The sequence below is a fragment of the Arvicola amphibius genome, chromosome 11 (assembly GCF_903992535.2).
Source record: "Arvicola amphibius chromosome 11, mArvAmp1.2, whole genome shotgun sequence".
Taxonomy (NCBI): domain Eukaryota; kingdom Metazoa; phylum Chordata; class Mammalia; order Rodentia; family Cricetidae; genus Arvicola; species Arvicola amphibius.
The window spans coordinates 13,028,248-13,316,605 of NC_052057.2; the positions used below are offsets into that span (position 1 = coordinate 13,028,248).

The window sequence follows — 288,358 nt, forward strand, 5'->3', positions numbered from 1 at the left end:
CCCTCGGACTGGAAAGGATTCAGAGATGGGTGCTCCCATTTGTTGGGTGAAGAAAAACAAAGGCCCCAAAAGAGGCGTACAGATCAGGTTAGTGCAGCGCAGAGGACCAGTTTGTTCTCTCTGGTTTTGTGTGCTGCCACCAATGCTGAGGAATTCTCTTGACCATTCTTCATCAACCATTTAGGGTGTCACTCTGTGCACACACAGTTCAGGCCCAGTTCTGTTCTCAGTAAACTTCTGGTGAGACAATGGCTAATATGGTACAGGAAAGGTGCAAGGTGCTGGCAGAAGGGCAAGGACATCTGGTCGACCTCCAGGCCACCGCAGAGGAATGTCTTTGTGGTGTGGTTAGAACATGGCAAAAAGGTGGCAAGAAAGAGTTTGGAGGCTAGAGAGGGATGTGGAGTTAGGACTTGAAGAGAGGTTTTAGCTGATTGGGAGCCAGAAAAAGATTCAGAGGAAGACAGAGACCTGTGCTTTAGGAAGGCTGCTCTGGGTTGGGTGGACATGGTGGTTGAACACTTGCCTAACTTGGACAAAGCCTTGAGTGTGTGGGGGCTGGAAGAAAGAAAGGGGAGCAGACCACCCTGGCTACAGAAAGGTGAAAAGTTTCACTAGTGTGACTTTGAGCCAAGCTAGCTTCTAGGGTCACTGGCTGAACTTAATGGCCTCCTCAGGAGCTTCAAGTGGCTGTCCATTTGAGGGGCAAAGCTGTCACCTTCTGGATTGCTATAATGATAAACAGAGTGGAACAATCTCAGGGGAAAGCGAATGGCAGGTGAGAAACTGGCTATGCAGGAACTCCAAGCAAGTCCTCTGCACAAACCATGAGACCAGGACCTGATTCTGGATCTTGTTTAGTGGTGCTGGCTAGGAAAGAGAGAGGGAGAGGGAGAGGGAGAGAGACCCCTGTTTTCGCAGTATCTCAATTCTTGGGTAAAAATGATGAAGGTGATGGTGTCAGTATGAACGGAGACCATAGGTGAAGTGCGAGTTGGTTGGTGGGAGAAACTAGGAGTTAGGACACTCAAGCAGGTACCTGGAGACATTCATAACGGATGTGATGTGTAGAGAGCGGGTTCCTACATGGCTCTGAAGGAGAAGAGAGAGGTGTGAACTACAGCTACGAATTGAGACTTCTACATATCCAGTAGCTGACGCTCCAAGGCTCCCGAGTAATTGGCCAAGGGAAATGCCCAGGGTAAAAGGAAGACAGGGCCATCACTATGGGGACTCGCACACAGAGTGGTGGTGTGTGTGCGTAGTGAAGCAGCTGCTTGGGGGCTGAGGCAGAAGGATGACTTGAGCCTAGGCAACATTGCATTCCCTCACATGCCCCCTCTCTCACAGGGCATTAAAATCAGTATGAGCTCTTGCACATGCTAAGCTGATACTCCACCACTGAGCAAAGCCAAGCCTCTCTTCAGGTCCCAGAAAGGAAAGAGGAAGATCCTGGAGATCTCCCAAATACTGAGTGTCTAACTGAACTGGCTAAAACCTTTGTAAGGCCCAAGATGGTTAGAGATGGACAGTTAGTGAAGCTCAGTAGCCCCAGCCTCTGGAACCAATTCACATTGCTAATGGGCATGTGCGGTGCCAGCTGTCTGGGTCTGAACAAGAAAGCAGAACTTGCAGCGTGGGTGTACGAAACAGATAAAGATAAAGGAAAGGAAACAGATTTAGAAAGAAGCCATAGAGCCTGGCTAAGGATGGACTTGAGACTTGGAGGTCTGAAGGACAGAAGGACAGAAGGACAGAAGGACAGATGTGTGTCCTGGGGTGTGAACCCATGACTTCTTGAGGTTTCCTTCCTTCCTTCCTTCCATCTTTCCTTCCTTCCTTCTTTTTTCTTTCCTTCTTTCCCTCCCTTCCTCTCTCCTCCTCCTTCTCCTCTCTCTCTCTCTCTCTCTCTCTCTCTCTCTCTCTCTCTCTCTCTCTCTCTCTCTCTTTTCTTTTTTGGCTTTTGGAGACAGGGTTTCACTGTGTAACAGCCTTGACTGTCCTAAAACTAGCTCTGCAGACCAGACTGGCCTTGAACTCACAGAGGTCTGCCCCACTCTGCCTCCTGAGTGCTGAAATTAAAGTCTTGCACCACAAATAGGCACAAGCTAGGTCTCATTTCAAGCAACACCTAGGACCCCTGTTGGGCAATCAATCAGCATAAGGATCAGCCTCCCTTGGCTTACAGAAGTAGTGTTCTCTTTAGAATTTCTACAGGGGACCAAGGGCATATGTGGTCACTCCCTGTGGCCGCAAGTCATCATTGAGTAAGTTTAGGGCTAAGGTGTTGTTGGTGATCGGAATTAAGGAACACAGTCAAATTGTTGGGCAGCGCCTGTGTCCACGGCTGGTGGGACTGGGCCACTTGGGTGTGAGAGGAGGAGCAGTGTGTATTGTGGAGGAGACTGGGCTCCTCATTGGGTACAGCTCACTTCCAGAAAGTTGAGGAAAGCTTCAAGAAGAGATGGTTTTGCTTTCTTGGAAATAGAAGTCCGAGGTCTCAGCCGGAAAGGAAATTTGAGAGAAAGTTGGAATTGTTAGAATATTGTCAGAGAAAGAAAGCCAGAGAAATTAGAAGCTAAGCCTGTCTCTGCAGTCATCAAGGGGCATAAGGACTTGGAGGAAGAGAGGGATTAGGTGGCGGCAGAAGGCATGTGACAAGCAGAACCTGCTGTGCTTTAAGGGGACCTAAGCCTCAAGAAGTCCCAGACCTTGCTCCAATCTTGGGAGAGCTGAAGGTTCCACGGAGTGGAGTCTCTTCTGTGGAACGGAGGATGTATCCATGACCAGAGTCTGCTAGCATCCAGTGTGGGTGCTGTGTTGCCAGCACTGCCTTTTCTGGTTCTTCCCTTCCTCTCTAAGGTAAGTCAGAAGTCTCCGGGTGCAGAGCAACCGTCTTTATTTGTCTTGTCTTCTTAGCATCCAGTGTTTGCTAGTTCATACCACATTCGCTTTCCTCCCATGCTGTTGCCTGTGCAGACCTAGCTGTGCTATCGTGACTTCCCCGCCTATCAGGCACCCACAGGCTGGGTCCACCCAGGTTACTGAGAGTGGCTTGGCACCGCTGTCGGTCAGGGTGTGGCTAAGGGGATGGTTAGGCGCTGGCTCCTCCTGTGGATTTCATAGCAAGGAAGGGAAAGTGTTTGGTTAGAAAAAAGAAACAAGAAAAGCAAGAAACAAATGGACAAAGGAAACAAAGCAAGCTAGAGGCATATTCTCTTTGTAGGTGTTGCTAACATTCCTTTTTGGGAAGGTTTCTTTGGCAGATATGGAGTAAAAAAAATTATTACATTTATTCATTTATTTATCTATCTAACTTTGTATGTGTGTGGTGTGAATGTGAGGAGCTGTGTGCATCTGGGTCAGAACTCAGATGGCTGGGCCCCACGTGTCACTGTGGGGGTCAATTCTTGCTCTCTACCATGTGGAACCTGTGGCTTAAACTCAGGTCATGATGCTTAAAGGCAATCATCACCGTTGCCTGCTGAGCCATCTTGACAGCCGTGGGGTAGAGTGTGGAAGATTTTGAGCCTTAGTACACATCAGAACCGCTCTGGCTAACCCATGAAGACATATCACTGCCCACCATCCCCCAGAGTTCCTGACTCACTGGGTTTGGGTACAACCCAAGAGTCTGCACACACTTCTGGTTGGAGCAGATGCTGCAGGTTTTGAGATTGCATTTTGAGAACTCCCTGCTTACATAAAGGAGGGTACTGCCTGAGCAAGCGATGGGAAGACTTTGGTGTTCCAGAAAGGGTGTCCTGGAGGCAAAGCCGAAAGCAACAGGAATGCTAGATGCCAGTAATATGATCCCCAGGCTTTGGTTGCCATTTGAAATAGGTGACGCTTGGGATGAAGGGATTCTTCACAGAGTCTAGACATGGGCTTGAGCTCTGCCTTCCGGGATGACAAGAGGGTGGAATAGATACGCCACAAACGAAACTGAGGCTCACGGGAATTTTCAGAACTCTTTGGGGAGTGTTCGCCAATTTGTGTGGAGGTTGTGTTACAAGAATTTCAGCCAGTTGGTGGAACATGCCTACAATTCCAGCATCAAGGAAAAGAAGGCAGGAGGATTCTAAGTGTGAGGCCCTGTTGGGTACACAGTGAAGTGAGACTCTATTCCAAAAGCGTCAAGACAGAAGAGTTGCACTTTAAAATTCAAGGGATAAGCCAGGCGGCAGTGGCACATGCCTTTAACCCCAGCAGTCAGGAGGCAGAGGCAGGTGGGAGGATCTCTGTGAGTTCGGGGCCAGCCTGATCTACAGGAGCTAGTTCCAGGATAGCCAAGGATATGTAGAGAGACCCTGTCTCAAAACAACAACAAAACCAAAATGAATAAAAGTCAAGGAATGGTAAATAAATGATAGACAGACAGACAGACAGACAGATAGATAGATAGATAGATAGATAGATGGATGGACTAAGTGGGGTTTGTGTACCTCTACTGAATTCTGTGCTCATGTCACCGTCCCCAGGAGCTGGGGGACGACAAATGTCCCCATCGCTCTTTAGTGAGATGAGATGGAGCCGAGTATCTCTACATCTCGCAGGTGTCAGCAATCCACAGGGGAGCCCTGGGAAGGCAGAACAGGGGCTTGAAGTGCGTGCATGTGGTGCATGTGTTCCTGAGTCTAGGGTGACAAGGCCGCCAGTGTGTGCTCACCCCGTGACTGGGAGAACAGAAATGCTGCCCACTGTCCTGTTCCTCTCCCTGTGTTTTCCAAAGGTTGTAAGTAGAGGCAATTTCTGTGTGCATCAGTTTTATTTTTCCCAAAAACACTTTTTTTAAAAAGTCTTTTTTCTTTTTTGAGGGTGTGTGGGAGTGGAGGAGACAGGGTTTCTCAGTGTAGTCCTGGCTGTCCTGGAACTCTGTAGACCAGGCTGGGCTTGAACTCACAGAGGTCTACCTGCCTCTGCCTCCTGAGTGCTGGGGTTAAAGGTGTGTGCCACCACTGCCCAGCTTTAAACGTTCTTTTTTGAATTTATGCATTTGTTAATGTCTGCACATGTGGATAGATGCTTGCATGTGCGGCACTGTGGAGGTCTGAGAACAACTCGCAGGAATTAGTTCTCCTCTATCATGTGGATTTCAAGACTCAAACTCAGAGCATCGGGCTTGGCAGCAGGTGTCTTACCCACCAAGTCCTCTTATTGTGCCCACTACTTTAGGGCAAAGTCTTGCTTTGTTTTCCAGGCTGGCCCCAAGCTCTCCCATCTTACCCTTGTGAACATCTCACCAGGAGCAGTGGTTGCCTCTAAGAATTAGGACTATTGGAATCTCCATCTAAACTGATGGCTTTTTTTTTTAAAGTTCCATTGGGAGTTCCTTCCTTCCTTTCTTCCTTCCTTCCTTCCTTCCTTCCTTCCTTCCTTCCTTCCTTCCTTCCTTCCTTCCTTCTTTTCCTTCTTGAGACAGGCTCTCTCTACATAGATAGACCTGGCTGCTCTAGAATTCAGTTTGTAGACCAGGCTGTCCTTGAACTCAGAGATCGGCCAGGCTCTGCATCCGGGGTGCAGGTGCCGGGGTCACTATACTCATTACTTCTTAAATCAAAAAACACTTTTCAAAGACAGATTTTATTTTATTTATTTATTTATTTATTTATTTATTTATTTATTTATTTTTGGTTTTTCGAGACAGGGTTTCTCTGCAGCTTTAGAGCCTGTCCTGGAGCTAGCTCTTGTAGACCAGGCTGGTCTCGAACTCACAGAGATCCGCCTGCCTCTGCCTCCCGAGTGCTGGGATTAAAGGCGTGCGCCACCACCGCCTGGCTGACAGATTTTATTTTATACTTTAGTTTCAACTGAATTTATAGTGTGTGTGTGTGTGTGTGTGTGTGTGTGTGTGTGTGTGTGTGTGTGAAGGGGACAAGGTTATCACGGCTGTGTAGTAAAGATGAAGACCCAGTGCCGATGAGCCGGCCCAGCAGGTAAAAGGCTGCGTTGTCAGGCCTAAAGACTGAGTTTAATCCAAGTAGCACAAGGCAGAAGAAGAGAACCAACTCCTGTGTATTTCCCTCTGACCTCCACAAGGGTGCTGTGGCCCATGTTTCCCCCGCCCAATAAATAAAAAATAAATAAAACATTTAAAGATGAAAATAGATATGAAGTTTAACTTCACTGTGGTGGTAGGGAACAGAGACCATAACCTTCCTAGTGTGTTATTTGAAACTGAACTGAACTAACCTGTCTTGTAACAACTTTATTTTAACAAGCTTCCAGCACAAGTTTGTGATGGATTCCGCTGTGTGGGTGGACAGACTTCACTTGGTGAAGTGTCTTAGATTTTCCCCCAGCTGTTGTGATAAAATATCCCAACGAGAAGCAACATAGGGGAGAAAGGGCTTCTTTCAGCTCGTAGTTCAAGCTTGTAGCTCATCCCGGCGGGGAAGTCAAGGGCACCAGGACCTTAGGAGGAGTCTGGGCACACTGCATTCTAGCCAAAAGCAAAGCGTCTGTTCTTTTCATCCTTTCCGGGGCGCAGCCCGGGGAATGCCGTCATCCACATTTAGGGTTGGTCTTTCCACTCCAATTACCCTAATTAAGGAAATCCCACACAGGCTTGCCGGCAGTCCAACCTGATCTAGACAATCCCTCACGGAAACTCTACCCAGGTGATTCTAGGCCCTGCCAAACTGAAATTACCCATCACGTGATGGTTTCCCTCTACGGCGCATGCGTGGATTTCATTGGCACCGTGGACTGACTGCTAACCAACGGTAGGATACTGAGTGGCATTCCAAGCTGTTCACGCCATAGGGCTCCAGGTTCAGTTAACATACACAAATCCAGCTCAACCAGGGACTAAAGCTAAAACTGGTGTGTAGCGTTCCAGCTCTTTCAAATACAACTTTTTAGAATTACCTTGTAAGTATCCACACTGGTTCTGTTCTTTTGCTCCCTTATCACTAAGCTATACAAATGTCTCGTTCATCCGGGTCTCAGCCGTCCTCCGATGACCTATCACCTTCTAGGTTTGGCATCCATTTCCTTTTTGTACAAATGAAAAGTTTTATACTAGGGGCTGGAGGGATGGCTCAGCAGTTAAGAGCACTGGCTATTCTTCTAGAGGACGCTGGTTCAGTTCCCAGCACCCACGTGATGGCTTACAACTGTCTGTAACTCCAGTTCACAGGGGACCTGTCACTGCCTCACACACATTATATGCATATATATGCATTACATATAATGTATTCATATATATGCAGGCAAAACACCAGTGCCCAGGAAATAAATAATTCTTTAGAAAGTTGCCTACTAAAACCTCTTCTTTCTCTTTAGTTATAGATCAGTCCCATAAATTGGCCATTTTTTATAAAAGATTTCTTTCTTCATTATATATACAGTGTTCTGCCATGTAGGGCACCAAATCTCATTACAGATGGTTATGAGCCACTGTGCGGTTGCTGGGAATTGAACTCAAGGCCCTCTGGGCCATCTCTCTAGCCTTTTTGTTTTATAATTATAAATAGGCCCATGAAATTAGTGACTTCTTATTTTTATTTGGAGGTCTGGTTCATGGACTAACTCTAAACATAATTTCCGAGGAAGAGTCCAACATGGTTTAAACAGTATTGATTGCTGAATTTTCAGATGAATTACAATTTGGAAGGGTGACACAAAGCTAAATCTTGCTTACCTTGTAATTACAACTTGCTCATGTATATTTTAGAAACCGAAATTATTAAAATATGCCGAGAAATATTTTGAAATTTTACAGTAACCTTGAGAACCTTAAAAGTAATTCTGGGGTGTAATTTTTAAAATTTACTGGGCATGGCATGTTGGGAAGCACAGGGGAAGTGAAAGCACCACTTTTGGGAGCTGGTTCTTTTTTCTACCAGGGGATTCCCGGGATCAGACTCCGGCCATCAGACTTGATAGCAACCACACTTGCCCACTAAGCCGTCTTCCCAGACCTACTCTCGGATCTTTGAATCAGACTTAGAAATGGTTTTGGCACGTGATCCCTTCCAAACCCATGGCAAATACCTTGCTATTGGAAAATGGTCATCCGTCAGAGTCTACGATTACGAGTTATAGAAACCTTGCCACTCGTTTCTCAAGGGGCAGAACATCTGTTCTCTGCAGAGATTTAAACAGTGGGCAGCTTCCTAGTTCATGGCACCCAGACTGTAGCCCTGCAGAAGTGTTGCCACACCATCGCCAACAGTCGCGCTTTGAACTTGGCATTGTTTGTTCCCCTAGTTTTGAGTTGGGTCAAGCGGACTTTAGGCATGAGAATTCCTAACGAGCGAACGGAAGCACCGCGATCCAGAGCAAAGCTGCGTAGAGCAGTTGTAGGGGTCATGCGGGTTTCAGTGTTCTGGCCGTTGTCAGTTTTTACTTCAAAGGAGAGTTAGAAGCACACAAACTGCCAAGACCAGTTTTTTTGTTACAATTAAGCAAACACCGCGTCTCTCCCACACCGGAATTGTTACTAGAGAAGGAACTGCGTTTGTTTTAGTGAGAACAGCTTGAGTCAATGAATAAGGAAGTCAGGAGCTGGTTCAAGAAATGCTGAGCTGCTCTATATGGAAAAGCAAATAGACCGAGTTTTACTCTGGGGATGTGGGGGAGGAGGAAGGAATGGCCATGTGTGGTGATGAGGCCGTCACAAGACGGGACTCCTCTCTGCCAGCATTGTCTGGCTGTAACAAACATCTTTTTGTTTAAGGGTAATAGACCTCCGATTGTTCGTTTGGCAGGTGGCTGAAATCATGACTTGTTTTCAACACAGTAACTGGTCATTTGAACAAGAACATACCAATTACATAGCAATCTGATTTTGTCCTTCCACTGTCCCCTTAAAGCCTGTATAGTAGGAGAGGGAAGAGGAGAGAGGAAGGCTATAAGACAACTAAGAATATTTGAAAAGGACATAAGGAGTATAATTTATGTTTATCCACAATACATATTACATATATATGTATATGTGTGTGTGTGTGTGTGTGTGTATACATAGTTATATAGTTTAAATTACTTTATGCCAGGAGCCATAGACTATCAACAAAATCCCAAGTGCCAAGCATGAGGAGCCTCTTCTTGAGCTGTTGGACAAGGGAGTCTAAGAGACCCACAAAACAATATAAGCTAATGTGGTTGCCTCCCAGAATTTTAAGGTAGGAGCCTCTTACTAAAGACACCATATACAGGACTTAGAGGAACAGAGCTGAAACTGCCCTGGAAGCTGCCTTCCCAAGGCCTGGCTCTTATGGTTTCAGAAGATGCTATGTCAGCTACCAAGGGAGAGGAGCAATTGGTAGTTCTACCCAGATTTAAGTCCCACTTAACGGGGGAGAATTGTGTGCCTGGTACCGGAAACCGATCTAACTACTCATGACTGGGGAGGCCATAGACTCCAGAGGAGACCCTCCTGCCATTTTCCTAAGCCAATATAATTTCCAACTGTTTTCTAAATATTTATCCTCATACCCACAGATAAGTGTAGCTTTCAACCCTTAAAGAAGCTGCTTTTTGCAGTGGATGGAGACCACGGTAGAGATCTCCAAGTTCGAAATGCAGAGCGTAAGAGCTGTGGGTCCCTCATCCCGACAGGTACATCTGCAGTGTAGCACCTACACTTGAGGCTCAGGGGCAGAAAGATTAGAGGAGCCAGAGGTCCTGGAAGTCAGCTGTGAGATTATGTCCCCAAGACATAGCAGGGACAGCGCACCTGTGAATTTACAGCAATGTAGTGGCCTGAACAACAATGGCAAATAACCACACGGATTGAAATGCCAATGCAGACAGGGAAATTCTACATGGTCCCACTCTGACGTGATGAGCTACAAGGGGGCCATGACTGCTGAGAGAGGAAGAGTCAGTTTTCTCTGGGGAAGAGTTCCCACACACCTACCCATAATTCCACATAGTCAGCCCAGGACTCGTGTGCACATGGGCCAAGATAAAGAGATTTTGTACATTATCTATATTTACATATATTTAAAGAAGAGATTAATTTGGGCGGGGCAAGGGAGGGGCTGGAGAGGAAAATGGGAGGGATAGCTTTGATGCTCATCTATGAAGTTCTAGGGGGAACAACTGCTCAGAAAAACCTGCTTAGTAGAGAAAGATTTTCCCTGGAGGAGATGAAGTCAGGTTCATGACTTTTGTAGTCATTGCTTCTTTCTGTTCTGTTGGAACCTCCAGCTCTCCTGTCTGAGAAGCCTCATTCCTGCCTTTCTCCATTCTTGGTGGCTATGGCAGCTCCTCCCCTAAGTTACCAGCAGCCCAAGTCCCCACCTAAAACATTCATTTTTTTATATCATACTTGGGCACAAACCCAGCTTGTGGCAGACAAGTCATCATCCCTTGCCTACAAAGCTATATAATCTCCCTGTTTTAGTTTGGGTGTGTGACTTCTCTGGCCTCTATCTCTGGGACTAGAGAACCCACCTGGGAGTAGTTTTGCTCAAATAAACCTATTCTACTTTTTCAATTTGGCTTGATCTGGCTTACTGTGTGGGCAGAGAAGCCCATTATCAGGGCTATAGAAAACATATTACTTTCCAGGCATTGCACCTGAACATTACCCAACCTAGTGGCTGAGCAGTACTGTAGGCTCATTACGTCCTGGAACTCGCTCTGTAGGCCTCCAACTCAGAGATCTGCCTGCCTCTGCCTCTTGAGTGCTGGGATTAAAGGCGTGCGCCATCACTGTCCAGCTGACATTGATATGTCTCTGCAGAGGCTTATTTGGCCCCCTAGTTGGCACAATTGGGTAGGACCCTTGGCAATTCCACCTTAGCACCCACTGGTGCAATGACGTTTTTCCTCTTGGATCAACCCAGGATCTAGTGAATGCCACAGTCTTAGGTTGACCTTTCACTAGGTTTGAGGTTAAGGGCAGATACTAGGAAAAGGGGAGTTCTGAAGGCAGCCCCTCAGCCCTTTCCTAGAGAGTTGGCTCTAGTCTTCTATCAACCCTGAATACCTGAGGATGAGAGTCTAGGCCTCCCCTCACCACTTTTTGAGTGCCTGGGTTCTACTTGTAAACCACGATCAGCCTCACAATGCACCTGATGCTGGAAACCTTCTATCTTGAAGCTGTGGCTAACATTGTTTAAAGCAGTGCATGCTGGAAAGGAAGAACTTGTAAGATTCCCACCCAATTCCTTAGCTGTTGGCAACAAAGTTATCATCGTGTGACATTCATGGCTTCTTAGAGAACAGAACAAGCAAAAGAAACATTTTCCCTGGGCCTGAAATCTTAAATTGGTCACAAAGACACAAAGACAATTTTGTTTAACCAAGGTTATTTATTTATCAATTTAGAGTCAGGGTCTCATCAGCATCCAGGCTGTTCTTTAATTAATGGCTGTCCTCTTGCCTCAGTTTCCCCTGTGCTGACATTACAGGCATATACTATTAAATCTGTCTTCCCACCATGATGCTGATGAAAAGCATTACAGACAGAGAATGTTCTTTTTCCGTGTGTTTGTTTTGAGATAAGGTCCCAACCTTGTAGTCCAGGTTGTCCTCAAACTCACCCTACAGTTCACGCTGGCCTCTAACTTGCAGCAATCCTCCTGCCTTAGCTTCCCAAATACTGTGATTACAGATGTGAACCACCACATTTGACCCGGAGTCGACTCCTAACCACACAGTGGTGCACGCCGACCAACTCCCATGGCCTTCAGTGCCTTCTCCAGTTAGACTGGGTTGGTGTGTTGATGACCACAAGATGAAATCTCTTGAGGAACTCTGACTTAAACAGGGCCAATGGGCCTGTATTTTCCTGTGTGAAACAAAAGGAGAGATTCTTGTGGAAAGAACCCCCTTCAGATATGAAGACTGGAAAGTGACCTTGCTAGCCTGAATGAACTCAGACCAACAAGCTCTTTGAGGGAAGCCTCAGCTTCCACTGGCTTCTACATGTATCTATTATCTTTGAGTAACTGCCCTAGGATTTACGCCTAAAACAAATCTATGTTGGTTGTCATTCCTTCAGAAAAGTACTGCTCTTCTAAGAAAGGATGCAAGCTTCCTCCCATTTCTATTTTTTTCTTTATGTGTATGAGTGATTGTCAGACGTGTGTGGGTGTCCACAGAGCCAGGCGACAGCATCAGACCCCTCCCCTGGAGCTGGAGTCGCAGGGCGTTGTGTAGGGTCCACTTGTAAACTGGGCACTGAACTCAGGCCCTTGTGATGGAAGAGTAAAGTGCTCCAACTGCGGAGTTGCTTAGGGTCAGGCAAAACAACAGCAACAAAACGAAACAAAAAAACCCAAGCCTACCTGTTTATTTAATGTGAGCTGGTGTGCTTTGTAACATGCATGGATGTGTGAGCCACATGCATGCCTGGTGATCTTGGGGGTCAGAAGAGAGAGTCAGATTCCCTGTGATGGTTGTGAGCTGCCCTGTGGGGGATGGGACTGGACCCTGTCCTCTGGGTGAGCAGCCAGTGCTGAGATTTCCTGCTTCAGGACTCAAGTCAGAATGTGTCGTGCAAGGCAAGGCGTCTGTGGAGCGCCAAGAAGTCAGCACACACAGCTGATTTGCTTTCAGGGCTGGGGACTGACCGTGCCAGGTGAGCACTGGCCGCATGCCCAGCCCAGAATTCATGCTTCATCTCATCATCTCTCCCATGCTATACCTGTAACAAATGCAAATATTTACTACCTTTATTCTTTAAAAAAAATTCTATCACAAAGGGATTGTTGGGAGTGCATATATCATAATGGGAATATTATCTAGAAAGAGACCCAAAGCAGCTGACCATTTTTTGCAGACTAAGTTTTTGAGAGGACCAAGCACCTCCACATGGGATCTTTTGGTTTATTGCTTTTAAGCCTTGATCTTTGTTTGAATCTCTTAATTAGTTTAATTCTCTGCTCTCTCTTTCCCAGGCCAGCACTACCCTCTATGGAGAGCATGTCATGATTCATATATATGTCAATACGTCATGCTGGTCATTGTGGAGCCGCATTGTTTCTAGGGCTCCTCTCCTCGACCTCTCTGCCCCTCCCCCACGTTTGGTTGCAGAAATCTTTGGCCGCGTGGAGAACTTTACGAACCTCTAAAGGCATGTTCCTTGAAGGCGCAACTGTAGCGTTTTCTTCCTTTCTCTGCCTTCCCTCTCCTCCTGGTCTTCCATCCTGTCTCCGAGATAAGGTCCTGCTGTGTATCTTAGGTTGGCTTGGAATTAGCTACGCAGCCCACACGCGCGGGTAACTAGGGCTCTTCCTGCTTCCGTCTTCCAGGAGCTGGGACCTCAGGCTAACACCGCAACTAAGGACCCTGCCCTTCTTTGATTATGTGACTTTCTTCCATCAGGGCATCTGTCCTATCTCTGTGCGCCTCAGTTTTGGGAACTAACATACTTTCCCCCTTCTGATTCTCTCAAGCATTTTTTTTTCTTACTCCTTCATGCGTTAGAGCTTTTGGGAAAACAACAGCCGGTGAGTGCAGCTTCTGTCTTCTTGCAGTGAGGAAGCACGGAGGTGAAACCCGGGGGCGTAAATAATAACTCAAAATACTACTCATCAATACTCGCCGTATTGATCCTAGAGGCGATTACACGTTTAAAAGATTTTAAAATCTTTTTAAAATTCTGCGCGCGTGTTGACCTGCATATGTGTGGATGCTCCAAATGCACGCTTGTTGCCAGCAGAGTGGGTGGGCAGAAGATTGCACGGGATACCTTGTTACTGGGGTTTGCTGACGGCTGTGGGCTGCCCTGTGGGTACGGGGACCCTAACCCCAGTCCTCATCAAGAGAAGAAAGCGCTGTTCATTGCTGGGCCACCTCTCCAAGCCACTACACTTTCTTAAGAGAGAAAACAAACATATACGTGTAGTGCATGTATCGCTATGGAAAGACAGTCACAGCCTAGTACGACGGCGAAGTTAAAAGCCATCAGGCTGACTTCAAAGTTTGGAACAGATCTGTAAAGCGGATCGGCGGAGCTATCTTTGGGTGTCCCCGGGACCCACACTTCCACCTTCTTAGGTAACTGAATCGGTGAGGACGGCCGAGAGCGCCTCAGGTCTCCGCTAATATTGTCTTGGTTTCTGTTGTTACTGATTCCTGAGATCTCCCGAATAGAAGCCTAAGACTTGGGTGTCCTGGCAACGCCCGATGCACGGAGCGGAGCGGAGCCCCGTGCACCTAACTCGGGAGTGAGTGCGACTTCGAAGTGCACTCGGGAGAGGAGCCGGGGCCGGGGAGCGAGCGGGAAGACGACGAAGGCTGCGCTCCCTGGTCCCGCGTGCTGGCGAGGGTGGGCGGCCGGGGACCGCCTGCGGGGACAAGGCGGGGGAGCAGGCGCCAGTCCCGCCGAGCGCGCCCGAGCTGGGGGTGGTGGCGGCGGGAGGGGGACACCCGGGAAGGGGGGCCCGAGGCCTCGGCGGGGCGGGCGGAGGCCGCGCCCTCCAGGCGGTGACTTCAGCGGCCGGCCGGGGCTAGGAACCTGTGAGGTAACAATGGAAGGCTCCGCGTGGCCCGGGACAGCGCGCGCGGGCGTGGTCGCGAGTACTAAGCAGTCGGGCCGAGCCTCCTCCCGAAGCCGCGGGCGTCCCGGGCCGCTCGCCCCACCCCCCGGTCCCGGCGCCACCCCAGCCCCCGGCCCTCCCGCTACGAGCCGCGACCCCGGACCCCTGAAGCTCGCCCGACCCAGCCGCGCTCCCCCGCCGCGCCCAGCGCGCAGGCGCCCGGCCCGCGGCCGTTGACTTTCAAAGGCCGCCCGCGCCCTCTCATTGGCCGAGGCGGCGCGGGCGAAAGCCGCTCGGAGGCGGCGGCGGCGCCCGCAGGCTCCGCCCCTCCCGGACCGCTGAAGTCTCAGGCGAGCGGCTCGCACCGTCGCTCCAGGCTGCCCCGGAGCCTCTGCCGCGCGCGCCGTCGCCAGCCTCGCGGTGAGTACGCGCGGCCGCCGTCGGGCCCCGACGGGGAGGCTCCGAGCCAGGTTGCCCGGCTGCGTCCACCCGGGACCGGAGGAGCGGGAGGCGGGGCTGGGCGCCGCGGCCGTTGCTCTCGCCCCACGCGCGCCGTGGGGAGCGGCGGCGCGGAGCTGCAGGCGGGCCCTTGGTGGCCGGTGGGTGAGCCGAGGGGACCCCGCAGGACCAGGCGGGACGGTTGAAGCCGGGACATCCCGGAGGAGGGGCGGGGACGACTGCCATCTTGAGCTGCTTCTTTGTTTGGGGTTCGCGTAGAGCCTCTGCCCATTTTACAGATGGGCACCTGCGTAGGTGAAACTGAGTCCCACGGCATCGCAGAGACAGGAGTGGGACGCGGGGGAGGCGCGTTGATGGGGATAACCTAGGTTCTTAGTTGCGAACCAGGGAAGTCGATGCGCGCGGGTGTTTTTCGTGGTTTTGCTGCGTTTCAACAGCCCAGACTTTGTAGCTGGGCATGGTAGTGGACACCGGTAGTCCCAGCGCGGGAGTCAGAGCCAGGGTCCTTGTGAGTTCAAGGCCATCCTGGTAAACTAGCGAGTCCAGGCCCCCGGCGAGGGCAAACCTGGTCTCAGCAAAGCCGTCAAGCTGAACCGTGAGTGCTTAGTTCCCGTCATTCTATTGGTTAAAAAGATCCAGACTCACAGATGCCTTGTGTTGCAAAAAGTTCTTTTTTGCAAAATTGTTGGCGTTTTCCAGATGAAAGTTGTGTTCCCTGCAGGCTGTTTGTGGCTGTTGGTGTCACTACTTCTGCAAAGCAAAAAATAGCCAACCAACCATCGGACTATAGTGTAGATTAGCCGCAGAGTTCGTGAACAACCTTCCCGATGCAATTTTCCTCTTCTCCTTTTTTTTTTCCTTACAAAATCTGAAACATTCAATTGTTTTGATTTTAGAATAACAAAAGAACCTGGAAAAGTTGGAGAAGATAAAGTATATTCAGTATCCAGATCAGGAGATCAACAAGCCAGGTAAGCTCGGCTAAGTGAGGTGTATATGAAGAAAAGTCAGTACATTTTTACAGTGTGTGGTCTGGGCTGTGATGTAAAATTTAAAATACCTTGAAAAAAGATGTATATTGGTGTTGTATAAAATTCTAACCATCGTATGGAGGAGGTGTAATGTGAGGAACAACTGTCATTTGACTTCAAAGTTCACCTTTTTTTTTTTCTTATTTATTACATATACAAGGTTCTGCTTGCATGTCTCCCTGCAGGTCAGAAGAGGGCACCAGATCTTATTACAGATGGTTGTGAGCCACCATGTGGTTGCTGGGAATTGAACTCAGGACCTCTGGAAGAGCAGTCAGTACTCTTAACCTCTGAGTCATCTCTCCAACCCCTTGGGTTTTTCTTTTTCTTTTTTCTTTTTCCAAGGCAGGGTTTCTTGTGTAGCCCTGGCTGCCCCAGAACTTTTACTGTAGACCAGGCCAGCCTCAAATTTAGAGCTCCACCTGCTTCTGCCTTCTGGAGTGCTGGGATTAAAGGAGTGCACCACCACCACCTGGCTACCTGCTTTGTTTTTTAACTAGAGATTTTGCTAATGTTTTTATAGTTAGATGTGAATAAGTCACACAGGTGCCAGATTCTGGTGTAAAAACTTTTTCTTTCTTGAACGTATGGATGCTTTGTAATATATCTTAACAGTAGCATTCCTTGTTGCTTTGTGTGTATTCTGGCTATCTGTTTTTGTATAACACTTGAAAGCTTGGCTAGCTGTTTCCAAGACGGCCTTTTTACTAATATATCTGGCATCTTAGTGCTGTTTTTGAAAGTCCGGGTAGCCTAGACTTGTTGCATAGCTGCTAGTTGGTGTTTTGAGTGGGATTAGGCATTTGACATGACACTTGGTCCACAGTTGGTGGCGCTGTTGTAGAGATTATACAGCCTTGCTGGAGACCTTGTTAGTGGTGCTGGCTTTGAGAGTTGAAAGCTTCCTTGCCTCACTTTTCAGTTCGCTCTATCCCTTGCCTGCTTCTGTTAAAGATCCCTTGGTTTCCTACTCCAGCTGCCCGCTGCGATGCTGTCCCACTGTCGTGGACTCTAACCCTCTGGAACTGTAAGCCACGGTAAACTGTCTTCTCTAAGCTGCCTTGGTCGTAGTGTTTTATAACAACAGAAAAGGAACTGATAGTCAGAGTTGCTCAAAGCAGTCATTTGACCTATACAAATTTTCTGGGGGTGGTGGTGTTGGTACATAGATTTCATCTCTTGATAAAAGGAGTAGCAGCTAGGTTATATTACAGAACAGCACGTATAAAGGATAACTGTGGTCTTACAGGGTTTTTATTTTGTTTATTTTTTTAAGAAATTACTGTGTTCTTCAGGGTCCCATTTATATAGCTCAGGCTGGCCTCAAACTTTTAATCCTTCTGCCATATCCCATTGTTGATGTTTTCTTGGTTTGCATGGTACATTTCTGCCTGGCCACTTGTAGGATTGTCTGTCTTTTAATCGTTTGTTACATTTTTAGCTGTATGCTGATTAAATAACAGCATTAAAAGTTGACAGATACTTTGATACTTTTTTCTGCTCCCTGTCCTTGTTCTTTAAAACCCATCATATTCATCTAACATTGTTTTTTAGTTTTCACTTTTTTTTTTTTTTTTTTTTTTTTTGAGATAGGTTCTTTCTGTGGATCTCTGCCTGTTCTGGAACTCACTGTTAGTCCAGGTTTGCCTTGAACTCGCAGAGTCCAACTGCTTCTGTTCCCCAAGTGCTTGGGATGAAAGGCATGCAACTGACTCTCTGCCCACATTCACGTCTGAATTTCTAAATAATATGTTTCTAATGTACATAAGTTTCTTCCCCCATATTTTTGGGCTGTCAAGATGGCTCAGTGCCTGAGTGTTTGTCACATAAACCTAATTACCAGAATTTAATCATTGGAACCCATGGAAGAAGTCGACAACTGATTTCCGAAAGCTGTCCTCTGATCCCATGCTTACTGAGATGCGCATACTCGCATTTGACTCACATTCAAGATAATAAACAGTTGACATTTTTATTGAGTATTGGCTTCTTTTTCTTTTTTTTTGAGGCAGAGTTTTTCTGTAGCCCTGGCTGCCCTGGAATTCACTCAGGCTGGCCTTGAACTCAGAGATCCCCTGCCTCTGCCTCCTGGGTGCTAGGTGGGCACCACTACACCCAGCTTTGACTTTACTAAGGGAAATTTTAGTGTGTCCCCCGTCGTCCCCAGTTCAATGTCAGTCTGGTAAATCAATATTTGGTATTGCTTCATTTTCTCGTAGAGTCCAGTGTTAAACCATTGATATTTTGCTTGGAAACTTCTTAACAATTTAAAGGTTGAGCTATTGGGTCATCAATTGGATTCTCAGAGATCTTTTGAGTGCTTTATGTTTGTACAACTATGTACGCCGCCTCCTTTTAATTCCTGTAGAGTTGGTCTTTTTTTTCACTTCTACCTCCATCTTGGTGTCTGAGTGCTGGCTTGGTTTATTGATATATACTGTGTTCAGCTTTGCATGGCTTCTGGGGATCCAAACTCAGGTCCTCGAGCTTACATTGGTAAATGGTTTATCCACTGAATCATGTTCCAACCCCTCCCTAGATTTCTGTGAGAGATATAAAATAGAACTTTGAAGATTTAATAATACTAGAGGCTATTTAATGTGTAAGCAAACTAGTCCTAAAATCTAATGTCTTCCAGTTTTGCTACCTGCACACCAAATAGCCAATGATACTAAATCTGGATCAAATGTATGTCCATTGCTTAAATTTTATTCCTTTCAAAGAACTATTCTGTAGTCCTTCATTGTGTATTTTGACATCATTGGTACTCTGAGAAACATGTTTGTTATCCTTGGTAATTTTTGTATGACTTAAGCGCTCTGTGGGTGTGGGGTGAAGCTGTAAAGGCTGCTAGGCGTGCATTCACTCGCATTTCTCTTCAGTGGCTGTCGTCTCTGTACCGTTGCCCAATCATTCGTTTCCTGGAATCCTGTGCAGGTCAGGACTTAGTCTCTACATGCCACACCTTGGCTAATTATGGATCCTGAATATTGTCAGTCAGACAATACATGATATATTTTCTAATGGGCTCTTTATTGTTTCTAACAGAGTTTATTATTAAAAAGCCCAGATTGCTTTTAAGACTGCTGTTTAGGTACTATTTCTGACCTAATGGGAGGCTTACATTCTATATAATATGTTACAGAAATTCTTATACAATCTCGTAAAGTGCTCGAGGTAAAAATGCCTCCATAGTTAAATTAAAAAGACACTCTAGGGTATTAGCAGCCTCAGTAGTCTCACTGATGTTAGAGGTAAGGCTAAAACAGATGAAAGATACTTTCAAATGCTATGGCTACAAACTTGCTTTGGTGATGACAGAATGGCAGACCTCAATGCATGCTAGACACACACACTATTAAGCCTAGCCCTGTTCTTATAAACTTCTAATCTGGAACTAGTTTTATATAGGTTTTTGCCAGCTTTTATAGTCTTTGTAGAGAACACCTAGGACTCAGGAGGCAGAGGCAAGTGGATCTCTGAGTTCGAGGCTAGCCTGGTCCATCCTGGTCTACACAGTGAGTTCCAGGACAGCCAAGCCTACATAGAGAAACTCCATCTCAAAAAAACAAAAGAACATCTAGGATTTGTTTAAGGTTCTTTAAACAGCGATGTACTTGATTTTTCCCTGCCATAGCTAGGCAGTTTTAAGGTTTATTGCTGCTGAGAACAATAAAAAGTAAAACTCTAAAAGCAGGCTGCTGATCTTCCAGCTTCTGTTGGAAATATTAACAGCCAATGGATGTCCACCCTGTGTCAAATGAGTTTCTGGACTAATGCTGGATTCCTTTTTCTGTTTTAGGGATATTCTTGAAATACATTTTTAAAAAGTCATTTTTAGTTATGTGTGTGTATGTGTGTATGTTGTGGGGCAGGCATGTAGAGGTACTAGGGAAGTGGGTACTCTGGAGCTGCTTTTGTATGTGGTTGTGAGCGTCTTTATGTGCTGAGAGCTGAGTTCTGATCCTCTGGAAGAACAAGTTTGCAGAACAAGTTTGCAGTCATAGCCACTAAGCCATCTCTTCAGCCTCTCAAACATTTTAAATGAAGGAAAAAGATGAACGGTATTCTTTGTTTTCTTTTACCATTTATTTTAGATTCTCATTTTTCAGTCAGTACGTGTTATCATCATCAACTCTCAATCTATTTTTATTGTCAATGAACTTTTCCCTTTTAAATTTTCAAGTTAAAATTACTGCTTTAGAATACCGCAGTATCGGTTTGGATCTGGTGCTGTGTAACTCATGGTTGAGTTTCTGCCTAGCATGTACAAGGCCTTGCTTGAGTTTGATTATTAGCACCACAGAAGGACAAAAGGAAAAGAGAAAAATAGGAATTGCCGTATGCTGATCTTAATAGTAATTCCTAGAAAAGTTAAGAGTTTGTAAGAATCACTGAGCCAGTTGTGGTGCCTTGTGCCTGCAGCCCTAGCATTTATCTCAGGAAAAACCACTCTTTTTTCCCCTTTAAATAGAATAATTTTGCTAGGCCTAATGCTATATAAATATCTATTTAGTCTTGCCTAGTCATTAGTTTTTTTAAACCAATTTTTTTTTTTTTTTTTTTTTTTTGTTTTTGTTTTTGTTTTTCGAGACAGGGTTTCTCTGTGGCTTTGGAGCCTGTCCTGGAACTAGCTCTTGTAGACCAGGCTGGTCTCGAACTCACAGAGATCCGCCTGCCTCTGCCTCCCGAGTGCTGGGATTAAAGGCGTGCGCCACCACCGCCCGGCTCATTAGTTTTTTTGTACATTACAAAGTGCTGTTTTACCTTAGTATCTTATAATGTAAAGACTTGCATTAAGTTGACTTCAACTGAATATTAGTCTTTGGTACATAAAGTCGGTTTCACTAATTTCAAGGTTCTTTTTTTTCCTTTTTTCTTCTTTTTTTTGGGGGGTGGAGGGCAGGATTTCTCTGTGTAACAGCTCTGGCTCTCCTGAAACTAGCTCTGTAAACCAGGCTAGCCTAGAACTCAGAGATTTGCTGCCTTTGCCTCCCAAGTGCTGGGACTAAAGGTGTCCACCACCTCTGCCCAGCAGTGGAATACTTTTAAGTTTAAGATGGTCCTCTTATTCAGTATGTATTAGGAGTTGAACTGCAAAGAGTCATCTAAAAATGCTTTTCTTTTAAATGGCAAATACTGCATTTAATTTGAAGGTCATGCCTAAAACCTTACATAGAATGCCAGACGTATGCTACATATACTTAATTTTTTTTTGTCTTGACAGGAAATGCACAATTTTGAGGACGAGTTAACATGTCCCATTTGTTATAGTATTTTCGAAGACCCTCGAGTTCTACCATGCTCTCATACATTTTGTAGAAATTGTTTGGAAAATGTTCTTCAGGCAACTGGAAACTTTTATATATGGAGGCCTTTGCGAATTCCACTCAAGTGTCCTAACTGCAGAAGTATTATTGAAATTTCTTCAACTGGTATAGAATCCTTACCTGTAAATTTTGCATTGAGAGCAATTATTGAAAAGTACCAGCAAGAAGACCACCCAGATGTTGTCACCTGCCCTGAACACTACAGGCAGCCACTAAATGTTTATTGCCTACTAGACAAAAAATTAGTTTGTGGCCATTGTCTTACTATAGGCCAACATCATGGTCATCCTATAGATGACCTTCAAAGTGCCTATCTGAAAGAAAAGGATACACCTCAGAAGTTGTTTAAACAGTTAACCGACACACACTGGACAGACATCACCCGTCTTATTGAAAAGCTTGAAGAACAGAAGTGTCATTCTGAAAAAATGGTTCAAGGTGATAAGGAATTTGTTCTTCAGTATTTTAAGGAGCTTAGTGATACATTAGAACAGAAAAAGAAATTTTTTTTGGCAGCTCTCTGTGATGTTGGCAAGCTGATTAATCAAGAATACACTCCGCAGATTGAAAGGGTGAAGGAGATCAGAGAACAGCAGCTTGAGTTAATGACAGTGACTACATCTTTACAAGATGAGTCTCCACTTAAATTCCTGGAAAAAATTGATGACGTCCGCCAACGTGTGCAGATGTTGAAACGGAGACCACTTCCCGAGGTCCAGCCTGTTGAAATTTATCCTCGAGTAAGCAAAGTTTTAAAGGAAGAGTGGAGCAGAACAGAAATTGGACATATTAAGAAAGCTGTCATTCCTGAAATGAGAATTTCTTCAAAAAGGATGCCATGTTCCTGGCCTGAGAAGGATGAAAAAGAACTCGAATTCTTTAAAATTTTAAATATTGCTGTAGTTTCACTGATTTCAATGATATTAATGTTGATACTCTTTTTCAACCAACACATAATCACCTTCCTAAATGAAATCACTTCAATATGTTTCTCTGAGGTCTCTTTGTCTGTTTACCAAAGTTTATCTAATAACTTAAGTGACTTAAAAAATATGGTATGCTACACTTTATATTTGTTAAAGGAAATCATGTTGAAAATAGTTTCTCGTTGAAAACCCAAATGAACAGTTTTAAGTGGGCTTCTGTTTAGCAGAGGCTAACCATTGCTAGATGGAAGTTGGGTAGCATAAGTAACAAACTTACATAGAAATATGGCAAACCTTCCATGGTTGGGTAGAAATGGTGCCAGAAATGATATATTATCTGAAAGATTATTCAAATCAAATTAGAAAATTATTTTTGATTTGAATATTTTATTGGCTTGATAGTCAAAGTTTTAAATTTAACAAGCATATCTTTTTTTTACTATAACATGCTACAGTAGCTTTGCAGTTCTTTGTATATGTAGATATTAGATTAGAAAAAATCGACAAGATCCCTGATCCACATATCTATCTTGATGTGGTTTGAAGTTTTTCAGTGTATAGATGTAGGTGGGAAAAGTTTTAAAATTTTCAGGCTGGCATTGCTTAAACATCTTTTTGGTCAAACAAATCAAGAGAATTCATTTCAAATAGAGCTTTTGGATAAAGCAAGTGTCTAGTACTTTTTTATATAAACTTTGACTGTGTTTAGAATCTGAGTTTAATGGCTAGAGAATCTCTTAAGTCAGGGTCAGTCTGGATATTGTACTGACATCTCTAAAAACCAAAAAAAAAGTTAAAAACGAGGTGGTGCCTTTGCCTTGTCTCCAGCACCAGAAAGCAAAACAATATATTTTGCTTTTGCAGTATTTTAATCTTGTTCTTACATAAAAAGTATATGAAACGTATATTATGACAATCATGTTGATGTGATTCATTTAATAGAATTCATGTAAACTATATCTTAAAATGGTCTCACTCTATAGCCCAAGTACTGAGAATTATGAGTTGCCATAATTAGGTAATCTTAAAAGAGCTCAGTAAGGCAACCTTTAATTCCTTAACAAGGACTAGCATGATGTTTGCTGTGTAACTTTGGTTCACTGTCATTAAAATACCCAAATGGGCTATTGAATCCCTAGCTCTGGGGATCTTATTTCAAAGGTCAGATTACAAAATACTTTTAGTCCTAGATTCATTATAAAGCTGTGTTAATGTCAAGGTTAAAATGCTTAGAAGTTTATCTTTAGGGCCTGGAGAGATGGCTCTCCCAGATGTTCTGCGTTCAGTTCCCAGCAACCATATGGTATGATTCCATGACCATGTATGAGATCTGGTGCCCTCTTCTGGCATGTAGGCATACATGCCACAGCAGGATGTTGTAGGCAAAAAAAGTTTATCACTATTAATCATTAGGTCCACTTATCCAGCATAATTATATACTGAGGCTATTTGGAAGATAAAGTGGAGGTGAGGGGATACAGTGTTCAGTTTTTAACACATAGGTCACACCAAGGGCTATTTTTAAGTGTTAGCTAAGACATTTTTCAAGGGGCTACTAACTTCTTTGTACAGATGAGCAACAAACTAAAGTAATGCAGTGCCATATTAGGTGGGAGAACATTTTCATCAGTGTTTTAACATGCTTTAAACACTGGAGCAGGCCAAGATTGGTGTTATTAACCGAAACTTACGTTCCAACCTAAACAAGCATATACTGAGTATTACCTTAAAGGCTTGACAGTTTTTAGTGTACAACTCTGTTTTCTGGTAAATTATATACTGTTTTATATCTTTACTATGAGGCTGAGATTGTACAAAAAACACATTTGGAAATTCTGGGTTTTATGTGTAACAATATATTTGAATAAACTTGGTATTTTATTGAATGGCTTAGGAATTGGCTTTGAAATTTTTATACAGAAGTTAGCTCTCAACTCCACCTAGTTATTAAAACTATTCACTTTTATATTTGTAGCATGCTGCCGATTTGTAGTGCTTTATTATGAATCATGATAGGAAGCATTTGACTAATTCCTTAGAAACTGAATAAGGCAAATACTTGGAGACAGGAATGTGCTAAGTAGATTAGGCCTCTGACTGCTGGGATTAAAGGTGTATGGCATAGGGGCTGGAGAGATGGCTCAGAGGTTAAGAGCACTGACTGCTCTTCCAGAGGTCCTGAGTTCAATTCCCAGCAACCACATGGTGGCTCACAACCATCTATAATGAGATCTGGTGCCCTCTTTTGGTATGCAAGTATACAGGGAAGAAATGTTGTATACATAATAAATCTTTAAAAAAAAAAGTATAGCATACTACCACACACACCTGGTGATAGCTATTTGCAAATTTATTTCTAGTAGCGTAATATTCAGGCAATACGAGTACATGGTGGTTTTATGAGAGTTAGACATGGAAACATTTGCTTTTATGTTTGGATTAGCCTATGTAGGCAGACCAGAACCCTCAGTCATAATCTGGCCTGCCACCATTACCTGGGATTGCAGGGTAATATACTTTTGTTTTTTTTCAAGATGGGGTTTCTCTATCTTTGGAGCCTGTCCTGGAACTACCTCCTGTAGACAGCCTAGCCTCGAAGAACTCAAGAGACTCGCCTGCCTCTGCCTTCCAAAGTGTTGGGATTAAAGGCATGTGCCACCACCACCAAGGAACTCTTACCAATCAAAACAAAAAACCTGTAGCAGGAGAGAGGATCCTGCCTCCCAGGGTAGAAATGGCCCCACCCCTCTCCACAGGCTTGGTACCTGGCCTTGATGTCTTGTGCCTACCAGAGCTTGCTCTGCTTCTAGCCTGAGGAGGTAGTCCCAGTGGCTAAAGACTCAGCTAATGCCCAGACTCACATCCTTGGCCTTGGGTTGACACATCCTGTGTCTGTGACCGTCTGAAGTGCTAGAAGGGACTGGTATGGCAGAATAACCACAGGATTGCCCCCCCCTTCCCCAACAATAGCAGTATGTCCAAAAGGCATTCCAGTGAGAGTCCATTGATGGTGTGCCAGAGACCTTGAACTAGTGACTCAATGCAGTGAACATTTTGTGGGTGGGGTTGATTGGAAAAGTATATTTCCTGACACACCTTCCTGATGCCACTAGTATGAATTTCGAAGAAGTGTTGGAAAAATGGAGAGGCAAGATGGTTACTTTTGTTTTAATTCTTGGGGGTGTGCTGTCAATTTCCCAAGGAACCAAAGAATTGTTAAAACAAAAAAATCAGCCAGACTCATTTTTATAATATAGAAATGGATACAATTTGTTTTAGACATTATCAGCAGTAAAAAAGAAACCACTTGTCACACAACTTAGAAAAATGTACAATTTAAAATTCGTTACAGACAGAAACCTAGAAATAATAAATCTAGGCAATTTAACTGAAGAATCTTCAATATAAACAAGTTCAACAAAGTCCTTTAGATGCAATTTCTTTTGGGTTCACTGCAACACTTTTTGTAATATTGTATGTTTTGTAAATTCCAATAAGTCTATCCGAAATCTCAAACATATTATTCCGGAGAGAAATTATTATGAACTGGGCATTTTTGGTTTGCTCCTAAAAAGAAAAAAAAAAAAGACAAATTATATAATAAATAGGCATATTAGTCCATAAGTTTGTGGGCAGTAATTCTGACATGATTAACATGGGATAATGGATAATTCATGAAAGCTAATTATTAAAATTTGGGTAAAATAAAAATCCCAATAGCAAGAAATAAAACAATTTCCCAAGATTTACTCACATATATGTAAAATGCAACAATAGACACATTTTTAAAATCCAGGGCTGCATCAATCTCATCCATGAAGTAGAGGGGAGTGGGTTTGTAGTGGTGAAGAGCAAACACTAAGGCCAACGAACTAAGGGTTTTCTCTCCTCCTGAAAGGTTAAAGATCTTCTTCCAACTTTTCTTAGGTGGTCGAACACTAAAATAATGAAGAAATGTTACTGAACTGCCTTGTAAAACTAAGGCTAAAACTCCTGAAGTATTTCCTATAATTAACATCAACTACTTTTCCTTGCTAAATCTGTATGCTGCATTTCACAAATACTATTATTTAGATTTTGGTTTTTTAAACAGGGTGACCTCAGTATGTAATGATCTTTTATTAAGACTTTTGATCCTCCTGCCTAAACCAAATCAGTGCTGGGATTCCGTGTATACTCCCCATGCCCTGACGGCTGGTCTTTTATTCCTAGTTTACAGAAATGTTATTGGAAGATAAACATGTTAGAAACACCTACCAGAATTTTTAAAGTTTTTGGACACAGGGTTTCTCTGTATAACCCTGGCTGTCCTGGAATTCGGCCTGTAGATCACATTGGCCCTGAACTCACAAAGATCTGCCTGCCTCTGCCTTTCTAGTGCTGATATTAAAGCCATGTGCCACCAACTACCCAGTTATCTACCAGAATTTTAAGATTAAAACAGTAAACTAGCTACTATTTGTTATTTTCTCTTAACCAATTTTGTAATAAATAAAACTATTGGGGGGGTGTTAAAGAAAGTATTTCTACTTTGACAGTCATTTCACTGCTGTATAAGCCTGGCTACCTGGCCTGTAAGTTTGTTTTGCTCCCATCTCCCTGTAGTAATAAGCCAGGATTATAAATATTGGCATTATTGAATCTAGCATTGAAGAAATTTTTTTTTTTTTTTTTTTTTTTTGGTTTTTCGAGACAGGGTTTCTCTGCAGCTTTTTTAGAGCCTGTCCTGGAACTAGCTCTTGTAGACCAGGCTGGCCTCGAACTCACAGAGATCCACCTGCCTCTGCCTCCCGAGTGCTGGGATTAAAGGCGTGCGCCACCACCGCCCGGCAAGAAAATTTTTTTAAAAGATTAATGAACTTAGTCATTGTAAACATAATTTGCACATATTTTATGATGTAAACTCACAAGATACATAAACAAGTTAGTATTTATCACCAATAAAAGAAGTTATAGTTCCAACCTTCACACTCCCCTCACAAGAAATATTAATTCAGGAAACACGGAGGATTCAAATCTTACAAACCTGAACATGATTCCTTCAGAAAAAGGATCCAAACTATCCACAAGCTCGAGTTCAGCGTCCCCTCCCAAAGTAAGCATCTGGTAGTTTTCCTTTAACTTATTTGTTATTACATAAAAACCTGCCATAAATTCATTGAGTCTTTGTTTCCGAAGATCTTCATATGCCTGTCTAAAATTATCTCTTTCAGAAGTAATTTTGTCCAATTCTGCTACTCTTTGCAAATACAATTCTTCCTGTAAAGATTATAAAAAAAAGTTTACACAAATCTGAGAATTAGCATTGCTCATTATGCAAAAACCAAAGGTCTTAATTTAAACTAAGCAAAATTCAATTCACTCATACCTTTTTTTTATATTCTGCTATGGCACCAAGATTTGGTTTCATTTCATGACACTGAGCTTCCAAAATTGCAATTTGATTTGTTATAGAATCTGGATTCTTGATTGCTTCAAGATCCTCTGGGCTTAGAACTGGTACTGTTTCGACAGGATTATCTTCTATAGGATGCAATTTTATTTTTGAAATCTAAAGAGAAGACATAAAAACAGGATGAATTTACTTTTACTTGTGTATGGGTGTGTGTGTGTGTATGCATGTGTGTGTGTATGCCACATTTGTAGATGCCATAGATCCTGTGGAGTTGGTTTTAAGCCATTTGATATTGGCTTGAGGAAGCAAGCTGTGAGTCCTCTGCAAAAGCTGCAAGGGCTAGTAACCAGTGGGCTCTCTCCAGCTCCAAGTTTATTAAGTCAAAACATCAACAATGACAGCTATAAAAACAATATCGGAATGAACCATGACTACTTTGCACATAAGCTCTGGGCTGAGAAGGTACTTGCTCTCTTCTAATGATTACTAATTTCTATGTATCAAATAATTTTAAATTGTCTATTAGATCCCTTATAAAAAAAGTGATTATGGAATTAAGAATCACAGCATACACTTAAAACCAGAGAAACACCTGCTCCTACAAAACAAAAAGCAATTAAAAAAAAATAAAGTACCAGTGTTTCATCTGTGTGTGTGTGTGTATTTATATATAGACCACTTATGTGCCTGGTATCCCTGGAGGACAAGAAAGGATGTTAGATTCCCTGGAACTAGAATTATATGATTGTGATCTGCCATGTAGTGCTAGGAATTGAACCTGGGTCTTCTGTAAGAGCGAGTGCTCTTAATCACTGAACTATCTTTCCAGCCAACAGAAAAGGTTTAAAATTAATTAAATGGGAGTAATCTCACCTCTTTTTGCCAGTATTTTATTTTAGAATTATGTTCAGCAATGTGGCCATCTATCTGCTCAAGTTTCAACTTAATACTAAGAGCGTCTTTCTGAAGAGCATGTTCATTTTCTTGAATAACTTTAAGTTCCTGAAGTAGATTACGATGCTCTTTCTGGATTTCTGGCAATGACTCCTAAAAACCAAGAACAATTGTGACAAATACCATCTCTACAAGTGAAATAGGTATTTTTTTTAACATTACATAGACATTGTTAGCAATTTCTCTTCATGTCTCACTTTAATAAAATTTGATTGACAGAAAGTTCTCATATTTTGTCATACACTTAAAAAACTTTTTAAATATTTATTTATTATATATACAATATTCTGTCTGTGTGTATGCCTACAGGCCAGAAGAGGGAATCCAGACCCCATTACAGATGGTTGTGAGTCACCATGTGGTTACTGGGAATTGAACTCAGGACCTCTGGAAGAGCAGGCAGTGCTCTTAACTGCTGAGCCATCTCTCCAGTCCTGTTATACACTTTAATAGTCACAAAAAAATTTAACTTACACGACACTTTGCTTCAAATGACATCTGTCCTGTAAGGCAGAAACAGATCTTACCTCAGCAGCATTTGTTTTTCTTATGACTTCTTCTGCTTTGTCTTCAATAGCTTTTAGTTCTGCTTTTAAGTCATTTGTTTCTTTCTCGGTGTCTTTTATTTCTTTCTCTGTGCGGACGACAGAATCTTGTGCCTTTATAAGATTTCTAAAAAAGCAAACAACACAATTTATGACAATGTGATTTTAAAATTTGTGATTTACTGAACCATCTTAGGTTTCTCTGTTTATATAACTACTTACAGATTGTGTTGTATGTTTTATTAAAATTTCCATAAGGTCTGTTCATGTAAGCTGCATTTTTTTTTTTGTTTTGTTTTGAGACAGGGTTTCTTCTCTGTGTAGCTTGGCTGTCCTGGAGCTAGCTCTTGTAGACCAGGCTGGTCTCGAACTCAAAGAGATCCGCCTGCCTCTGCCTCCCCAGTGCTGGGATTAAAGGCGTGCGCCACCACTGCCTGGCTTCATGTAAAAGTGTCTATGAACACACAGAAATACAGCAATTTGCCTGACCCTGTCTTCTCTGGGATCACAAGGTATGTCACCATGTTCAGTTGGTTTAAAAAGAAACAGCAACAAAAAACCAAAACAAAAACTAAACCAAAAGATATTTCTTTTAAACAGACTTTCTGCTCCTAACAAATGATTTTTTCTAGCTTCTTACTTTTAGTCAAATAGATCAATATACAAATAAAAAAATAAACGATTTTCTTCAGAGCTTTTCCTCATCACTTCTTGTGTAAGACCTAGCTCTACTTCTCTATGCCAGAGTAACTTAATGTCTACCCTTCATCAACTGGATTACGAATCAAAACTCCAACTTTTCTAAGGCATACAACTGTTAACCAACTTGTTCTTTCTGAACTAGACAAACAATAAATCTTCATTTTCAGTTTTTTTTTCCTTCCTCAAAGTGTCCAGACAGGGGTGGGGGCAGGCTGGAGAGGTACACATTCTACCTGTCAGCAGTCTTGATTGCCACTTGGGCTTTAGTAATAGCAGAAGCACATTCATCCAGCTGTTTATTTATCATATCAAGTTTGTTTTGTTGGGCCTTGAGTTTTCGGTTGTTGATTTCTATGATGGTATCATGTAGTCGTTTAACCTCGGCTTCTACTTTACCAGCTTTCTCAGCCACAGCATCATATTCTAAAATTAAAAAATGACACAGCTGAATTCATTTTTGTTAGTAATTATCACTTGTTGGATGTATATTTGCCCTAAGAGCTTTCTCAGGTTTGGAGAAACTGGGTATTTTCTTTGGGTTATATAAATAGTCCTCCACATTATTACAAAGTTAAGATGAATTGGTGGGTCTCCCTTGTTCCAAAAACACACCCCAGGTTTACTTAGGTCAAATAAACTAAAGTTAGCTGTGCAATGTAGAAGTCATAAATGATGAACTGATTGGCTTTTGCTGGCAGTGATTGAGCCTGACGGTGTGGACTATATGAGGTGGAATACAAGCTGTTGACACTTTCTCAGTTTGACAGATGGAATTTCAAGTGTAGAAAGAGCAGTAACAGCATACACTGAAACATGCTCAAAGCACTCTAAGTGAGGTACAAAGACAACTGCACCTACAGCGTTGCTTTCTTCAGCTTCTATTCTGACAGCTACGAATTATAAGAAAAAGTCGAGGAAAGCATTTTTAGCTAAGACTTCAAGTAAGTAGCTTTACTGTTTACTTGCTGTGTGTTCTTAAGTAATTTACTTTCTTCAGATTCTCAGGTTTCTAAATGTATTTTTTTTTTCCTTTTAAATTTTGTGGATGTGTCTTTTGCTGCATACACCTAAATGTACCGTCTATGCCTTCAGAGGTCAGAAGAGGGTACTGGGCCCCCTGAAAGAACAATCAGTGCTCAGATCACTGGACCACCTCTCTAGCCCACACCTATTAATCTAATTGTGATGATCCTGAAGAAGCTGAGCAGAAACGTAGGACATGACTGGCACCAGAGCATGCTACTTACTACTCCCCTATCGCCATATGCCATGTGACTGACTACAGGCAAATTACACAAACCACTTAATGCATTAGTTTCCTTACTTGTCACACGAATTTAGACTTGAATGAATTAAACAATACCAAAAGCTAAATTAAATCAGCATATTGCCATGCAAGAGATTTAACTATAATTTATTATTCTACAAATTATTTGATTACTGCAAATTAAAAAAAAATATTTTTGAACATACCTTTTTTGAAAGCACTGACATTTTCTTCTAGCAATTTCTGTTTCTTTTTATCAGGGGCTGTAGTAAGCACATTAGCTTCCAGTTCTTTAATTTGTACAGTCAAATACTCTTCTTGCTCTGATAAACCCTATAAAAATAATTTAGCATCTATATGGTAAATATTTTAAATTTGTAAGAGTAAATATTTCTTTGAACACTAATTTTTAAAAAGACATTTAAGCTATCAAGAAAATGATAGAAAACAATATAAAAGCTAAAATGATCAGTAAATAAAATGTGTACAAACTTATTACAAAGATAGTTAGAATCACTATTTAGACAATTTGGTATGAGGCAAGAGGTGCTTCAAAACAATGAAACACAGCTAATGATAATTTCAGGAGCCACTTTAAGGAAATAAATGTGTGTGTAAAGACTTAACTATAATCCCAACACTTGGGAGGGAGATCTCTGTAAGTGAGGCCAGCCTGGCCTACAGAGCTAGTTCTAAAACAGCTAGGGCTAAAAAGATAAACCCCTCCATCCATCTCTCAAAAAAAGAGAAAAGGAAAACATGAATCATGGCAGAGTAATCAAGTAAATTTAGATATTAAGCAAAGAAAAGTTAATAGCACTAAAAATGTATATTACTCTTTATACAAATATATAAATACATTGCATGCAATTAAATTATAAAAATTGAAGATTATGCATCGTTGTTAAAGGCTGTAATTTAGGTATTTTCTGAATGCTGCTTTAAAAATAGAAACAACTGGCTGCTGGACATGAGGGTGCACACCTTCAATACTAGCACTCAGCAGCAGAGGCAGATGGATCTCCGTGAGTTTGATGTCAGCCTGGACTGCATAGTGAGTTTGTAGGACAGCCACAAATACATAGTGAGACTCTATCTTGATAAAAACCAAGAGAAAAAAAAAAAAAACCCCAAAAAACAAAACAAAACAAAACAAACAAAAACAAAACTTGGTATATACTACTTTTTATAATCAAGAAAACAAGCCACTTTTCAAGAGTGAAGCTATAATTGGTAATGAAGCTGCTAAAATTACATTGTAATTCTAGAGTGGAAAATAATAATCATCCTTTATATTTCAAAATTGGAAACAAACCCAAAATGCATTTTCCCACTTGCTGACAAATTCTAACAGTCTCAGCTAATACTTGAATACGAACATAAACACAGTACCTGGATGCTTGCAGCAAACTTTTCTAGTGTATTTCTCATTTCTCGTTCACTATGCCTTAACTTAATGACTGCTTCTTCATGTTGTACTTTCTGTTCTTGGATTTGCCTTGCTTGTTTAGAATGCCTTTCCAACTGAGATTCCATCTTTTTTACCTTAAAACACAAAAAAAAATTCTTCAAGGGTCATTTTTAACAGAGTGGTACGTGTACAGCCATATGTATGCATTGGTATGCATATCTATTATCAGAAGTCAACCTGTGGGAGTTGGTTCTTCTAGGGCTGGAACTCATGAAGTCAGGCTCTGCAGAAAGAGACTTTACCCTCTCAACCATCTTGCCTGCCCTCTTAAGAGGCAGTAAAGTTAGTTTACTCACAAAATGAAAACAAACACAGGGCGGGAGAGAGATGGCACAGCAGTTAAGAGCACTTCCTGTGAGCTAGAGTTTAATTCTCAGTCACTATATAATAGCTCACAATCTTCTTTAACTCCAGTTCCAGAGGACCCTATATCTTCTTGTGGCCTCCTGGGACACCAGGCATGGTAAACAGACATTAACACCCACATTCATAAACAAAAAAATTAAAAATTAAAAAACCCCAAATTCCATTTTTTTTGGTAAAAAATTATCTTGTATGTTATGCTCAAATTTGTGGGGTCCTCACAAAAGCCAACAAAGGAGACAGATTCCCATATGTAAAAGCAAAGAGCCTTTATTTTAATCAAGTTTTTAAACTCGGTCTCTCTCCATGTCCAATACATTGGAATAATCGGAGAGCCCTGAGCTCAATTAGAATTGGGTTTTTATAGTGGTAAAGGTGGGGGTGAGGGGTCTCTGATGCTCAGGACCCCTGATTAGCTGACATTTATCTAGGGGTGTACTGGTGAGGTGTTCTGGCAGGCAATCCTATCTACAGTAGCTGGAATGCCAGGCATTTCCTTTGAATGGTCTGCTCTTGGGTGAGGGTCGGGTAATCTCAGTTTGTGGTGTTTTCCTGACACCAGGTATTGCTTCAGGGTAAACTATCGAGACTCAGGCCTCTTATTTAAATTCATGGCCAGAGTCCCAGGTGATAATGGTTGAAAGTAAAGTACTTCCTTTGGGTGAGCTGCCCAGACTTAAGATTATCATGGCTGGCCCCCAAAGTATACATGTTCAGAGCATTGTATACATAATATATAAACAAATATATTTATATTTTATGGCCAGAAGGCACCAGATCTCATTACAGATGGTTGTGAGCCACCATGTGATTGCCAGGAATTGAACTCAGGACCTTTAGAACAGCAGGCAGTGCTCTTAACTGCTGAGTCATTTGTCTACCTTCCTCAAACTTCTAATCTTAAAGACTAGAATAAAAGTCAGAAGTAGTGGTACACAAGTGGAATCCCAGCTACTAAGAAGGTCGAGAGGAAGATTATGAGCTTGAGGCCAGCCTAGCCTAACAAAAGGAGACATGTAACCAAACAAGCCCCAATACCAAAGCTCGAGACACAGTCACCTATATTTTAATGAAAACATAGCATCCAAATAATTTCAAAATATGGGGAGAAATTAACGCACATTTTGGAAAAAGAAATCCAGGCTAGGAGCACATTTTGGTGGCTGAGTTCATACCTCACAAAGGCCACACAAATTACCTTACCACTAATCTGTACCTCCACATCCCCAAAGTGCTTAAAATAAAATTTAGAAACATGGATAAGAAGTCTTTGAAATACTTGAAGTATTTTGAAATTGAAAAACAAAAACAGTAATTTGCAAAGTAAATGATATTAAGTGACTAAATTATGAAAAATCTATGATATTAAAAGATTAACTAAAAAGATATGCACTTATTTTTATTTCTAATGGGATGCTAGGGATCAAACCTAGGGCCTTGGCTCGCTAAGCCAATGCTCTGCTACTCTGACACACCCTTTTTTAAGCACACACTTTTGAATTAATGTGTTTTGCACCCCCAAAAAGCACTCAACAAAATAGCTAACATTTACATAATAGAAAACCTGTTAAATCAATACTGGGTACAGTTTACAATGGGTAAATTCTGTCTGTTTTACACTGTGCTGACCTCTTCTTCAGAGATTTCCACGATAACTGATGAACCCATTCTTCCTCTCATTACTTTGCTTCCACCGCCAGTCATTGTACCTGGGGAACGTGGGAGAATTCAGTTTTAAATGTCTTACCAAAGATTAAAAAGAAAAAAAAACAAAAGATCGGTAGGAACAAAAAAAATTCCAACTTACCTGACTGTTCTATGATTTGCCCCTGCAGAGTTACAACTCTCCATCGTCTATCTTTTTGATACGCTACTCTTGTAGCTTGATCCAAATTGTCAGCCACTAAGGTATCACGTAAAGCAAAGTAAAAAGCCTGGCGAATTTCCTCATTTTTTACTTTAACTAAGTCAAACAACCGAGGGGTATTTTCAGGAGTTTGAATTTTGGCCATTTTTTTGGCCCACACTGTCATCTAAAAGTTGGGGAAAAAATTATGTAGTCTTTGAAGTGTTATAATCCTAAATAAAATCTTATCATGCTTCTACATAAAATTCCCAAGTATTAATTATTTCTATACAGTAGCAATGAGCAATTTGATAACATAAACTTACCATTAAGCTAAAACATCAAAATGAATTAGACACCTAAATTTAAGAGCTAAAATCTATAAAACTCTCACAAACAGAGCTTTCATATAACCCCACCACTTGGAAGACAGAGAGAGGAGGACTACTTCAAGTTCAGTCTGGTCTAGACACAAAGTCATTCAGGGATACAAAGCAAGATCTTGTCTAAACACACAAAAGAAGTTAAAGAAAAATACTGTTAACCGGGCCATTTGTGCTTCAAAGTACACATTCAAGAAAGTGAAAATATAACCCACCAAATAGCAGGTATCCAACAAGAGACTTGTATACACTAAAGAGTTTTTAACAATTCAATAAGACAAACCAATGAAAACAGGCAAAGATTTCAGACAGTCATTTTTTCCCAAGAAAGATAAACAAATGATTAATAAGCACACAAAGTATGTTCAACATTAGGGAAACAAAAATAAAAGCAGTTAGATACCACTTTACATCTATTAAGATGTGCTGTAATAAACAAGGCACGCCAGTAAACACCCCTATTCTTAGATATCCCAACTCACGTTCACACAAAATGTTGTACATGAATCTTCACCACAGCATTATTGTAAGTCAACCAAAAAAGTATAAACAAGCAACAGAAGGCAAAAAAAAAGGATAGGTACATGCTACAAAACAGATGAGTCTGAAAAATTATGTAAATGCATGTATGTGTAAAAGGCCCCATATTATGATCCCATTCAACCAATGCTCAGAATAAATCCATAGAAACCAAAAGCAAATCAACGGTTTTGTTGAGGGTGGGCGAACTGATTGTTAATGCTTATGGAGCAATGAAAATAGTCTGGAATTATATTAATGGCCATAGTCCAGCAAGGTGTGGATATAGTGAAAATAACTTAATTCTATACTTCACAATAGAATTACATATCTCAATAAAGGTTCTATTAAGAAAGCAGTGGTCACTGAAGCAGTTTAGAAACATACTAACAGGTGGTGGTGCATGCAATAATCCCTGTACTCGGAGGCAGACTGATCTTTGTGAGTTATAGAATAGCCAGGGCCATGCAGAGAAACCCTGTCTCTAGCTCCTCCACACCCCTTAAGAAACATCATACTAACAGTCATTTATTCACTGGAATTCACTTTTAACACTGGAATTTCTTTAGTAGAGGCATCACAAAACTTATTTTTTAACCTCCATAATCATGTACACACAGAATATAAATTTCAAAACTTATCAGGGAGTAATTGAATAATGGCTAAGAAAAATCTAATATTCTAAGGGAAAAATATGGCACTTCAAAGTTAAATTATAGGAAACTTATTTATTATGAATGCTTACCTTATCCAAACCTATAAAAGTTGCAACGCCAATATTATGTCTTTTAAGGAAGTTCACACATTCTTGGGCTGTATCAATAGAATCAACAACAATGTAGTCTAATGCATGGCAACAGGATGAAATAGCAATGTCATATTTTTCATCAATAGCTCCCAAGTCTCCCTAATAATTAAAAAAATAGAAAATTAATTTATAAAGAATTGGGTAAAAAACAAAAAGTACAAATCATTTCATTACTATTCGGATTTTGAACTATTTTTTTTTAAAGAATTTATTTTTATCTTATGTGCAGTGGTGTTTGGCCTGTCTGTCTGTGTGAGGGTGTCAGATTTTGGAGTTACAGACAGTTGTGAGCTGTCATGTGGGTGCTGGGACTCGAACCAGGGTTCTCTGGAAGAGCAGTCAGTGCTCTTAACCACTGAGCCATTTATTTCTCCAGCTCCCTGAACATTCTCTTTTCTGGTTTCTGTAGCTGAAGACTAAACATAGGACCTTGTCCCACTGAACTGAGCTAAGCCCCCAAGCCCTTGAATGCTATTCTTAAAATATTTTTTCTTTCTTCTTTTTCCTTCTTCTTCCTCCTTCCCCTTCTTCTTTTTCTTTAAGACAAAGTTTCTCTGTGGTAGTCTAGGCTGTCCTGAACTTATTGGGTAAACTAGGGTGGCCTTGAACTCAGAGGTCAGCCTGTCTCAGACTACTGTACTAAAGGCATTTGCCATTGCCTGGCTTTTAAACCATTCTTAATGGAAGATTAAATAAGTATACTTGTTTTACAGAAGCATAAAAGGGGCCACAATGTTTCCTTATCACACCAACTTTTCCTTCCTTTCTACAGGATCAATACAGAAGTTACTGTGCGCCTTATAAGCATTCTACCACCAAGCTATATCCCAAGTCCTATAGCTTCTAATCTACCCTCGAGTGTTCATGGTTATGTAATGTGAATTTTTAATAGACATAGGATATAAGAATTGTTTTATGCCATGAAAGCATATAATGTGGAGAGTCAAAGTTTCATATTGAAAGCTGCCTAGAATTAAGTTTGTAGTTATGAATTTATCTCTTAGCTATCTTTTTATTTGCTGTGAAGAACTAACTACCACAGAGAAACTTTGTCTTAAAAAAAAAAAACAAAAAAGAAGGGGAAGGAGGAGGAAGAAGAAGGAAAAACATCTCTAGCAGCTTTCACTGAATGACTTTAGTTTTTCACAGCAAATAAACAGGACCAATCTGTTTAAAAAAGAAGTCATCTAATATTAGATATAGAAGTAACCATATTGGTTAAATTCCATTTGTCCTTCCAGGTCATTCTGTTCCCCTTTCCAGAAGGCTGAGTAGGAAACTCATCAACTGGATATATAAGCTTAAGAAGTTTAAGTAAAGAAGTCTTAGTTACAGTTGAAGAGTTCTAAATTAGCTAGTTCACCTTTCTAAACCATAAACAAATGATTAAATAAAATGTTATAAAACCTATAATTTTAGGTTTTATATTAAAATCTAAAATCAAATAAAGTATTTATTTAATAAATGTTTATTTAATATTAATCCTTATTTTTGTCTGGAGGTTCTAGCAGGGAAGTACAACTACAGCACATCCTCAACCAAAAAACCCAGTCCTTTTCTATCTGGATGGTCATTCTATTATATCGTTTTGTGCAGCTTTAGAAAGGACATACTTGGCATGCTGAGGGAGAAATAGAGAATAGGCACAAGCCTGTTCAGCAAGATCAGCCAAACCAATCCTGGTGATGAACGGGACAACAGATCTCAGTAATACTGCCTCACTATACAAACTCTGGCCAGTCTAGAACTCAATATGTGTAGATCAGGCTGGCCTTGATCTCAGAGATCTGACTGCCTCTAACTCCCAAGTGTTGACATTAAAACATGCACCGCCATCAAGACCAACTTCTAAATTATTATTTTTGAAAAAACCTTTTCTTGTATGATGGCAAATGCCCAGCTCTTGGGAGGTTGAGGCAAGAGGATCAGAAGTTCAAGGTCAACCTTAGCTACAGTGTTAAAGTCCTGATGCAAAAATATTCTCAGGTTAGTTTTGGAAAGACTGGGCAGGAGAGTAATGTATAACATAAATATAAACAGCTCAAAACTACATAAATAACGACAACAAACCGTAAGGGAAAATATTTTGTCTGAGCAGTCATGCTTTCAAGTAAAAACTGAACGTTATTTTAGGCAAAGAAACAATATATACTGAAGTCAAATTAAGAATATAATTTATAATGTCTTTTCTGAGTAAAATATAATCTACTTTACCAGTCTTCCATATATTCCTGGGATCCTGCCAGATTTTTTTTCTTGAATTATTGCATCAAGTACTTTCCCTCGACTTCGATTCATTGCTAAGGAACTCTTTGCTTCTTCAACTTTTTGGAAAAGATCATGAACCAAACTTTTCAAGTTTATTTCTTCTTGTGTTAGCTTCTGAAGTTCTTTTTCTTTCTAAAAGTAAGAACAAAATAAAACCTATAGGCATTCAATCTTAGATGCACCCATAACAGCAGAAAACTATAATGCTTCAATAATAAGAGAGGCCCAAAAATTGCATAAGAACTGGCACTCAGCTTTCATGTTGCTATTTTGGCCTGGCTTTGAAAATACAGATGAGCCTTTCCTATTTTAAAAGAAATGAAAATTATTTGGGTCAGCAAGAGGGAATCCAGCTCTCTTAAAGTAGTTACAGGTATAAAAACCCCAGTCTGGCACATCACAGGTGGAAGTTTCTACCAGTTCTCAAGTTCTGCCCTAAACAAAACCAAATCCAGGTATGTGTAGCTGGGCAGTACCATTGTTATCTTTTTTTATGGATTTTTGGCTAAGAAACAACAAAACAAAAAGGCACAGTTCCTAAATAGAGGTGGGAAAGATGATTGGGATAGCTACTAACAGAGGAGCCACACACTCAGATACTTTAGTATCTCAATTTCCAATTTAGAAACCATCTTATCTCACTGCTATTTTCCCCATTCCTTATTAGATAGGCATAAAGTAAAAGCTCAAATTTTAGATAAAACAATCCAAAAAATATTCACCAGATATAATTTAAATTACACTTAAAATTTACACATCAGGAAATTGATGACCAAATTGTATATTTTGATGTGCAGATGTACATGCACATGAAATACTCATATACATAAAATAGATAAATAAATCTTAAACAAAACCCAACTTGTTTTGAATTATGTATATCTGTGTGTGTGTGCTCATGTGCAGGTGCCCCTGGAGTCCAAAAAGTACTGGAACCCCTGGACCTAGAGTCACAGGCAGTCATGTACCACCCTATGTGGGTGATAGGGACTAGTCTTTTTTAAGAGCATCAAATCTGGTAACCATTAAGCAATTTCTCCAGTCCCTCAAATAATCACCTTGGCAGTATGAGGATAAACTTTGTTAATTAAGGTTACAGGCATAGTAACATTTCCGGTTTTACGTGGTGCTGGTAGTTATGACCAGGGTTTCATGCTCCCGAGGCAAGTACTCTACCAACTAAACTACATACCCAGTCTGAGAAATATGTTTAAATTTTTCCCATGGGATTGTGACAGCAGCTATTTATTGCTTGCTTTTGGAGACAGTATAGTTTGTCTCCCTGCATTCCTTTTTTGGGGGATTTATTAGGGATGGAACCTGGGGCCATATACATGCTCCAGAAGCTCTCTACCAGAGTTAATTATCAGTCTATTCAAACATTGAAATACTTTCTCATGAGAGATTATGCTGAAAAAAATTTCTATAAGCCAATCACTTTACACCCCAATATTACAAACAACAAAAATTCCACATAACTGGGATTGATGTTTAGATGAAATATAGAAGCAAAAATTTACCTCCTTTAATTCTTGTTGAGTCTGAGGGAGTTTTGTGTTTATTTCTCCAATGGCAGCTTTCCTTTCTTTCAGAGTCTCAGAAGCTGTAATTAAAGTTTCCTTTGCTTTACTTAGTTGAGACACTGCCGTATTATGTCGACTGAGATAGATATCAAGTTCTGACTGAGCGACTTCCATCTTTGAACGTGCTTCATTTACTGATTTGTTAAAACCCATAAGTTCCTTTTCTTGATTCTATAAAAATGAGTTCATTAAATACAAAAATTTTTATTTTCAAGCTTAGACCTAAATGAAAATTATACTTCTTGAGTTCAATTTATGAAAGTAAAGTCCATAAACATAGTAGGCATCAATAATTCTTGTAGGTGGACTAGATTAACACAGTCCATGTCTAGTTGTCACTGTACACTATTCGATTGTCTTTCCTAATTGATGTCATATGAGCTTTGTGAAGTGGGTATTAGCATGCTAATTTTAGAAATTAAAAGGTAGTAATTAAGGAAAACCTTGAACTTAAGTCTAGATTCCATACTGTCTCTACATTTCCAGATGTAAGCTACTCAGAAAGTTTTCTCAAATGTATTTATGTTGAAAAAGTTTTGTATCATTGTAATTTCATTCATAGCCTTATCATTAACAAGGGTAAAAGATACACAGTAAAAAAAAAAAATCTCAAAATAAGTAAGAAAATATGGCTGCACAGAATGGCTATATGTCCAAGTATTGACTTCACATTTTCTATCATAAATTCTTCATTTAACATTTATCTTTCAAAAAGAGAAAACAGAAAAGGCAAAATAGTGCAGACTTAAGTTTAAAATGTTAACCTAAAATGTTCAACAGTTTGTGATACAGTCTTGCTACAAAACATAACCTTGCCTCTACTCCCCTCCCCCCACCTCCAGGTAGCTGACATTATAATATAAGCAAGGACCACCGCACTAGGCCTAACTTATTTCTAGAAGCTCACCTTTGGATGTTATTGCAACAACAGTCAAGTTAGGGAAAAGACACCAAAACCATCACTGACAAAGACTCTTACCTCCTTTTCTTTCTGAAGCCCTTGTGTTTCCTGTTTGAGGCTATCCATAACCTCCTTTAATTTCTTTTCTTCTTTCTCTTTTTCTTTCTCAAGAGAACTACTTTTAGTTGTTGTTTCATTTATGATATTCTTACTCTTGGCAGGTATACTCTTCAGTTCTTCAACCTGGGGTTACAAAATAAATTAAGGTTATGGAAATATATTCCTGAGGGTATCCAATACTATTAAAATTTACCTGAAGAAGTATTTCTTAGAACTCTATTATAGTTATCTGAAGACAACACACCAAATTATCTTTCTTTGCTCCCTTAACCCAATAGTAGACATTTTTACGAACTTCAACCTTTCAGGGGTACTATGTCGAGTTACTATTTTATCTAAAACACCTTCATACATCGACATTTTACTCCTAAAAACTAATGCCTCAGGGCTGGAGGCTGGCTTGGCAGTTAAAGAGTTTTTTTCTGCTTTTCTGGATCTAAGTCCAGTTGCCTTACCCAGCTGCTCACAACTGCCTGTTAACTCCAGCTCTGGGGGCTTCAATATCCTTTTCTGGCACCATCACACTCACACATAATAGAAGAAAAAAAATCTTAAAAAATAAAAATCTAATATCTTTATAGAATTTGAGCATTACTCCACATTATTTTTGTTTTTCACTATTACATAAAAACCTTTGCTAAGCTGTAGTCAGTATACATGCATTTGGAAAATTCTTAGGGGTCAAGTAGAAACCGAGTCTTGGGTGTTGTCTATTAATCTCTTATAAAGCAATAACTAGAGCTTGAGAGACACCAGATTAGCCCAAATAAGCATTTCTACATTCTGGTCTAAACATTTTTTTTTTTGGGGGGGGGGGGTGAGGGGTTGAGATTTTCCTCCATTTTTAGGTGTAGGAGGGTTTATTGAATTATCTGTCTATCCCACATGTGTGCAATGCATGCAGATGTCAAACAGGGCATCTGAGAGCAGAGGACTAGATAGCTGTGTGATGACATGAGGTGTGGGAGTTGAACCCAGGTCGTCTGTAGAGTAGTCAGTGCTCACTAAGCCAGTTGTCCAGGCTACAAAATTCACTTTTAAAACTGTAATTCCAGAATAGATAGTCTGCCACTTATAAGCCTTTTCTTTTTGCTGACTCCAGCGGAAGTTTATAGGACACTAAAACTGCTCCATGAGTAAAGAGGCATTTACCACCAAACTTGACATGAGTTTGATCCTGGAGACCCACAAGGCTAAATGAATGAACCAACTCCCTTAAGTTGTCCTCTGACCTCAGATATATGCAATAGCGCACATGTATGCAAACAAAGAAGTAAATGATTGTTTATTGGGGGGGGGCAGGTGTTTTTAGAGTTTTCTAATATCTAAATAAAAATACCTTCTTTAGCCATCTAGTACTACGTAGGCAGAGGCAGGAGAATCCAAGATAGATTAAGGTCAGCCTGGTCCATACAGTGAGTTCCAGGCCAGCCAGTGTTAAATAACAAGAACTAATCTCCAAAAAAAGAAAAACAAAAAAACATAAAACACCTAAAAACCCTTGAGGGAAAAAAATTATTACCACCATCAAAACAGAACTGTTGATTATGTAGATGACTATTATTAATATAAGCTCTACAACTTGTAATGTATAACATAACCCTTGGGACAAAATTGTGTTCAGACATAAAATATAAACATCCCAATTTATTTTCTTAGGGAGCCAAAGTCAAGCGAATTTGGGGAAAAAAATTAAATCTGGTATTTAGACTTAAATTGATTTCTTCCAATACCTACCTTTTCTTTATCTTTTTGAAGCTGTTTCTCCAGCTTTTTGGCTTTACTTGTAGCATGTTTTAGTTTTTCCCTAACTTGAACATCTTCTAAATCTAGCTGTGTAAATTTTTCTTTATTCTCTTCAATAAATTTTGTAGCTTTATTGAGTTTCCTATCAAAGAAAGTAAATTATTAGTCATAGATAAGTCTTTCTAGTATATTTCATCTATAGATATGTCAAGACTCTTATTAATTAAAATCCTAAAACTTCCAAGCTGATCTTCCCTGATAGCTGAAGATATTACATTTTTTTAAGACCAAGAGAGCCATCTTGTGTTCCTTATGTCCAGGTATATAAGAATTTGCCCATAAAGATTCAGAAATGAGTGCCTGGTGGTGATGGCGCAAACTTTTAATCCCAGCACTCGAGAGACAGAGAGGCAGGAGGATCTCTGTGAGTTTGAGGCCAGCCTGATCTACAGGAGTTAGTTCCATAACAGGCTCCAAAGCTACAGAGAAACCTTATCTTGAGAGCAAAAAATAAATAAATGAGAATAAATAAAAAATAAATGAAACTCACTTAAGGATACTACTGTCATTTGAAAGCTGGCACAAAATAGATCCATAATAATTTTTAAAGTCTACTAAAACAAACCAAAATTCTATTTCAAAATTAAATTTACAAACTATTAGGGCTAAAGGGTCAGGTAAAATGCCCATGTCTTAGTTTTTTTATGAAGAAAGGCATTTCTTATTGTATGACTGTTGGGAACTCTGAAACAGTAAGTTAGGTACAGGGGGTGGTGGTGCCTATTTACTGGGAAATGTGTTACATTCAGACACAAGTGAAAAAAATGAATTTAAATACTTTTGGTATTTTCCCAAAGATTATTACTTTTCTATATCCTTTACAGCTGAATTCTTAGCTTTCATTTCATTTGAAAGCATATTGCTCTTCTCAGTGATTTCTTTAGTATCTTCATGAATTTTTTCCTTTTGGGTTTTCATTTCAGCAATTCTTTTTTGCAGATCATAACTAAAGGGGAAAAGTAGAGAATGTAAAGTAACATTAGTAAAATCAGTTGCTTCTAAAATATTCATTAATTTATAGCAAGCTAAGGCTATGGGAATGGGTCAAGGCTAGAGAGAATTTAGGAACAAAATTGGTCCAGTCAATAAATTAGATCTATCATTCAACAGTGTATAGTAGTATTTCATGTTTTTGCTTTTCACAGCTTCAGTTACTGTGGTAGACTATCATCTGAATATATTAAATGATAAATTACGGAAATAAACAATTTTAAATTGCACAGTGCCTAACACTATTAATCTTTGTTTTATTCAGTATACCAACATATGCATATCAACCTTAAAGTCACTTAGTAGCCATAATGGTTATCAGGATCATCTGTAAGGTATTATTATGCTAATGTTCACTAACTCTCTTTATACTTCTTAACAATGCAAAAAGCATAAAACATGAAAGGAGGGGCTGAGGAGATGGTTCAATTAAGTGAGAACACTTGATTTTTAAGAATGAAGACCTGAGTATGAACTTTCTGCACCCAGGTAAACTGTACAGCACCACGACTAAGTGGGCTGTTAACATGATCATTTGGGGGAGGGGTAGAAAGCATGGTAGTACAGAAGCACAAAGAGGTGAATCCCAAGAGCTTGGTGCTAGCCTGCCTAGCTGGAACAGTGAGTTTCTGCTTTAGGGAAACACCCTGCAAGAAAATGAAGTGGAGAGGGATAGAGGAAGACACTCCATATTTTGCTATGGCTTCTATATGTGCACACTTGTGTGTGTACACACCCTCCTCCCCCACCAAACTGCAAAAACAAAAACAAAAACAAAACAAAACAAAAAAAACCCAAACTGATTGGGGAGATGGCTCAGAAGGTAAAGGTGCTTGCAGGAAATAACTGCTACCTGAATTCGACCTCTGGAGCCACCTAGTGGAAGGAGAGAATGATCCCCGAAAGTTGTCTTCCTACCTGGGGAGTTGGTGCTCACCTACCCTTGCATAGTAATAGTAATTAAAACAGCAGCACCACATCCCAGATTACCTCTGATGTTGTGGCACTGCTGAAGGACACCAATAGTATATGTAAGAGTTTAGCACTACCTGTCGTTTCTGTTAGGTTCTTGAATACTATCCTTGAATGACAGGGCTACTGTATGCAATGCACACGTGCATGCACAAACACACAATCACTATTCATAACTGGCACAACTAAAAGATGACATTAAAAAGTATTTAGTGACTTTCAGAAAAATTTACATTGTCACAGTATTATAGAAAAGAAGGCTTTGATGCTTAGAAATTTATACAAAGTTGACCAGAGTACTTACATGTAATATTGACAGACATGATTCTTTTTTTTTAACATTTCATTTTCTAGGGTAAGGAACTCAATGGCTATGTTTTTCTCTCCTTCTAGGGCATCCTTTTCCTTTTCCACCATTTTTACTCTGTTCAACTACAAAATTTGAAGAGTCAAAACATTTCATATATAAAATCAGTTTGGAACATAAAACACCAAGTAGAATATCCCACCCAAAGGCTAGTATAAAAATAGAGGGTTCAGTAAAACAAAACGAAAAAAAAAAACCAAACATTTCTGCATGATTATAGAAAGTATGTATTCAACTCAATAAATACAGTTGATCCATAAACAAGACATTCTCATTGGCAATAAATGTCTACTGGAAATTCATTTACCTTTTCTCCTCTGTTTTCATTTAATATTTCAACTCTCCGACATAAGACTTTAATAGGTTCATTTAGCCGTCCACAGCCAATTATATCTTCCAAATACTCAAGCATCCCCTCATCATGTTCAGTCTGGCCTTTTGGTTTCATCATAGCAATCTGTTCGACTTCACCCTTTAAGAGAGTCACATTCACACTCATTGTATACCACAGCTAAACTTCTCCTGAAACAATAGGGTAATCCCAACTAAAATGATATTCTTCAAGTAGGTTAAGGATGTTTTATGTAAGGGTCTAAAACCCCTTTCAATATATAAGCTTAGAAAAAGACTGACAGAACATACCAACACAAAGGCACCCTGTGCTGCGGTGTTAAGTAAACAAATTTTTCTGTTAATCAAAATTTGAAAAGGTACATTACCAATTATCACTATCTCTCATTGTAAAATAATTTTCAAAAAGTCCCTTCATAGTTATACTATATAAGGAAGCCTGCCAGAGTGTTTATAGTTTCACTATCTATGTAGCTATCTAACTTCTCTATAACCCTAGTAGTAAGTCTAACAAGTAACCCACTTCATAAAAGATGACTAAAACTTAATGTTCTGGTTTTTCTGAACTGAGAGTCTTAACTGGAAAAGGAAATTATCTTTTCCTCTAAGCACCCTTAATACAGAGAGCAAACAGGACTGTTACAGGCTACAGAGGAAAACTGTTTGTAATCAATATATCAACCTTGAACTATAATTAAAATCTGACTACCTAAAAAGAACCTATAATCAGCACCTAAGGTTGGTTCCCAGGTAACCAATTAATCTGAAAGTGAAGAAAATTCTGTAGAAAATTCTATTTGTTCTTTAAACATCTTAATAGCAAATAAACAGGCAAGTGGGAGAAAATCCTATTTTTAGCTAAATGGTCAAGAAAAGAATTACATGTTGAGATATTTTAGTGATTCCCATTTTTGTAAGTGTATAACTAAACCTTAAGAACTAGACTAAAATGTATTGAAGGAAAACAATTTATTTAACATTTTACAATCTAGTCACTACACTGCAGTTTGCTCATTTTTAAGACAGGGTTTTAATATGTAGTGTATGCTGGCCTTGAAGGTGTCTATAGTTATTAGGAAGTAACCTAGCTTCAGAGAAAGCATGGTAGTCATTTTTATTATTGTTCCTTCTGAAATAAGATGGAGCACGTAGAGCTGATTTCTTCTTATGCTAATAAAGTTAAAGACAAGTTCATTTATGAATCCAAAAAGTTCCAAGACAAGCCTCAGGCAACAGTATGTTTTAGACTGTATTATATTGTATTACTGCTTTTGTTTTTCTTTGAGAAAGAGCCTCTCCTCTCTATGCAGCACTGGCTAGCCTTGAATTTACAGAAATTTGCTTGCCTCAGCCTCCTGAGTTTTAGAATTTAAGGAGAGCACAACCACACCCTACTACTGCATTCATCCTAAAGACCAGTTATTGAGTGAATAAAGGACAACCAGTAAGGTTTTACTTATCTCTTTTAGGACTGTTGTGGCTTAAAAATATTTTATTATTTTATGTGTAGGTTGTAGTGCTGGCATATGTACCACATATAGGTAGTACCCCCTTCTGTCTTGACTGTTAAGTCATCTCTCTGGTGCCTCTTTTCTCTCTCTTTCTCGTTTTTTGATTTTCAAGACAGGTTTTCAATATGTAACAGTCCTGGCTGTGCTGAAATTTGCTGTGTAGACCAGGCTGAACTTGAACTCACAGAGATCCACCTTTCTCTGCCTCCCTAGTACTGGGATTACAGGCATGCGCCACCACAGCCCTGCTCTGAAATAGTTTTTTTTTTTTTTTTTTTTAACAAAAATTTTTAAGTGGGGCACGTATGCCTATGTGCCCACATTAGTGCAGATGTCTGTCTACACAGTTCAGAAGAGGATGCTGAATCTCAGGTTCTCTGCAACAAGAGTAACCACCTAAGATCTTTCTTCCCATTATCCAGAAAAAGTTTGTAGCACTTGAACTTAAAAGGGCCACTCTTTCAAACCAAGATTACAAATCTCACAGTAGTACAATAGTGATGTCTAAAAGACATTTCAAATTGTTATAACTGAAGCTGGTAAAATTTCACACACCCTCAGTCATTGCTACTTTCTATAGCTTAAAAGCATACTGGACAGTTCGCTTTTTTTTTTTTTTTGAGACAGGGTCACTCTCTATAGGTCAAGAACTCAAGAGATCAGTCTGCCTCTGACTTATGAGTGCTGAGAATAAAGCCATGTGCCTGAACAAAGTTTTCTTTTTTTGGGACAGGGTTTCTCTGTGTAGACAAGGCTGGCCTTGAACTCAGAGATCTTCCTGCCTCTGCTGTCTGCGGTCTGGAATTAAAGGCATGTGCCACAGCCACTATCACCCCAGTTCTGAACAAAATTTTAACACATTCCCCCCATTGTTGTATGAAAGTAGTGGGAATGGGTATACAGCTTAGTGGTGGAGTGCTTGCAAAAGACCTTGCATTTGATGCCCAGCAACAGAAGGGGGAAAAATAAATTAGAAAGGGGCTTAAGCCCTAAAATTAATAAAGGCTTTGCTGGGTATCAAGGATATTCATTTAAACCATTCTTTGAAAATCTTACTTATAGGCACTTAGAACTTAAGAATCTAAGAGAAAATCAGCTATGGTAGCACACACCTGAAATGCCAGGACTTGGAAGTGAAATTAGTTTTCATTAAAATGGGGAGGGGGCTGGAGAGATGGCTTAGCATTTAAGAGTACTGACTGCTCTTCTAATGGACCCCGGCTCAATCCCCAGCCCTGACACTGTGGCTCATAACCATCCATAACTATAGTTCTAGAGATTCTGATGGCCTCTCCTGAGCATCTTGGCCCCAACCATATATACATATACATGCATAGCAAAACACTCAAACACATTAGGTATCAAACCAGAGCCTCATGTGTGCTAGACAATCACTATCACCAAACAATATTCTAATCCCTAGGGCCCTTTAATTTTTTTTTGCCTAAGTAATTTTAATTTTCCCTGTTATTTGCTACACTATAAGTTAACTTCTATCTTCCTCAAGTAGTTTATCCTAATTTATTTTTACAAGAGGACAAGTAACCAAATCCCCAAGGTCAATATCTGTCCAAAGTACACAAGTAAAAAAAGAATGCTTTTGTGGTTAGTTTTCATATCTATTCTGGGTGCTTAGGGGCAGCTGTCTAGCTTGTTTTCCATAGTTGAGACACTGGGCCAGACACCTTTGGAAAACTGAAGCTATTACTAGTTAGTAAATCTTTTTTCTTGAAACTTAGTCATAGATTTGCCTTTTTAGATTTCTTATTTCTACATATTAAGAGATCACAACAAATAGTTTATATGCCATGCCAACTGTAAAAGTATATTAAAAAACATGAGTAATAACTTAGATCTAGGTTAATCAATTCTCCAGAGTAGAAAACATTTAACAAAAATGTTTTATTTTGTAATATGAAGACAAAACACATACAGAAATTTTTGACAAAATCCAATTTCTGCTTTTTAAGGAATTTACAAAACCACTCACAATACACCCATTTATTAATGTAACCTTGAATGGTAACGAGTCTAGGATTACCATTTCTCTAATTGGAATGGAGCAAAAGCATTAACTAATGGAGCAAACCAATCAAATCTAATTAAGTAATAGTCACCTATGAAATAATACAGACTAATAAAACCTTTCTTGTTTGGACTAATAGTCTTAAAACGTCACAAACTTTTCCAGTAAGATATAAAACTAAGCAAACCAATGGCCAGGCAACTGTAAGTGACTCTTCTGCAGTGGACACACCCAGCAGTCCACCAGTCTCCAGGGAAAAGAAAGGGCTTTAACCATCTTCACATTAACCTTCACATACTCATCAGAAACACATCTGAAGGGTTACTGACAATTTAAATGGATCTGTATACTGGAAATGCTTACTTTAAAAAATCAAATCCATAACACCAGAAAAGCTTTTAAAAACAATTTCTAAAATTTAGTGCACTTTAATATTAAAAAAATTTGCTTTATCTAAATTTATATTATAAGTGATGCAATCATAATTACTGTCCAGTCTGTATGTTTATGTCTTGGATGCTGATCTTATGATACTGTGTCAATTTTCTCACCATCCTAACCAGGAGTAATTTTTAAGATGAATGTTAGTGATTGGAAGAATGAAATAGAAGCTATAATCTTACCTTCACAAGCTTTAAATCTATTATTAGTCTAAGAATCAAAAATTTTGGTAAAAAGCTAAGAAAAACTTAAACACTACTTCCACTTTTCCTCAAATTTAAATTCAATGTCCAGTTTTTTCTTCCTAAAAGGTAACTTGCTAAAGTTCTTATCTAAGTCCAACCAAATCAAACTGAATCTGTTAGTATTGTTTGGTAAGAATATAAAAATGTAAAGGTACATAAAAGGGTTCAGATAATGACAAATAAGCATCTTAAGGACTTCAGAAGCTTATTTTTAAATATAAACTCGACACTGTAATTTATCTCTTTGGGAAGTTGCTTTATCAGTTTTTTTCATTATCAAATTGTATAAATAAGCTGCATAAAAACTTTACCTAAAATAGTTTATTTTGCACTGGCACAAAACTGATTATTTCAGGATAAAGTTAAGCAAATAGCAAAGAATAAACAAATGGTAAGTATAATTTCTTACAAAAATGTTACCATCATTAAATTTAGTATTATAAAGGAACACAACTTGTTATCCACAGTTAATCAAGCTAAATTCCCAGATATGAAAATCCACAAAACAGAACAATTCATTTAAAAAACAAAGCAAAAACACCCATGGCTTAAGACACATCTAAATAAATTCAAATTTTATTTACATGCATGTGATTATTTTCAATATTTATTTTTAAGTGGTTCATTGAAGTATTGTAAATGCACTGTTCTGATAGTTAAGGGTAGTAAAAGTTATTCCAGAAAATTATTATTTGCCTTCTATACAATGTATGTTTACAATAAAAAATCCTTAGGAATATAGTTTAAAATGTGTGAAAAATTATATATATTGTTAATGGGAACACTTAGTTCTCATAACAAAACATTTTATATAAAATCAAAACTCCTAACTTATTTTAAAATCAGTAGCATATGATAGAACGTATCAGTAGCTACCTCTAAATAATAAGCAACATCTCTCTTCCTAAATTTTATATGCTCTTAGTAGTTTGGGAGAGGACAAAAGAAAAGCAACATCTCTCTTCCTAAATTTTATATGCTCTTAGTAGCTTGGGAGAGGACAAAAGAAAAGCAACATCTCTCTTCCTAAATTTTATATGCTCTTAGTAGCTTGGGAGAGGACAAAAGAATAAGATATTTTTAAAATCAAAACAGGAATTTCATAATACCTAACAAAGGCATAGTTTTACCAAAACAAACAAACCAACTAAAACCCTACCACCACCACAAAAACAAACAAAAAACCTAATCAATCAACAGCTCCTTCCCCCAGTGACAATATTTTCCTTGCAACAAGTTATACTAGCAGGACATATTTTTACTTACACACACACACACACACACACACACACACACACACACACACACACACTCCCCCAAAGAAAAGGGGGAGGTTAACAAAAAAAAAAAAAGAGAGACAAACAACAAAATGCAGGGTTTAATAAAATTATCTTTAAATCAAAACAGGAATTTCAAATTAAAAATCAAATTAATACCAGACACTTAATTTTTATACTTTCTTTCAAAAAAGACTTATCTAAGAGATGATACTAACATTACTAGTTTAAGAATTAGGCCACTGTAAACAAAAGAAGACCCATTTTAAGTAAACCTTTATTAACACTATAGATGCATTAAATATAAAGTATATAGCTTTTATGTTAGAGAAAAATGAGAATAAGCAAAAAGGGCAAACTATTAAAAGATCTCATTTAAAATGTTATTTTAAAGGGAAATACAAACAGAAGTGATAGTTGCTGTATGCCTGTCACACTAAAGCAGCACAATAATATTGGTGTTTAATATTTATTTCACTACGCCAATATTTACGTGCTGCTAGAGCGGAACAAGTATGTCCAATATCAAAACATAAAATGAACATGCAACGATAACCATAAAATTCTGAATGAATTTCCTTAAATTTCTAGAGCAGCAAATAATGATTCGCATCTTGACTATAGCATGTAAACCATGATGTGCTGCTACAGTAGTTTAAGGCTCCAAACACAGGACTCAGTAAAGAGAAGAACACGCTTTCAAGCTTGATCACAAAACAAAAGTTAAAAACCAAGAAGCTTAGAAGTGTTCATAAACTTACCTGCAAGATTAAAAATCGATTATGGTCCAAGTCAATTCCATGGCTTCTCAGAAGATTTCCAACATCCTTAAATGTCCTCTTCTTCCCACTGATATGATAGACAGAAGTGTTATCTCTGTAGGCTGTTCTAGATACACAGAAGTTACTGTTAGGGATGACTTCATAATCATCCCCTTCCTGTTTTTAGGAAAAACAAAACCAGAAAACGGTTGGTATTAAAGTCACAGGTCTGATCCAGATTTCATTTACTTTATACTGAAACTAATCCAATGGACTAAATATTTCTTAAATTAACAAATTCAGTCATACATGTATATAAAGAATTTTAGTCCTTATTTCCCTGAAGTATGTACACAAACTGATAATTGCTCTAAAATTAAAAAATAAAAACAAAAACATTGCTTTAGTGAGTACTAGATACTTCTCCAAGTCATTCGTTTTCTTTCTCAAAGATCTCTAAAACCAAAAAGCCAAAATCCAGCAAATAAAACTTTAGCTCCAAACAAGCCAAAAAAAATATATTTGAATAAGAACCAACAACGGTGGACAAAAGTCCGGACATATCTAAAACAACCCAACCTCACTCAAACTAATAACGATGCTGACTGGTTAAAAAGTTATACAGAAAGAGATGACTTAAGGAACATATTAAGGGAAAATACATTTTTGGTGGTGGTCTTATCAGGGAGTACAGGTTGTTAGTCGGGTTTACTGTGGGTAGGGTGATACAACACAAGATACACCTTTGCACCTTCCTGAACAGCATCCCCTATCATCAATTGAAAGCAAAACAAACCGTAAAAAAAAAACCCTCACAATTATATACCCAATAAAAGAAAGCAATAAATCTATTTTAGCATAAGTTCTCTATTCTCTAACTCAGGTGCTCAACAGAATGAATTAAGAGGCAAAATTAAGATAAATGCTTCTGTGTAATTTCTTTATGATAAAAAAAACCCACCACCTAAATTATCTAACCATTTCATTATGTGCATCTCTTTATTTTGTAGGTTCTTTTCAGTTGCTTTTTGAATCAACTGTCTAATATAATAAGTAAATAGATGAGAAAAAACACCCACAGAACCATGTAAATAATCTGGTCATTATTTATAATTGTCTGCATTTCTAGAAAACAAAAACGCTAGCTTGGCCCCTACCATTTCAAAAAAAGCATCACAGTAGTTCAAACCGTAGAAATGTTCTTGTTCTTTTACTCAGATACACACACTGCTACTAATAACAAATGTACATTAAAATAATGGGAGTAGCAACTCAGTAAACCATTACATTTTAAAGATTAAAATGTTTATTCTAAAGCAATAAAAAGTGTAACTTTAAAAATCAAGTCTATATTTATAGTGAATGAATGTTTATTTAGCACTCAGGGTTCCCCAAAATCACCGTTTTCTTCCAAAAAGCTGAAGTAAATATGGTCACAGAAGCAATATTTCTTTTGCTTTAATTATACACAAATAGTAAAGAAACAATTCAGGCCTACAATAACAAAATGTGCCCAGCTGTTTCTTTTCTTGCTTGAAGTTGCAAATAGAAAATAATTTCTTACCTTATCAATTATCTTTTGAAAATGAACTTCTACAGTACAACTCTGAATATCCTTATGTTCATCAGAATTATGTATCAATACTGACAGCTTTTTAGACCTTATTTTTTGTGCTCGATAGCCAAAGACAAAAAGCATGGAATCAATAACATTGGATTTTCCACTGCCATTTGGCCCAATAATACAGGAAAAGCGCTGCATAAAAATAATTTACAAGTTTAAATTTAAACAATCACATTAATACTATTAATTTTAAACTACCCAAAACCGTAATTTATAGCAAAAAACTAGAGGCACTTAAAAGTTTTCATTATTAGACTATACATGAGTTTTCTTCTTTCTTTCTCTTTAGAATTAAGCAAAGGAGAGCTCTCCAAGAATGAGAGGGAAACCATGTACTCCAAAAACCCACTTTGAGTTTTCTTACACTGTGCTCTGCTCTAGCACAAGCTTTAGTATCTTCAATAAAACCATATTCAAATTCTCATCCCAACATTTTGCAGAAGGCATTACAACGGCCAACGGGAAAACATTCCCTTCTAATAAAAACAGATTCAACATGAAAACGTTATTACCAAAGAGATCAAAAGATATCCGATAAAGAAAAACTAATTCCTGCTGTTGAAATCGTAGGCAACATATTGTGTTGTCTACTATGGTGTGTATGGCAGTGTAAAGAGTCAGGATAGATAGAAAACTGAAGTATCTTGCAATAAAGACATATTATAAGTTCTTTAAATGGGCAAATACCTTATGGAAAGGTCCCAGAATTTTCTCTCCAGCATAAGATTTGAAGTTTTGGTTTACAATATGAGTTATCATTAGACGAGGAGCTCCAGCTTCACTGGCCATTGCTGGAGGTGGGGGTGGAGGAATACTATTCAAAATCTCTTCTAAACTTCTGTTATCAAGTTCCTCACCTGGAGTCTCTAGGTTAACGGAAAGGCAAAGAGGCGAAAGCCTACATTAGTGTAATTGGGTGGAGGCCTATTTAAAGAACGAAATTGAGGGATGTTTCTTATGAAACCCAGGAAACAATTTTCCACACAAATATCCTAAACTCACGGGGATGGATAATCTTTTAGCTTAGTTTTATGAAAAGTAAAATTCGTGAGAGAAATACCCCGTCATAAAATTCACTATATTTCCTAGAGGAGTAAAAACACCATACCATAAATATTCAGACCCGTGACTATCGCAGGGGTCCCTGTTTCCTATAGTAAAACGCAACCCAAAAGATAGCAAATCCAACTGCACATGGCTGAGCACTTAAGACAACTCACAAGCTCCAGAAACACGGTCACAGGAGTTTCACAGTGGCTCTTAAATTTTCTACACTCGGAATGCTACACGCTCTCAAATTATATTTTTCTCTTAAAGGCAATCAAAGGGGCCCAGCTGTTTTTTTTTCTTTCTTGCAGGGGACTGGCGTTCGGTTCCTAGCACCCACAATGAGCGGCTCACGACTGCTGAGCCTCGCCTATGTGCACATACACCCCCCCGACGCACTTTAAAAAGTAAAAATTAATATTGTAATCCAAGGCTGAGGCTGGAGCGCACAAACTCTGCATCACATCCAGTTCAGTTTAGGGGCGGAGAGGTGCTCAACAACTCTGGGCTGACCGTGCCGCTTTCAGCCAAATACAATAAAGATGTCAGTGCTACTCCCAAACATCACCGAAATCCACAACTCACTCCTGCCGCTCACCCTCATCCCTTCCAGAACCGTTACAGCAAAACTGTCTGGAATTCCTTTGAAAAACCGCAGAGTGGCTTTCCAGAGCCGCACTTCTGGCAACACCGACCTTCCGACGTCAACCTGTCGCCCGCGCCACGGCAGCCCCAGCGGGTCCCGGCCGGTCACTCACCTGCAGCTGCAGCGCCGTCCGCTCCGCCGCCCGGTTGCTCTGGGTCCTCATCCCGGTGGTCGCCGTCCGGGGAGGGCGGAGGCTCTCCCTCCTGGCGGCAGACGGAGGGTTTGGTACCCTTCCGCCGCATCGTGGCTGCGGCAGGAGAGAGCCGGGAGTCGGGTCAGCCCCGCGGCTCGCCGCCGAGGCTCCGCGGCCGCAGAACGGACTCCGCCCGTGACCCACCCCCGCCCGCCAGCGCGTCCCCCGACCCTGCTAGCAGCAGGTAGCGGGTCCTCCGGAGAGCGGCTACCGCCACCACCGCGGGAGCGACCGGACGGGACGGGATTTCCGACGACCCAGGGAAGTGGGGAAACCTAGTCGAAGCCTGCAAACGCGCCCCCCGGCCCCGGGAAGCCATTTGCTGACAGTCCCACGCCGTCGGGGCTGGGGATGCTCGCGCTCCGAGTTACAGATAAGAGTTCGTCTCTAGAGCAGTAGCGACTGCCCGGCGGCGACCCGTCACCCGCTCTCCTCTCTCCCACCCCCGCCATTTAGTTCCGGACGCCCGGACGGTCAGGGGAGTCGAGGTCTCTCCTCCTCACCGCCCCAGCGGAAAGGCTGGAGTCCCCCGCCACACGCTGTCGGTTAAAGGGGACTCGGGCAGCGTCTGCCCGGGATGGGTCACTTTCAGGGCAGCGGGGGTCCATCCCTCCCGGGCCCGGGGCAGAGTCCCGCCCAACAGTGGAAACGGTGCCAAGTCCCCGGGAGAGGCTGAGCGGGACTACGGTCCCCCTCGGAAGACGTGACGGGCAGGCCCGGGGGAGACGCCCCGGCCCCGACGGGCTCGCAGCCTCCCCCAGGAAGAGGCGCGGGAGCCGCCGCCCGGCGGCCGAGGGGGAGGGGTGACAGGCAGCGGAGCTCCCCCAACCGCCTCCGCCGCACTCGGCCGCTCGGGCTCCAGGCCTGTGCCGCCGGCAGAACCGGGGACAGCACGGAAAAGTGTGACAACCCGATCCAGGAGGTAACTCCTTTACCTGTCGGGGACTGTGCTCCGAGCAGAGGGCTGCAAACCGTGCGACGGCCGCCCCCGCCCGCCCCCCGCCTCGCTCCTACCGGTGTCTCGGCTCCGGGTCCTTCACTCGAAAATGGCGCCTAAAATCCAAACTCGAACGGAAATTCGTTACAAATGCGCGCAAAGGTTTCTGGGACCCGCGAATTTGAAAAAAAAAAGTGCGGCGGGTCCCACCGCCGTCGCCGGGCGTTCGTGCGCATGCGCGGGTCCGGCCAGGGGGGTGGGAGGGACCGTGGCGCGAGGGTGGGGGAGGTCGTGGCTGAGGAGGGACAGCGAGGAAAGTGACGCCTCTCCTAGGGTCGCTCCCAGAAACAGAGCCGTGGGAACTACAGCCCTTTGCGTCGTTGGGACGACAGCATTTGGGAAACTGAGGAATTTTGATGAAAAGGAAAAAAAAAAAAAAACCCCACGCAGCAGGGTCCCGCCCACAACTGATGTCCAATGACAGCCTTCGGTGAGAGGGCGGGCTCACTCAGGGGCGGGGTCTAGGGCCCGCTCGGGTGACTGGCACCTGGCAAAGTATCGCGGGAACAGGGAAGGCGTGGGGAACGCTTTCAGCGCTTAGAAATCACTATGGTGACGGGAAGGTCGGGAGGCTTCTTGGTAACTGGTCAAAGCTCTGAGAGCAATCGCCGCCGCTTTCCGGGAACTTGAGGTAAATTTCTTCACCTCCAGAGCCTTTGAAGGAAGGGCTTGGAAGCCGTGGCTGCCATTGGGACCTACCTTCCCCCACGCCGAAGGCACGAGCTTTGCGGAGGATCAGTTTCCCATCTCCTTCCCAGCCAGCGGGGCTCTCTCTGGGTGTAGATCTTGGGGTGTGCAGTTTCCCGGGAAAGCGAGGAGACCGGGGTTAGTGAGTAATCTGGTGGTCCACGTATGAAGAGCAATGATTTGTGAACTGTTTTGTGTTAGTGTCACTAATGAAAGGTTTGGATTTAAAGTAATTATTTGGCCGACAGGGCTCCTAATGGGAGAAACGGTTTGCTCGTGTTAACTAGTTACCATTATGGTGGAATTAGTTCATAAATTGCATTTCCGTGCCTTGCACTCTGAAAGGAATAACCAGGATTATTAAACAGATTTAACAGTTCCTTTCCCCGGAGAACTAGTTTCGTTAATGGGCTTTTAACCTGAGTTTGAGGATAATGGTGGTGGGGGCTCCGTTTCTAACTCTCCGAAAATTGTGTATAAAGTTTTGTGTGTTTGTGCTTTGTTTTTCTGGAGGGTTAGTTTTCCTTTAATCTTGTAAAGCCTTCCGACTCACCCCCCCAATCCATGTTAAAGAACCACTGATTGGTTTGACTGTCTTCAATATTTATACAGCAACTTTTAAATTCAGAACTGTTGGCCTCTCCTTTTCTCTTTACCTATTTAGGGTCTGGCCTATTAGAGCAGCAATAAGCCTGTTTTATGAATGAATTTATATTGTTGCTCTGAAATGTATTATGGTTCTTAAATGCATAAAACCTAGTTGCAATGATTCTCAGAAAGTACTGGAGAGAAACCCCCCTCCCCACCCAAGTGTAAGCGTTTGCTGGGGTTTGGAGATTGGTGTGGTTTGAATACACATTTATTTAATATTATAATGTACCTTTATATTTGTAGTTGAAAATAAATTGTCTTCATAAAACAAATGTCACCAAAAACTCACTGAGTTTTTGGGATGTGTGTGGAGGACTGGTAGGGATGACAAGAGGGTAAAGGGATAGGTTAGGGGCTTCTGTACTTTTGTTTTTTGGGGTGTTGTAAGATACCTACTATGAGAACAGTAGACTGGGCCAGGGTGGATGGTTCGGTGGCTAAAGGCACTTACTGCTCTTGCATAGGACCCAGGTTCAGTCCCAGCACCCACACAGCTGCTTATAACCATCTGTAGTTCCAGTTCCACGGGATCCAGTGTCCTCTTCTGGCCTCCTCAGGCAGGAGGCATGCATGTAGTACACATACAAACATGCAGATGAGACCGTCATGCATGTAAAATCACTATAATAAAAAGGTAGACTAGACCACACTGAAAGGTGTGTGTGCTAGTCAGAGCAGAATTTAGTAGAAAAATACAAATTGAAAACAGGGAGACTGGAGAGATGATTCAGCAATAGGAGCACTTGCTGCTCTCGCAGGGGACCTGGCTTTGGTTCCCAGAACCCACATGGGGCAGTTCACATCTTCCTGTAATTCCAGTGCAGGGGACCTGATACCCTGTTCTGGACACCAACAATACTAGGCACACATACATACATACTACATACTTACTTACTTACTTGCAGGCACTCATTATACACTCATTATACACATTAAAAAATAGAAAACAACCCCAAATTCTATTATTTCTTTGGCTATATGATTGGGCAATTTCCTTATAAAGTATCTCTGGGAGAGTTTATTTATAAAACTCAACAGCTAATGTCTATCTCTTCGAATTGTTTGTAATTGTTCACATAAGTAATTGATATTGCAATGTGATAGCGTATTTAAAGTGTGTAGCAATTATCAATAATGCCATAGCAAATTTGCGGAATAGTAGCTTATGAAGGCTCTTGAAAGGCCAGTCAAGAGTATAGCTACAAACTGGGTGTGGTAGCCATTTCTATAATCCCAGCATTTGGGAGAGGAGGCAGGAGGCTTGCCGTGAGTTTAGTCTACATAGTGAATTGGATCCAGTTCTATACAATGGTGAGGGAGGGAAGAATGAGAAGGAAAACAAATGATTAACAAGTAACTGAGGTGGGAGTGGGATAGTTACAGGAAGAGATCAGAGATAGCTTTAGTTAGATTGTTATTAAACAGTCTTCACATGGCAGGTAAGGAGTGCCTATGCAATAGAAAGGAAAGAATTCAGTTATTTTATGCAGAATATTTTTTCTAGACAGAATATTGCTTTTTTATGGTTTGATGGCTGAGTATAAACCCTTAAAGACAGTCAGAAATCTTTAAAAATTTGTAACTGTTAACTTTAAATCATTTAGATATTGGCTAATAAGCATACATTTATTTGAATAATGCATATTTAGAGAATATTGTGCAAAGTTACTGTTAACAGAAATAGGAATGACCATTCCTGTTGATAATAAAAGTCCGCTGAAGGATGTAGCTTAGTGATGATGTGCTTGTCTAGAATGACTGACGTTTGGGGTACATCCCTAGCACAGGGAATTAACAAAGCTTTGTAGTACTGTAATCACACTGAAATGTTTACAGAACTCATCACCGCAAAAATACCTTTGAGAAGCTAGGAAGTAGAACAGTTATTTTCTGGAAACTTCACTTGAAAGATAGAATTGTGTCTTTTCTTGTGTGTTAATTATGGAAAGATATATCGAGGAAGAGAAAATAGGATCAGATAATTGGAATACTAGCCTAGTCTGGTGGCATTTGCCTGTAATCCTAAACTAGAGTGGCAGAGGCAAGACGATTGGGGTACAAGATCATTCTTGCCTACATAGCTAGTTTGAGGCCAACCTGGGCTACACAAGGCTCTGTCTCAGAAACAGAAGTAAAAATGAAATAAAACAATGGAAAAGGAAAAATAGATAAGGATTTTATGGTTTAAATACAGAGAGGTTAGTACCCCCAGAACAACTGAGGAAATACCATCTTTAGAATCTAAAAAGAACAAAGTCATATCTCAGCCTTCTTAGATGACAAGTGCCAGATGACCCAATCGAAGTTGCCTTGAGAAAAACATATTGTATCCTATAACTAGAAAGTATGTAAGCCAGCCCTGTACCACTTTCCTAGTATCCAGAAGGCCGTGGATTCCATGCTAGTAACACACACACACCCTTGTAACAATTAGACACCAGAGTTTGGTTTCTTACTTGCTTTGCATTCTGTTATAGCATTATGTTCATGGTGCTATTTGGCACCTCCAGGCCCTCTGCTTCCTGAGATAAGATAGGTATAGTTACTAGAGCTGAAAACCTTGAAAGTTGAAGACCCAGGTAAGTTGAATTTTCTTTCTGTCTTTTATTTTAGAAGCAGTCTGGGCCACCTGTGAAATAGTGTCTGTATAGACAGACTAGAAGGCTCCAGTTGGCTTAAGTGTGGGTCTCCTGCTGGCTCTACTCCACCCACATTGAGTGGGTTTTCTATAGGTAATTTCCTTTGTCTAGAAAAGAGTGAGTGTATACTGAGGGACCAAAACAGTGGTTTTCTCTTCAAACACATAGCAATTACTAAGTGCTTACTATGTGTCGGGTGCTCTGCTGGGCATTTCATAAACATCTCATTATAACTGCTTACGGAGTAGGTTAAGCATGGGCACTCTTCCAGAGGTCCTGAGTTCAATCCCTAACACCCATATGACTGCTCAAAACTATCTATCTGTAATGGATTGGATGCCCTTTTCTGGTGGTAGATGTACTTTGCAAACAAAGTGCCCCAATAAATTAATAAGAAAACAAAATAGTTTCAAAATAGATTTATTTATTAATGTATAAAATGTTCTACCCACATGTATGCTTGCACACCAGAAGGCGGCACTGGATCTCAGTATAGATGGTTGTGAGCCACCATGTGGTTGCTGGGAATTGTACTTGAGACCTGTGGAAGAGCAGCCAGTGCTCTTAACCCATGAGTAATCTCTCCAGCTCCAATCAATAATTTTTAGAAAATGAAAAGGATCAAGTACAGAGATTAGTAATCTTATGAAAAAAATTTTTTCCCTCCCTCCCTTTCTTTTTTGTTGATCATCTGTATCCCCTGCTATCTTTCTCCAACTTCAACTGGATCCATCCCCACATTCACCATCCCAACTACATGCCCTCCCCTCTTTTGATAATGCTGCATCTAGTAGTGTGGGGCCATCTACTAGAGAGTGTGGTCAGTCTACCAGGGACCACAGCCTTCAGGGAACTGACTCCAGCTGCAGTCACTTGCAAACAGCTCCTTAGCTCGGGGTAAGGGCTCATGGGCCCCCATGTTGGGATGTTGACTGCTTGATCTTGTGAGGGTCCTCTGCAGGCCACCACAAATGCTTTGAGTTCACGAGTGCAGTGGCCCTGCTAGTCCAGAAGATACTGTTTTGCCCCAGTTCTCTCTGACCTCTGACTCTTACAACCTTTCTGCCTTCGTTTTTTGATGTTCCCTGAAAGAGGGGATGTTATTAGGTCATAATCTTATTACTCACAACACACACACACACACACACACACACACACACACACACACTTGCCTGGTACTAAAAATGGGGGAAATAGTCATCACTTCTCTTTGGCCTGGACACTGTTGGGGAACTTTCTAGTCTAAATACTTGCTTTTCCTTCTGGATTATGGAAATCCTATCCATTCTCTTGCCCCAGTCCTATTCATCACTCCTGCCCCATTTTTTCTTTCTTAAGTTTTTTTTCTTTCTTTTTTTTTCTGAAACAAGGCTTCTCTGTAGCTTTGGAGCCTGTCCTAGCACTTGCTCTGTAGACCAGCCTGCCTCTGCCTCCCGAGTGCTGGAATTAAAGACCTGTGCCACCATGCCCTGCTCCCCCATTGTTTTTTATATACCATCCATATTCACTTTATAGAACTCAGGTCAGAGTAGGAAACAAATAAGTTTTTAAAAAAGTGTAGGTCAGATCATATCGTTCCTTCAGTCACACCCCCTGTGACTGAATCAAGGAGAAAATGGAAGCTTTTGACTTTCCAGACGCTGATCCTTTCCTGATTGGCTGCTAGTCCTGTCACTTCTGCTTTTGTGTTTTGAGTTGGCCTTCAAAGTATAGTGGCTGGTGTGTTTAGAAGGCTCTGAAGGGGAAAGATCGGGGCAGAGTGATCAGTTCTGCCTGGCCTGCAGCAGTAGAGCAGGATGATGGTGGCTTTCGACTGTGATGTTGCTGTGAAGTGACTGGATTGGGCGTTCACCCTGGTGGTTGTTGAACGGTTGGATTTTTTTTTTTTTTTTTGAGATGAAGACTTGCTGTGTAATGTAGATCAGTTTAAAGCTATTCCCTGCTGCTTTAACATTCTAAATGCTGGGATTGTAAGCATATGCCACCACCTCTACCTGGTACGGTCAAGTTTTGTTAAACATATTTTTTCCCTTTCTCAAGCCTTATAAATGTTGACTCACATTGAACCAATAACTTGTAAATGAGTTTAAGCTTCAAAAAAAAAGGCATTGCTATTGTTGTTTTGTGTTTCGTATATAGAGCTTAACGTTGTGTTCTAGAAATTCTCTACTGCCTCCCTATACCTCTGCTCAGACACCACTGGTTGGTCAGATCCTTCATGTATTGGAAGAATGCATTCCATCCTGGTCTGGAAGACATGATGCAGAACAGCTTCCTGTGCCACTGACCAGGAAACAGAAGGGGAGTGAGGGCTCAGCCGGCTCTCTCCAGCACTGTTGGTTTAACCAGTTTGGGATCCAAGCCAGAACAAGGTGCCTCAGGCCTGTGTTCAGGGTAGGATTTCCTTCTTCAGCTAAACCCATGGAAACATCCTCACAGACACCTTTTGGTGTGAATCATTAATGCCCTAGGTGTTCCTTATTCCAGCGAAGTTGACTATTGAACTTTACCAGACACGTGAGCAGATAAAAAATACCTTGGTGTAGCATTCAGACTATTCTGCACTTCTTCAAATAGGCTCTTCACTAATATTCATTTCCTTTATTTTCTTATTCAATACTGTATCGAAGTGTACATGTCCTCCAGCTAAGTGGAATATATAGGGAAAAATCGTTCTGAGCCAGGGAAACTCTTCCCTGTCTTAGGTTGTCATTCTCCTCTGACTCTTTGACACCATATTTCTGAATGACTGACTGGTGAACCATTAACAAAAACATACTGCTTTTACTGTGTAAAGGTTGATTTTGATTTCTTCTGGTGAGGAAATATTCTAACTATTATGGATGTAATTACCTTTTGCCATTCCAAATATCTTTTGGATTTCTGGTTGTAGTATAATATGTAAATATCTTATCCATGGTTTGTCAATTCCAGAAGCAACAAGAATTCTGTAATTCCTTTGTACTTCTTTTAATTTGAATAAATATGAAGAACCAGGTCTTTATAAAATATTATTCCCCTTCTCCTTCTCATAATGATGAACCAGCCTGCCTCATCTTAGGTTTAAAAGCCATCTTATAGTAAAGACAAACTAGACTCATTGCTGTTTATGATTAAATTTGTTACTTAAGGATTGGGCTATGCTCCATCTGTAACCTTAACTACAAATGGTTCTGTACTGCCTGTTCAGGAAACGACAACCATGTCTATATTTAAAAAAGTTGTAATGACTATCTTGCAGCCCAACTTTTGTTTCAAAAGGTTGTTTGCTGTGGGATATTTGATTGTACTATGAAACTCCAAGATTGTGTCAATAAAATTAACCTAGGATCAGGGCGAAGAACCAACAACTAGTTGACAGGACCTGGGAATATGGACAGAGAGATGCACAGGAAGGAGTAGGGAGGGACTTAAAGATTTGTGGTCTTTTTGGTTTGGGGTGGTTGGAGAAATGCTTCTCTTGCTGGGTCTCTGGCCAAAAAAGGCTTCTCTGATCAATAGGTTTTCACCCCAACATTGACTCCCGAGTCTTTATTGGTACACAGAATGATAAAAACTTAGTGGCCTCTGCTTCAGCCAGTGCCAGCAGGAATCCTGCCAGGCCACAGTCTGAGCAACAAGGCGCTGACTGTGGGGTGCGGGGTACAGATAGTTAACATGTCAGTAGATTCAGGTGTGGGCTACAGATGATAGTTAACATGTCAGTAGATTCAGGTGCGGGCTACAGATGATAGTTAACATGTCAGTAGATTAAGGTGCGGGCTACAGATGATAGTTAACATGTCAGTAGATTCAGGTGTCACCACTAAATTGAAAGAAAACAGCAGTTGCTCTGACCACCTTGTGCTTACTGCTTGTTGTTATGTTCTGTAACTCCGCCTACTTTTCCCCACCAAGACCCCCATGAAGAACTCCCCTACCCTGAATTATAAAAGCCCTTCTCTCCCCCCTATTTTTAGGGGGCAACAATCCATGTACATGAATAAAAAAGCTTGCTTTAATTAATTTGGCTATGATAATTTGGGTCAGTGGTCTTTCTTCTGGCATCTTTAGGATTAATGCTAATTGGAAGGTTCTGGTGGATGGAAAGAGTTTTGGGAAAGCTAGAGCACTTAGTACCTATGCAGTGTGCCTGAAGTAAGTCATGTGTGTTCCTGTCTGTACCACACACAGTGCTAGAGCACTCCTTAGTATCCATGAAGTGTGCCTGAAGTAAGTCATGTGTGTTCCTGTCTGTGCCACATACAGTGCTAGAGCACTCCTTAGTATCCATGAAGTGTGCCTGAAGTAAATCATGTGTGTCCCTGTCTGTGCCACATACAGTTGTATACTTTTACAATTTAAGAGAAATCACCCAAAGAGAGACATGAAGAGCGCTTTACCCCTTGCCCACCCAGAAGACTTCCTGAATTCAGGGGTGTGAGAAATGGCCTCGGAGAGCCCCAGAGATTTTTTTCTTCAAATCTCTAGCCAGCACCTTCTTTGATGTAGTTCCCTGTAATTTTAGACCTGTTAAAGAGATTTTCACCCTTTCAATTACAATCTCACTTGATTTTTTTTCTATATTGTCTAGATATGCTGCTTAAAAGGAATATAAATGTAAATTGGACTCAGACAACTTAGGTTTCTCTTCATGTGAATCTTTTTGATGATGCATTTATTTGGAGAGTGTTTATTATGTTTTTAAAAATATTCGATAATTTCATGCTGGTTTTTTTTTTTTGGCAGGTTCTCTCTATTATGTAACTCTGGCTGTGTAGACTAGGCTAACTTTGAACTCACAGAGATCCATCTGCCTCCGCCTCCCTAGTGGTTGTGTACCACAGTGTCCAGCTACATGCTAAAATTTGCTCAACTTAAAAAAAAATTTTGAGGTGGATTTTCATTATACTGTCCATGTTGGCCTCGTTCATGGGTTTTAGCAGCCTTCCTGCTTCATTCTTCTAAGTAGTAGCAGCCCCACATCTGGCTTACATAGCTTCTAAAATAATTTATACCTTGTCCTTAAGCAATGCAAGTGTTGTTTCTGTGTTATTTGTAGCTATTGGGCAGTTTTCTTTTTTTTTCACAATAGATCATAAGCTGTAGACTGAGCCACATGGTTGATAATACTGTACTGTTTCCATGTAAATTATAGATTTAAGGCACTTAAAAATGTAATTTAATCTTAGAATTTAACTGATATATTTATTAGATGGCATCAAAACTGATTGAGAGCTTCCTAGTTTGCCAAATCTTTTGGTTTGTTCGTAGGACAGCCTTTGGAAGTTTTTTAGGAATTCATTTGTTTATTGTATGTGTGCATGTATGCCATGGCGTACATGTAGAGGCTGGAGGAGAACTTGTGGGAGTTGACTCTCCTTCCACCATAGGTCCTGGGGACTGAACTCGGGTTGTCAGACTTGGCAGCAGGCTCCTTTCCCCACTGAGCCCCTAACCGATCCTGGGGATTCTTTATCCACTGAGGTTTCTTTTTAAAGGGTTTGTATTATGTGTAATTGTGAGTCTGTGCAGGGGGGTGTGCATACTAGTACAAGTGCCCTCAGAGGTGATAGGATCTCCTGGAGCCTGGAGTAACAGGTGTTTGTGAGCCACCAACCCAAGGTGCTGGGAAACAAAGTTGGGTCCCCTGCAGTATGTACCCTGAACTGCTGAGTCATCTCTCCAGCCCCAGACATAGTGGTGCTCTGGTAGTAGACCTCTTGTAGGCATGTTATTGAGAACATTGGGTGCTCAGTCCAAGGGTACCACCAATTCTTGACTTCGTTGTCATACCCACTGGTTTTCCTCCTCTTTCCAGGTATTAGAGGAATTGAAGATACTGTTGTGTTCCTTAGGATGCAATGGATGTTGGTGTGTGCATTTGTGTGCATGTGTATGTGTACCATTGTTAATGTTGCTATGTGTCTTCTTTTTGTCTTTACAGTGGCTGCAATCAAGTGGTATTTAAGATCTCTCTGGAACTGGAGACATGAGGCTAAAGATATCTCTCTTAAAAGAACCAAAGCATATCCTTTTAATACTGTAAACCTCACTGCATTCAGCTTGCTATGATACTGTCAGAGGTTTTCTTCTGCTTTTTTGTCTACTTACTGGTTATTTTTCATTTCTATTTATTTATTTATTTATTTATTTATTTATTTATTTATTTATTATGTATATAATATTCTGTCTGTGTGTATGACTGCAGGCCAGAAGAAGACCAGACCTCATTACAGATGGTTGTGAGCCACCATGTGGTTGCTGGGAATTGAACTCAGGACCTTTGGAAGATAAGGCAATGCTCTTAACCTCTGAGCCATCTCTCCAGCCCTATTTTTCATTTCTTGAATGGTATTTTATAGACAAATTGCTTTCAAAATATTTAGACCCTAATTACAGGTACTTCTCCAAAGTATACTATGAGCCCAAAGTTTTACTTTGAAATATTTACTGATATTTTTGTTATTCTACTTCTTAAGTACTTAAAAAGTATCCTTTGTATAATCTAATATACTAAAAAGAATCTTTAAAGAAATCTGAATATATATATATATATATATATATATATATATAAACAATATGTATCGTTAGTCCCCCTTTCTTCCTGTCTTATCTCTCAACATAATTTCCTACCTTTTGATTTCTTACTTATTGATTTTGAGTGTTTGTATTTATCTTTTGGCCATACTTAAGGAATATCTTCTATAACAAATTTTCTTCCCTCTCTGACTGACTTTCTTTGATTTCTATCCTTACAACTTGTTTGGGAGACTTTTTCCTTTATATGGAAAAAGAATTATTAAAAGTCACACAATGAGCTGGGTAGTGGTGGCACACGCTTTTAATCCCACAACTCGGGAGGCAGAGGCAGGTGGATCTCTGTGAGTTCCAGGCCAGCCAGGGCTGTTACACAGAGAAACCCTGTCTAGGGGGGGAAAAAAGCACACAATGAAAATAGACTTTTAGAAGCTAGAAACCATTCGACTATTTTCCTTTTTCTGTCTCCTTAACCAAAAACCACATCAAGAGTTAGTGAGCTGTGTGGGTTGGACGACCGCTGAGGAGCTGTACTCGTGCAGTGATGATCACCAGATAGTGAAGTGGAACCTGCTGACCAGTGAGACCAGCCTGATCGTAAAGCTGCCTGACGACATCTACCCAATAGATCTCCACTGGTTTCCCAAAGGCTTAGGCATGAAGAAACAGACTCAGGCAGAAAGTTTTGTCCTCACGAGTTCTGATGGTAAGTTTTGTTTGTTTGTTTGTTTGATGTGCCTTGGTATTTTGCCTGCATGTATGTCTATGTGAGGGTGTTGGATCCTGGAGTTACAGACAGTTGTGAGCTGCAGTGTGGGTGCTGGGATTGAATCCAGTCCACTAGAAGAGCAGCCAGTGCTCTTAACCATTGAGTCATCCCTCCAGCCAGCCCTACGGGTGGCAAATTTTCAATGAATGTCCTATGCACATCTGTGTATTGAAAATATAATCTAGTACTATGATTTGTGCCTGGGGTTGTTTTACAAGACTGCTGTTTGATGTAGATAAACTATCATCTGCACATTTTATTTCCCTGTATGACCTTGGTGATTTTGAAGGATTCAGGCCAGTTATTTTATAGAAAACTCCTTGTCTTTTTCACTGCTTATGATTTGATTCAGCTTACAAGTTTTTAGTGGGAATACTGGGAGACTCATGGTGTTGATTTGACACATTATTGTGGTGTTAATGCCATACCCGAGAGAAAGTGCTTTCTAAGTTAATCTGTGATGTTACTATTTCTCCCCCAGTTTTTTTTTTTTTTTTTTGGTTTTTCGAGACAGGGTTTCTCTGCAGCTTTAGAGCCTGTCCTGGAACTAGCTCTTGTAGACCAGGCTGGTCTCGAACTCACAGAGATCCGCCTGCCTCTGCCTCCCGAGTGCTGGGATTAAAGGCGTGCGCCACCGCCGCCCGGCTCTCCCCCAGTTTTTGATTTGTTCTACTTTATGCATATGAGTATTTTGCCCACCTATATGTATGTACACCACATGTGTGCTTGATGCTTGCAGAGGTTAGACAAGGGTGTCCAATGTCTGTAACTGGAGTTAAAGATGGTTGTGACCCACCATGTGGATGCTGGTCCTCTGCAAGAGCACCAAGTGCTCTTAGCCGCTGAGCCATCTTCCAGCCTCTGTGTTCTTCCTTTTAATAGCTTGTTTATAAAAACATATTTTGAGACTACATAAACATAGTCTGTTTTTTAGACTTCCTCCCATTTCTAAAAATCTACTGGTGATTCTTGGCTAGATTATTTATTCCCAGAGAAGCTGCCAAATCATGCTTTTCTATCTCTATAATCTTGTCCCTTGTTAAATAGTTGGTATTCTGCTTCAAGGAAAAACTTTCTGTCCCATGGCCACTTGTCTTACTTGGTTAAATGTTAGGTTAGCCTCATAGAAGTTTAGTTTATTTCATAAATATTCTGTTACTATAATTTTTTAATCTTGATTTTGAAATTGTCCCATATTTGGCCTCTGAGAGCCCCATCAGTGAAGCCAGCCACATTGATTTTTGTTTTTGTTTTGTACATGTATTCATCACTTTCTTGAGCATTTCCTTACTGGCACAAGATGTCCCAAATTAATCTAGTTCTTAATCCCATTTTCTAAATTAGTCATTTCTCAAACAGGCCTGTTTTTAGATGGTTAATGGTATTTAAAAGCCAAGATAGGGATACTGCTAGCAGTATTTGTTCTAATGGGTGTGGCTCCTCTTCAGACTCTTCATCAAACAGAACTAAGACATGGGATTACAAATGTATACTTCAAAAATTAGGGCCATTCAGTGGGTAAAGGCACTTGCTGTCAAGGCTGGTGGCCTGAATTCAGTCCCTAGAACCCACATTGTGGGAAGGAGAAACTGACTTCTGCATGCTGTCCTCTGGCCTCCATATGCATTATTTGGTACATGTCCCTTCCCCAATAAATAAATAAATGTAAAAAAATTATTTTTAGATGCATGCCAGTAGCTAGTTTTCTATCTCTTTCTGCCTAAGCTTTGAATATATTTTGGTAACACCAATTCTAATTCAGTACCATAGGGTTTATTTTAGTTTTCTTTTTCTGATACTTGGAAACATTGAGGAACTACAGTTATCATTATCAGTATATCAGTATATACACTTATTTGTTTAATTCTATAATAGGTAATTTTCAAAATTAATAACCCAGACTCACTGTATAACCTAGGCTGTTCTGGAATTCACTATCCTTTTGTCTCTGCCTCTTAAGTGCTGACATTACAGCTGTGTCCCAACCTGTGGGCATTTGTAGGGCATCTGTGAGCTTTCAAAATGTGTTTTACATCTTTCAAATGTATTTAATTATATTCTCATTTGTAATTAATTTGGATTAGTCCAAAAAAGTTAGAATTAATTTATCTTTTATTTAGTAGGAGATTTCTTTTGTTATTCAGGGCTTAAGTATATCTTCAAATGCAAATCACCCAATTTTTTGGCTTACTAAATGAAATATACTATATGTGAATATCTATCATGCCACATTTTTTGCATATTTTTATTAGATTTGTGTTCCTTGAGATTAAGAATTATGACATTATTTTCTCTTATGCCTCTAGTGCCCAATAACTAATTATTAGTTAACTAATGCTGATTAATCTAGTAGTAAGAACGCTATAGTGGTATATTATTTGTGTCTTAATAAATAAAGCTTGCCTAAAGATCAGAGGGCAAAGCAGCCAGACTAATCAGCCATACAGGCCAGCGAGTGGTGGCACAGACCTTTAATTCCAGGACTTGGGAAACAGAGGCAGATGGATCTCTGTGAGCTCTAGGCCACACTGGGCTACAGGAGATTGATACAGAAACAGATCCAGGTGGTACTGGTTCACATCTTTAATCCCAGCACTAGGGAGGTGGAGCCAGGAGTGACATGGCGGGGGAGACAGGAACTCAGGAGTGTGGAGTCAGTATTTGTGGAGACAGGCTCTCACCCTTTCGGTCTGAAGGTTTGGTAGAGATAAAAGGTCTCTCTAGTGCTTGGCTGCTTTGCTTTTCTGATTCTCAGGTTGAACCCCAGTATCTGTCTCGGGTTTTATTATTCATGCTACAGAACTCAACAGATGTTTTTGTATAAATTAATTTAATGGAGTAGGTTCTCACATGTAATTTCCTTTAGGTAAGTTTCATCTGATTTCCAAGTTAGGAAGAGTGGAGAAGAGTGTGGAAGCTCACTGCGGGGCCGTGCTTGCAGGAAGGTGGAATTACGAGGGGACTGCGCTGGTGACAGGTAAGTTCTCTGCACCCCGTCTCTCCCATGTGCCGGGGTTAAGACTAGGCCCTCACAGGCTAGGTAAGCATCTACTGCCCAGCAATAGCCTCCAGCTCCAGGGTAACATTTGAAACGGGTTTGTAGAGAAAAGGTTTCCAAGAAAATATTTTCATTGTTCCAGTTTCATTTCTATGCTGTGATAAAATATTGTAACCGAAAACAACATCTGGGAGCTGAGGGTCTAAGGGTTTGATTGAGCTTATGAGTCCAGATTTTAGTGTGTTTTAGTGGGGAAGTCAAGGTTAGGAATTCAAGAAATTATATCCACAATCAAGAGCAGAGAGAGAGCAAACACTTCAGCTTTTTTTGTTGTTGGTAGTTCTGGGCCCAGCCATGAAGTGGTGCTGCCCACAGTGGGCTGGGTCTCCCCACATCGATTAACAGTCAAAATTGTCCCCCACAGGCATGACCCCCGGTCAGCTTGATCTAGATAATTTCTCAGTGAGATTCTCTTCCCAGGTAGCTCTAGATGGGCGAGTTGACATTTAAAACTAACCATCACGTGCATTTAGCAGTAGCCTGTTTCACTGTCTAGTAGCAACAGTTGGCGGAGCACTAATCTAGACTGCTGTGTCATGGATCATTCAGAATATTCTATTTTTTCTTCATTTTCTATCTTGAGACAGAGTCTTGATATGTAGTACAGGCTGGCCTGGTATTCATTTTGTAGGTCAGTCTGGTCTCATATTAGCAATCCTCCTGCCTCAGCCTTGTGACTGTTGGAGCTATGGTGCCATTATGTCTGTTTCTTGAGTATCATATTGTTATTTTTATTTGTGACTTTTGGAATATGTTCTATCAAAGAAGGCTCTTAGGATGATCCAGTCCATGAGGTGTGGTGGCACATGCCTTTAATCCCAGTACCTGAGAGGCAGATGCAGCTGGATCTGAGTTTGAAGCCAGCTTGATCTACAGAACGAGCAGCCAGGGCTACATAGTGAGACCTTGTCTCGAAAAACTAAGGAAAAAACGAAACAAAACAAAACAAAAAGATCAAGTCCCTAGAGTAAGTAACAATTACAATTTTAGAAAATTCCGAAATTGAAAATATTCTCCTATAACTTACCTTCATCTCGCTTCTCTCTCCAATCCCAGCTCTGCTCCAGGTAGGACTTAACTGTTTTAGTCACCGACTGCTGCACTAGTTACTCAACACTTAAACAGCAAGCGTTGAGTATGTGGCCATTTCCGTAGGTCTGGGAGCAGCTTTTGTGGGTGGGTATTTCTGGCTTAGTGTGTCGTGAGGTTCCTTCAAGTTGTAACTTGTGGCTGCAGTAGAAGAAGCCTTGACTACGCTGTGAGGTCTACTTCCAGCGTGGCTTACACACACGGGTGTTGGCAGGAGGCCTTAGTTCTTCTCTGGCTTTGGCAAGAGACCTTAATTCCTTGCCACATAGGCAATTCCATAGGGCTAGAGGAGTATTTTTATGACATGGTGTCTGGCTTCTCAGGGATCCAAAAATGAGCAGGTTAGAAGCCACTCGTATCTTTTCTGACTCACCCTCCGAAATTATACTCTGCCCTTTCCACTGCACTGTGCTCGCTAGAAGCAACTCCCTAAGCACAGACCACACTGAGGGAGAGCGAGGGTAGGCTGCACCCCTTGAAGAAAGGAATAGCAAAGACTGCACATGGCTGTAATCTATCCCTTAGGCCTTCTCTAGGAGGGTTTGTTTTTTTAGTGACATGTTCTCTGTCTCACCTGTCCCTTTAACTTCTTTTCCTATGGCTTCTTTTTAAGCATATAAATGTATTTACATGTGAATTATTTTAAAAATTAGGCAGGGAATATGTCCTAGGCTGGAATGGAGTTCTGTAGTAGAGTATTCGCCTACTATGTGCAAGGTTCTAGGTTTGATCTCTAGTAACACAAAAATAAAATATAATAACTAACTAAATAAAAACAAAAATCCTGTTTGGTATAGTGGTGCACACCTTTAATCCCAGTACTTGGGAGGCAGAGGCAGATGTATCTCTGTGAGGTCGAGGTCAGCCTGGACTGCATAATGAGTTTTAGGGACAGCCAGAGCTAATAAGTGAGACTCTGCCTTGAAAAAACTCAGAAAACAACCAAACCAAAACCAACCAACCAAACACAACTCCCTTTCTTAAATGACTCTGTAGCACCAGGCTTTTCTCCCTCTTTCAGCTAAGATGGTCACTGTGGATTTCATCTCTTCTCATTTCACTCATTCCTTCTCCTGTTCCCTGGTGGTCAGCTGCGGTAGCCGGGACACTGAGAATACTCTCCCTGGTGGTCAGCAGCAGTAGACAGTACACTGAGAATACTCTCCCTGATGGTCAGCTGCAGTAGACAGGACACTGAGACTATGCCCCCTGGTGGTCAGCTGTGGTAGATGGTACACTGAGAATACTCTCCTTGGAATATTCTAAGTGGAGATTATAGTGAAAATGGAAGTAGTGTTTGAGTAATATATGCCTAAGTTTTAAGGAAAAATAAAATTTTGGCTATGGAAGTTATGTTGATGAAAGTTTTTTCATGTAATTTTTTAAAAATCTACTGCTAAAACATACCCTTTTACACTTTGAATGAATTGTATCTGAATTTTAAACATTTAGATGTTTACTTATATGTGCAAATGTAAACCTGAGATATTTTCTACAGATAATGTTTTTCCCCCCTTCACAGTTGGAGAAGATGGACAAGTGAAAATCTGGTCAAAGACGGGGATGCTTAGGTCAACATTAGCTCAGCAAGGTATGCTTTACAGCTGGTCATTGAATTTCCAAGATGGTACAACACACGTGTCTCAACATTATGTGTGTGTGTGTGTGTGTGTGTGTGTATAAAATAGGGCTAGAGAGCTGGCTCAGAAGTTAAGAGCATTTACTGCTCTTGCAGAAGATCTGGGCTCAATTCCCACTCACAACTGTCTATAACTTCAGTTCCAGGGAATCTGATATGCTCTTCTGACTTCCAAGTGCACTAGACATGCACATGGTCTACATATATACATTTAGGCAAAATATTCATACATATAAAATGCTAAAGTAAGTAAATCTAAGAAAATACTTTTTCCTTAAAAAAGAATCAACTATAGTGGATTAAACTGACTTTGGTCACGTTCAAAACCTGAATTCTCTTACTTCACTTGGGACTTAGGAACAATTTTTTTAAAAAAGATTTACTTATTTTATGTATGTGAATGTTTTACTTACATGTTTGTCTGTGCACCACGTGCATGCCTGGTGCCTGTGGAGGTCAGAAGAGGGCAAGGGTGTCAGATACCCTGGAACCGGAGTTACCTTGTAGATGCTAGGACTTGAATGTGGGTCTTCTGCAAGAGCAACAAATACTCATAATGGTTGAGCCATCTCTCCAGTCCCTATACTTTTTTATTATTACGTTTATGTATCCATTTATTTGTGGGTTCACGTCTCCACCCTTGTGGGGATTACAGGTCAGTTTGTGGGAGTTAGTTTTCTCATTCACCATGTAGATTCTAGGGATGGAACTCAGGTCACAGGCTGGTGGCAGATATCTTTTCCTGCCAAGTCATCTCATTGACCCTGAACTCTCTTACTTTCTGTGATGCCTGATGGACCATGGTAATATTATTTAAATTAAAATACATTTAAAAAGCCACGCATGGCGTGTTGGGAACCTCTAATCCCAGGATTCTGGAGGCAGAAGAAGGTAGGTCTCAAAGTGAGTTCCTGAATATGCAGAGCTACATTATTGACAGAGATGCTTTTTCTTTCTGTTAGTAAATCTATACAAAGGCAATTGTAGGCTAAATACTCTTTTTAACTGATTATGAAATATTTAGAGCATCTTATGCATAAGGAAGGTCTGGGTGTCTAGTTAAGACAATTTAGCTGGGTGTAGTGCTGCATGCCTGTAATACTAACACTTCAGAGACAAAGGCAGGAAGATTGTGAATTTGAGGCCATCTTGGAATATATAGCAAGGATTTGTCTCAAAAATAGCTCATTGGTAGAACACTTACATAGTATGCAGAAGGCCTTGGGTTCAATCCATGGTACTGAAAAGAAAGAATGAACACCACATATGAGAAGATATTAAACATTCTCATATCCCAATAGCCAGGCGTAGTGGACCATGTTCTTTTTTTTTTTTTAAATTTAACTTCTTTATTGATTCTTTTGGAGTTTCATACCATGCACTCCAATTCCACTTATTTTCAGGTCCCCCCATCCTCCCCTCATCCCTGCAGTATGCCCCCACAAAAGAAAACAAAGCACACAAGCAAATAAAAATAAGAGAACAAACCAAAAAAAAAAAAAAAATCAAAAACCGCTTTGCTTCTGCTTCTTTCCCTCCTCTCCAACAGCTCCTCATTCATCTTAGTGGCACTGGAGGCCTCAGTGTGGCATGTAGTTGAAGGTGCGTGGTTGATCGGCAGTTATGATTCACCAGACAAGCTTTAATATATATAATTCAGTTTTAATAAAGGAAAGGAAAGGGAACTTACAAATCCAAGGTTCCAGCGAGGAGGGCAGGAAAACAAAGAGCAGGCAGGCCGCAGGCCCGCAAGATTTTATAAGTCAATATTAGCCTAAGGGGGACACGCCTAAGAGGGACACGCCTAAGAGGGACACGCCTTTAGACCAAGGGGGACACGCCTTTAAACCAAGGGGGACACGCCTTACAAAACAAGGTTTTGGGCTAGGCTTCCCCTTCATCTCCCCCTTTTGTCTAAATAAGACAGAACCAAACCAAATACAACTATATTCAATAGGAACAAATAATAAATATAAATTACAAACAATATTAAGAAGAAACATATAACAAAAGTTTTACTAAGCATTCTATTTCAAGGAGTCTAAATAATGTAGAGGGTAACTACAATTATCTAATCTTCAACCCCATCAAAGATCTGAGAAGGGAAGTAATATTACTTAAGCAACCAGGAAGTACAAACAAGAAACTTCCAAAATGTGCAACAAATGACAGAGACAACTAACTACCTGGGCAGTCACCCAAAGTTTCGTTTTGCAATGTTGAGGCAACCAACTTTGGCTAAGGCCTAACACAACTGACATAACATTTTTCAAAGGCAAGGAACTTTTTGTAGAACTGTCCAACCCTGTCTTGGCAAGATAAGACAATCCTGTTTTTATCCATTACGGATACTCTGAAACTCTGTCAGTGGTCGAGGTATGGGCTTTTTCTTTGCCTAAAAGCCACTTCTGCCAAGAAGAAGACAAGCTCCCAGTGGAGTGTCTTTGGTGCTCAACATTCTCTCGGGAGTAGAGTGGTGTTGCCAGGAGTGATTGTGTCTCATAAGTACCAAACTCTAGGTTATATTAAAGGCCATGTTCTACAGCTCTTCAAAGAGGTCGAAGATTATACTATCTATACTAAATATAATTTCTATGTATCTAAAAAACCTGAAAAACAACTGTGCAATAAATGAGGACAATATCCCCAAACGTAAACAATGTCATTATACAAATAATATCAGAGGTAGAAATGTAGATTGCAATATGATAAATATCTCAATATAACAATTGTTTTAAACAGAGGTAGAAGCATACTCTCATACAATAGAGGTAGAAGCATACTCACATACAATGTTCAATATACAAGAATCAACACCAATGCAATTTTCTAATAACAATAATTCACAAATACTAAACATCCCATCAAACCAGGTAATCCCCCAGAGCATGAGACTCTTAATCTCAGGGTCGTGGGTTCGAGCCCCACGTTGGGCGCCAAATGAAGGTGCGTGGTTGATCGGCAGTTATGATTCACCAGACAAGCTTTAATATATATAATTCAGTTTTAATAAAGGAAAGGAAAGGGAACTTACAAATCCAAGGTTCCAGCGAGGAGGGCAGGAAAACAAAGAGCAGGCAGGCCGCAGGCCCGCAAGATTTTATAAGTCAATATTAGCCTAAGGGGGACACGCCTAAGAGGGACACGCCTAAGAGGGACACGCCTTTAGACCAAGGGGGACACGCCTTTAAACCAAGGGGGACACGCCTTACAAAACAAGGTTTTGGGCTAGGCTTCCCCTTCATGTAGTATATTCTTCTGATGTGGGATTCCCCTCTGTATGCTGTGAACACCATTGGTTGATAAAGGAGCTCTCTTGGCCTGTGATAGGGCAGAAGAGTAGAGCTAGGCAGGGAAAGCTACACGGAATGCTGGGAGAAGGAAGGCAGAATTTAGAGATGCCATTTAGCCACCAGAGGAGAAAGATGTAAGCCGCCAGCCAGAACCTTGTCAGTAGGCCACGAGCCTCGTGGTAAAACATAAAATAATAGAAATGGGTTGATTTAATATGTAAGAGCTTGTTAGGAATATGTTAGAGACATTGGTTAAGCACTGTATTAATATAATATAGTTTCTGTATGGTTATTTCGAGTCTGGGCAGCGGGGAACGAACAAGTGGCCCTCCTTACAACACCCTTTTGTCCTATCAGCTTTACTAGCAAACGTTCATTGCAATGAGTCAGTGGACCATGCTTTTAATCCCAGTACTTGGAGCCTGAGACATGAGGATGCCCACTAGTCTGAGGCTTGTTCTAAGTAGCCAGTTCCTGTCTAGCCTGGCTATACTGTCTCAAAACAACAATAAGAAGTCCCAGTAATTTGATAATATTAGCACACCTTGTAACTGATGTTCACCTGTGATCTCTGTCCTGGTAAAGGGGAATAGACAATGAGTGAAACCTGGTAATGGACACTGTTTAGAGGAATATCTCAGTGTTCTGTGTGGGGAAAGGAGGGCAGTGATCAATATGGCGGCCATTCCTGTTGGGGCTTAAATTGCATGTAAATTCTTATGATATAATAGACTAATGACCTAGAACACAAAGCAGCCTTATGTTTACCTAAGCATGTATGAGCTGATCTTGCAGATGATTGTTCAGAATTATGAAGTTATAGTATAGAGCATCTATAACTAATGCATTATAAAACTGGTGTTCACTCTGGGATTAATGTTAAAGTTACATTTGTTTAGTTCTTCATTAAGCAAATGTTAACAGAAGTGATCAGAAATACTAAGAAGTCTTTTTCTTTTGAAGTAAAATCTTTTTACCCATATCTCTAAGTAGAATGTTCATTGATGAGTAAAACTTTTAAGATTCTTGGGAACAGTCATAGGTATGTTTCTGTTTTAAAGTTGTTTATTACTTCAGTAGTAAAGTGATGAAATATGTCTTTAGAGAGTAAGCCTTACTTTAGTGGGCACAATGTTTTTCTTTTGGCTTTATAGATTTTTTTAATGCTGGAGCTGGAACTCCAATCAAGGCTTTGTAACTTCTTGGCAAGTTCTACCACGATGAACTACTCTACTCTAGGTCTAGGCCTCGTAGATTTTGTTATATCATGCCATCAGCAGCCAGAAGAGGGCGCCAGATCCCTTGGAACTGAAGTTACAAATGGTTGTGAGCCACCATGTGGGTGCTGGGAGCCAAACCCAGGTCCTCTGCTAATGGTCTTAACTACTGAGGCATTTCTTCAGCCCCTTCCTGATTGTTTTCTTTGCCACATATTACCCTTGAGTCTATTATTTTGTTATTTCAAACTTTCCAAGTCTAAAGTAGGAACTTGGAATAAATTGCTTAATATTATTTATGAGAGGGTAGTGATATAGAGCTATTTATTAGTTCTGTGCTGTGCTTTATATGTTAGGGATCTGGAAACTGAACTACTGCTTGGTTTACAAACAAAAAATTGTTTTAAATTAGTAATGATACCATTCATCAGCATTCTAAATAGCAATAATTTTTTTGGTATAAAAATGACTTTGAGAGCCAGGTGGTGGCAGAGGCAGAGGCAGGTGGATCTCTGAATTTGGGGCCAGCCTGGTCTATGCAGCAAGTTCTGGGACAGCCAGGACTACACAGAGAAACCCTGTTGGGAATGGGGGGTGACGACGGCTTTGAAACTGTTAATCATTTTTGTCTTATTTAACCTTATTCTCATTTAAGGCTTATATTCATTATTAAATTGATAAATATTGTTATTTTTCCTATTTTAGTTATCCTGTAAATATTTCAATCAAATAATCTGCTTCTTTTTTACATTTAATACTGCAGAACTGTGCATTTAATTCTTGATGTTTTAATTACTGGTGTACTTTTCTAGCAAGGCAGACTTTTCCTGTTCATCTCTGGAAAAATCATTAGGGAAGTTAACTTGCCATAATGACCTATTCCAGAAGAAACAGGTCTTGATGACATCAATGATTTAGAGACCAGATTTTGAGAACAGTTGTAAATCTAGACTACTTGAAGGTTAGGTGTTAATGTCTCAAATCAGAAAGTCAGGCAAGTCAGCCTCCTTTACAGGGTCTGGAAATTTGATACAAAAATATATCAAATCCAATTTACTCTAAAATTCAGAATTCTATCAACAGTGTTGAGAGTATCCTTGTTATTCCATCCACACATTTATATTAATTACACTTCTTTCTTTTTTAAAACGTTTATTCTCTGGCATATGTGCACACGCATATGTGTACATATTACATTTATTTAGTATGTGTATATGTGTGTGGGTAAATGCATGCCATGGCATACATGTGGAGGTCAGACCTTAGCAGGCCCCCAGGCCTTAGTAGACCCCCGCCCCCCGCCAAGACCTTAGCACAACTGATGCCACATTGGAAGCATCATTCAGGCCTTGGAGCTCAGCTTGGAGGCTGCAACACCAGCCAGCAAGGAACAAAGGCTAAGTCAAGGATTCCAGGAAAGTCCCCAAATATACTAACTCTGCCTTTTTGGCTTCTGTAGTTCCTTTTCTTACTAACTGAAATGCAGCAACCAGGATGTGGGTTTTGTGCATATAAGACAAAATTGGGGGGTTCGGGGCTGCATGATCTGGGCATTCCCGTGAAGTCACCAGCCAGCAATAAAGATTTCCCCTTTGGCTTTACGAGTGTCCGTGTGGTGGTCTCCAGTGTGCTAACCTCATAACATACAAAAGTTGATTTCCCTTCCAGCACATGGGTCCTAGGGTTCAAAATCAGGTCATCAGACTTGAAGGTGTGTGCATTTCCTATTTGTTGATGAAGAGAAATTAGTTCCTGAATTCATTTCTCTTGTTCTTTTTTTTCCTTTTTTTCTTCTGAGGCAGAGTCACTCTACTCCCTGGCTGAAGCACAATTAATAAAAGTTCAGAGACAGAAATTTTGGTTCAGCCTGAAGTTCAGAAAAACGAAACAGCCAGCCACTGTCTCTTACTTCTACCTCAGATACAAATGAAATGCCACAACACTGGCTCTCCTTGGACTCACAGAGAGCCTCCTGACTCTGAGTCTGGAGTATAGGGATTCAAAGTACATGCCAATATAGCTGGTCCTGTTTCATTTGTTTACTATTAGAGCTTTTCATGTATAAAGTTTACAACTACTAGGTCTTTGCATAGAAAACGATATTGAATATTAAAGATAATCCCAACTTGAGTGGGATGCAGTTAGACTTGGTTTAGAAATGATTTTCAATGGTACCTATGAGGAGTTACCATCCTTGAGAAAAATATATAAGTTGTGAATAATTACAATTGTGTTGCATTGTCTATTTTGATTATGGATTGAGATATTCCATTAAATATGTAAGGACATTTCTTCCTATTTTCAAATAGAAGTGAAATAATAAAAGGTGGAACTGTATATGATGAAATTAGCCAAGATGTCTTGGGTTAATGGAAATATGTTGAAGATCAGAAATAAAGGCTGAAATTTAACTTGGGAGTCAGGTAAAAGATGAAAGAAAAGTAAGCTATGGGGAAATTGGGAGGTGAGGATAGAAAGTGAAGAAAAAAAATGCTTTCGTTTAAGCTTTTTTCCTGACCCAGTGACGTTCATAAACAAGACATTGCTTTTTTTGGAATGAGTCCCCCTTGATTATAGTTAGTTCATGTCTTCTATAAGTAGGACAAAAGGGAAAGTTGTTGTTATTATTATTATTTTTGACAGGGCCTTGCACAGTGACCCCAGCTTGTCTGGAATGCACTGTGCAGCAGTCCTGGGTCAACCTCTCCGGTGCTGCTGGCATTGCAGGTGTGGGCCACTATTGTCCACTGGCAACTAGTTCTCGAGTGCTTGCTGCAGTGAAGAGCAAAGGAAGCTACTGGTTAATTACTGCAGAACAAAGCCTTTGCTAGTGTTAACAGTGGTTAACAGACACTGTTTACTCAGTGCTAGACTTCATTCTAGTATTTCCATCCCCTCTAACATCCTCACTGCATTGATTAGTGAGCATTGTGTTTCTAATGCATCCTCTAGGGACAGAAAGCCAGCACTTTGACGTGATGCTGTTATGGTGTGAATGTGAAAAACATGGTACATTTGACCAGGTACTTCCTTAAAACAATCGAAATACACTTTCTCAACTCCTCTGTGGTTTAAAATGCTTTCAACGGGTTGAAAGAATTTAGATAATTTGTTTTACAGAGAGATAAGGGTCTGACATTTAACACAACCCCAGGTGCGTGTGGTTTCTTAAAAAATGTCAAAAAGATCACATGACTTTTAGTGTAACAAGTCAGAAAAACAAGGTGATCTTGAGTGTTTTAGCTGATGTGGAGCATAAATAAAAATTTCCTATATAAAAGGCCAGACATTATTAGAAAATGATTATGTGTTTCTGTTTTTGTTAATGATAAATTAATCCTATTATATAATTTACTAAATTCTTATTTTAAAATAATTCAGTCTGGTGCCTAGAGGTGTCATTTTTCTCCTTTGTAGTCTGAAGAGCAGCACTAGGGATGGTGCTGTGCTCTGTACTGTTAAGTGCAGCACTAGGCATGGTCGGTGCTGTGCTCTTTTGTTTTATCTTGATGTAAAGCCCTGGCTGGCCTGGCCTTGTCTCGGGATGGCCTTGAACTTGGAGTAGTCCTCTTGTCACAGCCTCTGAGGTGCTGAGCTCTCACACATGTACTACCGTGCCTGACTAATTTTTGCTTTAATACATATATTTTTAACAGTAATTTAAGTACTATGAATTTGTCTCAAATGCTAGTAGGAAGGATTCAGCATAAAAGGAACCATTTTCTTTGTGAAGCTGGTCATCTACCTGAATAAGTGATCTTCATGCAAAGTGCCCAGATGGAAAATTCTGAGTACCCACCTGACTGAAAAAATGTGGTGTAAACCCCTAACAAAGGAACTACTTGTTTCACTTTCTAAGCTTGCTTTGTTTTATACTCGAAATCATGTTTCTGAAACACTATTATTTAAAAACTGTATAGCAGGAAATAAATGATCTTCTTGTTCTACCATAGTAGGTAGATGAGAATTTTGAGGGAAGGTTTGAAAACAAGGAAATGGTGACACAGCCACCTCAAGAGGCCTCAGTTCAGATGTTAAATTGAAGAGGACAAAAACATCCCTGGCTCCTCATCCTACACCCCAGCTGTGCCTTTGACCACAACTAAAGGCCTAAAGTCACATCCTGTGTAACTCAATGGGAGCTGTTCTTACAGAATTGTTTCCTTGGGGCAGGTGTTTATCATCAGTTAGTGTATAACTCAGCAAAGTGTGCTTTTACTTAGTGTTGTGAATATTTGATAACAGAAATAAAAACAAATTAATTTCCCTTTTGCACAAAATGTAACTATAATCATAGAAATTAGAAAGCATGCACTAGGTTACTATAATCCTAACTACATCATTTTTTTTATTTAAGAATTTTGAGAATTTTATACATGAGTACACTGTATTTGCATCATTTTTTCCCTCCTTTTCCTACCCTCTTCTACTCCTCACATGTCCCCTCTACCTTGAAGTCATAACCTGTTCTATAAACATTGTTAATTTTGTTTTGTTATGTTTTGTTTGAAACGGTCTCACTTTGTACCATTGGCTTGCATTAAACTTGATAAATAGATCAGGCTGGCCTCGAACTCACCTGCCAGAGTGGGAATAAAGACGTGTATTGCCACCATGCCTCACACTGTTGTTATCTGTGTATAAACCCTATTGTTGTGTGTGTACACAGCCTCCTGAATCCATTTAGTATAGCCAGCATACACCTGTATTTAGGGCTGATCATTTGAGGTTGTATAACTTATCAGGGGGCTCATCCCTGCAGAAAATATCTGCTGTGATTCTTCCTGCCTCAACCTCTCTAATGCTGGATTATAGGCATTAGCCCATCCAACCTGGCTGGAAATCTGCTTTTGAATCCCAGGCCAAATCCAGGTTACTCTTAGAGAGGAGGAGAGGGACCCTTTGAGTCTGATCCTCTCCTTGGGCTGAGTTTCATGTCTTGCTGCGATACTGACAAAATCCAGATGCTGTTGACCAAGCAGGATTATTAGAGCTTTTATACCATTAAATGTAAGCTGTGGAAACCATCCTGAAGAGTTAGTATGGACAAGGTGTAGACTATTCAGTTGCTCACTTACACACTTATTTGGGGAAAATGCACAAAATAGTGTATTTGTCTTAGTGAAATTCAATCCTCTTGATTATAGCATGTTGAATTTTCTAAGTAATTAAATCATGCTGTGTAGTGGTGGTGCACACCTTTAATTCCAGCACTAGGGAGTCAGACACAGGTGGATATCTGTGAATTCGAGGCCAGCCTGGTTATAAAGCAAGTTTCAGGACAGCCAGGGCTACAAAGAAACCCTCTCTTGAAAAACCAGCCAACCAACCAAACAAATAAATCTTATTAATTGAGCCTGAATCATCAAATTCAGATTTTATTTTCCTGGGAATGTAAATTTCTTTAACATTCATTCATTTGAAAGACCTGGATAAATCCAGACCCCTCTAGCAGGAAGAATAGAGCAAAAAATCTAGCAGGAAGAGAAGAGTCAAAAATATAGGTTAGCCGATTCAGTGACTGTGTTCCAGGAACTAGCTGACCATAAAGTTAGATTATAATCTTGAGAAATGGGGATTTAGCCCCTTGTGATTATCACTGGTATTTTCGGAATTTTCCAATGACGCCCTCTCTACCCCCTTTGGGTTGTGGTTTCTTACCCTAAATACCCCTTCTTCCAGCTACTCGGGGTCAAACTCCTCTACCCCTCTGTGGGAAATGAGTCTCGGCCCCATGGCGCTGGTTCCTGTCAATAAACTTCATGTGATTGCAGCAAGGATGGTCTCTTGTGAGTTCTTGGGGGTTCTTGGGGGTCGTGTTATCCCGAGACTTGGGGGTCTTTCACATTCATTCATTTCACATTCATTCATTTCTTCATAGAAGCCAAATGCTATAAAATATATATTTCTAGACAGTTTTCAAAGGCTTGGTTTTATAATTATAAATGGGTAATGGTTCATGGATTAATTATATAACTTTGATTAATTTTTCTAGTGACTGGGTAGCTAGACCAAGGCAGGGGGATTACAGTTTATTTATTACTATATAACCAATCTTTCAATAAGTTTATATACAAATGTATATTGTGTGTGTGTGTGTGTGTGTGTGTGTGCGCACGCGCGCGTGCATGTGATAAAATCTTACTATGTAACCTAGGCTGACCTATAACTCTGTGTAGTCCAGCATAGCCTCCAGTTTGTAATCTTCCTGTCTTAGCCTTCTGAGTGCTGAGATTATAGGCACATACCACTTACTTGGCTGTTATACCCATTTTTTAAAGTGAAGGTCACATAAAGCATAGATTTCTAGAAGATATTAGATATCCCAGAGATCCAGTTAAGAATACTGTCGCTACCAAGCATAATGGTGAACTGCCTCCCTGACCGTAGTGTTTAGGGTGCAAATGCAGCAGGATCAGGGGTCTGAGGCCAGCATGGCTATATGGCAAGATCCTGTCACGAAGAAAGCTGGGTAGGGTGGAGAGATGGCTCAGTGGTGAGGAGCACTGGCTGTTCTTCCAGAGGACCCGGTTTCTGTTCTCAGCACCCACATGGTGGCTCACAATGGTCTGTAACTCCAGTACCAGGGAACCTGGCACCCTCTTCTGGCCTCCGTCAGTACAGCCATGTACATGGTGCATGGTATGCCCAGGTCGTGGAGTCCCGTATGTAAAATCAGCCACTATTCCAGTTTGAACTCGAACTCTCCATGTGTCCAGTGCATTGATGCAATCAGAGAGTCTCGAGCCATCTGATAAACAGCAACACCTTCGTCCTCCGAGAATCTGAAATGTAAGAAATCACAGGGAGATGGTTCATTTGGTAAACTGCTTGTCACACAAAGGAAGACCTGAATTCTTATCTCTAACACCCTCATAGAGAAGCTGGGTGTGGTGGACGCCTGTAATAATCCCATCCCTGTGGAGTTCTCTGCCCAGGAGGATCCATGGCTCTTACTGGCCAGCCAGTTTAGCCAAATCAATGGGCTCTAGGTTCAGTGAAAGACTGTGTATTAGTCTTAGAAAACACGGTGGAGAACGATAACAGATATTTAGTGTATTTTATGTAGGAATAAACTAGTCCACTGTGCATGCTCTTAATCCCAGCAGTCAGGAGGCAGAGGCAGGTTGATCTCTGTGAGTTCGAGGCTGGCCTGGTCTACATAGAGAGTCTAGGATAGCCAGGGCTACACAAAGAAACCCTAAATATACTCACACACACATATAAATAATGCTATATATAATTTAAATTTATATATAGTGTTTACATATATAATGAGTGTGTGTGTGAATTATGTTTTCACCTTATACATCTAGGCAGTTTCAGCTACATTGGTTATTCATGGGAGGTGAAGAACCATGAATTTTATAAAACCTTTATCCTAGGTTTTAATAGAATAGTATCTGGAATGTCTGAAAAAATGTTGTATATTCTCAGCAAGATTTAAATTGGTTGAAAAATATTGTGTCATTGGTAAGGTGGAGCACACTTGTAATCCCAGTGGAAAAATCAGGAAGTGAGGCCAGTCTGGGCTACACAGTAGGCTTGTTTCTCAAAAAGATAACAAAGTTAAACATACAAATTCAAACTATAAAGCCTGACAGTGGTGGTGCACGCCTTTAATCACAGCACTTGGGAGACAGAGGCAGGAGGATCTCTGTGAGTTCGAGGCCAGCCTGGTCTACAAGAGCTGGTTCCAGGACAAGCTCCAAAGCTACAGAGAAACCCTATCTTGAAAAAAACCAAAAAACAAACAAAAACAAATACAAAATATAGTGTGTCAGCGGCTCACAGTAAATCTTTAATATTTTTATTTAGAAATATTATTAGATCAGTTGTTTTTCAGCCTCAGTATTCTCCAATATGAAAGGACTAGTAAGGGGGAAATGAAAATAACACAGAGATTCTTTATGCATCCTGTTTGAGATGGGGTCACTCTTTAGCTCAGACTGATCTTGAATTTAGGATTATCCTGCCTCAGTCTCCCTAGTATTCAGATTGCAGGCCTGTGCCACCATACCAAGATTTTAATCCTCTTAACATTATGGTATTTTTTTAAGGCCATGAAAATGTACGTTTATCATTTTCCCCTTTCTTTTGTGCAGGAATACCAGTATATTCAGTAGCATGGGGCCCTGATTCCGAAAAGGTTCTTTATACAGCAGGCAAGCAGCTCATCATTAAACCTCTTCAGCCAAATGCTAAAGTTTTACAGGTACGTCTCCAGCCTTTGTAAGTTGCTATCTGGCGCTGTGTCCCTGAGAAGCTGCGTGGTTCTTGCCGTCCCCTCCTCCTGCTTAGTCCCCTGCCGGCCGAGAGCTTTGCATTTGCAGTTTTATCAGACGTTCTTACAGATCAGTGAATCCCCGTTCACGTTTCCCAGAAGGCTCACGTGTCTTTTGTTTCAGCTCACGTTGGTCTAGTCAGTCCTGCAGGTGTGTTGAGTTACTGCGTTGGCCTGTGAGTCAGCACAGGTGGGCATCCTGCAGTTTACAGAGTCGGCCTCCGGTGTGTAGGTCTGAGACGAAACAAGGCGAAGTGAGACTCCTATGAGTGTTTAGATTTTGCTTTTAATCGTCATTATCACCTGTCAAACACTTATGCTCTCTTGAAGGCCTGGCATTGTTTTAGTATTTTTTTAGAATGGTGGAGGAGTCGGTATAAGACTGAGAACCAATTATGTACATATAACGTTATGAATAATATAGAGAACATTTGGCATAAGGATAGATGCTGAGCTGACATTTGCTTGTGTGCTATTCAGAAAAGGAGGAAGTTTTTAGGACCTAAATCTTAAAGAATAGGTGGGGAGGTGATCCTAAACCCAGGGAGTAGAAAAACACTGGTTATTTAAAAATGTGAGGAAAAGGGTTAAACAATCACCCCAAAGCAAGCAAAACAACCATGGCTGTTAAGGCTGGTTGGGCAGGACCAAATGAAGGACACCCTGTAAGCTAGAATGCACAATTTGGTTACTGATTCTAGTACTAGAAGACAGAATGGTCTCCCTTACATTTTGGTGAAGACATAGTGTGGTTTGGCTTTTGTCTCGGTTACTTTTCTGTTGGGGGCATAGCGCAAAAATATTAGATGAACCACAAAAGTGAAATCCAGCAGGGCAAACTCCAACTCCTGTAGCCCCATGTCTATTGTCTGAGGGCTTCGATGGCTTACATTTCTCTCTCTCGAGCTGGCTCTAGTCCTTGTCTGCAGCTCTGCTTGGCAGATGTTTCATGACTCTGGCATCTCCACTGTCTTGTGGTCTCCAGTGCAAAGCAAGCTTCATCACAGCTTCATGTAGTAGCCTCTTGGGGCCTCCCTACAGGCCCTGCCACATACTTGCCTCAGAGCTTTTCTTTAACCACAGAAGATGTTCCCACAACCCTTTGCTCCTGTACCCTTCAGGGCTCTAAAGCCAGAACTGTGTGGATAACATTGTCAAATTAAGCTGCTCTCGATTAAACTGCTGCAGCTTTGGAATGAGGCGCCGGGTCAGGCCTTCACTTGCTTCTTCTGTGTGATGACAGAAAGTTTGAGTCTCTTTGCATCTCAGCCTTCCTGTCTCTGACAGTAATACTCTCTGACTAGATTGTTTGTGAGGATTAATGTCTGGTATGTAGTAAGCACTTGATATTGAGTAGCTGTTAATGATGCTGTTACATTGTCATGAATTAATATGCCTTCCTTCCCTTTTAATAAGCTAGAGAGCTCAGATGAGAAAAGATGGAAAGGGGGCTGGAGCAGTGGCTCAGCCATTAAGAGCACTGGAGGACCCAGGTTAGATACCCAGTACCCACATGGCTCACAACTGTTTGTAACTCTAGTTCCAGGGAATCTGATGCCCTCTTCTGGCCTCCAGGCATGCATGTGGTATCCAGGCATACATGTAGGGAGATACGTAAAAAATGATAAAATAAATTAAAAATGATTTTAAAAAGATATAAAGAACTTGGTGATGGAGATTGACAGCCTACATCAGGTGGAAGAATGTTTTAAGAAATCTAAGCTTGGGGGCTGGAAAGATGGCTCAGCAGTTAAGCACATTTACTGCTCTTGTAGAGGATTCTGGTTCAGTTCCCAGCACCCACACAGCAGGTAGCATCAGTGGATTTGGTGCCCTCCTCTGGCTTCTGTGGGTACTGCACACATGTAGTCCACATACCTGCATGCAGGCAGTTGAACACACAAAATTAAAACAAAAACAAAGAGCACCTGTTTTAGAAATTGGGTAAATGTTGATTTCAAGCAATAAAGAGGTCAAGGAAACTTTGATGTTATGTACTATAATTTCTGTATAGACCACATGTGTTATTTCTCATCTGTCTTTCTGTCTATCAATTATTAATCAAGAAAGTAGCCCACAGGCCTACAGACTACATTTTCTCAATGTAGGCTCCCTCTTCTCTTCTGGCTTATATTAAACTGACAAAAAAAAAAAAAAAAAAAAAAACCTAACCAATAAATCTGCAATGAAATTAGGCAGCAAAAACAGGAACATGAAATCTTTTCATTTATACCTTTGGTTTATATTCAAGTGTGTTAAGACATTTGTAATTAGGTTTATATAAATGAAACCTTGAAGTTATGTGCATCATCATAAAATGTACTTTAAGGCTTGTATGTAAGCCAGAATAGAAGAGAAAGAAAATAACCCATTATCACAGTTCACTGGAGCGAAAGAGGAGTTGGAGTATAATTAGAAATTTAATGCAAATTATCCATTTCTTTTGTGACTTTAAACTTGTAGCAATTCTTCAGGAGTATAAACACATGTAAGTGTGGATGGCCCACGAGAAGAAATGCAGTTTAGAATTGTAAGCTCCATTTCCACACACTCAGAATCCTGTCTTATATGAGGAAGCATATTTATTCATTCAGTATAAATATACCACGTGCCAGCTGTATGCCAGTATGCTGAGTATTGTATATTAAATAGATAGACCAGCATGTGTGAGGCCCTGGGTTTGATCACAGCATCACACACACAAAATAAGCAAGCAAACAAAATGTGTCCTCATTTTATTTTATAAGAAAGAGAAATAGAAGATGTTTTCTGCCATAAGGAGCTTGTTGTTCAAATGGATCTTAAATTTAAAAAAAATGCCTAATTACATGAATGGTAATAGCAAACAGGAACATGAATTACATTTAACAGTAATGCACCCATGTTTATTGTCTACACAGGTTCTGTGTGACATATATATATATATATATATATATATATATATCCATATATATGGATATGCATTCTATATGTCTCTGTATCATTTATGTTTAAGAGCAAGAAAACCATGCTTGCCTTATAGATTGCAAATTTCTGGGTAACTTGTATATGTCTGTAGGGATTTTGTATGTATAGAATATATTTTTATTACAGGAAGCGTTTCATTATATAGTAAATCAGCAGAGGATTTGTGATATACTGTTGTGACATAGACCCATTAAAGTAAAGAGAATAAAGCTTAGGAGATGTGCAGGAAGAGAGAGAGAGAGAGAGAGAGAGAGAGAGAGAGAGAGAGAGAGAGAGAGAGAGAGAGAGAGAGAGAGAATACTGAAGATGTTTATGCAGTAGAGATTGAAAGAAAAGAACAAAAGTCTGTCGTATCCCTAACTGGTAAAGCATACTTTATGTGTGAGGCCCTAGGATCAATTTCTAGCCCTTTCTTGAGTTTGTAAGTAAAGCACGAAGACAGTATCACTGAAAGGACCAGCAGTACAAAGGAGATTTGAAGTCAGCTGATAGCTTAGATTATATCACATTTATTCCAGCTTATTATGTTGAAGTCAAATGTGAAACAACTTAGCAGCAAGCAGTTTTCCCGCTGGCATCCAGGCAGCAGGGCAGATTGCTAGGATGTAAGCTGTAAACTGAGTGTCAGTGGTGCTAGCTGCCTTCCTTATGTAAACTGGAACGAAGCAAGCCAATGAGGGGTTGCACATTGACTACTGGAGCATGATAGGAATCCGTGAAAGGATGAGGAGGGGAGAAGAAAGAGGTGACAAGCTGAGCATGACAGTGGTCTACAGTCACCCTAGCTACTAAGCAGGGGTATCGCTTGCGTCCAGTAGTTTAGGCCAAGCTGAGCAACACAAGTAAGACCCTCAGCTCTTAAGAAAAACAAAACAAAACAAAACGAAAACAGAAAGCAGTTTTTTTTATAGAAAAAAAATTTCACTTCTAAGGTTGTAATATCTTTCCCCCTTCACAGTGGAAAGCCCACGAAGGCATTATTTTAAAAGTCGATTGGAATTCAGTCAATGACCTCATTTTATCTGCTGGTGAAGACTGTAAGTATAAGGTATGTGTCTTAGCTTCATTCCCCATTACAGGGCTAAAGCTTCCCGATAAACGCAGCTCTAAGAGAGCAAGGGTTTGTCTGTCGTACAGTGGTGGTTACATCATTGCGGGGAAGGCAAGGCAGGGACTTGAAGCAGCTGCTAGTCACACCAGCAGTCAAGAGCGGAGAGAGGATGCATGCATGCATGCTTGCATTCAGCTCATTCAGGCTCAACACTTAGAGTCCAGGACACAAACCCAGAGAGTCCTGCTGCTCACATGGGTGGGTCTTCCCTCTTCATTTGACATAATCAAGACAGAAGCCCACCGACATCCCCAGACCAACCTGCTAGACAGTCTTTTCTCACATGGCTCTGTATTGTGTTGACAAATAAGACTGGCCATGATAATATATACTGTTTAGACTTACTGTCGGCTTCAAAGAATAAAGTTTAGGGGAGAAACGCTTAGCATATAAGACTATTCTCTTAGTCTTTTATCTGTAACAATCGAGCAAACTGATTTTCAGCTTTAATTGCTATTTAAAGTTCTCATAATAAAATTTCAGTTTAATAAACAGCAACATCAACTCAGCTCCTTTTTGTGCTTCATTTTAAATCAGCTCATTTCTTTAGTCACTTAAAACTTGAAAACTCAGTCCTGGTAGCTTCCTAAATGTCAGTCCATTTCATTCAAAATACCTTGTGGGTGCTCAGATGTCTCCCCTTTCTGCAGTACTGGGACCGTTGATAGGCTAGGCAAAAGGTACCCCTATTGTGGAATCCCTAGCTCCAACAGTAAAGTATTGCAGAGACTTCAGCTGAAGTAAATGTTAGAGAAGTCAATAGAAATCTCATTTGGCAAAAAGAGGTTCTAGGACAGGCCAGCCATCACCAGATTTTACTATTATATTGAAAGTACTTAAAATGGGTGGATGTCATGTTTAATCCAGGGTTGTAATGTTGTGAAATTCTTCTTTCTGAGGCATGTAAGTTTCCAGGAGCTCTGCTTTGTCCTCCTTTTATGATGGTAAAGTATCTGGTTGCTAATTCTCTATGATCATGATTTCTTAGTCTTCATTTGATATTTTATTGGAGGACAAACTTTTTTGTAGTAATGTGGTGACATTATAAAACATGTAAAATGTTTGGTTTTGTAGGTTTGGGATAGTTATGGCCGTGTGCTGTACAGTTCTCAGCCTCACGAGCACCCCATCACCTCAGTTGCCTGGGCTCCGGATGGAGAGTTGTTTGCTGTTGGATCCTTTCATACTTTGCGCTTGTGTGATAAAACTGGGGTAAGTCGCAGCAGGAGCCGTCCCAGAAGTGCTGCCATAGATATGGAGTTGAACCGCACAGCGCCCCCTCCGTAGGAAAGCATTTGCCCTAACCCCTCTTGTTTGTCTTGGTAAGGTGGTTCAGTCAGTTCCTGATTAATGAGATTAAATGGCTTACAGTTGAAGAGTGGACATATTCTCTATTACTTATCTTTTGGAAAGATTTGTTTTGAGCATGACTCTGAAGGGTGGCAAGACAATGTAGCTGTTCGGCTTTTTGCCCACTTCGTGTGGAAAGCACAGCTTTAAGTTTATTTTTGGTATCAATATGCTTCACGTGTTATCTTCTTTGTGCCTCCTACGCACCGAGATTACAGCTGTGCACCACCCACGCCTGGCTTCTATCCATTCATTTATTTATTTATTCACTCACTCATTTATTTATTATTCATTCATTTGCTCGCCATTTATTTATTTATTTATGTTATTGAGACAGAGTTTTGGAGCTTGTCCTGGAACTCACACTGTAGACCAGGCTGGCCTCAAGCTCATAGAGATCCGCCTGCCTCTGCCTCCCTAGTGCTGGGATTAAAGGCGTGTACCACCACGGTGTGGCTGCTTGGCTTCATTTCTGACTTTTCATAGAATATTCTCATTTCCATCTTCTATATAGTGATTTGTGCACATTCTTTAAGGTCTGTCTCACAATTGGTTTCTTTTTATTAGTCTCATGTAAACAACCTGAAGTTTGTTTAAGAAGGTGTTAGGGTCTGCTTTTCCCCTTCTCTCAGGTGTAACATCAAGGTGTTAGGTGTTCTCATCACTTAGAACCTTGCTTTGTTTACCTGAGGTGCCCCTCAGCGATTGTGTCTAGAGAACATATAGACTTACTTTTGTAATGCATTATGCTTTTATAGCATCTATTCTAGTTTTATGTATATTATTTTTGACTCACTAGTGCATAGGATCCCATAGCTTAAATATTACAGTACAATAGGTATTCAGTAATTTATTAATAAGTCAGCTTGTGCATAATCACTTTAATGTATCCTTTTGATTACAATTTTAAAAATTGATTTATGCAAATAATTGAATTCAAAATTCACCTCTTTAAATACCATTTTAGACTAATAATAATTCTGGAAAAGTAAGCTGAATTTACTAAATATGTTATAATATCTTAAAGATTTGACACTAACATTTTAAGTATACATTCTTTTTATATGATAGTCATTAAGTATATACTATTCATCAGATAGCATTTGTGAAACTGAGCTTTAGAATTAAACATACAGACCTTCATCCAAGTTGCTAATAGTCTGTAGAGCTTGTAAAACTTGCACAGAATAGTCCCTAAGTGATGTGTAAGAGGCTTGGTAAGCACTGTGACCATGTGTGTGAGCCTAATATTCCCTGTGGGACACTGATTAGGGAACTGAGGCTTGGCGAATAAGTAATTCTCTAAGGAGACAAGGTTAAAGGGAATGAGTTCAGGCAAAGGAAGCTGTTGTGTCTCCACGTGGGAAGGGTGTGGCAGTTTTGTGCAGTGTTAGTAGGTGTTGCCTAGGATAGTATCAGAGGTTGGCATCGAGGAGACAGTCACCAAAGCAGCCTGCTCTGGCTGTACAGAAGGACAGGTTTTTGTCCTTTCTGTGGGCCCCTCAGTTGCAGAGTGATTCAAGGAGAAAGACCTGAAGATTCAAGGTGCATTTGGCTTCTTAGTTAATTGGTAATGTAGCGTTTATGTATCAGTAGGGGGCACTGTTGGTTATGCGAAGACAACTGTTTTGTAATTCTCGTTTTCTCTGTGAACATTTAGACTTTCTTTTGTTCATTCCCTCATCCACTCAATTAAAATAAATTTAATAATTTTCTAACTGCAGGAACTTAGTGTTTTATGTAACTTTTTATTTGCAATGATGCATATAAATTGCAATTTGAGCATGTTAGAGGTAATATATGAGAGTCCTAAACACTAGTCTTCCATAAGGAGCATAGGAACTGCTTCTCCTGTCTCTTTGTCTTAAGCCAAATTTATGAGTATGTAATTTTGTGAGTTGAAATTTTTGAACTAGGGCAAACAATTGTTCTTTTGAGGGTCCTTCCAGTGTGGTATATGTGTACAGAAAACGTGCAGAAAGGATACAGTTGGCCTTGAGACTTGAGTCATTGTTTTACATTTAAAAAAGTATTTCTCCACCGGGAAATAACTTGAATGAACAGTTTCAGAGAACACAGGAAGATAGGTCTCATCTTTCAAAGGAATGCTTCAATACCATAGCATTGAAAAATTATTTACTTTTTGTGTATGGGTGTTTAGCTTTCATTTGTGTTTGTTCTCCATATGCATCCATGGTTCTCTTGGAGATGCTGTGAGCACATTGTCCTCTGGAGTTGGATTCGCAGAGGGTTGTGAGGTGCCAGTGAGTTCTGCTCATCAGGCCTGGGTCCTCTGGACGAACACCCGGCGCTTTTAACCACTGAGCCCTCTCCTTAGCCCCAATCCCTTAACCATTTGTAGCGGCATCCTCAGCTAATTAAAAAAATATTGTGGTGTTCAATATGACTGCTTATTTTATTTTAAAATTTAATTTTTTATCTTGAAATTTAAATCACTGTAAAATTTTGCTTAGTGTGGGCGTAGCTTTGGCATATTTCTAGAGTTCTGGGGTCAAAACTCCAGTGGCAAAGGTACAGAATCAAAGACTTCTTCTGGCTTTTTCTTCCCCAGGGACGAAGTCAGTGGTCAGGGCGAATGAGCATCTCTCCTCGGTTAACTCTGCTCTCCTGTGCCGTCTTCCCTTGCTCACTGAGCATGCCACCTGTTTCTCCTTCTGAGTACTAATTGTTTCATTGCCTTTTAATACAAGAAGCAAAACATCCCAGGGCAAACCAAACATGAGAAAATCTCAAGCTGTGTTGGAGCAGTGTGGCTGATCCATGACTTTAGATTTCTACATTTTATTGCTGCTCTGTGCAAGAAGATGAAACCATTAAACAAAGAGAAGAACTGGTTGAGACAGTACAGGGATATCTTTTAGAGGCTCAGAGAACATTATAGGTAGACCTTAGGAGCCAAGAAAGCACTGTTGTCTCGTGCCTTTTATCTTGGCTTCTGTGTGCATACCCAGAGTCTTTTATTTTCTTTCCCAGTGACCTGGCTCGCACCACCTCTCCCCCTCTGGTTTCCATGCTGGAAAGTGACTTAAGTGTACAACCCTTCCATTGAAGAGTGTAGGTTGCATCAAAGGCCATGTCTGAATTTTGCATGTCCCCAGAGGAGAGATTGGTAGCCTGGTCTAGGTTAGGAGTATAAGCCTGGTCTAATCATATGTGTTCAGGCATGCTGGAGGAGGTGGTATGAACATAACTATCAGGACTCAATTACAGCAGCCGCGCGAGCTGTTGGTCCGAGTAAAGTGTTAGCAGTGAGGGGGCAGAGACAGTCATTTTTATCTCACCGTCTCAGATTTGCCAGAAGTTTTTAGTTTAATCCTCTGAGAAATTTCCTATTTATGTAAGTGAATTTCTGACTTTATAATTAAAGACAAAGAAAATTTATAGGTACATTTTTATATTTGGTATTAAAGCAACTTGGTTAGGTACCATAAAATAGACCGGCTGGTGTGGTGCATGCCTTTGATTCCAGCACTCAGGTGACAGAGACAAGCAAATCTCTGTGAGTTTGAGGCCAGCCTGGTGTGTAAAAGTGAGTTCCCGGACTGATTCTAAAGCTGCTGGGAAACCCTGTCTTGAAAAACCAAAAAAAAAAAAAAAAAAAAAAAAAAGCAAAACAAAAAAAATAAAACACAAAGCAAAACCAATTTTTTTCTGCTGTCCAAGAATAAGAGACTCGAGAAATTATTCTAAATTAGACTTCTATTGCAGAACTTACCTTCACGAGTTTTAAAATGAACGCTTAAGGCCTGGAGCGATGGCTCGGTGGCTAAAAGCGCTGGCTGTGCTCCCAGAGGACCCGTATTTGATTCCCAGCACCCACAAGGGCGCTAACAGCCGTCTGTAGCTCAAGCCAGGGGATCCGACGCCCTCTTCTGGCTTTGCAGGCACCAAGCATGCACATGCTGCACAGATATACTTGCAGGCAAAGCACCCATGCATACACAGTAAAAATTTTCAAACAGAGATCTTTAAACAAAGAGATGAACCGGACACATCATGCAGTGGCATTGTAGAAATGCTCTTAGTGGATGGCCGTATGCACAGTTCTGTTGTTTCCTTTCCCAAGTTTTAATCAAAGCATTTTGATTAGCTCACTAGTGAAATTGACTCAGTAATTTTGGTGGTGTTTTTGAGATGGCTAATTAGTTTTATATCTTTGTTTTGGAGCCGAGTCTCACCATATAGCCCAGATACTGAGAGAGAGAGAGAGAGCTCCTCCTGCCTTAACCTTCCAAGTACTAAAATGTATAGGTGTGTGCCGTCAGAGAAGTCTGATTTGAAAATATCTACACATCTGGGATTTGCTAGTCTTTAGATTTTCTAATCCTGCAGCTATAAGCTTGTTCATTCTTGCATGCATTCGTTCAGAAATACTCATGCCTGGTTTTGGTCCTTGGCTGATCAGAGAGCATCAGTCTCCGTCTTCTGAGAGTATTTAGAGTATGAGGGTACAGCTTGGACAAAGACTGCTGCAAGTTCCTGGCTAGCCTGGGTTAAATTCTAAGACCTCCTCTTAAAAAAAGTGTACCCAGGTGTATATAATCCCAGGTACAACCAGGAAAATTAAAGAAAATTGAGATTCAAGTCTAGCTTAGTCTATGTTGCAAAGACCTGTCTGAAAAGATTAACCACTTGGGACAAGGAGATGATGGTTCAGTGGATAAAGTGCTTGCCACCATGCAGGTCTGAGAACTAGGGTTTGCATCCCCAGAACCCAAGTAAATGCCAGGTGGGCATGGTAACCTGCCTAAAATTCCAGCGCTTGGAAAATGGAAACCAGGTGTCCCCAGAGCAAGCTAGCTGACTCAGTTAGTCTTTGTTGGCAAGCTCTGGGTTCGGGTGAGAGATCCTGCTTTAGTGAGTAAGATAGAAAGCAATCAAGGAAGACTCCTGCTAGCTTCAAGCCTCTGTAAACACATGCACCTATGTGTAACTGTACTGACTGACACTCACACACATGCCCTACACACATTCAGACACACCAACATGCACACCACACAGATGCACATACAAAAAAAGAAATAAAAGCAAAGCAAAAAGTCAACTTCCCTTCCCAATGGAGGATCAACACATTGATTATTGTTATTAGAGAGGACAAAAAAGAATAATGGTAATTTTTAGGATATATTTGCATGTTTATTATATTTTCACATTTACTTATTATTTGCTATATGTAAATTACTGGGAATTTACATGCGTGATGCTTGTGTGGAGATAAGAGGACAGCCTTCTGGATTTGGGTTTCTCTTTTTGTCATGTGGGGCCTGGGGAGTGAACTCAGGTGGGTAGTCAGGCGTGGTGGCAAGCGCCTTTACCTGCTGAGCCATCTTGCCGGCCTGATGTATTTTTTTATGGGACTAAGTTGACTTAAATACATTTCCTCTGTGATTGAATAACTTAAAATAGACAATCTTGGGCTGGTGGTTCCTACGAGGCCTGATGACCTGAATTTTATGTCTGGGATCCACATGGTGGAAGAAGAGAGCTGATTCCTGCAAGGCATCTTCTGAAATTCATGCACATACTTGGTACATGTGTGTGCGTGTGCACGTGTGCTCTCTCACACACACAGATACACACACAATAAAAATACAATTTAAGGCAAGATCTTTGTTCTAAATATACTTGAGAATAGGTTATTATTAGAATGAGATGTGCCGGGCGGTGGTGGCACACGCCTTTAATCCCAGCACTCGGGAGGTAGAGACAGGCGGATCTCTGTGAGTTCGAGGCCAGCCTGGTCTACAAGAGCTAGTTCCAGGCCAGGCTCTAAAAAAGCTGCAGAGAAACCCTGTCTTGAAAAACCAAAAAAAAAAAGAAAAAAAAAAAAAAGAAAAAAAATAGAATGAGATGTGTGCCTAAGCTTGAGCAAAAACATTAAATACTATGCATATTGTTAAATGAAATCTAATTTTTTTCTGTTGACTATTTTTATATAATGTAGTATTCCTGAAGTATTTCACAGTGTGGATCAGGCTGGCCTAGAACTCAGAGATCTGCCTACCTCTGCCCCTCAGATGAGATTAAAAGCGTGGGCCATCACACCTCCATGTGCAGAAAATGATTGTATTTAATCTTTGAAGTTTACAGTTTTCACTTATTTTTTAAAAGATCTCTTGAAGTGTGTGTGTGTGTGTCTGTGTGTGTGTGTGTGTCTGTGTGTGTGTGTGTGTGTCTGTGTGTATGTGTGTGTCTGTGTGTGTGTGTGTGTCTGTGTGTGTGTGTCTGTGTGTGTGTGTGTCTGTGTGTGTGTCTGTGTGTGTGTGTGTGTCTGTGTGTGTGTGTGTCTGTGTGTGTGTGTGTCTGTGTGTGTGTGTGTCTGTGTGTGTGTGTCTGTGTGTGTGTGTGTGTCTGTGTGTGTGTCTGTGTGTGTGTGTCTGTGTGTATGTGTGTGTCTGTGTGTGTGTGTGTGTATGTGTGTGTCTGTGTGTGTGTTTTCTTTTCCTTCATGGTTATTAGAGCGAAGCTGCAGCCAGTAGTGCTGCAGTTTCTTGCGCCCTTTCTGTGGTTTGGGTCCTGGAGATTGAATGCAGGACCACACCTGTGCTGAGCAAGTGTCCTGCTGTTGAGCTTCATTCTCATCCCCAAATAATGAATATTTCTGAAAAGTAGTAACACAAGCCATGGCAGAAACACCCCATAAAAGCACAGCAGCAAGCAAGACTTCATTTGATTATAAGGTTGAAAGAATGGGTAGAGAATATGGAAGTTCAGTCAAATAAATTAATCATTCCAGAGGAAATTATATTACATCTCAAAAGTAAAAAGGAAATGTATTTGATGTAGTCTGCTAAAAATGATTGTTTTTTGAAACACACAGAGAAGATTCTGCTGACTACTGATTTCTGCATAGTTCCCTCCAGTCCTGGGAGGGGTTATACCTACTACACTCGGGGGGGGGGGGGGACAGGAAAAAAATAGGCTTGTGTACTTGATACTTTCGTGATTTAGGATGCATAGCAGATGTTTTTACAATGTTTTTGTAGTGACATTCTCGAATTATTATAATCAGAACTTTTAAAAGAGATTATAGAAAACTTTCAAGTAAAATGTCTTTCCTACAGGATATTTTCCACATTATTACCTAAAAGTTAAAGTGGTTTGCTTTTTTGCAGTTCCTGAGCTATTTAATATACTGTTTTATTTTGTTTCTACTGTATACTTGAAAAAATTCTGTCTGTATTTCATTATGCATATTATAATTGTGTTAAGAAAAGCACCTTTAATAATTTCAGATAAAAGTACATTTTTTCTTCTGGCCCTAAAGATGACAGTGATCAGTTTCCAACAGACAAGGGCACTGAATTACAAGAGTAAACAAATTTTAGCATTCATTGTCTCTCAATCAACTTTAGAAGTTGTCTGTGTCTGTGGATTTTCATGCAGCAGCTCCTTTTAGACAGTGGTTCTCAACTTTCCTAAGTCTGCGACCATTTACTACTGTGCCTCATGCTGTGGGGACCCCAACCATAACATTATTTTCATTGCTATTTTGTAACTGTAATTTTGCTGCTGTTATGAGTTGTAATGTAAATATATGATATACAACCCCTGTGAAAGACCTGTTTGACGGGGGGGGGGGGGGGGGGGGGGGGGGGGGGGGGAGTGTGACCCATAGGTTGAGAACCATTACTTTAAGGCATCAATATCTTCCCTAATGGAATTAGTGTGTTCCAAAGAGACATGTATTTTTACCATTAGCTCCACTGCAAAATATTTAAGTTCTAAGAAATAAAGCTATGAATGCCCCCTAAAAGATATTCCTTCAATATCACCTTCGTATCTTAATATGTATATGTATGCACAATTTAAAAGTTCTCAGTGCTTTTTTTGTTTGTTTGTTTTTTGGTAATACATTTTTCTCTCTCCTCTTTTTCCATCTAGTGGTCGTATGCTTTAGAAAAACCCAACACGGGCAGCATATTTAATATCGCGTGGTCTATCGACGGCACTCAGATCGCTGGAGCCTGTGGAAACGGGCATGTTGTCTTTGCGCACGTGGTAGAACAGCGCTGGGAGTGGAAGAACTTTCAAGTGACGCTGACGAAGAGAAGGACCATGCAGGTGTGAGCGTGTTCCAGAGCTGACTGAATCTGCTTCTTTCCTCTCTACAGAGCAGAGAATCACGTTTATTGATCACACTCCCTGGGTAGTAATTGATGTCCAGTCACAGCTGGAAGTACCTTGACAATAGTTATGACGCAGGAGCCTTTGCTGAAAACCATGAATGTGTGTGGTTACTGCGCTTAACACAGGCTAGTGACATTTGAAGCATTCGGGAAGTGTGGGTGCAGTTAAGGAAGGAGAGTTGAAGTCAACTCTGACTTCAAGTAAGTCAGATTTCACACCGGAAGCTGACCTAAGTAGGAATGACCTGCTCTTTACTGACAGGGTTAAATTAAAATTTTTATTCATTTAACCTTTTTTTAAAAATTATGTTTTAAAAATCAGGTAAGGCAAGTCAAAAATGGGGGCAATTTAAGAAGTTGCTCTTGAGAATTAGGAAGTATAAGGGAGGGTTTTTTTTTTCCATATTTGGGTTTCTGGCTGTGACAAAGGACAGATTAACAAGCATTTACGTTTGTTGTTGTTTTGGAGACAGGGTTTCCTGTATAGCCTTATGTAACTGTCCTGGAACTCGCTCTGTAGACCAGGCTGGCCTCGAACTCTTAGAGATCTACCTTGAAAGAACAATACTCGACTTCTTTCAAGGTCTGTAAAGAATTGTGTAGGGATTTTAATGGGGATTACATTAAATCTGTAGATTGCTTTTGGTAAGACAGATTGCTTTTGGTAAGATGGCCATTTTTGCTATGTTAACTCTACTAATTCATGAGCATGGGAGATCTTTCTATCTTCTGGTATCTTCTTCAATTTCTTTTTTCAAAGACTTGAAGTTCTTGTCATATAGGTCTTGCACCTGCTTGGTTAGAGTTACACCAAGGTATTTTATTGCTCTCACTTCTTTTGATGTGTCTTCAGTGACATCCTTGCTTTCTGGTGGGACAAGATAGTTCAGGCCTCTTTTGTGTATTTCCTCAGGACAAAGTATAAGGTGATGTAAGCATCAAGAGGTTAATTGAGAGCAGCCCTGCCCTGAGCAGAAAAGTGGGCACACCTAATGATACAGCACAGAACAACTTTGCTGTAGTTTTCAGATTGTGAGAGTGATTACCATATACTCTCCATTTGCTCTTATGGAGCTGAAGTGTTTTGTTTCAGTTTGGTCTGCTCTGCCGTAATTGGAGTCATGCATTTTCCCAAGAAGGCCTGGCTTCTATGAAGAATTGTTTGTATGGAGAGTAAAGTTAGGTGCTACATACAATGATCATGACTTCTAGACAAAATGGATTTGATTTTCAGCCGGGCGGTGGTGGCGCACGCCTTTAATCCCAGGACTCGGGAGGCAGAGGCAGGCGGATCTCTGAGTTCGAGGCCAGCCTGGTCTACAAGAGCTAGTTCCAGGACAGGCTCTAGAAACTACAGAGAAACCCTGTCTCGAAAAACCAAAAAAAAAAAAATGGATTTGATTTTCATAACTAAAAATAAATCATAAATTTAAATATACTAAAAGTCCTAGTACATACTTAAGGTTATAGAGATTTTATTTTTTTACTTTTTATTTGCTGTTTTTATCTCTTAAAAGAAAAATTTGATTCCCAAAGACATTAACATTCTACATATATAAAAATAACACATTCTTCTTCTTCTTCTTCTTTTTTTGAGATAGAGTTTCTCTGTGTAGCCCTGGCTGCCCTGGAACTCATTCTCTAGACCAGGCTGGCCTGAAATTCACAGAGATCCGCTTGCCTCTGCCTCTTGAATGCTGGGATTAAAGGTGTGCGCCACCACCGCCCAGCCACATTATTCTTATAATGTGTTATTAAGATCTAATTAATATTTTTTGTACTTGAAAAAATATAACCACACCCATATATGTAAACTCTTTCACTTTGGGATAGAAGATGATGTATTAAACATGCTGTTCTGTATCTTTCACTTTTGGATAGAAGATGATGTATTAAACATGCTGTTCTGTATCTTTTATTGTTGCTTTACAGTTCTTCATTTTATTTTCCAACTATACAGCATGTGTAAATTCACAGTGGTTTATTCAAGCTGCTGGCAGACATTTGGGCTGTCTCAAGTTTTTCGCTGTTATTGATAGTGCTGTTGTGAGTAGCTTGCACAGGTGCTTATGTATCTTGGAGGCAGGATTCTGAAACTGTGAATGTTGTAACCAAGAGTGTATGGGCATGCATATTCCATGTCATGATGATATTTGGGGAACACATATGTAGCATGCTGGTCAAGCTTTCAGGTTAACTTTTTGTATTTTATACCAAAAGTTGGTAATTGTCAACAACAGACTTTTTCCCTTGTAGGGCTAGAGGCTGGGAAGTCCAAAGCCAAAATGCCAATAGACATAGTGTCCAATAGGGTCTCTTCTCTCATTGCTGGAGCCTTCTAGCTGTGTCCTTACTGGAAAGTGGCAAGTGCCTCTTTTTTAAAGGCATAAATTGATTTCCTGAACATCCCACGAAAGGAGTTGAGGGGCCACCAACACTCAGAACACAGACATTTGAAGACGTACTTAGGAGAATGACTTCCGGTCCTTTCATTGCACTGGTAGTTAGCTCTTCACGTTGTTGTTTTTATCTGAGGAAAGATAGCATTTGGAGGAGGGTTTAGAGTGGCTGGTTTGCAGGTGTCAGGCATTGCTTTTCCTGATTTCTTCACCGCGTGATGTGCCTGCCACCTTGTGCATCTTGATCTCACCCAGAGCTTAGAGAGCACTCTTTCCTGATTTATTGTTTGTTTCTCGACTTCAGGGCTTTTGACCAATATGGCCAAATGCTAAAATCCTTGCATATTTGTCTGTTATAAATGTTTGTAAGATTTTTTTTCTCACAATGGAATTTCATTCAGCTGTAAAGAAAATGAAATGATGAAGTTTCTAGATAGTTAAAGTACTCATGGGGTCCTGCTGCTGTCAGCTCTTCCTAGAGAATCTTCTTCTCCAGAGGTTAGTGCCGACTGCGCAGACTCAGAACTGATGGGTGTAGGTGGATTAGCTCCCCGGAGGACTGACCAGCAGGGTACCTAAGATCAGAAGTGAAGAATGGACAAGTCGGCTCAAGACCCTGGTAACAGGGTGTGAGATAACGGTGGTGATGTGTGCGGTAATGGTGTTGACTGACTTCAGATAGGCCAGCTCAGTAACTTGATAGCTGGATGTAAGGGGCAGTTAGTCCATGCTAGTTACGGCAGACTAACGCAGCTTCAAGATTGCACAGAGTGAGATTGTACTTTTTCCTAGGAAGTGTTTTGAATCTCCCCTTTCCAGTTGCTTCTTTTGTTGTTATTCTTCTTTGTTTATTTTTGAGACAGGGTTTCTCTGTGTAGCCCTGGCCTTGAACTCTAAGGTCTCTGTGTGTCTACCTCCTGAGTGCAGGGATTAAAGGCCTGTGTCACCATGCCCGACTCCAGTTTGCTTCTTAACCTTCTTTCTTACCTGCTTTCATCTGTGGAAGTACTGTCCCTTCTCTCTGCAGTTTGGCTTCTTCACTGCACATTAAAAAAACAAAACAAAACAATACCTCCTTCACTTTTGATTTTTGAAAGCAATTATATCACTTTTTCTAAAGCTTAAAATATGAAGTAAAATCTAACCAGAAAAGAGATATTCTTACTCTTTTGGACGGAAATCATATGGTCTCTTTCCAGCTCCTCTAAGTCCCCTCCTCTAACTGCTCTCACTGCTGGAGCATGTTTTACTTTATCCCATTCCTACATTGCTTAGTTTGGCATGAAGATTCAAAATCCTTATAGGTCTTTTCTATTTATTTCTAAGAGAATTTTTTGTATCTGTACTTTCATAGTTGACTTTTATATCAAAGTATATCAGCTTGTGCCTAGATGAATACTTTTTATATTCTTAGCTAATTAAGGGTTCATTGAATTTTTGTGCTTATTAAAATCTTACTAGCTTAACTAATTAAAATTTGACTTTTTAAAAATGCTGATTTTTTTTTTCCCTTTTCTTTCTGCTTAGGTTCGTAATGTTCTCAACGATGCCGTGGACTTACTGGAGTTCCGAGACAGAGTCATCAAGGCGTCTCTGAACCACGCACACTTAGTTGTCTCCACATCTCTTCAGTGCTATGTCTTCTCGTAAGCATCTTGCATTTCCTAAAAGTCCAGAGTTTTTGTTTGAAACAGAGGTTTATTTTCAAATTTTTGTATCAATACAGTTTGGTGTGACCTTTCTCAAAACTTTACTGATAAGCACCATATCAGTATGTAAGATATCACCATATCAGATCAGGATATAAGGAAACACTCTGAGCTATAATGAAAATACATCTGATGAAGTTTGTGCTTCAAAGGTTAATACTTCTGAAACTGGAACTCACTCGTGTGATATGGTGTTTACTTACAGTTCCTAAGGCTTTGGTATAATCTGAACTCAAAGCCCAGGGCTTAGGACAGCCGAGGAGAGGAGCCAGCAGATTCACTGTAGCAGGATGACTAGCAGCTAAGAGGGTTCAGTAGGGATGTGGGGTTCTGGTAATCCTAAACATTTGCTGATGGCCCAGAGCTGTTAGAGAGTGAAAGAAAAGACATCAGTGTCCTCCTTACTAGAGGAAAGAATGGGAATATGCTAAGAGCTTGGCTGAGAATTTGAAGCACACTTGGTATCAGGGTGGAAGCAGACAGACCTCATTCACTGGTTGTGATTACGATGATGTAAAAGCGTATTCTATGGCCGATTGTAAGCTACCAGCGTGACTTTGCTGAACTGGAGAGGAGATGCCAGTCAGCATACACTGCTGCCACCATGTAGTTCCGGTGGATGCTCATGTGTGCCTGGTGTATAATACACTGGGGCAGTTGAAGCTGGAGGGATAAATCCTGAGCTTTTGTTACCTTTGTTTTGAACACAATTTGCCTATCATAGTAAATTTATATAATTTCATTTTGGGCAATGGTTATATTTAATAGCCAACTTCCAGCCAGATGGTGCTGGCACACGCCTTTAATCCCAGCACTTGGGAGGCAGGCAGATCTTTGTGAGTCTGAGAGCAGCCTGGTCTAGAAGAGCTAGTTCCAGGACATGCTCCAAAGCTACAGAGAAACCCTGTCTCAAAAAAACCAAAAAAGAAAAAAAAAAAAAGAGAGAAGGAATTATTTGTGCATCTGCTCGTCACTTTATTGAGTAAGCATGATTGCAGCTTACATTTACACGCTACTTTACAGAAATAAGTTTGTTTTAATCCAACAAAACACTAGAAGATCTATAGGAAGAATAATTATGTTCAATGTGTTATTTTTGGATTTGTGTGTATGGGGTTGCGGGGGATGACATGTAGATTTGGCTGGCCTAGAACTCACTTTGCAGACCAGGCTAGCCTCAAGCTCAGAGCTTCACCTGCTTCTGCCTCTTGAGTGCTAGGATCAAAGCTGTGTGCCACCATGCCTAGTGCCGTCATGCTCCTACTACATTCTTTTGTTCAGTGCTGATCTATATCAGGCAGCGTGTTAGACACCTCTATAGCTCTTTATTATCTTCAACAAAGACTCTTAGTTTACAGAAGCTAAGCTTTTAAAGTCATGTGACTGGGATGATGCAGCCCGATATTTAACCCAGATCTGCCTCACCCATCCTCAGTGTGCGGTGCTGCTGTTGTTTCTCAGAAGAGGAATTGTTAGGCAGCCTGGCCAGACTCAGAGGTAATGGCCAGCAGAACAAGGGCTAGCTCTTTGGAGTCCTAAGTTCATGAGCCGTAACTCCAGTGAGCACTTATTTATGGAAAGACTGTTGTACTAGTTGCTGGGGACACAAAATCTCTGCTTTTTAGTTGAGGATACATACATGCAAATGAATAATTTTAGAGTCATATGTCAGGTGCTTTAATAGAAATATGTATGTGACAATTTGTGAAATTAAACTTACCATTTAAAATGAGTAATTGCTTGCTTACTAAACTGTGTTTGGTATTTGAAATGCTGATAAAATTCATTTTATTCATCTTTTAGTACGAAGAACTGGAATACACCACTTATATTTGACCTCAAAGAAGGAACTGTCAGTTTAATTCTCCAGGCTGAAAGGTAATTTGTTTATATCTTAACTGTTGGGTAGCTCATGCAGCAGTAAAACACTCTTTAAAACATCTCACAAGTACTGGAGAGATGATGAAGTGGCTGAAAGCACTGGCTGCTCTTGCTGGGACCTGGGTTCAGTCCCCAGCACCCACATGGTGGCTCGCACCATCTATAACTCCAGTTCTAGGGGCTCCAGTATCCTCTGATGGCCTCCTTGGGAATTGCATGTGTGCCATACATTTATATACATGCAGGCAAAAAATGAATATACCTAAGATAAAATTAACTTTTTTCAAGACAGTGTATATCTGTGTAGCAGCTCTGGCTGTCCTAGAACTTTGTAGACCTGGCTGGCCTCAAACCCACAGTGATCCAATCATATCTACCTCATGAGTGCTGGAAATGAAGCTATACGGAAAAATACATCTTTTTAAAAAATCTCATGAAATGATGTGGTAGTAATTTGGGATCAGTCTGTTTCTATTATTTGTTTAAGAATTAAAAATAAAGTAGATCAGTGAAAAAGAAAAAAAAAACAAATGAACAGAAAGCAGGGGACCAAGCTAATTGTCCCATCAGTCTCTCATATTGAAAATCTAATGTTACTTGTGTTGAGCTTTTCATACATTTAAGATTAATATCTAATGAATTCCTTGATAATAAATTTAATATAATGGATATATAATCTACATGTTACTTTCAATATCTTTTTAAGAATATAAATTCTGAGAAGAAACTATTTCATTACTGCTGATCTTTGCCAGTAAGCCACAGCTATGTGGCGATACACAGATTAATGGAGATGGACTAGTTTAGGATATAAGAATTAGCCAGAAATACGCTTAAGCTATTGGACAAACAGTATTGCAAATAATATAGCTTTTGTGTGGTCATTTCAGGGCTGAGCAGCTGAGAAACAAACAAGCGGGCTCTTACAACAATCCATGACTGGAAAACTTTGCCTTTGCATGGGGTTTCCTTCCCAGGAGAAGAAATGAGTTGAGGTCATAATGTAAATGAAATCATATTTTAGGAGATAGGCTTGTGATTTTGACCATTTCTATTTTCTTCCCCTACCTGTATTTAAAAACAAAACAAAACAAAAATCCCAGAAAACAAATCCTTTCATTTCTAACAATATTTCAGTCTCGTCTACATACTTATTGCAATTGTAGGGTTTACTTTTTTCCCTCAAAGGATAAACTCTTCTTTAATAGAGAAAAGAAAACACAGTTATCTTCCCATTTGTCTCTCTCTCAGACATTTTCTCCTGGTGGACGGTGGTGGTATCTATTTGCACTCCTACGAAGGGCGCTTCATTTCTTCTCCAAAGTTCCCCGGGATGAGAACAGACATTCTGAACGCACAGACTGTGTCCCTGAGTAATGACACCGTGGCAATAAAAGACAAAGCTGACGAGAAGAGTGAGTCTAGCCTTGTGCAGTCTCTCGTGCCGGCTTTTCCTGCAGCTCAGAATCCTGTAAAATGTTCATGAACTTTCATTCCTTCATCTCCTTCTCTTGTTTTAAAATGTGCATTGGTGTTTTGCCTGCATATGTATGTCTGTGTGAGAGTGTCAGATCTTGGAGTTACAGACAGTTGTGAGCTGCCATGTGGGTGCTGGGCATTGAACCTTTGTCCTCTGGAAGAACAGTCAGTGCTCTTAACCTCTGAGCCAAATCTTCAGCCTTCTTCATCTCTTAGTATGTTAGCATTATGTGGGAAAATTATGAATTCCATGATTTGTCCTAAACATGAGTTGAGTAAGAACTAAAATTGTCATACTAACAGAATTAATACATGTTGTCTCAATATCTAAGACCAGTGATAAATAAATCTTTATATATTCATCAGAGAATTTTTTCAAGATTATGGTTCGAAAATATGTGTTAATTTTTAAGTTTTTCAACTTGTTTAATACTCCCTTTCTATTTATTTAGTAATACTGCAAATGTTCTTCATTGTGCCACTTATTTTGTTTACATACTTTTCAATTAATCCTTTAAGTCAATGAAGTAAAAGAAAGGTGTGAATACACAATCAACTGTTAGCTGTGGCAGTGCAGGGCACTGACTGTGACAGCACAAACAAGCAGAGCGGTTCTGGGGTGGGGCTAACCAGCATGTTAAAGAAACTACCAAAGGCCACATCCTTGGGTCAGCATGAGCCAGGCAGTAGGAGAGGAGGGAAGAGAGATGGCAGACCCAGAGTCTCAACCCTGCTGGGCACTCTGCCGCTGAGTTATACCTCCAGCCCCATTTACTATTTTCATCTGTGATAACATGAAACCCCCCTCTCCAAGTGTTCACTGGGTCACTATACACGCAGTGTTGGACTGAGGAGCTTTAGACGTCACTCATCCTGCATTACCGAAACTACATCCGTTCTGTCCCCTGCTTCTGGCAACCACTGTCCTGCTATCTGCTTCTCTAAGAGTCAGTGTTGTAGGCACCTCACATCAGGAGAACTATGCACTACTTGGTTACCTTATTTCACCTACTGTGTCTTCCAGATGTGCAGGGATTTCTTTTCTGTCTTTAATTCTTTTCTTTCTTTTTTCTTTGTTTGTTTGTTTTTAAAGATTTATTTATTTTATGTATGTGAGTGTTCTATCTGCATGTAGTTCTTTATTTCAGAAGAGGGCATCAGATCCCACTGAAGGTAGTTGTGAGCCACCATGTGGTTGCTGGGAATTGAACTCAGGAACCCTGGGAGAGCAGCCAGTGCTCTTAACCACTATGCCATCTCTCCAGCCCCCCGTTTACTTCTTCTTTTTTTTTTTAAGGCTAAATAATCTCTCTCTCTCCCTCTTCTCCTCTCCCTCCCTTCCTCCCTCTTCTGTCATGGTGTCTGTCATGCACACCACATTCTCTTTATCTACTGATCAGACTGATTCCACATTATGGCTGTTGTGAGTAGTGACAATGGCTATCAGAATGCTAATGTTTCTTTGAGCTGCTGAGACCATTGCTTCTCACAAGTGGTATTAATTCCTAGCTCACTTGGAGTTCTATTTGTGACCTTTTGAGATCCCTCCATGCTGCTTTCTATGCAGCAACACCATTTTACATTACTGACAGTGTGTAAATATTCTAATTTCCAGTTTTCCAACATCTCACCGACGTTTTTGTCTTTGTTGTTGTGACTTTTATAATAGCCATTCTAACAGATATGAAGTGATATAGTGGTTTAGAATTTTAAAACATTGCAGTTTCTTTTTATAGAACTGTTGGCCCTAAAGAACGTCCTGTCTTAAAATCAACTCTTGATCTAGGGAAATTATTTAATCTTGACATATCTTCTGCATTTCATCTTTTAACTAATATTTAGGAGAATAAATCATTGCTAACAGCCTTCAAAAAGAAAAATCCCTAAGAAATAATTCTAAAATAGTCATCTAATAGAAAGTAACTATTTTATAAGCTGCATCTTATTTAGAAATGTGCTAGCTCTGTCTACCTGCAGAATAAATTACAAGAGAGGAAGGTTTATTTGTGTTCACAGTACCAGAGGTTTTAGTCTATGGTCACTTGACCCTGTTGCTTTGGGCCTATGACAAGTCACAACATTATAAGAGGGAATGCATGGTAGAGCAAACCACTTACTTCGTGGTGTCTGGAAGCCAAGAAAGAGGCGAAGACTAGGGTCCCACCATTCCCCCCAGAGGCATACCCTTAACACCTGGCTTCCTTGTTAGACTCTAGCACCCCCTGTTGTAGGCTGGCAACCAAACTTCTTTTTCTTTTTATGTGCATAAGAACATATTTATTAGCCGGGCGGTGGTGGCGCACGCCTTTAATCCCAGCACTCGGGAGGCAGAGGCAGGCGAATCTCTGTGAGTTCGAGGCCAGCCTGGTCTACAAGAGCTAGTTCCAGGACAAGCTCTAAAAAAGCTGCAGAGAAACCCTGTCTCGAAAAACCAAAAAAAAAAAACAAAACAAAAAAAGAACATATTTATTTGTTTTATTTACCAGATTCAAGTGAAAAATAAATTTCAAACTTAAAAAACCAAACAAACAGATCCTGAGGTTTATTAGCCAGTCAGACTTCCTTCACACATGAAGCTTAAGAATGTTTTATACATTTCAGTCTTTCCAAGTAGTCAGTGATTACCACTTCTTTTACCCTCAGCTATAAGCTTTTATGTTTGGCCTTTAAAAAAATTATTGTTGTTATTGAGCTATCTGTTTTTCTCTGTTCCCCTTCCCTTCTCCCCCATCCCGTTCTACCCTCTCCCATGGTACCCATGTTCCCAATTTACTCAAGAGATCTTGCCGTTTTCTAGGTAACCAAGCTTCTGATTCCTTGCTTTGGGGAGCTTTGGGGAGACAGTTATGATCCAATCCATAATAGCACTCATATGTTAGTTCTAAAAATTAATGAGTTCACTGGAAATATGGAAGGCACAGTTCTGGAACCTTCCCTCAAGAGTTCAGGGAAATTCTCGGGCTGAGGACTGACTGAGCTCCCAAAGCATGTGTCTATAATAAATATTGGCTGCTTATGACCTCCTACAGTTCTGAGACAAGCCAGCCGATACTCAGTGAAGCTGGGAGCTGAGTGTTTTACAAGGTCATCAGTTTGCAAAAACATTAATGATTTATGGAGTTTCTTAATTATTGGCAGTCCATTTCCTCTCAAACCTGGTATACTGCAATTTTGTTCAAACTCTGAATATTTAGAATTCATACAACCCCCAAAATTGAGGGTATTCTGCATGAGACTGCCATCGCTTTCCCCATCAGCTGATTGTTTTTCTGAACTTTGGAGATCTATTGCATTGTGTGGTTGGCTAAATCATCAGCCACTCACTTGAACTCGGTCTCTTGACCCCTTCGTATTCACAGAAGCCAGGGCCTTAAAGCTCCGTCCTGTTAACTGCTGCTTGGGTTTTCTGATTGTGAACCCTTATCTTGTAGTAAAGAAAGTGCCCATGAGGAATCTGTTGTTCTAACATAGCAAAGAAACTTCTGTATTCTGGAAAGCTTAAGGGGTTTTGAAGCTCCTAGCCAAGAATCCAGCATAAATTACTTATTTTACCATATGAGTGTATAATAGAAACAGCATATAGTACATTGCCAGTAATCATGGTAGGTAGGTACTTAATACATATTTTCTTTCATGAATGTGATTATTGCAGAGGTCTAAATCAGAGATACCAGAATTTAACATTATATCCATATTTAGACTTGCCATGATAAACCTGTGGGCCATTAATCCTTAATCATTAGTAACAGTTTTAATTAGGCAATATGTATTAGGAAAAATTTTAGTTCTATTTTCATAAAAATGTGACCTCATTAATAATTAGAAATTTCCTTTATTTTCTAGGCTGATATGCGCTCTGTGATCTATAAAGTTAAATAATTTCTCCTAAGAATTATGGTAGAGCCACTGAAGTTTACCAACAGTGGCTCTAATATAACACACTAATGTTCTACTCTTTCTTTTCAAGTAATCTTCCTCTTTGAAGCATCAACTGGAAAACCCTTAGGGGATGGGAAACTTCTTTCTCATAAGGTAATAAACATTTGCTGTGTTAGTATAAATGACCACTGTTTAGTTAGTTCCCTTTTGAAATTAGTAGCTATCCTTTAAGGAAGAAAACAGGGTAATTTTATATTTAAAAATGAGTGTATAGCCTACATGTTTTCTCTAAAAGTGCCATAGCTTAAGACTAAGCCCAGGGAACCCTGATATAGGACACTGGCAGGCGTGCCAAGTGAGCTAATGGTGTGACGGGTGTCTGCCAACCAGCCTGTCACTCTTTCCAGCATGTTCTGATAAAGACGTCTTTATGCGCTTGTGGTGGCTTTCTTACTGACCTGTCCTTAGGCAGCACTGTCTTTAGCTTTCAGACTGCAGTTCAGTGACTGTATTAGAGAGGGGAATTATTCTCTGTAAAAGTACAAAGCACCATGAATTGTAATTGTGTATTGGATTTGGTTTTTAGTCTTAAATAAATGAGCACATTGTATTACAGTTATCTTTTTAACAAAAACCAAGTGATATTTCGGAGCATAAGGATGCTTTTAGTATTGCTTAACAATTCTAATGATTTGTTACCTTATTTCCTCCTTTAGTCATGAGTTGTTTTACATTTATATAATGTATAAATTCATGTAAGTCAGAAATGTAAAATACATTAAAGTGTGTGGTAAAACAATTTCTTCTTACCAAGCTAGTTTTCAGTATGCTCCCAGATGAGTACCACCACCACGAGTATCTTAGAGACCACCAGCACTGGAATGTCTTTTCCCTCTGCTTATGCAGCAGTGGAGCATATAGGTCTACGCTTTTTTTTTTTTTTTCATAGAAAGCCATATTTGGAGGTCCTTCCATATGGTTACATAACGTTTTTTCTCCCAACTCCTATCATATCAGGTAACATTGTCCGGCAGTATCCGTTTATTTACTCTGCCAGCTGATGGGTCCAAGTTTCCAGTCTGGCTGGCCATAGTTCTTCCTTCCCCTCTGTCACCCCAGTATGGGATGTTAAAGGAGGACACAGGTTTAAGGTTGGCTTGAGCTAGTGAGACCCTCCAAAGACAGGCGAGAACAGTGTCTGGAGTTGCCGTCATAGTGGTGCCTTGCATACTCTGTTATAACTGTACCATTAATTTGTGAAATACTGTATCAAAGGATTCGAGCACTTAGGATTTTTAAGAAGTATTATCTTCCAAAGATAATATATGTCAGTTTACCTTCCCTCAGAAGTGAATATGAAGCCTGTTTATTGTCATTTTAAATCAAGACTATATAAGCAGAATTTTTCCTTCTCAGTAGAATTAAGTACATATAAAGAAGTAAATTTCTCAGCTGTCAAAATGATCTTTTTTGTAAGAAAGGTTAAAATGAAAATTATTTAATAACATTTGATAAATATCTGTTTTAGTGTAGTAATTTTTTTCACTAGAGCACATATCCTAAGAGTAAGAATTTATAATTTCATATTTACAAGTGTGGAAGTAATTTCTTCTACATTACTTACTCAATGTATGTGAATATAACACAAGAGTGCTAAGTTTTACCTTCTACTTGGGCATCATGGTGCGTGTCTGTGATCCCACCCACGAGGATGTTGCAGAAAGACTGCCACAAGTTCGAGACCAACCTGGGCTGCATAGCTAGTATTGGACCAGCAAGGTTATGTAGAAAATATTGTCTCACAAAAGTAAAACTAATTTAAAAGCAAAATAAACAACAGCAACAAAATGTTTTAATTCTATACAATAATAATTCATCCCATCAATTTTATTTTTATATTTGAAGAAACCAAAACTTAAGCATCCCAAGTAAGAACTGAATTCAGAGTAGACCTCAAGAGTGCTGTTCATTTTGGTTTTGACTACAGGGTCTCTTGTAGCTTAGGCTCGTCCAAACTTGCTGTGTAACTGAGGATGACCTTGAACTCCTGATCATCCTGTCTCTACCTCCCAAGTGCTAGGATTGCAGGCACGTGCCACCACACCTAAATTAAGTCTGCATTATTAGGTGATTATCACTAGTGTAGGGCAAGGGAATGCTGACTGAACACAGCTGCTTTCATGTCACCACAAAGACTGACTCAGGAGGACTAGGACAGAAGTAGAGAGAGGGCGCTGAACAGGAGAACAGGGAAGCTCTACTGGGTGAAGAGGGCACCACGGCCTCCGTGTACACAGACGTCGTTACTACCCATGTCTGAATTCAACTTTCTTAGAAACCAGAATCATCAGCGTAACTTTCTTTTCCTTTTTAAAAAAACTTATTTAACTTTATTTAATGTGCACTGATTTGAAGGTATCAGATTCCCTAGAACTGGAGTTGCAGACAGTTGTAAGCTGTCATGTGGGTGCTGTGAATTGAACCCATGTCCTCTGGAGGAAGTGCCAGTGTTCTTAACTTCTGAGCCATCTCTCCAGCCCACATGTATAACTATTTCTAATACTACACCAGTGCTCTCTTCTTTTGGTGTGTGTGTGTGTGTGTGTGTGTGTGTGTGTGTGTGTGTGTGTGTGTGTGTTTGAGTGTGCATATTTGAACATAGAGGCCAGAAAAGGTTGCTAGGTATCTTCTTGTATCATCCCACACCTATTCCTTTGAGACAAGGTCTTTTCATGAGTTTCTTCACTAAACCAGAAGCCAGAGCCCCAGAGACCCCTCTGTCTGCCCCCTGCCTCAGAACTGGGGTTACAAGCATGTATCAGGTATCTGCAGGTATTGGGGTCTGAACTCTGGTCCTCATGATTATACAGCGAGCATTCTGAACAACTGAATTATCTCTCTTCTTTATTTGTAAAGATAATTATTTGAAATATTTCTATTTTTAAAATACTAGGATCATAGTACTTAACAAGTGCTTTAATATTCATGAAGCAAAGCTGGGCAGTGGGGGCACACACCTTTCGTCCCAGCACTCGGGAGGCAGATACAGGTGGATCTCTGTGAGTTTGAGACCAGCCTGGTCTACAAAGTGAGTTCCAGGACAGCCAGAGCTAAACAGAGAAACCCTGTCTTAAAACAACAACAAAGAACCATGAAGCAAGAATTGTTTTCTTCTTTAAAATATGAATCAAATTCCAGAGGGGCTGCCTTTTAAATATATATTATGAAGTAGAATGACTGGTCCACCAATTTGAATAAAGGTATATGTGTGTTTTTTACTTTAGAAGGTGTTATGTATATAAACCTAGATATAATGATTGATGGTATAATTATGATGCTTGTTAAATCCATATTTCTTATCAAAGTGCTCAGACACAATAGACAGCATACAAATCACTCAAAGATTGAACTGAAATGGACCATACTAAAGAGTTTTGAGTTTTAAGAAACTTCATCTCACTAGCTAATATAATAGATTGATTCAATATTTCAGAAATATTCTATTATTGTAGAAACACAAAGCTCTTGAAGTTAGAAGTCTGAGATATAAGTTCTGGACGTACTTGTTATTAGCTTTTTGTGACTATCCCCTCTCCCCTCCCAAATAACTGAATAACAATGGGTCTCATTTGGGAAGAATAATGTCTACATCACATTTTCTGTTTCACAGGAAAGCACATGAAAAAAAACCCTGTAAATTTTAATGTTCTAGAAACATGAGGTATTCCCATGTATTTCTAAAGTTTACTTAACAAATCTTTAAAATATAAGTGTGAGGCGGTCTACTTCGGATAAATTTTATAGGAAACCTTTTAATTAAGGTAGAGCTCACGTGATACTGCGACTTGTCTGTGAGGACAGAGCAGAGGGCGATGGTCAGAGTCTGCGGATGTTACTTTGTGGTAGCTGGAGGAGCCCTTCCCTGGGTCACCAGCAGTGTAACTACACTTCAGCGCTGCTCTTGAGTTAGTAGTCATTACCAACTTAAAATTACCAAAGGGTGTTCCTTTCTGGGAACCCGGCCCATTCTTGGGAGTTATTTCTTACTTTTCCTTAAATCTGTGTTCCCTGGGCTTAAAAAATAATTTAATAGGGACGTTTTATTATTTCAAGGAGGTAATTGACATTTAATTGATTTGTTTATTGTTGTTTTGTTATGTTTTATTTTCTGCTCAATACTGTATCTCGCACTGTAGCCCTGGCTGGCCTCAAATTCATAATCCTCTGCCTCTGGCTCCTGAGTACTAGGAGTATAGGCATTTGCCACCACAATTGGTTTAATTGATCTTTAAAAACAGAGATGTACTGATAATTAATTTAAACGATCATATGTCAAGCACTAAAATGAATTCAATACTTACTACATACTTTTTGAAATTTTAGAATGAAATCTCAGAAATTGCTCTGGATCAAAAAGGACTTACCAATGACAGAAAAATTGCTTTCATTGATAAAAATAGAGACCTCTACATTACCTCAGTGAAACGATTTGGGAAAGAAGAACAGATTATTAAACTTGGTAAAGTAATTCCTATGCACATAAGATTTTAATTATTGTTAGTTTTCTTAGACTATCATGTGCTAACTGCCTTTATAGTAGAACAAATGTATGCATTTTTGTCTGCATTTCTTCACTGCTTAGTAACTCGATTTTAATAGCAAATCTTAGTTCTGTGACTAAATCAGCATGGAAACACTAGTTGATTAAAGGCAGACGGTTCTCGGTAGAACATTCGAGGATTTTCATTTGTCTGAGTTTTTGTATCTGTTCACTGTTACACAGGCAGAAAGTAGAGCTATACCCATTACACTAATTAGGATCTTGTTTGCCAGTTGCTTTTAAAGATAGATTCCAATATTTGTTGACACTAATGGATCATGACTGTTCTTTTTGAATTAAGGAACCATGGTGCATACGTTGGCATGGTGTGATACGTGCAATATCCTTTGTGGACTTCAAGATACTCGATTCACGGTGTGGTATTACCCTAATACCATTTATGTGGACAAAGACATCCTGCCTAAAACATTGTATGAAAGAGATGCGAGGTAACGAGTAGCTCCGGATTCTGGGTTGTAAATGAAGCTCTAATTGCCATGCGTTTTTCTGGGTGTATTTTAAAAGTTTAACCAGATTCAGCTGAATAAATTGTTCAGCTAAAGCTGGTTTATTAAGATTTAAGTGAGGGACTCAACTTGAAAATAAAATATGAACTACTTGTTCATCTTTTATAAACGAGTATAGTTTTCAAGCTCAGTCTTGTCTAGTGGTAGCTCAGGTGAGGCCCTTTGTGTGATCTAGTGCTCTTCACCCTGCAGTCTCCTCAGCTGAATATGGGGGTGATGTTGAAGGTAGATTAAATGACAGTTGTTGAAAATCTGTAAATTGAGACTGCTTATGTTTCCCAGCTGCCCAGACCCGAATAATCACACAGAAACGATGTTAATTACAACACTGTTTGGCCAACAGTTTAAGCATATTCTTAGTTAGCTCTTATATCTTAAATTAACCCATTTCTATTTATCTGTGTATCGCCATAAGGATGTGGCCTACAAGTAAGGTTCTGGCATCTTTCTCCTTCAGCAGCTACATGGCACCTGCCTGACTCTGCCTTCTTTCTCCCTGCATTCAGTTTAGTTTTCCCACCTACCTATATTCTACCTTGCCGTAAGTCAAAATAGCTTCTTTATTAACCAATATTAATATAATATGTTCATAGCATGCAGAGGGGAATTCCACGTCAAAATCTTTTTTTCTTTTTTGTTTGCTTTTTTTATTTAAGAAATTTAAAAATTTTACTTACTTGCCCCAGTTCTTCCTACCTCCCCTTCTTCTGCCCCCCTCCCCACCTACCCCTGTCCTACCACACACCCACTCAGAGGAGGTAAGGCCTCCCTTGGGGAGTCAGCAAAGTCTGGTATACCAAGCTGAGGTAGGACCTTTGCCCTGTATCAAGGCTGAGCAAGGTATCCTACCATAGGGAGTGGACTTCAAAAAGCCAGTTCATGCACCCAGGATATATCCTGATCCCACTGCCCTCCCCAGAGATATTAAAAATCAATAAAAATAATAAAACTATATGTATCAGGAAAATTGCTCCTACATTCTCAAGAGAAAATTTCTTATTCTCCACAAAAGCAGCAAGTTAGATTTCTTAAGTCTCAGCTTTACTTTGCTTTTCAAATCTGTTTTGAGTTTATTTTTAGTGTTTAAGTTCACAAACTGTAATAACACCAGAAAAGCACCAAAACAAAAGTTTATTTTAAAAGGTATTTATAAAGTAACTAGATATGGTGGTGCATGCCTTTGATCCTAGAACTTAGGAGGCAGAGGCAGGAGGATCTCTGTGAGTTCTAGACCAGCCTGGTCTACAGAGTGAGCATAGGCCGGACAGGGCTACACAGCAGGATTCTGTCTCAGAAAAACAACATAAAGTATTCCTGAATTCATGAAAAGATATCCATCTCCTTACTTTAAGTTCATCTGGTTTTTTAAAAATAGCTTATTTAACTTTATTTTATGTGCATTGGTGTGAAGGTGTCAGGTCCCTGGGAACTGGAGCTACAGACAGCTGTGAGCTGCTCTGAATGCCAGGAACTGAACCCGGGTCCTCTGGGAGAGCAGCCGTGCTCCTAATGACTGAACCGTTTCTCCAACCCCAAGTTCATCTGTTTTTACTTTGAGACAGTAGTTTTGGAAATCACCTTAATTTTTTTCCATCTTCCCTTTAAATATTTTCAAAACCAACAGCTAAATTATTTGTTTTCATAATTTATCTTCAGATTTAAGGAAAGAGATGCATTAGTCAGCTTTATGTTACTAGAACAGTCTTTGAGACAGGCACCTTAGAAAAAGAAGTAGATATTTAGGGCAGCATTTCAGAGGTTCTAGTCCTTGATCAAGAGGCCCCATAGCTTTCAGGCCTACGGCAATAGAGTGCTCATGGCAAGATTGAGGATGGGGCAGAGCTGCTCCTTCAAGGCTGGAAAGCAGGGGAATGGAAGGAGCTGAGTCCTAGGAGTGTCCTTCCCCCTGAGCACATCCCTGGGCTCCACCTCTATCACACTCCACAGGGGACCAATCCTTTACCACAGGGATCCAGTCACCAAAGCTTGCTGCCAGTGCTATTAGGGGAGTACATGAATATGGAATAACTTTTGCCACTTTAAATCGTTGGTGTATTTTTCTTCAAGTGTATTTCTATCATCTATATGTTATATTGAAATATTTATTTGAATATACATTCTGTTTGGAGTTAAATGGGTGGGGTGAATTTTGAAGATTGTATATGAGAGTTATTTTCCAAATTTAATACATGTTAAATTGTGCAGAACATAGCTTTAAGTTTTCCTTTGTTTGTTTCCAACAGCGAATACAGTAAAAACCCCCATATAGTGAGCTTTGTCGGAAATCAGGTGACTATACGAAGAGCCGATGGCTCCCTGGTGCACGTGAGCATTTCCCCGTACCCTGCCATCCTCCACGAGTACGTGAGCAGCTCAAAATGGGAAGACGCTGTGAGGCTCTGCCGCTTTGTTAAGGTATCGGGCATGCTGTGGATATGTTCTGCTTTAGTTTCTTTTGAAAGATGAGTCCTAATAGCAATGCAGAGTTGAGAGCCCAGTGAGCAGGACCATATCTTCTGTTAGACACTCGAACAGCTTGTGCATTACAGAGGAGTGACGTTGCCTTGTCTTTGAAGAAGCTGTAATTAGATGGGTCCTTGCTCCACATGGCACGTGGAGCCATTCTGCGACTCTTTCCTGAGTTCCCCTCTCCCTGAGTAGAAGCTGGGTTGTATGCTTCTTGGCTTCCTCTGATACCCTTTTTTTTTTTATTTTATTTTATTTATTATGTATACAATACTCTGTCTGTGTGTATGTCTGCAGGCCAGAAGAGGGCACCAGACCTCATTACAGATGGTTGTGAGCTACCATGTGGTTGCTGGGAATTGAACTCAGGACCTTTGGAAGAGCAGGCAATGCTCTTAACCACTGAGCCATCTCTCCAGCCCCCTCTGATACCCTTTTTATAGCTAAGGAAGAATCTTTATCTTATAAGTGCCTCACCTTTAATCCCAGCATTCCTGAGGCAGACACAGGCCAATCTCTGGGTCTGAGGCCAGCGTGGTCTACAGACCAAGTTCCAGGGCAGTCAGGTTTACACAGAGAAAACTTGTCTTGAAAAAGACCAACCAAACAAAGAATCTTTGACAAAGATCAACATTTCCAAACTTGGTTGTATCTCGTATCTTCTAAACATGCTTGGACACAGCCCTTTTTATTGACTGTCAGGTAACAGTCCTTAGAATAGATGTTTTCCTCACAGTGGCTTAGTTGTTGCGTCCTGCGAGACCCTCACTACCCCTCTTATTCCCTCTAAGGTATAGTCCTGTCACTTCTTCAGCTCACCATCTTGAGTTATAAAGTAGAAAAGAAATCCTTAGTGACTAGAAAGAAAAAGGTTTAGAGAATTTTGTTCAAAAGTTCTCTGTCTGATGATAATGTTTTTAAGTAGAGACCCAGAGTGAATTTTGCCTGCCTTGAACTTGCTGCTCAGGCCAGACTGGCCTTGAACTCCCAGAGACCTGCATACTACTTCTGCCTCACAAGTGCTGAGATTAAAAGTGATACCATGTCTGGCTTCTATAAAACTTTTTATTTTTAGTTTTTTTTCAATGCCATGTTTTGTAATTCTTTTATTGGTAAATTAACTACTCAGTTGTATCACCATTAGAATTCAGACCACTGCTTCATGGGTAGTTTGGCCACCTACATAAGATACCTACTCTCATATTTCACTGTAGGAGCAAAGCATGTGGGCTTGCCTAGCGGCCATGGCAGTTGCTAATCGAGATATGATTACTGCGGAAATAGCCTATGCGGCAATTGGTGAAGTAAGTAAATCACGTTTATGTACATGCTCGTGAGTTTTTCTAGATTTAAAACGTAATTTATTAAATTCATACTATTACTGACTTACAGTATGTTTCTCTTTTTAAGATTGATAAAGTTCGATACATCAATGCTATAAAAGATCTTCCATCTAAAGAGTCAAAAATGGCCCACATACTGATGTTTAGCGGGAACATACAGGAGGCTGAGACACTCCTTCTCCAGGCTGGCCTCGTTTATCAAGCAGTCCAGATCAACATTGATCTCTATAACTGGGAAAGGTAATAAGAACCCTTCCGCAGTTCCAAGACCCTTTTGACCTTCATGTGTTCTTCTGTCTGCAACTTAGATAATTATAGTTTCAGGTCTATTTGATTGTTTTCATATGCTACAAAAAGAATGCGATCATTTTATATTTGTGAGTATTCTGTCTGGAGGAGCTTAACATTTTCCAGCCTGGAAAATGTCATTTGTGGAAATTAATGCTTCGTCTGAGGAAGAAAAGAGTCTTATGATGCCTCCCAAATGTATAATTTTAGTGCTGGGGAAGTGATACTATTAATAGATTTGGGAGGGAGGTTGACTTTGAAAGGTGTATTATGAGCTGGGTAGTATAATCAGCTGAGGACTTGAACTCTAAGTTGGGAAGTAGACTGGAGACTGAGAGCTCAGAGGCTAAGGGAGCAGTTGAAGCAAGAAGATTCAGAGAGGGAGAACTAAGGGCTGGAGGGGTAGTGTGCTGAGAGGAAGGAAGAAAGGTTTATAGTAGGGAGTGCTCAGAGGCAGCCTTCACTCCAGCTGAGAGTGCCAGCTGCTCTTGTAATGCACCAAGTGCCTCCTATCACTCCCTTAGGTACGCATCTCACAGTGGACATGACTGTGTGACCCAGAAATTACTGTATCATGAAACATACTTTCACATGTCTAGAGTGTCTTTTACAGACTTGTCTTCCCTGGGCTCAAAACACCCCACACATATTCCTTTTATTGAAAAGGTCATTTTCTCACATAATATATCCTGATTAGTTTCCCCTCCCTCTGCTCCTCCCAGTTTCCACCACCTGCCCTCCTATCTGGAGCCACTTTGTTACTGTCTCTCATTAGAAAAGAACAGACTTCTGTGAGATAATATTAAAATATAACAAAGTAAAATATAGTAAGATCAAACAAAAACTAAGTACTAGAACTGGCAAAGATAAACAGAGCCCGAGAAGGCACAGGAACCGAGACCCACTCATTCTCACACTCACGACTTCCATAAAACACTGAACTGGAAGCCATAACATACGCAGAGGACCTGGTACAGACTCGTGCAGACCCTGTGTGTGCTGCCTCAGTCTCAGTCTCAGCCTTGCTCATGTTATTTAGAGGGTCTTATTTTCTTAGTGTCCTCCATCCCCCCTGGCTCTTACACTCTTCCTGCCTCCTCTTCTGTGGATTTCCTGGAGCTATGAGAAGGGATTTGATGGAGACATCCCATTTAGGGCTGAGTGTTCCAAGGTTTCTAACTTTCTCCCTAATGTCTGACTGTGGGCCCTGTGTTTGTTTCCATCTGCCGCAAGAGGAAGCCTCTCTGAGGACGGCTGGACAAGGCACTGGCCTAAGTATAGAAGAATACCACTAGAAGTCATCTTATCATTGTGCCATTCTTTTCTTTTTTTAGACCAGTATTATTTGTTTTTTTTATTCTAGGTGCCTGGGCTATTTATCCTATAGTTCCAGGTCACCTAAGCAGTGTTGGGTATAGGTTACATTTCATGGAATGGGCCTTAAGTCAAATCAGTTATTAGTTGGCTACTCCCAACAAGTTTTGTGCCACCATTGTCGTTAGAATATATCATAGGCAGGACACCATTGTAGGTCAAATTCCCATGTATTTTTTAACTTCAGTGATTTATAACTTGAAAGAAGTTTTTTTCCTAACCAGTGCTGCAGCCGTTCAATCCCAAAGAAACACAGAAGCTTATATTGATTATAAACTGTTTGACCTATTGCTCAGACTTATTGCTAACTAGCTCTTACAACTTAAATTAACCCATAATTCTTATCTGTGTTTAGCCACGTTGCTTGGTACCTTTTCTCAATAAAGCATTCTCATCCTGCTTCCTCTGCATCTGGGTGGTGACTATGTCTCTGCCTTTCCTCTTCCCAGAATTCTCCTAGTCTGGTCACCCACCTATACTTCCTGCCTGGCTACTGGCCAATCAGCATTTTATTAAACCAATATGAATGACAAATCTTTAGAGTGTACAAGAGCATTCTCCCACAGCAATAACTCTCTTAGACTATAAACTCTATAGTTATTCCATCTTCACATTTCCTGTGAATAGAAGCAACAAAATGTATTTTGCCAATTTTGTGATAAATATGCTATGATTTGTTTATACTCTCATGCTATAACCATCTATATAATTCAGCTGATCTGTCTTTGTGCTTTATTTACATGAGTTTGTTACTATTGTATAGTATATAGAAGATCAGTAAAAATGTTGGTTCTGGAAGAATGAATAACCCATTTAAATTATAAGCTAATTAGTTTGGAAAGAGATAGGTTATGAGTAATATTATTGAACTATGTTAAATAACTAATAGAACATTATACGCCATTAGAATTCTGTGAAAAGGGGGCTGGAGAGATGGCTCAGAGGTTACGAGCACTGCTTGCTCTTCCAAAAGTCCAATTCCCAGCAACCATGGTGGCTCACAACCATCTGTAATGGGGTCTGGTGCCCTCTTCTGGCCTGTAGGCGTACACACAGACAGAATATTGTATACATAATAAATAAATATTTAAAAAAAGAATTCTGTGAAAAATATGGAAAACTGGTATTTAAGATATTATTTTAACCAATTTTTATTGGTAAGGGAGCAGTTGAGGTGGTCTTGCTGGATAGAATATTTTTACTTCAAGCTCACAGCGGCCCTCCAAGAAACAACAGTGGAGAAAGTGATGTGTGTGTGTTTAGAAAAGAGGGTTTATTTGGCTTACATTTCCAAGTTACAGCTAATCATTTTGGGGAAGTGAAGGAAAATTTAAGCTCTGTTATTATATCTATAAGCACAGGAGCAAAGCAAGAATAGACAAGTTGCTTGCTTGCTTGCTTGCTGTTGTTCGTGCCCAGGCAGCTTCTTTGCCTTTCTGCACTTCAGGACCAGCCCATAAAATGGTGCCACACACATTCAGGCTCAGTCTTCCTACCAGGTAACAATTAAGAAAACCCCTGAGAGACATACCCACAGCCAACTTAATGCAGACAGTTCCTCAATTAAAACTCTTCCAGGGTGATCCTAGGTTGTGTCAAGTTGACAACTAAGTAAAACACAGTAATCTTTTCTAAAATATCTTTTTTTCCCTTCATATATATTTCTGATTTTTCTTAGGACTGGGAAGGTCTCACAAACACTGTAGCTGAGGTGTATTATGAAATGATGGTTTAAAAAATGCTTAGGTATTGTGTAAATTTATTTGTGTACTTTTAGCAGCAGAAAAAGCCCATACTCTTGTGGAGCATTGTGCAGGCCTGAACTCTACTTTGTGGTGTATTATTTGTTTTGTGGGAAGTATGACATAATGGTTTTATCTGCATGAAAATCTTCTTTTAATGATTCATTTATTTTATGTATATGAATGCTCTATTTGCATGTATGCATTTATTCCACAAGAGGGCATTAGATTCCACTGTAGATGATTGTGAGCTTTTGGTTACTGGGAATTGAACTCAGGACCTCTGGAAGTTCTCTTAGCCACTGAGCCATCTCTCCAGCCCTTATACAAAAATTTTAATTGTTTTATTTAAATTGCCATTGTCAAGGTCATGAAGCCCTATAAGGGAGTAGGATTACAAGTGTAAAGTAAGGGCATTCCCAGACTTTGAGGTTAAGCTTTGAAGGGGTTGTCATTCAGTAGAGGACGAGGCCATGGGTTAAGGATGAACATCTGATTTGCAGAGAGAGCAGAGGGGAGTGCAGCTTTACTGAGTGCCCACATTTTAGGGTTGGCTTAAGGAAAGGACTCAGTGTGGTTAGGAAGACAGCTCACTTGGGCAAGTGCTTGCCACTCAAGCGTGTAAGGACCTGAGTTTGGATTCCAAGTACCCACATAAAAACCGGGTGGAGCAGCATGCCTGTAACCATGTTGGAGAGGTGGAGAAGGATGCTTTGGTTGCTGGCCGGCCAGCTTAGCTGTTACAAGCCCCATGTTCAGTGAGAAACCCTGTGTTTAAGAAGTAAGGTAGAGTGACAGACGAGTGGTCAGACCTAGCGAGATGTTTAACATCCCCTCCAAGGCTTGGTGAGTGTCTCAGAAGAGGGAGCCAGAAGATGGGGAGAGCTGCTTCTGAATGCTCACTTCTGGGCATGAGCGTCACTGTATGTAATCTTGAACTCACAGCAGCTCTTGTTACTTGCTCAAAACGGGCCATATCAGCAATCAGGTATGGCCACAATTAATATAATATAGATTACTGGAAGATTCTGGGATATGGGCAGTCATTAAGTAATTCTCTACTCATGGTAACACAGAGGGCCCTGGTTAAACTTAGTGCATCACTAAACACACAAAAAAAGACATGAATGTGGGAAAGAGATTTGTAGGAGGGTTACAGGGAGGGAGGGAGTGGAAGGTGAGAATAATAAGAATGCATTTCATACATGTTTGAAAATGTAAAAGAACAAATTTAACAAATTATAAAAAACATTTTTAAAAAAGTATAGTGCAGACCAATTGAGGATGACACCCAGTATTACCTTCTGACACACACACACACACACATACTCACGACAATAATTGGGAGTAGCTCTTGATTTGTAGAATACTTGCCTAGTATATGCAAGGAAGAAAAAGAGTATTTAGCAAAATGCATCAGGAGGAACCAAAAAGATGAAATTGAAAAAATCCTTGTTATGGAAAAGCACAAAAAATAGTGTGATGAATACCATCAGTCAGCTTCAACACTGATTGGGTTTGTGCTGTCTCCACACCCAACTTCTCTTACATTTATTTTAAGACAGACTATAATTATCACATTTTATCTGTATTTAAAGGTGTATCTCTAAAAGATTTTGGAAGCCATAATGCCACAATCATACTTAAAAATTATCAGCAATTATAGTGTTCTTATTTCTCTGTTACCTAATAAGTATTTTTTGGATTTTATTTTAATTGAGCTATACGTTTTCCCCCCACTCCTCTACCTTCTTTCCTTCCTTCTCCCTCCCTCTTGTTCCCCATGCTCCCAATTTATTCAGATTTTGTCTTTTTTTTCCTTCCTAGGCATATCTATGTACATCTCTCTTAGGGTCTTCTTTGTTGTCTAGGTTCTCTGGGGTTGTGGACTGTAGGTTGGTTATTCTTTGCTTTATGTCTAAAAGCCACTTATGAGTGAGAACATTATATTTGTTTTTCTGGGTCTGGGTTACTTCACTGAATATGTTTTTTTCTAGTTCCATCCATTTGCCTGCAAATTTCAAGATGTATTATTTTGTATTACTGAGTAGTACTCTATTGTGTAAATGTACCACATTTTCTTTATCCATTCTTCAGTTGAGGGCATCTAGGTTGTTTCTGGGTTCTGGCTATTATAAATAATGCTTCTATGACCATATTTGAGCAAATGTCCTTGTGATATGATTGAACATCCTTTGGGTATATGCCCAAAAGTGGTATTGCTGGGTCTTGAGATAGATTGATTCCTAATTTTCTGAGAAATCATCATATTTCCAAAATGGCTGTCCAATTTGCACTCCCACCAGCATTGGAGGAGTGTTCCCCTATTCCACATCCTCTCCAGCATAAGTGATCATCAGTTATATCAGTTTTTGATCTTGGGGCCATTCTGACAGGTTTAAGATGTTATCTCGGAGTTGTTTTGATTTGCATTTCTCAATGACTAAAGATGTTGAGCATTGCCGGGCGGTGGTGGCGCACGCCTTTAATCCCAGCACTCGGGAGGCAGAGGCAGGCGGATCTCTGTGAGTTCGAGGCCCACCTGGTCTACAAGAGCTAGTTCCAGGACAGGCTCTAAAAAAAAAAGCTGCAGAGAAACCCTGTCTCGAAAAACCAAAAAAAAAAAAAAGCAAAACAAAAAGAAAAAAGAAAAAAAAAAGATGTTGAGCATTTCCTTAAGTGTCTTTCAGCTATTTGAAATTCCTGTTGAGAGTTCTCTGTTTAAAAGGTCTGTACCCTATTTTTAAAATTTGATTATTTGGTATTTTGGTGTCCAGTTTCTTGAGTTCTTTGTATATTTTGGAGATCAGTCCTCTGTCAGATGTGGGGTTGGTGAAGATCTATTCCCATTTTGTAGGCTGCCGTTTTGTCTTGTTGGCCATGTCCTTTGCTAAAGAGCAAGAAGCTTCTCAGTTTCAGGAGGTACTATTTATTAATTGCTGCTCTCAGTGTCTTTACTATTGGAATTATATTTAGGAAGTGGTCTTCTGTGCCAGTGCACTTGAGGCTACTTCTCACTTTCTCATCTATGAGGTTCAGCGTTGTTGATTTTCTGTTGGGGTCTTTGATCCATCTGAACTTGAGTTTTGTGCATGGTGATAGATTCGATCTATTTGTATCCATCTACATGTTGCTATCCAGCCATACCAGCACCATTTGTTGAAGATATTTTTTTTTCCATTTTATAATTTTAGCTTCTTTGTCAAAAATCAGGTGTTCATAGGTGTGTGGGATGATATATGGGTCTTTGATTTGATTCATTAGCCCTCCTATCTGTTTTTACACCAATATCAAACTGTTTTGATTATTGTAGCTCTATATAGAAAAGTTTGAAGTCAGGGATGGTGATGCCTCCAGAAGTTCCTTTATTGCATAGGCTTTTTTTTGGGGGGGGGGGGCTATCTTGGGTTTTTTGTTTTTCTTTATGAAGTTGAGTATTTTTTCGAGGTCTGTGAATAATTGTACTAGGGTTTTGATTGGTATTGCATTGAATCTGTAGATTGTTTTTGATAAGATTGTCATTTTTACTTGTTAATTCTACCTACCCAAGAGCATGGGAGATCTTTCCATTTTCTGGTGTTTTCTTCCACTTCTTTCTTCGGAGATTTAAAGTTCTTTGTATTGTTTACTGTTTTGTTGATTTCAGCTCTCAGTTTGATTATTCCTGTTGTCTGGACTTTCTGGATGAGTTTGCTTCTTTTTGTTCCTGGGCTTTCAGGTGTTCTGTTAATTTGCTGGTGTGGGATTTTCCAGCTTCTTTATGTAGGCATTTAGTACTATGAATTTTTCTCTTAGCACTGCTTTCATTGTGTCCCCTAAGTTTGGGTAGATTACTCAGTCTTGAACCATTTCTTTTGCCTGTTTGATTGCTTTTTCTTGGTTATATTTAAGGGATTCATTGATTTCTTCCAATTTTTTGTTTGTCCTTTCCTCCATTTCTTTAAGGGAATTTTTCAAATCCTCTTTAAGAGCCTCAATCAGCTTCATGAAGTTATTTTTAAGGTCATTCTTCTGCTTCATCTGCTTTGGGATGCTCAGGTCTTGCTGGTGTAGAACCACGAGTTTCTGGTGGCACCGTGTTGCTCTCTATATTCTTGCGCTGTTGTCTGCCTATCTCTCCCTCCAGTTGGAACACTTGGAACCTGTGTTTCAGGAGTCCCTTTTCCTCCAGCGGATGTAGTTGGGGGCTCGGGCTCTGTTAAGTGCCCCTTCAGGTGTAGGCAGAGGAGAGCCTTTGGTGATTGTTTCTCCAGGCGCCTACCGGCCCAAGGCTCAAATGGTCGTTCCTTCTGGCGTTGGCAGGGCTCAGGCTCCAGGGGTCAGATTATTTCTGGAGGCCACAGCTGTTGGTGGCCCCCACACTGCTGCTCATGGTTCTCTCTGCAGCCTGGGCTGGCCTCCCGCTGTGCTGCTACTCACTCTTCTCCTGGTGGTCTGGCCCAGCCCACCACGCAGCTGCTCACACTTGAGAGGTACTTTTCAAGCCCTGCTATGTTAAGACTTAAGTTTGTTCTAATTCAGCATCATGAATGTCTGGGTGTGTGCATGGTGATAATTAAGTTAACAATAATCAAATGCTCGCACATTCCCTAGGGCCCTCTAATAAGTGTTTCATGGTTTGAATGGAGACCCAGAAAAGACTGCTATGTTGTGAGTAGTTGATGCATTCTTAGATAGGTTTTGTTTCTTTCTGTGTTTGCTTATAATTTCCACATTGCAGAAATCAAACCTTCAAAATTTCCCATCATCTCGACATTGTTGATTATATCATTTTGGGGGCTGTCTCCGAATTAGCTACAAATTGGTCATGAATCTAGAACCTTAAACTTAGAAATTTAAGTTTATTTGGGTGATAGGAAGAGGGAGACTAAATACTGGTGATATGTGTATTTCCACAATGTCTGGGTCATCTGTAGTTTTCAGGTATCAGCAAGTGTTGATGCTCACTGCTAGATCTCTTAATTCTTGAATGATAGAAGTGTTGGGTGGTGTATTAGATTGCTTTTGAGGTCCCTGAACTCTACCTCTGTTGAAACCATCTAGAATGGGATAGGTTTTCATTCATTCGAGTGTTACTCTGCTTGAGAAGCATGCTCTTACTAGTTGTGCATCTGTTTTTCATAACCTGAATTCAGAGGTTGCCTGCACCTTAGTAGAATACAGAGCCCAAAGACTTGTGGGTAGGCAGCTTAGTTGTTTGGTGTCTGCTTTGGACACTGAGTGTTAATGTTCTCTGAGAAACTGAAGTTAGGAGAGGAAAAAATGAATGTTCCAGGTAACCACATTGATCTGTGTATAAGTGTTAATAGAATAATTTCTAATTGTCTGCCAGTTATATAAAGTGCTTTTGATTTGTTCAAGTTATGGAAAAGATCTTATTTAGAAGTTATCATATCTTTTTATATAACTTCTTCCTATTTAAAATACATGGACTTATTCCAGCCCTAGAATCTAATGTCACATTTGTTTGGTTGCCAAACCATTTTAAAACTAGAGACACACTGTTCCCAAAACCCTTATATAATTTGAAATAAGTTCCCTCCTAAATGTGGTAGAGAATCATTTTTTACCCAGTGTGTATGCATTTAGATATTACTTAAAATAGCACATATGTAAATCTTTTAGCCATTACTCTTCAAATAATTAATGCATGTTTTATTATTATAATAATGACAGGAATGTAGATAATACTCAGAACCTAATCTCAGAATACCCAATTAGACATTATATTGTCTTTTCTGCATGACTAAATGTATTGATGTTTGCATACCAAATTACTTCCTTAGAATTTTTGAAAAGCCCCAGTACAGAACAGCTCCCAATGTATGCCTGCTTTCACTGTTGCAGGTAAGATGTCCCAACCCATCACTACTGTCAGAGCCAGTAGTGTGACTCACCAGAGTCTCCAGGGACACACAGCCCACAGGCTCCGAGGCTGGGGTAAATAGAGCTCTAGAAGGAACAAGGCACCTTGATTATCACTGCTCATCATAGAGCCTCTGTTACTTAATTGTTGTCTTTTGTTCTTCACTTCAGTCCCCATCTGCTTGGCTCATTTTTCTCTGAAAGACTTAAAGTTGCAAAAAACGGGAGAACTCTGGGTGTCCATTGACAGTCGATCTCCTAGTGCTGTGAGGAGACGCTGACCAGAGCAGCGCCTATAAAAGACAACACTAAAAGGGTCTTGCTTTCAGTTTCCGTTAGTCCATTTCATCATCGTGGGGGATGTGCTGGCACTCAGGCAGACATGGTGCAGGGGAGATAGTTGAGAATTCTACATCCAGACCCACGGGCAGCAGGAAGAGTGAGCCACTGGGCCTGGCTTGGACTCTTGAAACCTCAAAACCCATCCCCAGTGACACTTCCTCCAACAAGACCACACCCACTTCAACAAGGCCATCCCCCCATCCTTTCAATAGTGCCAGTTCCTGTTGACCAAGCATTCAAGATCTGTGAACCTATGGGGCCATTCTCATTCAAACCACTACAGTAATATATAACGTATGTTGATCTGTTTTATAAGAAATCATGTTTCATCATCTTGGCATTCCTATTTGTGGTATTACTGAGTTACATTCATATTTTTATATTGCCTTTGATAGCTCCTTCAATTGCCTACCAATTGTCAAAACACACACTATTATCCAAAATACTTGAAAAATTTAAGAGTTTAGAGTAAATGTGTATGGGAGGGAGAAAGGAAGAGAGAGAGGGAGAGGGAGAGAAAGGTGGGAGAGTACACATACCACAGTGCAAACATGGAGGTTAGAGGACCGGTTTGTGAAGTTGGTTCTCTCTCTTCATCTTTATCTTGGTTGAAATACAGGTTGTCAGATTTTTATGGCTAAGTCATCTTTCTGGCCCCCCAAATTCTTTCTAAAGATATTATTTAGTTTGGCTAATACTGAAGAGTTAGAAGTTATAAAATAGTAATGTCCTGTTTTATCTAAAATAAAACATCCATAATAGTTGTATCAGATCAACCATAGTTGTCCTGATCATGTCATGTAGGAGAACACACGAGAGCTCAAGCATTGATGCCCTTTTGAATACTTCGGTGATGTTACCCATGCCTGAAAACCAGACTTAACTGTGGAAAGACACATGCTGCACTTGGCTTCTCTTGACTTTGACGAGGCTGAGGCCCTAGTCAAACTGACATGGAATCCTGGGCTGAGACAATCTGTTCACCTCCTTGCTGGTTATCACCGGGCTAAATATGTCTCTTTGGTGTGAAGCTACTGTTTTTAGTAATTCTTTTACAATTTAAATAAAGGCTTTCCTTAAAATTGTATAGATACATTGGTTAAACTATAAAATTTCAATGACTTCTTAACATTTTCTTTAAGTTTTTAAAAATTAATTAATTGATTGATTGTTTTGTGCACATGTACATAGGTGGAAGTCAGAAGGCAACTTGGGGAAGTTGTTTTTCCATCATGTGGGTCCTATGAATTAAACTCAGGTCATTGGGCTTGGTGGCAAGTTCCTATACCTGCTTAGACACCTTGCCACCGTAGCATGGCATTTTCCAAGATTCAAATAGTAATAACATTTGTCGTACTGGTTTTAGTATTAATTTTCTATTTTATATTATTTTAATTTTGATATAGTAATATCACTTTTTTATTCCATAAGCTTATTGTAGATTCATAAAAATATCGGGTATTTACTTTTTATGATTTACCAAAATATTACTGTTTTACATACATGTACTCTGCAGTACTCAGCAAAGGAGATGGAGACTGTATAAGCTAGTTAGGGCCTAGGATCACACCTCATAAGTAGTGCTGACATAGTAGTCTGCAGCAACGACACAGAGCATTTCTATGTTGTGTTTGCACAAGAGTAGCCGTCTGACCTGGGCTTTGAAAAGATACACAGATGGCTAAGGCAGAAGATGGCTTTTCAGACTGTGGGGTAAGCAGAGCAGTCATTCCTACCTCCAGTTTCAAAACTCTGTTGTTTAGACGGTGGTATTAATAATCTGTGTAATTTCTCATTATAGGGCACTGGAGTTGGCTGTGAAATACAAAACTCATGTTGATACAGTTCTTGCTTATCGTCAAAAGTTTTTGGAGACATTTGGTAAACAGGAAACTAATAAACGATATTTGCAGTATGCAGAAGGTGTAAGTATTGCACCGTGTCTTATAATAGTATCTATGCTTTATATAAAACTCTCATCTTATGACAAAGCCGTGTGATTCATACTCTATCTAAATGCGTTACTTTTCTCTGTGACATTGTCATTTTATTTTGTGACTATTATGATTTAGTCTCTTTTTTAGGCTCTTGACTGTTTGTTAACAGAATCTTACTTTGTAGTCTAAGCTGTAGTCTTGAAGCTCACTATCTAGCTCAAGATGGCATCTAAATTGCCATCAACTTCCTGAAGTTCTCAACTTCTCAAGTTCTCAAGTTCAGGAAGTTGCCTCAACTTCCTGAAGGCTGGGATTATAAGCATAAGTCATCAGTCCCAGTGGTTTTGGTTTTTTTCTAGATGCTTTAGCCTTTATTTTCAACTCACATCAGCTTTTTATAATTTGTCTTGAGGTTGTATGTTATTTGATATTTTTAGATAAATAATACAGATGTCTAGGAAGAAAGCTAGCTTTTAAATTTGTTTCCCCCATTTGAGAAAACATATAAAATACAGCCCTTCCTTTAGTGAAATCTTAATTTATTTATAAAATATTTTTATTTTAAGTTATGTGTCAATGTGTGAGTTTGTGCTCATGAGTGCAGTGCCTGCAGAGGAAGGAAGAGGGCTTCAGATTCCCTGGAGCTGGCGTTCCAGGCAGTTGTGAGAGGCCCTGCATGGGTGCTAGGAACCAAACTTACACCTTCTGCAAGAGCATCAGGTGCCACTGAGCCATCTCCAGCTCAAATAGCAAAAACTTAGCATCCTTCTTTTCTTTTCTTTTTTTTTTTTTGCCTATGTAATTTATGTAAATTATGTAATTTAGCAGTTGCTAAAGCACAATACCTCAGTTGTGTGTGATAGCTCAGCCAGAGCAGCAAGGGTTTCTCCCTGTTTCTCTCCTTAAACTGTCTGACAGGTTACTTTGATTCCCTTTGGTGTTCTAGTCTTCTGCTTTTCTTCCTCACAGATGCCATTTTGAAAGTTAACAAGAACAGCAACAAAGTAACAAAACAGTATTTTTAAAAGAAAAAAATGTGATTTTAAAATTTCTGAGTATTGGCAGGCAGTGGTGGCACATGCCTTTAATCCCAACACTTGGAAGGCAGAGACAGGTGAATCTCTGTGAGTTCGAGGCCAGCCTGGTCTACAAGAGCTAGTTCCAGGACAGCCAGGGTTGTTACACAGAGAAACCCTGTCTCGAAAAGAATTTTTTTTCTGAGTATTGATATAAAAGTTGACCCTAGGAAAATAACTTACATGGCTAACATCTACTTGCTGATTGCCTGGTATCATTTGGGTTTATAGTCTAGTCATAATCTATTATCCATATTTATATGTTTTACCAAAATTGTAGCTATATATTCTATTTCAGAACGAAGAACTGCATAGATATGTGTCATTAACAGCATGAGGAAGAGTTTTGTTCTCTGCCCATTACACCAGAGCACAGGATAGAAGGACCAAAATTCTGCTGCACTGAAGACAACTCTTTTTAAAAAAGATTTTATTATTATTTTATTATTATTTATTTTATGATGATGATGGTGGTGGTGGTGGTGGTAGTGGTGTGTGTGTGTGTGTGTGCTTGTGTATACAGGTGCTTGTGGAACCCAAAAGAGGGCAATGGAACCCCTGGAGCTGCAGTTGTGAGTTACTGTAGTCACGTGATGTGGGTGCTGGGAACTGAACTCTAATTCTTGCCAGTGCAGAAAGCTCTCTTAGCTGCTGAGCTACCTCTCCAGCCTTCTGGAGACAACATAGAATCAGCTCAGAGATGGCACCAGAAAGAGGAATTTCCAGTCCTCGCTCCATTGGTTTGTCCCCATTTTGTTGCCTTTCCTTGGCTTCCCATCTCTGGAATCTAAAAACTGCAATTCTTTGTCTTATCATTTCCTTACAGTCTCTTGTTATGAGACACTATATTAACCAGAGTTTTAAGCCACTGCTTTGAGTTACCTTTCAGCAGTTCCCTGAGCCACGTCACTGCACACACTGATAAACTGGCTTGTTTCTCTCGTTTATCTGCCCTTTGCTCCCTGAATCTGTACCACTGTGAATAGGAGAGCTGGGGAGAATTTGCACGTTCTGACGTTCTCTGAGGTGGCTGCGGGAGGGGCATTTGGAAGGGACAGAAACTGGAGAGAGGCAGGGTGCACTGTGATAGGAGAGATGTTAGTGGCGGTCGTAAACAAGGTCCCAAGAAGGCTCCCATGGCAAGGCCCCTTCCTTCCCATCCGTCCGCTGTTAATTCATCTCCAAGCCTTAGTGTCAGTTTTCAGGGCCATCAGCTTCTCTGACTGCTACATTTGAAAACACCAGGAAATCATCAATCCATTAGATGGCCATGTACCTTCCTGCTTTGCGCCTCACACTCAGTCTCCCCTGCATTCAAAAAACCCTTACCATGTGTGACATACACATTTTAAAAAATTGTTTATTATCTGTCTCTTTCACCATGATCTGTCTTTTTTATCACTCTATGCAGGTAGTTTTTTTAAAAAAACAAAAAAAAAAACAAAAAAATTTTAATCCTTTATTGAACCCTGTACTTAGGACAAGGCTTAACATAAACAAATGTTAAATGTTTATTGAACAGAGAGGACATACAGGATAAGAACTAAAGACAGCAGATAGTGTTTTAGTGAAGTTTCTAGGCCCACCAAGGATATGGTTCAGTAATAGAGCCCTTCCCTAGCATGTGTGAGGTGTTGGGCCTGATCCCCGGCTCCACATTAAATGACATTTTCTGAAGGGTGGCTGATGGGCAGTCGTATTGCAGTGCTCTGAAGAGAGAACGGGAGTCCTGAGTGAGAAGACTGAGCTGGAAGCGCTCAGAGACAGAATTAAGAAAGGCAGAAAGCCAAAGAAGATTTGAGTCTGTGATTACCGAAGGCAGTGTCCTAGAGGAGTCAAGAGAAACGGGCTCAGAGACCCGTGGGACGAGAGAGCCTGGGGCAGAAGGAATGCAGATGGGGTGAGGGCAAGTATAGGTCAGTTTATGAGGATGAAGACACGTGAATTCATGCCTGATTGGCATTTTATTCTCTGTTAAGTTAGGCAGCCAATCTCTACTTAAGAGTAGGCTAGCGGGGAACTGGACAGAGCTGTTAGATATGGAGTTTCAAATGCTTTAATGTGACTGACAATTGACTAGGGATCAAAATAAGAGGGTCCAAATAGTTTGACACTCCCTATAGTAGAAAGTATGGCTTTTAATGTAGAAGTCACTTGAAACTGTCCGAAAACAAGCACCTTTACCTTAAACATACTGTAAAAATATTCTTATTTAGGGTGAAATTATCCATAGAACACAGACCTAAACTGGATAAGTGCCAAGTGAGATGAGTCCGTTGGCTTCTGCAGGAGACCCCCCCCCCCCAGTGCACAGTGCACTCATGTGCATCTCAACAAGTAGCTAATGACGTCGCGGCCAGTGACAGACGGCCTGCTGCAGGCCCGGGCCGTGGAGTAGCTGTGCTGAGACCGACTAGAGAGCAAACCTAAGCCAACCTAAGGCGGGGAGAAGGCAGAGGCAGTCACCTAAGTTGGTCTTCAGAAAATGTGTGCATTGCCATTTAAAAATCCCGAGTTGTGGCCTGATTGGAAGTCAGCCTTCCAATAATCTAATATCTGTTCTGCTTTTCAGAAGGCGGCCATTGGATTCTTAGCACAGACGGTTATCTTCTAGGCTAAAAGAAATTCTATTAATTATTAACCAGTCCATCTGATATATTATAGATAAATATGGACAATTATTTTTAAGGTCATCAAAATGTCAACAAATTACTTATTGGAAATTTAGACATAGCATGTTGGAACACGAAAGAACCGAATGGGCCAATCAACTCCTAGCATAAAATAGGTATGCGGTTCTATTAAGGTCAAGCTAATCTCCAGTTTCTTCAGCTGAATCTTCTTGGGCAACAGCAACTGCTTTGGTCTAATTTCATGCTGTTACCCTATGTGGAGGTAAAAGCCTCTTCATTTCTGACCAAGTCTTAGCGCTCTGGCTCTATTTCATAGTTTAAGCTTAGTCTAGGACCCAGTTTTTCCCATGTTTTGCCTCAGAGGACATCCATTCCTAAATAAGTGTTCTCCAGATTTGTTTAACAGTAGATTCCTAAATGAATAAAAAATCCATGAAGAAATAAATATTCCCAAAGAACTTGCTTGTAGAACTTGGGCAGAGGAGTCCTTTGCTAACATCCAGTCTTAGGAGCTTTGGAAAGGACAGGTCTAGGCCAGGTAGTCTTGCCCGCTCATAGATAAAAGAAAAGCCAACAGATGGAAATCCTTTCTGGCTCTCAGGTGTCTCCCAGGCCTGTCCTCTGCTCCTCTGATGGCTTTTCATCAGTTGGCGACTGCCCCTCCTCTCACTGTATGAGTGGTTGCGGTGGAGCCATTCGTGGAACAACCTTCCCTTGTCTTTCCTTGCAGCCTAGGTGCTGCCCTGCCCAGTTGCTTGAGTGGCTTCTTTACGTTGTTCCTAAGTTCTAGTGCAGAATCCTGTGGTGCTGTGAACTGTTTCCATGCACTTTGTAAAGAGCTGCACAGAATGGGGGTCTTCTGAATCACAGCGCGAGTCTTCCCGTGCTCTGGAGGCGCTCTCCTGATCCTAGGTAGCTCGTGCGTTTTCAGCATTGCTTCCCATTAACTTCTCGTTATACCTTCTCTCTCTCTGTTTCGGAAGCCGTATATTCTGTTTTGTTTACTCTGGGTTACTTTGGATTCAATGAAACATAAGATGTAAGCACGACTCTCCTTTCCCTTCTGTTGTAGCTCCAAATAGACTGGGAGAAAATCAAAGCGAAAATTGAGATGGAAATTACTAAGGAACGCGACCGGTCGTCCAGCAGCCAGTCTGTCAAGAACGTGGGCGTAAAGCACTAATGTCACGCTGACCTCTGAACTAGTGCAGAGTAACCAAAGATGTGCATGTTTTGTTTGCTTTTTAAAAAAAAGGCATAATTTTAAGGCTAGTGTTGTCTCTGAATGGTAGAGTACTTGCCTAGCATGCATGAGGCCCTGGGTTTGATCCCAGCACTGTCCAAAGAAGGCATTATCTTTAAATTGTTGTATGCACTGTCTGTGTATTTAGTACTGAAAGTACATTCAGGAAGATTAAGTACAAAATATTGATATAATCCCATCATTTATATTTTTCTAGTCTAATAATTAACAAAATATTCCTATATGCTTATCTATGTCCAAGTAATGTTGATTACATTCCAGTTTTTTTTTTATTTCTTTATTCCTGGTTCTTTAGTATGAATAGTTATTAATGCTTATAATAAAGCCTTGAGTTTTTGTCAATGTATGTTATTGTTATTTCTATTTGATCTATAAACTGTAAAGTATCTCCCATGGTTATAAAACAGAAATACCTGAGGATGGTGTGAGGAGATGGTGCAGTGCAGACACTTGTACGCCAAAGTCGAAGTTGAAAGAAAAGCGGGAACAACTCGGATGTCCGTCCGCTGGCAATTGCGTGAAGCAGTGTGGTGTTCTCAGCAGTGGAGTTATCCTCTCACGACAAGACTGCACTGTGACACATGCAGCACAGATGTGCCTTGGGAAACGTATTCTCCTGACGTGAACCTACCACAGAAGTCAGTGCTGGGAGACTGGCCTGCACGGGGTGCCTGCAGGAAGCAGGTTCTTCCAGGCAGAAAAGAGAAAGGGGGACTGGGACTGGGGAGGGGCTGGGGCTTGTTGTGTAATGTGTGCAGAGTTTCTGTTTGGGGTGAGCAAGTTCTAGAAATGGATAATGAAGATGACTGCATAACATTGCGGACATTAATGAACCGCACTTCTCCTCTTAAAAGGGTTAAAATGATAAATTTTACTGATTTATTTTTTACCATACTGAAAAAGAAGTGGGCAAATTCTCTTTTCTTCATTCCTCTCAGACCTAGAGTTTGAGTTTTCAAAGCCAGCCTCAGTGGGTAAGCCTGTTTGGCTGCCCTTAATCTAGCACATCCCAAATTACTGTCCACCAAAGCGTTTTAGCAGTGGCATGAGCGTCCCTCTGAGTGTCCCTGAACTTGGAATTGGTACGTTACAGAGCATGTGCACACTCCCTGGGAAACACTGCCTCTTCCCCTCCATTGTAATTTCTCGTGTAGGTGTCTTTCATAGAAATGCTCCTTCCCAATATGTTCCTGTTCTTTTATGAAATGCTGGACTGTTCAATTCTTGGTCCAGAACTTAGATACAAGAGTGTGTGTTCAGTTCATGTAATCTTAGGAATTTATTCATATGTTGTATATGTTTTCTACATTGTTAAGTTTCAGTGTAATGTTTAAAAAGAAAAAAATGGTTAAAAGGTTAAATTTTATGTTTAGTATATTTTACCACAATAAAACGTGAAAAATAATGAAGTAGGTCTATATTCTTTGATATTTTACAATTAATTCATTTTGACACTGACTACCTAGACTTAGCAACAATCACCACAAAGGCCACAAACCACACCTGGATTGCCTTGAGTTAATGGAGTCCCTGGGTACCTGCACTTGTGTCTGACATGGCTATACATTTAATAGAGTTGTTTATGGAACTCACTGGAAGTCTTTACTTGGGTTTTATTTAGAAGGGTAAATAGAAATGTAAACAGGTGTGTTGAAGAGGCACACGGGGAAGGCCTGGGGAAGAGGACAGTCACAAAGGAACTTCCACATCCTGACCTTGTGGAGTTCAGGAGACTGACCATCTTCCCCACTCATGAATATGTTCCACAGGAAGCTTCTTTCCCAAGTCTTGATGTCTTGGAATGTTGTAGAATATTATTTTAAGATGTGTTACGTTTGTTTATGCTGTGGAACGTTTGTTTAATGATGCAAAGATGTGTTGTATTTGTTTAACTCTGAAGTTGTGTTACTGTGCCTGTCTAAAACACCTGATTGGTCTAATAAAGAGCTAAACAGCCAATAGCAAGGCAGGAGAAAGGATAGGCAAGGCTGGCTGACAGAGAAAATAAATAGAAGAAAAAGGAAGGAAGAACAAGAACAAGGAGAGGAGAATGCTGGGGGCCAGCCATAGCCAGCCACAGAGTAAGAATGGAAGTGAGATATACAGAAGTAAGGAAAGGAAAAAGTCCACAGTCAAAAGGTGAATGAGATACTTTAAGTTAAGAAGAACTGGTTAGAAACAAGCCAAGCCAAGGCCAGGCAGTCGTAAGTAATAATAAACCTCTGTGTGTGCTTTCTTTGTGAACTGGTTGGTAAGCCCCATAAAAGAACAAAGAGCCAAGAGAGTAAGAGTAGAACCCAACCAACATCATTGGGGTTTTCTGTTTCATTTTTAAAGTCAGAGTTTGACTATACACACCTAAATCATTAAAACATTGACTTCTGTCCTACAGTTTCTATTCCTGTGATAAAACACCATGGCCAAAAGCAACTTGGGGGAAGAACAAGGTTTGTTTCAATTTTCATTTCACATCACAGTCCATCACTGAAGAAGTCTTGCCAGGAACTCAAACGTGGCAGGAATTTGGACACAGGAGCTGATGCAGAGACCATCATCTTACTGACGTTGCTTACTGGCTTGCTCCTCCTGGCTTGCTCAGCCTGCTTTTTTATAGCACCCCAGAACTAATTCCTCCCCAGGGGTTGTACCACCCACAATGAACTGGGCTCTTCCATATCAATCACTGATTAAGAAAATGCACTACAGGCTTGCCAACAGGCCAATCTTATGGAGGCATTTTCTCAGTTGAGAATTCCTCTTTCCAAACAGCTGACTTGTGTCAACTTGACATAAACTCGCCAGGACAGCCATGCAGCTGAACTTCATCTCTAGGCCTCCACCTACTTCTTCCCTGTGGTGGAATGTTCTGGCAACCACACCCTGTCTAGGTTCCTTTCCCAAAAGTCACCCCATTTATTATAACAGATACCCTTTTGTACAGGACAGTTCTGGGACTTTGGAAGTTCTGTGCCAGTTGCCCCCTCAGGTAGATTCTTTATAGACAACTCCCTGGTCTTTGACATTGTAGTAAAGAATAAAATTCTTGCTCTGCTGAGCATAGCAGAAGCAACGTTTGTAATTTCCCAGTGCAGGTGACAGCACTGATATTGGACTGGTGTGAATCACCAATTAATTGTACTGATATATGTAACTAAAGAAGGTACTGGTGTATTACCGGAGCCCCAGCTAATCTCTGTTAGTATGCACCTTCATCATCTCAACGACCAACATGCCTCTCAGATAAATTCCCTCAGGCTTGCAAGCCACATTCGATCTTGTCAACTTCCAAAGTCAGGAGAGGTCTCAGCAGCACATGGCCTCACCCCTTCGGCCATCAGGTATAGCTAAAATGAGAGACTGTCATGTCCACTAAGCTCCTTTTCTTGGCATTCTCTAGTTAATCACAGATTCAGTCCTGCTTCTCTGTATTATCCATTTCCCACCTTTGGGAAGGACATTGACCATTGTTGCTGATCTAGATTATAAGCAACGATGCTGGCCTGGCAAGTGCCTCAGTCCACTTCATAGAGTGTAAGATTCCTTGAGTAATCTTAACTGTAAAATTATTGAGCTATTTCTATCCACAAACAACACAGTACTTGTTAACCTATAGAGTGCCGTGGCTTGAACACCCTCTTCAAATCTCATGTTGAAATTTAATTGCCACAGTAAAAGTATTAGGAGATAGGACCTCTAAGAAGTGTTTAGGTCAGGAGGACCCCACCCTCACAAATACACAAATCTACTTTAACAGGAGAGTGGAATTGTTAGAAAGGGTTTCTTCCACAGCACAGACTTGTGTTCCCTTGTTCTCACCTGGAGCACGATTGATATAAACTCAGAGACAGTTATTGGGGTCAATCTGAAGAACAGAAAAGCAAAGCAGCCAGCCACTAGCACTTACCTCAGCCTCAGTCCAAAAGTGCTGATCCTGGCCTCCAGGAAACCTCAGAATGAGACTGAGACTGAGAGCTGTCTCTCCCATTTTATAATCCTCTCTAGGGCTGGGATTAAGGGTTTGCATCACCACTGCCTGGTTTCTATGGCAATCTAGTGTGGCTACTGGGATTAAAGGTGAGTGTCATTGCTGCCTGGTCTGTAAGGCTTGCCAGTGTGGTAGTTTTACTTTTCTGATCCTCAAGCAAGCTTTATTAAAATATAAATGGAATACCACTGCACTCACTCACGCTGCCTGTTTTCTTACATGGCAGCCTTCCATCCAGTTAGAATGCAAAGAGAAGGACCTCACCAGGTCCCAGCACCTTGGGTAGGAGACCCCTCAACGTCCAAAGTCATGAGAAAGACATTTCTTGTAATTCACCCATTCTGTAGTATTTTGTTATAGCAGCAAAGAACATATTAAGACAAACATACACACTCACCTGTCAGATACAAAGGTTTAAAGGCTGATTTCTTAGGGAGCAACTTCCATACAAGCAGCTGCAGCCCTGGCCCTAACCACTGCATGTGGTAGTGTTCTATTTTCATTTCTGTTGCTGTGGTCATAAAACCCCTGACTAAAAGCAGCTTTGTGGCATAAAGGTTTTTTTTGGGGGGGGTGTGGTCACAGTCTATGGTGGTTTGAAAGAAAATGGCCCCCAAAGAGAGTGGCACTATTAGGAGGTGTGGCTTTGTTGGAGTAGGTGTGCCCTTGTTGGAGGAAGTGTATCACTGCAGGGGGCAGGCCTTGAGGTCTCCTATGCTCAAGCTATGCTCAGTGTGGTACACAGTTGCTTCCTGTAGATCAAGATGTAGAACCCTCAGCTCCTCCAGCACCACGTCTGCCTGCATGCTGCCGTGTCCTGCCATGAAGACAATGGACTAAACCTCTAAAATTGTAAGCGCCATCCCTGCCCCCATTAAATGTTTTCTTTTGTACAAGTTGCCATGCTCATGATGTCTCTTCAAAGCAACAGAAACCCTATCTAAGACACCCCAGGTCATAGTCTATCTTGAGGGAAATAAGGCAGGAACTCCAGACAGACCTGGATGCCTGTGCACACAACACTACTGTTTACCAAGAAACTCACATCACAGCTAATGAAGCACAGCGGGAACCATGGAGGATGCTGCTTGCAAGCTGACCTGTTCAATTCAGGACCACCTGCCTAGGGATAGTGTCACCCGCAGTAGGTTGGACCCTCCTGCATCAATTAACAATTAAGGCAACCCCCCATGGAGATGCCTACAATCCGATCAAAGCAATTCCTCATCTGAAGCTCTCTGCTCAGGTGACTCGAGGTTATGTCAAATTGCGTTAAAGCTGACCAGGATAGACAGGAAGGAGAAAGTTAAAGTGGGAAAGACAATGGAAATGTAGTCACAGCACCATCCTTTCTGCTAGGAGGATTGTATAGCTCACAGCAGCATCCTTCCTGCTAGGAGGATTGTATAGCTCACAGCAGCATCCTTCCTGCTAGGAGGATTGTATAGCTCACAGCAGCATCCTTCCTGCTAGGAGGATTGTATGGTTCACAGCAGCATCCTTCCTGCTAGGAGGATTGTATAGCTCACAGCACCATCCTTCCTGCTAGGAGGATTGTATAGCTCACAGCAGCATCCTTCCTGCTAGGAGGATTGTATAGCTCACAGCAGCATCCTTTCCCATTTCCTCTCTACCCACCTTTCCTGGGCCTGCAAGAAAACAGGCTGTGTCTAAAGCAGACACTCCGTCTCCTGCTGACTCTCATGAAGAAGGCTGGAAGTCTAGCCCTTCATGTAGGATCGTCTTTGACTTCATACAATCAGCGATTGTTTCAATTGCATGCTGCATTCTCTGTCAAACATTTCAGAGTAACATCTGGCTGTACTTATCCCTTGGTTTAAAGTTGAATCAGTGTAGCATCTCCTCTTCTGGCTCTTTGTCTCAGCGTTTTCATATATTCTTGGATAAACAAAGCCCATTCAGAGTGTCAGTTCCTGGGACCCATTTGTAGCCCTCCACCCTCCTCTGCTTGCCAGATCTACTGGCATCCGTTAACTTGTCAGCTGCTTGTCGGGCCTCGGCTTGGAGCATCTATGTTCTAGATTTCTGTCTGTGGGATGGATTCCTTGATTCTCCAAGCTCCCCCTCCTCATTTTCTTTTTTAATTACCATCATGTTCTTAGGCTTTAAAGGGTCCAAGTGAGAAAGCCAAGACAGTAGACCCGATGAGGTTTCTCTGTTGATGGATGCTGTAGCAGTAAGGTTTGGTGGAATGCCCTGCAAGTGAGGCTCCTGCCGGGCAATGGTGTGCACACCTTTAATCCCGTCACTCGGGAGGCAGAGACAGGTGGACATCAGTGAGTTCAAGGCCAGTCTTGTCTACTGAGTGAGTTCCGGGACAGGCTCCAAAGCTACACAGAGAAACCCTGTCTTGAAAAGAAACAAAACAAAACAGCAAGCGTGGCCCCTAAAAGCACCATTTCCTATGACCTGGGTGGCAGATATGTTTAGTGGATATGATCACCATAAAAGCATGTCCACTTATCAACACATGCCAGCTGCTTCGTCAGGGGTTCTGCTTCGCATTTATGTGGAGAACTGGAACCAAGGGCACTTTTCACTTTTCGCTTGTATTCCGTCCACCAGGATGGTTGCTCCCTCCGGAGTAGATGGGGGTGAGGACTAGGGTGAGACCCCACCCTTTCAGAACTGCCGTGTCTCTCCTTGTGGAGTCTGCTGTCATCTTTCCAGCACGTCAGTGCATTTACCAACCCACCCCAAGTCCTCAGTCTGCTTCAGTTATTTCATCGGAATTTCATTGCAGAGGCATGATAAATAACTCATTGAACAAATAAATGAATGCAATCTCCAAACCTATTTTGTCCCCAGAGTCCAGGTGACTGAGAGATCTAGCCCGCTGATCACATGAGGGTACTTCTGGTGGCCAGTCCCATCTTGAAACTGTCTAGAGGTCTCTCGGGTGCTCATTATCATACCACCAGAGTTACGGCTGTCACTCAGGACATTCGCCAGGACCAGATATATTCTGTGTTGTGTCAGAAAGGCATGCTCCCTGTCATTTCGAATACTGTGTTTATAGGAGATTCTGACTTACATTTAAAAAAGGTATTTAAGTCAGGTGTGGTGGCACAAACTTAGAACTTTAGCACTTGGGAGGCACAGGTGGCAGGCGAGCTTGGTCTGTGTAGAGAATTCAGGTCAGTCAGGGGCAAAGAATAAGATGATGTCTCAAAATATGCACTAAAAGTAAAAACCAAGCCGGGCGGCGGTGGCGCACGCCTTTAATCCCAGCACTCGGGAGGCAGAGGCAGGAGGATCTCTGAGTTCGAGGCCAGCCTGGTCTACAAGAGCTAGTTCCAGGACAGGCTCTAGAAACTACAGGGAAACCCTGTCTCGAAAAACCAAAAAAAAAAAAAAAAAAAAGTAAAAACCAAACAAACACCCCACCACTCCACATTTAAGAAGCTTCTCAGTTGCTTTAACACTAAAGCTTTTATCATTTTGAGATATATATATATATATATATCAATATTTTGTGCATTTTATAAGCATAACAAGTGAAGAAGAATGCCTGTCACTGGTCTCTGCTACAGACCAATAGTTCCAAAGTAATAATAGTATGGTGTATAAAAGAACATGTGTGTTAAGTTTATACCTGTTCAAGATTTTGCATATATACGTAATGCTATGTATGTGTGGCGTTTGCACATGTGCATGCGGATCCATGTGTGTGTGCATATGTGTGGAGGTCCACCGTTGACACTCTTGTCTCTCCCTGATTCTTCACCTTGTTTCAGACAGGGTCTCTCATTGAACTGGGAGCTCATCAATTCAGCTAGGCTGGGCGGCTAGGGCGCTATAGGGATTCATCTCTCTGTCTACCTTTGACCCCAAGACTCGGGTGATAGCACAGGCTACCACGCCTGGCTTTTTACATATGTACTGATCAGAACTCAGGTCCTTGTACTTGCCTGGAAGGCACATTATGACTAAGCTATCTCTACAGCCTATGTTATGATAAGTTTTAAAGCACATATATTTTAGGACACGATTTATTATAGTAAAAAATTTGTTTAAGGGTCTACTGAAAAAGATCTCTTTGTATATACAGACCGTGCATGTCTTTAGACAGGGGCTGTTGCTCAGGGGCTATTGCCTGGCAGGTGCAAGTCCACGAGTGAGATCCCCACTGCAACAAAAAGCAAGCATCAAAAAGACACATTAAGCTTTTCTGAAAGCAAAGTACGTAGGCTATATAAATCCTATCCAGGACCACACTGTTCCTTAGGTCCATTTCCCTTAAAATCCTTATTAATAATGAAACAAAACAGAAGCCTCGTGTACATACCACAAAAAGATATTATGCAAGAAGAAAATGAACGGATTAGTATGCTTTGCTGAGCAATCCTTGTTGATGTGTAGAGAAGATTGTGGGAAATCGCTGGTCAGGGATTAGCACCATGTACCCAACACCAAAGAGAAGCGGACACCTCAGCTCTTTAGAGGAGACTCTCCCGCACCTTCCTCTCTGGCCTGCACAACTCCAGTAGCGTCTGTATGCTGGTAAACGACCATTCAGACTCCCAAGATGTGTGCGACAGATGCGCCTAACCTTTAACGGCCTCTGTCAAAGCCGTGTTTATTCTGCCTGCTTCTTCACTCTGTCCCCTCTACTTGGCTCAAGCCAAGTATTGTCACCTCGCGGTGCAGCCCTGTGTGCCACACGCTCACAGTGCCCTTCACATACGATTTTAAGTGTAGTAACTTGTAAGGCTGATTCTTTCATAAACACTCCAATACAGTCTGAGGCAGTTCAAGTTTTCAGATATTCTCACATGTTCTAGATTATCTGAAACTCACTTGAACTATAATAATCTACAGCAAAACAACTTTTATGTACTTTCATAAAATACATATAGGAAAAACTATAATTTAATGAAATGACTTGCAATGCATTCTTTTTCTTGTGAATATAAAATGTCTCTACACTTATCTTCATTTGGGGAGTATTATCACCAAAAGACAGAATTTAAACAAATTACTTCAAAAGTAGTTAAAACATTTGCCCAAAGGATATTTTTTTTCCTTCAAGCTGACCAGAGTTGTAGCAGTACTGTTTGCAGTGAGCAAATAAATATATTTCCTTCTATAAGAAATCAATGAATCAGAATTCATAAACCAAGAGGCTCCATACTTCTACCATAGAGTCAGACTGTATCTAGGTGTGGGAGCCCTTTCCTATCCCAGCACAGGGGAGGCTGAGGCAGGGGCATTACAAGCATGAAGTCAACCTAATCTCTATTGTGAGACCTGTTTTAAAATAGAAAAGAAAACAAAAGTTTAGTGGCACAAATGAATTTTAAAAATTCATTTTCCCTAGGAAGTGTTGAAAAGGCAATAAAATATGATTTTGTTGTTGTTCTTTTGATTTTTTGAGACAGGGTTTCACTGTAGCTTTGGAGCCTATCCTGGAACTAGCTCTTATAGATCAGGTTGGCTTCGAACTCACAGCAATCCACCTGCCTCTACCTCCCGAGTTCTGGATTAAAGGCGTGTGCCACAACTGCCTGGCTGCAAATATGACTTTTATAAAGGTTGGGAGAAATATTGTTTATGGGGAGGGATTTGAAAGTTAGTGTCAGCTACCCACTTTATAGATAATGATAGACTATGTTTGTTGCTTGGGCCGAAGGATCCAGAGTTAGAACTTCAGTACTGGGTTATTTGCATCTCTTGAGAAATGGCTTCCCTTTGGTCAGTGCCCATGGTACGCCATTGGCCTACAGTGAGGATGTAATTTTGAGAAGCCCCATTAATGTGCTTACTGTAGAGATTTTTACACACATTATCCCTGACTCGACAGTGTCTTCTTTATGAGAACCTCCACAAGCTTCCCTCCCCCCATTTTCTAGTCCCCTGCAATTCTCCTCAATACTAATCTGGGTTTATTTGATGTGTTCAGTGTTTTAAATCTTTTGGCAGATAGGATTCTTTCTTTGTGTTTCCACCTAAAACATCCAGAGTCAAGGTGGGACCCAATCTTCTAACTATACTTCCTTTCACCTTAGATTTTATGCACTTGCTGGGCAGAGGCAGGTGGATTTCAGTGAGTTTGAGGCCAACTTGGTCTACAGAGTGAATTCCAAGACAGCAGTCAGGGCTACACAGAGACACCCTGTCTCAAAGAAAGAAAGAAAGAAAGAGAGAGAGAGAGAGAGAGAGAGAGAGAGAGAGAGAGAGAGAGAGAGAGAGAGAGAGAGAGAGAGAGAGAGAGAGAGGGGAGGGAGGGAGGGAGGGAGGGAGGGAAGGAAGGAAGAAAGAAAGAAAGAAAGAAAGAAAGAAAGAAAGAAAGAAAGAAGGAAAAAAGGAGAACCAAAAAAAGAAGAATCCAGAGAATCCAAAGCTAATGTCTCTGAAACTGTAGACAAATGGTAAATTCACACAGTGTACAGGGATGAGTATAAAGAATCGGGAGATTAATTTTCAAGAAAAGGGCAACTTGGAGAATGTTCAGATACAAATATGGGACTGATAGATGGTAGCAAAGGTCTTAGGCTCCCTCTACGAGAAGAGAAGATAATGATATTATGAGGAGTTCCCAAGAGCAAGAGCTGGAAGATTGAACTATGAAGTAAGTCAGGGACTGGAGCATGAAGGGAGAGGCAGAGATCCGGCAGCTGGCTGGTCTAACAGGATCCTGTGTGTCGAGGAATATGACAACCTGATGGAGAATGTCCTGGTTAGCTTGCTTTGTTTGTTTTTACCAACTTGACATACACTACAGTCATCTGGGAAGAAGGACCCTCAATTGAGAAACTGTTCTCATCAAACGGATTGCCTGTGAACAAGTCAGTGTGGGCATTTTTCTTTATTAATGATTGCTATCCCACTGTGGGTGGTTCCACTCCTGGGCTGCTGTTCCTGCATTGTATAAAAAGCCAGCTAGGAGAGCCACGAGGAGGAAACCAGAAAGCAGCTTTCCTCCATGGTTCTTGCCTCCACTCCTCCTGAGTTCCTGTTCTTTCTTATCTCAGAGACTGACTGTGACCTGGATAGGACCTTCTAGTCAAACCCCTTTCTCTCCAAACTGCTTTTGGTTATGCTGTTCATTGTAGCAGTAGAAAGCAAACCAAAACAAAGAGTTTGCATCAAAGTTAAGTCTATAAATTAAGGGATGACACTTTTTTTGTTTGTTTTTTGAGACAGGGTTTCCCTGTAGCTTTTGGAGCCTGTCTTGGAACTAGCTCTTGTAGACTAGGCTGGCTTTAAACTCACAGAAATCTGCGGTCCTGTGCCTCCCGAGTGCTGGGATTAAAGACGTGCACTGCCCAACTCAAGAGATGACACTTTTAAGATCTAGAAAAATAATCAAAATTAATTTTAATCTGGTAGCATCTTTGGTCCATAAGAAATATAAAACTCATACAAATAGAAGAACATATGAATATATCTGGAAGGCTCTAATTCCTTTATCTAATGAACTAAATATGACCAACAAAGAGGCAAAAGATAAAATCTTAATGAGATTATTAAAATTGTAAGATCATGTAGAAGCATAGGAAACAGTCAGGGGTAATTTCTAGTCTAGCCAATTAAACAGATACTAGGAAAAGCTTTCTGAAGAACATGATGAAGCACGCAAGAGACAGCAAGCATCCTAAATCAAGTTACTTTGGAGCTCTCCAGGCTTCATATAACAAGAGAACGGGATCCTTTCTCCAGTGCAACAAATAGACTATTGGCAAGCCAAGGTGGTTTACTATTACTTACATAAAACAGTATGCACCAAGGAAACCACAAAGCTGACTTAGAAAAAAATGAGCAGAAAGATACAGCAGTCTATGAAGAAGCAATATACATATATCTATATTTGATAGTTTGGAGGCAAAATAAGGTCCCTGTTATGAAGAAATGCAAAGATCAAATTCTTTCCCCCAATACAGCAAAGAACGTGTATTTGGAACAAGGTTGGGAGAAGTGTTGACCATCTTTTCCACCATACCTAGGTGAGGGACAACGAAGAGTTAGACGTCAGGGTGCATTGTGCTGGAGAGCTAGAAACACTACGATCCCATTTACCCAGAGTGGCAGAGAGCATTCTGTACATAAAACTCAAAGAGGAAAAAAGTTTATAGCCCTTTAATGGATAAAGAGGAAAAACTTCTTGGCTCAAAGTACAAGCCTACAGAAGTCAGATGCAAAGAGTAAACAAAGAAGATGCTAGACAGAATCTGATTTGTAAGAGCTCCGTGCAAACGGTGCAGTGGTAGCCAGAGCGCTGTTGGACCCTCCCAGCAGTGAGGACCCTGTGGAAGGGCCTCTAGAGAAGCCTCCTACAGACAGCTCAAGTATGAGATACTAAAACAGTGGGGATATTTAACCCCATTCAGCTAAGTTCAGGGGGATGCTGGTACTGTTTGGATTACTGACACGCACTAAGTGTCGTACCCCACCATGATGTAATTTTTTGTGACAAAATTAAAAGTGAATTTTGTAAGTAAAAGTATATAAATAATATCTGGTTCTATATGATCTTGTGAATAACCAAGGTACCGGTTTATTTAACAGCTGATTTTGATAGTGTTTTGAATGGGAGTAAGCGCCACAATTTCTCTGTGATGGACCACACGGAAGGAAGGGTTGTTTGTGCTACTGCTAATCGGATTCTCGAGTCACTTTGGAGAGGTGGTTAAGGCTTGCTGCTCAAAATCCAACGCACATCCCTGTTGCTCTGTTGCTCTCAACAAGGACGTCCGAGTTATTTCCAATTTATGAAAAGTCATTTCGGAATATTGTATAGATCTAAACATCATATTTGTGCTTATAATGTATCAGTTTCAGCTCTGAATTGCTTATTAATTCCTCTCGAGAGAAGCGGTATACAAAAAAGGACATCAAGGTACTTATTGCCTTTTAAACTGTTGAGTGAGGCCATTTCCTTCATAATCCCTTTGGCCTTTACAATTGAATCTCCTTTTCCTTATATAGCACACCCTATGCCCTTTGGCAGAATTGCCAATGCCATTTCCCACGCTTGGAGCACCCTTGCGTTTGCGGAATGTAGCGATTAATGGCTTTTTAAAACTCATTGTACCTCGAGAAGACATTTACCCTTTGGTTGTGATTCTCGAACTCCCATAACAAATTGCATTTACACAGTTAGTGATTACACCCATGTACATTATGTGTACATAACACATATGTTTATCTAGCAGGTAAACTTCTGCATTCCAGATGAGCTACAGATAATATTTGGAATTATTATGATTGATGAGAAGAAAAGGCCTGAGCCTTTTCTGGAAAACACAGCACTCATGGATATATTTGGCTAAGATATAAATGGCCTAAAATTCAACTCATTTTTGGTATTAATTGTATGGATAGCCACATGTAACACAAATTTTCCACATCTGAGTAACATAAATATATAATGCAGTATAATTATGTTTGATTAAATCTTGTATTGTTTTCAGTCAGTAGAATCTTAACTCCTTTTGTCTGTCAGTTCACATTTTAAAATTGCTTTTAAACAAGAGATACATATTTCATATTTTAATATGTTACTCTATTGTCATACACTAAATAAAATTGTACAAAGAGCCAGTTATGGTGGCTCACACCTACAATCTCAGGACTTGGGAGGCAGGGGCATCAAAGACTGAGGCACATTTGAGCCCAGACTGGATTGTAGAGCGAGTGAGTCCCCAGATCACCCTGAATTACAAACTGAGATCCTGTCTTTAAAAAAAGAAAAAAAAATACACAGAGAAATATTCTAGTGTTTTTTTTTTCTGTTTTAATGCACTTCAGATAGTTTTCTTCAATGACAGGGTCATTAGCTTTGAGAAGTTTAAAGCAAACCATTATTTTATTATAATTCACACATTAAAAAAATTTCCCAGGACGTCAGACATTTTCAATCAGTCTTTAAAAGTTAAAAGTAACCAAATCTTTTTTTAAAAATACAAATCAGACACTTGAAGATTTTCTAGGCCTGCTCAGCTTCTTTATAGACGCAGTGAATAATCTCTCTTGATGGAGGAGGGTCATCTGTCTATGTTACTTTCATTGGTTAATAAAGAAACTGCCTTGGCCCTTTAATAGGACAGAAAATTAGGTAGGCGGAGTAGACAGAACAGAATCGTGGGAGAAAGAAAGCAGAGTCAGGCAGACACCCCAGGCAGATGCCATAGCTCTCCTCTCCGAGATGGACACAGGCTAAGATCCTTCCCGGTAAGACACCACCTCGTGGTGCTACACAGATTACTAAATATGGGTTAAAGCAAGATGTGAGAATTAACCAATAAGAGGCTGAAACTAATGGGCCAGGCAGTGTTTAAAAGAATACAGTTTCCATGTAATTATTTCAGGTAAAGTTAGCTGGGTGGCGGGAAGCATCCCGCTGCTCCTATCCCTACTCTCTCTCTCTTAAATATTTATTTATTATGTATATAATATTCTGTCTCTTTGTATGCCTGCAGGCCGGAAGAGGGCACCAGACCCCATTACAGATGGTTGTGTGGTTGCTGGGAATTGAACTCAGGACCTTTGGAAGAGCAGGCAATGCTCTTAACCTCTGAGCCATCTCTCCAGCCCTACACTCTCTCTTGACAATTGGTGCTGTTCACAGTTCTCCAGGGAAAGTAGCATTCCTTTCCACCCCTTCCACTCATGCTAGCGGTATGCTGTGATAGCTACGTGGCATACAATGTATATGTTGTACACTGATGATACCATATGTACACTATACATGATGCATTAAAATGTGTCTTATTACTTAAAGGGGATGTCCCAGAACTAGTAAAACAATACTGCTTAATTTTAATAAAGATAGGTTGGGCAAATCCTTCTTTGCACATGACTGCAAAGTTACAGGTTTAAATAAAAGTTACAATTCTGTTTCTTACGTTTGGAATCACGTTGCAGAATGTATCCTAAATAAAACATAGAGAAGGACATACTGGCAAGCCATCTTGCTCCATGGTGTGTCATACATGTACCAATGGCCTTTTTACACATAATTCCATGATACAGTTAAGACCCAGACTACACAATGTACACAGTTATTATAAAAGTTATGTATTATGCTTCGGTACTAAAAATAAACTATATTTTCAAATAGTGAAAATAAGATATCCTTCATGTTTTATGTCACATTTCCTGTTTGGCCACCCCCCCCCCACCTTTAATGAAATAATGTCCAACACCGTATTAAGCGATGGCAGATTGTGGGCGACTTCTTGATGGTTATGGGTCTAAAACAGAACAGTGATTACCCTGCCAATTTGTTGAACTGCCTTCCCGATGTGTTCAGTGCATGATAAAATATAAAAATAAAAGACAAACACCTTACTGAAAAAAACCAAAAGTTCATCAGATTACAAATATGGTCTGGATTAATTAGTTGCTACATCTTGCTGCAACTAAACCATCCATGATGATATCCCTCCCCCAACTTAACTGTGAGCCATCAGCAGTGACTATTTGATTGGCTAGGAAGACACCAAAGGGTTTTCTGGGGTCTTTCTCAAGAAAGGGATCCCATCACAGCCAAGCGCTGCCTCCACAAACCCGCATGCAGCAGTCACCGGTCGTGGCCGAGAGCCAAAGGCCTCACTTTCCAGTCCGGGGAGACTGGGACCCGTCCAAGCAGGAGGGCAAGGAATGGACCTGCGCTCCTTCCTTTTCGGACATAAAGCAAGCCGCGAGTTTCTAGACACACAAAAGGTTAACGTGTTCTTTTGGATTGGAGAAGCAGGCACTTACAGTGAACACAAGGGGAGGCATGGCAGAGGGCGGGGACGGGTGTCCAGGGGGAGCTGCTAGCTGGTCCAAAGCCGTCGCCCTCGCCGAGCTGCCAACCTTGAGCCCAAAGAAACATAGAAAAACACAGGATCCCCAGGGAGCGAGAGGGAGGGGACTGACCCCAATCCAGGCGCGGGGCTACAGGTTGTGTGGGGATACTAGGTATGGTCAGAGGCAGCCAGTGGCGACCGCCAACACACCAGCTGTTGCGTGCCACACGCAGCCCCCAGCCTAGTACGATCCCGTTGATCCCTGTGAGGCTCCAGGCGTTCAGATGAGCGGGAAGCGACCCTGGTCGCCGTCGGGGTCGCCTGCACTACCGCCTCGAGGATGCCCGAGCACCGACACGGGCAAAACGACCTCTGCAGGGTTGAGCTGCTGCAGCCGCATGGACTCCTCATAGGTGGGCAGGTATTTGACCTCCTCGTAGCTGGGCAGCTGAAGGAAGACCGGCGACACCACTCGCAGCTCGTGCTCGGAAACGCAGGCAGGAGGCTGACGTCCCCCACCTCCTCGGCCCCGGCCGCCGCCACTGTCCAGCAGTGAGTCCTGCGAGCCCGCGGCCACCTCATCGCGCAACAGAGCAGGCGAGTCATCGTCGTCGTCGGGTGGCCCCATGGTCCCCGGCGGTCCGGAGCCCCCAGCAGGCCCGGGTCGTGCCTGGCCAGGGCGCGCCTGGCCACGCGGGTACCTGCGTGGGCTGGGACAGATGATGCGTTGCAGGAAGTAGCCGATGGCGAAGAGCACCAGCAGGATGAGCAGCCCAGAGAGCTTGCGGACGAACCAGCCCACGTTGTCCAGGAAGGCGTGGAGCGGCAGCTTGCAGCAGCGCACGGCCGTGGCGTTGGCCGAGTCGCAGCAGCGCTCCCGCTCGCCGCACGCCAGCTCCGCGCAGCCCCCGCCGCACCGCGAGGGCGCCACTAGGGCCAGCGCGAGCAGCAGTAGCAGCGGTAGCAGTGGCGGTGGTGCTGGAGCCATCGACAGGCCCTCGGCCGTGACCCCGGGGCCCCACATGGCCGGTGCAGAGATCTCCGCCGGCGTCCGGGACCGCGAGGCTCGGAGCTCCGTCTGGCAGCGCGGCTGGGCGCTGCGATGGGTCCCGCGCGCGCCACCTCCCGCGCCCCGGCTACCTGCGGCCGGAGCGGTGCTCACTTGGCCACGCTGGGGCGGGAGGAGGAGCCCGGGGAGCGCTGAGGCTGCGGGAGGCGGCTGTTGCTCACTGCCAAAGCCACCTCGGGAGCTCTCCTGTGACCTCGAGTTGGGGTGCCGAGCTGCCGGGGCTCTGGGGTCCAGGGCGAAGCGTGCGAAGTCGCGGGGATCAGCAGAGATGGCCTGTGAGGGGTCGCTCTGGGCATCTCGGCCGTCGCTCTCCCACGCTCTTCCTCTGGCACCGGGGCACCCCGCGGCGCTGGAAGGGTTAAGGCTGAGTGAGCTCTCAGCCCGGGAGCCCCTTGATCTTGATTAATTCAGCCGGCGCGCTCTTCCCCGCCAGGCGGGAGGGGCGCTCTCTCACTAGCGTAGGTGTCTCAGTTTTAAGTGATTGGATTTCCCCAAGAATATTATTTAAATTGACTTGCGACCGGGTTTCGCTTACCATCTTTCTTGTGATCTTTCTGATTAAAATTGATGATGGCCATTAATGGCCAGTGCAGCCCGATTGCTGCCCCAGGGTTCCGGGGTGGGAACTGCTGGAGGACAGGTAGGTCCAGGTTGTTGGGGAGCCGGGACCCTAAGAAACTCCAGAACAGGTAAGAATTCTTCGGAGAGGTTCAGGTTACAGCCACAGAAGTAGCCCTAGAGGGACAGAGAAGCACTCTCTTGAGGTGAGCCCAGCTCGCTGAGAAGGGAGAAGATCCTTGTTTCTCAAAGACTTACTGGACCCAGCCCTCCCGCTCCGTCATGCCCAGACTAGAGTGCAGGGATTTGAGCTGCAGGGTGCAAAGAGCCCTCTCCTGCAGCATAAATAACTGATCCGGAGGGGAGCGGTAAGCGGCTGGCCAAGTTCCTGAGCAAAACGTGAAGGTCTTTTTCAAGGTTATTCGAGATTGTAAAGTCTGACTTTAAAGGAAGTCGCTTTTCCACTTAGTACTTGGATCAGTTTACCTTAGTGCCACCAACCGCTAGGAAAGTCTCAGGGCACCCAGACCCATGGGGCACATCTGTAGGGTGGATCACCCTAAAGAAGCCACTTTGATGGAGGCAGTATGAAAAAGACAATACTTACACAGGAGGGACTCCCTGAAGAGAAAAAAACTAATACGGGGAAATTTCAAGGTCGTTGTGAGAAAAAAAGAAAAAGTCAAAGAACGTACTAAGACCATACAGACTCAGCTCTGAGCCAAGCTTTCTCTCCTGAAAAGAGAAACAAACCAAGACAGGGATGGGTAGGGGCTGGGTTGATGGAGATGGGCAGCGGCCCTGCCTACAGGAAAACTTTACTAGAACTTATTTTGGTGGAAACACCTTGCTTTGCTTCAACTCCAAAATGATGCTTTCTCTTCCAGGATTATCCCTCAGACAAGAGTGTGTCCTTGAGCACAGGGTTTTTTTTTTTTTTTTTTGGTTTTTTGTTTGTTTGTTTGTTTTTTAGCTTTTGTGAAGTCAAAGCATTTCTCAGGCCTACTCCACGGGGAGCACTGAACTAGTCTGTAAAGCTTAGTTCACAATGCTGTCATCTATAGCCAGGCAGGGAGATGGGAGAGACTTGTTCTGAGTCACTGCCGATTGTGCTGGTTTCTGTTCCCCATTCTCTTGTCGAATTGACACTGCAAATGTATACTAAGTGTGTTCTGTATTCAGGGAGCCCTGCTGGATGCTCACCATAATTGATAACACACATTTAAAAAACAAATACCTCCCAAGAATGGAGTGACCCCAGTTCTGCATACCCATTTCAACTGAACAGAGTCAGGACAAGATTCATGGAGAGAACAAATGCCAAATGTCTTCCTTCTTTGTGCCTTTCCCAAAACAAAAATAAAACTGGTGCAGTTCAGATAGTCTCAGGGGTAAGGGAAACCTATGGCTTGTGATGGACGGGGAGTACAAAATAAGAGGAATGCAAGTTGTCCCTCTAGGTTTTTAGAATCCGAGGTCTAGGCATTTCTGCTGGGCATAGCAGAAGCAATTGCAGAAGGAGGGGGTGCTGGGAGTTGTGTGGCTGATGAGGAAGGAGCGTGGGTGCTTGGTGTTGATTTAAAACAAAAGCATTAAATTTTAAGTTACATTTTATATATTTATTTTGCGGGAAAGGGTATGCTTCATATACTTTTGGGGGAGGGGTTATTCTTTCCTTCACCCATGTAGGTCCCAGGAATCAAATTCACATCTCTGGCCCAGTCAGCAGACACTTTACAGTTTGAGCCATCTCCCTGGTTCCTAAACGACAGCATTTAAATTGTTTCATTTCTGTCTTCTTTTAATGAGTTAGAATTTGTCTGCAGAATTTTAGGGCACAGTTAAAGAACACAGGGCTTGGTATCAAATAAAACATTGAGAAGCCTCGCTTACACGAGAGCAAAGAATGAGCCCTGGGAAGTGAATGTGGGATGGAGTTTTTGTTTTTGCTTTCCGAACTGATAGACCCCTCTGCAGGAGCTGCCAGCTCTTTAGTCTCTCAGTACTCACTCTCGCTTATACATATAACTAGAGCAAGCCTGTTAGTGAGGAAGACAGAAGGTAATTACAGGTTCCATAGGAAAGAGTGCATCTTGTTACGGTTTGCACCCAATTGTGTTACTCAGCGCATAGGAGAAGGGGGGAAAACAGATAGCGAAAGAAAGGTGACTGTGGTGGTTTGAATAGAACTGGGCCTCATAAACTCATAGGAAGTGGCACTATTAGGAGGTGTGGTCTTGGTGGAGGAGGTGTGGTCTTGTTAAAGGAAGTGTGTCACTACTTTAAAGGGGCGGGCTTTGAGGTCTCTTTTGCTCAAGCTTTGCTCAGTGTGACTGAGTCCACTTCCTGTTGCCTACAAGAGGGAGGACTCTAAGCTCCTCCAGGACCACATCTCCCAGCACACCGCCATGCTCGCCGTCATGCTCGCTGCCATGCACAACGCCATGCACAACGCCATGCACAACGCCATGCTCGCCAGTGCGATGATCATGAACGGAACCTCTGAAACTTTAAGTGAGCCCCTTCAATTAAATGTTCTCCTTAAAGGAGTTTCATGGTTGCAGTGTCTCTTCCCAGCAATAGAAACCCTAAGACAGTGGCTGCCTTAGGTGTGTTGGAATGTAGCTTGCTAAAAGCGAAGAACATTATGGGCTGGGGAGATTATTCCTGTGAGAGCACGAGAAACTGTGTTTGGATCCCCGGCAGCCATGTGAAAAGCTGGGTGGCACAGCACATGTCTGAGGAGGTGAAGGAAGGCAGAGCCCACTGTTTCCTAGGCAGCTGCATAGCCTAATTAGTGAGCTCTGGTTTTAGCAAGAGACTCTCCAAAAATAAGGTGGCAAACTACTAGGGAAGACACTTGATGTCAACCTATGGTTTACACACGCGCACACATGCATGTACACATAAACAGGCACACATGTGCGTGTGCTCATCTACACACACACACACTCACACTTAAATTAAGAACATGAACTGAGCTACTCGCAGTGGTATATGTGTTCCTGGAAGCTGTCCTGATAGTTTGAGAAAAAACCAAGTGTATCCAATCATGAAACCCATTCTAGCACATCACACTGGGGCAGAAGGACACATTTCCTCGCTTCTGTCTGCTGACTAGGGGCTCTTGCCTTCAGGCCAGAGACACAACAACCCTAGCCTTTTCATGTCCCTTCTTCAAAATGTCTAGGAATGGGCAGTTAGGAAGTGTCAACGATCCGGTCTGTAAGAAGCTCTTAGCAGATGCAACCTGGTCCTACCTATTGATGTTACATTACTGTAATTGATTTATTAAATACCCCCCTTTTGTGGAGTTCCTTCACTTGTAATAAGTCCTCCCTGAATAACAGTTAATTAAGGGTTTTATGTATATTTGCATAAATATGCCTTCCTAGAAATGATTTGTGACCTGAGATGATCTGCATTGGAGGCTTTTTTTAAAAAAAAAATTTTATCATATTTCTTCCATCACTACTCAGTAAATATTTAATGTGGGCCCTTCTCTGAGCTAGACACTCCATCCCACTCTGGGATGTTATGAAATCAAACCCTTCTCTGTCCTCTGGGAGCTTATTGGAGAGGGTGAGGACCAACAGAAAACAGTCACAATGATGAATCGACATCCCATTGATGAAGGCCTATGATGGAAAAGTTCAATGCTCTCAAGGTTTTTACCCAGGCCTGTTATGGGGATGACATTGGCTTGGAAGACCTCTCCAGAAAAGACCTCTATAAAACAGGACAACAAAGCAGGAGGCAGCAATCTCTAGGCCAAGGAAACTTTATAAAGAGACATCTCCAGGGTGGCAAGATCCTTCATCTGCCATCTCTTAGGTCTGGAAAAAGCAGCATGGCTTCTGCTGCAGCATTTGCCGCTATAGATCGGTTTTAAGCGGCTGAAGCCTCCCCTACAAGCAGCCTTCTTCTCTCCAGAGGTCTAGGAGGTGATTATTATCTTTGGTTCCCTTGAAAACCAGAAAGGAGATCACGGGATTTCCTGTTCTTCCTGTCGTCCCATCCTTCACACAGGTAGAATTCAGATTTCCTCTTTCAAAGTTGCAGTCTCTCAACTAGCCGACAAAAGGCTTCCTTGGGCCACATGCTAGGAGAAAAATCAGTCACAGGCTTTGGCTCTTCTTTTCAAATGATGTGCAAAAGGAAAAGGGGTTCTTCCTCTAGGACTGAAGCCAGCAACAAAGGGTTGAGAAATTACAGGCCCCTAGGAACATAAGGGTCTCACTGTGTAACCACGGGTCAGCCTTAAATTCACATTTGTATTTGGTTTTACAATTTTCCAGAGAATTTTCTTGTACGTTAGTTTGTTTTTCTGCTTATTTAATGTCTATGAGATAAGTAGGTTATTATTATCCTTTCACAAGCCAACATAGGTTAAACCACCTGAACTGGACTGGGGATGTAGCTCATGTGCAAGGCCCACTCCAGTCACTAGAACCAGAGACAGACACATGGACAGACAGACACACATCTGAATCACAGAATAACTTAGTGGCAGTACTGAAAGTGAAACCCAAGACCAATCAGGCTAAGTCTAGCTAAAACAACTGGGTGGGCATCTCTTCCCCTGTTGAGTTGGACCAATGTCCTCAGGAGATTGTTCTTCACAGTCCCTGAAGCATGGTCTCCTTTAATCCCATCACTCACAGGCAGGTGGATCTCTGAGTTCGAGGCCAGTCCGGTCTACAGATCGAGTTCCATGACATTCAGGACTACACTGAGAGACCCTGTCTTGAAAACAAAACAAAAGATAGACTCATGAGGATGAAGCTGGGATTAGTCTAGACCATGAATATGAAATTCTTCTGAAGAAATAAACGTTTATTTCTGTCATTTTATGGTCACTTTTAGTAACCCATTACTAATGCTTTAGGTAATAATGTGAGATCTTAGCTGCTTTTGTTCTTATATCTGTAAACAAATTCTCTTCCCCATTACAATTGATCCTGAGCAACGAACCAAGTCACCTGTTGCTAATCAATACAAAATTATATATGCTTCTGAAAATAAGGATACGTTGAGTTCTAAAACAAATGAATATACAATATTATTTACTAGTGACTTAAATTTCTACATTTATTATATATTTGTTTTATAATTGTAGGGACTGAGCCTAGGGCTTTGCCCATGCTGGGCGAGAATTCTACTTCTGAGCTCAACCACCAGCTCTGAATTTTTAAAGACAAACTTATTTATTATTTTATGTGCTTGTGTGTGTACCTGAGTGTATGGATGTGCAACACGAGTATGCAGGTGATTGGGAAGTCTGCAAAACGGTCCCAGCATCCCTAGCACTGAAGGTCCAGGCAACCGTGAGCCACATGATGTGGGTGCCGGGAACTGAACTTGGTCCCACTGCAAGAGCAGCGAGTGCTCAGAACTCCTGGGCCATCTTTCCAGACTCCAGCTCCAAGCTTTGGCTCTATAATAATTTATCGGTTAATTTATCATAGCAAATGCAGAAGAGGTTAATAATGTTCATGTTATTGCTGACACTGTGAAAACTAAACCATAAATATTAGGAGAAATAGTAGGCCCTGGCTATCTGAAATGAGAATTCCGGTTCTGATGGCTGAATGAGTTTCTCTCGATTTTCAGTTGTTAGCCTGTTGAAGCTGGAATGAATTTTTCAGAGACTGATGGAGGAGCCAGGTGCTCACACTGGCAGAAAAATCATATAGCATGAAATTATTTCTTCTTATGAGGTGAAACATTTTTATGCTCCATTATTTTCACTTGAAGCTGGTAATATACTTTTGCCTACTTATAACAAGGGGAAATTGCTTGTTACATCCCACCCTGCGCAGTCTCTGTCAACCTGGGTGCGCCATGCAGCGACAGCTCACGCTCCGCCCTGTGCTCAGGCTGTGGATTTACAACAGCACTGGCCTCACTCTGAGCTTGCCCTGCATCCTCAGTGCTGAGACACAACATCTGACAAAGAGCGTAAGAGGGGAAGGATTTACTGACTCGTGTTTTGAAGGTTTCATTCTTTGGTGATGTTGCGGAACACGATGGTGAGAACCCATGGCATGGTGGACAGGAAGCAGAGAGAAGAGAGGGACTCAGAACAAGATGCAGTCGCCATGACGTGCCACTTCCTCCAGGTAGGCTTGACCTCCCAAAGCTTTCACTGTCTCTCACAATTGCTCCACAGGCTGGGGACCATGCCTTCAAGACAGGATCCTTTTGCGGGGCAGACCGCATACGTGAAGCCTATCAAGGACTGTGGTCCAGCTAGCCAGCATACTTCTCCCTGGGCTGAACATAATGAATAATGTCTTAAAAGATTGTGAATCTACCCCAATTGGTGTGGGAAGTCCTTCTGTATATGTGTTGCTTCTATTGGGTAATGAATAAAGAATCTGCTTTGGCCTGTTGATAGGACAGAATAGAGCTAGGCCGGCAAACTGAATGCTGGGAGAAAGAAGGCAGAGTCAGGGAGAAGCCATGTCCTGTGGCTGTGGCTTACTGGTAAGGTTCCGGGACGATACACAGATTAATAGAAATGAGTTAATTTAAGAGGTAAGAGCTAGCCAGTAAGAAGCTAGAGCTAATAGGCCAAGCAGTGATTTAATTAGTATAGTTCCTGTGTGATTATTTTGGTTCTGGACAGCCGGGAATGAACAAGTGGCCTCTGCCTACACCACATATTTGAAAATTCTCCTAGCAATTCCCATTGGAGGCATATCCCATTATGGGTCTGAAAAAGCACCTCGAATATACCGTTGACCTTCTTTTCCCTCCCTGTTCCACTCCTTTCAGCACCTTGGCTTTGGTAAGTGGCTTATCTGCTACAGCTGCTCCACACCTCGTTCTGAAATGTCAGGTAGCTTTCTCCATGAGTGCTGAGTTCTCCCCTGTCCCTGCAGGCCTGACCCTGTCTCCTCCCCAAAAGCCTCACTCATCCTAGTTCCACCTTCCCCAGCCGGAAGCTGTGCTCCTCTCTTCATGGAATCCTCCAGTACCATCTACCTCCTCTGGGAGTCAAGTCTCATCTTCCACCTCTTATTTCTGGTGGGCATGTGCACACTGTAACCTTAGGAGCTTGAGAAATAGGCTTCTATCAGAAATGTGCTCTATTAGAAATTCATGAGGCAAAGTGCTCAGACGGTCTTCTGCAGACACCACCTTAGACCTCATTGTCAGAGTAGTCTTTTAGCGATAAGACTGCTGGACACAGGGCACAGACCCACAGTGCCCTTCTTTCTCACAGGCATTACCCAGGCATGTAGAGACCCCTCCCCCGGGCTGAAATGAAGGCAGCACATCCATGAATAGCTAGGAAGACACAGACTGTCACAGCCACACTTTCCCAGACCCTTTGCCAAGTTGTTTACCATGCCACAGAAGACATTTTTTAATGGAATTTGCCTATATTTACAAAATTGGATTTTCAGTATTTATTTCCTCACATGTAACAAAAATTCTATGGCTCTAATACCTGCAAAATGCAGTGGTTTTTTTTTCCCCCCTGTGGTTTCTTCTTTCAAACGCAAAGTGGATTTCTGCCTTGCTACAGAGACCTGGGATTTAGAGAGTGAGCGTTAAATTAGCCCCTGATTTGCCTCCTGACACCCAGGTGTCCCAGCTCCTAGAAAATGGAAACTTCACGTTAATGCTGTCAGCGCCTGAGCCAGGCTTGAAGGCTTTGTTTTCGGATTTCTTTCTTAACCTTTTGCTGCTCAGCCATCTCTCGCAGGGTGGCTCAACCTCGGAGGGCACGCTTTCTGCCCGCGAGATGCTGGAAGGCAGACCAGGGAGGTTGTGGGGGAGAGTCCGAACAGCTCCCATGTGGCTCTCTCTAGGCTAGTGGATGTTCTGGATTCTGCAGGAACCCCACCCCAAGACTTCCATAAGACGGAGACCTTCCTTCTTTCAACTGGTGGCAGTCTTGAGGCCGCCTACCTTTCCCTGGCAGGTTCTTAGCACTTCTTGTGCTATATTTATTACTTGTCTTGGTGCTGTGATAAATTCCCAGCAAAAGCAATTTAAGGGAGAAGTTGGAGGGTACAGTCTGTCATGATGGGGAAGCATTACCACTGGCGCTTGAGGCATTGGCCGTATCATGTCCTCCAGTCAGGGAGCAGAGAATAGCGATCGCCGGTGCTCACTCACGGACTCCTTTTCATTCAGTCCAGGAGTCCAGCTCCTGGGATGGCAGCACCCAAGTCAATGAATCTAATCTAGATAATCCCTGAGAGACACGCTCAGAGTCGTGTCCTCCAGTGAGTCTAAGTCCTGTCAGACCGGCAGTCAAGAGTGGCCGTCACAGATTCTGACTGTCGCAGTGCCGCTGAACCCTCTGGAATGCAGACGGTGAACTATCTTCATGTTTTGTTGTTGTTTTCGAGACAGGGTTTCTCCTTAGCTTTGGAGCCTGTCCTGGAGCTAGCTCTTGTAGGTCAGGCTGGCCTCAAACTCACAGAGATCCACCTGCCTCTGCCTCCAGAATGCCGGGATTAAAGGCTCGCACCGCCACCACCGCTGGGTTTATCTTCCGATTCTGCAGACTTCCCCGAACGTTGTTTCCCTTCCCCCGTCAACAAGGTGGAAAGCTGACTAAAAATACTGGCCACAACATACAGTTGCCTCACCTGCTCTGTGACCTTGGGCACTTGGTCTCTGGGGTTGCAGTTCTTAATCTGTGAAATAGAGAGCCCGCGCTGTGTGCCTTATAGAGATGCAAGGATTAAGCAGATGGCTACTTACAAAGAGCTAAGAGCACCCCTGGGCACGGCAGCTCCCTGTGAGTGTTAGCCATAATTACTATTCAGCCACAGGGAGTATAAATCCTCTCCTGATTTGGCTGTTATTTTGACTCTTAAAATGGTGAGTTACAAAACTAATTTTTCTTAGGCTGCCCATTATTAATTAGATTTGGATCTTGTCTATCTCAATCAGCTACGGAACCCATTAACTTTGTAAAATTTAATACTTGGCTCTCAGGCTTATCACGGGCAATACTCTAAGAATTAGCAACGCGTGTCTTTTACAGTGTTTGAGAAATAGTTGGTGGTACTGGGTCTCCTATGAAATTCTCCTTTTAAATGATTTCCTTTAGAATTCTAAGCCCTAAAACTGCTTTCCTTACGCACCTGTGGACACTTTCTCATCATGGTAATTGTGTAAATGTTTGTGAATCCCATTCTGTTTCAGTCACTAGAAAATGTAGAACTAAATTTAAGGTTATAATATTTATGTTGGCCATTCTTTTTTTTTTATATTTATTCTTCCACTTGAATAGGACCTTGGTTTTCTTACTCTGCTGATTGGCTGATGATTGATTGACTGAAACAGGGACTCATGTATCACAGGCTGGTCGCAAACCTGCTATGGAACTGAAGATAACCTTGAACTTCTGATCTTCCTGCTTCCACATCCTAAGTGCTGGGATTATAGTCATGCAGCGCCATGCCTGGTTTCTACAGTGCTGGGCTGGAACGTGGGGTGTTGTGTGTGTTACGGAACATTCTACCAACTAAGCTGTAACCTCAGTTTCTTTATATCATTCCTTATTCGTACCTTGTCACTTATATCCAGGTTATAAATGATTCTTTGTGATAAGGTATAATATAAATAACACTAAATCTGTAGGATTTTCAGAACGTGTTATGAATTTTCTTTACCACCAGAGTCCTTTCAGAATACAGTCTCAATGCAATAAATAGTCACCTTCTTCGTGACCTTTTCTCCGCTTCACATGTTCTGGCTTGCGCACGTGTTTTGGCCACGAGTTGCTTATTTTGTTTCAGAATCAATTGTAATAGCCTTTACCAAACTTTCAGAAGGCATGAATTCTGTGCTATGCTATTCTTGTTTAGAAAAAAAAATGGTCTGTGGTCAAGGCAGTTTGGGAAGTGCCCGGTGATCTCAATTACCTCATCATCTTCTAGAACCTTTATTTTCTTAAGGAATACTGCGGTTCTCTAAGAGAAAATGAGGTAGGGTAGCATTTAAGTGACCAGAAAACTCCCCACCCCCTGCCTCCTCTGGAAGTTTTTCTTCCCCAAAATTCCAGTTAGACTTTGAGTCTGCAGGGCTCTCTGTCATGGGGCAACATTGTTAAGGTTTTGCTTATCTGGGCTGGTGCTTGTTCATGAAGTCCATAGGAGAATAAAAGGGGTGTTGTTGGGGTTGGAATGTGAAGTGTTCCCCGTAGTCTCATGGTCTTGACGTTGTCTGCAGTTACTAGGACCTCTTTTGGGAGGGTTGTGAGATCTTTTGCAGGCAGAGTCTCACTGCAGGTAGTGAGGCAGTTTTAACAGGCTTTGAGGTTTTACTCTGCTTCCTGCCTGGTCTCAATTTCCTGGTCCAGGGACAGGCAGTGTCAGGCTTGTGCCGGCTCCAGCTGTGAACCGTTTCCACTGCCAAGTTTTCCACAAGGTGATGATGGTCTGTGCCCTCCAGCGGGCATACCCAGATAAACGCTCCTTTGTTGGGCATTGGTGTTCGGCAGTGAGCAAAGGAATAAATGGAATTGCTTGTCCTCAGTTAGGAGTGTTCCTAAGGTGAGGAATTGTAAAGACACTTGAATTAATTTTTTTTTAAAAAAGGATTATATGGTAGGCAGTGGTGGCGCACACTGTTAATCCCAGCACTTGGGAGGCAGAGGCAGGCTGATCTCCAAGTTCCTGGTCTACAAGCAAAGTGAGTTCCTGGACAGCCAGAGCTACTCAAAGAAACCCTGTCTCAAAAAACAAGAAAAAAATTATAATGGTAAAAGTCAATTATTTGAAAGTAAATGCACACTTTAAATGAAGAACCTCCACTGTTTTTGCTTAAAATCTATTAGTCTAGGCAGAGATAAAAATACAGAGGCCTCACCATTCATGGGATACATCAGCTGTTGATATGAGATAGCCATAGTTTAATGTTAGACAGTGCCAGGTTACATATGAGTCCAAGGGTGGACTTAGAAGGATTATCTGAGATTTTTTTTTGACTGACATGTTTGGGAAATGAAAGAAATTACTTTAGGCACATTTCTATATATATAACCCTCAAACACCAGACACAATTTTATTAGGATTGTCAAGTCTAATCTCTAACCAAGTTTTTCAGAAAGACATTTCACCTCGATTTCCTTTCTGTTAAAGCAGAATAAAAAAAGATACCAAGTGAATCGTGTAGGATGAGCATTGCACCTGACTTTGGCTCCACAGTGTAGCAGCGCAGCGCCACCATTCTGAATTCCTCTTTTATAAGATGCATGTTCTCACAAAGTTGGCAGCCTCTTTTTAAAAGTTATTCCTTTATTTTTTATCTATATGTACATGTGAGGTTTTATGCACTGTGCATGCTGCAGAGGACAGAAGAGGGTGTTAGATTCTCCCCCTACCCCCGGAACTGAAGTTATAGATGGTTGTGAGCCACCACAGAGAGATGGGAACCAACAGAGCCTCTGGAAAAGCAGCTGTTGCTCTTAGCCTCTGAGCCATCTCTCCTGCCCCAGCTGACAACCTCCTGCAGCACAGGCTACCCGTCATAACTGCTAGCATGTGTTTTATGCAAACTACTTACAAAGTCTTACTGCTAGCATGTGTTTTATGCAAACTACTTACAAAGTCTTTGCATATATATCACCTCCCTCGTTACTATGGCAAGAGGGACGGAGAGGGCCTTGGTAGGCCCAGTTTGGCAGGTATAAGGCTAAGAATTAAAGCCGTGAACTCCGACAGACCTGATCTTTAAATTCAGTTCTGACACTACCTCTGTGACCTTGGTCAGGTCACTTAGATGCTTTGAGTCTTCCTTCTGTTCCCTGTGAAATGAGAGTTAATAATAAAATCTAATTTATAAGGTTTTTATGAGGATTAAACCAGAATCCAAAGATCTTGGTGCATAGTAAGTGCTCAGTTAATTCATTATTGTAGAGAATTAGAAGAAAATGAGATTCAAGAAGTGTCCTCTATTCACGGTGGCAGAAACAGGGGGAGCTATAATTCTGACTGTGGTGTTCTTAGTCACAGTAGGAAAACCTTAGGGGCTCTGGGCTGGGTCAGCTGTGAGTCTGAGGTCCCACTGCTGACTGCTCAACAACACTCTAGGGCCAGCTCTACTGTGCACCAGGAGAGAGTTCTTTGTGTGTGTGTGCATGTGTGTCTGAGTGGTAGTTACAAGTTAAAACCCAAGTGTGGTCACTTAGGATGAGCTCGGGCCAATGGTTCCTAATCACCTTGAGAACTGTGTCCACCGAGATGGTGTTCATGCAGGGAGCAGGGGGATGTTAGCTCTGGCTGGGGCGTCATCGTGGGCGTAATCGCCTGCTCTGCAGCGATTTGGAGTGGGCCCAGCACATACCCAGCACGTAGAGGCGCAGACACGCTGTGTTTTACTTCCTCTATTCAGATGTAAAGGAAGAAGTAGAAAGGCTTTCTCACACTCAGTATCTTTTTAACAATCATGTTTATAAGCTTTATCTACATAATCCAAAATAAAATATTTAAGCTCCTTAATAGGCTCTTAGAAGCAAAGATTTGGCAAGCTCTTCGGAGTATGTTTACTGTCTTGGGTTTGTAGTTACAGTAAGCCAATATGTATTTTTAGGTGGAACTTGAAGTTTACACTTACACATTAGATCCATAAAAGAACACCAGAGAATAAGATATTCCCAGGATGCCCCGCTCACGTTTGCTATTCACTACCATTAATTGGGACTAGCAAAAGCATCGGATGCTGTAGAACTGATATCTTGGACTCTGTGAGGCTGGGGAAAAGGGAGGGTCCCCAGGGGAGAAGTCTGGTCCCAGAATAGAGGTGAGAATGGAAGGTTGGGGAGGAGTCAGGGAAAGGATCGCTGTAAAGTGTAACAGATCTGATGAAGGAGCAAGTACTCGTACAATAGCTGGGTATGATGGGCAATTGCTATTCCAGCTTGTGGGGAGCCAGGCAGGGACACAGCCGTGGGCTGAGTTGCAGATATACTGGGCTACAGAGTAAAATACTGAAATAAAAATGAAATAAGGGAGGCGGAACAGACACAGCAGCTACCAGGTATCAGAGCGCATGTACTATATAACAGAGTAGGTGGTTCTTTTCTCAGATCTATGGTAACATGCATATACACTTGCCTCTTGACTCTCCTACGGCCTCTAGGGAAAACTATGGCTATCTTTGATATGCTCCATTTTACGTGCTTGTGGTTTTGTTGTGAGACAGGGTCTCACTTTGTAACTTAGCCTGGCCTTGAACCCAGAATCTTCCTGCCCAGCCCCCCAGTGCTGGGATCATAGGTGAGCGCCACCAGACTCATAACCTCTCCCTCCACTGGGATCCGTGGCCGCTTTTCCCTTTGAACCAAAAGAGAACAGCAGGGATGAGTGGCAACAACTTTCAAGGCCAGGTTATAAAATACAGCATGGCTTTCATGACCCCTTTCTTTCCCTCCCCTCCCCTTCTTCCACGCCTCCATCCTTCTCCATTTTGATAGGACATATAGAGAGATCCCATGTAGATGGTGTAATTGGCAGACCCACTCAGGTTGTTAGTCATTATCCAGTATCTTGTGAGTCAACGAGCCTGCCGAAGATTCGGGCCCTCACGTCCCTGCTGAGGTCCCTGGGGAATGGCCATATAACACGTCACTACGCTCTCTTTCAGTTCCTGACCCAGGCAACCAAGGAACGGAATAAGCAGCTACTATTATTTCAAGGTGACTTGTTATAAAACCACAGGACTCAGAGGGAGATCTCTTATCCCAGCTACATACGAGAACTTCTAAGGCCATTAAGTGTGCCTTGTGACCATCTGTCCAGGTATCTCAGCTTTGTCTTCTATTCAATGGTCCCTACTCAAGAAGCTGTCCCAGGCACAGTGCCACCAACAGTCTTGACTCCAGTGGGCACAATCAGAGCCAGCTCCGGCTCGTTGGAACCATCACCTGCAGCAGGAGAACTGTGCTCAGCTCTGCATGCAAGTCAGCTGGAGAGAAACTGGAAGAGGAACAGCAAGGGTGGTGAGCCCCTGCTCTGCATGGATAAGGGCCTTCTGGGGCCCTTTGTATACAGAGTTGGTGGCATGTTGCTCCCACCCGTCACAGACAACTTCTAAACAGGAGGAAAAGGAACAAAATTGAAAACGCATACACCAGGTTTTAAAACTGTGTCTGCCACTGCCTCTGCCACCTGCAAAACAGTGTATAATAGTAAGGTGGTTTCTTCAGACTGTGAGCCTCTCGGCCTAGCCAGGGGTTACTTAATGTGACCACGGAACAAGTCGATGTTATGCTCATTGCAGGGATGTTTCTCAGTGAGGGGAAAGGAAAGTTGCTGAGAGGCCATCACAGATGCCATCTCAGAGTCTGGGCACGCGTGAATTAAGATCTGAACTGTGAGGTCATTAGTTGAAGACTGAAAACCTCGAGAGCAGGCATACTCTCCAGAATCTCAGTAGATTTTCTCAGCAGCGCTGTTCTCTAGTTTAAGAAGTTCAGAGCAGGCCCTGGCTGGAGGCAATTCTCCACAGGCAGGGATTTGGAAATGCAAGTTTCTTTTATCTCTCAGATCCTTCATCTTATCTTTTTATTAATTTGTTTAAAGTCTATGGAGGTTGAATGTCCATGCAGGAGGGGTGGGCTGTATGTTGAGCGGGGTGTTTATGTTGCATTGACTTGAGATCACGAGACTACGTCTTATTGCAGAAGACGATCCTGCCATGTTCTCATGGAGCAAGGAAATGGGGATAGTAAACTGTTAGCCAGTGTCTTCCGTGGAGAAGACAGCAAAGACCAGGTCAAAGATGTAGCCCTGTTGGTAAAATCTTAAGATGCTGTGGGTATGGTTCACTCATAGAGTGCTTTCCTAGCATTAATGAAACCCTGGATTCAACCTCTAGGGCCAAATACAGTAGACATGGTGGTGTGTGCCCGACATTCAGGATGCAGGAGGACCAGAAGTTCAAGATCTTCCTAGACAACATAAAACTTGAATTCAGCTTGAGCTGTAAGAGACTCTGTCTCAAGCCAAGTCAAATCAAAATGAATAAAATCTTAAGGTTTTTAAATTTTTTAAAATTAAATTTAAAATTTTTAAATTTTTAAAAGTTTTAAGGTTTTTTTAATTCATCTTTTATTTTGAACTTAGTTCATTTTCAGATCAAGTCAATGAACTTTGTGAACCTATGCTAGGCTCTGTGAAAGCACCAAAGAAGGAAAACGGGTCCAGTTCTACCCTTGCCTTACCTTGAAGAATGGCCATGTTGGTGAGACAGGACAGATGTATGTATACAAAGAAGTGTAAGGCCGGATGGGTGGTTGCTAGGCAACAGGGGAAGCGTCAGAAGTACTCAGGTTAGGTGTTGGTAGAGCACACGAGTGAGAAGATGGAGCGTCAAAGCTAGTAGCTGACATCCAATATTAGCTCCCAACACATGGTTCTCTAAATTTGATCCCTGGACCTACAAGTTCCCATGTCTCTGTTAGAATCCACCGAGTAAGAAACCCCAGGGCAAAATCTAACAGTCTCCACTTTAGCAAGTCTGCCAAGTGATTGTGCTAATATGTAAAGTTGGAGAGTGTGGGTCTCATGGTTATTTTGTTGTTGTTGTTGTTGTTGTTGTTGCTATGAAAAGACATGCCGACCAAAGCAACTGAAGGGAGAAAGGCTTTGTTTTGGTTCAGGGTTCAAGGTATAGTCTGTCATGGAAGGGAAGTCCAGGACTCTCTTTCCAGGGAGTGATCCTTTCTACAATTAAAGAGGGGCCTTTCCAAATCAATTAATGTCACCAAGCTATGTCCCTCTCCAGATGACTCAGTCAAGTTGACAACTGGCACTATCTCAATAGTGAGTGTCACCTATGGTCAGCTCAGCAGTTATGTCTTTGTTTTGCTTCCGTGTTTAGATGTTCAGGCCTTTCAGTGCTGTAAGGTTCCTTTTCTTTTTCTTTCTTTCTTTCTTTTCTTCCTTTCTTTCCCCTTTTGGTGTTTTGAGACAGGGTTTCTCTGTTACCAGCCTTGGCTCTCTCACACCACCGTGTGGGTCCCAGGGATCAAACTCAGGTCACCAGGCTTGGTGGCAAGCATTTTATCTGCTAAACTATCTCACCAGCCATAGTAAATGCAATTGATTTAGGTTTTAGATATGTTGGATGGGGCATCTCATCCCCAGCTTTCGGCTAGAAAAAAAAAAAAAGGCCATGAGTTCATACTTTAAAAAAAAAAGAAGAGAAACAAGAATTTTATATTTTCTTTAAGTTTTCACTCATGAGACAGTGTTAGGCCGGGAAGCAGTCAATCATAACTCAAGCTATTTGGTGTAATTATCCTTCATCTGCTAATTTCTAGGAAGGGAAAAATATGATTTAAATGCACTTCCGCACAGCTGTTGATTGGGCATAATGGCATAGTAATCACGGGCTTGCTGATAGAGTGGAGTTAATGCTGGAACATCATTGTCTGAGGAACCAAGGGCTCCAAAGCCAGAAACAACATAACGATTCCCCACACACGCTTTCTCTTTGTCTGTACTTCAAAGTCAATTAAACAGAGCAAACAAAAGCCAGTTAATTACATCAATTTTGAGGTCAGCTCCAACAACCTAAATCTCTATGACAAACAAACCACAATTTTAAAAGCTGTTTTTTAAATCAATACATAGACAACAATCATAATAAGAGAAGCTGCAAGACATTTACCAATACATCAATAAATTCCAAACAAGTCTTGTGCTTTGATGTCCCCTTCTGCTCCCAGATGAAAACCTACCGATCCAGGTAGGCTCAGTGACTGTGACCTAGGGAAGCTGCAGCTTTGCAGCCACTAAAGTCCTCCAAGGAATGACACTTTGCAAAAGTGTCTCAACGTGGCTGGAAAGCAGATGAATGAGTTCACAAATGGGACAGCACCTGGTTTCAAACCTCAGGGGTGGACATAAGGGGCTCTTTGGAATGCTTGATAACACAGCTGTGGTCATTCTTTGTTAGCCAGAAGTAAGTCCAAAGTTAGCAGGATTCGTGGAAATGTAGGGGTGCTCGAGCAAGGAAGAACAAATGGGGTGGGGTTTGTCTTTCATTGTGTCCTTGATTGAAGGCCACTAGACAAATCCAGTGGAAGTCACTGGAGGGACAAAGGGACTGAAGGTGACTGTCAGCAAGGGAGGGGTGGCTAGATGCCCAGCTGTGGAGAGAACCACAACCCAGAGGTTTATTCTAATGGGGTCACGGTATCCACTGTTGTCTTCTACTTTTGTTTCCTTTTCATTTATTTCTCTTTTCATACATTTAAATTCTTCCTATTCAGTTCATCTTAAAAGTGGATAGTGATGGAGAAATGGGCCACCTATTAAGAGTCCTTGCTATTCTTGCAGAGACCTCTGTTGGGTTCTCAGTACCCACATGACTCAAACCTTATGTAACTCCTGTTCCAGGGGATCTGATATCCTCTTGTGGTCTCTGTGGGCTCCTAACATGCATGTGGTACACATATATGTTCAGGAAAGTAAAATAAACATAAGTAACCCTTTAAGTTCCTCAAATTCTTTCCCATAATCCTGCACGAAAGTGCCAGATTCCCTCTACCGAATGAACTTGGGTATTTTTATGATGTCAGGTCAATCTAGGCAAATCCTCTTCTAATAACCATCCCTATACTCCAATATCTCTCATTTCATTTTAAAAACAAATTACGTAGAGGCTGATGTGGTGTCATAAGCCTATGGTCTCAACACTTGGGGAGATGAAGCAGGAAGGTCATTAAGTTCAAAGCCAGCCTGAGCTACACAATCAAACCCTGTATAAAAACAAAAGAAATTAAACTGCCACCAGCGAAATAAATATACTTTTTCTCTGAAGAGTCACTAAGCCCCACCTTCTAACTAACTAACTTACTTTGACATTTTATTTATTTGTTTGTTTATTTATATTTTTAATTATACACAAGTGTGTGTGTGTCTGTGTGGGGGCATGTACACATGAATACTCCATGAATACCCATGGAGTACAGAAGAGAGCATCAGATCCCTTAGATCTGGAATTACAAGCAATTGTAAACTGCCTGATTTGGGTGCTAGGAATAAAACCAGGTCCTCTGCGGGAGCAGGAAGGGTTCTTTACCATTGAGCTACCTCTCCAAATTCTGCTCTGACATTTTAGTAGAAGAAAGCTGACTATAAACTACAAAGTCATCTATCCATTTTCCCATTGTAAGACTATGGAATTCGTCAGTCTCCATTCACCGAGAAATAACATTGCACAATGTTGAAGCCATTGCTTTACAAAGCTACTCCCCTAAAATGACTTCTTGGAAAATTCCAAACTTCTAATTCTGGTTGCACTGACAGGGAAAACAGGTGATATAATATTTACAACTTGCATTTAGACGTCTTCTTCCTGGGATCACTTTAGGAGAAGGGAAGAGATGGATGTAAGCTCTAACTTTGGGGCCAGTGACCTGGCTCAACAGTTAAAGGTTCTTGCTGCCAAGTCTGATGACCTGGAGTTCAATCCCTGGAGTTCACATGGTAGGAGGAAGCTAACTCCCAAAATTGTCATCTGACCTCTGCATGCTAGGGTGTGAGCACATCCACACACATCCACACACATCCACACACATCCACACACATCCACACACATCCACAGAGAATAAATGTACTAAAAATAGTGTAGCTATGAGGATTTAGTGGATGAAGACTTCACAGGGAGAAGCAGAAACCAAAGGAGAGGGATAGAAGCCATGGCAACCTCTGACTTAGAAGGCTATAGTAGAGATCATCTTGATAGATATTGGTTGGTATTTTCCTCAGCTTTGCTTACAAGTTGGGTCTCATTGTGGGCCTCACCATCCTCTCTCTTAGTTACAGCTAGAACCCAAAATTGTGATCTTCCAGGAACAGGATGGTTAGGCCTTTGGAAGGAGGATTGTATATGCTCCTTCAGGGTTTTGGCACCAGATGAATGAAAATGAAGACACGGCCACTCCAAGGTATGGTTGAGGAGAAGGTTTTTATTGTAGATACGGGGGAGATTAGAGCCAGAGGCATCTGGAAGAGTCTAGAGCAGGGAGAGAAAGTAGTAGACTAGACATGACCAGGCCACTTAACCACACCACGAGAGGATAAAGCAAGGAAGAATGAGAGAGGAAGAGAAGAGAGAGGAAAGAAAGCCAAGGAAACCGAGAGGACAAGTGGGGGGGGGGGGAGAGAAAAAGAAACAAGAGAGAGTGTGACCAAAATGTCAGGTGTTTATAGGAACCAGAAGCTGGGGGAAGGGGAGCAAAGCCCCTGGTCTTCAGGAGTTTAGGGAAGGGGGCGGGGTGAGAAGTACAGGGAGGAGCCATAGGTGCTGAGTGAGCCTAGAGGTCAAACACACACTTTTGGTTTGCCAGTCGACACCATAGTTAGCCATTTGTTCTGGGTTCCTTTGGGACGTGGTCCTCCTCCGTCTTGGTTCCAGGAAGAAGATAGTCACATCCTTTGTGTCTCTCCTATGACAACAGCTTCTGCTTCCTTGCCTGGTGTGGGATTCCTGGCAGTGTGCCAGGGAGTATTGCTGGGGAATTTTATCCTGCCCTCCAATAACTTCTTCACGCCCTCCTACATTTCCATGCCCATATTTTAGGTTATTTTAATGTAATTTTGTAGAACTGACCCAGGTCAACTAAGTTAACATTCTAGCAATATTAAAACATGATACTAGTATTACTATTGAGAGCAATATTGTGATTCTTGTTTATATTTCAAGGCTTGAAGAACCCCAGGAAGTTCTGAAACACCACAATATGTCCAGGGACTTCAGAGCTACTAATGCAACCATTGCTTCTCTCTGCTGTCACATTTCATTTTCATTACACTGTAGTATGGGAACGAGATCTCGTGCACTTCTCTGCATGAGCTGGATACCCTAGGAGATCTCGTGCACTTCTCTGCATGAGCTGGATACCCTAGGAGATCTCGTGCACTTCTCTGCATGAGCTGGATACCCTAGGAGATCTCGTGCACTTCTCTGCATGAGCTGGATACCCTAGGAGATCTCGTGCACTTCTCTGCATGAGCTGGATACCCTAGGAGATCTCGTGCACTTCTCTATATGAGCTAGATACCCTACAATGAAAACATTTATAGATTGGATCTCATAACCTAGGGCGTAACGGGGTGGTCAAGACTGATGGGGAAGAAAAGGGAAAGAGGAAGGCAGATGGTGGCAATGCACATGGTGATTGTGTGTGTGTGTGTGTGTGTGTGTGTGTGTGTGCACGCTTGCTTGTGCACATGTGTGTGCTTCTACCTGTTTCTCCTTGCTGACTTTCCACACTTGCTTCTCTGCTGTCACTCTTGACTGTGGTTGAGTAGTTCCCCTTCTACATTATTAGGCAAATAAGCCAAGCTCATATGTCTAGACACGGGCTGGACCTCCGTCTTGCGTAATAGAAGAACTGGTCTTCCTTCTCCAAAAGGCCAATTTCTGCTTGTGCCCTCATTCCAAGATCCCGTTGCCTTCCTGAGGATGTGGTCCTTTGTTTTCCTTTCTCTTCTCAATGATCAGCCTCTTACCACGTTGTTGTTGCCACTGGTGGACATATGAGTCCTGAAGAAAAGGAGTCACCTCTTTGAATCCATATCTCTCTAGCTGCTTCCATTTCCCTTACTAGTGCCATGTGGATGGTGGGGAAGGGGGGGGGGCTAGGGAGCACTTCCTGCCTCTGAAAGGACTATAAATGCATTTCTTTTGGTTTAAGTACAAATGTATTTTAAGTGCAATGGCCATTTTTAAACAAAGAAGGTTGTCTCTAAGGCTCCATGTTGTAAGGCTGAGGTGGTCTTGAGAAGGGGCCGTGTTTATGGGTTAACACTTTATTGGCTCTACATCTTTTAAGGATTGGTTCTACATCTTTGGCAGATGCATGAAGGATGCCAACCAGGGAGGGGCCGAAACAAGTGCGGTGATTTACTCACCTCATGGTTCCAGGCAGAGAGCAGGGTAGATGCTACTGGCTATGATGTCTCCAAAAGTCCAGGCCTTTCCGTTCTAAGACAGGCATTCATCCACTTTACCGAAACACGGCTCTGTAGCTCCAGCCAGGGCATCTGTGCTTCAGATGTGAGCTTACAAAGGGTGAAGGGTAAGGTGAAGGGCCGGATGCTGGCCATGCCAGTCTCCTCTGAAAGGCCTTCTCAGACCTCTAACCGGTAAACTCCACTTAAATTCCACTGCTCAGTGTGGGCTCCTTACCTATAAGGGAGAACAGAGCAATGCATGTTTTGGTTGTCTAGCTTTTTAGGAGAGAAGAGAAAACTGGGCTCGAGTGACCTTTTGGTAGCTGTGTGTGTCAAATATCCCTTGTGTGGACATGCCTCACCATTTATTACAGCACCCCGGGGGAGTATTCGAAATAACGGTCGGGCAACCCTTGGGCCCATTAAAGCAGGTCACTGGGTAGGACACAACGTGGGTCATTTAAAAAGGATCTTTAGGCAGCTTCAGCACGTAGCCGAGGGCTAGAATTTCTCTCTAAATGCTGCCTCAGGTAGTAATTCTGACCCAGTTCTCATTGGAAACCAGAGATGCATTAAAAAGTGCTAGCGAGGGAAGGAGGGGTCTTATTGATTAGAGAGAAGGAAACGCAGAGGGTGAAGTCTAAAGTGAGGGAAGACGGCACCCTCCCTACCTCCCACAAGCGTAGCAGCCAGCCCTTGGGCCTTTCCCATCACTCCCAGGCAAAGGCAGAATAAAACCTGTGAGTCTGGGGAGGCATCTAGTCTTGATCCAGCCTGCAGTAAAGGTTGAACAGAGCAGGTAACCTGGTTCTGCAGGCTCGACTCCTCCACTCCAGTGACGATGCTCAGCCGAGATTCTATTTGGGACAAGTGGGTAATTTAAATGTCTGTTTAATCCCAAGCCACTTTTAACTGAATAGGATGCTTAGGGTTTGAATGCCAGGGCGCTCTCTACCCAAGTCCCTCTGCCTAAACTGCAGACATTAGATCCACTGGCTGGGCAGCTGCCAAAAAGCCCAGTGCTAAAACGCCCTCATTCTTCTGGGAGCTTGGTTATTTTGAAGCCAAACAGCTGGTCTGTCTGAGTCCCTGGTGGTGTCAATTAGCATGGGATTTTCCAGACTCTTAGCGCTGAGCATCCATCCAGATGGAAGCTTGAGGAGGTGGAAGGACTTGTCCAAGGTCACCCGAGCTATTGGTTTCAGCGCTGGGATACCAGCACCAACCTTGAAATGAAATAGAATCGGCGTTTCATGCAAAGCAGAAATTAAACACATGTGCCCAAAGACACATCCTTAGCTAATTATTGCTCTCAACCTTTCCAGGCCCCAAATGAGACCCATTTTGCAGGAGTAACTCAGCGAGCCAAGGGAAAGCTAAATAATTGCCGTGTACTTTCTGTCTCAGCCAGAGCTGTGTGCTACACGGAAGCCCCAGCGACGTCTTGCGCAGCCTGGGCTCCCCACAGATGCTCGGCTGAGCGGATGCCTGCAAGCCTCTGCTCCACTGCCCATTATTTAGAATGCCTCGACAGGGTTGCATGCATTCCAAGCAAGGCGACAAGAACTCAACCATCTTTGGGATTTATGTGGAAAGGACTGAAGTCATGCACAGACTGATGAGCGCTTACAGTAATGGGCTCTCCAAGTTCAGTGTCGTAAGCTCTCTAGGTGCCTGCAAAATGATTGATTCCGAAGATGAACACTGAAGAAACACATTGATTCCTCTGAAGTAAGTGGACCATTAATTCTTGACCTTAGAATCTCTAAAATGTTTTAAAAGAAGTTGACTTGGCAGTTACTTCGTTTTATGGAATTAACTCTTTTTTCCCCCTTCTTTGGCTAAATTATCTTTTGGGGGGCCTAGCCAACAAACTTCATAAGTCCCAGGAAAATAAGATAGAGCCAACTATTAATCGTGATTTCCCTTAATGCCTTTCATGCATGTGAACTTGAGGTTGAAGTCCTAGCAGGCAGATCAGGTGTGAATCTCTGAAAGCTTAGAATGGCCTCCCAGCCACCCTGGAAATGGTGAAGCCCTTGGTCTAAGGAGAGCTCCTTGCTGAGGTTGTCAGACTCAGCGGCTGCCTGGTGTAAACTCCCCAAGAGACACATTTGTTGCTTGGGTCATGTACTTCCAACTGAGGGAGAGGGAGGCTTTGCTTTATTGGCTGTAGTGACTCCCTCAAGGCTGACCCTGAGGGAGTTCTGGTGATGAGTTTAACTTCTATTCCTTTTTCTTGAGAATGTCTTCGTTCATTGCATCTTTATTGAAACAGTACCTCCTGGTTGTCTGCAGAGGTTAACACTTGCCTGTTCTGTGTCAGTAAACAATTGAAGGCTCACATGCCATCACACACACACGCACGCACACACACACACACACACACACACACACACACACACACACACTGTTACAAGTCAAACGGACAAACTGTTTCAAGCCTATAAAGACCTATTCTAAAGCTCTTTGAGCCCTGTATTGAAAGTTGATGGCATGTGTTTCTCACCCTCATCCTCAGCCCTAGTCCCTTCTCGGACTCCACCCCAACTGTCCAGTAAGTGGGAGAACCTTACCAGTAGGAACTGCCATTTGGCTAACAGTTGAGCCCTGTTAAGCATCTTGCCTTTGGGAAGAGGTGCATGTGAGCCTTAGAAGTGGGTTTAGGGCTATTTAGCCAGGAAATTTTTGACTCCTGGGTACCATTTGGAAGGGAAGGCAGAGCTCTGGATGGGCATATTCCCTTAGCCTTGTAATTCCTCAGCTTGGAGAGGCCCTCTGGGCATTACTTCAGGGTTCAGCAAAGTGGTCCCAGCTTCCCCCATCTGCAGATGGTGCTGTGTCTGGGAGGTCACTTTAAATACCCAAGATGATTTTTATTTCAGTCACGGGGAATGCTTTGTTGTTTCTCAAATAAACTGTCATTTTCTAGAACAGACTCAAACCAGCTCCTAGGTTGGCTCTTGATGCCCTTGTCATGTCCCATCTATCCTGGGAGATTACTCTATTGGCAGGGCAGAGGATGTGGCAGGCTGTGGAGCTGATTCAGTCTGGACAAAGCATCTCCTCTGCAGCCTCTCTTCCTCACCCATAAGTGAAGTCCAATCTCTTCACAATGTTCCTGGTCCAAGGCTCTGAGCAACGACAAAGATACCTTGCCAGGGATTCAAACCAAAATGTCAACCCTCTGCTTGGTCCAAGGTAGTGTAATTCCACCAAACATAAGCTTGCCAGGACCAGCAGTGAAACTGTTAGCCCAGCCACCTTGCCCAGGACTCTGCCTGGAAAGAAGAAACAGGAGGCTGACCTCCGAGCATGTGGCTTCTGTCTAGTCCATTGTTCCTCCTCTGCTTTCTGAGTTGCTTGTCAACTTCAGTTCAGAGTGAGTGTAGACATCTCCACAATATCTTTGACATCTTTAGGTCTTAAGTTAAAGAATTTCTTAATGGACTGGGCGTGTAGCATTGCCTAGCACACTCAAGACCCTGGGTTTGATCTCCCAGCACTACAAAACACACCACAAAAAGCCATCTTTCTGGGAACTATACAACAGCAATGGTGATGTCAACAATAGCAATAATGTCCCTGTGTTGGGCATTTACCATATTCCAGAAAACACACTGAATACCTAATCTTATAGCCACCCTACAAGAAGGTATTATTACCCATATTATTTCCAGGAGATTTTTTTTTTAACTTCCAATGTTTGTATTCAAATGAAGGACCTCATGGTGCAAAGCATGTTTGACATGGCATGGCATGATGGCATGGCACAGCACTGCACAGCACAGTACAGCAAGGCACAGCATGGCACAGCACTGCACAGCACTGCACAGCATGGCACAGCATGGCACAGCACAGTACAGCACGGCACAGCATGGCACAACACTGCACAGCACTGCACAGCACAGCACGGCACAGCACGGCATAGCATGGCATAGTATGCATGGCAAGGCATGGCACAGTGCAGCACAGCATGGCCCAGCATGGCCCAGCATGGCAGGCAAGACCTCTGCCGCTGATCTACAACCTAGTCCAGGAGAAGAAATCTTTCATCTAAAGTTTTGTGTCTAATTACATTTATTCCTGTGTGTAGGTGACGCCCACATGGCACGCATGCATGTGGCGGTCAAGAGACAACTATGGGAGTTCTCTGCTTCCACTCTGTGAGCCCTGGGAATCAAACTTAGGTCATCAGGCTTGGCGCCAAGAGTCTTTCTCTGCTGAGCTGTCTCGCCAGTCTCAGGAAAATAAATATTAAAAGAGATTAAACAGCGTCCCCAAGGCCGTGCGTTTAAGATTTGAACCAACGTTTGTCTCTAACGTGAGTTTCCTAATCATTGTGCCTCAGAATCGGCCATTGCCCAAGGCCTTCTCCCAATGACTTTCAACATTTCTTTGCGGGAAAGGACACCACCCTTCAACTTGATGAAGAGAAACATGGTTCAGGCTAGAGGCATTTATTTTTCATATCTCTGGATTTGGAGGGGCACAGCAGCTCCGGCCTCCGGCACTGGCCTCACAGGGGCAGGTCACATGGTGGAGGAGGCTGCCACTTCTGTTGAATACAGGTGCCTTTCGCTCTGACTTCCTCTTTCGCTGGCCGTTTTCCTTCACGAGTCTTAGGAACCTGTGTCAGCCCTTAGGGTACTTTAATATGCTGGATGCCCAAGTCTGGACTCTTCCCATTTTGCGATGGTGACATCTGCCAGGCTTTTCCTTTTGAATAGCGTCCATTCCGTTGATGTCCTCAGCATTTCTCACCTATGTGGTCAACAGGAGACAGGTTTTCTAGGAGACACAGAGCTGAGGGAACCAAAAGAACTATCTGGAGAAGGGAGCACATGAAGCTACATACAGGCCGGGCCCTGTTTGCTGAAGCCCAAAACAAGAAGCTGGGGCTGGGATCCTGGGTGAGGGCAGGGGAGCCAGCGGGGAGTAGGGGTATGAGGGTGGCTGAGGAAGACTGGGGCAGCAGGAATGAGGTAAGAAGCGGGGCAACGGCTGGGTAAGGGCCTTAAACTTGAGCCTCTTGGCAAATTCACAAGTTCAGAGCGTTGCTATCCGCCGTGCCAGCGACATAAAAAGGAAGACAGAGCAGGCAAGACATTGGATCGCTGGGAGTTGCCATGACTCTGCCCCCTATAACTGAAATTCCGCTGTCGATCCCAGTGCCTTCCTCCTTCCCACAATTCTACACTGATTGGCTGAAATCATTCCACAGCTCCTGGGCAGGGCTGTCAACCCTGAAGCGCTGGAGCTTTGACTAGGGCTTTTAAGGGTGTACTCTCTGAGTCTAAAGGAAGCGGGAGGGTGCTGGGTCCTCGGTGTAGGCCCTGAGAGGAAGCTGTAAGAGCAAGGGAGAGGGCAGGGCTCTGGACCTATTGTGCTCCCCAGGCTACCTCTTGATGGACAGCTGCACTAATTGCAGATTATGTTGCTGATGCATTATCCATATGGCTCAATTGATAATGTTTTGGCAGCTAAATGCTTTCTAACTAAAGACTCCCAAGATGAAGGCAACCAATTAGGAAACAGACAGTATCCATGAAGACACACACTCCTGCTGTCTGTGGGCATGGACATGTGTGGGGGTCAGTGTTGGGGTCTGATCCCTGCTCTGCGCTGTATAAAGTCTGTCAACCCACATTTCATTGTAGTCCTGATCTGCCTGTCCCCAGGGATCTCTTGGATGGACTTCTCTGCTTCCTGCCTCCCAAAGCCATGTGCTCAGCATTAAACTTTGGCAATATAGTAGAAAGGGTTTATTCCCATTATTTAAGAGCTTTCTTCTTTTGGGTCCAGACTCACATGGTCATGTGTTAGTGTTTACAAGTGAACTGTGAAATACATGTCATTCATTCCTTCATTCCTTCCTTCCTTCATTCATTCATGCATTTATCCTGTTTCTACTCAAGCTAAAGACTGCCTAGTCCACAACTCAGCAGTTTGGCACATTTGCTGGGGTATTTGCTCAAGACAAGTGAGTGGATATGTTTACAAAACACCTGGATGGGAGTCTTTTAAAAAAATAAAGATTTATTTTCTTTTAAATCATGTGTACATGTTTGTGCCTCAGTGGGATTATGTGCATGTGTGAATGCAGGTGTCTGTAGGAGTCAGAGAGAGAGCAATGGAACCCCTAAATCTGGAGTTACAGATGAACTGATGTGGGTGCTGGGAACTGAACTCTGGCCCACTGCAAGAGCAACAAGTGCCCCTAATTGCTAAGCCATCTCTCCAGCCCATGCATGGGAAGGTTATGGAAGATGACGTATAATGGTCTCAAGTCAGAAATACACTCAAGACTATTGAGGTGAACAGACACATGAACACTATAACCATACAGCATTACACCAGCAGATGAAAGCAACAAACTGCCAGCCCATGTGGTTGCATGGGCGAATCTCTGCCACGATGTTGAACAAAATAATCCAGATGCTGATGACTGCATAGACTTGATTATGCACCAAGTTCAAAGCTGGTGAATCAGACTACTCTAAGCCAGAGTGCTGACCACCCCCAAGGTCATTGGTTATTGACTGAACAATGAACGAACAAAATAAGTTCTGGTTCTACCCTGGCTTGTCTCCTGTTTAGATGCAGGCTTTCTTTGAACAAGGTTCTAGAAATTTTAATAAGCTTATTTTCAACAATGGCTCTACTGTAAGGCACTGTTGCCTTACTGTACCACAGGGTAATCTTTAGGGCAAGAAAACACTTTGGTCCAAACACTCACAAAACCAAGGTCACAGTTTGTCACTATGTGGTCTAGGGATATCTCAGTCATGTCTCATGTGTCTGATGCCCGAGTTGGGAGGACTTGAACACAGACCAACAGCCCAGAGCACTGGCATTATCTCTCCAATAGCTTGGATATTCTCCATGCATGGCTGACTCAGAGAAGTGATGTAGGTGTGTCTTCTATCTATCTGATGATTTCATTGGATAATTAATAAAGAAACTGCCTGGCCCATCTGATAGACTGGCCCTTAGGTGGGTGGAGTAAACAGAACAGGAAGAAGGAAGTGAGGTAGATGGCTCAGTCAGATGCTACGCCTCTCCTCCCTGAGGCAGACTGCCATACCTCTCCTAAGAGAGAGAGATGCAACGAAGCTCCAGCCCAAGATGGAGGTATGCTAGAATCTTCCCTGGTAAGACACCACTCGTGGTGTTACAAAGATTATTAGATATGGGTTAGTCAAGATGTGAGTAACAGGCCAGGCAGTCTTTAAAAGAATACAGTTTCCGTGTAATTATTTCGGGGCACAAGCTAGCCCGGCGATCAGGAGCAGGGCTGCAGGAAAGCAGCCCACAGCCCCTCACTACAGAGAAGTTGGGCTGTCCTACATGGCAATGGGTATACCAAAGGTGCATCACAAGGCTCCTAAACCAACCAGAAAGGGGAAGTTGAGACAGTGACGAGGTTCTCCCTGAGAAGAGAACAGAACTGTGACTGATCCAGGAACTTGGAAGATAAGGAAGCATGAGTTTGGGAGGAGGGTAGAGAGAAGGGTCTAGAACTTCATACTCAATATAGTAACCAGCATTTGAAGCCAGGCCCTACTCTGATTCAGGCATACTCATGTTTGGCAGCTGTGTTAGGGGTTCTATTGCTTTTAAGAGACACCATGACCATGGCAACTCTTATAAAGGAAAACATTTAAGTGGTGTTAGTTTACAGTTTCAGAGGTTCAGTCTATTATCATAATGGCAGGACATGGTGGCACACAGGCAGACGTGGTGCTGGAGAAGGAGCTGAGAGTTTTACACCTTGATTCACAGGCATCAAGGAGAGACTGCATGCCACACTGGGCATGCTTGAGCATATAAGACCTCAAAGCCTGCCCCACAGTGACACACATACTCCAAAAAAGTGCTTGAGTCTGTCTGCCATTTGACACCTAACATTTGGTGCTAAAGCTGTCCTACAGGCTTGGTTTGGAAGCCTCCTCTCGGTTTGGATTTCTGCACAACTGTTTTGTTCCACATCCTTGGAACCCTAATACCCTTCTCATTTTTCACCCTTTGATCTCAGCTCCTATCTGTAGTAGGAGGCCACTTGTTCATTCCCAGCTGCCCAGACCACAAAATAACCACACAGAAACTACATTGTTTGCAATACTGTTTGGTCAATAGCTTAAACATATTTCTGGCTTACTCTTATATCTTAAATTAACCCATTTGTGTTAATCTGTGTATTGCCACGTGGCAGTGGCTTACTGGCAAGGTTCCATCACATCTGTCTCTGGCAGCAGCTACATGGTGTCTCTATGACTCTGCCTTCTTTCTCCCAGCATTCAGTTTAGTTTTCCCACCTAGCTCTATTCTGGTAAGCCACTGGGTGAAAGAGATTTATTCATTAACCGATAAAAGCAACACATACAGAAGGACTTCCCACACCTATCCTTCTCTTAGTGCTCAACAGTTCTCCCCTGCCCTCCCTGCAAATCTACAGTGATCCCAGCTCTAATTACAGGCCACAGTGACAGGTGAAAAGAATGGAACTCTCCATAGAGACTAAGATCTGTATGTGGGAAGTCCTTCACATTCCCTAATATCTAGTCCCAGGAGCTCCTGCCACTTTTTCCTAGTGAGAATGCTAGGCCCCCAGTGGCATCACCTTCCTCCCCACCAATGCTCTCAGCATTAGCTAGCCCTGTGCAATCACACATATTAAGTAACTACCTTGTAAAATCCAGCACCAAGGAAAGTCCTTTCTGTTGTCTGTGGACTTTGAAACTCAGGTTCTACTAAGAACTCCAACCATCCCAGCTTTATGACCACATTTCTATAGCAACCTCTTCAGGCTCCTGAAAACTAAGCCATCAGGCACTGTGGCTCCACCAGAGGTGTGGGTGGAGTGCTTAGCACCTGACCTTTAAGTGCCATCACCTGTCCCCTCCCATGTTTAAACTTGCCCATTTGTTACCAGCCAAGAGAAGGAACTGAGCTTAAAAGGTTATTTGGCAGCAGTTGTAACACATAGCTCAGTTTGTCTTGGTAACAAATCGATTGAGTATCATAAATCAGCATGGCAGAGGAAGGACTGTGGACTTGAGATTTCCCATCTGGTGGGAAATACATATGAATTTTTACCTTTGCCTTGTGGTTCCTACTCTGTTCACATGGGCCTTTGTTCATGCTGAACAGCAGTGTGGACTCCAGACAGGGTGGGTCTAACACTCAGAATCTGTCTCCCCTTGAAATGCTGGAGTACCTGGTCCCCCTGGTCCCTAGCTATCAATAACAGTGTGCTCTCTTGCTCTGTGATGCTTGTAGCTCTGCCCTCTTGCATGGTGTGGCTCTGACATGTTTTCATACTGTTGCTTGCTTTCTTTCTCTCTGGGATAAAAACTACATATAATGACATACACAGATTCTGTATGTGTTCAATAAGACTGGTCAGTGTTAATCTTAAAGGTGAGCTAATATTTCCAAGCACAAGGTGATTAGTCTTTGTTTAGCTTAAGTTTGATAAATCAGTCTTGAAAAACAGATATGAAAACTAGATGTCCATCTGCACATCAGCTGTCCTTCTACGCTCTATCTTGATATCAAGTGCATTTCTCAAGGACACGGGATCTACACGCATCCTTCTGAGAGCACCTTTACAAAGAGATGGCAGCTCTATTTCAACACTGTGCACGACCGTATGATCGACAGAGTAGTCACTCCTGTGCAACCTCCAAATGGATGTTTACCACCTGCTGAGTGTAGCATATGAAAACTTTAAAAAAATGGAAAATGCAGCTATGCACTTGGCTTCTAAGCTTCACATGCTGAAAAGGCTCATACTCATGGATGAAGGGTGTTTCTTTCTGACTCAAAAACCTCCCATCTCTGGCTCAGAAACCATTTTAGAAGAAAGATGACTCTGCAAGTCGAAACCGAACAAAAGGAGATGGGAAACATTTTGCTGTAAGCAAGTATTTTCTTTCACGCCTTGAAGAAAGACAATTTCAGTACTCGTATAAGATTGTGGTATTTTTCTCTCACAGAATATGCCTTTTTTTTTTAACCTAACAAGTTGGAGAGTGTCTAAAAGCAAATTTAATGACCTAACTTTATTAAAATTTGAAAAATTCTGCAATGAAATCACATCAGTGTCATGGAGACTGTCAAATTCCCCAGACTCTAGTCCTGGGCCTGCCATTTAATGTCTTCATTAATGAGTATATGTAGAACTAATCAGGAAGATAATGTGAGCTGTCAATAATAAGTTTCTTGTCATTGTAAGAACTATTCAGTGTAAAATAATCAGTGTGTGTGTGTGTGTGCACACTTGCTGTGAAAGCATATCACATGGTAACACATGACACATGATAAAAACCACACACATGTAGAATTCCTGAAATGTATAAAATGAGTTCTTACATTTATAATGTGGGAAAACCTTAGGAAAATGAGTTGATGTAGTAACAATCAAAAGGCATTCATTTTTACAATGATCAGGACTTCCAAACCAGAGTTTAAGGGGCGGCATTTCTCAGGCTATGGTGATGCTATCACCATGGATGTTGCAGAGAACATTTCACTTCTGATATTTATAACTTAGCACTGCCTCTTTCTATTATTTATATTTAAATATAGAAAGAAATCTTTTCCTGTTCCTCTTCCTTTGAATTTTTCTTTTTCAACACCCACACAAAACCATGAGTCATAAATGAGACTATGAGAATGGATGTTCCCAGCACCCAAGAACACACGCTGGCTACCCACATGAACTCAGATGTCCCAACTGTCAAGGTGGGTAAAAACTGCATGACACAGTTTCTATGTGAGCACCATTCAGGGAATCCAGACGTTGTAAAAGTGACACATTACCCTCATTCAACAAAATACATTTATATACAAGCACAGTTTTCTCTGAACTTTCACATAAATACTGCAGAACATATGTAACTAACAGATGGAATAAGAGGACCAGCTTCTGGTCTTAGCTTTCTAATTCCTGGTTAGCTGATCTAGGCACAGCCATGTATAAGACAGACATTAATGTCTGTTTGCTTCCCCTATGTGGCTGCAAACAGAGCCTGGTTTGATAAAATACATAAAGTGTTTTGTGAACTGTATTGTTAAGTTTAAGATATGGCTATTATGGATAATACTGCTATGAACATAGTTGAGAAAATGTTCTTGTGGTATGAGTGTGCAGCCTGTGAGCATATGCCCAAAAGTGGTATTGCTGGGCCTTGAGGTAGATTGATTCCAAATTTTCTGAGACACTACCATACTGATTTCCAAAGTAGCTGTACAAGTTTGTAGTCCCACCAGCAATGGATGAGTGTTCCTCTTACTCCACATCCTCTCCAGTATAAGCTGTCTATCAGTGGTTTTGATCTTAGCCATTTTGACTGGTATAAGATGGTATCTCAGTGTTGTTTTGATTTTGTATTTCCCTGATGGCTAAGGATGTTGAGCAATTCCTTAAGTGCCTTTGAGCCATTTGAGATTCTTCTGTTAGAATTTCCTGTTTAGATCTATACCCCATTTTTTAATTGGACTATTTGATACTTTGATGTGTAGTTTCTTGAGTTCTTTGTATATTTTGGAAATAAGCCCTCTGCAAGATGTGGGATTGGTGAAGATCTTTTCCCATTCTGTAGGCTGCAGTTTAGTCTTATTGACAGTGTCCTTTGCCTTATAGAAGCTTCTCCGTTTCAGGAGGTCCCATTTATTAATTGTCGATCTCAGCGTCTGTGATACTTGTGTTACATTCAGGAAGTGGTCTCCTGTGCTAATGCAACTGAGGCTATTTCCCACTTTCTCTTCTATGAGGTTCAGTTTGGCTGGATTTTTGTTGAGGTCTTTGATCCATTTGGACTTGAGTTTTGTGTGTGCATATAGGTATGGATCTATTTGCATTCTTCTAGATGTTGATGAACCTGGAAACAACCTAGATGTTCCTCAGCCAAAGACTGGATAAAGAAAACATGGTACATTTACACACTGGAGTACTAGTCAGTGGCAAAAAAAAAATGACATCTTGTCTTGAAATTTGCATGCAAATGGGTATTAAAAAACATCCTGAGTGAGGTAACCCAGACCTAGAAAGACAAACACGGCATGTACTCACTCACAAGCAGATATTAGACATAAAGCAAAGGATAACCACCTACAGTTCACAAATCCAGAAAAGCAAGGAAACAAAGAGAACCCAAAGAGAGACATACATGGATCCCTCAGGATGGGGGAATAGATGATATCTTCTGAGTAAAGTGGTAGTGTGGAGGGAGTGGGAAAGGGTTGGAGGGGAGTTGAGAAAGGAGAAGGGGAGGGGAAGGAGAACATGAGGAGTTGGGAAGGTCAAATTGGGGGAAGGACAGACAGGGAAAGTAAGGAAAGAGATATCCTGATAGAGGAAGTTATTACGAGAAACCTGGCACTAGGGATTTCCCCAGGAATCCACAAAAAAAGACCCCAACTAAGAATCTAAGCAGTAGTGGACAGGGTGCCTGAACTGCCCTTCCCCTGTGATCAGCTTGATGACTACCTTAATTGTCATTATAGAACCTTTACTGATGGAAGCAGATGCAGAGATCCACAGCCAAGTGCTGGACCAAGTTCCTGAAGTTCAATCACAGAGAGAGAGGAATGACAATATGAGCAAATGGATCAAGACCACGACAGGAAATCCCACAGAAACAGCTGACCCAAACTAGTGGGAGCTCACTGACTCTGGACTGACAGTTGGGGAACCTGCAATAGGACCAAACTAGGTGCACTGAATGTGGGTGACAGTTGTGTGGCTTGGGCAGTTTGTGGGGCCATTGTCCGTGGAACCAGTGTTTATCCCTAGTGCATAAACTGGCTTTTTGAAGCCCATACCCTATGGAGAAATACCTTGCTCAGCCTACAAGAAGGAGGGCCTTTGTCCTGCCTCAAATGATGTGACAGACTTTGTTGACTCCTCATGGGAGGCCTCACCCTCTCTGAGGAATGGATGGGGAATAGAGTAGGGGGGGGAAAGGGAGGAAAGCAGGAGGGGGTGAGGGAGAATGAATTGGAATTGGGATGTAAAATAAGGAAGATTGTTTTTATTTTTTTTTTTAAGTTTAAGACATGTATTACTGTTTCTTAAGTGATTGTAGAGGCAAAAGAATGACCAAGCAGTGGACTGAGCAGACAAGTGTATTATTTTCACGAGCTACTTCAAGCATAATTCATGCTAAACTTCGTCCCTAGGGATCTGATAATAAATTAAGTTCTATAATACCAAAAGACATAATTGATCAATGTAAGTTAAGTCCAATTCAACCTGAATGATCCAACGATGAATAAGTACCAAATGTCCAGGAAAGAGAGATCCATCACCTTCTGAACTCAGTTTACAGATACCCAGGAGAGAGCTGCCCCTGCCAAGCTTCATTTCCATCACTCTGAGTGATTTATGAACAGTTTGTGCAAATGCTATGCTCCAGGCTTCATGATGATCTCTGCTTCAGGGATGGGCAAATCAAAGTCTTAAATTACATTGAAACGTGATCAGAGGTGATTACATGATGCTATTATCACATTGGGACAAAGAGTTTTTGGTGGTTTATTTGAGGGGTGGAGCCTTTTAGTTGCCTTTTTTTTTTTTTTTTTTGGTTTTGAGACAGGGTTTCTCTTTGTAGTCCTGGCTATCCTGACGCTCACTATGTAGACCGTCCTGCCTCTGCCTTCTCAGTGCTGGGATTCAAGGCCCATGCCACCACACCTGGCTTAGGGCAAGGGTTGTTAGAGCATTTGAATCGCTTTTGTAAATGTTTTTAGAATAAAACTATTAACTGAGCTGGGTTGGCCACTTGTAGGGCTGAAGTTGTAAAACATTTTAAAAATCAAGCGGTGATAATATAAATGGTGAAGATTCCAACAGTACTGAAGATTATATAATGAAAAATTCATCTTTAATCTCAAAGGACCTAATTCTCTTCCTTTTGAGAACATACCAATCTGGTGTATGTGTGTGTGTGTGTGTGTGTGTGTGTGTGTGTGTGTCTGTATGTGTGTGTGTGCCTACATACTTAAATATTTGCAAATGTGTGTGTTTGTATATTATAGAGGCTACTGTGGCAATACTCTTTCTCTCCCCCTCTTACCTTCTCTCACTCGATTTTTGATACATTTTCTTATTCTGCTGCAAAGACTAACTCAGGCCTCATCTGTAGCTCAGACTGGCCTTAAATGTAATCATCCTCCTGTGTCAACATCTCAAGTAATGGGATCACAGCATGAGCAACCTTGCCAGCTCTGCATACAGTTCTTTCATATATATGAAACTATATATATATATATATAATTATATATGTAAATATAATATAATTTATATATAAAACCATGTTCTACAGTAATTTCTATAGATTTGGGTCTATATTTTTAATAGATTTATGGTACTTTATTCCATATTTGAAATTAGTGTAATTTATTTAACCAGTGTTTTATATTTGGATAGTATTTTGTTACTTCCAATAAGGCTAAAATCTTTGTGTATGTTTATCTACACAATATTTAAAGAAAAATGAATTGAAATTCTCTGATTTTATAAATACAAGCACAGGCATAGTAAAATTAAGGGATTATCCACTACCATTTTTAAAGTCTGAGAAGCCCTCCGAATAACTTCTTAACCAAATGCAAAAGCAGGATTGAATGCCACAGTTTCAGTAAATTTGACCTTACACTTATCAGCATTTGGATATTGTGCCTGGCCATTCAAAAACGAATTATTTTGTAATTAGCATCACAGGAAACTCCAGGATTTAGACAGAAACATATGTCCCTTTAAAAGAAAAATCAAAACTACAAACCAAAGTTACCTTTTAGCGAGGGAAATAGGAAGAGAATTGATTTGTGAACTCAAATGTCCTAGCATTTTTCTGCTTGGACTTGCTGTTGGGAATGGTCTTCAGTCAGCCCCAGGAGATGTTCTAATTTCACAAAAAATGGTGCTCCACGGAGGCCTGATTCTTGTTTTTGTGTTGTTTATTTTGTTGTTGTTGTTGTTTCTAGCTCTTAGGAAGGAACCGTAGCCTTCAAAGGGCACTGGGATGGAGAGGGCCTTCACAGGACCCTCCTCTGCAGGCTGCATGTCTGGGGACCCTGGAACCACACAGCGGGGGGGGGGGGGGGGGGGCGGAGCAGCAGGACCTTATGACCTGTTCTCTTGGAACTGCCCCCACACCCGGATCTCAGGATCTCATCCGAGCCGGTCCCTGGCATCCGGAAGGACGGTTGAGCGGCTCTCCTCTTCTGCAGCCCCGCACACCCCCAATTTCCCCCATCAGCTTCTGCATCACTCTTATGGAACCTTAATGCAGACACTGTTTATCCGCCTTTCAGCGAGAGGTGTCATGACTGGGTGTAATTCAGGGTGATAGCCGAGCTGACCGGCTGTGCTAGTGGGTGTGTGAAAGCCTGCCTCCGACCCTGCTGCGTCAGAATCAGTGCCCCCATCTGGAAATCCTGTGCACCCACGTTTCTGGAAGAGACAGACAACGGCAGTGGGGCATGAAATGGATGTGAATCACTGTGACATTTGTGGACCGCTGTAAAGATATCAGCTTCCTAGCGATTATTTATCTTATCTCTGCTGCTTTTATGGCTCAGTAGGTCCCAAGGCCTGATGGGAAGGGAGTTCATTGGAGATGGATTGCACTAACCTGCTTCTCGGCTTCTCGTTTTCTCTACAACCCAGCCAGTTTGCTTTCTTAATGATCCCAATTCCTTTCACGGCCTTAATGGCTGCATTTTTTTTCTCCCACGGAGAGAGACTCGGGGGATGGGGAATTTTTATGGATTTCCCCCCCTTTGGCCATCGTTCCAAGCGGTAATGCCTATTAGGCTTTTGTTAAAATTCTCTCAAGGAAGATTTCTAATGTCCCTGCTTGCCAACGTCCTGTTGGCCGGAGGCTGCATCGTGAGCCAACCAGTCATAAAATCCCGCTGCCAGGAACCCAGGCGGCAGTTGACAGGCCTGGGGAGCAGAGCCACGCTTCAGGCTGCATCTTCTCTGTCCCATGGCTGACAGACCTCGTCTCTTCTCCCTGCCGAGGCAATACATTGTTTTCTTATGATATCGAAAGCAAATTAGTGCTAATAAATAATTCAAACAACTCAGTATAATTTAGGGAGCCAAAAAGTCACCCGATTCCTTCTTCACAACACTGTTCGGAGCTTGTGGGCTGTTCCTCCAGCTTTCTCTCTATGCTTCCTCAAGCCGTGACAGTCGTCTTAAATTTAGAATCCAATCAGACTTAGTTCTGCGTGTCTCATTTTCACTTCAGTCACACGTGGGACTTTCTCCCCTCCTTGAAATTTGTCTCATTCTTGTTGAAGACTGCACGGTACTTCAGAGATGGATCACACTTTAATTAGACTTCCACGAGCGTCTTTGCGGTCCTTGTAATGTTTTAATATGGCCGCCATAAGGATTTTGTTCCTGTTTCTTTGTAGGCGGGTAGTAATGTTTTGGCTGGGGAAGTTACTGGGATTTTCAGCCCGTTCCTCTTGAATAATCTTAAAGTTGGAGCTGTGAAATGAGAGTGGGTTGGACTGATTATTAGAGCAACTCGCGCCGAGACAAGGAAGTCTGTCCTGTCAAAGCGTGTCAATCAGAGGTGTGGACTGTTGTTCGTACCTACCGCTGGCTCCCACAGTCGTGGAGAGAACATTTCAGAAGTCTCCTGGCTTATTTCCAGGGTCTCTTGTTAACAGAGAAAGTAGATCTGAGGTAGCAAGGCAGTGCTTTCCCTGGCCTGGCGTGAGTCCATTCATAATTACGGTCTGGTCGGTACCACAAAGCAGAGCCGGAGCCTGGTCTCTGCAGCTGGAAGGCCTCATTCCACGGGCTCGCTCTACCGCTTGCTTAGCCTAGCTTTCAGTGTGTGGAACGGGAATCCCTGGTCAGCTGCAGCGAGGCCCCTGGAGCTGCCTGGGCCGTCGGCAGCAGTCCTTGAGACATGGTGACTAGCCATAAGATCGACACCATTTCTGACCCAGGCACAGCCCGGTCACTTCTCACAAATATAATCCTCAACAAGCAAGGCATTGCCATCCCTCATTGCATATAGTGACACGGAGCCTGCAGAGCCCACATGGCTGATTAAGTTCTTTCTGCCAACTGTGAGGAGATGTCCTCACAGATATGCCTTATGGGAAGGGGTCCCGGGCTGCTCCAAGAAGGATGTGACAAGAGGATTTCATGATTTTTCACCAATATACATGGTAGATTGCCCAGAAACTATTTAAAATTGTCCTACTGAGATGGTTCAGTCAGTAAAGTGGCTCCCATACAAGACCTAAGTTTAAATCTTTGGCACCCATGTTAAAAAAAAAAGCTAGGTGCATTGGCCTAGGGCTGTAAGCCAGAGACAGATATCTCAGGACCCCACTGGCTAGGTGGGGTCTAACCTAATTGGCGAACTCTGGCTTCAGTGAGAGATACTGTCTCAAAAGACAAGGTAGAGAGGGATAGTGGAAGACACCCAATATAAGCCTCTGACTGCCACACATATGCAAATGCTCAAGAATGCCACCATACTACAGCATACACATACACACATGCACATGCACACATGCACATACGTGCACACACATGCACACACATGCACATACACCGTTGACAGTACAAGAGCAAACAGGGTGAAAGGGAAAAGAATGGGGTTAAGATGTCTCTGATCACGCTTTTTTCCTGTCGTTTTGACTTTTGAATTTCCCCCATTTTGGAACAAACTGAAGAATCAAATTAAACAAACCAAGAATAATAACTAGTATATCAATATAAGTTATCACTGCATATTGATGCTTGGAGCCAGGCTTGGTGACACATCTTGTCATGCTGGGAGGCAGCGGCAGGAGGAGCTGGATGACATAGCACTAGTATATCTTGAAAATCCAAGGGAAGGGAACCAGAAGGGGGAGAAATAAATTTATAACATGAAAATAAAGGTGCAGATAACTTCAGATGTGTATTCTCAGTGGAGTATATTCTAAAGTGGCAAAAATATCCTGGACTTAACAGTAATTTTGTGACTAACAGTGGAGCTGATAATGAAATTCTAAACAGTTTTTATGCATTATCAGAGAGAAGGAATTAATGAACATGTGACATAGGGACAGAGACAGAGTTTGGAGAAAGGGTAGAAGAACCCTTCGTCATTGGATCTGAATAGGAGGGATCCTATAAATGTCTGTGGGTGAGAGAGAGGGGGCGTGGCAGAGGGATGTTTCCTTGTCTGCGCACTGGTAGAGACTAGAAACAAGGATGGGCTTGACTAGACATGAGCACATCAAAGCACCTGGACTGGGTTCTGCATCCCATGCTCCATTGAAGGGATCAGTGTTCGCAGAATGAACAGGAAAAACACAAATCCAGCCTGGGAAACTCTGTCGAGTTCAAAAATAACAAAATGCTCAAAGACTGATGGTGTCCTGTGGAAACACAAGTGTGAAAGGGCTCCCACAGACTAGCCGTGACAAGAAGAGACCAGCTACAGCATCTATGAGAACCCAGAGGACAAACATAATGGCCAAGTGACCATAACCAAGAAAGAGCTGGAGCCATGGCTAACTGAGTATTCTTGAAGCCCTTGATTAAAGAGGAAGGGTACTTTGGAAAATTGGAATATGATCTTCATATTATCTAGTAGTATTGAAAGAAAATTAACTCAGGGGGATAGGAAATCGTTGCTTTGGTTTTACATCGTGAGAAAGCTCTGGAGATTTGTTACATAACTAAGTGAGTATAATTAACAGCACTCAATTGTCTTCATTTTATTTATTATCTATTTATTTTATTTGAGGGTTTGAGACTAAGCTCAGGACTGTGAGCATGCTCGGCAGGCACGTTGCCACTGAGTTAGAGCATCAAGCTCATACTCTGAAGCCTTTTTTGATTTTATAGGAACCCAGGGTCACCTGTGAGGAGAGCCTGTATTGAGGAGTTGCCTGGATCGGATTGGCCCGTGGGGGGTTGTCTTGAGTTTTATTAGACATAGGAGAATCCAGCGTATGGTAGACCACCATTCTCTGGTCTGGCGGTCCTGGGCGAACAAGAAAACTAATTAAGGACGGGTCAGCAAGCAACACAGCAGGGAGCATTCCTCCATGGTTTCCTGCTTTAAGGTCCTGCCTGAATTTCTGCCTTGACTTCCCTGAGTGATGGAATGTAACCCATAAGCTAAAATAAACCCTTTCTCGCCAGGCAGTGGTGGCGCATGCCTTTAATCTCAGCTCTTGGCGAAGATAGGCAGATCTCTGTGAGTTCGAGAACAGCCTGGTCTACAAAGTGAGTTCCAGGACAACCAGGGCTACACAGAGAAACCCTGTCTCAAAAAAACGAAAAACTAATAGATAAGTAAATATTTTTAAAAAACAAGCAAGCAACTACAACAACAACAAGAAAAAACACACAAAAAAAACTTTAGAGAATTCTGAGGGGATTTAGGGATAAAGTGTTATATTTACCACAGCTTACTTTCAACTGATTTAACAGAAAAGAAACAAATGTCTGTTAACTTTTTTTGAATCCTAGCAAGTTTTGAATCTATTTATGGGTATAGCAGCAGCTTGAGTGTTTATCTCCTCCCAAACTCATTTAGAAACTTAATTTTCATTGTTGCAATATGAAAAGGAGGGACTTTTGGTGTACACCTTTAATTCCAGTACGAGGGAGGCTGAAGGAGGTGGATCTCTGTGAGTTTAAGGCCAGCCTGGCCTATAATGAGTTCCAGGCCAGGCACAGCTAAAAGACCCTGTTTCAAAAACAAAAACAAAAGCCAAGAAGTGGGACCTTTAGTTAGGCTGTGGAGGTGCAGCTCTCATTAACATATTAGTGTCGTTTTCATGGAAGTAGATTCACCATCCCAGCAACAAATTCCTTATAAAACATTGTTTCCTGTGCTTTTCGTGGTTTTCCCCTACTCTAGCTCTCCCAGCCTGCCCTTTACCATACCGGGCTACTGAGCCCGTCCATTTTCTTTGGTGAGAGTTGCCCAGTCTCAGGTATTGTTAGAGCGGAACAAAGCAGACTAGGACAGGCCCATGGGACAGGGAAGGACATGTCCGTTCTCCTCCTCTGTCTCCTTCCTACGGTGAAAAACTTCCCACCTAAAACAAACCTTTAACTTGAACTTTGCACTGTTTCTCGCTGTTCTGACTTGCTAGTCCCATCTTCATGGGACTGTCCTGATGCGACCCTCTAGTTCAGAGTCTTCTCTCTCGCCTGCTTCTATGAGTTCTTTGTAGACACAACTGTTCAGATTCTGAACTCTATTGCTATGGGCATCTTGTTCCCACACTGCTTTGCTGTAGTATTGGAGAGCCTGGCCTGGGTCTCTTTGCTCCGTCCTTCTTCCCCAGCCTCATGACTTTATGGATCACTTATGTGCCAACAATTTCTAACTTCAGGTTAACCATATCCTAATATCTTTCAGCAGCTACCAGCAGCAATAACACCTAGTGCCCATACAAGGGCACTAGTACTAGTAAGAGAAATTATAGGGACATGGGAAGGCACAGGAGGCCCTCCCTCAGGTGTCTAAGCCTCTGGTCAGCTGAGAGACAAGAATTCCAGCACAATTAGCAACATCTGTTGTGAAGTGCTGAACTAGCCTGCCTCCATCTTGGGTTTGAAAACCATCATATAATACAGACAAACTAGGTTCATTCATGTTTATGACTAAATCTCTGTTTCTCAAAGATTAGGCTATATCCCATCTATAACCTTAACTATAAATGGTCTGTACTGCCTGTTCCAGGAACAGCAACCACTTCTTTGTTTCAAAAAAAATGTTATAACCACCTTGCAACTGTGCCCTTGTTTCAAAAGGTTGTTATGACCACCTCGCTATGTTCTGCACCTGTCTGTACCCTACCTATCTGCCTGTCAAACCCCCCATTTGGAAACCTCCTACCCCTGAGCTATTCAAACCCTTATCTTGCCTCTGTCCAGTGTTGACTTCTCCAAACCTGCCTCAGAGGGAGGCAGCCCATGTACATGAATGAAAAAGCTTGTGGTTAGGGATCACAGAGAACGAAACAACACAAAATTAAGTTCAGCACAAGAGAGAATGACGTATAAAGGAGCAGCAAGCCCAAGATGGGCGAAGCCACCCATGACATTGCAGGGCCTACTGTAATCTTTTTTCAAAACATGTTCAGTTTATTCATGGAGACTCTCAGACATATGTATAATGTATTTTTATCATGTCCACTCCTTACTTCCTATCCCAGCTCCTTCCACCATGCTCCACATTCCTCTCCCAACTCTATGTCCCCTTCCCCACAGCACACTTAGAGCAGCTCATACACTCATGGGCGCCATCCACTGGAGAGTTGTTGACATTCCAGCAACCATTCTCCAGAAAACCAGCTCTCCTCCAGCAGTCTTTAACAATAACTTCTCAGCTAGGGGTGGGGCTTCGTTAGCCTCTCCCCTGCCCACACTGCCATGATCTTGTGCAGGTCTTATTCAGACAATAACAGCTAGTTGAGCTCATGAGTTGAGCACCTTGTCATGTCTGCACTATTGGGCACGCCTCCTCAGCCTCCGGCTCAACCTCTTCTGCTTCTCAGCCTTCTGCTCCCTCTTTCTGGATGTTCCCTGAGATTTAAGGCGACAGGGCATGATATAGATGTCTCATGTGCGGCCGAACACTCCACAGTCACCTCTCATCTGCACTTTGACCTTGTGCGAGTCTCTGTATTAACCGCTGTCTATTGCTGATGAGGGTACAGATAAGTATTTAGGAGGCGGGTTCCTTCTACGTCCAGTTAAACTAGCAGTAGAAGTTTCTTATTTAGGGTCTAAGAACTCTCCAGCTTTGGGTTCTTGGCCAGGCTTATAGTTCCAGAGTGATTATTCTCTAAAATAACAATAAAAGGCACAGGACAGTAGGTACACAGACTAGTAAGTTAGACAGTGTATGAAGTATTTTGCATTGTTCATAATAGCATATTCCATGTTTATATAAAGCCTGTGATGTCATAGGTTTGTTTACATCAGCACTGATACCACCATGCGAGAAATGCATTTCAGTACATGGCTCTGACATTTTACATCTCCATTGTAATCTTCTGTGATCATCATTAACCAGGGCATCACTTTCAATTTTAATCACTATAACTTTAAAATAATAGGTTGCTTAATAGTCGGCTTCTAAGGGCTAGAAAGAAGGCTCAGAGGGTAAAGGTGATTCCTGCAAAGTTTGATGACCTGAGTTCAATCCCTGGGATCCATATAGTGGAAGGAATGGACTATCACAAGTTATTCTTTGACCTATACAGGCCTGCTGGAGGATTGCGTGATCCCCAACAATAATAAGTAATAATAAATGTAAAAAATACAAGTAGCTCCCACAGTCTCTGAAAATGTGATAGTAGCTGCCATGCTCCAGCATACTCCTCCTTGCCTTATAATGAACTACTGTCCAGTTTAAGTCAGAATCGGATCCCGCTGTGGCAATGAAGAGCCACGCGGGACACTAGGGATGGTGAAGGTGCAGATGGGGTACAGCTGGGGCATCAGCTCACTGAAACAGGAAACAGGTAGCAAAGGGGGAGTCTGGCATCCTGAATCAGATCCTACGGGGCTGGCTTACGAGGCAAGTGGGCATCCATGATGAGCGATGGTCTTTGAATTACGAGGGAAGGCAGACTCAGCACGTCTTAAATTCCAGAGTTGCCACGGTAACTGCTTGAGAACCTCTGAGCTCTGAGAGGCCAGTTCTGGGTGGGGCTGCCTAGGAAGGCTGAGAAGACTCTGGAGTGGAGCTGGCTTGCAGGGGGCAGCAGGATCTGATAAAGATGCAGCTCTCACTTACAAGTGTGGATACGTGATTGGAAAAAGCTGCCCTGAGAGAGCTTAGCCTTGTTAACTAATGAGCCTCAAGGAGAAGGAGATTCTAGAATTCGGGGAAGGAAAAATGTGGATAAGGAAAGATTAGAAACCTCACGTTTGTTTTCCCTTGTGGTTTTGTTAGATAAATGCAAGTACCTTAGTGAGTGGTGTGTGTGTGTGTGTGTGTGTGTGTGTGTGCGTGTGCGTGTGCGTGTGCGTGTGCATGTGTGTGTGCGTGTGCGTGTGTGGCTTATGAGCATGTATGTGTGTGTTAGTGTGTGTGAAGGCCAGAAGTCAGTGTTGGGCATCCTCCTTAGTTGTTCTCCTCTTCCTTTCAGACAACCTGAAGAGCATCATCAGCTCAGCTAGATTGCTTGGCCAGCAAGCTCCAGGGATCCTCCTGTTTCTGCCTCCCCAGCACAGGGACTACAAGGGCACACTGCCACATTCAGTTTGTGTTTTGTTTTGTTTTGTTTGTTTTGTTTTCGAGACCAGGTTTCTCTGTGGCTTTGGAGCCTGTCCTGGAACTAGCCCTTGTAGACCAGGCTGGCCCCAAACTCACAGAGATCCACCTGCCTCTGCCTCCCGCGAGCTGGGATTAAAGGCATGTGCCCCCACCGCCCGGCTCATACTCAGTTTTTTCATCTGGATGAGGGTTCTGACTCTGGTGTAGCAAACCCTTTATCAATCGAGCCATCGCCATCGCCCTACTTTCTGATCCCTTCGGACACATCCTCCCTGAGCAGCCGTCTCCTAATGTTATTCCCGCTCCCAGAGAAGGAACCAGAAGCACAGAGAGGCTCATAATGTGCCCAAGGTCCAGAGCTTGAGAGTGTGGAATTGTATTCATCATGAATTCTTATCTGTCATGTAGACACTGCCTGCTCTGCTTCGGCGTTAGCAAGAATGAGGAGGGATAAGTATAAATATATAGAAGCTCTTCAAAAAAGTCATGGCGTCTCCTAATTAAAGTACTCTGCCTTGGGGACTGGGGTGCAGATAGGAGAGTGTGTGGTGTGCTTGTGTAGTGCGCACAAAGCCTTCAATCTTTAGTGTCTCATCCCACAGGCATGGCGGCTGATGCTTGCAGTCCAGAACTTGGGAGGGTGGCGCAGGAGGATCCAAAGTTTGTGGTCATTCTCAGGCTTGTGAGGAATTTGAGGCTCCTTGAGACCTTGTCTCTGGGACAGGGGTGGGGAGAAGATAGCCTTCTTTGAAAAATGGTTCTTACCCTTGTTTTTAATACTCCTGGCTTTTATTTAATGGAGGATGATTCGATGGCAAGCAGGAACAATGGCACTGAAGAGGTCATTACTCACACACCCCACGGGCAGAGGTGTGCTGCTCCATGCAGAACCATGTGGGGAAACAGGAGGGTTGGTGACTGTACCAGATAGGAGAAAGCCGGGGCTACAGTCTTTCCTGTGGATTTTGAGGGGTGGAATGGGCAAGGCCAAGTAGATGTTCTGAGTTAGAACTAGAGGTTTCAACAATGTCAGCGTCTCAGGGCCACAGGCTCAATCCCAAAATGTCTGGGGCTTGGCCTTAGGTGATTTAAGTAAAAGAACAATATGGACTTTGTATGAGATAGTTAACTCAAGGAGCGGGGAGGCGCATGGTTAGTTAGTTGGAGAGGTTTGCTCCAGGCAGGGGATTTATTCTCTTTACAAAGATTAGCTCTTCCTATGAGAGGCAGTCTCTCCAGGATGAGCAAGGTCCCAAAGCCTCATAATTTTACAAAAGCGTTAACTAAGATACCTTTCTTCTGTTTACTCTTTTCCAAGATGGTATCTGGGCAGAGAGAAACTGAAGTAAAATTTGGGGAGGGGAGTGGGCTGGGCTGGGTGTAGATTCATTCACACCTGTGTTCTGTACCCTCCCTGCTCTGCCGCTGATGTCTGTTTAGGGCCAGCTCCTGAGAGGACAGTGGGCAGGCTGAGACTGACACATTCACAGGGACGACTGACTCCATTGGGTCTTTGGGGCTACAATGCTAGCACAGGTTAAAGTTCCCAACTCAGCCATTGCCTCTGATGAGAAGCCCAACTGCTGTGCCTTCTATCTTGATCTCAGACTACCTGGAGCACAGAAACTCTCCACGCTGAGTCTATCAGCTGATCCACTAAGCGATGACAAAAACAGAACGAGTGGCTTTACCCTCCTAGAATATTGTTGGCCTGTAAGTCATTACTCTATGTGGGTGGGTTTGTTGAATGAGCAGTCAGCATAGGGACATTCTGGTGTAACCCCATGAAGAGCAAAGGCCTTGTCTTAGTTTGCAGAAGGCAGGTCCTAATATGGACGTTAATTTCGAAAAGGCATTATCTGGAGTCTTTAGAGAGATGAATGTCTAAGACAATGAGCGGATCCATGACCTAAGATCATTCTTAATGGAGCAAGGTATTCATCTGGCCCCACTGAAGTTCTTAAGATCAAAATGAAATTATGGCTAGACCACACTGATGGGTTTCTTGCCAAGTCGCACCTCCAGAAGGGATTCTGCTGACCTGCAGGTTCTCAGTTTGCTAAGGTCATCCGTCTCAGGAGGATGCAGAGGAAGGATGTGACAACAGCGTATGAGACCTCAGGACTTACAGGCTGGCGTCCCTGGTGGGGAAGAAAATATGTTTATTGTTTCTCAAATTGTAACTGGTTTAAGAAGAATCAAGGGGCTGGAAAGATGGCTTAGCAGCTAAGGGTGTTTACTGCTCCTTCAAGGGACTCAGGTTCAGTTCCCAGCATCCACATTAGGCAGCTCACAACTGCTTTGAACTCCAGTTCTAGGCCTTTGGCAGTCCCTACATACATGTATGTGTCACTTATGTGCACGTGTGCACACACACACTCATGCATAAATAAATACACAAATCTTAAGAGCAGAATTGAATCAGAAGGGAATGCTTTATTTCTAGGGTAGATTTTGCAAATGACATCTATTTTATTTAACCTCTTAGCTTCTGTTCCCTGTTCTTGCAGCTTCAATAAATCCTCTTCAAGCACATACGATCCACTGAGTATCCAGCTCAAATTCCATTGAGCTGGATGAATAAAGAAGCCAGGAGAAGGAGGTGCCGTGTGACAATTCAACAATCACAAGGCAGATGGATTTTCAGCCCATCTGAGGTACTGAAAGGAGTGAGATTTGTCAGAGCTTAGGTAACAATACCCTCAAAGCACTCAACCTTGGACAGCTAAGTACTTTGAATTAGAAGAGATTAGAAGCTTCAAAGACAAGGTGAGTCATGGAAACAGAATTTCATTTCCCCAAGGATGTCCATAGAAACTAGAACGTCACCCTACCACTAGAAGGTTCTCAAAGCTACCTACCACAGCCAGTCACAAAGCCGAGAAACGCCACTCATCTCCTTTCTTAAGGCTCTCATTCCAGAGGGGTCCTTCTCCATACCTAGGAGGACTAGAGTGCAAGGGGGCTTTATACTGCAGAATATGCCCCTTTATCGAGTCACATATCCTCAAGGCTGTCCACTTGCTTTAGAATCTAAGGCTAAAAGTAGACCGTTTGCCCCGGATCTTTAGATCATCCTTTCAGAAGTGTTCTGGGTCATATCATTCGTCCTGACTTCTTCTTATTAATCCTTGTTATAGGAATGTTGGTTGTGACCCTTGGTGGATGAGAACAGGAACTGTCCCTTCTGCTCCCGATTACAGAGGGGCTGTCATGGTTGATAGGTTGAGACATGATTCTGGCAATGAATAGCTGGGATGGGAGTATGAACAGGATCACGGGAGGAAGAGATAGGAACTGCTCCTAGGTATGGCTGAGGAGGTTTTATTATGATGGGGAGAAGGTTTTTTTCTTCTTTATAGATATGAGGGAGAGAACAGCCAGATACATTTGGAAGAGTCCAGACTGAATACAGCCAGCAGAATAAACCGGGCCATGGTGGGGGGTTGGGGTGGAGCGAGAGAGAAAGAAAAGAGAGAGAGGGCAAAGAGAGATCCACAATCAGAGGCAAGAGAACATGCGTCCAAAATGTTTGAATTGTATAGGAAAGAGAAGCTGGAGGAAGGGAAACAAAACTCAGGGCTGAAGAGGTTTAGAGTAGGTTGCAGGGGGTGGGGGGAGGGAGATGAAGGGTTGGGTGAGAAGTTTCTGGGAGAAGCCAGACTCTTGTGATGCTGAGACAGCCTGGCGTAGCTTTGATTAGTAGGCACCTTAGTGAGCTCTTTGTCCCAGGTTTCTTTGGGTACTAACAGCTGGAAAGAGAACCCAGGACCTCTGGAAGAGTATTTAAGAAAAGGAAGATTTTCTTTTTTAATCATACAGCTGGACTGACTCAGCCAATTAAGTAGTAATCTACTATTATGAGCAAAGGCAACATTTCTGAAGGTTTTGGCTAAGAAAATAATTCAAGTAATTTCAAAGACTATCAACTGGAAAACAAAGGTCTCTTCCCCTCCATTCTCACTCCCAAGAGGTAACTACTGGAAACAATTTCTTGAACATCCTTGCAGCAATTTTCCATGCATGTTAGACTGGCAGAGAAGAGTTTCCCTGTCTGGGTTGCTAGGCAGGTGCTAAACATTGCTAAAAACTGTTCAGTTAGTGTTAATGCTGATAATCAGTGCTTAAAAAAATCAAGACAGAGTTTCTTTATGTAACTGTTCCTGGCTGTCCTGGAACTTGCTCTGTAAACCAGACTGGCCTCAAACTCGAAGATCCCCCCTGCCTCTACCTCCTGAGTGCTGGGATTAAAAGCATGTGCCACCATCACCCAGCTGATAATTTGTTTTTTATTGTAAGCATGACTTTTGATATTTATTTAAGATAAAGACTTGGAGGATGGGGCAGTTTGATACTCTAGTTGATATCTGTTATGCCCCACCCCCTCCACTCGATGCCTTGGCTGCCTTGAACAGAGAATTGCCAGTCAAATAGCCAACCAAGCCATCCTTAGGTCAGTGCTGACAGTTCAGAATGCTCCATAGATGCCTTGGGGAAGCTACACGACAATCACAGCTGCTTGTTCTAGGATCTGAAGGTATATCCCCAGTCATGACTGGTTCAAACAATTGGCACCAGACTTGGCCATCACAGAACTCAGTGAACCGACCCTATGTGACGTCACCCCTGCAGAGAAACGGCTGTGACGCTGTTACCGGTGCAAACACAAGCCTTCAAAAACAGTTGGCTGTGATTGGTACAAACACCTCCTCTCTGGCTACCTAAGCAGGCCATTCGTCTCACCTGCTAAGCCAACCGGGAGACACTGTCCCAGTCTACCTCCCCCGGTGTTCTAATATTAGACCCCGTAAAAGACTTGTCTGGAATGGCTTTTTCTTGCCAGAGGTCAAAGCCGGAAAAGGAAGCAGAAAAGACACCAGATGAAGTGATGGTCAAGATCACAGAGCAGCCGCGAACAGCATTGCCAGCGTGCCCAGCTGTGGAAGTAGCAGGGCCGCTGGCGGCTTTGATGGCCATAGCAGAGGCAGAGCCTCAAAGACAACGTTCCAGCCACAGCAGTGGGGCTGCTGTGGGAGCCGAGTGACCCCGAGGAGCAGCAGAGGTGGAGCTGGGCAGCCGGCAACGTTTACACCTGTGGAAGAGGTGGAGCTAGTGGAGCAGCAGATGCCAGCAACAGAAGCAGCAGTAGCCCCAAAAGGGGGAGGGGGCCGTGGAGGTTGGGTCCTGAGCCATGGCATCCACAGCAACCGCGGCATAGGATAGCGTAGCCATCAGGGCTAGTGGAGCAGCGGAAGCAGAGAAAGCAAGAGCGAGAGAGGTAGAGAGCTGAAGGCAGACGTACAGAGGCTACAAAGAGAGAAGAGAAACTGCCCTGGTCACTGGAGAATCCAGAGAGCTGGAACTCGAAGGTCTCAGACTCTGCAGACCAGGGAGCCCTTGTTGGCCCTTGTCATAGGCTTGCAGCAATAGACAGGAACTAGGAGAGATGGCCCTTGCTGACCCACGATTTCTGTCTGGGTAGAGGTAACGTACATAGAGGCAAGAACAGCACAGTGCTTTAAATCAAATGGATGGGACCACTTTATACATAGCTTCTTTGCAGCTTGGTTTTATCCATTAACAACATGCTTAGTATACACTGCACACATATGCAAGCAATCTGATTCTCATGCACAAAGTTTTCAGTGTATACAGTCCATCAATCCCCTGTCGTTGGACATGCAGTTCTGCTTTTGTCCTTACAAACCATGTTCAGGGAACACCCCAAAGTCTAAGTTTTGGCTTACTTCCCTTTGATGTGGTTACACTCACTCATGAGCTCTATTAGTATTGTTAAAATAGTAAGACTTTATTATCACAGAGAAAAGGAGAATCACGCAGAAGTTTCTGGGAATGAATCTATGTTGTTTAGCCAAAGCACTTTAAGTCTTTGGCTTTACAAGGGAGGTATCACCTTCTTGCTCTTCAAAGTAGACGTCCAGCCTGTCTCTTGCCCCACAGCTGTGCCCCAAATTGCATGGCCCTGGCTTGTCATCATTTGGAAATTTTTCTTTTCTTTTTTCTTTTCTTTTCTCTTCTCTTCTCTTCTCTTCTCTTCTCTTCTCTTCTTCTCTTCTCTTCTCTCCTCCTCTTCCTCCTCCTCCTCTTCCTCCTCTTCCTCCTCCTCCTCCTCCTCCTCCTCCTCCTCCTCCTCCTCCTCCTCCTCCTCCTCCTCCTCTCTTCCTCCTTCTTCTCCCCTCCCAGACAGGGTTTCTCTGTGTAGCTTTGGTGTCTGTCCTGGTACTTTCTCTGTAGCCCAGGCTGGTCTTGAACTCACGGAGATCCATCTGCCTCTGCCTCTCGAGTGCTGGCATCAAAAGTATGCCTCATCACCACCTGACTTTGGAAAAATTTCATCTATTGTATCTTTAAGGATTATTTTCTGCTTAATTCTTTCCTTTCCCTTCTGGGACCCCTATAAAGTATTTCCCTGGGCCTTTTGATATTTTGATATTGTTCCATAAGCCTCCAAGAGTTCATTAAGTTTTTACATTTTCTCCCTGTTCTTTAGATGGAATGCTTTCCAACGATAAATATTCAAGTTCATTGGCTTTTCCATCATCATTACCATTCTGCTAGAAAATTTAACTTAAGTTTTTTGAGACAGGGATCCAGACAACCTTGGACTCTCGAATCTCTTGCCTCGGCCTCCCAGACACTGGCGCTGTAATAGGTATCCTCACCACACTCAGCTTGAAAATTTAATGTAAAATTTATTCTCCTAGTGATTTTTACATTTCAGATTGTTGTTTGTGCGTTTCTGTTGCTATTCTTATTATTCTTTTGAGATTTCTCAGTTATGCCTTTACTGGGGAGACTGCTACTCTATTTTGTTGGACAGAATGGATGCTTTTAAATCCTTGGCTGCTCAGTCTATCTTAGGGCAATGCGCGGGTTGGTGTCCTCTGATTGCCTTTCCCCTTGAGACTGGATAACAATTTTCTCGCTTTTTAAATGTCTAGTAATTGTCTTTAAATTGTCGTGTGTGTTTTATGTTGTTTAGACTTTGAAATCTGTTATAGAGCCTAGAGTTTTCATAATTTTGTATTTGAAGGCAATTAACTTAATTGGACTGAAGCAGAAACCTGCCTTTTCATCCAGTTCTGTGTCTTCAAGTGGGTATAATACACAACCTGAGACTTCTTGCTGAAAATCGGAAGAGGAAGGGAACAACAGGAAAGGGACACAGGAGAGGGGGGGTGGGAATGAATATGGTTAGAATACATTATATACATGTATGGAAATGTCAACATGAAACTCATTATTATGCATAATTAATATTGCATAAAAATGTAAGTTTTTCCTGGCTGGTTTATCAGTGTCTATTCTACTTTGTGATCTTTCTAGCATGGCTTTCCTGACTTCCTTTATTAGTCTAAACTCTGCTATTCCAGCTTTTTACGTAACTATACTATCTTTTCAGATTTTATTCCATCTCCTGGATTTCTTTGAGTTTTGTTTTTCCATGAGTTCATATCAAGTCTTTGGAGCACAGAGAGGTACTTGGCTGAGTTTCTTCTGTTTCTGAAGGGGGCTGTCTGCTGTGCACCTTTAATTTGTCTTTGCTCATCTCTTGTCTTTCCCCACCCAGCCCTACAGGCTTGAACTGAATCCTGTGGCAAACAAGTCTCGTTACCCCAGAGGAGGATAGGATGTAATGGGTGAACTGCAGACCCTGGAGCACACAGGCTGAGATTGAAATCTCCTCTCTATCACATACCACATACTCTACCATTGTGACCCTGGACAAGTAGATTTCTATCTCTTGCAGAGCTGTTGTAGGAGTTAAGTGCGGATTACCGTGTCTTGTGCACAGTACTCAATATATTTGGAAGAAAGATGACCCTTATTACCTGAGTAAGGGAGCAATGGTATGTCTCTGTTGTTTGCACACAGATGATTTCATTCCCTTTTTCGTTTATCCTCCAAAGTTACAATTACAATCATCTAAATTACAATCAGATTACTTGTGACAGTTGTCATCTAACAATAAAGACCTATCACCATCTGGTGGCCACACTTAAGAATTAAAAATAGTCTCAGGTTCTTGGTCACCCAAGCAGTATCAGATCTGTGTTCCATCTCATGGAGTGGGCCTTAAGTCAAATAAGGTATTGGTTGGCTACCCTCACAAGCTTTGTGCCACCATTGCCCTGGCATATTTTGAAAGCAGGACACCATTGTACATCAAAGGGTTTGTGGCTGGATTGATGCTTATGTTTCTCCTTTGGTACCCTGCAGAGTGCCTTCTGGTATCCCAGATGCTAGAATATAGGAGTGCAGGCTCTCCATAGGCACCAACTTGACTCCTCCATGTTCAAAAACGTGTGTAGGTATTGTCCTTCAACAATGGGGTCTTGTCATCAGGTTGTGGGGAGCAATCTATAGTTTTGGCAACGGCCTGGGTTGTTTGGGGGTTCCTAGGAGACTTCTTTAGCAAACAGCTCAATTAGACGTAACCCAATCCCAGCACTGGAAACTCCATTTGGTGACAAGAGATGTCTAGTCGGAGATCTGCCTCCCTCATTATTTGGTGATTTCATTTAGATCATCATATATGTCTATATTTTAGGAAGCTTCTACTATAAAACGTTTCCGTAATATCTCTTAAATGGCGCTTAGTTTTTTGCTGTCTCTGTCTTCCCTCTTCCATGCCACCCCGACTTGATCTTCCCATTCAGTGTCCCCAGCATCCATTCATACCCTCCGAGTTATACAGATGGTAGGTAGCTTATCACTGACTTAACGGCCAATATCCACATATAAGTGAGTACACACTATGTTTGTCTTTCTCACTCTACATTACCTCACTCGGGATTGTTTTTCTAGTTCTATTTATCTGAAAACTTAATGATTTTCTTTTTTTTTTTTAAAAAAAAATGGCTAAAAAATACTCTATTGTGTAAATGTACCACATTTTCTTTATCCATTTGTCAGGTGAAGAACATTTAGGTTGTTTTCAGTTTCTGACTATCATGAGGGCAAGGGGCTGGAGATTGAAACACACAAAGACACACAGACAGACACGGGGTCATCCTTGAAACAAAAAGTCCCCCTTTAGTGTGTCCAGGAGCTTATATAGGGATCCTTAACCGATAGCCACGCCCCAGCCAAACCCACCAGAAACCACTCCCCTGCCATCAGGAACTCCTGAGGGTCTCGTGCTCAGAGCAGCTGCAAGCTGTCTCAGAGCAGAGGAAAACAAGTTGTTTACAACAAATTCAGGATCTGGGGGTTCACAGCTCCCAGCACAGATTGACTCCCATTTTCCTAAGAAACTATCACATTGATTTCCATAGTGCCTGTACAAGTTTGCACTCCCACCAGCAACAGACGGGCGTTCTCCTTACTTCTTAGGGACCTACAATAAAACCAAATAGTACTGTTCTGAACATCAACAACATAGGAATAAAGTGACTTCTAATTACATTCTGCTATATTCATAGGGACCTTGCTAGGTCATCATCAGAGAAGCTTTCTCCTGTAGCAGATGGGACCAAATAGAGACTCACAGCCAGACATTATGTAGAGAGTGAAGACCCAAGAACACACAGCTCTAAATGAGATGTCTCCATCAAATCCCCACCCTAAGGGCTCAGGAAATCTGTGCAAGAGGAGGCCGAGAGTGGAAGAGCCGGAGGGGATGGAGGAAACAGGGCTCTCATCATCAGCACTGATGCACACACGGACTCACCGAGCCTAGGGCGCACACACGGGGCCTGCACGGGCTGACAGAGCTCTGGAGCTGAAAGGGGAAATGGACACACGCTCCCATCCCTAACGCAGAAGCAGTCTCCGATGGATGACTGATTGCAAATGGAAATTTGGTTTACTCCAAGGGAGTTTCACTGGGGAAACAAACAACTCTTTCTCTCTCTCTCTCTGTAACAAACTCCTCTTAAGGCAGGCTGCATGCCCAGTGGTAGATGACCAACAGAAAATAAGGGGGTTCTTTGTCTCATAATGTGTCAGGGGTCTCCATTTGTGGTTTTGTTTTTTAATTTAACCATTATTATATAATATATTATATAAATAATAGATAATAGATGATATAAATATATTAATAATATAAAAATAATACATTACATTAATTAATATAATAAATAATCTATACTTTTATATATATTATATATATATATATATTCTCTTTTTACTCTACATGTCCTTTGCACATATATGATGGCTTCAGTTTAGGGTTTTTCTAGGATTCCTGGGTGTGCTAACAAGTGGGTCTGTGCCTGTTTCTATTTTGTGTCCTTTGTTGGGCTCTTTCCCTTCTCGTTGTCTGTTTTGATCTATTCTGATGTGTTAGTTTTTGTTTTATCGCATTTTATTTTATTATTATCCCTTAGAAGCCTGCTGAGACAGGAAGGGGATGGATCTGGATGGAAGGGGCAGTAGCGGGGGAGTTGAGGGAGGGGAAATAGTAATTAATTAGGATATATTATGTGAAAAAAATTTTGTTTCCAATAAAATTTTAAAAAGAATTTAAAGGAAAAATCTGCTCATACACAGATACTTCACATTGTAGCTGTGACTGCCAATCACCCTCCCTCTTCCCTCCCCTTCCTGTTACATCAGCACACACTTGCACAGTCTCAGATGGATCAGCACCTTGACTTAGTGCTGGCTAATCACTGACACATGCGTTTATTTGTGTGTTTCCAGTGTGGAACTTCTGTTTGTCTTGGATTCAGGCCACACAAGTTTCCCTTTCTGTGACTTGGGTGTTTCGTGGGCTCAACCCTCCAAGTCTGGCAACACTGCCCCAGGAAAGAGACCCTCTGTTAATACCATTTCCAGTTTTCCTCATTTGAGCTGGCTGCTGCCGCTCAGGGGAACCATTAGCTCTGTAGCCAATGCACACAGAATTTCATCAGTGGTTCACGAGAGAGAGAATATCTTTAAACTAATCTTTAAAAAACCAGATGTTATAGAGTGCTGTAGTTAATTTTGCCGATAACTGAATCTCTTCAGCCTTGGCTCCGAGACTTGGACCTTCTGAGATTCAGGCCTTTAGTCAGAGCTTCCCTTAGGTAGAGCAAAGCGGTAACCCATCCCTGGCTCCTGGGGATTCTCCTATTGCTATGTGGGTCGCACACTCTGGCTCAGAGCAGTGACTTGGGAAAGAGGAGACGAAACCAACACCAGTACTGGACGGATGCTTAGACTCCAGACCCTGCCTGCGGAGTTCCTACATCATTGGTTACAGCCTTTCTGCTCTGCTTGCTACCTTCTTGTTGTCAAGGTAACACTGGCTGACAAGTCGGTGCCCTCCCCCATCTTCCAGGAAGCTATCATTTCCCCTCTTCACATTCAGTATGACCTCAGTGTGGATCTGCTCTCAATGCTCTCCAGCTCGGTCTCTGTCTAATTCTCAGAGGCTCCCACTCCGCGTAGGCATTGACAAAGAAACTCTCCCGTCCTCCTTCTCAGGGATGAAGCTCCTGTCGTTCCCCCTTTCTCTGTACCCCTCACCTCACCATTTTCCTGCTACGTATACACCTTTAACCATGTTCTCTCTGGATGCCCCCCAAACCCTCTACTGTTCCCTGGCCAACTCGTGTAGCTCTCTGCTCCGCGCTCTGCCATGACTGTACCTGTCACTGGGTCATTCTCTCCACAGGGCTGTCTTTCTCAGGGTTGTGTAATGTCTCAGGCTCTTCGGCGCCATATTCAATACATCCTGGGATTTTTTTTTCCTTCTTTCCTTTTACATTCAAGTTCCCAGTGACCCCTGGCACAGCATTCTGCAGTATAACTGCATGCTGCTAATCCCCCACCAAGGCTGCTTCTCGGGGCAGCATCTCTAGTTCCATGACAGCCACTGGCCTGAAAATAAAAACCACCTGTTCATCGAGGGAATAATCATTTTTTTGGTCATTCTAAACCATTATTTGTTGATTCAGTGTGCTCCGGTGTTTCTTTTCCCCATGATTTCATCAGGGTCCAAAGATTTTTTTTTTAATTTTAATTTTGAAACACTTTCAGACTTTCAAAATAAATGGCTGAACTCCTATACCCTTATCAGTCCCCAAAGGTCAGCACCTCATAACTACAGTACAAGGATCTAAACCAGATATTTGGTGATAATTTCTGCAGATTTTGTGAACTGTCTCATCAATGCTATCTTCTGAACCAGGATCCAGATCCGGGCTCACATGTTACATTAAGTGTTGTGTCTGCTTCTTAGTCTCTCTAATCTAGGCAGTTCCTTTTTCCTTTCTCTTTTAAGATACTGAAGTTTTGAAGGATATTGTTTTTCAGTTTTGTAGGATGTTTCTCAGATTTGTTTTGTGCAACATCTCCTCATGGTCATACGTAGATTTTTTATATATTTGCCAAGAAAATTCTTTGAGGGTATCACGCATGATAGCACGTGCCTATAATCTTAGCATCTGGGCCATGAAAGCCAGAAGACCAGAGCGCAAGGTCAATCCTGAGCCATTTAGGAAGACCTTTTGTCAAAAGTCAAAACAACCAACTACACAAGGAATACACTCAAAGACTGGAGATGTGGCTCGGTGGCAGAGTACTTGTCTCATAGCACAAGGCCGAGGGCTCCGTTCTTATTACACAGAACAAATGACAACAGAAGCAACTCCCATCACACTGCCTCAGAGGCCATGAGATGTCTCCCTGTACATCACTGATAATGTGGCTGTGGACCATTTGACCAAGGTGGCGCCGACAGAGTTTGCCACTCTACAGCTGTGCTTTTCTTTGCACGATCAATGGGACCCTTGCGGGAGTCTATGCAGCTCTCCTGGTTCTCACCACACTCCTGTGCATTGGTTTTTAGAGTCTTTTGGTTATTCTGGGCTCCGGTGATTATTGTTGCAGTGGCTTTCCGATTCCCAGATTTTAAATGGGGCTGGAGAAGTAATTTACCCGTGGTTTATCATGCAGTACCCAGCCCTAGGATGACCACAACGCTTCCTGCAAATGAATCTCAGGCATTTCAGGTAGACTCTGGGACACAGGGTTCTTTAATATGAATTGCTCCCTTTCCCTTTTCTCCCCTGCCCACCCCCAATCTCTTCTTTGTGGAGACAAAGAGGCTCTCCTGACGGGATGGCGATGTTCCTGATGAGATACCAAGAAGGGCTATCACAAGTAAATTGATGATGACTTAATTATTAATTCATGCCCCTAAAGTACATACTGTGGAGATTAGTGCTCGAAGCCAAAAGATCCTTGGCTCACATTCTCAGAACTACTGTCTTAAAGGACAATTGCCCAAGCTAAGATCATCAAGGTAGAATAAAATAGATCAAAACTTAATGTCTTTAGGGAAAACACGTCTCAATCCATTTGGAGCTATGTCATAGAACTGGTGACCTTGGGAATCTTTTCTAAAACACTCTGGCAGTGTTGTTGGGGGAGGGGCTGGAGGATCTATGAAATGTCTAAAGTGCTGTAAATCTGGGCACTTGAGAGAATGCCTGCTAGATTCTGTTAATTCCTGAAGTGTGGATGTTTATTGACTGGAACTAAGTTCAAGTTTAAGCTCATAAACAGTGTGAGTTACAATAATCGTTCTTTGGCGATGTATGCTACAGCTAGATCTCGTGGTGATGGAGTTGGGGTGAACTCTCTGGCAAGGGAGGCCAAGACAACACAGATCCAGACAGACGATCGGGGTCCCTGCTTGTGTGGAGACTCATTGGGAGGGTGGATCTGTACATTTCAGTCAGGGCTGGGAAGAAGAAGGAAGAAGAGACTGCTTCTGTTCTTGAACAGAGGCCAGCAGACTGCCCAGAGGGCAGAGAGCCTCAAAGTCTGAGAAGAGTCAAGACTGACTAGTACTGATTTCAGTGGACCTGTCGAGCATAACTCTATACAAGTATGAGCCAGAGCATGCATGAGCTAGGATTTTCCTAGTGATTTAGCATGATTCTGCTTAGGACTCATCAGTCTGATCCATCTACAGACCTGGAATCACCTTGACACAGTAAGATTCAGAAGGACACTTAGAACTGATGTAGGCTCATGTACTTACAATCTCGCACTAGGGAAGCTTGAGACAGAAGAATTGAGAGTTCCAAGTCTAACTCACTCCACAGTGAGTTTTAGGTTGCCTGGTCTAAATAATAAAACCTTTACTTCCTCCTTCTCCCATCCTCTAAAGATACATTAATAGGCCTGGAAACCCAGGATAGAAGGTGTGGAGTGACCAAGTCCCTGTCAGGACCATCCTTAATTTGGCTTCCTATGTAGGGACCATTATACAATTCCTCCTCTTCTAGAATACACCGAGTCACACTGGAAGAGAAGACAGCGCAAAATGACCTTACAATGAAATATCATTCCCATATTAAACAAATCATGCTATTGTTCATGCTGAGTGCCCAGGCCCTGTGCTGGGTCCAAGAATGAGGGCAACGAATGAGACAGATGAGATCTCACGATTGGGAGATCAAATTGCTAGTGGAGGGAGAAATGAGAGAAGAAATAAATGAGCTAGTGTACTATGTAGTATAGCTATATATTATAGATAATGAGCAGACGAGAGGGAATAAGATAGAGGAAGGTGAGAGAAACGGTTTGGAGTTAGGGCTGGCTCTGTGGCTATGCAAGATCTCCCTGATCTCATTACCTGAATAAATCTGGCGACGTGCAGACCCGCGCAGTGGGAGCTCTCGGCATCTGGACACGCTCAGGCACAGGCCCTGTGATGAAGGGCAGAGGGAAGGTCAACGGGGCAGAGATCAGAGAGCAGGGGATGGAAGATGAAGGCAAGGCAGTGAACACAGGCAAGACGAAGGCGATCGTCAGAGGCTGCTTCATGGAGACTCTTGGTCCCGGCAAAGAGTTACAATCTTCCAGAAGAAAGCTTGGAGGCCGTCGGGTAGAGTTTTTAATTTTTCTTTCTTTCCTAGAGACCTTGATTTTATGCAAAACCCAAAGAAGTAAGAGAGAGGAACGCTCTGCACCCTGCCCTGAATCCCCACTTCTACCCAGTTTGCCTCTGCGTATCAGTTCAGCACATTCAAGGTCAGCTTAAGAGTTAGCCGCTCGGTGGTTTCACAGCTGTGGGATGTTAAAGACAGCTAGAAAGTCTACCACTCCACCATCAGAAAGTGGAAGTTGTTTTCCTTGCTCTCACTTCTAGATTGACCCTGTGATCAATCTAGGATTGACAAAGAATTAACGGATGGATGTGACAAAATCAAGGTGGACAGCTTCCATTTCTTACACAGCTGGACTCCTGCAGTCTTAGCTGCTACCTAAGATGTTCTCTCACCCTGTTGGAGACCACACAGGGGGGAAAGAAAACAAGGAAGAAACCGACAAGAAGCCCTGCGGTACCGACAGATGTCTAGAGTCAAGTTGTACCACCAGCTCCAGCCACCATAGTAGCCATTCTGGTAACGGAGAACCATGCTGGGCTTTCTGTCTCCTGCCCACATCGTACTGAGCAGAAACACCAATCCTGGGTACCTTGTTGGGGACCTTGGTATGGGTGACCACACGAAACGGTGGCTGTTTTCATCCACTCGGTGCTGGGTATTTTTACACGCAGCTAGAGATCACTGGAGAAAAACTTGGAATGAAGAATTGGGATATCACTTCTCTGAGCAAAACCAGTGGTTGAATCAAGAAATCAAACAGCTCAGCTTGGGCAGTTGAGAGGGGTGGTGGACAGGGAGAGATTATCAGACTTCAAAGGGAGAACTGTCCTGAGCTGGAATCACAGTTTTACCTAGGTTCTGAGCTTCTTGGTTGCAGACAATAATCCATTCTTTAGAGGCTGCATGCCAAACACTAACATGAGATCTTGGTTAGTAATAAGAGTTCAATGAACGCCACTATTCGGTGGTCATCAGTGCCTTCCCGAGGATGCTCTCAGCAGGGTACTCAGCAAGGCAACCACTCAAAGAGGCATTCTCTTTGAGACACTGCTGGAGTCTTTGGAAAACAGGATGGGTGTAGCGGTAGAGCGAGGGCTCGATGATTTAGCGAGCTTGCTGCCCTTTCAGAGGACTCGAGTTCAGTTCCCAGCACCCACACAGGCTGACTCCCAACCACCTGCAGCTCCAGCCCTAGGGGATCGGATACTGTCTTCTGACTTTCACAGACACCGACACACGCATGTCATATAATCACACAGACAGACACACATACACAAAAGTTAAAATAATAAATCAAACAGGTTGGGAGGTAGCAGGCATGGCCTGTCATACAAATGTAGCGATGAGTTTCCTTGTGAGTTAGTGTGCTATGTTCACACAATACGTCATTCCGTTACGTTTCTATTGAGGACACTTTCCCTTTAAATTTTAGCTGCTGATCAAAACCAAGGCAAGTGTTAACTATAGCACACCACTTCTCTATTGTTGCCCATCTGTCCTCTTTATTTGTGTGTGTGCTTGATTTTGCCTTTTGTTTTTCATCTTACAGACAGAATAGAACTTCAGACTTAGAGTATCTGGCAAGCATTACCATGTGAGTCGCTGTCCCTTTGACATCATTTAGTTTTTGTTATATTCTGTAAAAAGCCCTTTGCTTCTTTCCTTTTGGACATGATATAAACATTTTCTCGAAAACAAGGGAAAGGAGTCCGTTTTAAAAATTAGATTAGGTAAGAGATTGTATAACTGTTATATGATGCTACAAGGTTAGGATGAAGTCCCAGGTGACTGGTACAAAATGCCACTCCACTGAGTATCCCCCAAGCTTTGTCTATGGGCCTCACTTTGAGTTGTCACAGTCGAAAAAAAAGCTGATAGAGTCCCTGAGTGCATCTACTCTCCCTCTGGGAACACCACAGTGTATCCTGAACTCAGTGGAGGCAGCGTGGGGAGCCAACAAGAGCCAACAGCGTCATCTTTAAGCCCTAATGTGCAGCTAGTTGGTAGATCCCTCAACGGTGCTGGCCCCTGAGCTACCACACCTGCGCTGGGACAACTGCCCCGGCAGTCATGTTAGCTCAGCTCTCTCTGACCTTCCCCCTGTCTGCAGTTCTTGCCTCCTTAATGCGCTCAGCACTTTTAGCTGTTCTGTGATAGTCTCTGAGGGCGCACGGAGGAGAGCCTTGCTGAAAATGTGCATCTTCTGCAGAAAAGGGCCACGGAACACTTAGAGAGGAAAAGGGCAAAAGATCAAAGCGGTTTTGGAACAGAAGAGGGAAGAGGGGGCTATAAAATTTGAATGAAGAGCCTGGAAAAAAGGAGCAGGAGAAGGGAGACAAGGCTTTGTTTGCAATTAGGAGCTAAGGGGAGAGAAAGGAGGAGGGTGGGAGCCGGTCCAATGGCTGGGCTGTTTAAAAGCTTCAGATGCCAAAGCGTCCCGTGAAAGCATCCCAGACTACCCGTGCTGTTGATATCGGGTACTGAATGGACCTATGGCATTTTCCTCTGGCACAGGGCAGGCGCCTTGGTGGCTCCTTTATCCTCCCAGGTGTCATCTCTGTGAACTCGGTATCTAAAACAGAACTCTCCTTGCTCCACAGTTCTGATCTCTCCCTGGGTTTCTTTATTACTTGTCAACAGTTGGTTTTATTTGGTCATAACTGACATTTCCCTTAAGGTAGTGGCTCTGTAAAGGCAGGCAGGCAGGCAGGCAGGCAGGCAGGCAGGCAGGCAGGCAGGCAGGCAGGCAGGCAGGCAAGCACCTTTCCTATCTTTGTTTCCTCATCCAGAGAGGCATCAGCAAATAAATATTTGGAGAACTAAGTCAGTTTGACTCACTAAGTCAGTGATCCAAGACTTCCTATATGTCTAAGACAACACAAGGAGTGAAAGATGAATCAGACAGGAATTTCCCCTAACAATGTATGTGTATATATATATATATATATATATATATATATATATATATGTGTGTGTGTGTGTGTGTGTGTATTATGTCTAGTTCCAGAGGCTCACTGTGTGCTAGACATTTTACATGCACTGTGCCATTTGATAACTAGAGGTGATTTGCAGTACAAATACACAAAGTGGCAGGTACTGTCCACGCTGACCTATCATGAGCAGCACAGAGATACTAAAGACTGGGACCATCTGAGACCTGGGAAGAAGCAAAGCTCTAGGTACACGGAGGTAGGTGTGGCCTACCCCCCTCCCGCTGCAGGAGCAGCACTGTCTTTGCCTCCTTCTGTGTGCACAACAAGAAAACGACCTTTGTGTTCAAACATCTTTGTGGGGGGTCTGAGAACCTGGGGCCAGGTGGGGGTGGGGGATCTAGCCTCCTTTCAGGCTGCTGTCTTGACTTTACCGGGTACCCGGTTCAAGGTTCAGCTAACTGGAAATGTGAGAGAAGGGAGAAAGGCAAGGCGGGGGGAGAGCTGTACAGACAGGCATTTTTAGGGGACCTTTACAGGGAACAGAGAGAGAGTTCCATGGAGCAGTGTCCCCTCTGGTGTCCTCTGGGTAAGCCTGTCCCAAGAGTGTCTGCCCTATGGGATGGCACACCTCTCAAGGCCGGGACACCTTGCAAGGCCCTCCTAGGCCAAATAGTTCTACACGTGTTTTCTCAGATGAGAGGTTATGGCAGTGACAGAGCACACTGCTGTCCGCTCGGTCCTTCTGTTCGCCAGCCCAAGTTCGCAGTTACGAGATGGAGCCGTTCTCCTGGCTCGGCTCGGCAACTACAGTAGACTTCCCTTGGGCTAGCCACCGAGAGCTCAGGCTTACCTGGCCCAGCGGCTCAAGATCACCGCAGATAGGGTGTCTTCCTAACGCTTGCTCCTCTGCTGGCTGAATTGGTTCTGACTGCTCCAAATGCCGCCATCCATCACTCCCTTCCAGTATTTACAGTGCCTCCCTTAATGCTCGTGGGCGAGGCTGATGGCACACACGGCTTTATCCTAGACTCACTTTTGAGAAAGTTAATGATGATGGAATTAAATCTGGGCTCATGTCTGCACGCTGTCCAGTGGCTGTCCAAGACAAACCTATGAATTATAAATATGTGGGTAAGAAGGTATTTTTGTATCTATCCTGCTAGGTAGGTCTTATTTTCTGATCTTATACTAGGGGTTTGAGACTTAGGATGGCCAAGGAACCTGCCACAGTCTTGTGGGTACCCAACAGCGGCCATCTGAACCCAGGGAGCTCTGACCCCAGATCTCGTGGCTCCACTCAATGTGGCCTCTGTTGGATTTCAGTGTGGGAGCTAATTCACAGGAAGTCCTGGATATTTACTTAAGGAAGAGCAAAGACCAGATGAGTGTCTAGGTTAGTCAGGGTAGGATAGTTTAAAGGCAATATTAAAAATCTCCAGGGTGAATAAATCAGACAGGAAATATTACAGGCATCAGACTTTGGGAGTTGGGGGTTATTGGATACAACTTAAAAAACTTAGTGAGTTGAGGGAGGTCAAGAAAGACAAACACAGCCTAGGAACAAGAGGAGGTAAGAATGAGATACGAGGTGGGCAGCAAACCAGCCTGAGGCATCGGAGACGGAGAAAGAACCAGGGAGACAACCCTAGGGCTTCGTTTGGAAATGAGCAATGTGGATCTGTGGGGTGGGAGAAGAGCGTGCTGGGAGTTTGGACTCCAGGCAGGCCAGAGCCACAGGAGTGGAGCCTGCTGTTCAGGGAGGGAGACAGTCTGAAGAAGATCCGGGCTGTTCTGGTTTGTCTTCAGTGAGATTCACAGGAACATGACTGGAAACTGAAGCTACAGAATGCTGCTTTACAGACATGCCACGAGCGTGCCTGGTGCCGTGATGAATCTGCCCTTCCTACGCAGGCCACACTTGCTTCTCTGCTTCTCCCCACACTGGCTTGGAAGCGTATTCGTGCACTGCATAAATCCTGTGGCTCGGGGACTAGCAGAACTGTCACCTTCCAAGCTTCACTTACCTCCTCTGTATAAGGATCACGCTGGTCCAGGCATTTTCTAACGGTCACATTGTGGGCCATGGCAACAGAAAGGTCCTAATCGCTAACCATGTCCTATTTCTCTTTAAAACTCTGATCTGTTCCCCTTCCTCTCTCCACCTTAAGAGCTATTCTGGGCTGTGTGATTAGCTTCTGTTTTGAGGTCTTGGTGAACGGAAGGGAGCAGAAAGCATCTGGCTGATTTTTATGAAGCCTGACACATTCTTGATGCTTCGAGTCTCGGTGCAGTTCTCTGCAGAGCAGCGTGAGGCCCAGACTTGAAGGCAACTGGCAGAGGTAGACGTTCACACACCGCCTCTCTGAGTACGTGCTGATGTGCCTGCTGTCAACGGAGACGCCGTCTCGGGAGGGAGAGCACGTGTCTAAGCAGCTCGGTCCTTGAAGATAGAGGAGAAACCATGGAGCTTCATGGTTTGCCAGCTATTTTAAAATTCTCCATAATAAAATGCTAAAAATCAACATGCGTGCGTTCTGAAAGCCAGCTTGTAGAGGACCCAGGGTGGCGGCCTAGTGCTCAAAGACAGCATCCACCAGACAACCTGGCAACACGAGGAAACAGCGAAGTTGGTAAAATGATCGATTGTGCATGACAAGGTCTCTCTGAGGACCCCGGCCTACTATCGCTCAATATTTCCTGAAGGTGTGTCTGACTGACGTTGTGGCTCAACACTGTAATCGACAAAAATTATACTGAAGAATCATGAAGTTGAGTTACAACATCTTTTTCTTTGTGGGGCAAAAAAAAAAATCTCATATTTTATGGTCTGTATTGGGTCACATTTGTAGCTGTCCCCAGCCATACGCAGCCTGGGTCACATATCCGCCAGCGTGAGCTGTTTTCTTCCTGCCTGTTTCTTCATTCCTTTGGGGGTTTATTGGTTTCTGTTTGCAAGTCCACTTTCTCCCATGGGCCACGGTAGCTGTTCCATCCATCAGGGATCACAGAGGAATGATAACACAGGTTCCCCCGGAGCAGGGCTTCCCAAGTTTTTGGCACAAAATCCAATGTGAGTGTCTCTGTGTGTATAATCAGAAATGAGGTAGGATGTATGTTTCTCCAAAAACACTTTTTGCTAAATGGAAACATTCCGGTATTTCCTGTTTTGTTCGAGCCTGTCCATTTTCGTTCAATATTAGAAAAGGCTATTTCCCTGTCCTCATGTGATCTCAAGATCACTAGTGGATTATAGCCTGCTTGCCGCTTAAAAACCAAACCAGTTGCGGCAGGGTGGGGGTGGGGGTATATACTGGGCAGGAAACTCAACACTCAAAACATCTGGTGTGTGTGTGGGGGGTGGGGGGTGAAGTCCCCTGCAGCTGGAAACCATTTGTGGCCGATGGTGGAAAAATTTGCCTTTAAAGGAGCACAAGGTCAGCTCTGCAGCCCCAGCCAAGGACTGACTGAAAGACTGCATTTCGCAGATGTGCTAATGGGTGATCAATAGGGAGAGATCACAAGACCTAACAGGGTGAGGATTCAGTTGAACTGGGCTGTTACATGTGAGCTTAGAGTATCAGGACAGGACAATAAAGAGATAGTGATTGATCGTTGTTCAGAGAGGGGCTTGTGGCAGTGTGGTAAGGCCGTGAGTATCTGAATCTGGGCCCCACGAGCTGTGTGATTTCAGTCATAGCAAGCATTTCATCTTTGCTCACTAAAATATAAGAACAGCATTTCCTGTGATAATGGGATAATGTTTGCATCTTTATCTCTTATTACGTTTAATTGTGGGTGTCGGGACGGGGGTACCCTTTGCCGTGGGTGTGCATGTTGAGGTCAGAGGACAATTTGAGGGAACCAGTCCTCTCCACCAGGTGGACTGCAGGCCTTTAGACTGAGCGGCAGCTGCCTTTTGCCTGTTGACCCATCTTGCTGGCTCAAAGGAGACAATTTTAGCATCTATTTCAAAGCTCACCAAAGAGGCGGACCTTTAATGATCGTTCACGTCTTCTCCTGGCACAGAGTCCTGGTGAAGTTTTCTTCAGTGCCTGCTCAGTCCAGTGATAAATTACCTGCAGGATAAATCTGTCACCTCTACTTTGCCCAGAGCCTCACTGGAAAGGGGACAAAATACAACAGACAAGCAGGAAGTGCGGAGAGACTTCCAGACTAAGGGCCATCACTTGCCAGGTTGAGGTCTCTAGTTCCTCCATCACAGGGTAAAAAGGAGGAACAAAACCATCCTCAAAATTCTCAGCTTGTGATTTTGGTAGACATTTAGTTTCCTGGGCACCCTCAGACTCAGGGGCTCCCAGATATTCTAGCGCTGTCCCATAGCTCAGCATGTCCTTTCTAGTCTGACCACTGACCAGATTCCCAGACACCTAATTCTCCACCCCTCTCCCCACCACTCCTGCATCTCCTTTCCTCTTGCCAAAGGGACTGCCAGTCCAGTGGCTTCATCTCCACTCAGTCTCCACTTTGCTGTCCGAGAGGTGGCCACATAGACCAAACTGCCGCAGATACCACTGTGCAAGACCTCTGGTGAGTTCTATATGATCTCCGTGTCCCCCTAAAGAGCATAAATTCCTGTCCCGTCTGTCCCTGGGGCTCGTCTTGACCTTGCCAGGACCTTTGTATCTTCTGCTTTGTCCATGTGTCTCATTTAACCCCCGATTTGGGACCGCAGGAACAGTGTCTCATGCTACTGAAGGAGGCTCAGTGTCTGGCACGTGGCCCTGCAGAAGTGAAAGGAGCAGATCCTGGGCTGCGGTCAAACAAAGCCTTGTTATTTTCCTGCCGGTCGTCTAGAGATAAAATCAAGTGTATTCCAGTCCCACCATTTAGGTTCGAGAATGGCTCTAAGATATTCTGTGAGCTCTGAAGAGCAGATAAACTTTAGGTATCGTTCCCATACTCCCCTCCCCCATGACACCCTAATTGATACTGATCTCTCAGTCAAGATCAATTGTATTAGCTAAATTTTTCTTTCCCACTCATCGTGGAGATTGCTAATCATCCTGGTTGTACTTCCATTTATTGGGTTAAGTATGTATTTTTCAAGTGCTTTGTGTTTGATTAGGGATATCTGTATAGGAAGTGCTCTTGAATCAAAGTTATGGGTAGTCAAAAGGGACGTAATTGAATAATGGCCCATCATTAAGGCGAAACCACTTCAGTTAAATAATTCGCTTGACGCCGTTTTGCTAGCGGAGTTAATAGGTTTGCTTTCATTTCCTCTCTGTCGGTGGTGTTACTTAACAACAAAACACCTGTGACACAGTGACAGTGGAAACCCTAAGCTTAGCAATATAGGGTTCCATACCAGCAAGCCCGGCCCGAACATCTCCTCAGGAAGCACCGGAGAGGGCATCAAAGAGCAAGGCGTGCAGATGATTTATTCATAAGCGTGAATAAGCTTTCCCATCAGCGTGCTCCTGATAGAATGTGGGCAGTCTCCCCAAACACAGCAGGACACAAACCTCTCGCAGGGTTTTCTAAAGTGGTGGATGTCTCAACATGACTGATTTAGGGGTGCTCCTGAGTCATTTGGGGTATCAGATGAGATTAACCAGTTCAAGGGTTAGGGTAGACAGGAGATCAATAGGTTATCAGTTAGACATATGCTTGGAAGCAAGATACAGAAAACCTCTTACACTGCCTTCGGCAAGACTTCTCCCACACACTTGGCATTAGGACTTTCTTTTTCTTTTTTTCCCCCATTGGTTCAATACATTCAAGACATCACCCGGGCCTGTAGGTATCTCTCCTCCAACTCTTCCGTCCTTATTAAATTGTTTCATCTTTGGGGTCCTTGCCCTATCAACCATGTATCGGCATGGCAGATGACAGAAAGAGGGGAGGAAGTGGGAGGAAGCAGGTGAGCCGTACGTGTCTGGGACAGGTGGGCAGGGACAGTGGGAGGTGGGACTGTCACGTTTTGTTGGAGATCTGGTCCTATCAGGACAAACCTCCCCCCTTTACTTTCTCTTTAAAACAAAAGGACACTCCCTCCAACAACAAAAATACCATTCTGTAGGGTTGGTGGCTTATACCTGTAATCACAGCACTTGGGTGGTTGAGGAAGAAAGTCGATAAATTACACAGCAGCTTGGACTATATAGTAAAATACTAATTCTGACAAATGTAGACACAAAAGCACCCCCTGTAGTTTGATGGTCACCTTAATTGTCATCATAGAAACTTCATCCAGCAACTGATGGAAGCATATACAGAGATCTACAGAGCAGCACTGGGCTGAGCTCCCAAAGTCCAGTCAAAGAGAGAGAGGAGGGATAATATGAGCAAAGGGGTCAAGACCATGATGGGGATACCCACTGACACAGCTGATCTGAGCTAGTGGGAGCTCACTGACTCTGGACTGATAGTAAGGGAACCAGCACAGGACCAAACTAGGCCCTTTGGATGTAGGTGACAGTTGTATGGCTGGGGCAGTCTGTGGGGCAGTGGGACCAGGATTTATCCCTACTCCTTGTTCTGGCTTTTTGTGGCCCATTCTCTCTGGAGGGATACCTTGCTCAGCCTAGATGTAGTGGGGAGGGTCTCAGTCCTGACTCAAAGTGATGTGCTAGACTTTTTTGACTCCCAATGGAAGTCTTACCCCCTCTGAGGAGTGGATGGGGGTGGGGTGGGAGAAAGGTGGAGGGAGTGGGGAGGAGGGAATGAGAACTGGGATTGGTATGTAAAATGAAAAAAGCTTATTTTTTTAAAAAAGCTAATTAATTAATAAAAATATAAATAAGAAACTAAAGCACTTACAATTCTGCTTCAGTGTGAAAAGCAATAAGTAGATCATATAACCTTTTTTTTTAATCAGTTTTTATCTATAATTTCAAAGGGTTCCCTTACTGTAACATGGAAATCATTAAAGAAGCAGCCGGAGCACACGTTAGCAGAGACCTGAGTGTTACGGGGGGGTTGGGGAAGGAGGCAAGAGATGATGGGGCACCTTAGGTTTGGAGTTAAATCTGAGAGCCCCGTGAAGGCTCCCAGCAGCAGGGTGGGAAGGATGGGGGTGGAGTCGGGGGGATTAGATGTGGGTTCTGTGGTGTGGGCTGTTCAGCAGACTCAGAGAAGGAAATCCTGCCTAGGGCGGCAACAGTGCTAAGCTGCCTCACCATCAGGCCTCAGCCACTTCCCACCAGAAATGTGGAAAAGCTGACATGTAGGAAACCTAGCATCTGCTGACCGGGCCTGTGGGATCTGACCAGAGAGCCACACAGTGCTGCTCTCAGCAGCAGTGGGCACGGAATGGAGACACTGAGCGGCCTGGGCCTTTTCAGAGAGCTACACTCAGATAAAGCCAAATACTTGACACACCATAAAAGGGAATTTGAGGATGAGCCAAGCATGAAGCAGGGCTAGAATTTGTCAAAAGGCGCTGTTTTTGTAACTATGTATATTTGCATTTTCACGTGTGTGGACATGCGTGTGTGTGAGCTCACAATCTGTGTGAAAGCCAGAGGGTGACGCGGGGCACCTTCCTCCATTACTCTCTATGGAGGCAAGGTCTGTCACTCAAACCTGGAGCACCCCAATTCTGCTTGTCTAGAGAGCCTGCTTGCTCCCCAGGTCCCCTGAGATTACAGGTGGTTTGCCACACCCACGCAACATTTACAGGGATGCTGGACAGACATCCACAATGGTCTTCAGGGTCAAGCAGCAAACACTTTACCCAGAGAGCCATCTCTCCAGCTCTTAAAGGGCACAGCATTTTAGAGGTCAATAGAAAAAGAGGCGCTGGGGAGGTAGTGGTGGAGGAGGTTAAGGGGGGGGGGTGGCAGGACACACAGACAGGACAAGACATACCCAAGTGTGGGTGTGGGCTTCTCAAAGGACCGTGGCTTTTCATCAAGTGACACTAGCCATATGTAGTCTTTCGTGAGTTCTTTTAAAGGGTTGTTAATGACTTTAATACAGGGCGGGCTCTTGATTTGCCCTGGGCTGAATTATAGTTTGATAAGTTAAAATTGAGGTCCCGGGAGTGGAACAAGGAAGGATGTTTTGACAGTAGACAGAAGTCTTAGCTTAATTCTCCGGGACTAACTGATAGAGGAGTAAGGCCGTACTTGAGGTCTGATCCCTTCGTGCCTTAGTTTTGGAGCCCCTTCAACATCCTTATATGGAACCATTTCTATTGGAAAGCAGTATACTGTTGGCAGCCTTTGCAGGGGTGCTGCTGAGCCGGAACCCTACAGAGGGAGGGGCCCCCATGATGTCGCCTTTCTCCCTCCCCAGCACTAGACACAGACACAGCGCCTCCCTGTGGGCATAGTTCAAAGGAGTCAGCCTGAAAGATAGCGGTTTCCTCCTGGAAGGGTTATTTCAAGGCTGCCACGAGGCTTTAAGCCGTCTCTAATTTGTGCCTTCCCGACAACCGAGGGCCCCGTGTACACGGACGCAGCTGGAGGCTGATGGGAAACAGAATGTAGATTGTTTACCTGCTCCCCACTTCCTATTGTGAAATCCCCCAGTTTGATGGCAAGAGGAGGTGATTAGGCCAGAGGACAGATCTGGGGAACAGAATTGGTGCCTACCATGGTTTGGTCAGGGTTTCATTGGATCACACAAGCCACATCTTATAATTCTAGCACGAATGACTCTTCTCTCCAATGGTTCAGGACTTCCCAACAAGAGACTACTCCTCAAGATTAATCCTATACTCTGGTTTCTCTGATTGCTGATATTCTCACATATTTAATTAACAAGAAGTGTGTGCTGGCAGGCATTAGACACTTTTGATAAAAAAAAAGACAGGATCTCTACCCCACAAATGAACAGAGAGGATAGACACATATACAGCCTTGCCTCCATTCAAATAGCACCAGGTACATGCCTAACATCCCATACTGATGTCAGTGCCATCTGGAATACCTCCTGTCTCTTCTCCGTCAGGTCAATGTCTGACCTCGAAAGGTACCTTCCTAGAATAACGCAGTTTCCTGATAATGCACAATCTTCACCAATTCTTTTCTGCGTTTCATCTCATACTACATGGAGGACGCTATGAACTGGGTGTCACTCCCTTGCCACACTCAGAAAGAAGGAAAATGAATTGTCCTTGGATCTAAATGGACTGAAAGTAGAAATTTGCAAAGTTACCTCGTTAGTCAGGTTTCTTGATTATCACAAAATACTCGAGATAATCAACTCTAAAGAGAAAAGGGTTATTTGGGCCTACCCTCTGAGAAGTTTCACACCATGGAGGGAACATATGGTGGACCAAAATCACAGTAAGGAAAATGGCACTTTCAGGATGAAACCTAATAGCAAGTTATAGTTGGTGATACATAATCTTGAGACCTAGAGCAAAGATGCAGAGAAAAATCAGGCCCAGGCCTAAGTATCTTTGTCCTTTAGTTGTGTTGATGACGTTCATCCAATGTCAAGGCTAGGGAATTTCTCAGAGGAAATCTAGGTAGCATGATCTTTGAATAACTATGCATTTCAAGTATATTTATCACAAGTGTGTTTGATGGATAAAGCCTTTATTCTGTGGTATTTTCAAAGCTGGACCTCCAGAACCCATGCTGAAGCTGTGTATTTCGAAACTCTGACAAGAGGACATCTGTATGTAGACCGTTCATGCAGTTCCCACTTCGCTCAAAAGTGACTCAATTAATTGCTCTGGGCTCATTGATTTAAAGTGTATGCATGTGGCTGTGTGTGTGTGTGTGTGTGTGTGTGTGTGTTTTCATGACTTTTCCTCCCTCCTGCTTTGTGGTGATTCATGAAAATGTTATTGCTTATTTGACCTTGTATGTTTTATAAAGGTTCCATTATACCATGAAGGCTCGTTTATTGGGCATTTGCTTTGGGTCACCTTGACCAATAAACTGGCAGCATTCTGAAGTTCTCTTCTGGGCAGGGGCTGAGACAAACGAGCTGCTATGGTAGTTATAGCCTCTTCTAGTTTGAGAAAAAAAATCACATTTGGTCACCTAATAATTCAAGAAAAGCTATTTTTTTTAGATGCAGAAAAAATTAGAAAGGATTGTGAAGAGTAGAAGAATCTAGATTTCCTGGGATGTCTACAGTGTTCCAGAAGGAAAAGTAGTATCAGGCTGAAGCAAATTATTTAATTCTATTATCTTGAGTGTAATCTCCAGTACAGTCTTCCTTCCCTTATTGACTAATTGAATATATATTCCATTAAACAGCACAGGATTTGGTTTTTTTTTTATTTAAATGAAAGGAGCTCAATTGCCTAGAGGAATTGGTCCAAGGAGAATTCCTAACACAAGGCTCCACATGCTGGAAATTTGCAGTGAAAATCACAAGAGCCCTGTCTCAGGTGACAAGCATCCACATGCCATGAGTTAAATGTAGGATTATTTGCTCCATATAATATTATTAGTTGCTATGCCCTTACAATCTGTTCAATGCCAGTTCTAGACCCCACACAGGATAGCTTGATCTAATAGCTTCCTTTTCCCCTCTAGCAAGTGATCTAGGCTTATGAAGGACACACCAATGAAAGAACACTATAAGGATGATTATTAAATTTCAAACAGATGGAAATTTTTGGTTAGTGGGGAGAATGAATTAAAAAACACACCACAATCCAGAAACCAGAAACCTGGGATTTTAATTGAGACTGTATTTGAACAGGGAGAATCTCAATACAAACTTGGATAAATTTGAATGTGTATTTGAGAATGAATACTTATGAAGCAACAATGTTATCACCCCCTTCCTTTATTTTCTATTTTTTATGTTATGACAAAAGAAACAGAAACAAAAGAGTCTGTCCCAAAAATGTGGAGCATGATTGAGGAGATCATCCAAGGCTGCCTGACCTCTGGCCTACTCCCCCCACCACACCCACGGGGTAGAGAGGGAGAATTATATGAATGCACATAATAACATGCACACTAGATAGGTTAAAAAATTGAAACTGAAAATGGCACACAACTGTCTAAGGCTTTCTCCCATGGAAAACCATATCGGTTCTTCTCCACTCAAAGAACTTGTTCCCTGAACAGCTTGCCAGAACCTCATGTGCTTATACAGTTTCTGGAAGGGTCAGAGTAGCTGGAATTCTCAAGCGGAAGAAGCTCTGTGTATCAGAGCCCGAGCCTCAGCCGAGTCGTGAGGTCGCGTCTGGCAGGAGAATGCCGTAGACTGGACCATCTTACCCATTCTTGTCCTCACCGTGTTCTGTGAGAAGTTGCTTTGATGGGGGCTGAGGGCTACACTTATTTGTAGGTGAGAGGGTGGATATTTATGCTGCCGTTAGACATTATTCTGGCTTAGTAAATGACAGTACTAGGTTCTTCTCTAGCATCCATGAGTGTTTGACTCGGTCTGCAGTCCCAGGAATGATTTCCCGCCCATTAGAGTCCCATTAGAGGGCTACTAGTTATGACCTTCGTGAGATACGAGTGCTGTTATTATACCTCCCCCAACTCCCCAGTTGCTGTTTCATGCTAGTATCTTTGCGGTAATGGGAGTCACAGCTGGGCGGGACTGTTTGTTGCCTCCCAATCTCGGAAGCTTGTGTAGTGCCTTCTGGTACTAGGAAAACCAGTCCTCAGGGAAGAGGCTTTTGGGTCAGATCCACTCAGCTCATCCAGGTCTTGTATGGAAGTGCATGGCCCTTCAGCGATAGGGACGTCCCTTCAGCGATAGGGACGTCCCTTCTGCCTCTATGGGGCCACCAAAGGCAACAGCCGTAGTAGATACGGTTTGGAGAGTCTCAGACTTTCCTGACAATGACTCAAAGGGGTTTTTTTATTCTTGGTATTGGGTTTTTATTAGAGAGTCTGTGGGTCTTGGGGATAATATTATCAGTCCAAATTGATCAACTTCATTTGAACTACATATGTACACACATAGACTTATATGTATTGTACACACAATAAATTTAGGTAAATAAATAATTATATGATTCTGTACAGCTTTTTCAGACCTCCTTAGGTTATCTCCTCCTTCTCTATTGACCTCTTCTCTCCCAACCAACCCCCTAGTCTTACCTGTTTTGTCCTTCAGATTGCTTATATTCTTCTATTCTCCTCTCCTGCTCCCCCGACAAGGAAGTTGATTTTCTCCTTCTCCTGTGTGGGTCCCAGGGATCAAACTCAGGTGGTCAGATCTGGTTACAAGAACCTTTACCCACTGAGCTGCCTGGTCATCTCAGTGGCCCTTAGTTATGTGATAGCATACATAGAGCTGCCATGCCTATGACAGCAAGGCCTGCTTCTGGAATATTTTCTGAGGAAGCTGCCCAAGGCATCTACAGCAAACCCTTTTAAATAAACAGGCATGTGACCTAAAATAATGATGCAAGTCCAATATTGTAAGCATGGTGGTTTATCACCATTGGTATGTGCCAGACTTCTCCGTAAGAAATACATAGGCCTACAATGTTCTGGTAGGTATGACCTTACCACATATTAATTTTTTTATTTTTTTTTTTAAAAAACAAGCTATCTTTTTTATTTTACATACCAGTCCCAGTTCCCATTCCATCTCCTCCTCCCATTTCCTCCACCTTTTCCCCTACCCATCCCATCCCCCATCCACATTGCTTTGGGGAAAGTCCAAGGTCCTCCCTACTAGATCTAGGCTGAGCAAGGTATCCATCCAAAGAAAATGGGTTTCCAAAAAAGCCAGTACAAGCAGTAGGGATAAATTCTGGTCCCACTGGCAGTGGCCCACAGTCTGCACCAGTCACACAACTGTCACCCACATTCTGAGGGACTAGTTTGGACCTATGCTGTTTCCTTCCCTGTCCTGCCAGAGTTAGTGAGCTCCCGTTAGCTCAGGTAAACTGTTTCATTATGGTCTTGACCCCTTTGCTCATATTCTCACTCCTCCCACTCTTTAACCGGACTTTGGGAGCTCAGCCCAGTGCTCCAATGCAGATCTCTGCCTCTGTTTCTATCATTTGGGGGATGAAAGTTCTCTGGTGTAGTCTGACTACAGGGCAAGGCTAGTTTTGGCACCCTCTCCTTCATCACTTAGGGTCTCAACTGGGATCATACTTGTGAATTCCTGGGAATTTCTTTAGTGTCAAGTGTCTTGTTAGCCCCACAGTGGCTCCTTCAATCAAAATATCTCTTTCTTTGCTCTCTGTCCTTCCTCCATCTTGACTATCCCATCCCCTCAAGTTCTCCTCCCCGTCCCCATCTCCCTCCCTTTCACCCTCCCTCCTGTCCCACCCCCCACATATTAATTTTCAACTCCACTATAACTGCATGAGACGACCATGACCCACGCTACCCACCAATAACCTGAGTGCTATTATGTGACACGCAACTGTACCTCTTCCAGATATACACTCCTGTGCTGTCCATTTGTCTAAATCAATACATGCTGAACAATCCCTTCCCAGGCACACTGGAATCAATACCAACTATCAATCACACTCTTGGACCAATCTTTCATCACCTGTCACTTTCTATAATGGCATCTGCCATTCTCTGGGGATAGGCATGATGATGAAGCCCACATGAAACCCACAGTGAGGTGTGATTGTGAGTTTCCTATACAGTGTAGCTCACACAAGGCAGCGGGCATGACACTGGAGAGCTGGACTCACACGTGTGCACAGCAGACAGGAGGGAACAGCTAACAGCGGAGGACCGGAAAGCTGGCCAGGGAGATTTGGCAGGCCTTTGGTGACTTGGTCAACAGCTCCCAATTTTCCTTCCTTGCCTCTTCCTTTCCGGGGAGACTGAATCCCTTTTTCCAGTTCTTGCAGCTGCCTGGAACCAGAACGCCAGGGTTCAAGTCCCAGTTTTGCCTTTTACAATCTGTGTGCCCTTGGTAAGTTCAAGATACCTCCATTTGCAACTGTGACGTGCAATTGCCTAGATTAAGTGAACTATTGCATTTCCTGTTCTCATCATAATGGTTCTGTTGTGTGGTAGCGTCATCGTGGATTTTGGAAGAGAGGCGATTTCTGAAGTTTACTCTGGAGACTGGGCAGTCCAAAACCTAGAGATCCACAGGCTCTAAGTCACCCAGTCATCCTTGGCCGGAGAAAGGGATGCTAATACCCAGATTGCAGAGTCCAGAAGAAGGCACCAGATCTCATTACAAATGGTTGTGAGCCACCATGCGGTCGCTGGGAATTGAACTCAGGACCTTTGGAAGGGCAGGCAATGCTCTTAACCGCTGAGCCATCTCTCCAGCCCCCCTTACATTCTCTTTTGCTTAGTTTTCTCAGCTCTGGATTTCCTCACACAGGGCTGTCATTCATGCCCCTTTCCCTTCTGTAATGTTGATCCACGACTGTAGTGCATAATCTTGCTGGAGCTCAGTCACTTTTGTCTCACAGTTATTGATGGTCTTAGCAGGGGTCGAGCCACGCTTGTAAGTCTCTACTGAAAGATTTCTGCTTTGGGACTCAAGAGGGACTCTGAGTCCAACTGGTGTCTTGGGTAAGAGATTGTTAGAAGGGTTATTGATGTCACAGACCGACAGGCAGACAGCAGGAAGGCTGGGCTTCTGAGGAGAGTTCAGGCCCATGTGGCAGAGTGGGGCTCCTTACAGAGTTCAGAGTAAGCAGGGATGTTTCACGCCACGTGACTGATGATTGGCCCATAGTGTGTGCCTTCAGTAAGGCTGTCTCAGAGTCAGTTGTGAGTTGTGAGAGGACAAGACTAGATAAATAGTTTACTTTGGAAATCCAATGACCGTACTTTGAGGGACTGTCATAGCTCAACCAAAATGGAGGAGCTTTGCAAAATGGTGTGGCCCTGGCTAACACCTACTATTGACTTAGTACTCAGTACTTATTCTCCCTTAGTTAGCCTGGGGTGGGGGAGCTGGAGAGATGGCCCAGAAGTTAAGAACCAGCACTTCTCTAGCAGAGGACCCGGGTCTGGTTCTCTACATGCAAATCCTTCTTACAGGCACATGTAACTCCAGTTTCGTGGACTCTGCTGCCCTCTGCTGGCCTTGTGGGACCTACATACTAGGCCACACTTCACGTCTACATAGTTCAAGAAGAAAACCTTTTTAAAAAGAAGTCTTTCATTCTGCTGCCTTTGTGCAAAAGCACAAAACTCCAATGTCAATTGCAGAAAATGCTTCTGTAAATTATAATCATTTCCTGTCTTCCTCAACCTAGTCCATTTAATCTACAGTACTTTTTCAAATTATTATTAATACTATTATTAATAACAACAAATCAGCCACAGTCAGGTTTGCAGTTTCTATTTTGAACAGACTCCCGATTTGAAGAGAGTAATGTATACCCACCATGTGCAACCCATATAATAGGGCGCTCTTTCACTTGGAGTGTGCCCATTCGGTGAGTCACGTGGAACATCTATCTTTAACAGAAAGTGCATTTTTTAAGGCAGCAGGAATAGAAAGGGCACGGAGGTGACTTGGTGACGGGATGACACTCCACTCTCTGCAATGGTTTTGTGTGGTCTGTGTGTGGTAGTTTGACAAGATTGTTCAACCTGCACTCTCTCTATATATCCATATCTATATCTATATATCCATATCCATATCTATATATATTGGCTTTTCGAGGCAGCATTTCTCTGTGTAGCTTTGGAGCCTGTCCTGGAACTAGCTCTTGTAGACCAGGCTGGCCTCGAACTCACAGAGATCCGCCTGCCTCTGCCTCCCGAGTGCTGGGATTAAAGGTGTGCTTCAACTTGCACATTTTAACCGAACATTCAATCAAAATATGATTTTAATGGAAAGTATTCGAAGCAGGTCATACCTGGGTTCTCTGCAGGCAAGAGGGGTGATGTCATGGGGGACTTCTATGTCAGTCAGCTGAACAAGAACTCACTGAAACAGCTGACCTCGCAATCCATGGGAGGATCCTGTGCCTGTGCTTCCTCAGATAAACAAGGGGTCACTCGGAATCTTAGGAAATCACATTGAGAAGCCTGTTAACACCACAGGCTGCAGAATTCCAGAACACCGAAGGTTCAGAGTGTTAATAGTCCATCAGAAACTGGACTCAGGAGAGCCGAACCCTAACAGAGAGTCACGTTTACAGACCTGATTCCCGTGTGAAGAAAGGAAGGCACATATCCTGGGAGAGGACTGGATCAAGACATCTTTACCCCAGTGTGGGGTTCACGCCTTCGTGGAGGTTAGGACATTAAATTCTGGTCTGCATTGAGCAGGTCCTGCTAGGAAACGGGAAGCAGTGGGTGCTAGAGTGGCCTCGAAAGCCCGTGCTACCCAAGGTAAGAGTTGGGTGGTGGTGGCGCACGCCTTTAATCCCAGCACTCGGGAGGCAGAGGCAGGCGGATCTCTGTGAGTTCGAGACCAGCCTGGTCTACAAGAGCTAGTTCTAGGACAGGCTCCAAAGCTACAGAGAAACCCTGTCTCGAAAAACCAAAAAAAAAAAAAAAAAAAAAAAAAAAAAAAAAAAAAGAGTTGCCCTTCAGCTTTGTGTGTGGGAGGATGGGCCTAGTATTGTTGTAGGAGGCCACTTTGTTTGTTCCCGGCTGCTCAGCCCCAAAATAACCACACAGAAACTATTAATTAAACCACTGCTTGGCCAATTACTTAAGCGTATTGCTAGCTAGCTCTTACATCTAGAATTAACCCATCTCCATTATTTTATATTTTACCATGAGGCTCATGGTCTACCTGCAAGGTTCCAATGTGTCTTTCTCTGGAGGCAGCTCCATGGCTTCTCCCTTGACTCTGCCTTCCTTCTCCCAGCTCTCTTCTACTCTATCAAGCCAAGCCAGTTTCTTTACTAACCAATGGCATTCACAGCAAACAGAGAGGCATCCCCACATCATGGTATGGAAGGGAGCTGCATGTTTTCCTGAGAAAGTAGAAAATCAGACTTTTAAGTGAAGTCTGAAGTATTATTTTAAATAAAAAAGTAAAGTTAATATGCTAAGTAATGATTTCATTACGGCAAATAAAATCCACTCTGAAAGCAGAAGCCGGGACTGGCTGAGGTAATGGCTCAGTGGGGAAGGTGCTTGCCTAGCAGCAGTGAAGGCTGGAGCTCTGGTCCCCAGAACCCACAGAAAAAGTCAGGGGGTTGTGACAGCCCACTGGTACATCCAAGCTTTTGCAGACAAAGACAGGATTCCCAAAGCCAGCTGGTTCAGTAAAAACCCCTTCTTCAGTTTATGGTGGCGGAGAAAGATCCAGGGAGTCACGTGACATCAACTTCTGGCCTCCCCTCACATACTCTCATACATGCACACACATATACTGCATACGCACACATATGCAAGCTGGTGCTCAGCCATTTTCTTCCTGCAGTGGAGATGTCTTCCAGGTACAGCCCACAGGTATGGCTTAATCCCTTTAGCCGGAGGAGGGTGGGCCCAGCAGGTATTCCATGTTATAAGAGGAAATCCATGACAGAGGGGCTAAGTGAATCCTGCCGGTCACCCAGCTGGTAGGCTTCCTAGCCCAAGTTGGAAGCCAGCAATCTGACTACAGCTGCTCTTGTTGCTTACCGCACAGCCTGGGCCCAATCTCCTCTTCTATTAATAGGAAAATGCGATCATCATCTTTTTTTTTTTTTTTTTTTTCCAGCTCTGACGTTCTGGGCCGCTTCTCTAATGCAATTTGCAATTCTAAGGAAGCATCAGGCAAGCTTGTGAGTTCTACTCCAGTTCACTCGTTTAGAAAAGAAAGCTTTTACGCTCACTCTCAAGATGGTTGGCTGATTTATTTTTTTTTAAGCCGTTGTCTCCTTCTGGTGCAGAATCTAAAATGACAGCTGAGACCTCAAGAGAGACAAAGATGAAAAAAAAGGAGAGAGAGAGAGAGAGAGAGAGAGAGAGAGAGAGAGAGAAGCATTATTTTACTGAGCTGACGTTCGAGGAGCAAGACCGATCAATTCTAAACAACTGTTTTTAACTCACCAAGCTGCCTCCTCTCTTATTCATAAAAAAAATGACCAGAGATGGGATAAGCTTTAATTTCTACAAACGTCTCTTCCTCAGTCACAGGTAACAGCCACTGTCAGAACTGGGGCCCCAGCACCCCACAGAAAGGTGCCATAGCACAATGAGCACTTTGGACAGAGGGCATTGAAAGGCCTCAGAGAAAAAGGTCCCTCTGATGTCCCCGCCCTGTCTCCCATCCTCCTTTCTTTCTTTTCACAGAAAGAAAAACTAGATTTTTTTTTTCTACTGTCAAAATGGATCACAGAAACTAGGACCACCTCATGTCTTCCAAGACAGGCATAAACATTAGGAAAACCACCTTCCCTTTCCTTCCCTCGTCAGAACCCTCCTCCCAGGGACTTCCGCCCCTTGCTATACACACAGCCAAGAGGAATCTGGAGACAAGGGCCTTGCTGGGCTTTCTTTCCCTTCAGTCTGCTGCCACTGGGCCCTCTCACTCAATTACATTTCTACATAGCAGTCTCTTTTCCATTGGGCCCAGACATAAACAGACTTTTTCTGAGTCTAGATGCCATTATTCTGAGAGACCTTGTGTTATATAGAGTGTGATCAAATACATTTGTTTTGCTTTTTCTCACTAACCCGTACTTTGCTGTAGAAATATTGACCATGGCCAGGCGGTGGGTAGAGATGGGTACTACACCTCCCCCAACTCAAAGCTAGTTGTCTGATTTACCTGGATTCGTGTGTGTGTGTGTGTGTGTGTGTGTGTGTTGTGTACTGTAAAACCAATTTTTTTCAAGGGGTTGGGCTAGTTTTTTCCAGACAGATACTTGCTATGTAGCCCAGGCTAGCTTTGAACTCATGACCCTGCTCCCTCAGTTTCTGAGGGTAGAAAAACCAGGCCTGTGATACCATATATTGTCTGAAATAAAAGGGTTTGTTAGACTATTGCAAATGGTAGCCAGAAAGAAAGGCCCAGGTTCTGGGGAAAGCTCCCATGAGTACTGTCAGCAAGCTACATTGGAAAGTGTCCATCAGGCCAAGGTAAGTGTGTAGTAATTGTATAGCGTATCTACGGGCAGGGGGTTAGGAGGAAGGGGTTGACATACAGTATCTCCCTCGATTGCTATCTATATTAATTTTGAGACAGGGTCTCTCACTAAACCTGGAGCTCATGGATTTGGTCAGATAAAGCCAGTTTTGGAATTGTTGGGCCGTTCAAGTAGACAAGTCTTTTTTAAGGTGAGAAACATGGGATCTAGGAGTCAATTCCTTCTTATTTGACCGCAGGAAACATAATGAGAAACACTTAGAAAAGACCTTCTCAATGGGACCATAGAGTATTTTTGTGGTGACATCTTTTTCATGAAACCACAAACTCCTTGAGATGGCGGGAGGGTGATGCTATTCCTGTCAGTGCAAAGAAATTATTTTACTAAAGAGGAGGTTTTTCTAACTTTTTAAATAAGTTCTTGACATCCGTAAGAATCCTCTTTGGTTGCTAAACCATTTAGGACTACAGGGAAATACAGAGGAGTCTGTTTATTATGATTCAGAGAGAGAAAAACTTATGGCCTCAAACAGGGTGGCGCAGTGACCTGCCCCAGCACCGATGCTGACGGCATCTACAGAGCTTGGGAAGGTCTTTACTGTCTCAGCAATATGGTGCTGAGGATGTCTATAAACCCTGGGAAACGCTGGCGCTCAAGGTATCTATGAAGCCTGGGAAGGTCTTTAATCTCTCAGCATCGTGGGCCCTCAGTAAGTTACTTTGGTTTAATTTTGTGAGGATAAAGGATTTTCCTTCTCAACAGGAGCTAAAGAGATAGCTCATCCTGGAAAGCACTGGTCTGACAACCTGTGTTCGATACCTGGGACCCTGCCAAAGAAGTAGAGAAGCCACTCTACAAAGCTGTCCTCTGACTTCCACGGGTGGACTGCAACCCGTGTGCCACCCTCCCACATCACGTGCACAGGACGAATAGTCATTGAAAACGTAGCTGAGCCTGGTGGCGCAAGTTTTTAATCCCAGCACTCAGGAGGCAGAGGCAGGCAGATCTTTGTGAGTTCGAGGCCGGCCTGGTCTACCTAGAGAGTTCCAGGTCTGGTAGGACCACAATGCTCCAGGGAAATGGTGTCCTTTGAAGGAAGGATAATGAACCACAGTTCATGGCAGCATGGCTTCAATATCAGTGTTTAACATCCAAGAAAACCTAGAAAGCCTTCCATGGGCTGATTATATCAGATTTCCCCCAAAGACCCACCACTTCTTAGAATCCTTTCGTGACTGTCTCAGTGACTGTTCCACTGATGTGAGGCATCATGACAAAGGCAGCTTCCAAAAGAGAGGAGGCTTGCTTAGTTTCAGAGGAGCCCACAACTATCATGGTGGGGAGCATGGTGGCCTGCAGGCAGGCAGAAGGCCGGAGCAGTAGCTGATAGCTTACATCTCATCTGAGATGGGGTGGGGTGGGGAGAGCTCTGTCTACTCTTCCCAATGGTGCAGCTAACCTTGACCTCCTGGGACTAGTAATAAGAATGCTACTTTTCTGCAAGTTAAAAATCACAAAATTTCTTGTGCTTTGTATCACTCAATACGCAGAACTAACAAACACGGAAGGACGAGCACCTGGTATCAGGGTGTTAGCACTAGGTAACTGGTGGTACTGGCGTGTCTGCATTCAGTAAATCTAGAGAACATTTATTATCTTGTTGTTAAAAATGTTGGTTTTCTTTTAAAAGTTTAAACTTAAAAGTGTATATATGTATGGGTGTTTCATCTGTACGTATGTCTATGCGCCGTGCGCATTTAGTTTATGCAGAGAGGTCAGAAGAGGATGCTGGATCCCTTGGAACTGGAGTTATAGATAGTTATAAGCTGTCATGTGGGAACTGGGACTCGAACCTGGGTCTTCTGGAAAAACAGTCAGTGCTAACTGCTGAACCATCTCTCCACTGGAGAAAAGTTATGTTACCGTTAATATCTTAGTCATTTAGGCACAGCTTCTCTTTAGGGAGTAGTAGCCCAAGGGCAACTTGGAAATTAGTGGCCTCTGTTACAGACTTTAGAAAGGTCACCCCATTTCGATAAAACTGTGCACAAGTCTGCACCGTACTTCTTATATATAGCACCAGCTGGTGTTCCTGAAAGAAGGAGTTGAGGAAGTTTTGATCCTTAACTCACCACGATTAGAAAGGCTGCTTTTGGGAAGTAGAAAAAGACAAGATCTCCTGAGTAAATTGGGAGCACGGGGACCTTGGGAGAGGGTTGAAGAGGAGGAGAGAAGCAGGGAGGGGAGCAGAGAAAAATGTAGAGCTCAATAAAAATCAATTAAAAAGTAAAATATTAAATAAATAAATAAATAAATAAATAAATAAGAAAAAAGTTACTTTTAGTTGCCCAAGCCCCTTTGTTAAATTTCTTTAAATCCGAATTGTGGTTGCATCAAATTGCCACTAGGGGTCACTACGAATCGAAGCTATTTTTAGACAAATACACCCCAAACCAGCTCAAACATGCACTTTTAAACTCAAGTGATTCTCCCTCACAAATACATCAACCCACAGGATTCTCTTTATCCTACTGGAAAACATCATCTCCATCGCTCCCTGGTTTTCCACATTGGTGTCTAGGCCACAGGAGTCAAGGGCAGCCACTTAAAGGAGACCAGAAACAGATGACCCAGCAGACCAGATTGAGATGCCCGTGAGCTGTGGTGAGAGAGGGGGTGCTTGGCCAGGTCTGATGAGTCTCAGAGACACAACAGTGCTGTACTTAGCCCCTCCCACGAACATCATGTCTATATCTGCGTCTTCAACAACCAGATCCTAGATTCTGCTGCTGTCACCATAGTGTTGAACAAAACTCGAGACCAAATGAGCTCAGAAGCAGAAGGCTTACTGGGCAAAGATTTGGGGACCATAGAGAAGGGGAGATTGTAGGCAATGGGAGTAGAACTTTGGGAAGGGATGGAGCGTAAGGACATTTTTGATCCTGGATGGCCTGCAGTTATAAGCAGGACACTGTGCAAGGGATTGGAGATAAGGTTTCTCACATGGGCTGAAGAGCATGAAGTGACCTGCAGTGTTAACCTCCTGGACCTTCCTCCCTCCCTCTTAGACCTTTCTCATCAAATTTAGGACCTCTCAGAATTTCCCTTTTATCACAGTAGCAACTAGTGTAAGAAACTAAAGAGAAACTGCTTTTCAAGATGAGCCGTTACCAAAATGGGGGTGTCATTTTTGGCTCCCAGCAAGACTCTCAGCTTCTGTGACTGGATAAGACTCGCCCACAGATTCCATTTTTCCTTGTGCTTTGTCTTACTATAGGAATTACATTTTTCTACAGTTTGTGATTAAAAGCTCAGAAGGTCGAGAATCTGGGAAGACAGCCAAAAACATGTCACCTTCTGAAAAACAAAAGCCATCGGGGCGAAAAGCAGACATGAACTGACTTCTGAGGAAATGACATTGTAGTGATAATTGGTGAGTGGGAAGCTGGCTTAGACCAAAGCAGCACCTCGCAAAATAAGCAGAAATGGGAACCTTCTGGAAAGAAATTGACTTGTGGGAAAATAGCTTCTTCATACAGTGGGTAAAAAAATATGGAAACATGTTTGCTTATTGCAGGCCCCCTCATCTGCACTCGTGTGTGTGTGTGTGTGTGTGTGTGCACTATATACATGTGAACATGTTTGTGAGGCCTGAGTGAGCTTGTGTATATTTATGTGCATAGGTCAGAGGTTGATGTCAGCTGTCCACATTCCGTGGAACTCACTCCTTCCTCTTTTTATATCTATCTATCTATCTATCTATCTATCTATCTATCTATCTATCTATCTATCATCTATCTATCTATCTATCTATCTATCATCTATCTATCTATCTATTTATCTATCATCTATCTATCTATCTATCTACCTACCTACCTATCATCAATCTATCTATTATCTATCTATCTATCTTTCTTTCTTTCTTTCTTTCTTTCTTTCTGAAACAGGAACTCACCATTATGGCAGACTAGCAGTTCCGTGAGCTCTAGAGATCTCTGCTTCTGCTTCCCCAGCACTATGATTGCAAGTGTGCACTACCACACCCCGCTTTTAAAAATGTGGTTCTGGAGACCAGCATTAGATGCTCATTCTTTTCCAGCATGCACTTTACCAGTTGAGCCATCTCTTTGCTGAATTTTTGGTGTGTGAATGTATATCTCCTCTCTGACAGGAGCACCTAGCTCTCAGACATCTATACTGGTGCGGGCTGTTGAGAATCTTCATTGGGAAGAGGACAGAGTAAGGATGGATTACGTGGTCCTCTTAACCAACCTTCTGGGTTGTGAGTAAACGTTGGCTAAATCACCCTGAACCTTTTCCTAGTGTCCTGGCATGAAAGTGTCCTAATTTCTTTTCTGTTGTTGTGTTTACATACCCCAAGAAAATCGACTTAAGTTTGGCTCATAGTTAAAGTTATAGGGGTTAGAGACGCATCTCACCCACAACCCAATCAGAGCACAATGAGCTGATACAAGCATGCCGGTGCTAAGACCGTCTCTCACTTAGTCCAGGGCCCAGTCATCCAATCGAGCCACCCAGATCCCGTGGTGCGTCCGTTCCTCAAGCACCACTGGTCTTCTTGGTTTTGGTAAACTTTGCAAAGCAAGTTTGCAAGTTTGATAGCCTCCAGCAGAGTTATGATTTCAGGGGCATATTTGAGAGTGGCATTCATGTTGTTAGCAGTTACCCTTTCATTCTAAATGGAGGCATGGGCACGAGCCATGTGGGAAGCAGAGACTGTCAGTGTAGAACTTTAAGCCTCACATTTGGCCCTAGCTGAAGGCCATGGGTGAGGTAGACAACTCCAGCTTCCTGTGGTGATGTGGTGGTGTTGTCTGGCAGGAGGCCAGATCTGGTAGCCTCCATACGGCTGACAATTGCTTTGACAGCCAGACTTCATCCATGGTGTATCTTCTGCTGTCAGTGAACCAAGTAGCCTCAGGACCAGGGAAACGAATGTCACAAAGATCTGGTCTGATACTTCCTGGTGAGTTTTAGGCGGGATTGTTGGAGTGAGAAAGAGGAACTTGGGTCTGACGGCGAGGCAGCAAGGTTTAGGATTTGATGAAGCCAGAAGTTGAGTTTGGGCTTCTGTGAGGAGGATCTGTTGTTTGTGGTTGCAGGTGTTAGAAAAGCTATCAAGTCAAATGTATTTAACACCCAGTGTGATTTACACACAGCGTACACACAGTGATCGCTTGTCCAACATTGGCTTGGAGGCGTCTTTGCCCAACAGGGTAACTGAAGCCAAAGCTGGAAGACATGGCGGTCACCCCTAAGCTACTGGGTCTAAAGATTTTAACAGGGAAGCTACTGGGTGAATGGCAAGCCCCCAAGTCAACGCTATGTCTTTATTTCTAAGCAGGAAAGGAGGGAGAAAGGTTTTCTTAGGTCTGGTAAAGCGAAGGTAGGGGTGGTGGTTAGGGCATGTTTGAGGGTTATAGGGCCTTTTGTACCTCAGAAATCAACCTAGAGTCTTATCTTCAGGGTCAAGTCAAACTTCATGCAAAGAGGTGGCTTCCAAATGTAGGGGTGCAGGTGCAACAGCACCCCATTACTCCCAGAGAGGAATGTTTATTGGCAGATGTACCCATGTCTAAGAACTTACAGTGTCTGGGTGTTCGTCTCTGGAATCAATGTCTGTCCCAAGAATTGTGCCTTGCAGGAAGATATTCAGCCTTAGATGAGGAGCCTTTGTAGCCATAGGAAGCCAGTCTTTGTGACACTCATATGGTATTTGAGTCTGGAAGTAAACGTCCAGGCTTCTTCACTTGGGATGGGTGCCCCCTAAAGATTGAGTCACAGACCAATCCCTGTGGAAAGGCAAAAGAAAAAAAAGAAACCATTGAAGGACCTAAAAACTGCGGGGACAAGTGGCTTCCTGCTCTTGGCTGTTGGTGACTGCCGCCTTCCTGCATGCTCCTCCTCCTTGGAGCCAGATTTCAAGCAGGGAGCTGCCTGGTTCACCAGAAGCATATCTTTCTCCCCTACCTCACAGGGAAGATAAAGGTCAGCCTCGTGACCAAGCTGCCTAGACTTAGACTGGAAAAGAGCCCTCTGAGAGGGTCTGTGAGGGCGTTTCACGAGACTTCAGGATTCACCTGTCCTGAATATGGGGGCCACTGTTCCATGTGCGTGGCTGCTGGGTATAAGAAACACGGAGGGGGCAGGGCGAGAACCACGTGTGAGCAGGGGCCCCCAGGATCTGGCCACCACACTTTGCACTTCCATGAATTGTCCAGCGTTGTAAACAGCAAGGAAAGGTAAACCGTCTTCCTTTAATGTTGCTTCCTGTGAAGCCTGGAGACAAAGTAGCTAATAGCCAGTACTGGGCCTCTGGGCTTTAAGGGCCTCTGTAGGAAGGGACTCAGATCTGGGTTTTAAGTGGGCATCTTTGGTATAAGATTGGCTTAGTGCATACTCATGTGTTGGGACCATTTGGAGTTCTGGCCTCCAGCTGCTCTCCCCTGCTAGTGACCTTTACTTGGCCCTTCTGATTTGAGCTCCTGAAAGCTGTGTCCAGCTCTGCTTCCTGAGCCTGTGTTGACTTGTCCTTGATTAAGGATCAGGAGGTGAGGTTTTTCACCTGCTGGCCCATCTGACTGTGTTGGGTATAGAAGCCTCTGTGGTGCTATTCAATAAAGGGCTTCTTTACCAGTGACGAGAGGTGTGTGTCTGTCTGTGCTGTCTCTGTGTGTCTTTGTGTGTTTCAATCTCCAGCCCCTTGCCCGAGGCTCGGGAATGGTCCTGTAGTGCAGGCGCCACAATACAGGAGTAGTACTATACTGTCACATAGTACAGGCGGGCGCTACACTCATATAATTGGTTTAATAAAATTAACAAGTGTGGTAACTATATCACAGGAGGCAAATGTTGCAGTGGCTGGGTTATTTTTCACTGAGGCCCTGTAAGTCTTTGATTTTGAAGCATTTCCCAGTTTCAGGCTCAAACTCCCTCTACACCTTTTGAACAGGAACTTAAACAGGATTAAAGAGCCAGAGGACCTAGAGACAAAATGCATTTTCTAGAACCACGAAGCTTGAGAAATGCTATGTGGAGGGGTCTGTGTAACAAGTTCCGCTGGGAAGGTGACTGAACCAAGCTACCAGGGTTGGAGTGACGGGCGCTGAAGAGCAGACAGGGCAGGAACTGTTAGTGGCCTGTGGGGAAACACTTATCATCCGTATTCAAGCTGTGTGATCATGAGGTAGTTAATTAACCTTTCTGAGCCCAGGTCTCTGCCTTGGTAAAATGGCCCTTGCAGACTTGAACATGAATCTTGTAAACGCCTCTAAGTTCAAACACTGTATTTTTCCCATCTCTTCCCGCATCCCTCAGAGAGTCGGACTCAGTGAGCCCAGGAACGGTCTTCGCAAGACCCGAGGACACAGTTTCCACTCTGGTCCTCAGGGTGCATCTTAAGAAATGGTGTTCTGGAGATTGAGCACTCAGTTTCTCTGTCTTAGCCAGCTGGCTCCTTATGCTCCGAGCATGGGTTCCTTAATATCTTTTTTTGAAAGTTAATTTTAAGCGAGCAGGCATAGTTCCGCTATGTCCTCTCCCCACCTCCGGCAGCTCTCTGTGGTGTCTTTATGCCCTTGTTTCAGCAAGGTGTTTTCTAGCCCCACTGCCACCAGCCACTGTAACCTTTCTTTAAAGCCATTCTGTGACCTGTATGTCACCATGTAAACATGATGTGTGATCTAAGAGTTAATGTGGGTAATTAAGGCTGGTGGGAATACAGAACCCATGTTTTCAATGGCCACTAGTACCATGAGAGAACAACTCCCAGAGACTTAAAGCCTGGACATAGCCCACGGATTCACTGCTTTTAAATAAGCCTCACACGGGAAGAGGTGAGAGCATTCATCTATGTTACCGACATAGCTAGCTCGCAGCAACATGCCCCACAAATATTCACAGCTGTTGTGTTAATAAAAAAAAAAATCGACAAGTTTAACAAGACGGAAATGTTGATTCTCCTTATATGGTCACTTTGCATTGTATGCACATTTCAGATTATTACATAGTGCCCCATAATTCTCTGCAGTTAAAGCAACTTTTTTCAAGCCCTGTTAAAACGGGAGCTTGAAAGGGTGACTCACGCCATCTAGTGGTTTTTAGATATATGGCTGATTGCTCCTAGCTCTCAAAACCTCGGCCTCAAAATGCCCTTGCCCTGCCTGTGCCTGGCAGCTACTACTAAGGCATTTCGAAATGGTCCCATTCTGTCCACCATGAACCCAGTCGCCTGCCAGAAGACAACAAGTGCCAGTTAGAAAAACCAGCGACACATTTCAGTTCAAGAAACCAGTTTGGGGGCTGGAGCGCTGTCTCGGCAGGCAAGAGAGCTGCCCAAGCGTGGCCTGAGTGTGAGTCTCTAAAACTCACATGAAAAGCTCAGTGTGGTCACATGCACTTGTAACCTCAGCACTGTAAGGGGTGGAGGCAGGAGGATCGCTGGGACTCGCTGGCTGGTAGCCTAGGTACCATCCATATCTGTTCCACAATGCAGGGGTTACAGGCACTTGTAGCCATGACTGTCTGTTACAAGGGTGCGGGGGATTTGAACTCAGGTTCTCACACTTTCAAGCACGTGTTCTTATCACTGAGCCACACTCTGGCCCGATTTAATCGTTTTTAAGACACTACATAGCCTGAGATGGCCTTGAACTCGTGACTACCCTCCCTCAGTAGACCAAGGGCTAGGACTTGGTGTGCCACCAAGCCGAACGAACAGTTTAACTTTGTAGAAACATTTGAAGTGAGTTCCTGTGTTATGAGATGTTTGTGTCTTCTGTGTCTTTCTGGGATAAGACAATGGCCAGTTGATATGACTCACCATGGCTTTAGGCTCTTCCTTCAAGGGATGTGCAAAGGTGTGCTAAACACAGACATCCGGTCAAAGAGAGGCTAGATTCAAATGGAGAAAGTGGTGTTAAAACCCATGGAAGTATCCAGAGAGACCTGTGCAAGCACATTGTCTTAGTGTGGAGGATGCTAACACCACCAAAGACAAAGGCTCCTATGACTCTTCCATCCTCGGCTGTGCAGGTAGAGGAATGAAATGATTTTTATTTTAATGATTTCCGTCTCATCTGGCAAGTGGTAGCAGTCATCCGCCTGCCTCTGAGATACGCCCCCGATTTTATTTCTTTAAGTTTGGGGCCTTTGGACTCTTTCTGTATTGTTCCTCAACAGACATGTAATAGGTTCTTGCGAATTCTTGCCCACACTGCCTTGGTATAAAACACTAGAAATCATTAGCTTGTACTATTTGTTATTGAGGTGTTTTTAAGAACATCGTTGAGATATCCAGTCAATACTCCGGTCATTTTAAACTCAGCACAGCACTGCAGAGGGCTGAGAAGCAGAGCCAGGGTTCACTGTTAACAGGATCACACTGAGATCTCGTTAATCGTTTAGATTCAGGACATGACATGCGAGGCTTTAGACGGCCCGAGTACTTATGCCCTTAAGAGACTCAAAAAAAAAAAAAAAAAAAAACCTTGAATTCATTTAAAAAATGAACATTTCAAGTCAGAAGGCTGACTAGCCGTACACCAGGAAGACACTAGGTGGCATCATTAGCGTCATCCTTCAGTCTAGACTCCAGACCCTAGAGCAGATTAAAGGGGAAGGGGAGGGGGGGGGAGGGAGACTCCAGTCCAGATGTTAGGATGGAATGTGGTGATGGGATCCGCCATCAGTGATGCTTACGAAGATTCGGGGTGCTTTACTTAACCTTCGCTGCAAGAGGCTTTCCCGTACCACGTTCAGCAGGACCACACAGGCGAAGTGGAAAGGGTAGAAAGAGGGCCCTGTTTTCTATGGACCAACAGCTGGCGCTGGCAGGACACAGGTTCTTCCAAGAACACGCTGCTGTTTCCGGGAGATCCCTGAATACCGCAAATGAGATACAAACAGCTCTTAACCATCCCGGAGGTTTCTGATGAATGTGTTCTTCCCCAGTGCTGGGAAATGGCACAGCGGGCACCGGAGCTTGTTCTGTCTTCATTGTGAGCACTGGAGTGAGCGCTGCCTTAGGTTGGAGTTCACAAAGGTACATGGAGCTGGGCACGGCAAAGCTGAATACTGAGCCACATAAAGTACTTTGACTGCCTGGATTTTTTTTTTTTGTTTGTTTGTTTGTTTTTCGAGACAGGGTTTCCTTGTAGTTTCTAGAGCCTGTCCTGGAACTAGCTCTTGTAGACCAGGCTGGCCTCGAACTCACAGAGATCCTCCTGCCTCTGCCTCCCGAGTGCTGGGATTAAAGGCGTGCGCCACCACCAGCTCAGCCTGATGGCCCCACCCACAATGGGTTGGGCACTCTCCCAGCATTCACTATTTAGGAATATGCCCTAGAGACTTGTCTACCCCTCACTCTTCTGGGGGCATTTTCTCAGCTGAGGCTCTCCCCCCCCCCCCGACAACTCAAGCTGCTATCAAGTTGACATAAATGAGCCAGCACACTTTCCTAATTAGTATATCACATGAAGGGACATGCGGTTCAGTCTTTAAAAACTGTTACGAGGCAATGAGCTTTTGGATATGTAGGTTTAGCTTAAAGGTGGTTAACGTGTACTTCTTAAATAAGGAGAGTGTATTTTGTTATAAGCGAGAGGAACTAGGAAAACCCTCATTCATTCTTACGCAGAATAAATGCTTGAGCAGGTACGTAGTTCGTGTCCCTGCTGGGAGGCTGCGGAGAGTGGATAAAGAGAGCTTTCATCCAGCCGGGTCACTGGACGGAATTCACAAGATGTTATAATATGTTCATTGAGGACACAGAATTTGAGGCAAGGTAAGGAGCAGTGTGCTGCTCCTGCCCAACCTTCTGATAACTGCTTGAAAGACGCCGTCTGCGCCCTGGAAGGTGAGCAGGAAACGATCTGAATTAACCGCTTACTCGAAATCAAGGTGCGTCTGAGGGAACAGCCACTTTCTAATATGGAAAGTGTTGGCTGCTCGCTCACAAGCCTGAGTTCAGAGAATTATGCAAATGCAGTGGTAAGCGCAGGGCTGCCACCGTGCCTGTCACCGGCCAATACAGGTGACTCATGCGCAGTTAGAGGAAGAGCTGGAATTCCAGTTCAGGTGACCTCAGCAAGGGCTTATTTGGCTTCAAAGCCTCTGTCCCCATCTGCCCCAGGAGCGCAAAATCCCCTTTGCCCTCTGTTGAGAGTGGCGGAAGCAGATGCTAGTCAAATTCTAGGCAGGCAAGAAGTCTCAGTAAATGGCAGATGGTGGCAATCTAGAGACCCAGCTAGTATAGACCAGCTAGTATAGACCAGCTAGTATAGACTAAGCCTTCTGATCTCCAGGCACTGAAGCAGGGCTTGGGGAGGTCACAGGGAGGCGCCAGTGAAGCTCAGATAATGCCTTACCAGTCCAGAAAACCAGTAAGGACCACAATTGTTCTGGATTCAATCCAGACCACAGGGTTCCTTCCTTTGTTTCTAAGCTCACCTCCCTCCCTCTCCCTCATCTCTCCCTCCCTTTCCCTCTCCCCATCTCTCCCTCCTCTCTCCTCGTGCGTGCGTGCGTGCGTGCGTGTGTGTGTGTGTGTGTGTGTGTGTGTGTGTGTGTGTCATAATGTTATCCTGAGCTCAAACCAATTCAACCCTTTACTTACTTACTGCTTATGTGATTAAGAAACACCGAGTTTCTTCTCAGATTCTCTTGGCCAGAGGCTCTTACTGGAACTCCATTTGCTCTTTTTCTACTCTAAAAAGGCAGAAGTGTCTAAATGTGCCAATAGGTTACACTAGAAGTCACAGCAGGTTTCAGCCATGTGTGGTTAGATTTTCAACGTGAAGGCATTTAGAATGACCTAGGAGACGCACCTCTGGCTGTCTCCATGAAGGTGCTTCCACAGAGTTTTTTTTTTAAGTTTTATTTATTTATTATGTATGCAACATTCTGCCACCATGTATGCCCGCACACCAGAGGAGGGTGCCAGATCTCATTACAGATGGTTGTGAACCACCATGTGGTTGCTGGGAATTGAACTCAGGACCTCTGGAAGAGCAGCCAGTGCTCCTAACCACTGAGCCATCTCTCCAGCCCCCTTCCACAGAGGTTTGAGAGAGGAAGATACACTCTGAATGTGGACAGCACTGTCTCATGGGCTGAATAAAAATGGGAAAAGGTGAGCCCTAAGTCCTGGCCTCCATCTCTCAGGTCCCTTACTGCTGAGGCTTAGAACTGCTCACACTGCCATACCCCGCATGCTGTCCTCACCATTACAGGCTGTAGCCCTGTATTCTGAAACTGATTCCAAGTTTCGTGGTGGAACAATTGCCTAGCGTGTTGGAAGCCTTCAGCAATCCCCTGCAACAGAGAAAAGAAAACAAGAAACAAACGAAAGTCAAGGGACTTGTTTTCAGAGTGTGTTTTCAAGCAGAATGACTGTCCTCTTCCTGAAAAGCCAAGTTCTTTTCCAGAACAGCAGCCAAGGTCTGCTGCCCTCTGGCGTTTGCATATGGAAGCTTCATCCAGCTGGAGCTGCTGGAATAATTCTCTTGCATTGAAGAACTGGGATGTGCTGGTCTCTCGGGGAAATTCAAGCGTCTCTTGAGAGGACCATGGCGGTGACCCTGGGATGTGATGCAGCTGGTTGCATCGTGGCTACAGACAGGATATAGAGGGCTCAAGCTGGCATTAGCTGGCTGAACTATAATCCTAAAAGTCTGCACCCAGTGGCCTGCTTCTACCAACCAGACCTCATCTCTTAAAATGTCCACAACTCTTTTAAGACAGTGCCAGTAGTTGGGGAACAAGTGCTCAAACATCCAAGCTTTTGTGGGTGCATCTTGCATTTAAAACATGATCGAAAATCAGACCTGCCTAGAACATGTACTGAAAAAAACATTCAGACGTGGAGTTGCCGTGCAGGTGGTCACTGAGGTAGGGGTGGGGGTGAGTACCAGGAATCCTTTGGGACCTGGAGCTGCCTCTGTCAGGAGCAGTGTGGAAAGCAGAGCATCCAATGTTGACTTGGTGTTACGATTTGGATGGGAAGCCATGTGCTCAGGCTTGGTTGCCTGCTGGCGACATTTTTGGGAGCATAGTTGGAGGAACCCCACTTTGCTCCACCTCTGCTCCGGGCCATGGTTCTGCCTCCCCATAAAGGGGCTCCCGAGCAATGGAGCCAATTCCCTGAAACTTCTAAGACTGCTGGGGATTTCATGTCCTCATGAATGCTAGACAAATACTCCACCAACTGAACTTCCAGCCCAACCCAGGATGTGTTTCTAAACCTCCTACAGCCTAACAGAAAGGAAACCACATTCACCCGTGTGGTCGCCTCTGCTAGCAGAGAAGTATTTTTAAAATCTGGTAACCACTTAACCCCAAACCAGATATTAAAATTATTTTGACTTAATAAGGAGGCCTACTTATGCACCTTGGGTGTTATAGTATGCACAGTTATTTCAAAGGAAGCAAGCATATGCATTTTTAATCTTAACCTTTGCTTTTGGTAATTGGAAATAATTTATGAAGAACAAAGACTGTGTTGATTCTACTTTGTTTGGAAAAAGAAACGAGAAGCATGCAGAAGCCCCTGGAGCATTCATATCTGGCTCCTGTCTTCGAGTGCCAGGTGCTAAAGGCACAAAAATATAAGTAATGTGACACCTTCTATGCCAGGTTTCTCCCGGGAAGCAAAGCAGGACAGAGGCCTTGGTCACTGTGGTGACTGCATGGTTGTGTGTGTGCACATGTGTTCCCTTGACTTGCTGTGTCTTTAATATGGGGAGAGAAAGGTATTTTGGAGACCTGTGCTTGGGTTAACTGGTACTAACATGCATTCACCACCTTCGCACCATGAGAACTTCCAGCCTCAGGCTCCTTCTATCCAGGGATGGTTGTCCGAGGCTCCATACACACCCTAGTAAACACAGTTGGCCAGCACGTGAAGCTTAAGGCTCCGCAAATGCACTATCTGATGTTACATCTACACCCTGGTGCTGGGATTAAACCTGGGCCTTCATCCATAGCATGGAAATATCTCAGCAAGGAGTAGCCAGTAATTCCAAAACCCTTGAGAATCTTCTCAGATTAAAATGCTGACTCTGACCAGCACAACTCAAAGGAAGGAGTCCCTGCCTGGGAAGACCCCCTACCTGGGAGGAGCACTTGCCTAAGGGGAGCCCATTGCCTGGGAGGAGCCCCAGCCTGGGAGGAGTCTTTTGCCTGGGAGGAGCCCCTGCCTGGGAGAAGCCCCTGCCTGGGAGGAGTGAGTCCCTGCCTGGGAGGAGACCCTGCCTGGGAGGAGTCCCTGCCTGGGAGGAGCCCATGTCTAAGAAGGAGCATGGTTATCCCAGGACCAAATGATGTGGGATTCTGCTGTGGGACTCTGCAAATTCACACGGCTTAAAAGACGGAATTAATACTGAGACCAGAAGGAAGACATGTCTTAAGCCAAAGGAAGGCAATTACACGTGGGGCCCAGGAAAGCATGGCTGTATAATTTAGGCAAGTAGAGAGCTTTTCTGTTTGTAATTTAAAAAGGACGTCCCTCTGAGAGCCCAAAGGGTTGCAAGAATTAGAATAATTTAGAGAGCCCCGAGGTGCGCTTTTTTCCAAGTTGAAGAGTACGATAATGTATTTGTTTAAGTCACAGCAGGTCGTGGCCTGTGGTTGTCAGGGAGAACATATTCGCGTGTTTTACTCTGAGACTCAAATGTTGAACAAAAATAGTAAAGTAATTCTTAAAAATCATAATTCACACAAGCACTTGAGTACTGAGGCCTGCCCCATTTTCCCGGGAAAACAAGATTAAAGTGACTTGGAAATGAGTCAGAATACTATGACCATTTCCCTCCCCCCTTTTTTTTAGGGTTTGTTACATACTTTATGAGTTGCTTTTCTGGTGGCTACAATAAACTACTCTACATCTTGAGGAGAGGTTCATCTGGGTTCACAGTTTGAGGGTACATGGCGTCATTATGGGAAGCCAGGACAATGGAAGCTTGAAGAGGTAGGTCACCCTGTGTCCCAGGTCAGGAGGAGCACAGGGATGAAGGCTTGGACATGGCTGACCATCCCCTTTGTGGAGAGTCCTGGGACCCCAGCCCTTGGAGCAGTGAATCGTGTACTCAGGATAGATCTTCCTCCTTTAATTAGCCTAATCTAGATAGTGTTTCAGAGATATGACCAAAGGAGAATTTAATCCAGCCAATCCCCTCAAAGACAGGCCCAGGAGATGATGTGATCTAGAGAATTCATTACAGGAACGACAACAGGCTTGCATCCTAGGTGAGCCTAGGCCCGGCAAGTAGACAGCATGAGCCACACACAGCAACAGAGAACTTGGAGTTTATTAATTAATTCATCTGGTTTTGTGAAAGTTAGTTCATTTTCAGGCAATTCGCTATGAGAAATCCTGCATTAAACACATTCATACACATGTATACAGCTAGTTAATGATTCCAGAGGATTGAGGAGGGTCACAGGTCTAAACACTTGAAGATTCTGAGTAAGTATTGTCAAATTTCATTCATGAAAGATGGTGACAAAGTACAATTCACTTGTACTAGCAAAGTAAAAGAGTGTGTCTATATTCACATTCTCTCCAACATGGATAATCAGTATTTAAAAAAAAATTAGTACCCAAGAGACTCCCAAAGTACTACAAGCTATTGCTTTTGCCTTTGGTTGCCTTCCAGAGGTGAAACTATGGCCATTTTTTTTCCATGTTTGTATCTGTGGTTTGTGTTTGTGTCATGTGTTCAGAAGTGTGTGGAGGCATGGGTGTGTGGATGCACATGGGTGAGGAGGCGAGAGGTTGGATCTTCCTTGGCCACTCTCCACACACTGAGCCATAGTCTCTCGCAGTACCTAGAGCTTATCATTTGGCTCGTCAGGCATCCAGCTTGCTCTGCTGCTCCTGTCTCTGAGCACTGGGATTACAGGTGATCTGTCAGGGCCACGCAACATTTACCTGAGTGCTGGGGATTGGACCTTGGTTGTCACACATGTGAGAGGAACACTTTGCTCTGAGTCAACTCCCCTGCCCAATTGTGGCCGTCTTTGTAAGGCCATTTTGCTCGAATTTCATCAGAATTTTTGCGCTGGTTAGTCTTTTTGTCAAGTTGACACAAACTAGAGACATCTGGAAAGCCAGAACCTGAACTGAGAAAATGTCTCCACCAAGTTGGCTGGCCGGCAAGTCTGTGGGGTGTTTTCTTAATTAGTGATTGATGGAGCGGGGCATGGCACTCTGTGGGCAGTGCCAAAGTCGGGCTGGTGGTTCTGAGTTGTATAGGAAAGGAAGCTGAGCAAGCCATGGAGAGCAAGCTGGTAAGCAGCTCCCTCCCATCCTCTCGGGATCAGCCCCTGCCTCCAGGTTCCTGCCCTCAGTTCTGGACTGTAAGCTGTAAAATGGAATAACCCCTCCGCTCAAGTTGTTCTTGGTCATGGCGTTACTTCTCACAGCAATAGAGAACAAGCTAACAGTTTCCCTGCAATGTATCTTGGACCATTTAATTACTCCAGTTAGACAGGCGTAGTGGTGCGCAGGCTTGGCCCCAGCATCCAGAAGGCTGAGGCTGTCTGACCTCCGTGAGCTGGGGCCAGCCTAGTCTACACAGTGAGATTCTGTTTAAATAAATGAATGAACACTCCAAGGACATGTGTGAACTGCTTGCATCACTTTATTGGACCCACATAATAACTGAACATTTCAAATTCATTTGACAAGGAATATTATAATAAATAGGACATAAATAAATATAAATAAGCTCATATACTTTCATGAACATAAAATATAATAATAAATATTTTTAAATAAGTGGTGATGAGTGTTCTCATAAACACTTAGGTTAAAAAAAAATAATAGCTTATCAGTTCTTGCTCTACTGCTGACTATTCAGAGATGACATTTTTCTCTCTCCTTAACAAGATTTTCATGAGCACTTACAAACAATGTGCATAGTAAATAGGAGAGACATGACTGAGGTGTGCCACCTCCACGGGGCTATGAGACTACGACAGAAGCTTATGTTTAGACAGGCCAAGACTTCCTGATTCTTTACCTGCCTGTTATTAAAATTTCATTGGTTCATATGTCTGTAAGAAGGGCATGAAGGGGGAGGGGCTTGCGCTTTTCAGGAGGAATTCAGATAGCTCATCACTCTGCTGATGGTCACGGTGCGGATGTGGAAAGCGTGGAGGAGAATGCAGAGCTTCATCTTCACCCTGTACGGGTCTGCTCCTTCCGGGGAAGGCGTCTGGGGCAGAGGCTCACCATTGAGATTCAGAGACTACAAAGAAATACCAAGCGTCACATATCTACAATTTCAAGAATGGAAACCTTCGTCTGCCCAAACAGATGAAGCCAATGCACAGTCCAGAGCCTGCAGCCTGGTCCTGCATACGCTCTTAGACCCACCCCACATCTACCCCTGGTGTGATGCTCCTGCAGGGACCGAGGGAAGAAATGCTCTCTTGCAAGCACACGGAGGTCTTGAATGAGCTCCAAAAGACCCCCCGAAGGGCTCAGAAAAGTCATTTTTAGTGCTTGTCTCATGGAAGGTAAGAGTCTATTGTGAGGTGGCCTCTGCAGCAGCAGCTAGCTAAGTTGTTTAGGTTGTGTTAAGAATTCAAGTCCTTTGAGAAGAGGGAGCTGGGGGGAGCTCTATTGATTAGAGCTCTCTATCAGTAGCAGACCTGTTGGAGGTAGAAATGCTATTTGTGTTAGCGAAACCAGCAGCGTGTTTCCCATTTGTTCCTTTTGACTTAGTAGACGAACACTCTACCTCTGATACATTCCCAGTTCCTCTTTTGATCTGGTGACACAGAATAAGAACTTATGTCTATATGAAGCTTGATATTCTTGTTTGCTCCTGAGAATCCCAAGAGAGAGGTGGGGTGTGTGAAGTCACCCCATTTTCAAACAGGAAAAACAGGCATCAGCTCTGTGGGCACAGCTGTCTAGTTCCTAGGAGCCCCCTGTCTCCCACTCAAATCACTTGACTTCTGGTCTGGCGTATGCAGTAGCAATTATGACTCTGTGGATGGTAGATTGTTTGACACCTGTATACATGTTGCTGTCTTTCAAATGAGTTATCTGGCAACGTATACTGTGATAGTGAGTTTATGTTAACTCGACACAAGCTAGAGTCGTTTTGGAGAAGGAGGACATGAACTGGGAAAACCACCTCCACCAGGCTGGCCTGTGGGCAAACCTGTGATCACTCTCAATTGATGACTGACGTGGGAGGAGCCAGCTCACTCTAGGCTGGTGTTCTTGGGTGCTGTAAGAAGGTGAGCGAGCTAGTACCCAGTGCTCCTCTACAGCCTCAGCGTCTGTTCCTGCCTCGATTGCTCTGGATGATGGACTCTCAACAAACTACAAGAAGAAATAAACCCTTTCCTCCCCAACCTGCTTTTGGTCATGGTGCTTTGTCAAAGACATAGAAACCATAACAAAGACAGTATGTATGAAAGGAAAAAGAAATCAGTTGCTTTTCAGTGACTTCTGAATATATTTTCATCTCATGCCCCAGTACCAAGGCGCTCACCCCTCTTATGTGCATAGTTCTATGCTTTGTGCTACCATCATGCAGCAAGTGCCCACAAATGAGTAACACTGTGCATTTTCCTAGATAATAGATGGCTTTTCATTTTGTTTACATTTTGTTTCAATATTATAACCCTCTTGTCTTCCCTAGTAATGTTTTGATACGTGTGCAGCCCTTTGATTGTCCAGTCAGCATTTTTAAAAAAACAACATGTATGCATGCATATGTTTGCGTGTTATATGCACACACTCATATGCACATGTAACAGATATATAATCTGTGCCTACAACAAGCAGAAGCCAGAGAAGGGGGTCCTGTGCTGCTCTCCATCTTATTCCTTTGAGGCAGGGTCTCTCCCTGAACCTGGAGTTTTCGTGGCTAGGCTTGGAGCAGGAAAGCCTCATTAATCCTCCTGTGTCCACTCTCGGAGGCTCTAGGCCAGTTCAAGACCACACCCTGTTCAAGACTACATACGTTCTCCCAGCCAAACTCAAGCCCTCATAGTTATTTAGCTAATGCTGTCAATCACTAGACTGTCTCTCCAGGCCTAATCTTGGACCCTTAAGAGAAAAAAGGATTAAAAAAAAACCACTCTCTTTTGCAGGGCATCCTAGTTCTGCCTCTTGCAGACTGTGTGATCTTGGATAAACGTCACTTTTGCTTGTTGTGGGGATGGCATGAGAAAAACCATTTGCAAAGAGACCAGTGCATAGCATGAGGTCAACAAGTAGAAGGCTGCTTGCATTTGCCCTGACTGTAGAGGGTTTTAGCAGATGTAACCTTGCAAGGCTTTTGATGGGGGAGGGGGCATGTCCAGGTCTCTCCTGACCCAAGAGGAGCTGATTTTATCGCATCTCCTCAAGGACCTCTCTTCAACATGAGAAAGAGCCAGCGCTGATAAGAGGTCATCTTACCTGCACCAGCTCATCAATGGCTGTCAGCATATTCTCATCCAGAACAATCTGCTTCTGATTGTGATCCAAAAGCTCCGCATTGATGGCCTTGAACTCTGCCCGGTACATCTTCAAGTCCTCATAGATGCCACTGAGGCACAGGGTCTAGGTGAAGGGACCAAATGGGAAGGAAACCATTGGAATGAGTTAGAACTACATCCCACTGCTGCCTTTGAGGAAAGTGCTGTATCTTACCATCATCAGAGAAGAGTTTTGTGGGGGCAGGCAGCTCCCTCTCTAGAGGAAAGAATAAGCCGGCATCAGTATTATGAATCGGTTGTGGGGAAGGAACCTTTAGTTTGATTACTTACTGTTATGGAAGAAGTCTCTCTAGAAGCCAGACAACTCTCGTTCTAGAGGGAAAAAATATACACTGAGGATATTAAGTTTTAGTATAAAACTCTCTGATCGTTTATCTCAAACTAACTTTTCATTACAGCAAGAAGCATAACAAAATTCAGTTGCACAAAATAATGACTTTTGTGCAACTGTGTGTAGGAATTCATGTGTGCATGAGTGTGCACAGGTATGTGTGTGTGCAAGTATGTGTGTGCATGAGTGTTCACAGGTATGTGTGTGTGCAGGTGCGTGTGCAGGTGTGTGTGCAGGTGGAGGCTAGAGGACTACCTTTGGCATCTTTCTCAGTGATTTTTCCATCTTATTTTTTTTTTTTCTGATACAGGGTCTCTCACTGAACCTGAAACTCACGGTTCAGCCAGACTTGCTGGCCCATCAGCCCTGGGTATCCTCCTGTCTCTCTCTGCCTACCCTGGCACTGAGGCCATGTGGAACCATCACACCCAGCTCTTACATGGTGCTGGGGATCTGAACTTAGGTCCTTGCTCCTATGCAGTGAGCACTTTACTAACAGCATCACCAGCCCCATTTTTTTCTTTCCAGATCTTATTGTGTTGCCCTGGCTGGCCTGAACTCACTATGTACACCAGACTGGCCTCTAATTTAACACAGATTAGCCTGCTCTACCCATCAGATGCCGGAATTAAAGGTATATACCACCACACCCAACTCATAGCTATTGAGTATGCACTTCAGCTTGTGGAAGCCTTCATATTATTGTGACTTTTTTTTCAAAAACCTCACTTTTGGTAGCTATGTGTTAATGTTTGGAGACCGCTTACATTTGATGCACAATTCTTAATTGTGTTGCATGATTTCTGCGGGAAAGATCTCTCCATACCTTGGCAAGTTCCAGTGGTAGGCAGGCCTGCAGTGTGCTGGTTTGGTCCACTGTGATGTCTTCATGATCAATGTCTTCAGCAGAGCAGGAATAATCTTTCAAAGTTTTTGTGGCCTGTGAAAACCATCAAGAGAAGCTGAGGAGATACTCTGAACAAGATAGCTGACTCCCTCTGAAGTTAGCGTCCCAGGGTACCAGCAGGACCGGAGCTGGCCACCCCGAATCTTCATCTCTTTGAACTGTAGGAAATGGATACATTTCATAACATGAGAACAGACTAAGTACATCCTCTCCCTCCCCTTCCCTTTTGCCTAGGCTGTCTGCTAGCAGGACATTGTTTTCACCCTGTGAACGCTGCAGCCAGCTGTGCTAATCAGCCTCAGCACCACACTGTGAGGCTTGCTTCTGGTGAATCCTGTTGTTTTTCCTTTTGCCAAGCAGTTGTGCTGTATGCTTATCTTTTTCAAGGCTAACTTCTAAAGGGGAAGTGTTAAAGTCACAGCTTGATGGCCGGAACAAACTTGCAAGCCCTAAAGACTGGTTGAGTTTTAATTTACAGTACACAGGGACCTTGTCTTACCCCCGCCCCCCCCCCCCCCCCCGGTGGGTTGGGAAACATCGAGGAACAGAATTACACAATAGATTAAGACGTCAACAGCTTTCTGACTGAAGGTTGAGATAATCTTCCCACTCCACTATGGAACTAGGGAAGTGAGAAAGAAGGGATAGTGATCGGCCCTACTGGAGTCCAAGTTCGACTTGATAGCAATAGTAACCCAAACTGAGAAAAGACTGAATTCTGCAGTGTCTTGATGGACAGCACAATTGTCTGGGGCTAGCACAGCGGGCTTTTCCCGGGAGCGTCTAGTCAACGTTGAACTTCTCCAACGCCTCCATGCCAAACCTCACCTGAGGAAAACAGTCACTCATCTGGGCAGGCCTTCCTGAGGGAGCCCCCCTTAAGATTCTTCCTTAATCTTAAAGTTTCATGTGTACAAGTGTTCTGCCTGTGTGCACAATGCCCACAGAGGCCCAGAAAATGACAGACTCCCTAGGACTAGAGTTACAGATGGTTATGAGCCACCATGGGAATGGCAGGAATTGAACTCAGTTCCACCTGGAAGAGCAGCCATCACTTTTAACCACTGAGCCATGTCTCCTGCCTGGAATCCCCCATGTAATTACGGTTGTTTGGGTGGTGAGGGACAATTGGCGGCACACGAAAGACCAGAGAGAAGGAAAGAACTCTTCAAAAAGGCTTTGTGGAAGGGAGCTCTTATTGGCATCATCATAAGGGAACAAGCTAGAAGTTCCTCAAGATTTTAAAACACAGCAGAAAGAAGGAAGGAGTCTCCCTCTCTTCTCCTTTCCCTCTCCCCGCCCTCCCTCCTCCATTCCTATGTGTTCATGAGTGAACGCCCTGCTGGGGTTGGAACACGGGTCCTCATCCATAATAGTAAGAACTCTACCACCAAGCCACAGCCTTAGTAGCTCCAGAATGTCCCAAACACATTATCGTTTGCTGTAGCTTAGTAAGCAACACTGAGAGAAAGCGCCAGCGATTTTACAACAGAAAAGAATACGGTGTGTTCAAATAGGAAACCTGAGAAAAACAAACAGAGCTAGAAATAAGACCAGATCACTTTTGCCCCCAAAAAACGAAGGTCAGACACAACACCGGATGCCACATTCCTCCCTGTGATGAGTGCATCCAACAAGGAGCTGCATCCCTGGATGAGCAGCAAGAGATCTAATTAGGAGATCTAATTCATCTTTAAAGCTCGTGAAGCAGAGATTGCACCTAGTGACTGTCTCTCTATTCAACCTGCAGTGAAGCAGAAAGCAGGGAGCGTCCAACCCAATGCCATACAGGCAGGCAGGCTGTGAGGGGCAAGGTGAGTAGCCGCTTTCCTCTGTAAAGACAGAGTCCAAACTGATGCTGTTACAATTTATTAGCACCCTTTCTTCCTCTAGAGATACAGTTTCCGATAGATGCTATCTGGGAGGCTGGAAGTTTCCTCTACCGCTCTTGCCAGCTACCCATGAACTGCGGGGGTCCCCAGCAGATACCGGATGGGTTAGGGATCTTTTCCACAAGGTAGCCTCAAAGCTAGGAGGACTCAAGAAACTCACCTTCTCCAGCATGTGTTTGGTGGTATTCAGCAGGTTTTGGGAGTGGTCAAGACACTTGGCAGGACGGGAGACAGGTGTGGCCCTGGCCAAGCTGAAGTGGATTAGGAGGAGAAGGGTAGCCAAAAACAGGAGGCCTGAAAGGGAAATTGGGGCGGGGGGAATAGATAGAGCTTGTCAACCTGGTTTGGTCTGCCTCTGTCTTCCGCCATTCTGGCCATCTCTTCCAATCATTTCTTCTGGGTATTGACCTCCCTCCATTTATGTTTTAACCCCTTCCTCAGGGCTGTCAGAACGAGCAAGACTCCCCAAATCTTGTTTGGGGACTGGACGAGATCTGCGTTTTCCTTACTCTATCTCCAAGACCGTGCCCTTGGTTTTCTTCCGTGAAATGGGCATAACGGGCCGGGCCTGTTTTGTAATGAAGAGACCATGCCAGGTGCAGCGGGAATCTAGCAAAACCCTCCTTCCCGTGTTCTTTCCCCTGGCCTGCAATTGCTCCCTTAGCGGATCCAGGGCTCCTGCCTGCTCCTTCCCGGGTCACCTTCCCAGATTCTATCACCCAGGTCCCCGGCCCTGGGCTACTTACAACGCGAAGGACACATGCTGGACTGGCAGTGAGAGAAGCAGCTGGATGCTGGAGGTGAGGCTGTTGGAACACTAACCCCGGGGGACACATTTTTATAATTGTCTGGAGACCCAGCAGGACTTTCCCAGGACGGCGTCTCTTGCTTTCTCTCTCTGTCTCTACATGAGCTTCTCAAGGACACGTGCGTAGATCGTCCCCAGGGGGCGGGTGGCGCTTTCGAATTAACTCTCGGAGTGCCCGTCTGCTAGGTTCCGGGACCGCCTCCCACCCCACCGCACTCAGAGCGAAAGCGAAATCGTCCCGCGGTCCCGCGAGTCGAGTCGCCGCTCTCGTTCTGCAGCGGGTCTGTCCCGCCCCACAACCCCCTGGGTCTAGATGCCCTGCACAGCACGCTGCCCAGCGCCCCCTCCGAAGAAGCAAACGCCACTCACTTGTCTCCACCGTGGACACTGAGTCTGACTCGATTTGTTTTGCAAAAGTGTCCCGCATTAAACATAAAAAGGGACAAAACCGGTGTGGCTATATACCACTTAGAACTCAGTTCTGGCAGCTTACTACACAGCATCCAGGGAGAAAAGGCCCGGAGAGAGCAAGCCTATCGCTCTGCGGGAGCCTAGGAGGCGGCAAGGGCTTCTGCGCCTCCCGGATCTGCAGGGAGGCTTCTCCATGACTGATGTGGGATGGATTCTGAGCTAGTCCTGAAAACGGGAAATCAACACAATGGGCGAAAAGGGAAGATGTGAACAGGGAATGCTGCCAGTTGTGATCTGCCAGTGTAGATAGGCCATCGCTCAGGTTGGGGATGGCATCCTTCGCCTTTCTAGAGTTTTAGCAGAGGGATAACCTTGGATTTGCATGATGGGAAGATTCCTTCAGCAGCAATATAGGGGCCAGATGCCAAGGGTCCAACTCAGATCCAAGGGAATAGATGCTAGGCTAGGACTACACCATGGCCCCATTCAAGATGGAGAACCGAGGTGAGAAGAAGGGATTCCCAGCAGGGCAACAGGTTAAGGCTTGATAACACCCCAGGCTGCATGGGTGTGGATAACAACCCAGCAGTGGTGTGAGTTTGGAGCTTGCACTGACAAGTATTTTGGAGGTTTGGGGTAGGAGGTCCCCGTGGGGCTTCACTCATTTCTACCCTAAGTGAGTCTCACTGGGTGTGCAGAGAGAGGAAGGCCTGCTTGGTCATCAGGCCAGTTATGTGTCTGACTGCCCCCAGCCCCTAGGGCAGGAGCTGTCAGAGTCCACCTCCTCTAGAGACAATCATTTCAACAGTAAGAAGCCACTGAGAGCCCAAGAGAGAAGGATGTGCGCTTTTTCCTTCTGAGGTCCACAGAAACCTGGACAGAGGAGCTTATTGTGAGGTGGCAGGCTGTGAGCGCTCAGCAGGGTGGGCCCCCTGAAAGGGGGTAACAAGGCATAGCAGCTAGGATCTGTAAGGTCCCTGTGGCTGTGAACTGGGGAGAAGGGACAATAAATGGCCAGAACCAAAGGGGTTATAGTAGTTTATGTGAAGCTGTGCTTGTGTCTAGAAGGTTAAGGTGACATTAGCGACTCTGAAAATGGAAATGAAGTCAAGTTCGTCCCAATGGAGCTGTTCCTTTCCAAGAAGGCACACCTCTTAGGGAAGAGTAATTCCCCCTGCTCAGATGAGCCCAGAGCCTCTGTTCAGTGTGGCTTCTTGGCCACCAGATACAGTTCCTGACCCATGCTTTTTTTTTTTAACACAACTTTTAAAAACTTCTGGTAGAATTCATGCACGCATACAATATATTTTGCCATATCCATCTCCCACGCCTCCCTTAACTTCTAGATCCGCTACTTACCTTCTGCTCCCTTCCAATGTTCATGTCCTAATTTATTTTTTTTTTAAATAACCCTCTGAGTTTAATTTGTGCTATTTGTACACACATAAGTGTGTGGTCATCCATGGGAGCATAGTCAACTAACCAGAGGCCATGTCTTTGAAGAAAAAAAATACAACTGAATCTCCCTCCTAAAGAAGTCATCAACTGTCACAGCCCCTCAGCTAGGGGTGGGGGCCCCTGAGCCCCTGCCGGCTCCATCTTGGATTGTTGACTGCGGTGATCCTACAAAGGCCTTGGAAGGTAGACCACAGCTTCCACACGTTTCTTAGCAGTCCTATAGTGTCCAGAAGATACCGTCTCTCCTCAGTCTTCCCTGGCCTCTGCCTTTCAGGATTTTCCACTCTCTCTTCCTCCATGGTCCCTAATTAAGGTTTGCAGTAAAGGCTGTGATACAATGTCCCATTCAAGGATGGGCGCTCCATGGGCACTTACTCTCTGCATACTTGGGTCAAACTTTTTATGGTGTTTTTACTTTACTTTCTTCTATATTACTTTATATACAAGTATACAAGTAATATATATATATACATACTTTATTATGTATATATATAATAAAGATTATATATGACTGTATTGGAAATATTAGCCAATGCTATAAGGAAAGAAAAACAAACAAATGAAAGAATTTCATGCTGGAAATAAAAAGACAAGACCATCGATTTAACATTTGATATAAGTTGAGCTGGTGGTACAGGCCTGTAATTCCAGCTGCTTGTGAGGCTGAGGCACAAGTTGAAGGCCTGCCTGGCTACAGAGTGGCAAGCCACCCTGGGCAATTAAATGAGAGCCTATCTCAAGACTAGGATCATTTTTTAAAAGAGGGCTGACAGTATATCTCGGTAGCAGTGAGCACCCCAAGCCTACTCTCTTCCCTGCCTGGAGTCATTCATTCTCTGCTCAGCTTCTCGGTTTTCCACTCCTACCCACTGTGCCTGTGCCTCTGGAGAGAGCCATTGCCCATGCATTGGGCTTTCCCAGTGAGTTTCCCATTTTCCAAGGATCTTGGCTTTCCAAGGCCCTGGCTACATGGACAATTCATCAGTGTGTTTGGAACAGAAGAAAAAAAAAAGAAAAGGAAAACGATTCTTCCGGTTTTTTTTTTTTTTTTTTTTTTTTTTTTTTTTTTTTTTTTTTTTTTTTTTTTTTTTTTTATGAAAGAATAGTCTTCCAGCAAGCTGAAGGCAGAAGTGCCTGGGAGAGATGGGTAGGGAGAGACCCCAGGGCTTTGTAAGCCTCTGCCACTGAGATACTCTCCCAACCCAGGCAAATAGAAGTGACTGGATGGGGAGTATGCCCCAAGTTCCAAAGTTGAAGATTCAAAAGTGTCCATGTTCTTTAATAAAAAATACTATTCCTAATATTCTCAGCACTAGAAGGTCTCTAATAGATGGAGATAATAACAACACGAGTCAATACTGTTGTTGTTACCCCTGGGATTATTAATTTTGATTGTCTGCCTGATTGGATTAAGAAATGGCCAGGGGATCAATGCAGCCCACCCTGAACATGTCTGCGATGATGCTTCAGAGACAACTGTGTCACGGGAGTTCTGGCTTAATCAATAGATTGATCCCTTGCTGAGTGACTCATGGGATAGCTTTATTGGGAGGCAGCAAAAGGTGAAAGACTGACAGGAGCAGAGGTCATTGGAGGTAGGGCTTGGGATGGGGTGGAATTATGGGGTTATGTCTTATCTCGCTCTTTGTGTCTTTTTCTTACTTCACGTCTGTCAATCACACGGTCCTGTCAGAAACACAGAGTCGCGGACCACGGACTGTATGCTCCGCAACCAGCCAAAGCAGATACTTCTTCCCTTCAATCCTTCCTGTCAGATATTTTGGTCACAGTCTTACAAAAATAACTGATTCAATTCTCGTTTTTACAAGAAGAAACTGAGGCACAGGGAATCTTAGCTAGTGCGAGCAGCATTGCTAAAATTTGAATGCATGTGGTGAAGTCTATAGACAACCATCATTCACTGGAAAACGTTTGGACCGGCAAGGGAACCCAAGCTTCAAGTTGTATTTTACCGTCTGTCTGTGTGGCTTTTCTTGTGTTAGTACTGAAAATATACATGAAGGTGAAGCTTAGTGGGACGGGGGAGGTGGCTCAGTGGTTAAGACTGCTCTGGAGGACCTGAGTTCGGGTCCCAGTACTTACCTTGGACTAGGAAAGTTTGGCTCATAACTGCCTGTAACTCCATCCTCGGGGAATCAAGGCCATCTATTGGCCTCTGGGGGTACCTTCACCCATGTGCACATATCCACACACAAACATACATATCTAGACACATCATTCAAGATAAAAATTTTTGTGGAGGGGAAAAATTTTATGGGGCTTTACCCCTAGACAAAGAACTACAAGCAGCTAAGGAGAGCCAGGACTGAGAGAGTTAATCTTCCCCAGGGATGAGCCCTTTAATTTGCTACCCAGTGCCAACTGGCCATCCCTGAAGTCATATGTGAACAAGCAACATTAAATGGATGCAGCGAGTTGTGTTTATATATTTATGCATATATAAACACAATATATATAATTATATATATAATATTTTATATATATGTATATATATATATATAATGTAAGAGTAGCAACTAAAGAAAAAGAGGCCATGAATCTGAGAGTGAGTGAGGAGGGATGGGATGTGGGAAGGTTTGGAGGGAGGAAAGGAAATAAAAATAAAAAATAATTAAAAAGAAAGTGAGAGTTATGTTTGTGTAGTCCAGGGCGAAGTCTGGACCAGGCTGTGTTCCTTACTGCAGGTTGGACGATGCGCCTCTCTCTGGGCCCTGGTTATAGTGACTCTCTGATCGACCTCACTGTGTCGGTGACCCCCTTTGCCGGGACGACAGTCTGAACCTGTGGTTTATTGTTAGACACCTCTGTTTACTCAGTGACCCGCTGCGTGGGAATTTACAGGGAATGATGACATTGGTTTCAAAGAAAGGAGAAGGAGATCAGGACAGGAAAACACTGGGCCAGTTTGTGCTTCAGAGGAAAGAGTCGGATTAGCTTTCTGTGCTAAATGCTTCCGTTTGTGGCGGAACAAGGCTTTGTATCTAGTTGATTTCCAGAGCGGAAGTTGCAGGAGGAGACCTTTCCGGCATCCCATAATTTCATTTCCTCTGTTGTTTTTACCGTGTGAAATGCCCCAGTGTTTCTCTCCTGAGTAACTATATGAATTTACCTTTTGTCAAAGAACTCCAAGTATCATCGAACACATTCTGTGTATTTCCCCCTGCTTGTAACATCCTTCTTGTATCAGGTGTGAAATAGCGTTGACTCGTTTCTCTCTAGAAGCTGGATAGTAATATCCCCACATCCAAAAAATACAAAGCTCTATAAAGAGATTAAGCAAACACATTCTTGTAATGCAATAGAAAATGATCTATCTTGTATTTAAACTAATTTCCTGCGATTGTTTCAGAGCAGTCATCTGACAAATGGTTTCTACAAATCCTTAAAAACGAATTCTACAAATTGTCATCTGAACCAAAAATTGTGAATACGTCAAATAAAACAGCCCCTGAGTTGTACACAAAATTCCATGAAGACTTTCAGATTAATAAGAATGCTTTTTCTTGACCAAATTGCCTAAGGGATTTTTTATTTTTATTTTTTTTTAAAGCCTTATAACTTGGGACTCTTTGGGAAGATGCAGCAGACAGATGTCTCTGGGGTTGAACTGTGAGACTGTTTACATGAATCCCATGCCTTTCTGAAAAAGCGTGTTTTCTAAATTGGACCCAGAGCTATTTCCCTCAAAACAACAACAGCAACAACAACAAAACCGGACGACTGTTGCCTTGGGAATAAAAAAGAAAAATATGCCATCGTTAAGATAACACACAGAATGGAGACGCTGCCTTTCAGAAAGACCCTGTGTTCTCCAGCTAGATCGTTAATGCCTGGGCCTGTCACGTAAACAAAATAGTCGGGCGTCTCCAGTCGCTGAGCAGAGCTGCTCTTCAGGGAAGCTTGGTACTTTTCCCACTCGTGTTTCGGGGATTTTTTTCACCTCAAAATGATTCTAGGTGAGCGTGATCCAAGGCGGAGTAAGTGACATTACTGCTTGCTGGTGGCAGTTGCTGACATTTATTGAGCGCACGTTGTGGCCAGGGACAGTCCCAGACCATTTTCCGTGATTGTTTCGTTCAGTCCTCACAACCCCTGTGTGCCAGATGTCATTGCAGTCACCCGAGAGCTCCCCGTAATCTCCTGAGGTAGCATGGAGGTGGGATTTGAACCCAGCACACTGCTGCTGCTCTCTTAAAATACCATGTGCTGAGAGGAGAGTATTTTGCAAATACAGCCTTTTTTTTTGGCAAATGTTTTTGGAGTACCCAAGTAAAAGTCTTTTAAAAGGGCTTTAAGATGCAAAAACCAAATAAGTGTACTTTCAAGGCCCTGGTGAAGAACATTAGTCAGAAATTTAGACGATGATTATATACAGGACAACATTGGCATCATCCTAAGACTTTACTGTAGAAACACACAAAGGAGAGAAGCAAGGTGACCGCTTTCCCTCTACTCTAATACTCAACACAAATGTAAATACACTTTTGGCCACGTTTCTCATTGACTTAGCTAATAATACCCGTTATGAATCACTGTTTGTGTGTAGCCGGTGCAACTGTTCACCCACTGTTGCCTTGCACTACTACATATACCCCAGGTCACAGGGACATGGTTCATCTTATTTTCCTCTGTAGTCCGAACAGATATGACAGTACTTGGGCAAAAGACAGAATTGGAACAATTGTGTTCAACAGTCTTATCTTTGTTTTTCATTCTAGAGTTGGGGAAATGAAGGGGTTCTAGTGACTGAGCAGAGGAAGTTGGCTTTGTGGACAGAAGGGGGCTGAAGAGATTAATGTGGCAATCTAACTTTATAATCTCAGCATTATGGAGGCTGAGGCGGGAGCATCTCAGGTTGAGCCAGCCTTGGCTACATCACGAGACTTGCCCCAAATAAAACAATACAAAGCAGAAGAACTCAAGACTGGCAAAAGTAAAAACTTCCCTGTCCAAACAAACAAACAAACAAACAAAAAACCCAAAATAAAACCATAAAATAAAATAGTCACTGTGCAGTCAGACAAACAAAGCAGTAGAAAATAGAGCTGACTGGTTAGCCAGAATTAAGACAGAGGGATGTTCATTACTGAGCCAGTATTGGCATAAAAACAGACAGGAGGACCAATGGAACCGAATTGAAGACCCTAATATCAATCCACACATCTACAACACACCTGATTTTTAACAAAAAGCAAAAATATAAAATGAAAAAAGAAAGCATATTCAATAAATGGTGCTGGCATAATTGGATATCAACATGTAGAAGAATGAAAACAGATCCATATCTATCGCCATGCACAAAACTTATATCCAAATGGATCAAGGACCTCAACAAAAAGCCAACCACACTGAACCTTATAGAAGAAAAATTGGGAAGTACACTTGAACACATTGGCACTTCCTAAATATAACCCCAGTAGCACAGACACTGAGAGAAACAATTAATAAATGGGACCTCCTAAACTGAGAAGCTTCTGTAAAGCAAAGGACATGGTCAACAAGACAAAATGGCAGCCAACAGAATGGGAAAAGATCTTCACCAACCTCACATTGGACAGAGAACTGATCTCCAAAATATACAAAAAACTCAAGAAATTGGTCATCAAAAGAACATATAATCTAATAAAAAATGGGGTACAGACCTAAACAGAGAACTCTCAACAGAGGAATCTAAAAGGGCTGAAAGACATTTAAGGAAACTCTCAACATCCTTAGTCATCAGAGAAATGAAAATCAAAACAACTCTGAGATTCCACCTTATACCTGTAAGAATGGCCAAGATCAAAAACACTGATGACAACTTTTGCTAGAGAGGTTGTGGGGTAAAGGGAACACTGCTGCATTGCTGGTGGGAGTGCAAACTGGTACAGCTACTTTGGATATTAGTATGGCAATTTCTCAGAAAATTAGGAAACAACCTACCTCAAGACCCAATAATACCACTTTTGGTTTTTTTTGCTTTTTTTTCTTTTTTTTTTAAATATTTATTTATTATGTATACAATATTCTGTTTGTGTGTATGCCTGCAGGCCAGAAGAGGGCACCAGACCCCATTACAGATGGTTGTGAGCCACCATGTGGTTGCTGGGAATTGAACTCAGGACCTTTGGAAGAGCAGGCAATGCTCTTAACCTCTGAGCCATCTCTCCAGCCCCTGTTTTTTTTTTTTTTCAATATCACTTTTGGGTATATACCCAAAGGATGCTCAATCGTGCCACAAGGACATGTGCTCAACTATGTTCATAGCAGCTTTGTTTGTCATAGCCAGAACCTGGAAACAACCTAAATGCCCCTTGACAGAAAAATGGATAAGGAAATTGTGATACATACACACAATGGAGTACTACACAGCAGAATAAAATAATGACATTTTAAAATTTGCAGGCAAATAGATGGATTTAGAGAACATCATATTGAGTGAGGTAACCCAGACCCAGAAAGACAAATATCATATGTCACCTACAAGTGACTTTTAGACATTAAACGAAGAAAACCAGCCTACAAATCACAATCCCAGAGAACCTAGACAACAATGAGGACCCTAAGAGTGACATACATGGATCTAATGTACACGGGAAATAGAAAAACACAAGATCTCCTGAGTATATTGGGAGCATGGAGACCATGGGAGAGGGTAAAAGGGGAGAGGAGAGGATGGCAGGGGGGTGGAGAAAAAAAATGTATAGCTTAATAAAAACAATAAAAAGATAGGGTAGAGTAGGGAAGGGAGGAAGAGGTGCATCTGGTAGAAGTAGAGGGTGGGTGTAACCAAATATATTGCATGAAATCTCAAAGAATTAATAAAAATATGAAAAAAACCTCCAAAAATAGAATAATTCCCTGGGTAAATGGGGAGATTACATCATAACTGAACATACGCCAATATCTAAAAACTAGTTTTCATTAGAAATGGCACAAGAGTTCCAGGCCAGGAGGTGATCTGAGATTAAAGGTGTGGCAGATGCGGGGCACTCAGCCGCCATTCCTGCACTGGGGCAGGAGAGTTAGGCACTCAGCCGCCATTCCTGCACTGGGGCAGGAGAGTTACAAAGCCACAGCTACCGAACTGGAATGTTTGCCACACAAAATTACAGAGTGAAATTTACCAATAACAGACAAAATAATCAAGAAAATGAATACCTTAGTAGATGAATGAGAAAAACCAGTAATAGACCATTCACTGAAGAAAGTTATAAACGGTTAATGAATGTACCAAAACGATAATCAAATACAGCTAAACAGAATACATTCTTTCAAGTTGAATACTGTAAAAGGAGAATTCCTAGTCTTGATGAATTCATAGTGAGACTGTTTCTGAATATAAATTTGACAACATGTATCAGGAATCTTAAAATTTTTGTAGCTTTTGCCCACAATAAAGCCAGGAATCTACCCTAAGGAATTTCAGAAATGCCAAAGACAAGCTATATCAGAAATGCAAAAGAAAAGTTTTACATAATGAAATAAATGCAAAAATACATGTAGGTCTGATGTTAGAGAAACAAATATTACAGAATATCATACAGCCTCACAATTAAGTTTACAAAGAGCTTTGTCAAAATAACCTAGAGCATTAAAAAAAAAAGAACAAAACAGAAGGAAATCAGTCTTATATTTTAAGAAGTGAAAAGGTGGTTTGGGAGAAGCCTTCACGTGCAGCAAGATCGTCTAAACCTGAAGCAATGGAGGAACCGAGAAGACGGATTGGGCCAGGATAGGAAGCGGAAGAACATGCGACCTAAGTTGCCGATGATAACTGTTGGTGGTGTCACAACTTTGGCTGCAGCTGAGTTTGAACACCACCGGGCGCAACTTCCTGTGGAGGCAACGGGAGACAAACACACGGCTGGTCCAGCCCCCGGGGCCTATGTAAGATTTGGCCGTCTGGTTTCGTGTAGGGTCCAGCTGGCAGATGTCTGTGGTTTTCCCTACATCAGAGGCTGACAGACATGCATGTTGGGTAAATTCAAGTTTGGAACCGGGCCGAGGGAAGTGGGCGAAAGTCAGGGTACTGATGGCATCTGGGGGTGCTTGTCTGAGCTATCAGTCGTTCAACGGAAAGTCGTTAAGCACGGACTGTGTGCTGTGTAGGAGGTGCTGGCTCAGTGGCACCTGGGAGTGTAGCAGGAGCTAACACAAAGTGCTACCCCTGGGGACGGCAGGCGAGGAGAAGCATGACAAGCTCCATAGGCTTGTGTGTAGGAAACAAAGGGAACGGCAGAGCTTGGAAGCCCCAAACTGCACATATTTATTTTAAACCCAGTCCTTTTCCTCCCTTAACTATTTCTGAGTTATTTGGACTATTTCTGATAGTATGTATAAAAATATGTATAAAAGGTATAGGCAGTCCTTTTCCTCCCTCGATCTCTGACCAAGCGCTGAGTGGGCACAGCAAAACGTAAGATTTTGTAAGAGAGAAATAAATGATCAATGAACTATTTACAAAAGTAATTGCCTGGCACCTGTGCTAAAAGCTGCCTTCTTTCGAGGGCTAAGGGTGTCTCTGAGCGGTAGGGTGCTTACCTAGCGCACACAAAGCCCGTTTGCTCCAGTAACTGGTACCCCGCAAAATAATAACATAAGCAAATGTAGAATTGTGCCAAATATGGCAATTGCAACTTTATCGGATGATAACAGCCATCCAAGTGAAATGCATTGGGTGGGGGAGGGGCGGAGTGGTGGAGAGGCAGGGAGGGTAAACATCAGAAAACTCACTACTGCTGACTGCCTCTTTTCTGAATTCGTTTCTAACTTGTTTACCTTTGAAATGGCTGATGACAGCTGGGCACCCTGGTGCATGCCAGGGGTTCCAGCTTGGGAGGCTGAGGCAGAAGGATTTCAAGTTCTAGGCTAGCTGGTCTAAGAAGACAACAAACAAAATTTTAAAAAGCAAACAAAAGTCAAAGGAATGGTTACTAAATTCACTCCCCAGCGCAGGCTTAAGTACAGTCCTGATAGCAAGGGTGGGAATACAGGGGGCAAAGGAGGCTAAGGGTTCGGACTACCCCTGGGATAAAGTAGGAAGGCATGAAAATATACCCCATGGAGTTAATACCTAGTTTTTTTTTAATGAATATATTTTTGCTTATTAGCTCAACAGTTTCAAAAAAAGTTTGGCAGTGTAGGACTAAAGATTTAGCAAGGGAAAGAACAACCCTGAGATAGAGGCTGGAGAGATGGCTCAGCATCCAAGAGCACAGGCTGCTCCTGTGAGGGACTAGGTTCGTGTCCAGCATTCACATGCCTCCTACGTCAAGCACAGAACCCGACTCTGAATGTTACTACTATGGATACGCTGACTGCTACCTTTCAAGGATATCTCATTTGCTTGCCAAAGAATCGGTTTTTAAAAAGTAGGCTTGTGAACAGTGCCCTGGCATGCCTCTGTGAGCCCCAAAATGGGCCAGGGAAGCATTAAACCGAATTAGATTGTCCCTAGATGATATGTAAGAACACTAGCATAAAAAGCTTTTATGTCTGCCTCAATTATTTAATCTCTGCCGGTTCAGATGGGCGTCCTCTGCCTTGGTGCTAATAAAAACCGACGTGTGACGTGAAGCAAGCTATTTCCGTGGCGTTCGGGAATGGAAACGAAGGTGTCAGAGGCGCTTGGAAAGCAGAAATGGAGAAACGCTGTCCATCCTAAGAGCTGCTGTTTAAAAATGCACCGTGATGTCCACCGAGAGGGCTGTGCATCAATATAGCGGGTCATGTTGGGCCATGCGCTCTGATGCTACAAACGGCTCCAAGCGTGGAGGCTGTGTCTGTAGGTAGTTTCTGAGACGAATCTTCTAAACTGCGCTTTGAAGGTAATCACAAAGGAATGGGCGGTCCTTAAAGACCTCTTTTTGTCCTTTTCATCCACTCCTGCCTCCAGGTTCCTGATCCGCTTGAGTTCCCGTTCTGCCTTTCTTCCACAATGGACTGTGATGTGGAAGAGTAAGCCAAATAAACCCTCTATAACAGCTGCTTTTGGTGATGCACTTCATCACAGCAATAGCAACCCTAATGTCATTTGAACAACATGGCCCCACAGACTCATATATTTGAATCCTTAGTTATCAGGGAATGGAACTCTTTGATGATCCGGATTCAAAGGATTAGGAGGTGTGGCCTTGTTGGAAGAAGTGTGTCACTGGGGTTTGGCTTCAAGGTTTCGAAGCCCGCATCTGGCTCAGGGTCACACTCTGCCTAGGAATCAGGATGCAGATCATAGCTATTCTGAGCACCATGCTTGCCCCGCCTCCACATTATAACAGTGGACTAAGCCTCTGAAACAGTAGGCGCAAGCTCCCAGTTAAAAGCTTCCTTTTATAAGAGTTTCTCTGGTCATGGCTTCTCTTCATAGCAATAGAAGAGTGATTTAGATGCCCAACCAGAACAAAATCTGGTACCAGGGATGGGGTATTGCTGTGACAGACTTGATCATGTTGGTTTGGGGAGGACCGTGGAAGGCCTTTAGGAAAGCCATTAACTGTTCAAACCTAGCTGGCTATTCTGTAGGAGCTTGTTAAGAAAGTTGAGAGCAGGTGTAGATAGTAGAGGCCTGGGTTGTGACATTTCAGATAAAAGCAAAAAAACTCTGCTGGGCCTTTTGGGTGAGGAATGTGTGTGTTTGGTCAGCTGGAACAGAAGAAGTAACCGTGAGTAATAAGAGACAAACATCACTGAAGTGGAACCTTTCATTTGCTGGGGTAATCAATGCTGGTCAGCTGGAGCTGAGACATTAGTGGTGATTAAGAAGAGACCAGATCGTCGAGGCAAAGTCTTCTGGGAAGCATTTCCTTGGTGTCAGAACCCACAAGCCGTGCTCCAGAAGTGCCATGCTGGCAGCCACACTTAAGCAGCCTGAGAGTCATCCCTGTGGCTCTGCCTTTGAAGGCATGAAGGAGTCTAAACAGAAGCAGAAGCTTGACCCTGTAGCAGGGCTGGAGTTCCCGAAGCGAGCCCAGGAGAGGCTATTAGTGAAGATGCAGCTGATGGCAGCAGGAGTCGCCAGCAGTTTGGAGATGCCAGTACCGTGGGATGCCCACCACCAACAGGAGCAGCCGTGGAGTGGAGCTACTTGGAGCCCAGAATATAAGCTGTGTGTGCTGCAGAGGGCGGAGCCAGAGAGATGACCCAAGCCCTTTGGAGGGCTCAGAAGATAGTGGATCCAAGACATTGGACATTGCATTATTTACACTATCAGAGCTTGCTTTGGCTTTGATCTGACTGTGACTGTGTCCTGGTTCTTCCCTCCTGAAGTAAGAAAACATTTAACTAAATTTTGATTTTTACAGGAGCCCTCAGTTGAAAGAGTTTGAACTTCTAAAAGAGATTTGGATTTTTAAAAAGACTGGATATTTTAAAGGACATTACTTTTAATGTGTCGGGATTTATTTTATTGAGACTGTGGGACTTCTGAAGTTTTAACGAGGACGATCCCAATGTAAAGGAATCATAGACTGAGGTAATGAGCATGACTATTATTCTGATCTGATTGCCTTACATCATCTATGTCACACTTTACATCAAACATACAATTATGTGCTGTTCTAAAAAGTAGTGTGCAGCAGTGTGATGCTACAATCCTATGAAGATATAACCCTTATGTTCTGAGACACTTGAAGTGTCGCTGGACCTCACTGCCAGGTTAGTAATACACTCACGGTCTCTGTACACTCAGTCACTTTGTTTAACTCAGCTGTGCGAGAACAATGTAACAATCAGCCTCACTTGTCTTGAATTCCCCATATAGTCAACTTTTCCAAACTAAGCTAATGTGTAGCTGCAGTCTTAACTTATGAGCTCTTTCTTGCCCCTGACCCAAGAGCAATGCATGGATGTTTGCAGGTGTGTTATAATAATCATTTCCTGAGGATAGCAAAGATAGTGATGGGAAGCAATCTTATAAAATGAGTATACACCCTAACATTGAACACAATGTACAGATGTTGCTTGACAAGCAATGATGTTTGTAGTACTGTTTGCTGTCTGGGTCAGTTGGGGTCAGGGACTTAATCCCTTGTAAACTCTGCTGATGAGTTCTGTAAAGCAGCCCATCCCTTCCTCCATGTGATGCTTTCTATGGTGCTTAATAAAAGAGAGAGTCAAGCCCTTTGTTAGGGGACAGGCGTGGGCGGACACATTCACACAGACACTCTCAGACACAGGAACAGATTCCCAAGCCAGCCTTCAGGCAGGCACGGATTCAGACTCGTCCCACAGACAGACAGACAGACAGACAGGACAGAAGAACAAAGTGGAGTGATCAAAGCAGCAAAGAGGATGCTGACCATCTGGAGGAGGTTGACAACGGATACGTCATGAGAGCTGAGGAAGAAGGGTCATGTTAAGAAGTAACTGCATCCACCTTTGGCGTGACTGATAAAAAGCCGTTCTGTTTTGGAAACGGCTGGTAAGTGAGGTAGGTCTGATGGGATCATCTAGGCTTAGTGTGGCCTCAGACAAAACTCTTTTCACTGCCCGTCTCTCACGGCTTGCAATTTCCAGCGTGGGCTATGAGAAAATTATTTTTTGCCAGATAGCTAAGAGAGGCCTGTTACTGAATGAGCTCATAGTACCTCAGATTCCCCAGCTAGGCCGTGTCCCTTCAGCATGACCTTACCCCACAACCCTAACCACTCCAGTCCCAGAGTTCCTCCTCCACATCCCTCACATCTGTTCTTTTTCCCAACTCCCACATCATTGTTTAAGTTTGGGCAGTGTAGTCCCCAGGACTGTTTTCTTGACTCGGGTCTCTCCCCACCGCGATCTCCACCACCTGCTGTATCGACTGAACACTGCTAATTCTGTATCCAAAAACCATTAGTGGTTTGCTCGCTCCTTTTAAATCTTGTCTTCGGGGCTCTTTGTGAGCTAATTCCAGCTGCCCTTTTAAGTTTTGTGTGGTGGGGATTTAACCGGGATGCAGACTAAACAGCTGTGAGGAAATGACCTCGATTCTGGTAACATAGAAAGAATGGATGTTCAGCGTTCTCCCTGGGCCTCCAGAGTGTTGGGATTGGGATGGTAGGTGTGCATCACTATGCTTGGCTTCTTTCTCACTTCTTGATCTGAGGCCTCCATTGCTTTCTGCCCTCAAACATTAGAGAAACTTTTTTTTTCCTGAGATGCTCAGATCTGAGGAATTAGGCCACGGTCCTACCCACATCCTCTTCTGTCTGTCCCCCAGTCTCTGGATTCCGGCTGAACGGTGCAGTCAGCTCTCCTGGGTCTCAAAGTTGCGGATGGAAGATCGTGGGACTTCTTGGCATCCACAGTCACATTAGCCATTTCCAATAAAAACAGTAGTGTTTGTGTGCGTGTGCGCGTGCGTGTGTGTGTGTGTGTGTGTATGTGTGTGTGCATGCACACTCATGTATGAGTGCCCTTGCACACAGTTGGTGCAATTGGCCCTATGTCTCTCAGATCCATGACCATTATCTACACAAACAAGTTGATATTCTAAGAAGTTAAGTGATTTGTTAATAAACTGGGCTAAAGGTATCCAGATGTGTTTGTGTCCTTGGGAGACACGGCAAGAGCATTTTCATGTCTTCAATGTCATCCAGAACTGCACAGAAAGTACCAGGGAAGCCAGGGCTACATAGCAAGACTCAAACCAAAGAGAAGGGGAGGGTGTTTTGATGTCACCTGATACCTGGATACATCTGTCTTAGTTAGGGTTTTATTGCTATGAAGAGACACCGTGACCACGACAACTCTTATAAAGGAAAACATTTCATTGGGGCTGGATTATAATTCAGAGGTTGTGTCCCTTATCATCATGGTGGGAAGCACGTCTGCACACAGGCAGGCGTGGTGCCGGAGAGGAGCTGAGAGTTCTACATCTGGATCCACAAACAGCGGGAAGAGACTGTGAGCCTCCTAGGCCTGGCTTGAGCTTCTGAGACCTCTAAGCCTGCCTCTAGTGACACACTCCCTCAACAAGCCCACACCTCCCAATACCGCCGGTCCCTATGAGCCTAAGGGGCCATTTTCGTTCAAACTACCACAGTGTCCAGCACTTCGTTCTTCCTTTCAGAAGGAGAGAAGTACTTTTCAGTCGTCCGTGGGCTTGCTCTCAGGATGACGCGGTACTTTCACACCCAAAGGTAATGTGCAAACACACTCACCCTTCAAAGTTACTTTCACTTAGCTATATTAGTAAGTGACAAGCAACACCAAGAGAGACGTGAGTGCCCCCGTGTTTTAAATTAATCAGCCCAAACCCTTGGGGTTGGCTTAGAGACAGAAAGATTTGCACAGTATCCTGGTTACATGGTTGATAAATATCCTCTTCATTAGTTAACTCTTAATGGAGAAGTCATGCAAAAGCCCGTAAATGACCACATGAATTATGTATAAAGGACTCAACGCAAGCCATGCATATAAAATGGACATTACAGCCCAACCCTGGCTTTATTATTCTTTTATAAACAGTCCCACGCAGGGCTCACTAGCGCAGCCATAGCCGTTTGCTGGCGCAAAAATAGAGTTTGAATGACTGGTTTGAACCAATTTACAAAACTGAGGCAGCTAACTACGAAAATAAAGCTTTTAAATGCAGCTGGCATCTGGCTAATAATTATACTAACGCCTCTTAAAACTCGGGATATCTTGCATAATGTTCTGTACATTCAGTGACTTGTGAAAGAGGATCCTGCCTTTGCCCATTTCGCTCAGGAAAACGAATTTTAGATTGGTGCATAATTTGTTGAGGCTCTCAGAGGGACCCTGAGGGATCCATAACCGGACTAGTTCAGGAGTCCGGGAGAAATAGCACAAGCAGGGGGTGGCTGGGAGTGTGGTGAACATCACATCTGAGGACCAGAGGTGCTGATACGACTCAGCACTAAGTGGATAGTAAAAGACAAATGTCCCAGGCCAGACAGAAGAAACTCCTCCTTCCTCTGCCCTTTGTTCAAACGCTCAAAGAATTGGATGGTGTCAGGCTGCAGAGGTGAAAGCGGCTAGCTTTACACACAATCTGTTTGATGTGGATACTAGCCTCTTTCGGAAACAACCTCATAATACACTCGTAAACAATATTTTGCCAATTATCTGTGCAACAGTGGTATTGATCTTTTATTATATTTTAGTGATCTGTGTGTGCATGCATGCGTGTGTGTGTGTGTGTGCGCGCGCGTGCGCGTGCGCACGCACACGCAATCACAAGCATGGCTGTGCATGCGTCACAGCACACATGTGGAGGTCAGGGGGCATCTTGTGTGAGTCAGTTCTCTCCGTCCACCGTGCAGGTCCCAGGAATAGAACTCTGATCATCAAGCTGAGCTTTCCAGCTGGCCCTGGGATGCTAACCTTTATTATTACGCTGATGGAAATCAACTGAGAGTCACCAAGGAGACAAAGTCTAAGTATGTCTGTGAGGGCAATTCCAGAAAAATCTAACAGAAGTGAGAAAACCTCACTCTAAAGGAAGGTGCTGCATTTCCTGGGGGGAAGATAACCTGTCAGCATTTGCCCCCCTCTGCTTCCTCATTATGGGGGTACTGTGTCCAGGCTCTGCAAGCACCTGCTGCCGAGACTTCCCTGCCATGATGCCCCCTCAGATTGTGAGTCCAAACAGCAGTCCTCCTTCACACTAAGTAGATTTTGTCAGGGTGTTTTTTTTTTTTTTTTTTTTTTTTTTTTTTTTTATCACAGTGGTAGAAAGAGCCATGATGCAGGGCCTGCATCTACTTAAGGTCCGTTATGCTTCCTCCTTTTGTCCAGAGCTACCCCACCACCCTGGCTTTGCTTTGTGTGTCTCTTATCATTTCCATTTTTTAAAAATTTTTAAATCTGTTTCATTTCTTTGGTTTTTTTGTTGTTGTTGTTGTTGTTGTTGTTGTTGTTTTCAGACAGGGTCTGGAACTCACAGAAACCTGCCTGTCTCTGCTCTGAAGTGCTGGGATTAAAGGCCTGTGCCCTCACTCCCTACATTCATTTCTTATTAAATGTCACTTCCCCTGAGATCCTTTCCTTGACAGCTCAGTCTGAGTTAGGAGTCAGTGCATAATTTAGGTTTTTTTTTCTTTTTCTTTTTTTTTTTTTTTGCCAGATTTCCTTCGTTTGTTTGTTTCTCCCTCCTTCCCTCTGTTCCTCCCTCCCTCCTTACCTTCTTTTATTTTCTGTTTTATCTAATGCCATGTTTGCCACACAGGCTGGAATATTATATACTGTCTTTCCCACTGTGTCTCTGTGTTATAGCATTGCCTGTCATGGACAGACACAGTGTTTGTCAAATGAATACATACTATTATTTTCATTGCACAGTCATGTTAAAAAATATTGGCTTATTTCCACTTGAATTACTGCATTCATGTTATAAAAACAAGAATTTCCCAGTTAACATCCACTCATAGTTCAACAATAACGGATAGACGAGCTGTCTCAAACGTCAGCAGATTAATGTGCTGTATTCCTTCCATGTTCAGTTCAAATTCCTGGCTCAGGTCCCAGAAAAGGTCACCTGAGTTGCAATTGTTCATCCTGGAACTCTCTCCTTTCTGGCCTCGAAGGACTCATCCCAGGCCCCATGTCTTCTGTGACCCTTCATCCCACAGGGCTGTCCTGCTCACCTTCCTTGTCCCGTTTGTTGCATTTATTGTACTAGTGGTTCCTAATTCCTTGGACAGAGGTCACTGTGCAGGAGGCTGTGGCTGGAGCTGTGTTTGCAGTGAGGTTACTACCTCCATGAGGACACGGTGAAGATCTGTGTCTTTCATCTCTTCTAGGCTGTGGCCTGGGCTCTTTCACACAGCATTTGTCTTTGCATATACCATTGGCCCACACAACTAACACCGTTTTGCTGTTGCTTCTTGTTTGGTTTCTTGTAAAAACGAGTACCTGCTCTCAGCAGGACCTGGGTCATGGGAGGAGAGGACCCTAATTTTGGTTATGATCAGTGGCAGTGGGAGAGCTCAAGTCTCTTTCCAGGATGCCCTGAGCAGGAAGAGCGCTTCCCCTTTTGTTTGAGGTTGCGATCATCCTGTGAAGTCACTCTTAGCCAGAAATGGGCTGTCAAAATGCAAGAACCAGAACCCTTTGCCTCTCAGCAAAGATTTCCCCTCCACAAAAGAGGGTGATTCTGATAGCTGAGATAATGCCTAATTTTAGCAGATGCTACCAAAGAGACCCAAGACCACCTTCCTTCATACCCAGGAAACCCATTTAACACCCTTTACCGGATAAATGATGATCTGTTGGCACGGTACTCTGACATCATCTTCCCTTGGAAAGTGGCTTGAATTTTGGAAAAAATCTTGCCCTTAGTGTAGAGACATGGTAAAAGTCTCACTTTTCTGAATTCCCTAACCTATGGAGAAGGATGTCACTTTGGGGGACTTTGGCTAAGACACTCGTAGGTATGGTGACTTTTGAGGGACAAGCATGGGTCCTTGTACTGCTTTCTTAATAAGAGTGCCCACAGAGGCAGCTGACCCGAGCTAGTGGGAGCTCACTGACTCTGGACTGACAGCTGGGGAACCTGCACAGGACCAAACCAGGCCCTCTGAGTGTGAGTGACAGATGTGTGACTGGGGCAGTCTGTGCGGCCACTGGCAGTGGTACCAGGATCTATCCCCAGTGCATGAACTGGCTTTTTGGAGCACATTCCCTGTGGAGGGAGACCTTGCTCAGCCACGATGCAGCAGGGAGGGGTGTGGTCCTGCCTCAACTTGCTATGCCAGACTTTGTAGACTCAACATGGGAGGCCTTACCCTTTCTAAGGAGTGGATGGGGGTTGAGTGGGGGAAAGACAGGGGACCAGGCAGGAGGGGAAATTGTGGTTTGTATGTAAAAAACAAAAAGTCTTTTAAATAAAAGAATAAAAATAAAGAAGAGTGCTTGAAAAGAAAAAAGAAAATTTCTGTCTCTGAATCACTCTCTCGTGAGAGTTTTGACCACGGAGACAAATTCTATTTCATTTTGGAAGCCTTCCTACCTTTTAGTACTTTTTTCAAAGCACAAGTTTCCTGCGCAGAGGAAAACTTACAGGTGTGCACAATCTTTTGATACTGTGACACAATGTTGTCATCAGCGAAGTTCACTATCTAGAATCCTGTTCCAGAAAAAGAAGTCACCAAAATTCCCAAAGTGTTCTGAGTCAGTTGATTTTAAGTTGGCCTCTACTCAAGGCTGTCCTGAGAAGCATGCATCCTGCAGACCACAGGTAGACATGTATCCTTATAAACCACAGGTGGACATACATCCTGCAGAGCACAGGTGGACCCTAGGGTCAGTCAGCTGGTTTGAGAGGGTATGGAAATAGAGAAAATGGTTAGATGGGAACACAATCCTCTTGCTACAACAAGCACTTGATCAATGCCAAGTGTGTAGCCACTTAGGGGCACGAGAAGCACAGTGAAGGTCCATTTTTGTCATCTGTAAGTTCCTCCCCATTTTCTGTGTCTCTAGAAAGTAAAAGGGAGTCCAGCTATAGTACTTCCCTGAAAATCTGTGTTTAGAATATCACTTGGGGCCAGGAGGTGGTGCACGCTTTTAATCCCAGCACCCAGGAGGCAGAGGCGGGTGGATCTCTGTGAGTTCGGAGCCAACCTGGTCTACATAGTGAGTTCCAGAACAGTCATGGCTACACAGGGAAACTCTGTCTCAAAACACAAACAAACAAACAACAGAACATCACTGGAACGCAGCTTCTTTAGGCGTTGTTCACTTGAGTCTCCACCACCCACTTCCGCATCCTTCACCGTAGCTGCTTGTCTTCTTAGTCCCATCCCCCCCCCCCCTCCCGCATACTGGCCAACACGCCCACCTCCACCCTCCTCACATTCTGGCATTTCCATCTTGAGCGGCATTGGCTGTTCCCGCTCCTCCTCCTTCTGTGATCACACCGCTCCTTAGGGCTGCGGGGACTGTGCCCCCACCGTCTGCAGCACCCAGCTCAAGGCTGAGAAACACACAGACAAGAAGTCTATGGCTCTGGATAGGACTCTGCCGCGGTTCTCGCGGCCTGGTGGCTGTACTGTGATGCTAGATTTAGACGCTTCCTAAAATCCATAGATTCTCCTACTCGCTCTGTCTCTGCTTAAGACAGTGTATGTGTCTAGAGGAGCCTTCTCCATTACAAAGGTTCCTCACTGAGTGCAGTTTTACGTTTTTATACACTTTAAAAAGGACAGTTTCGGTTCACAGCAAAACTGAGTAGGAAGCACAGAAACATCGTGGGCGCCCTCTATATCTCCCGATACTCAGTTCCCCCTCTATCTGCATCCTACACCGCAGCCATACGTCTGGTGCCATTGTTGAGCTTATGCTGACATCATTCTCACCCAAGAATACCACTGTACACCGTGTGGACATAATACACAGTGTCACCCATTCCCTATTGTATGGGATGCTTTTGTTACACATGAACTGGCTTGGGATCTATTTAGATAGAAATCAAGAAGAAGCAAGGAGCAGTGTCCTTAGTGTTGGCAACCCCGAGTCCAGGGTGCTGGGTCTATTTAGATAGAAATCATGAGGAAGCAAGGAGAAGCTTCCTTAGTGTTGGCAGCCCTAAGTCCAGGGTGCTGGTCCAGGGTGCTGGTGGTCAGGCACTCAGGTCGAAGCAGCATCCGGACCTCCAAAGTCACCAAGCAGCCCTGCACCCAGCCGCTGGTAGTGTGGGCTCCAAGTCTGGAGAGTGGGGACGGGCTGCTCTTAAATCCTGGCAGCTGTTGAAACTCCTCCAGGAAGCAGGACTAGAGGTTCATCTTCCTAGGGCCTCTGTAACCCTTCATAGTCTGTGATCCCCGTCTCCCAGCCATTCTGGAACTCTTTTATATTTTTATATTTTCCTATACCGTTTATCTTATGATTACATATTCTGTGGGACAGTTTTGACTTCCGATCCACTTATCCTCTTGGTGCTGTGTGTGGCTTCTGGCTAAGCTAAATGGCCGTCTCTCATGATGCCCCCGTGTCTGTGGGACAGTCAGTTGACTTCCTGCTGCTGATCCCCATGGATGGTTTTCATCTTCTTGGGGAATTATTTTCAGGTTTAATAACTGCCGTGGCGACTGTCCTTGGAGATGTTTTTCTTCCTATCTTCTATTTTTCAACCTCCAGATAACTCCATGGCAACGCCTACCAGGTGAAGGATTCTGCTATGATGTCAGAAAGAATACATCTGTGGGAAAGGTGCTGTTGTTGAAGGGAAGCAGCCGCTTCCTCCACTGGAGGATTTTAGGCCTCAGGGCTGCGGCAGGCCTAAGACTTGCCCTCTCTGTTTTGTGAGAGCAGTTTCTCCTCGGAGAGATAAGGTTTCTGAACAAGACACAGGAGGAATGGCCCAAGGCAGCAGTGTTTACATACACTGTTTTGCTCAGATTGAAGACACTGACCTAAACTTCAGAAACCATAGTTAAAACAGAGTTCTTCTGTTGTTTTTATTGTTTTTAGTGACCTGTATATTTTTCTCCGCTCCCATCCTTTCCTCTCTCCTCCCCCTCGTACCCTCTCCCATGATCCCCACGCTCCCAGTTTATTCAGGACATTTTGTCTTTTTCTACTTCCCATGTAGATTAGGGTCCTCATTGTCTGGTTTTTTTTTTCGTTGTTTTTTTCCCCTTTATGTCTAAAAGCCACTTATGAGTGAGTACATATTATATTTGTCTTTCTGGATCTTTCTTGGTTACTTCACTCAATATGATGTTTTCTAGATCCATCCATTTGTCCGCAAATTCCAAGATGTCATTAATTTTTTTTCTACTGTGGAGTACTTCATTGGGTAAATGTACCACATCTTCTTTATCCATTCTTCTTCGATCAAGGGGCATCTAGGTTGATTCCAGGTTCTGGCTATTATAAATAATGCTGCTATGGTCATAGTTGAGCACATGTCCTTGTGTTATGATCCAGCATCCTTTGGGTATATACCCAAAAGTGGTATTTCTGGATCTTAATGTAGGTTGTTTCCTAATTTCCTGAGAAATTGCCAACTGCTAGAGAGATGGTTCAGCTGTTAAAGGCTAGGCTCACAACCAAAACTACACTGGAACTCTTATGCCACCACGTAAGTGTGGAGGAAGCCGAGGGCTTACAGGGTTGCTGGGTCTTTATGGCCTCTGGGGCCACTCTCCAAGCAGTTTCTAGCTGTTGCTGTCTGGTACCTGGGTTTGAAGTCCAGGATCTCCCCTGCTTGGAGTTAGCAGCTTATCTTGCAATACAGCAATAAAAGGGCTTTCAGGAAAAAGCTCAGTTGGGGCTCAGTGTTGTAATCCTAGGGGTACTCCCTGAAGGCCAGCCTGTTTATATGCTAGGGACGTCTGTGACTCAGGTGTTTGGATCACGGTCCTACCAGTCATAGCTGTGTATTTATGTGCACGACTTCCGGTTCTATTAACCATGGGCCTCTCTTGAAGTCAATCAGAAGTGGTACCTTGTATCAGTCATGGCCTTTCCGCCTAGTCAATGAGGAGATGCCCTCTTCCCTACTGAGTGGAACAAGCCACAAGGTGAGGGAAAACATGTATGGTTTACTTGGGGCTTATGTCACCCGCGGTAGAGTCTTCCAAAACTGGGACAAGTTGCCCAAAGCAAGTCCTGACCTCATCCACAACTGTGGCTGCAGAGGCTCTTCCAAGCGGAACGGCATTTCCGTAGAGTGGCCCTCATGTGTTTGGAACGGCTGCAGCGCCCTGAGGGCAGCCGGATTCAGCACAGAAGAAGGGGCTACTTGGTCGACAGCTCCCCACTCCAGGCCACCAGGCACAGAGCAAAGGCCCGGAAGCTGCCAAGCAAGTGAGAGTTTTCAGAAGAAATCCGAGATGAGCCCCCCAAATGACACAGCCTAGGAGTAGAGATCGGTTCATTTTCTCTGTCGTTAAAGAATCAAAAGGCAGGAAAATCCGGAGTGCGACAGCAGTAGAGAAATCTCAAGCCCCTCAGACAGAGCCAGCAGTTAAGGACGGCGTTTATGAGGACACACACGCAGCAGGCACGCAGAGAGAGAGAGAGAGAGAGAGAGAGAGAGAGAGAGAGAGAGAGAGAGAGAGGAGAGAGAGAGAGAGACCCTCTGCGAAGCAGAGTGGGGACTCAGAAAGCCGAACATCCTGTCTATTCCCCAGGGGCTGGGGGTTTAAAGTCTCAGAAGAGTCTTCCCTAATTTAGAGCTGGTCAGATTGAAGAAAGCTAGGATGGCTGATTGGCCCCAAACTGATGTATAGAGTGGGGTGTGGGGTTGGGTGGGGACTGAGGGTGGCTGAACCCCAGTCCATCAACAGGGGGCCTGCTTCTGGGAGAAAAAAGCCAACAAGGTCTGTGTTTTAAGCTGTAAGGCTTTTACCTCAATTCCGGACTTAGAAACCCAGCGTCTTTATTAGTCACGACTCCTCTCTTCTCCATACCTGTCTACCTACCAGGGAGTCTATCCAACTCCTAGTCTCTCACACACGGCCTAAAGACTTGCTCCTAACTGCTTGGTTTATTTAAAGAAACAACACCCAAACGCACAATAAATGCATGGATATTTTACTCTCAACAATCCGTATGGATCAGGATGAAGAATGCTAGATACCCACCAGTGTATTCCTTATCTATAGTTGCGTAAATTGTGCATTTATTGCTCCTTTCTCTGTGTCAGGAGTTGGGAATAGCCTTAGTTCTGCTCTGGCTCAGTCTCTCAGGATCTAAGCCAGACTCAGTCACTTGAACACGTGACTAGGGCTATATTACCCTCCTCTGTCTCCTCTAGAGGCTTCTGTGTGGCCCCTTGCCATTGCTGAAGGGGGCTTAGCTCTGGGTCTTGGGTTGCTGTGTCCTCTCTAGTCTGGCTGCAGGCTCTCCGAGGACAGTGACCAAAGGTGAGCAGGACACAAGCTATGATGTCCCTTCTGACTAACCATTTCTCATATATGCTGGTTGCCAGAAGTAAGTCACCAAACACAGTTAATGTTGATAGCAAAAGGAATTCATTTTACATTGTTAGGGGAGGAATTTTTGGATATGTTTCATAACTTCCATAACTTTAGCCTAAGCATGATGCCAAGAGATATATAAAAGGTAAATGCCGTGCATTGCACAATGTAAATGCAGATTTAGGCTGCTCTGTTTACTTATGTGGGCCTTGTGTGCTGTTGAAGGAAACAGTCACAGCGAAATTTCTCCATACGTGCTCCCTCTTCCCCTGTGGCAGAACCCAAGACCTGGCTCTTCTCCATCACTGTGTGCATGTCTAAACTCCTGCCCAGGTATATGGCAGGTCAGATACCAAGAAGGAATTCTTATGGTCAGGCCTTAATAATAATAATACTTAATAATACTGTGTCCTGCCTCTGGAAGCCAGGGTAGAATGTTCCATGAGAGCTTTATTCGTATAATCATAACTGATATTGCATATAAAGTTCTGGGTAAATACAGATCAAACAGTGGTTAATATTGTCATAGCTCTTTTTTGCTAATTTTCCATTCTGACATGAAACATAAAATTAAAAATCTTGAACCCAGAAGAGTTTAGTTTTTAGCAAAAGGGTAGGTTTATCGTGGCACATCATGGATCTCTAACCTAAGAAATAGATGCTGTTTCGTGGATTCCTGACTTTTCTTTGTTTGGTTACTATAAAAACTCTGTGAATCTTCTTCCACATTGGAGCATGGAATTTGGGGTAACCTAAACTTGTGTTTCCAGGCCATGGTTTCTCAGATTTGGCTCTAGAATAAACTATCTCTTACTCCTTTTGAAGTGAGATCTGTGTCTTTGTGTCAACCCCTAGCAACCTGAGTTCGAACCCCAGAGTCCACACGTATCATGGCAGCTCCCCAGCCCCATTCATACACAACACTTAAGAGTAATAGAATATTTTTTAATTAAAAAAAGAGAAAGAGCTAGTGTGAGAAATTAGAAGTTCTCTCCAGAAGCCCCAAGTGAGCAGCAGCATTTCTCCGTGTGAGTTGTTCCAACACTCACACCTGAATATTTTCTTACCCGTTGTTGGAGAACATGGCAAAGCTCATGGCTCGGCTGTGATTTCAGAAGGGATTTCTGTGGCTTCATAGAGAAATGTGCTTCACACCTTCCAGTCTCATATCCTAAAACTAGAAGAGGCAGAAAGAGACACTGTCCCCATCTCTAGTTCCTCCCAGGACAGGAACACTCTTTAATAATGAGATTAGGCTCACAGGCTCTGACTCATGAACCCATTTCCTCAGCATGAATGAACTCCCCGGGTCGGGCTGACAGATACTTTGATTCTCTGGAACAGGGCTGATTTACGCAGCAGGGTTTTCCACAGCGTTGGGTAGCAGATCGGCTGTGAAAGGTTAAACAAACAAAACAAAACAAGGTATTAAAGTTTGCTTGATACCTATTGTGGTCATGGGAACCAAAGCTAACTTTAGATTTGAGTGGCTTCCCCATAATCTGGACGGAAGCCCCTCAGGATTCTCCTTTCTTCACTTTCTGGGAGTCAGCACTCCCTGGTGCCTTTTAGGGTATTTCTGAGGTTGATGGTAGTTCCATTCTTTGTCTCCTGCTGGAAGATCCAAGTCACAGTTCTTTCTGCCAATATTTCCTTCCCCAAGGCTGCCTTTACGAGCATTGCGTGTGAGACGCTCCTAATGTACGGACTGAAAGGAGATGTCTCTTCAGGCTGGTGTTGCAAATTCTGAATTAGCACGGGGAGGTCGGTCTTGGGAGATGGCACAGGGGGTAAAGTGCTTGGTGCACAAGTCTAAGGATCTGAGTTCAGATCCCTTGCTCACCCGCGTAAGTGCCAGGTGAGCATGGAGTCCGTAATCCAGGAGCTGGTGGAGCAGAGACGGGACCCCAGAGCCAGCAGGTGGCTTAGACTAGCCGAGGGGCTGAACTGTGGGTTTAGGTGGGAGATCTGCCTCCAAAGATCGAGAATTCCGGGAAAGGAGCTGATTGGCTAATTAAGACCTTAGGGATGTGGAGAGAATGGAATGTTGCCAGCCTAGAGCCCAATTACTGATTATCTTGGGTTTCCTTAGCTCCCAAATTGCCATCACCTGTGCCCCAACACCCTGACATGAACAGTTAAAGCTGGATGGAATGTGTCTATTTTCTCTCCTCCTTTCTCCTTCTTTCTTTCCTTCTGTTAGAAATAAAGAGTAATCTTTATTTAGCACGAGGGAACATATGAACAGCTGCCACCATTGAAGCCTGGTTAACAAGCACCAGGGTCAGGAAGTTCATTTGGTTTTACGGTGATGCAGGTGGAGACTTGGAGACTGTGTCTCATTTCTATCGGCTGGGGTCTGACCTCATGGTCTTTCAAGATTGACTGGATCTAAAATCATCTGTGCAAAAGAAACAAAGAAATGGGGAAAGGGGGGGGGGTTCTCTAGGCTGTCAAGTTCCAGATCCAGCGAGGCCCTTTCTTAAACAAAAATTTTACAAGCGGTAGGGGGGTGGGGGGGATTTGTGGCGGGCTACCTTTGACACAAACAGCATGGTTCATATTTCCTTTCCTTCACCCTTCTTCCTCTCCTCTTCTCTCTTTCTGTCATACTTAAACTAACCTAATAGGTAAGTTTGAATTTTAAAAACAGGACTCTAAAATATTGAGCCTAAAACCCTTTCTGAAATGACAATCCTGTCTTCCAGCAGCTGAGTGTAACACAGCATTGCCCATCAATCACCTGAGTCCTGTCAATCCCATCAAATCCATAGCAGAGGCGCTTAGAGCCCAAAGTCAAGGTTAGGCCATAGAAGGGTCAGAACAGTTTTTCTGTAGCTCTTCTGTGCTCTGTTCAGCTGAATGAATTAAATTTTCTGCCTATGGTTGATGAGGCTGTTGACCAAAACAAGCAATAGGTTTTATTGACTCAAAAAAATTTACTGTAATTTTCAAAGCTTTTCAGAACACACTGAACTTAAGTACTTGATATTACTTTAACATATGCTTGGAGCCATTTAAGGAACATTGATACTAAAACCAGTTTATGGTCATGAAGAATACTCAGGGCACGCTCTATATAATTTTCTTTCTGTGGGTGAGCTTCAAGAATTGGCAGAGAGGGGGCTGGAGAGATGAGTCAGCAGTTAAGAGCACTGGTTGATCATCCAGAGGATCCGGTTCGATTCCTAGCCCCTATCTTCACAGCAATTCACAACTTTCTATAACTCCAGTTCCCTCCGACACCCTCACATAGACACATATGCAGGCAAAACACCAATGCATATGTGTAAATAAATCATCAAAATAAAGAAGAATGGGTAGAAAACTCCCCCAGTGTGACGCGATGAATGAAGTCAGGCTTTCACGCCCCTTAAATCTGCACCCCAGTGAGCCTTAGTGTTCTCAGCTGTCCGGGCACTCAGTGGCTGCAGAGGCTTTTGGTCCTTGTACTGCCTGATTTCACAATCACCTCCTTGTACATTGTGGTTGGGTCTACAGGGCCATGTCTTTGGCTCTGAACACGGGATTCCGCTGACTATTGCTATTTGAGACTTCCTCTTGGTCTTCTCGGTTCCTTTCCCAGACTACCTGCCTCCATCTGTTGAGTAATGAGAGGGAACCACACACTAATAAGGAAGGGAGAGTTTCCTGCCCTTCAAGAGGACAGGCCAACAAAGGTGCCAGGTTCAAAGTGCCATGAATGTCTTTGTTTGTATTTTTTTGGAAAATTTCCCAATGACTTGTCCCTGAGTAAGAAATACCAAGAGAAGAAGAATTGAATCTGGCTGAATTTGGATTAAAGAATGAAACTAAAGATCTGCTCTCTCTCTCTGTGTGTGTGTGTGTGTGTGTGTGTGTGTGTAAATGAGAGATAGTAGTCCAAAGAATATTAAAAATCTAGACAGTCGTTTTTACAAACATTTTTTTTTTGGTGTGTGTGTCTGTTGCTCAGTACCATAAAAGACAGACTTGAACTAGCAACAACTGACTATTGGGTCCAGAGGTCATGCAATGATGGGTGGGGACCAGACCACCAAAGTCTATTAAACCAGAAGCAAAAGCAAACTTTATTCCAGAAAAAGAAAATAATCTTCATGGGGGCACACAAAGCTTATCAGCTATAGCTGTGACCACAGAAAAGTCCACAGAGATTGGACTTCTATAGCTGAGGCAATGGGCAGTTTCAGGACTCCCCTTTTTACAGCAAGAAGCAAGCACTAGGCATAAACAAAAGAATTTTTTTACAATCTCAAGGTAAAACTCGGATACAAATTGCTTTTTTTTTTTTTTTACAATTTTCATTAGCAGGATTTTTTAGTTAAACTAGTGTTTCTATTTAGACCATTGTTTCTCTCTGGCACTTTCTGATGGTGTTTACCTAAGCGCTACACTCTCTGATACTGCCAGTTTTATGTGGCAGGGAAGAATATGGGACAATGCACAACCAAAAAGTCACATACAACCCACCACAAAGGTTAACTCAGCTCATGTCAATCGCTGGTCATGAGTGGCTTGGGGGGAGTTATCTAAAAGCGGACCCTCAGTTTGCAGAGGGTCACTTTAGCCTTGTAGATGAAGCTATGGGTTGCAAAACAAAGTAACCTGCTATTAACAGTTAATCCTCAAGCTGCTGAGAAAGCTACTGACAGTCTACTCTATGCTCCTAGACTTACAACTTTATAGTTGCTTATTTCTACATTCCTATTTCTGGAACCTACATTCTATAGTCTTATTCCTGGACTCTTCACTGGCCATGAGTATTCAAACATAATCCATACATATATTAACAATGCATAATAATCTGACACAACCCATGTGTCTGTGGATGATATCCTTCCATAGTTATTACCTTGTGCAACAGAACAGATGAGTTCTAGACATCTTCCAAGCAGGCTCCGTGGAAGAGGAGATATTTAAGTTGATTCTTCTATCAGTGGAGACTAGATAAGAAAGCAAGGCCCTGAGGAAAGCCCTCAGGATGGAGAGAAGTGTCTTTGAGAGTGGGTTTTGCTTAGTCTGGAGCAAAGGGAGCAGTTAACCCAAAGCCATTAGCACACAGGCTAATCTAGACATCTTTTTTCTTTCTTT

General features: G+C 42.9%; 5 protein-coding genes across 7 annotated transcripts; 2 read left to right on the forward strand and 3 right to left on the reverse strand.

The window, feature by feature from the left end:
- Positions 1 to 14,782: 14,782 nt before the first annotated feature.
- Trim59 (tripartite motif containing 59) lies at positions 14,783 to 22,602 on the forward strand. The gene is made up of 3 exons (XM_038348270.1): positions 14,783 to 14,861; positions 15,797 to 15,871; positions 21,159 to 22,602. The coding sequence occupies exon 3, from the start codon at positions 21,162 to 21,164 to the stop codon at positions 22,371 to 22,373; it is 1,212 nt and encodes a 403-aa protein (XP_038204198.1). The 5' UTR covers positions 14,783 to 14,861; positions 15,797 to 15,871; positions 21,159 to 21,161; the 3' UTR covers positions 22,374 to 22,602.
- Positions 22,603 to 25,417: 2,815 nt separating this feature from the next.
- Positions 25,418 to 56,607, reverse strand: Smc4 (structural maintenance of chromosomes 4). Its single transcript, XM_038348350.1, has 24 exons — positions 56,505 to 56,607; positions 55,489 to 55,623; positions 54,371 to 54,549; positions 53,624 to 53,815; positions 52,060 to 52,236; positions 45,755 to 45,919; positions 45,385 to 45,512; positions 43,924 to 44,064; positions 43,050 to 43,200; positions 41,271 to 41,435; positions 40,229 to 40,462; positions 38,655 to 38,840; positions 36,378 to 36,539; positions 34,692 to 34,917; positions 34,514 to 34,593; positions 32,443 to 32,595; positions 31,257 to 31,383; positions 30,017 to 30,206; positions 29,064 to 29,208; positions 28,456 to 28,629; positions 27,556 to 27,738; positions 27,214 to 27,446; positions 25,942 to 26,125; positions 25,418 to 25,754 (listed from the first exon to the last, which is right to left on the reverse strand). Exons 2-24 carry the CDS (start codon positions 55,616 to 55,618, stop codon positions 25,602 to 25,604), a joined length of 3,858 nt encoding a protein of 1,285 aa, XP_038204278.1. The 5' UTR covers positions 55,619 to 55,623; positions 56,505 to 56,607; the 3' UTR covers positions 25,418 to 25,601.
- A 451-nt stretch (positions 56,608 to 57,058) lies between these two features.
- Ift80 (intraflagellar transport 80) lies at positions 57,059 to 138,198 on the forward strand. 3 transcript variants are annotated; one of them, XM_038347740.2, is made up of 21 exons: positions 57,136 to 57,197; positions 60,518 to 60,636; positions 66,470 to 66,551; positions 67,547 to 67,768; positions 70,698 to 70,808; positions 73,501 to 73,569; positions 86,233 to 86,342; positions 90,337 to 90,426; positions 91,564 to 91,701; positions 99,745 to 99,924; positions 103,916 to 104,034; positions 105,901 to 105,975; positions 107,230 to 107,393; positions 111,425 to 111,489; positions 115,720 to 115,855; positions 116,238 to 116,385; positions 118,707 to 118,878; positions 120,144 to 120,233; positions 120,340 to 120,512; positions 131,685 to 131,808; positions 136,602 to 138,198. In XM_038347740.2, exons 3-21 carry the CDS (start codon positions 66,515 to 66,517, stop codon positions 136,710 to 136,712), a joined length of 2,334 nt encoding a protein of 777 aa, XP_038203668.1. In that variant the 5' UTR covers positions 57,136 to 57,197; positions 60,518 to 60,636; positions 66,470 to 66,514; the 3' UTR covers positions 136,713 to 138,198. The 3 variants fall into 3 exon arrangements, with proteins under 3 accessions (XP_038203667.1, XP_038203668.1, XP_038203669.1); XM_038347739.2 differs by lacking the exon at positions 60,518 to 60,636 and having other exon boundaries at positions 57,059 to 57,197; XM_038347741.2 differs by lacking the exons at positions 57,136 to 57,197; positions 60,518 to 60,636 and adding an exon at positions 57,227 to 57,391.
- A 14,616-nt stretch (positions 138,199 to 152,814) lies between these two features.
- C11H3orf80 (chromosome 11 C3orf80 homolog) lies at positions 152,815 to 153,558 on the reverse strand. The gene has a single exon (XM_038347033.1). The coding sequence runs from the start codon at positions 153,556 to 153,558 to the stop codon at positions 152,815 to 152,817; it is 744 nt and encodes a 247-aa protein (XP_038202961.1).
- Positions 153,559 to 252,028: 98,470 nt separating this feature from the next.
- On the reverse strand, positions 252,029 to 258,584 carry Il12a (interleukin 12A). Its single transcript, XM_038348232.1, has 7 exons — positions 258,466 to 258,584; positions 257,880 to 258,013; positions 255,747 to 255,860; positions 254,860 to 254,901; positions 254,744 to 254,785; positions 254,510 to 254,653; positions 252,029 to 252,335 (listed from the first exon to the last, which is right to left on the reverse strand). The coding sequence occupies exons 1-7, from the start codon at positions 258,479 to 258,481 to the stop codon at positions 252,180 to 252,182; spliced, it is 648 nt and encodes a 215-aa protein (XP_038204160.1). The 5' UTR covers positions 258,482 to 258,584; the 3' UTR covers positions 252,029 to 252,179.
- Positions 258,585 to 288,358: the final 29,774 nt, after the last annotated feature.

Excerpts from the sequence above, each read along its gene's own strand:
- Trim59 (XM_038348270.1), top strand. The coding sequence starts at position 21,162 with ATGCACAATTTTGAGGACGAGTTAACATGTCCCATTTGTTATAGTATT.
- Smc4 (XM_038348350.1), bottom strand. The coding sequence starts at position 55,618 with ATGCGGCGGAAGGGTACCAAACCCTCCGTCTGCCGCCAGGAGGGAGAG. Across the intron at positions 34,594-34,691 it reads GCAAATCATAGAACAGTCAG|GTACAATGACTGGCGGTGGA; the intron begins GTAAGTTGGAAT and ends CACGTTCCCCAG. Across the intron at positions 27,447-27,555 it reads TAGCAGAATATAAAAAAAAG|GAAGAATTGTATTTGCAAAG; the intron begins GTATGAGTGAAT and ends TAATCTTTACAG.
- Ift80 (XM_038347739.2), top strand. The coding sequence starts at position 66,515 with ATGAGGCTAAAGATATCTCTCTTAAAAGAACCAAAGC. Across the intron at positions 66,552-67,546 it reads TCTCTTAAAAGAACCAAAGC|ATCAAGAGTTAGTGAGCTGT; the intron begins ATATCCTTTTAA and ends ACCAAAAACCAC. Across the intron at positions 86,343-90,336 it reads CAAATGCTAAAGTTTTACAG|TGGAAAGCCCACGAAGGCAT; the intron begins GTACGTCTCCAG and ends CCCCCTTCACAG.
- C11H3orf80 (XM_038347033.1), bottom strand. The coding sequence starts at position 153,558 with ATGTGGGGCCCCGGGGTCACGGCCGAGGGCCTGTCGATGGCTCCAGCA.
- Il12a (XM_038348232.1), bottom strand. Across the intron at positions 254,786-254,859 it reads GAGAGACTTCTTCCATAACA|AGAGGGAGCTGCCTGCCCCC; the intron begins GTAAGTAATCAA and ends TCTTTCCTCTAG. Across the intron at positions 254,654-254,743 it reads AAAACTCTTCTCTGATGATG|ACCCTGTGCCTCAGTGGCAT; the intron begins GTAAGATACAGC and ends CCCTTCACCTAG.